The following is a 237,359-nucleotide window of genomic DNA, read 5'->3' as shown; positions in this document are numbered from 1 at the left end:
GTTAGTAAACACAACTAAATACTTTGATATATCATTGCTAAAATGTGTTCGGAGAAAAATGGTAACAAATAAACAATCCAACAATCCAGTGGTTTTGAAATGTTTCCAATGTAAGAGTTTTTATTCTGGTTTCGCGCTCAATTAGAGATACCTACAACAGACTACAGAAAAAAAGAATTAGGAAAAGCTCAATGAAAATGTCAGAAAACAATAAAGTAGGGAATGTTCAGTCTTGCAGACCTTAGACACGCTACCAGGTCTGAATTTCAGTCCTAACACTGGGTGATGAAATCTCTAATTTAGATGTGATACTTAATTTAAAACAAGATTACAGGCTTGGATGCTGACTTATGCTGACTTCTAAACAATTTGAAAGTCCTGTGACAATCGTCTTTCAGGTTAAAACTTCTGGGGGTGGGGCGTCTACCAGAAGATGGAATACAATTTTGTGAGTACAGGGGAAAACGGGATAAAGAACAGTCCAAAAAGCCAGAACCAATGTTGTCAAGTGGGTAGGAGAGGCAGTGGGGATGAAGGCGACAGGAGTCTTTGCTACAGACAGGGCAGGCAGGGGTGGCACGGAGGGTGGCATTACCTCAGCAGAGGAGCCAGTTGCAGTGTTGAGGCTGAGGTCTGGGCAGCCTGGGAGGACGCTGGTCTCTTTAACATAGCTGCCACCAGACGGCCTTCAGGTCAGTCCTTTGCTGCTGTGGATGGCTTTGAGAGTACAGGGCAGGGCTGCTGGAGGTGGAGGCGTGGCAAGGATGGCATGGCTGCTGAGTCTAGACACCCGGCCGAGGGGAAGTGGAGGTGGGGCGTCTGGGGAAGCGAAGGTCAGCATTACTTAAGGATGCTAGGATCTTTGCTGCACTGGAACCTAAAGAGGCCCAGAATCTGGAGGATGATGTCAGGTGTGCTAATCTTGAAAGGGATTTCAGGGTGTTTCCAAGATAAGTGATGTTGTGTCCCTCATCCCCAACCAAACCTTGGGCTTGGGCTATGTCCCAGGGCAGGACCCAGGGGACCTGGTGCTGTGGGAGGAGCGGCCCGAGTCCGAGGGTGCCGCCTGCTGGAGAGGTGGCTGCTTGGCGGGGCTCTTTTTCCTCCTGGGCTTCTCTTGTCTTGGCTCTCTGGAATCCTGCGTGTCTGCTTCTTTCAGTGGCCGGTGGAGGAAAGCAGAGCTCCTCATCTCCATATCCTCTCTAGAGACAGAGAGAGATCAGGGTTACCCGGTCTTGATGGCTGCGGGGTCTACAGAGATGGCCAACCCATCCCTACTGCTGCTTCTCAGCCCCTTACCCATGTCCCTCTTCCCATGGAAAGGAGTCTCTGGAGCACTGTGCATGCAGTGCTTTAGGCTGGGCTTAGTTCCACTCAGTTCATTTCCACCAGCCTTTGGTATCTGGGAGCCTCCCAAGGCAGCGAGAACTTGAATATGCAGACCGTCCTGACCAAGCCAGTGAAGGAACAACTCCCAGCCCAGAAGCCCCTGGAAACACCTCAGCATAGACCTGTGTCTGCCCCAGCACAGCCCAGCTCATCCCTGAACTGGAGATTGTACATCAGAGATATTCTTTCACACCCTGAGTTCCTCTAATGACTGCTATCAGAAACGGTTTCCCAAATGTCCAAAATGGTATGATTTGTAATGACATTGAACTTAGGAATAACTATGAAGTCACAGAGCTAGATTACTATTTAGAAAACGCGCTGACAAAGCTTATTTACCCAGAAGTGCTGTCCTTCAAAGAAGGCATCTTGGGAACACCATGACCTCATTCCAGCCATGCTACCACGTTGGGAGCTCACCTTTTATCAGGGCCTTCAGGGTAATTTAAGAACATCTGCTGCCCAACATTAAACCTTATTTTGTTCCCATAATCAGTATTGCCTATCTTGATCACCCTGCCTTCACTGTGAATAATTTTTTGTTTTGTTTTTACTCCGCATAATTTCTGACTATTACTGCTTCAGATTCTTCTCGAAAGTGTCAGGGAAAAAAGTGCAATAACATGGAAATTGAGTTTTTGTTATTTCTAAATAGAAAATGCCATCATTCAAATCCTTTGTGAAAGAATCAAGATTCACTACACACGACAATTTTCAAAGATTGGCTCAGACTCAGGAGACAATTCGCAAAAGAGATTAGAAAATTGGCCTGGGCGACAGCAGTGACATTGGAAAAGCTTTTCTGGGAGGCCACAGACGAAAATCATCTTTAAATCTGAGGCCAGTGCTTACGTAGATGTATAGGTTCTATGATAGCAGGTTCTGAGAGACGTCTAGGAATCATGCCTCAACATTGTATTTACCATCCCTGTTCTGTGAAGCCTAAAATCTTATCCATCACGTTACCCTCAACTATCCCTCAAATTGCTACCTTCCTCCAGAGTAGCGTAAGTTGACACATTCTGGTTCCTTTTCATGGTTTTTCTCTATTTGCCATGAATTAGGATCCATGATTGCAGTCCAGTCCCTAAGCTATAATCTCTCAGAAGAAGGAGTGACAAGAAGGGGGTGTGAGAAGAGATTTTCAGGCACTAAAGGCACAGAAAGAACAGGGCAGAGGAGACACCTACCCACCTGCCTGGTGGACTTTGGGAAGAGGAAGAACAAGACAGACCCAGGAGCAGCGTGTGGACAGCCCTCACCTAGGGGACTGGTCACTCAACTCATGTACCACATATATAATGGAATTCTAGTGAGGCAGTAATGAAACAAGAGGTGACACTGTCACAGAAAGGTGCAAATGACAAGTTATTTGGAAAAAATATACGTGGAAAAAACATTACACCACACAATGCATATTACATCTTCATTTTTGTCATGAAAATTGTGAATCCATAAGGATGACTGGAACCCTTGCACTAAACTATTCACAATCACTCCTGGAAAATGAATTCCAGTAGAGCTGTCACTTTCTTGACATTAAAAAAAGCTGCAATTGTCATACATGATAAGGAGAAAAAAATACAGCTTTTTGATATAAGCTGATATCAGCTTACGGTGAAACGAGAATCAGCACAGTGGGGAAGACACTGTAGAAGGATCTATACCAAGGTAAAAGGACTGGTGCTTACTTTCAAAAAGTGGGACTATGGGTGGTTTTTGTATTTTTTCCACTTGTTTTTAATTTAGAAATTATATCAACTATGCATTACTTTTGTCATAAGAATAAAGCAGTACAAGTCATCATGATTAGTACAAAAGCAGGTAGGAGTTTTGATCAAGGAAAAGTCTTGACTTGAAGCAAGCAGATACTGCTTGGCTTCTGTATTTCATGCTCCAGGACAGTTGAGGTCAGTCAAGTTCAAGATTTTTCACAAGGAAATGTCTCCTTATGGGAGGGGTGAGAGCGGGAGGCAGGGTGGGTGTGAATCTGATGTGAAGGCCTCTGCCCCACCCCTGTGCCCACACACCTCCCTTTCCTATCTGACCCAAGCTCATCAGTGGAAGGGGGAGGGCCACCAGGGTCCTAACCTCCAGCCAGGGGGGTTCTCCACCAGCACTCCTAGAAAAGACCCGCTGAATGGCTTTCTTTTGCCCAGTCTCATGCCCAAACAGAGTTCAATTAGGTGCTCTATTAATTATGTTAGGCTACAGATCTGGTTGAATAACATGATCAACCTATGATAAATATGTGTGTGTGTGTTCAGAGCAGGGCAGCCAGGTGCTGTGCTAGTGCCGCTTCTGGGAAGAAAGTGCTGAGTGCCCATTCCACGCCCTCCTGGGGTCAGAACCCACCCCCGTCACTGGATAAAGCATCGTCAGCTTGTCAGTAATCCTGCTGGATCCCTAAGGTCTCGTTTGTATTTTTCCCTAAGTGTCTCTCTCAGCAAGTCTGTCTTAGAACATAAAGAACAAGAGGACCCATGGAGTAGGCACCCAGCAGATGTTTGGTAAAAACCGGGAGGCCTTTAGAGTTTCAACAACTGAAGGGGAGGAGAATGAAGGGACTGAGAAGCAGAGGCTGTTGCTATCTGAATCGCTACTGCTGGTCCTCAGGGCTGGGGAATTTCTGTGACTCCTTGTGTCCCCTTGTCCCAAGTCGTAGGGCACCACTACATGCTTCCTGAACGTAGGCAATGGCATGTGTCTTCTGAATTACACAGGACACTCACAGACAGGGTTTGTTGCTGAACTGCAATTTTTTCAGGGCTTTGTTCCAGCATAATAAATGGGCTCCTAATCTGACCAGAGGGGACGAAGGGAGCTAATGCCATCAGAGGCTTAATGATTTCAAATGCACAGATCCCTCTTAGGAGAAAACTGTCAGGAGTGACCAGGCAAGATTAAGGGGAGTGATTCATCTAATGTCATGTCAGAGGCAGTGCTGAATCTTGAAGTTTCAATCAATGACTTAATTTCCCTGATGTCAGGAGTCAATATGAGTCCACAACACTACACAGGGTCGAGGCAGGAGTATTAAACACTGCAGACACGATCATTTCCATTGGGACATACTCCCAAATCCAACGGCTTCATGGAAAGTTACTAAACTGCTCAAAAGAGAGATAATGAGAGGCTAATATTTTGTGTAACAGGAATTGGGGGAACAGGAGTTGACCAGAGATCCAGACAAACCCCACCTGGCCCTGGGAGGGTCTCTCTTCCTGCAGACTCACACATGGCCATGTCCTAAGACCACACAATGACCCTCAAGCAGCAAGAGAAGAACATGCCTCACCTCCAGGGCTCCAGAGCCCAACAGCTTCCTTCAGATGCCTCACAGATTCTCTGGAGCACAGAGGAAATGGTGAGCCCCAATTTGCTTTCCTGATATCACATTCGGAATGCTATTATTAATTTTTTAAAAATAAATCATACACCCTCTAAAGAGACTTTTTTTTTTTTTTTTTTTTTGAGATGGAGTCTCGCTCTGTCACCCAGGCTGGAGTGCAGTGGCGCGATCTTGGCTCACTGCATGCTCCACCTCCCGGGTTCAAGTGATTTTCCTGCCTCAGCTTCCTGGGTAGCTGGGATTACAGGCACATTCCATCACAGCCGGCTCCTTTTTGCATTTTTAGTAGAGGCGGAGTTTCACCATGTTGGCCGGGTTGGTCTCGAACTCCTGACCTCAAATGATCTGCCCATCTTGGCTTCCCAAAATGCTGGGGTTACAGGTGTGAGCCGCCACACCAGGCCAAGAGCCTTCTTAAGGAAGAATCTTGAAGGTAATTTGCCCAAGTCATGCTCTGTTAAGGGTGAGGAGAGGAAGGATTCTAGCTCATTCGGGAGAGATTTCTAGCTAGTTAGGTGGCGCCAGGTGTGTGTGTTCAGTTCAGGTGGCCTGAGACCCCAGTCTTTGGGTGGTTGAGTAACACCTGCTAGAGGCACCTCTCTCCAATGGAAAACACCGACAGCTGGAGCTCAGACCCACGTGGGTCTGAGACCACCAGGTGCCTCCCCCTGCCCTGCTAGAGGCTACAGTCCTCTGTTGGGGAAAAGATGCCGGGGCAGGCAGTCAGGGAAGAACTTGTTCTGTGAGTCCCCTGGCCTGGCAAGGAGAGAGGATGCCAAATGGAGGAAAATCCCCCCGTTCTGCCAGCTTCTTGTACCACATGGGAGAAACTACACACGTATTCTCTGAATGGAGGGAGTTATAGACAAGATAAGCACCAATTCCTTCGGAAAAGACATCTCTGATGCCATGGAATGTAGCAGAAAGCTCAGGCACACTCCTTAAGGGAAAGGAAGAGCAGTCATTTCCTCCCTCGGACATTGTCTTGGAAGACATGCCTCTCAGCTGTGTGTCAGAGAATGGCATCGTCAGGCTGCAAAGGAAAGAGAAAATCTACACCCACATCACTGGTTTCACATTGCAAATACGGCAATACCAACATCCCCTCCTTAAAGAATGAGTCATTTGGAATTTAGCAATATTGATAACATATTTTATAAGACAACCTTGTTAAAGTATTTAAGAATCATTTAGGTGTCAAATTTTAAGTTGAAAATGAAAATGTGCATCAGCTTTTGCCATGTTCAATCAGTTTTGAGCTCTTCAGCCTCCAAATGCCTTTCTTCCTGCCTTTCACTGTGCCCCATCCTCACTTAGAAGCCAGAAGAGCAACCTGCAGGAAAGGCCCCCAGAAAGAAGGAAAGGAGGAGCGGGGGAAGACAGAGGCTTGTCTGGGCCCAGGTATCCCCTGTCTTACCCTGCAAGCAGACAGTTATAGTAAATTCCATATCTGAAAATTAAATTTCATCAAATAATGTTCTATTGGAGATGTAACCTACAGTACATGCCTTTAATAGCCTGTGAAGGAAGCATCAGGCGTTTCTTTAGATGGCCTCATTTGGAATAGTGGCATGAACGCTCCCTAAGGAACATATCTGTAAAGTAAGTGAGAAAGAACTCCTGAGGAAAGGATCTACCAGAAGAAAATCCCAGCGTTGTTACAAAGTCAGACCTACACCTTCATTCTTGTACTCGGTTCTCCTAGTCCTGATCGTAGAAGCAAAGACAGGTTAAGCTCTGAATTTAACAGGTTGAATGTGACCTCTGCTTAAGAGAACTAAGCTCAGTCTCTTGCTCCCACAGAGGCAGCCAGAACAAAAAAGAGTGGAAATTACAATGGGGGACGAGGGAGTCAATGAACACTTCCACTGTGTGAAGCCCAGAAGAGAGAGTTAGATAATTCACAGTGCAGAGCTTTAAATAAAGCCTGGGGAAGATGGAAAACAAAGGCTTTTCTCAACATACAAAGAACTGCATTTTCATTCTAAAATAATAACACTGAGTTTGGTAAAAATGGGCAATAGCTAGATACATCTGCTCATGTTCCTTTATAAGGAGCTGTAATTTGGACGTCATAGGAACCGGAAGCCAGACCTGCAAGGACCGTTGTCAGAGCAGAAGTTTGAGATGAACAGAAAATATGCTGCTACTTTCAATGAAGTATCATGCCCATCGAGACAAAGAATGAACAATTGCAGCATATGTTTTTGGTAACCACAGCTAAGGAAAGGTTCTCTGTAGAGCTGCACACCCCTAGAGGAGTGTCACTGGGCATCTGCTAGCATCTGTTTGTATACTGATTTGTTTTTCAAATAGTCGTTGGGGGCGTTCTGTGAGCTGGACCCTGGACACTGGGATTCAGAGGCAGATAGAACCTGTCCCCTACCTTCAAGGACTTGTGCCTACAGAGTCCAATGCAAAGGAAATTTTCTTTAACGGAAACCTCTACAGGTTGCAGTGGGACCACCTCACCACATGTTGGCGGGTGGGGGGAGTGGCCTGGGGTGCTGGGACATCGAATGGTGGTGCTGATGTTTGAGCTCAGTCTTGGAGTTCTCCAGGTGGCCAAGGGCAAGAAATAGTTTTCCAGAGAGAATACTTAATCTGGTGGAGGGAGAGACCTGAGAAAGCACGGTGTGGGCAAATCCCACACATAGGATTAGAGTGGTTCATATGCAGAAGGCACTGGCGGGTGGGCTGGAGGTGGCTAGGGACAGATGAGGCAAAGCAGTCAGGCCTGGGCCAGACCAGCAAGATACTAAGCTGGGATAAGAAGGGGTGATGGGGACAGGGCTCTGAAGGATTTTTAAGTGGGGAAGAGGTGAAGGCAGATTTGCATGTGAGGAAGTTGATTCTGCTGAGCCTTCTGACGAGTGACCGGGACTGTGGCAGGAGGAGGCTGGGGGACATGAGAGCTCCTGGCCAGTTAGGATCACTGTAACCTGGAGACCAAGGGGGCGTGGTAGGTGAAGAGCAAGCAGCAGCCAAAGATGATCACTGATTTTCTGGCTGTACAGCGCCGTGATTTGTGGGTGAAAGGGCGAACGGAGATGGAGAAGGCTGAGACAGGAGCAGGTTTGTGGGGAACTGCTATTTCAGTTTCAGATGTGCTAAATTTTTGAGATTCTACTCAGGAAGAAATATCCGGTGGGTGGCTGGAAATAATGCTATTTCCACAATGTGCCAAACGCCTGCCAGACAATGACCAACCCCATCTTCACACCACCACCATCTTGCAGAAGACCTCATGACAGCAGGGCTGGGAAATAAAGCCGATTTTGGTTCCAGTGCTCTTCCCCTATAGTTACCCAACATGGCTGCACCTTGCAACCAGCTGAGGGTGGGGGGGCTTTCAAAAAATCCATCTCAGGGACCATGCTCGGATTCTGTGACTGTGACGCACAAGCACAGGAGAGCAGCCCGGGTTGGGGAAGGAGACATGAGGTCCTTATGAAGAAAGAAATTAAATAACAGCAATAAGAGTAAAACAAAACCTTATAATGTGTAGTTGCTATATAATAAAGTACATTTTGCTGCTTTGTGTGCTGTTTAACATGATACCTCCCAGCTCTGTTTCAGGCAGAATAACTGCCTTCCTGCAAACCACTGAACCTGATCTATCCTCCCCACATTCTTAGCAAAGTTCCCAGGCATCTAAAAAGTCCTGTTTTTCTTTCTAACCAGCTGCAAGGTCACAGAACAAATAAAAACTGCAAAATGTGTCTCTCACAATGTTGCTTTTCAAATGCAAAGTATATCACAAAACGTGTTACAAGGTAGTTAAGTGCTCTTCGTTCTGGCTTCTGTAAACCCGCGTCCTGCTTTCTCAGCCTGTACCACCTAGGTACATAAAAGGCACCCCATTTTCTTTGTCCTTTGCTCAAAATTAAAAAGCCATTCCACTAAGCCTGTAATCACGTTAAATAAAATCCTCCTGCAACCCCATCGCTCTCTCCAAATCTCTCACTTCCCACTACACTTAGTGTGAAGGGAGTCATAGAGGCAGTGGGTGGCTGTGAAGTCAGGCAGGGAGAAAACCCAGAGAGGTGGAACCGCAACAAGCCTAAGAGGAGGGGTTAGGGCAGAAGGGTGTGGCTGGTGGTGTCCGAGGGGACTGCAGGAGCAGGCTCAGTCAGTGAGGGTGGAGCTCACCGGTGCAGCCCAGTAAGAGGTCACCTCTGGCCTCTGTGGAAGGAGTTTATTGGAGGCGTGAGAGCGGACGCTGATACCCAAGGCTCAGGAATGAACAGGAGGCAGGAGAATCTCTCCAATGGTGCATGGAGCCTGGCAGTGAAGGGCAGGGAGCCTGCTGGCTCACGCTGCAGAACCGAGGGAGAGGGATTCATTTAGGAGTGTGCATGTTTGTGGGTGCTGCATGTGTGTGAACAGGAGGCAAACCTGTGTACTTGCGGAGGTGAAGGACTCAGTGAAGAGGAGGTAAGGAGGGAGGTAAGAAGAATCCAGGGATCACTGATGAATCCAGGACTTGAGGCAGTGGAACATGGGCCTCTAGAGCCCAGTGGACAGACTGGCCTGGGGTGAAAAGAAGGACACCGATTCTTTGACATCAGGGCAAAGGCAGAGACTTCCATAAGCCCAGAGCTGGGAGATCAGAAGTGGAGGGAGAGGCTGTCTAATGATTCTGTGATGAAGCAGAAGGTAAGGCCATTGGGAAGAACGAAGGGTAGCACTCAGAGACAGCCTGCAGACTCTAAGAGAAACTGGAAGATGTTTCCTGGGTCCTTGTCCCCAACACGTGCTCAACATCCACCTTCACCTCTTTTTGTATGCCCTTGACTACAAGGTCATGGCTCCATGACCCCAATTTTGATGCCCCTCATTGGACCCATGAACTTGAGTTTTTGTTTGCCCTGTAGGCCCCCCCCTTTCCTTCTGCCTTGTCTTTAGTCCACCTTTACAGCTCTTGGCAGTCCTACTGCCTCAGCTGAAAATGTGTTCACCCCACTGCAGCCCTGGGAAGCCACCGCCCACCTATATGCTGACCTGGCTACAGGCAAGCGGGGCTAGCCCCTCGCTCCCACCTCCCAGCAAGGGGAGAGGTAGGGAGGTGACTGGACCCAAATGCAATTTAATTAGAAGTCCTTGAATCTTTACAGATAAAAGGGGAACAATTCCTTCATATTCATCACATATTCATGAATACTTTTCTGAAGGGTCAAATGATGTTGAATTTGAGATTAGAACCAGATGAATAAATAGCAGGTGAAAGGTTCACGTGATGTTGAAGTGACAATATCACAGAGCTACATTTTAAGCAGGACATTCTCCATCTCTGCTTTTCTTCCCTAGTATTAAGAGGTCATGGATCTCATCTCAAAAACAGATTAAAGGTGCAAGGATACAAATTAATATTCAAGAGATAAAAATTGAGTACACTTACACTTTGGGATCCTCAGGAATTGGGGGTGACTTTATATGAGAGCAGGAGAGCGCATACTTGTTTTGGCTGATCTTAATAAGTGCACTCCGAGGGCAAAATTCCTGTAATAATACCAACAGATTTCACTCAATTTAAATCAGAAATGTCCACAATTCAGATATAATTTTATTCTAGCTCAACCCATTATAATAGCTTCTAGTCATTATCCTATTCAGGGTGACACTTAAAAGAGCAGTTTAAATTCAGAACCTCACTTGATAATTATTTGCTGAATAAGTCATCATTGAGTTCTCTCTGTCATTTCTCCATATTCTGGATCAATTTCCAAGTGTACCCACAGAAGACATACACACACACACACACGCACACACGCACACACACACACACACACAGCTTCATATAACCACCTTCCTTTCTATCTTTATTTCAGCCTTTGGCCACCACTTTTGCTGAATGCCCCACCTTCAGCCTCTTTGGGTCCCCCCAAGTTTCTATCAGAACTATCTCCAGTATCCTTCCCCTTGGCCACGCCCCTGTAGTCTCCAGGGCCCCACGTCCCCCACAACCTGTAGGTAAATTCCAAGGTCTTTTCCTGGGCTCTGTGGCTTCCCCTTAGGGATCCTGGGCCAACTGCCTCATCTCTCCCTGCACCCTGGGGCATACGTGGGGACATCTCCTAAAACATCCCTCCCTCCCTTTCACAGTTGATATCCTCAGAGCAGTGCCACATGTCAGGAAGAGGAAGCCTTCCCCATGCTCTGTCCTTCCAGACTGCTTCTCTACTGCTATCCAGACAGCTTCAGGAAACTCCATTTTCTCCAAGGGTTTTTTTTCTGGGTTGATGAGAGGACACCTCCTTTTCTGCTTTTTCTGTTGGGTGGATACAGTGCTCTTGTGGCTGCTGGCTCTGATGGGCTTTCTCCTTTGCCCTTAACCATAAAATTCATTTCCCATACCCCTCTCCCTGATGTAACTACCTGATACCGTGGTCAAGGATGCCCTGGATATTTGTATTCCGTATTCTAGGCAGCTGGGCACGGTAGTATAGAGGGCAGGCCATGGAGCCAGATTGTCTGCACCCAAACGCCTGCTCTACACACCAGGTGTGTGCTTTAACCGCTTGCTTCAATTCTTTTTCTGGAAATCAAGATAATAATTGTCTCTACCTAATGGTGTTCTGAGGATCCAAGTGTCCACTCTGCAAAGCACTTGGACTGGAATGCATGGCACATAGTAAGGGCCTAAGAAAGTTAGCCACTGTTACCTGGCTTTTTGCTCACCAATCAAGTTCATTTATTGGTCTGTTTTCCAGGCATATTAAGTCTTCCATCAAGACAATTTCATTTTCTATTAGGAATATCATTCATTCAAGTAATTAAAAAAAATTGTGAGACCCTTCTCTTCATCAGGGGCTGTGCTGGGAGGGACAAAGGTGAATAGACGTGGTCACTGCCTTTAAGGGTTGAGAGGCTGGTGGTGAAGGCAGTTTGGCAAGGGCAGTGCAGTGGACAGGAGGAACTTGATGGCCCTGCAGGAAGTCACAATCAGGTGGAGTCTTTAGGTGACAGGAGTTTAGGGGAAAGGAGATGGGAAGGGCAGTCCAGGAAGAGGCAAAAGCCTAGGGCTCGGAAAAGCCCACTGCATTCAGGAAGCAGTGAGCCTTCCATCTGGCTGGAGGTCAAGCTCATGGAGCAGGCTGGGGCCACACTGGGGTCCTGGGGGGATTCTCCCTGAGGGTGACTCGAAGCATGTGTGTGGGTTGGGAGGAGGCAGGGGATGTCAATCAGGCAAACTTCATCATCAGTTTTGTAAATGAATAAAGAATTCTAAAACTTTTAGAAAAATTACATAGAGAAATACATAATTAAGGAAGGATTTCTTAAACAAATATAGAAAGGGCAGTTCATAAATGAGAAAAGGGATAAATTTGACCATATTAAAATTTAATGCTTCTCTGTCAACAAAGATTCCAAAGTTAAAAGACAAGTAACAGACGGGGAAAAATACTGGCTGCATATATTACCAAGAATTACTACCCAGAAGACACAGAAGACCTCCCCAGTCAATAAAAAAGTCAAATGATCCAATAGACAATATAGACCCTTAACAAACATCTGTCCAATGAGCAAGTCAATCTAGAGATGACACAGTTATCACAGTCATTCCCACTCACTGGCCCTGGGGAGTGCAGACGGAAGGGAGCTGGGTGATGTGCTAACCTCTGCAGCCACTTCACCACTCCGTTACCCAACACCTGCCTGTCAGACACACAGATCGCTTACGTGTCTTTTCTTCAAGCCTCACACTCACGCTGTAGAGTATACATAGACACATATAGATATGTAAAATATTCATTTTATATGTGATCAAACCGATCACAGGGGGTGAAGCAACCTACCCAGGTCAGACAACCAATAAAGAGCAGAGTGAATGTTCAAATAACTCTAACACAGATCTTTTGATTGGAAAGCCTGTGTTCTTTCCACTCGATTCCATTTTGTCTCTGTCCGCCCTTATGTCTCCCAACTTCTACCAACTCTGGAGGTGGTTTCTAAGTAAGTAGGAGATGGGGAACCAGGTAGTAACACCCCAATACGGGGACACAGAAGAGAAGAAGGTGCTTGGGGAAAGGGGGTGCATTGGCTTGTGGAGTCTGAGATGCCTGTGTTTACCCTGAGGAAGCATTCCAGGAGGACCCAGCTAGAAGCGCAGGGTTGGAGCTCAAGGCAGGAGCACAGGGCTGGCACTTCTGGCACAGAGGAGACGTCCAAAGATGGAGGCTGACTTCGAAAGATACCAGGAGGAGGCAGAAGAGGACAACACTGGGAGGGGCCCAGAAGGTGCCCAAGTCTGCAGGGTCAGCAGAGGAGCACAAGGAAGGGGCAGTCTAAGCAGGAGGATGAGGAGGATGAGGAGGACGGAAACCGAGAGAGAGTGGTGCTACAAGACCCTACAGTGAACCTGCCCCTCCATCAAATGCAAAGCACGGTTCAGCAATGAGAGCCAAAGGACCACACAGAGGGCATCGGAGGCCACGGTCGCCTCAGTGAAGGCAGGGTGTGTGGCACAGTGGGCAGAAGCCAAAACACAGGGAGTAGAGAGTAGGGCAGCAGACACAGCCAGGGAAACCATTCATCAAGACGCCTGGAAGTGCCAGGAAACAGCTTGGCACTGCCCAGGAGAAAGTCCTTTTCTAAATGAGAATCTACTTACTCTCCGGTTGTTACACTTCAAAACCGTGTAGAATTTTTCTGCATCCACATGCTTATTGGGAAGTGCTATGACAATGGCCGGGACGTAGAAGTCAAATCCTTTGGGTATCACGATTTTGGCAAACACGTAATCTCCAACCTGCAGAGATTAAAACATACAGTAAACGTTTTGCTTATGGATTGTACAGATAATGTTAATATAAGCTCATTTTAAAACACTCCAAGGCAATTGGCAATTACTGATGCTAAAATTCAAATACGTATTTTTTTTTTCTCAGTTAAGAAAGAATTCCAACATTGGGCCGCGTCTGAAATGTTGTGATCAGTTTGGGAAGCCCCATTTTAGTAGGACTTCAACAACTGACTAGGGCCCAGGGAACAAACAGCAAGATGGGGAGGTTCTGGAAACCACATCCCAAAGAGAGTAGTTGAAAGAACCTGGGGTGTTTGTCATGCAAAGATAAACAGTGTCCTCTGCCAGAAGGGCTGTCACCAAGATGTAGGAAGGGAGAGGTCTGTTTAATGATGCTCCAAATCACACACCCAGCATCCACAGGTAAAAGTCGCAAACAGAGAACTTGCAGCAGAAAGAGTATGCTGTGGAGAGACACGCAGAGGCTGTGGGCCCTTGTGTGTCGTCAGGGCACAAGAGCACTGCTGTGGGCCAGGGCTCTGACTAGGAAGAAAAAACAGAGGCCCGAGGATGAATTCTTGGATTCCTCCTCCAGCGCTTCTCCACTGGGCTAACATTGGGCGAAACACAGCAGTGGGGTGTTCTGCAAGGATTGCCCTCTACTCCTGGGCCTTGGAGCTGGAATCAGGATAGCGGCAAGAGAATGAAACAGACATGGCACAGCTTTTGATGCGTCTGTGAGCAGATGAGAACACATTAGTCTGGCTCATCTGAGGCAGGAGAACAGGGTATGGCATCAGGAAACTTAAGGTCAATTCGGGCTAACTTTCGAAAGCTGAATCAAGGGAAAGTACCAACACCTGGGGGCAGGGAATCTGGGGCCACTTCGTGATAATTTCCTAAAGATAAATCAAAGGGAAAACATCTGGGTCTGGGGGCAGAGAACCTAAGGCCAATCACCACAAACTTCTAAAGATAAACCAAAAGGAAAAACCTCGTCGCCCACACCCAGTAGCAAAGGATCAAAGGCCACTCTCCCTGCAACCCTGCCCTTCCACCCTGGCTCAGAGGGAAAGGGAGTGTGCCCTGGATTGGCCTTGGGTGGCAATTCACCTCAGCCTTTAATTAGCCACAGACCAAATCCTTCATCCAGATAAGGGGTAGTTAGAACCTCAGAAGGAGTACTTAAAACCCAGAAATCTTTGTAACAGCGCCCCTTAGCCGCTTGCTCGGGCCCATTCCCACGGTGTGGAGTGCTTTCTCACTTTAATAAATCCCTGCTTTCCATTCCTTTGTTACTTTATTTGTGCATATTGTTCAATTCTTTGTTCAAAACACCAAGGACCTGAACAACTCACACTCAGGGCCTTTCTTCCGGTAACACATGAGTGGAATGCGCATTTGGGGTAGCTGTGCATTACGGTATCACCATGATATCAGCTGACTACAGTGCCAAGGAAAGTGCTACCTCTGCCCTTGTTATTATATATTATATTATAATATAATATTATGGAATAGAATAGAATCTTTTGCAGTTAAGAGTGTCAAAAGTACTGGCCGCTACAGCAATGGCTTTTCCCCAACCATCTATTGTCTTGCAAAGGGACAAGGACCTCAAGGCGCAATGCGAGCAAGCCTGTGCAGCCCTGAGCTACGTGACAGGGAGTCGGCAGGTCAGGGTCACGAGCAAAGAAATTGCAAGGCAACAGGTCCCAGAACAGGGGCCACTGTTCTTCCTGCCCAAACACACCCTCGCTGCAGGAGCCCGCGTAGGTTTAGCAAAGGGCCAAACAGAGGTCTTGGTATCCTCTGTTATCCAAAGGTCTGTGGATAGTGAAAAATGGCCCCAGAACACATCAGGGAATGGGTACCTGGAGCAGTGGGCAGGGCATGGCGCCCCCCACAGGCATGATGAAGGAGGTGGACACAACCTTGGTGTCTCCATACCTGAAGCCCACCAGTGCTTGGGTGGGGCTCACACACTTCTTCACAACCCCTAGAAGGAATCAAAGAAAACATAATGTAAAGACAAATAGCATCGCTTTCCTTAGGCTTGTGCACATGTGGCCTGTTTAAATCAGTGTGCCCCTTTGATTTCTCCAGCAGATAATGTTGAGTACCATAGGATGCCTACTGGGTTGAACAACTCAAAGTGGTGACACACACAATGTCTGGTCTGGGCACCTGCTGAGATGAGAACCAGAGAGAATGCATGAGACCTGTTCATCCGACACTGTCAGCCTCTGTCCTGACAAGAATGTGGGTCCTAGAAATAAAGATCCTCATCCCGAACACCTACCACCTCATTTGTTCATTTACTTTGCCTCTGTTTTCTTCCATAATACTTAAAGATAGAAAATACACGTTGTTAATTAAATTGTGAAAGTAAAAAGGAAATATAAACTCCCATCCAAATCAGCTTTTCATCTGACTAGAGCGAACATACTCAGCTTCCCCAAAATGTACAGCTGAAAAGGAACAAAGAAAAAAGAGGTAAGGCTGGGCGTGGTGGCTCATGCCTGTCATCCTCACACTTTGAGAGGCTGAGGCAGGTGGATCACCTGAGGTCAGGAGTTCGAGATCAGCCTGGTCAGCATGGTGAAACCCTGTCTATACTAAAAATACAAAAATTGGCTGGGCATGGTGGGCATCTGTAATCCCAGCTACTCGGGAGGCTGAGCAGGAGAATCGCTTGAACCTGGGAGGTGGAGGTTGCCGTGAGCTGAGATTGCGCCATTGTACTCCAGCCGATGACAAGAGCAAAATTCCATCTCAAAAAAAGAAAAAAAGAAAGAAAAAAGAAGTAAGAAGTTTCATTTTTAGTTATACTAAAGGAGTGCGTGATAGATACAAAAGGTTGGTGTAAAAGTCATTGTGGTTTTTGCCATTAAAAAGTGACCAAAACCACAATGACTTTTGCACCAGTCTAGAATATATACACACATATATATTATTGAATTATATAATTTTGTTATACATTTTAATTAATATAATTATTAGAATAAATTATTATAGGAAAGGAAAATACCTGTGTTAAAACGCCCATTTTTAATCATTTATATGACTTAAAATTTATCTTCCCATTAAAAAGGGATTCTAGACATGAGCGGGGAGATGATGACATTGGTCACCTCCCTGGCAGTATCAGCTGCTCACAAACCTTCATGGAGATGGAAGTGTGCATGTGCGTCCCGCCAGACTCCACAGCACGTGGGGCAGCGGCTCCCCGGTCCTGTGCCTGCTAAGCAAAGCCCCACGTCCTCTCATGGGGCAAAGAGACAGCTGCTGATTTTCATCTCGATCCCTGTGTATTGTTTTAAATGGCCAAAGGACGAATTTTTTTAAAAAACACACACACAAGCCAGCTTGCCATTATGTGTTTTCTTATTGGACTAAAATGTTTAATTTGGGGTTTGAAATATTTACACATTATTCACACATTTTCTATCATAAACGGACTTTACCCTTTTAATCAGAAAAGCAAATACTACCCTTTAGAAATTATTTCTATTCTGGAAACAAGAGCCATGCACTGTGCGCCCCATGTCCCTCCCATGGCCCCAGGGAAGGGTCTGGGCTGCCACCACAGCCACATTGGCTCTGGTGACCGTCTCCAAATTCTTAGCCTCTGGGACTTAGCAGTATCCCGTATCAAACCTGCTAGGCAGTTTTTCGGTTGTTTGCCTAAATGGAGAAGTTGCGACAGAGACTGCGTAGCTGACAAAGCCTACACCATTTACCATTGACTTTCTTCTTTGAACCTAAACTTTTTGGAATGTTATAATGACTTTCTTTTAGTTCTTTCAATTCAGTTTCCTTCTTTGTAGATGTGGGTCTTTGTTCATCTACAGATATAAGCACAGTTTCTCACTGTCTGTCTTCAACTTGGCCTCACGGGCCCCGCTGCGGCCACACACTGGGCGGCTGGAGGGCCCAGGACTGGCCTGTCCCACCACTGCTAAGTCTCTGTACCTGCTACTCCCCCTCATTAAGGAATTGCTACCATTTCTTGTGTCCTGATTCAAAAGCAGCTCCAATTTTTGGCTTCCCTTACCCTGTAGTTTTTCTCTCAGCCTCGAGAGGTGAGGTTGCATCTCCCAGCTCTAAAATCTCTGGGACCCGTTGGAAGACCTGAGCTCTGGAGGGTGGCCAAGCCGACGCACCTCCACTGCCTCCCCTCTTTCTCTGGGCGAAGGCTGGTAAGCCCAGTGCCTCCCTGGGAACTAGTCAGCTCCCTGCCTCAGTCAGAGGCTGTCCCATACTCAGCTGGGGGAAGGGCCTGCACTCCTACAGATGCCCTCAGCAGAAATGCCGCGGGTGCTCAGGGTCAGAGAACTGGTGTCACAATCTGAGTAAACAGTGGACATCGGTCTGTTTGGTGAGATGCATGAAGAGTTCTGAACCTTTGCTCCAAACAGGTTTTCTCAGGCTGGAGGCTGGATTTTATTTTTTTAAACCTTTGGCTCTACGAAGCTTTTGATATACCAAGCCCAGCTGAAATTCCACCTCTTCAGAAAGGCTTTTGCCCTGCTCCAGCCAGCACGTCCCTCCAGCTGCCCACTCCTCGGCACTGTCGTTCTTCACGGTCCTCATGTTCGCTTCTCCCTCCAGTCTTGGAGGTTTCCTGTCTACGTGCCGTGCTGCCTTCTGCTGCTTTGACTTGCCGTGAAAGGTTCTGAGCTGCCGTGAAACAGAAAACAGCTCCCTCCTTTCCAGGAGAGGAGGCGAGGGCTTTATCCCTATCTCCCAGGAGGAGCTCTCATATGGGATGCCGAAAACCTCTTTCTGTGGAATTGACCAAGGGCTGTACATCATCACATGTAATCTACACAGCAAGCTTATGAAGGGTTTGTTTTAAATCCTGTTGGAGAAGACAGGGACACTGAGGTGCAGAGAAACAAAGTGGCTGTAGCTGTGTGGCCAACAGAGGCAAGAGGCAGAATTCATATGAATGAAAACGTAGAGTTTTCTGACCTGAACTCATGACACCTCAGAAAGCATTCCATTTTGTCCCCATTTTGTTTCATTATAAATTGTTTTTATGGCATAGTGCAGAAATCACTGTGGGTTTCCGGAAGGAAAATGCTGCTTCTCACTGAACAACAGGAAGGATGACCCAATTTCCACATATAATGATTTAAAATAAGGGTTGAAAATGCATCTTCCTCCTTGCCTTTCAGCATCCGGATGAGCCAGGCTATCACTCTGTACAACACAGTCATTTCCTCAACTGGATAACCCACACTGACCCCTGGAATAGCGTCGGCCACAGGGAAATCCCCACCACAATCCCAACGACGGGGGCAACCGCCAGTCCAGCCAGCTCAGCTGCGTGGACCTGGCCTCATGCACTGGACACTCCAGTCCAGTGACTCCAATCCTGCCTTCTGCTGAGGTGCATTTTAAAGTGAGCTGTTTTTTCAGTAAAAATGTTTAGGAGGTTTTGAACAACGGTCACCAGAAAAGGACTCACCAATAACGCCATGCCTGTGCTCTGCAAAATTCTATTTGGCCTTTTGTGTGTGTGTGTGTGTGTCAGAGAAAAGAGTGACTCACAGTGAACAGGTGATCTAAATTAACATCACCAGTGAGGGCAGGTGAGCATCATGCGCCTCTAGACAGGATGACCCAGAGGGCCGCAGCATCACTTAGGCAGTATCCTGGCAGGGAATGATAACCTGAATCTAATCTAACCCAAATTGAGGACCATTCTATAAAATAACTGGCCTTACACTTAAATAATGTCACTATCACGGAAGATAATAGGAAAGATAAAGAAGACTAAAGAGACATGCCCACTAAATGCAATACACAATTCTGGACTGAGACCTGTACTGGAGAAAATAAATGTGACAAAGGCCATTATTGCGACAATTAATGAAATCAAAATATATAGATTAAATAAAAGTACTATAACAGTGTTACATTTTTTGAATTTTCTAATTTTATTGTGGTTATGTTGAGAGATTATTTTTACTCTTAATACACGCTGATATGTTAAGGGATAAAATAATGATAAATATTACCTAATTTTTAAGAGTTCAGAAAACATAAGGGGTGTGTGTGTGTGTGTGTGTGTGAGAGAGAGAGAGAGACAGAGAGAATAAAATAAAATATGTGATAAAATGTGACCAAATGTTAAAAATTGGCAAATCTGGGTAAGGAGTATACAGGGGCTCACCGTAGTATTCTTGCGACTTTTCTATATGTTTGAATTTTTAATAAAAAAAAAACTATAAAAGTAAAGTTATTCCCAATTAAGGAAAGATCAGGTGACTGGGGAGAAAGGGCCCGAAAACTAAGCTCATGGAGATAACCCATGCACTGCCACTTAATTTGGCTGAGTCAAAGTTTACTACTTAGACACTAATCAAAATTACCAATTATATGCCCAAATTCAACTATTTCCTTCAAGCTGACTTATTGTAGTTTAATTACGTTGCAAATTAAAAACTCCCACTTGGTCAGATCCCATGTGGCTATTGGGAGTACAGTATGTGCTTTCTGCTTCTAATTGCACATGAAAAAAATTTTCCGTTGTGGCCTCAGGCATTGCACGTAGCCATGGTATTAGCCCTGTCTCCTCGGCTCCCCCAGTAGGTCTTTAGAATTTTCTCATCACACAAGGATGGTGCTGGGTAGAAGTTCGAGCCATTCTACATTTCTCTGGGGCCCTGGCCAGCAAACTGACCCCAAGCCCTAACCCAACCACTAAGAATCCAGTCCCTTTTCTCATTTTCTTTTCTTTCTTTCTTTTTTTTTTTTTTTTTGGAGATGGAGTCTCACTCTGTCACCAAGGCTAGAGTGCAGTGGTGTGATCTCAGCTCACTGTGACCTCTGCTTCCTGGGTTCAAGCAATTCTCCTGGCTCAGCCTCCTGAGGAGCTGGGATTACAGGCATGCACCACCACGCCTGGCTAATTTTGTATTTTTAGTAGAGATGGGATTTCACCATGTTGGTCAGGCTGGTCTTGAACTCTCGGCCTCAGGTGACCTGCCTGTCTCAGCCTCCCACAGTGCTGGGATTACAGGCATGAGCCATTGTGCCCAGCTCCCCTCTTAGCATTATCATTCGACTGTCAGTTTAGCAAGAAAACCCTCTCCAAGGCTCAAATTCAGAAAATCAAAATTTCACAAGTAGGGGTGGCCTCCTACAATCACCGCTTAGAAAATCTGTGCCCCAGAGAAATGAAAGATTTTCAGTCCTTCTTGTAAAGAAGGGTGTCATGTCTTAGCCTACACGCTCATCCCAAGTGCTGGGATCCGTATTTACTCTCATCCAGGCAACTCTCAAGCACATTTATCACATTTCAAATAACTTGTCCTCGTTGTCAGTTGTACATATGTGCCTGCTAGAAACCAAAAATGGTGCTGAAGTATTTTTTCCCACCTAAAAGATTATTCATTTAAATTTAAATAATAATTATTCTTTTAACTGCTGGTAGATAGATCATGCCTATGAAAGGCCAGCTATGTATCTGCAATGTAATCATTTTTTTTTTTTTAGAAAGAGTCTCACTTTGTCACCCAGGCTGGTGTATAGTGGCACAGTTTCAGCTCACTGCAACCCCTGCCTCCCAGGTTCAAGCTATTCTCCTGGCTCAGTCTCCTGAGTAGCTGGGACCACAGGTGCATGCCATCATCCCTGGCTAATTTTTTTTTTTTTTTTTTTTTTTTTTTTTTTTTTTTAGTAGAGACGAGGTTTCACCATGTTGGCCAGGGTGGTCTTGAACTCTGACCTCAAGTGACCTGCCAGCCTTGGTCTCCCAAAGTGCTGGGATTACAGGTGTGAGCCACTATGCCCGGCCTGCAATGTAATCTTTTGCCTAACAGAGCTTCCTCAAGGTTTTCTTCCAGTTCCCTTTCCCTACAAACCCTTCCCATACTTTCGATGATGACCTTTGTTGTTATGTCTCCCAAATCTCCATTTCCAGACTCTAGACCCACCTCTCCAACTGCTTCTCTGACATCTTCAGCTGGGCATCTCCTAGGCACTTGCAATTCATCATGTCCCAGACACATCTCATTGTCTTTCTGTCCACACCACCATCTCCTGTAGGTACTACTATCTATCTACCGCCCTACGCCAGGGACCAGAGAGACACCCTAACCCTGTGTTATCCACTCTTCACACAGCAGCAGGAGAGAGCTTTTTAAAACTTCAAATGTGATTGTGTTTCTCACTGCTTTAAGTGTGGCTCTCATTGCCCTCAGCGTAAAGTGCAAATCCTAAACATGACCCTTTATGCATGGCCCCATGCTTACCTCTCTGAAGAGCTTTATTATTTCCACCCTTCCTTCTCATTCTAAGTTCCAGCCGGAATCAATTTTATTTTTCCAGACATAGCTGTTTCTTCATTGCTAAGTCTTCACACATATTGTCACCATCCATGAAACTCCCTTCATACCTCCACCCCAGCAGTTCCATGCTGAACTGCATCTGGCTGATTCCTTCAGGAATCACATCCCCCAGGGAGCCTGGGGCAAACCTCCGAGGCCCAGCTACCTTGGGCATGTGCACTCCAGTCTGAGGCCGGGGCACCACTGTTGTCTCTGTTGGAACTCTCTTTCCCAGATAATCTCATGGCTTGCCCCACCTCCTTTAAGTCCTTATTTACATGTCACCTTCCCCAGGAGCTCTTCATTAACCACCAAATACAGAATCACAACCCTCACCTTGACATTCTCAACCCCATTTGTAGCTTGATTTTTCTCGACGGCACTGTATCTGACATACCGCATATTTTACCTATTTATTTCATTGCTTGTCTGTCTCCTTTAAGATGTAACCTCCATAAAGCAAGAATGTTCATCTGCTTGCTCATAACATTAGACCAATACTTTCAAAATATTATATAAATGCAATGCAGCAGATGGGCAATAAAATTTGTTTGCTAAAAAATGAGATATTAAAATAAATGCATTTTTCTGGCTACCTTTTTTTTGTCCGAAATACATATGCTCGTTTCATGAGCTGGCCTGAGCTATTCCACTTCTTTTCTCACGACATGTCAGTGTTCTAGCAAAAGCACAGGTTGAAACTTCTTGTCCCCAATATCAAATTATTTAACAAAAGTCTCACAAAATAAATTTTAAAACTACCTGGAAAATAAAAACCATTTTCATCACATCTTGCAATAACCTTCTGTCCTTTGAGGGGATCTGGTCTTTTTGATTTGGTTTTCTTTGTTGGATTTCCTTGCAATTTCTGTTGCTGATAAAGACAAAACAGTAATAATTGATGAGAAAAAGTGAATGCAGATAGTGTAAATGATAAACACTGGGTAGCCTAGTAATATGATTTGGCTCTGTGTCCCCACCCAAATCTCATGTTGATTTGTAAGTTCCAATGTTGGAGGTGGGACCTGGTGAGAGGTGGTTGGATCATGGGGGTGGTTTAGCACCATTCTCCTAGTGCTGTTCTCGTGATAAAGTTCCCAAAAGATATGGTTGTTTGAAAGTGTGTGGCACCTCCCCTTTCACTCTCTCTCATTTGCCGTGTGAAGATGCAGTTGCTTCCCCTTTGCCTTCTTCCATGAATATAAGTTTCCTGGGGCTTCCCCAGTTATGCCTCCTGTACAGCCTGTGAACTGTGAGCCAATTAAACTTCTTTTCTTCATAAATTACCCAGTCTCAGGTAGTTCTTTATAGCAATGTGAAAGCAGACTAATATACCTGAAATTTTCTACTGAGAAACACATTACAGAAGAACTATAGAATATCCCTGTACTATATACATACTTTGGAGCACTTTCTACTTTATGTTAATTAAACATTACTATTTTGGCAAGGGCAATTTCTGCCCTCCACAATTTTTATACTTTAGTTCAAGGTACAAGGAGAACTGAATGAGTAATTAAAGAAAAGGGAAATAAAGAAAAATTATATATACAACTAGAATTTTTTGACAGTCTCAAAGCTGGAGAGCAAAGACTACACCAGCACCATGACCAGTACTGCTGCCCTCCTGGAATAGTTAGAAGTAAAGGGGCCCTTCAACAGGAAAGTCCACTAGCAACTTTGAGAGAGAGAGGCACTGAAACACAGTGGTTTACAGAAATCCAATATCCCAGCCCACCTCTTCAGGGCAAAGAAAAACCTTTGTGATCACTGTCACAAAAAGAGGAAAGAAGTCCATGAGCTGAGATTGGCTAATAAATGATTGGCTAATATCTTCATTTCTTATATCTTTTGGTTGATGCAACAGTGAATGCTAGAAGTCAGTGGGGCAGAGCTTCCCAAGTTCTGAGAGAAAATAACTTTCAATCTAGAATTCTAAACCCAGGCAAAGTATCAATCAAATGGAAAAACAGACATTTCTGGTCATATTCCTAAGTAGAAACTTTCCATTCCCATTCATCCTACCTTAGGAAGTTACTTGAAAATGTACTTTTCCAGTAGGAATGACACATCTGCATAGGTCATAGACAGCAGGAAGTCTCCCAGGAAAAAAGAGGACTTAGAAATCTTAGAAATATATGCATACATATGTACAAGAATGCATATATACATATACATATATATATATATATATATATATATATATAATGCAAAAGTAATTATTTCAACAAGTAACATAATTTTAAATACTGAGGGAGAAAAGGTAAAGAAACCCTTTTGCTTGATGCTATTAACATTCTTCAATTGGTCAGCATATCACATAAGACCTTAAGGAAGTCCTGAACTGTGACTTGTCCCAGTATTTAACAATGTTTATCCAATCAGAATAATACAAATACTTTTTTGTGTTCTTTTAAATAAAAAATTTTAAACATGTACTATGAACCTTTGGAAAGAGCACAATATTGACAACACAAAGGCTTAAGTGCAGCTCTTGGAATATTGGAATGAAACGGGAAAGAAAAACCAGAGCTATTACCACTACGTGAACTCAGGAATTGAAGGAGTTATAAATCTTGACAGATCAAGAAGTAGAGGCTTATGTATATTAAATAAAATGTTACAAATGCAGCCAATAGAATAAAAGTTAATGTAAATACCCAATATTAGGAGCAGGAGACAAAGAGGGGCGGGATGAGAGTAAAATCATCATTTTTTTTCATACGGTGGAATAAAAAATTTAAATATAATAAACCATAAAATAGAGAAATATGTGAAGCATGTACTATAATAAACATTAATAATTAATCTGGAAATCTCACAGAGGAAAGAGAGGGAGCAGAGAATGCCTTTATTTTCTATATGAATGAATCAAAGTCCTGGACTACTCCTAAGATACATATGCACAGAAAACATTCAAAGCAGCACAGCAAAGGCTTTGAGAACTGAACTACAATGTAAACCGTTGTCCAAGTCCCAGATTACCAGTACAAACCTTGAACAATGCACGCAGACTTAAGCTGTGAGTAGCACAGCCTTCTAAAACTGAACCGACATGGAAACCACTGCCCATAGATGGTAAGGCAGAGCTTGCAGTCTAAACCTAACCAAATCTGATAGAAAAAAAAAAAAAATTAAATCTCCTTCAGAGATTTTAAACAGGATCCAGAATATTTAACATTCAAAAGGTCCATTATATGATAAAAAAAATGCAACAGGCAAAAAAGCAAGGAAATATGACCGATTCTCAAGGTAAAAGGCAATCAATAGTTTCCCAAGTTGAGAAGATTTGATATTGGAATGCTCACATAAAGATGTTAAACTAGCAATTATAACCATAGTCTATGAGAGGGTAAATACTCTAGAAAAAAATGGCAAGGTAGTTTTTTGTTTCAACAGAGAAATAGGAACTATTAAATACAAATGGAAATTTTACAAGTAAAATATATAGTATCTGGAAGGACTCAGTAGTAGAAATGACAGAATTGATACAACAGAGAAAAGAGACAGTGTACTCTAAGACAAAACAGTAGAATGTATCCAATTTGGAGAATACAGAGAGCAGGAATCTTTAACAACAAACAAGGTTCTTTTCCTGTTACAGATAATTTCTTCAAAGACCAGCTCAGTTATAACCTTTCTGGAAAGGTGTCACCCCCAGGAAATATCAGAAAAAGAAGGAAAAGATTGCTTTGTTATTTCCAAATGGCACTACATGAATCAAAGTTGGAGTGAATGTCATGGCTATGTCTACTACATGTAGAAACCAGTAGCATCATTTTGACTTGTAAAGTCCAACTCTAAGGTTCCATTTCTTTATGCTTGATGACTGACCATTAATAGAAATATCCAATCCCTATTCGTCTCTCTAAAATCCCCAATAGCCTTCATTCCATCATCCAAAATAGTCATCATTTTTAATTCCCAATCAATTTGAGGACAAATGTTCTTGTAAAATATATTTAAAATGAATTACTAGAAAAATAAAATAGCAGAGAAAGAGCTTGAGTTCTAAGTAAAATCTGTTTAAGAATTCTGAAAAGCAAACACGCAGTGGTTAAAAAGGTTGAGACAGAAGACAAGAATTCAAAGTACCACCACACTAGTGGTAGATCTACCATTTATTCCCTCTAGTGTCTCCTGGCCTGGTTCAAAAGACAGAAGTAGGTACAAGAGTCCAGATAGAGAAAGTGCTAGGAGAATCCTAGAGTCCTAGATTAATAAATGGGAAAAGGAAATCCTAACATTCAGAAAGAATACAAAAATTGTCCTCTCTTTTTATTCTCCATTCTCACACCTCAGTCCCCAAGCAATCGTGTGGCAGTGCAGCAATGTTGTGAGTCCAAAACTCTGAAGGATAACCTTCCTGTCTGATTAGCAGCATGGTGATTTCGAGAAGGTGGAGTGCAATCCCATTGTTCTCTCTCTCTCTCTCTTTCTCTCTCCCCCTCCCCCACAATTTCACTCTCCACCCTCTGTCTGGCTCCAGATACAAACATAATAAATAGAAAACACTGAGTTGGGTATATATTAATAATCCCAGATTTCTGGCTGGAGAACTGAAAAGAGAAGCCATAGGGAAGTAGAAATTACTGGAAAGATCATTGATATAGAAAAGGGAAGGTGAAGCACTAACCCAGCACCAAACCAGACAAATATATCACAAGAAAAGGACACCACAGACCTATATTCCCCATGAATGTAGATGCAAAATCCATAAGAAAATATAGGAAATAAATCCAGTAACATATAAGAAAGATTATACTCAATGGCCAAGTCGGATTTGTCCCAGGAATGCAACACTGGTTTAACACTCATATTAATAGAACAAAAGATAACAATTAATGTAATAAACCATGTTAATAGGATAAAGAATAGAACCACATGGTTGTTTCAATGCATGGAGAAAGAGTATTTGACAAAATCCAACACCCTTTTATGATAAAAACTCAACAAACCAGGAATAGAAGAAAACATTCTCAATTTGAGGAAAGACATCTATGAAAAGCCTACAGTAAACATGATACCCAGTTTAGAAAAACTAGATGACTTGCCCTTAAGATCAGAAACAAAGTAAGGCACTCTCACCACTTCTATCCAACATTGTATTTGAGGTTCTAGCCAGTATTATCAGGCATAAATAAATAAATAAATGTCTCCAGAATGGAACAAATAAAACTGTCTTTATTTGTAAATGACATGATTCTATATTTGAAAACTCTAGGGAATTCACCCAAAAGCTACTAGAATTAATCAACAAGTTCATCAAGATGTCATGTTACAACATAAATGTAACAAAAGAAATCAACTGTATTTCTATGTATTAGTGCTGAATACTCTGAAAAAAAAAATTAAGACAAAATTTTATTTATAATAGCATCAAAAAAGAATATATTTAGGAATAAAATTGTCAAAATAAGTGGAAGATTTATACATTTGAAACTAAAAAAAAATCATCGAGAGAAATTGAAGATCTAATAAATAAAGTAACATACCATGTTCGTGGATTGAAAGACTTGATATTATTAAGGTAGCCATTTTTTCCCCAAACTGATATATAGACATTATAATTTATATTAAAATACCAGCAAGTTTTTTGTTTGCTTGTTTTTGGATTTTCTTTTTGTTGTTATTGCAGAAATTGACAAGTTGAATCCAAAATTTACATATGTAAATGCAGAGGGCCCAGATGACTGAAAAAAGTTTTGAAAAAAAAACAAATTTAGAGGACTTGCTTTTTTTTTTTTCTTTTGGAACTTACTATACCTACTGTCATCAAGAAATTGTGGTACTGACATAGGACAGTCATATGGTAGTGAAATAGTATGGAGTCCAGAAATGAATCCTTATATTTATAGTCAATTGATTTTTGACACTTTGGAACAAAGTTTGGCAGTTTCTTAAAAAATTAAACAAACATATGATCTGAAATATTACTACAGATACCTCACCAAGAGAAATGAAAATTTATAACCATAAAAAGACCTGTATATGAGGATTCATATCAGCATTATTCACAATAATACAAAAGTAGAAATAATTCAAATGTCCATCAACTAAGGAATAAATAAACAAAAGTAGTATATCCATACAATGGAATATTATCCAGCCATCTATTTATAAAATACATAGAAAAGGCAAATAAATAGAGACAAATTGATTAGTGGCTATCTGGAGCTGAGGGTGTGAACACAGAGTGACAGCAAATGGGCATGAGAGATCTTATTAGGATGAAGATAACATTCTAAAATTTGATTGTGGTGGTAGTTGACAACTCTTGTCAGTTTTATTAAAAGTCATTGAGTTGAAATTGGTAACTTTCATGGGGTACACATTGTACTTCTACAAATCTTTTTTTTTAAGGTAAAGATGTTTTTGGTTTGCTCTACATAACTACTCACAATATTCTGCATACTGTAGTGGGCTGAATGACTGAGTGGGTACAGGAGCTTCCAAATCCATCTATAGATCAAAAGATAAACCACACAGACCTTTTTCTCCAAGTTGCTACACTGCTGAAACTGGGGATTTTCCATCCTAGACTTTTACTTATTTTTTTCTTTTTTAACCATAAACTTATTATAATTCTCGAGTGTCTTAAATAAATTAGCCCTCCATCCCAATTGAGTGTCTAGCAAAATAATTCTCGTGTCTCCTCTTTTCAGACCATCAAATGCTCTTCTTCTACATGATACAAGTCCCAATATAAAGTGTTTGCCAGACATTGCGATGCCACCTTTTTGCAGTGATATAGCTACAGCTATGTATTTGCTGTACTACAGTTATATAATAAATATAATATTCAGTGCATACTTTATGAGTTCATTTGCAGGCCTGCTCTTAAGAAGCTCTCTAATTTATGAGACAGTTGACTATAAAAATTTAAATAATTTTAGACAGTCTGAAAACCACTTGCTCTTGGGTCATTATTTATGTTCAATACAATTTGGGTTCTGGAAATAAGTGGGCTCATTTCCATGGTGCCCTGATATGACTGGGTTCTGTTGTAGTCATCTATCATTTGGACCTGTTTGGAGACGCTTTTTACATTCAAAAATAAGTGGAAATATGGTTTATAACCTCAGAGATGAAAACTTAGAGCCAGGTCCTCAGAAGTGGAGAATTAATAAGCTGAGGGGTTAAGGTTTCTTACAGGGACTATGGCAAGTCTTCAGAGCTTCATTGCTTGTAGCCTCTGCAGTCATGGACAAAAATGTGTGGTGAACACTACTCTTGTTTACAATGCTCACATTTAGCTAGATTTTGCTTGGGTCCCTCCCTCCTCATGGAATTTGCACATTTGCTGAGGCAATCAGTATTTCAGAGAGACTTCACCATCATTGTTGGATGGTGAATGTCACCTGCTTATTCCTGGGCTTTCACGCAGAGGAGAAACCGAAGCACTCCTTCTAGTGTGAGATTCAGAACGGCCTACTGTGGTCTGAAATGACCTCAAAAGAAGGAGTTGGACTAGGAGGCAGGATAAACACATCTAGCTGTGTGACTCTGGGCAATCATTTAAGCTTCTTGGGCCTCAGTTTCTGCAGAGGCAAAGAAATGGAACAAACTAAATAATCTCTAACACTCACTAGTTCCCTGTTTCTGTACAGCAGGGTCTAAATCTGCACTCTTGGAGAAACTGGAGATATATGTAGAAGGCCAGCATGCAAGCCTACTGTCCTTGCTGGCAATTCCCACAAGATGAGAGAAATGCCCCAGCCAGAAGTGAGAAGGTGAGTAGCACAGTCTCCATCTTCATACTCCAGTGGGATGCCCACAGCACAGCTTCCTACGGTCATCTCTTCAGGGGAAGACTGTGTAAAGTGTTCTAACAATGGATGGAAGGCAGAGTCTTGAGAATCTGGAGCCTGCCATGCTAGATCAACTGTTACTCAAAAACCTCACTTTTCCATAAAGTTTAAAGCCTTATAGAAAAGCCACCTTGCTTCAGGTCACCAGTGTTCATGTCAAAGACCAACTGGCTGGGAAGATACTTGGGTCACTGAGACCACGAGACAGTCACTCTGTCTCCAGATGAATAAAAACCTGATTCACAAAGATGTCTCATCGATTCCAGGAAAGCATTTCTCCCTTTACATTTCATTAGTATGATAAGTCATTTCTTAGAACCTACACCTAGATACATTTAAAGTTCCTTTTAAAAATTCTGAATGAGTAGAGCCACATAATTTATTTAACTAGCCTTCTTTTATTTCTAGCTTCCAAATATTGATTCTCTCAATGTCTTAGCCAGAAGCTAACCATAGAGATTGCTTTTTACATTTTCAGAATGGGTTTAAAGGTATAAATCTGGGAGGTCAGTTGCCTAAAATAATCAGAGAACTCTGTTTTTCTATAGCTGTCACTCACGTCCCAATTCATCTCATAGAGAATAGCCATTCACTCTGTGAAGAGCTTCCCCCTGCACAGGCGACAATGAACAGTAGCAATGCTATGGCATTCATTCTTAACACTGCAAATGCCACTTAAGAGTGTCTTTCTAAATGGTTACAAGCATCACTCCCTTTCAAGTCATTCATACACCTGTAAGTTCACTGGGAAGGACAAGGACAGATACTAAAGGACTTGGTAAAAGTAATGCATGTTGATTGTGTGCGGTCTCACGCCTGAAATCCCAGCACTTTGTGTGGCCGAGACGGGTGAATCCCTCGAGGCCAGGAGTTTGAGATCAGCAAAACCCTGTCTCTACAAAAAATACAAAAAATTACCAGGTGTGGTGGCATGCGCCTATAATCCCAGCTATTCAAGAGGCCAAGGCACAAGGATCGCTTAAACCTGGGAAGCCAAGTTTCAGTGAGCAAAGATCATGCCACTGCACTCCAGTCAGGGTGAGAGAGTGAGACTCTGTCTCAAAAAAAAAAAAAAAAAAAGGTAACATGTTTACTCTGCTTTGTTTCCAACTATTAATATTATTGGCAAGAATTCATTTCTGGTTGATTGCACCGCATGGGGCTTTATGGAGGGAACTGTTCACGATGGCCTATCTAATGATTCATTTGTACCATGGCACAGTCCGTTTGGAACTGCACCACAGATGAAGCACAAGGACCAGCTTCAATATAATGGTTCATCCCGTAAAAATAGAACATGGGCTTCCCAAGATAAAAACACGCATCTCACCAGGGCAGCTAGAGGTGCCATCCCTTCAGCCAGAATATTGACAACTTTGTTCCAGAAAGATGACATCCTGCTGGTTTTGAATTTTGCCAAAGACTTCAGGGGTGCAGTACAGTTCACCTCAAAGAACATTGCCCAACTCCATTTCTTTTCTGCCATACCTTACCTATACATGCACAAAAATACATGCAAACTACTGAGGTTTAAAAAGAAACCTATGGGTGATGAAAGTCAGAGGAAACAGACAGCAGGAAAGATTAGCGCTTAAATAAATAAGACAACGTATGTTTAGACTTAGGCACACAAGAATAGCCACATACCAGTTTCAGTAAGGAAGTCCCATGAGCAATGATACCAGCAGGAGGGATGCTATGTGCTAAGTAATTTGATTTAGGCTTGTCTACAAAATTCGGATAATCCAATTCACTTCTCTGTCAGATTCAATCTCAGGTGATATGGACTAGGGCTCCAAATGGTGCCACCCTCCTTTCATTTCATGACTTAATTTCAAGGTCATGCTCTTGGACATGTTGGTGGAGACAGTGAAACTACTAAATGTTTGATGCTTTAAACTTTCCGTTTAACAAGCACCATACTTCCAAACTGGGTACAGAACACATTCCTACAATTTAACTAGAACTAGTCCTTGGCTCAAAATCTTGTTTAAAAAAATCCACTTCTAAATACTTTTCCTGACCTAAATCACTGAACTCCAGCACATACAATTCCCAAATTCTTTTTTTTTTTTTTTTGAGACGGAGTTTTGCTCCTGTTCCCCAGGCTGGAATGCAATGGCACGATCTCGGCTCACTGCAACCTCCACCTCCCGGGTTCAGGCAATTCTCTTGCCTCAGCCTCCTGAGTAGCTCAGATTACAGGCACACACCACCATGCCCAGCTAATTTTTTTGTATTTTTAGTAGAAACGGAGTTTCACCATGTTGACCAGGATGGTCTCGATCTCTTGACCTCGTGATCCACCCGCCTCGGCCTCCCAAAGTGCTGGGATTACAGGCTTGAGCCACCGCGCCCAGCCGACAATTCCCAAATTCTAACAGTAGCTGCAACATGCTTCTCTGTTCACGTTTGTCCATAAGGCCACATCAAGTCTGTGATTGCTCTAATCAAAAGAATATGTGTAGGGTTAGACAGATACTGACCTTTCCCCTCTCTAGGACACCAATTATAAGACTGGGACATTCACAAACTGTCTCTGAATAATTCAACTCCCTTTAAAACCTTAGTGAACAGGACGGGGCTAACCTGCAGCATTTGGGAACTCACTCCCCCCACCCTCCATTTACATATAGAGGGATTTCATCCACCCAGAAAGTATACAGACTCTGCATCCCTTTGAAAACTAAACTGGAGAGAGAATGAGAAAAGACCTCAAAGGAAAGTAGATATCAGGAATGGCAAACACCTGCCCAGCCTCTCCATGGTGTGGAGCGAGTGAGTGACCCATGGTAAGTGAATTGGAAGGCCTCAGTGTGCTTTCCTTCCCAGGACATTTGCACTTTAACAGAAAGCAAATATTGAGCCAAAGAAGCAAAGCTCTAAGTGGAATTCCCTGCCTTAGCCCTGAAGAGGAAGTGGGGTCTCCTTGCGAGCTACTGTCAAGTAAAGCACATCTGGGCAGGGGCTTATGAAAAAGCTGGCGGAGCTGCCTGGCAGGCCAAGGCTTAAGGGGGTCTTTATCCCTTCCCTCTTGGGTGCTTAGCCTTGCTTTAAAAACCAAAGGGATATAGAGGAGTGCTTTGTGAGCTTTTCCCCAGCCTCCTCAGGGTAGTATAACTCTAGAAAACACACAGCAAGTAACACGCATCCCCAAACCAGTGCAGCTTCCACTTCCCTCTCCAGGCGCTGCTTCCTGAGCCTGGCACAGGCCTGGTGAGGGGTCTGGCCTCAGCCTCATCCCAGCTGGTGGTGCTTTGTGCCCTGTGAATGGCTAAGACGTACAAGAAACATTTCCACAGGCAGATCCCTGAACCAGGAAACATTCCTTCCTCTCCCGGACCCCAGGGCAGCACCAGGCTGTGTAGAACAAGCAACTCCAGTCAAACTTTAACCAACAGCTACTTCAAGGGCTTTGATGAAAAGATAAATGTGTGTTTTTTCTCTCTCTTTTCTTGCAGCAGCAAAGGAATCTAATAAACGTATATACTATATTTCAAAAAGAAAAAGAAAAAATCCAAAACTATTTTCCTATCCTGAAAGCAATCCTGCAACATCATCTCAGGGAATATTCCCTTACTGCTCTTTTAGGAAAAAAAAAAAAAAAAACAGAGAGAAAAATTTGAAGTGTGTTACACATTTAAATCTGAAAATCACCAAAACTTGGGATTTGTAATTTGGCATTCCTGATATTCATCTCCTGCTACTCTGGAGATGAACAAAAGCCGCACTTGGGAGCCACTTTTATGTCACTGCCTGAGGTATGAACCACTACCAGCTACCTACTTTATACAAACATCTCACACAAGACTGTCATGTGCAAATAAATTCTGAGTCTTTAAGAAAACTTTTCAAGATGTCCACTTCTCTGGGCTGGCTATTCTGCCCTGACCCATGTGTCCCCCTTGCTTTCATCCCTTCCCTGCCCTACTCTGTGCTCCCAGAGGCTGGCCCCCAGGGAACACACCACCTTGTCTCCCTATTGGCAGTCTTGAGTCAGGGGCCAAGCTCAGAAGGCAGGAGATCGGGGCATAGTGTCCTATCTACTCCCTGCTCTGTCTCTCTAGGGCTCCAGGAACACTCTTTCTTTTCCTTGCCCCTTTACGACTGGGGGTGATAACAACTTCCTGCTATTGCTTGTCCTGCGGTCCTGCAATATCCCAAGGACTGCCTTAGACTGACCTTCACCTCTGCAAAGAGTTCCTTCATTAATGTTTCTTCACTTGTACTGAATGAATTGGATTCTGCTTCCTGGGTGGCCCCTGCTAATCCCTCTACACTCCGTTTTCTTCCTCCAGACAGTGAGACTAAATCTGTCCCCAAACCTGTTTAGGGTGCTTGGGTAGAATGCATGGCTCCGAACAAAGACAAGCATAGAGGCAGGAGAGTGCTGGTGTCTGCCCAGCTGAAATCTCCAGCGAGGAGGGTGGCTTTATCTGGTTGCAGTTTTTGTCACCTCAGGGATCCTCAGAGTTGACGTCCACCTTCCCACTCCTGAACATCAGGACACTAGATGGAAGACTTTTTAGAAAACAGAGTTTGGGGATATTTTCCCCTTCTTTCAGTTTTTTCCAGTGACTGATGTTTCTGAGAAGGATTCTCTTCTTAAACCCAGCTCAGCATGGCACAGTAGCAAAAAGCTCCATTTTCTCTTTGTCATCCTCTCATTCCCTCTGGGATTTCAGCTTCACTCTGGCCACACCCCTAGAAGCCCATCAGGGTCCCACTTCCAGGTGCTAAACTGTCACTGCAGTGCTGTCTGAGGACAGCATGGTCTGAATGTGCACTCATCATTTCTGTGTGATGGCAACATCACCAGTGCACACCCCAGAACTGTTAACTTCCTGCTCATTGATATGGACAGGAGGCAGAGAAATACTGGGTAGAAGACGGTGGGAGGGCGGTCCTGGTAAAGGCCCCCCTCTCCAAGTGAGAACATGCATTCCTGTTTTGCTGCTCAAATATTGCCTTTTCCAAAATCACCCTAGCCCGCACTGCCCCTGATCTTGTATCCATCAAAACCCAGGCTCCACTAGCAGCAGAGCAGCAGAGAAGGAGAAAAGAGAAGAGGCAGCCTGATGTTCCTGATGTTGCTGAGAAGCAACTTGACTTCACAGGAATGGCTTGATGATGGGACCTCAGGGAAGAGTCTGGCGGGTGACGCTGAACCCCAGTGGAAGACCACCTTCCCACTCCATCCCCTTTCTAGCTCTTCATCCTTCTGAGAGTCACTTTCATCAGCACTAAAATCCCCCACATTTACCATTTTCAATTTGTTCGTGTGATCTGATTCTTCCTGGATGCCAAACAAGAGCTAGGGATACAGAGCGTGGTCATGCCGAGCAGTTAAACACTTAGCTATCTGCAGACAGCAAAACTAAAGGAGCAGTGTAACACATGCCCTCTGGGGCTCCAGGGGTCACAGGTGGCTCCTGAGATGCTAACTTGGAGCCACACAGAGTTCTGCTCCTGCCTGCATCGGGAAGTACTTGTACTGGCCCCTGCATCAACAACCACTCCTGAGAGGGACACCCTTTTCACGAGTCCCACCAAGGGGTCAGGGAAATTTTCCTGTTTCAACACCAGCAGATCTTGTTTCACTGGAGAACAGTTCATAGGCGCTAGGGAGCTAGTCTTCCCAACAGACCTGAATATCAGCAAAACAGACAGAAGTTTTTACTAGTGGAATTAGAAAGGCTGATAGTTAGGGTGTGATGCCTCCCACTTCCCTTTAAAGAGGGAATCTTGTGGACTGCAAAAAAAAAAAAAAAAGTTACAATGCAAGAACGACAATTGGTTCATTTACTATCTGGGACACCAGTAACAACTGTATATATTCTGACTTGACTTTACGTAAGTGAAAGATATTTTCCTCTGTCTTCCCAGCTAACATCCTCCTGCATGTATAGTGTCGAAGTCTAACCCAACAGAATGTTCTAGACTACAAATGGTCTCTCTTATCTTCCTTCTCCCAATTCCACCTCATCCAGCCTTACCCATACCTGCCTCCCTATGTAAATTTTCCTAACGCTCTTTCTCCTGGAGCAGAGCACTCAGTTCCCCATCCCCAGAGGCCACAGGTTCCAGCTTCCTTGCCAGTCACAGCTTTGGGAAGGAAACGTGTGCAGCCAGCGGTGTGGGTAAGTTTCCATGGCCTCCTTCACGGCTGCTTTCAGCTCAAAAATATTTTCTACCTCCAAATTTTTTAAAGCAGTTAAGGTTATGGGTAAGAGAGCCTTTTTGATCTTTCTGGGCCAAAGGATTTGCCCTGGAGAACAATCCTTATTTATTCAGGCAATGCTGGAGGACAGCGCAGCTGGGCTGCCCTAGCCCCGGCTCCCAGGGAGGATTAATTATAATTCCCAGATGTCCTGCAGCAACTTCCCCTATTGCTCAGCTCTGAGGGCTCTGGGCTGGCCAGTGAGGGTGAAATCTGCAATCATAGTAACATGAGTGGTGCTAGAGAGGGGAGTTTTCAAAGGGAATTTAAAATTTCAGACTTAAGATTTCTCCTTTCATTATGTAGTTAGTGAGCCAAGCACCCACCTCCAGGGATACCAAGAAGCCAGTGGATTATGGAACTAGGTGGAGACCATTACACAGTCAAGCATGGAATGTGCCCAGTGCAGGATGCCAGGCAGAGCAGGTGGGAATAATGGCCCTCATTTTAGGTCTGATCTGGGGCCAGCCAGTAACTGCCCATGGAAGCTGGGGCATAAAAAGCACGCACAGGCTCCCTGGACACGGCATTTGTTGCTGTGTCTCCTTCCCACCTCTGGTTCTTACTGACATGAAACAGCTACAAACTTAGGAATCAGTGAGGCAGCTATGCTGGGTGCCAACCCTGCTCCAGATGAGGGTATCAGAAAGCCCTGGCCATCCAGATTCCATAACGTGCCCTGGAGCAGGCTGGATGCAGCCCTCTGGACACACATGGGCAGCCTACCTCAAACGCAGTGGCCACAGCCCTCTGGACACACATGAGCAGCCTACCCAAAATGCAGTGGCCACAGCCCTCTGGACACGCGTGGGCAGCCAACCCCAAACGCAGTGGCCACAGCCCTCTTGACACACGTGGGCAGCCTACCCCAAATGCAGTGGCCACAGCCCTCTGGACACACATGAGCAGCCTACCCCAAATGCAGTGGCCTCAGCCCTCTGGACACACGTGGGCAGCCTACCCCAAACGCAGTGGCCACAGCCCTCTGGACACACGTGGACAGCCTACCTCAAACGCAGTGGCCACAGCCCTCTGGACACACGCAGGCAGCCTACCCCAAACGCAGTGGCCACAGCCCTCTGGACACACAAGGGCAGCACACTCCAAATGGTCTCATCCCCATTTTGCTGCTTGTTGTCAGTCAGCTCATGGGGATGCTCAGTGATTAACAGAGGAGCTCTTTCACTCCTAGTCATACACATCCATCAAAAGCTTTGGCCTTTGCTGAAAGAATTTAAAATGAGACTATATTTACAGATAAATAAGTAAAAATGACTTGCATCTATGGTATATTTTTCACCCCAGAATCTCAGAAGGCCTTGAAACCCGGAGCTTTGTATACCCAAGGTTGAGCCCTGTTACAAAATCCAATCTGTGGGGTGTGATAACAATGGCGTTTTGAAATCTCAGAATGTATCACACATGGAAAGGAGAATTGTCATTGTAAGAAAATAACATTCAAAATCTCTCACTGCAAAGGGCCATGCCATGAGTGGAAAGAGCTGTGAGAAGTCACCAGATGTGGCCCCTCCTCCAGTTACCTAGGGACATTTATTCTGGAACTTGGGCATTCCCCTAACAGACAGGGGCGGCTTCGACAGCCTGTGTGAGGGCAAGGGAGTGAGGGGACAGTCTTAGCCCATGACCAAGAAGAGGCAGCAGCAGACCCAGTGATGCCACTGCACAAACTAAATGCCTTCTCCTGCCCTGGCTCACCTGGTGTTCCCACCCTCTTTCTCCCTGCCTTCCCAGTGAAGATCTGGAAGCAAGTCTTCACTTCTCATACTCACCTTCTCTACTTCTACCTACCCTTCTACCCACTGCAAACTGGCTTCTGCCCCCACCATTCCACTGGTGTTATTCTGGCCAACCTCACTAATGCACTCCCTCTTGCCAAGTCAAATGGCTTTCAGACATCATTCTGCATGACTTTGCAAAATTCGTTGATAATCATGTCAGCAGTGGAAATAGCCATCACTGACAATGTATGTTGCGTGCATTTACTGCTGAGCACGTGATGCTGCACACTCTCCTAGGCATGTGGCGTGCATGGTCTCACAACCATCTTTTAGGCCGGTGCTTTAATTCTCTATTTGGAGTCAGGTAGACCTGAATGCAAATCTCTGCACTGCCGTCTTCCAGCTGTGTGATGCTACTCGGGCCTTGTAAGCTGGGTTTTTGCCTCTTGTCCTCGGCTCTCTACCGCTGGCCTCCTGCTTCTCTAACTCATCTGCCTTGGCCCCTTCCACTGTCTCCTCCTCCTCTCCCAGCACTTAGAATGGCCTCCAAATCTATCTCAACTCTGGCCTGTCTCCTAAACTCCAGACGTGCAGCTGTGTATCGGCCTCTCTCACCTGCGCGCCCAGTGGATATCTAAGAATCAGGAGGGCTGAAAGTGAACTACCTTTCCCTAAAAATCTGCTCTTCGTCTCACTGTACCTCACCTGTGTTTGTTCCTTCATTTATTCATCGAAATATGTATGCATGCCTACAAGGTGCCCTCCACGATTCTAGGCTCTGGGAGCACCTACAACACCACAAACCAAGTCCCACCCTTATTTCAGTCGGGAAGACAGACTAAACAAATGCGTCCATCACGTCAGCTAGTGAAGCCTGCTGCGAAGTAAACAAAAATGAGGCAGAGGGATAGAGGATGACACGTGTTGGATAGGCTGGCCAGGGAGCACCTGCCTCCCTGAGGAGCAGGGGAAGGATGGAAGGGTAGCAGTGCTTCTGCTCCCACAGTTGTTCAAGGCAGCAGTTTTCTGGGCATCTTCAACTTTGCCCCATATGCTCTACTTTCTCACAACCCATGTCTCTTTTATCCATCCTCTCCCCACTGTTCCTGGCTCAGGACTCAACACCTCTCAATGGGAGCACTGCACTGGATTTTGGTCTTTTACATTGAGTCTCAGCTCACCGTCAGAATAATCTTTCCAGGACACACATCTGTAAATGTCCTTCACTTGCTGAACACCCTCCTTGGTGTCCAGTTCCTATAGGCATAAGTCCCTGACCCCAGCAGAGTTCAAGTACCTCGTTTTCTGGTACCATCTTCCATTCCCACCTTCTCTCCTGCCACGTTCCCCAGGGAACACTCTGTGTTCTTCCCCACATCCCTGCCTGAGCCCAGGCTGTTTCTTTCCCTCAGAACACATTTCACAGCCCAGGCCCCAATTCTGAGCCAAACTGGACTGGCGAAGATTCCCTAACTGCCTAGTCAGAAGAGGTCACTTTTCCCCATCTTCCAGTTGTTCTCTGGGGGTGCCTCTGTTGTTTTGTATAAGGGTCTGCATTTCACTCGTTCAATACACATATGCCGAGTGGCCCCCGTGCACTGGACTGCACTGTCAGTGCCGTGGACACAGCTACAGATAAGACCAGACCAGGCCTCGGCTCTCACAGCAGTGACACTCTAGCACGATGTCGCCTCCATTAGGCTGGGCCCATGCACAATGCAGGTAATGAATCCCCGTTTTGTGTCCAATATGTGGTGTCCCCCTGGGAGATGCCAAGGAGACAGAAAAAAATGAGACAGGCCACTCACCACCTGAGAGCACCTGTGCCATGCGCAGAATCTTCTCTATGATTTTTGGATGAAGAAATTACGGGAATTATTTTTATTCCCATTTTGTGGTAAGAAAATAAAGACAGAAAACAATTAATTCAATTAATTCATATGCCGTGAACAAGGAGCTTGCTTGCCAGAATTCCAGATGAATTCGGTGGAACATAACTGCCTTTGTTCTGAATCACAAAGGGCTTCTTTTCACTCCATTAGCAACACTTCCTACTTGCCAATTTAATATGAAGTATAGATAAAAGAATATGCCAGCAAATTCTGCCATTAGGCAGTGGGGTCTCCATAGCTCAGCACCTGGGACTGGTCACGGTCTGTCATCTTCATTCGAATAAGGATGGTCTAGGGACTAAGTCTATTGTGATCTACGTACTCCCAGTGCCTAGAATAGCGCTTGGCATCTCGTGGGCACTCATAAATACTTTAAATGAAAGAGCAAGCAGACAGGAATAAGCATGAGGAAGAGCATCTTTTCAAGGAGAGGCAGGTAATTCACTCCTGGTCCCCTTGAGTCTTAGGTGCCCACAGGGCATCTAGGTGAGAAAGGTCAATGGACAGCAAAATGTCTGGGGTTGTCAGATGTTACCTCCCAAAGAAACACTGAACAATTCTTTAGGAAGTCATTTTGTTTGAATAACATTACTAGACATATGATGTTCTGTGATAAAAATTTTTGCATTCTGCACAAAAGACATAGCTTTTTACACTGAAGGAAAAAATGTGATTTGCAGAGGAAAGAATAAAATGAAGGAAAACAAAACACAAGAATCTAGAGCATTAAAAACAAAAGTTTAAGCCACATCAAACCAGTATCACTTGGCAGAGACTGAACCCAAAATGATGAACCTCAAAGTTCAGATCTTTGTGAATGATTTTCAGACTATAATGTAGGGAATATCCGAAAATTATCTAGGATTTAGTAAGATTTTGGATGAACCGTTCCATATCTCTCTTAGTTCGTTTTGTGCTGCTGTAACAGAATACAACCAACTGGGTAATTTATAATAGATAGAAACTTACTGGCTCACAGTTTTAGAAGCCTGAGGGGTCAGCACCTGGTGAGGGCCATCTTGCTGCACTATAACCTGGCAGAAGACATCACATGGGAGAGAGAGCATGCAGCAGAGGTCCAAACTCATTCCTTTAATAAGGAATCTGCTCCTGTGATAATAACATTAATCCATTCTATGAGGATTAATCCAGTAATCCATTTATGACCAGAGCCCTCATGGTCTAGCGAGATTGTGGTGTTATGGCATATATATATTTATATTCCATATATATTTTATGTTATGGCATATATATATATTTATATTTATATTATTATTTTTTTTTCTTCCATGGTTCCTGGCTCACAACTGCTACCATCCTTGGGTCTCTGAAGTACTGTCTTCTGTGTGTCTTTGTCAGGTAGGTTTAGGGTGGGGCTGGTCACCAGAAAGACCAAGGTAGGATTAGATAGTTGAGACTTTCAGCCCCAACCCCCAACCTCCAGAATGGGAAGGGGCTGAAGGTCAAGTTGATCACTCTAGCGGATGCTTTAATCAGTCATTCCTATGTAATGAGGCCTCTATGAGAACCCAAAAGGACAGGATTTTGAGAGCTTACTGACAGCTTAACACATGGAGGTTCCTGGAGAGTGGACGATTCAGTGAGGGCACTCAGGGAAAGGAGGCTCTGCATCCCTTCCCACATAGCTCCCATGATGCATCTCTTCATCTGTATCCTTTGTAATACCCTTTATAATAAACTGCTAAACATCGGTGTTTCCCTGAGTTCTGTGTGCCACTCCCACAAATTAATCAAACTCAAAGAGGGAGTTGAGGAAACCCCAACTTGAAGCCGGTCAGTCAGAAGTTCTGGAGGCCCAGACTTGTGATTAATGTGTTAGGAGAGCCAGTCTTGGGGACTGAGTCCTTAACCTGTGGGATCTGATGCCATCTCCAGGTAGATGCTGTCAGAGTTGAATTGGAGAAGAACCAACCGGTATCTGCTGCTTGGTATGTGTGGGAATATTCCCCACACCTTTGATCACAGAAGCCTCTTCCCTGTTGATGACTGCTGTTGTGGTGTGAGAGCACTGGTTGAGAGAGTTTTCTGACACACACCTCTTAAATGTGCCCCCCCTCAACATTGCAGCAAGGGAGGTTAAATTTCCAACACATGAACTCCGGGGGACGCACTCAAATAATGCAGCATTCATATACACCCATGTATAGTCAGAGAGTGGGTTTCACACTAGCCATGTGTACTTATAGACTCCAAATGTTTCTACTCTTTGATCCAGAAATACTACTTCTAAGGCTGTTTCTTAACAAAATAATTCAACTATGTACACCACAGGAGTCATGAATATATTATGTGAGAAAGTGGAAAACTGGAAAATAACTATAAATGTTTAACATTTAGTGAAGAATTAAATAAACCAGGGTATATTCACACCATGGAATATTATGCAATCACCACCCATATGAATCTGACAAGCCAATAAAAACATAGAGAAAGTCTGTGAAATAATGCTGAATTTCAAAGCAGAATATACAACAATTATGGACACTCTGACTGCACCTATGTAAAAAACATTTGAGGAGAAAAAAACCTAAAAGGAAAGGCTCCCAAGTGGTAGCAATAAGGCAGCCAGATTATAAATTATTTTTTCTTTTAGAAGGTTTGCTTTATTAATGATTATAAAAATAATTGCTAACACTTACGGGGCGCTTCTAACACTAAGCAATTCATGTGTTCGTTTCTCTTAATAATAATCCTATCAGATAGATACTATTAATACTCTTATTTTACAAGTAAGAAAATTGAGGTTTAAAAAGACTGAGTAGCCAAAATCACACACCGATTAGATGGTAGCTCTGAGGCTAGTTCTTGATCTGCCTCCTATGAAAGCCCAGGCTTTTAATCACTACATTATACTTCTTTTTTTTTTTCCCAATTGAAAGATGCATTGCTTTGAAAATAAGTCCATAATACAATCAAATGGCATTTCCTTTATGATGAAAAAAAGTACTGAGACCTTAACTGGATTGGCTCTAACTCTTTTAGAAATCTGTGTGGTGAGGGAGAGAGAAGGAAGCCAGTGTAGGGATGGCAATGACTTGGGACAGGCAGGGAGGGAGGAAAGACAGAGACCCCCAGGGTACCCACCTCTCCCGGGGCCTTGTTTGCATAATTCTTCTTGGCAGCCTCCTGGAGTTCCATGGCCTGCTGGATGTACATTTTCCCAGCGAGGATTTCATTTTCCAGCATCGACAGCTCTTTCAATGAAATGGGCCAATTCAACCGTTGTAAAGCCTGGTTTAAAACTGTTTTGTTTTCCAAGTACCGTATTGGTTTGTTTGCATCTAACCTAAAAAACAAACAAACGAGCAAAAAAGAGAGGAAGAAACAAAAAGCAAAGAAAATGACCATAATTGAAAAAACTATGGTAAGATGGTTGGTTAAGAAACTCTCCCCTGAGAAACATCTGTTGAAGCAAGTGTCAGGTGTCAGATGACAATGTCATAGCCATGCCCTCTGGTCCAACAGGACTTTGGTAGCTTGCAAAGGTTAAAAATAACCTTTAATTAATCTCTGTGAATTATGATAAGCACTTTTCCCTATTACCTCATTAGGTTATCTGATTTTAAAAAATATGATACACACACATTATTCAGCATTTTTCCTCCATATTTGGAGCCTAACATCTGGCAGAACCAAGCATGAGCTTCAGTGAAATTTCACACAACTATGCCTAGCAGTGACTCTGAAAAACAAAGTAAAGCAAAACTAAACAAACCCAAATATTTTCCTCAGTGCAGTAATTCTTATACTAGCTCATTTTAGCTATTTTTATCTCCTTTCCTCTTTGCAAGCCTAAATAAGTCTAAACTATTTGGCTTTGCTGTTTTGGTACATAAAGAGCAGAAGCCAAACTTTCTATGGCTGAAAAGCAGGCTGTAGGACTCCAGAGGAAGCTGGCGTGGTGTGATGGCCCAGGTCCTGGATTCTATTTCCAGTCTGAGCTTCTTCTGAGTCAGACACTGCTGGAAGGGAAGGGGCAGGGAGAAAGAAAACAATTCACGATTTTCACTCTTATTGCTGAAAGCATCACTTATTTCTTTAGATGTTGGATATTGGAAGAGTACAGTCTAAATTCAGCACAACCACAGGACTCAATCCACAGACAAACTCGTACCCAGAAGACAGCAAAACATTCTGATTGGAATGATGTCAGCAAGTTAGTAGAATAAAAACCCAGGACCTCATCCCCCTACAGAGACACTGACTTAACAATATATGAACCATATTGCCTTTGTGAGAATTCCAGAAACAAATTAAGAGTTTTCTTTGTACTTAGACAAGTACAAACCCAAGAAGAGCTGTATCAAGGACAGTAAGGAAGTTCGCTGCATTTTGCCTGCCCTAACCCTTCTTCCTCCTCCTCCCCAGGACAATGTGATGCAATTGGAAGAAAACTCCCCAATCCTGGGTTCTCCTTTGGAGAAGAGGGTGGAATACACATTCACAATTTTTGTGGGACTTCCCAAGAAACAGGCGTCTGTCTTGCCTGATTCAGAGTGGTGATGAAAACAGTGGTACATTTTGCATGTCAGTTTGAGACCTCTGAGAATAGAAATCAGTGCCGCAGCTTGTTCTATCCCTGGAGATACTGCAGTACTTCAGAGAGACACCAGGGAGAGCAAGATATAAAGGCTCCTGAAAGAAAAGTGGCAAACCTCTTTCAAATGGAAAATTACACACAGAGAGGACACATCCCCAGAAAAGGTTTCAGAGATTCTCCCAAGTCTCTAGCTGGGATAACTGGTGTAGCCCTTCACTTGTAAGAAGGCAGTTTGTAAAAATAGGATGAGATAGCCGTTTTTTCAAATGCCATAATATCAACTAAATATCGTAAGGCATACAAAATACAGGAAAAAGCACACAAAGATATGGGGAAATGGCCCAATTAAAGGAACAAAATAAATCTTTAGAAATTGATCCTAAAGAAATGGATATATATGGATTACCTGAAAAATAATTCAAAACAACCATGTTAATGATGCTCAATGAGCTAAAAGGTAACAGAAACAACTAATAGAATTCAGAAAAGTGATGCATGAACAAAATGAGAATATCAACAAAGAGATAGAAACTGTAAAAAAGAACCAAGTAGAAATCCTAGAGCTGAAGAATACAATAACTGGATTGAAAAATTCAATAGAGGGGCTCAACGGCAGACTTAATCAAGCAGTAGAAAGAATCAGTGAACTTAAAGAATAGGTTTTAAGTCATAAGTTGTTATAAGAATGAAGAATAGTATATAATGGTAAAAGGGCCAATCCACTAAGAGGATATAACAATTATGAAGATATGTGAACCTGGCATCAGAGCTCTCAAATACATAAAACAAACTTTGACAGAATTAAAGAAATAGACAGCAACCCAGTATTATCAGGAGACTTCAAGCTCCACTTTCAATAATGGACAGAACAACTACAGAGAAGATCAATAATGAAACAGAGGACTTGAAAAACACAGATCAATTGGACCTAACCAATGTATAGAGAACACTCCACCACCAACAGCAGAATACACATTCTTCTCAAGTACACATAGAATATTCTCCAGAATAGACTGAATATTAGGCCACAAAACAAATATTTTAAAAAAGAAAGTTGAAAGCAAAGTATTTTTTCTGTACAAAATGAAATGAAGCTAGAAACAATAACAAAAGGAAAACTGGATAATCCAGTTATTAAATCATATACTCTTAACCAATACGTCAAAGAAGAAATCACAAGGGAAATTAGAAGCGATCTTGAAACAAATGAAGGGAAAAAACACAACATATCAAAATGTATGAGATGATGTGAAAGTAGTACTAAGAAAGGAGTTCATAGTGCTAAACACATTTTAAAAGGAGGAAGTTCCCAAATTTAACTTTACTTTTCAAGGAACTAGAAAGAGAATAAAATGAAAGTCCAAGTTAGCAGAGGAAAGAAAATAATAAAGATTAGAAATAGAGTACAGAAAAACAATAGAAAAAAAAATCAATGAAAGCAAGATTTTTTTTTTTGAGACAACCAACACAATTGACAAATGCTTAGCTGGATTAACCAAGAAAAAAAAAGAGAAGACTCAAATAACTAAAATCAGAATGATTTTCCACGTAGAAAGTGGAAACATTACAACTGATGACACAGAAATTAAAAGGATTATGAGACTACCATGAACAATATTATACTGACAAATTGCATAACCAAGAAGAAATGGATAAATTCCCAGAAACATACTGCCTACTGCTAAGACTGAATCATGAATAAATTTTAAAAATCTGAACAGATCTATAACTAGTAAAGAGATCAAATCAATAATTAAAAGCCTCCTAACATATAAAAGCCCAGTACCACATGGCTTAACTGGAGAATTCTGCCAAACAATGAAATTATTAATACCAATTCTCCTCAAACCTTTTCCAAAAGATTAAAGAGGAAGAAATACTCTTAACTCATTTTATGAGACTGGAATTATGCTGATGCCATAATCAGACGAAGATGCTATAAAGTGAAAGAAACTACAGACCAATATTCTTGATGAACAGTGATGTAAAAATCCTCAACAAAGCAATAGCAAACTGAATTAAACAGTACATTAAAAAGATAATCACCATGGAAAAATGGGCTTTATTCCTGGAATGCAAGGATAGTTCAACATATGAAAATTAAGGTAATATACCACATTAACAGAATGGAAAACAAAACCCACATGATTATCTCAAGTGATACAGATAAATCATTTGACAAAAGTCAACATCCTTTCATGATTAAAAAAACACTCAGCAAACTAGAAATAGAAAGAAACTACCTCAACATAAGGACGCCTACAGCTAACATTGTACTCAATAAAGAAAGACTGTAAGCTTTTTCTCCAAGATCAGAACAAGGCAAGAATGTCCACTCTTGCCCCTTTATTTAACATAGTACTGAAGTCTTAGAGAAATTAGGCAGGAAAAAGAAATGAACAACATCCAAATTAGAAAAGAAGAAGTAAAATTATCTCTGCTGGTAAAGGACATGATTTTCCACGTAGAAAACCCTAAAGATTCCACAAATACTGTTAGAACTAATAAATTCAGTAAACTTAAAGGACATAAAATCAATGCACAATATCAGTTATATTTCTATACACTAACAATGAACAATCAGATAAGGAATTAAGAGAATAATTCCATCTACAATAGCATCAAAAATAATAAATTATAAATAACTTTAAGGAGGTGAAAGATTAGTACACTGAAAACTACAGAACGTTGCTGAAAGAAATTAAACGAGACACAAATAAAAAGACATTTTCTGTTCATGGATTGAAAGACTTAATTGTTAAAATGTCCATACTACCCACAGTGATGTACAATTCAATGCAATCCCCATCATGACCCAGTGATATTTTTTGTATAAATAAAAACACCCTAAAATTTATATGGAATTGCAACAGATACTGAATAGCCAAAATGATCTTGAGAAAGAAGAACAGATTTGGCAGCCTCATACCTCCTGATATCAAAACATATTACAAAGCTACAATAATCAAAATAGTGTACTGTCTTTAATGTAATCAAAGCAGTGGTACTGGCATAATGACAGACATATTGAATAATGGCACAGAATAAAGAGTCCATAAATAAGCTCTCATATCATCTTGCCAAGTGATTTTTGACAAGGGTGCCAAGACTACACAATGGAAAAATGACAGTCTCTCCAAGAAGTGATTCTGGGCAAACTGGTTATCCATATGCAAAAGAATGTTGAACTTTTCATTTAAAACAGACATAAAAATTAACTCAAACTGATTAAATATCCAAGCCTATAAATCTCCTAGAAGAAAACAGGGATAAAGTCTCATTATACTGAATTTGACAAGCTCTTTTGGATATGACACCAAAAGTGTAGGCAGCAGAAGCAAAAACAGACAAATGGGACTATGTTAAACCTAAAACTTGTGCATCAAAGAAAATAGCTTCAAATCAACAGTGAAAGAACAACCTAAAAATGGGAGAAAGTATATGAAAATCATAAATCCAAGAATGGGTTAATGTCCAGAATATATAAAGAACTACAACTTAACAACAACAACAACAACATAATCCAATTTAAAAATGGGTGAAGGGCTTGACTAGACATTTCTCCAAAGAAGATGTACAAATATCCAGGAAGCATGTAAAAAAATACAGAAACACAAATCAAAACCACTATGAGATAACCTTCATATCCATTAGGCTGCTTCAAAACTAAACCAAATAGAAAATAGGAAGTGTTGCCAAGGGTGTGGAGAAGGATTCATGAAGCTCAGAAAACTTCAAGCAGGATAAACTCAAAGAGAGTCACACCAACACACATTATAATCCAACTATTAAAGGGAAAATGGAGAATCTTGAAAGGAACAAGATAAAAGTGACCTGTTATAAATAAAAACTCCTCCATAAGATTAACAGTTGATTTCAAATTACCAGCTATGGAAGCCAGAAGGTAATAAGGTGATATATTTAATGTGCTGAAAAAAACCCACTATCAGTAAAGAATTCTGTATCTGGTAACACTATTCCTTCAAAAATGAAGATAAGATTAAGACATTATCAGATAAATAAAAGGTAAGTGAGTTTGTTACTAGTAGACTTGTCATAAAAGGAATGCTATAAACAGCTCTTCATGTTGAGGTGAAAGGACACTAGAAGATAATTCTAAGCCACATGAAGAAATAAACAGGACTAGTAAAGATAACTACATAGGTAAATACAAACTCTAGCATTCTTGTATGTTTGGTATGTAACTCCTTTTGTTGTTGTCTTTATTTTTTAAGAGACAAATGCATAAAATAATAATTATAAGTGTTAATGGGCACACAATGTAAAAGATATAATTTGTGACAAAAACTATATAAAGGAGGGAAGAAGCTGAATAGGAACAGTTAATGTTGCCTACTAAAACTATATCAATTCAAACAGGATTGTTATAAATTTAGGAAGTTAACTATAATCCCCATGGTAACCACTAAGAAAATAACTAAAAAGTATACAGAAAAGGAAATAAAGAGTGATCACAATGACACATTAGAATGAATCAAAACTAAAAGAAATATTGGGGAAATAGAGGAACAAAATTTTGACATGCCAAACAAGTAGCACAATGGCAGAAGTAAATTCATTATTGATAATCACTTTAAATGTCAATAGATTAAACTCACCACTTAAAACAGAAAAACTGGCCAAATGAAGAAAATAATGATCCAACTATACGTTCCTTAAAAAGAGATTCACTTTAGATCTAAAGACACAAATAGGTTAAAAGTGAAAGGATAAAAAAGATATTCCATGGAAATAGTAACCAAAAAGAGTTGGAGTGGCTGTAATATTACCAGCAAAATAGATTTTGTTATAAACTGTTACAAGAGACAAAAGGTGACATATTATATTGGTAAAAGTCTCAGATCATCAAGCAGATATAAAAATTAGAAACACCCATGCCCAATGAGCCCTAAAATGAGTGAAACAAATGTTATTAGAATCACAGGGAGGCACAGGTAGTTATGAACCAGTAATTTGGTATCCATGGAGAACTGGTTCTAACATCCCTTATGGACACCAAAATTCACAGATGCTCAAGTCTCTTAAATAAAATGGCACCATATTTGCATATAACCTACACACATCCTTCTGTATACTTTAAATCATGTCTAGATTATTTATAATATCTAATACAATGTAAATGCTATGTAAATAGTTGTTATACTATACTGATTTTTACTTGTATTGTTTTTTATAGCTGCATTGTTATTATTATTTTTTTCAAATATTTTTGATCCATGGTTGGTTGAATCATGGATGCAGATCCCACATATATGGAGGGTCAATTGTGTAAAAATAGTTGGAGACTTCAACACATCACTTTAAATAATGGATAAAACATCTAGATAGAAAATGTAAAAGAAAATAGGGGACTAGAAAACACTATAAATGAACTAGACTCAGCAAACATATCCAAAACACCCCACCCAGCAGCATTAGAATATTAGAACGTTAAGTGCACATGTAACATTTTCTGGGATAGACCACATGTTAGTCACAGCAATTCTCAAGATTTTAAAAGGTCAAAATCACAAAGCATATTTTCTACCCACAACGGAATAAAGCTAGAATAATAATGAAGGGAAAACTGGAAAAATGAAAAATACATAGAAATTAAATACCACATCCAAACAACCAATAGGCCAAAGAAGAAATTACTAGAGAATTTAGAAAACAATATGAGATAAATAAAAATGAAAACACAATGCACCCAAATTTATGGGTGCAGCAAAGCCAGTGCTCAGAGGAAATGTTATGACTGTAAATTCCTTTATTAAAAAGATAGCTCTCAAATCAACGGCCTAAATTTACACTTTAAGGACCTAGAAAAAGGAGGGAAAACTAAACCCAAAGCCAGCAGAGGAAGAAAATAACAAAGAGCAGAGCATTTATAAACAAAATATGGAATAGAAAAGAGAATCAACAAAATGAAAAGTCTGTCCTTTGACAATATCAACAAAATTGACAAATTGTCAGCTAGACTAACTAAAAGGAGAATATGTATAATTACTTCTATCAGAAATGAAAGCAGGCACATTACTAATGGGCTTACAAAAATCAAAAGAATTAAGAGAATACTGTAAATAGTTCTATGCCAAAAATAGATAATCTAGATGAAATGCACAAATTCCTAGAAACAGATTACCAAAATGACTCAAGAAGAAATAGATAATCTCAACAACCTATATGACAATTAAAGACTTTGAATAAGAAATCAAAAACCCCCAACCAAAGACAAGTTCAGAAACAGATGCCTTCACTGGTGAATTCTTCCAAACAAATGATTAACAACAATACTGCTCAAACTCTTCCAAAAAATGGATGAGGGAATACTTAACAGTCAACAAGAATAAAATTATCCTGATACCAAGGCTAGACAGACATGTCAAAGAAAACTAAAGACCATTTTCTTTATAAATATGGGCATAAATATTCTTAATAAAACACTAGCAAATCAAATCCAACAGAATATTAAAAGGATTAACATCATGAGTAGGTAGAATTTACGCCAGAAATGCAAGAGTGGTTCAACCTAAGAAAATCAAATGATTTAATATATCACATTAGTAGAGCAAAGGGAAAAAATTACCAACAGGTGATCATCTCAATAGATATAGAAAAAGCACTTGACAAAATTTAATACACACTTTTCACAATAAAAACAATCAGAAAACTAGGAATACAAGGGAACTTCCTTGCTTTCTCACTGTGATCAAGAACAAGACAAAAACGTCCCCTTTTACAACTGCTATTCAATGTTGTTCTAGAAATACTAGCTAGGTCAATCAGGCAAGAAAAAGAAATAAAAGTATCCAAATTAGTAAGGAAGAAGTAAAATTATTCCTACTTGCAGATGACATGTTTCTATATATAGAAAATTTCATAGATTCCCCATAGAATCATTAGTACCAAGAAATTTGGCAGGGTTGCAAGGTATGAGGTCAAGACACAAAATTCAGTTGTGTTTTTATGTGCCAGCAATGAAGAATCTGAAAATGAAATTAAGAAAACAATCCCATTCATAATAGCATACAAAGAACAAAATAACAGAGGATGTGAAAGGAATGTATACTGAAAACTATAAAACATTGCTGAAGGAATTAAAGATACACTGAATAAATGGAAAGGCATCCTACATTCATGGATTGGAAGACAATATTGTTAAGATGGTAATACTCTTCAAAGAAATCTATAGATTAAATATAATCCCTATAAAAATTTCAATTTTTTTTGCAGAAATAAAAACATCAATCCTCAAATTTATATACTATTTCAAGGGGCCTGAATAGTCCAGATAATTTTCAAATAGAAGATCAAAGTTGAAGGACTCATACTTCCCAATTTCAAAACTTAATACAAATCTACAGTAATTAAAACAGTGTCAACTTGCATAAAAATAGTCATATAGACCAGTGGAATAGAAAGGAGAGTCCAGAAATAAACCCAAACATTTATAATCAGATGATTTTTGACAAGGGTACCAAGACAATTCAAAGGGAAAGCATAGTCTCTTAAACAAATAGTGCTGGATAAACTGGGTATTTAAATGCAGGAGAATCAAGTTGGAACCCTGCTTCACACCATATCCAAAAATGGATCAAAAACCTAAATTTAAGAGCTAAAACCATAAACATATTATAAGAAAACAAAAGGATAAATGTTCATGACTTTGTATTTGGCAATGGATTCTTAGATTTGATCAAAAACACAAACAACAAAAGAAAAAAAAAGATAAATTCACTTCCTAAAACTTAAAAACCTTTGGACATCCAAGGACATTATGAAGAATATGAAAAGATAACTCACAGAATGGGAGAAAACACTGGCAGATCAGATATCTGATAATGACTTAATACTCAGAAGTCATACAACAAAACTCAATAACAAAAACACAACCCAATTTGAAAATGGACAAAGAACTTGATTAAATATTTCTCCAAAGAAGATATACAAATGGACAACAAGCACATGAAAAAATGTTTTTAACATTATTGGTCATTAAGAAAATGCATATCAAAACCACAATAGAATAGCTTTTCAAACACACTAGGATGACTTGAAAAAAATAAAGAAAAATATCAAGTGTTCATGAGGAGGTAGAGCAATAAGAACCTACCACCTGATCCAGCAATCCCACTACTGGACATTTATCCAAAAACAGTAAATCAGAATATATCATAGGGACATCAGCACCCTCATGTTTATTGGCAGCAAGATATTGAATCAAACTGAGTATCCATCAACAGATGGATAAAGAAAATGTGATTTTATATATATATATATATATATATATATATATATATATATATATATATATATCCATTGTGTATACTGGATGGATACACAATGGAATACTATTCAGCCACAAAAGGAACAAAATCCTGTCATTTGCAGCAACATGGATGGAACTGGAGGTCAGATGTTAAGTGAGATAAGCCAGGCACAGAAAGACAAATAGCACATGTTCTCACTCATCTGTAGGAACTAAAAAAAAAAAAAAAAAAAAAAAAAGTTGATCTTATGGAGGCAGAAAATAGAATTGTAGTTACCAGAGGCAAGAAAGAGCGTGTGTGGTGGCAGGAGAGATGAAGAGAGGTTGGTTAATGAATACAGACATACGGTTAGGTAGAAGGAAAAAGTTCTAGCACTTGCTAACACGGTAGGGTGACCATAATTAACAAGAATTTATTGTATATTTCAAAATAGCTAGAAAAGACAACTTGAAATGTTCACAACACAAAGAGTTAATAAATGTGTAAGGTGATAGATAGCCTAAACACCCTGATTTAATCATTACACATGTGTGCATGTATCAAAATATCACATGTACCCCGAAATATGTACAATTATTATGAGTCTATAAAAATATTTTCTAAAAATGGCGTAGCCACTGTGGAAAACAGTTTGGTGGTGCCTCAAAAAGTTAAGCATAGAATTACCATGTGACAAGTAAATCCGCTGCTAGATATATACCCAAGATAAATGAAAACATATGTCCACAAAGAAACTTCTACACGGACGCATATAGCAACATTGTTTCATGATAGCAAAAAAGGAGGAGCAACCCAAATGCCTGTCAATGGAAGAATGGACAGACAAAGGTGGCGTATATATGCATATGTAGTACTGACACATGCTGCAACTTGGATGAACCTTGAAGACATGAAGTTTTTCCATTAACTAAGTAAAAGCTGCCAGACACAGAAGGTCACATGCTGAATGATTCCCTTCATATGACATATCCAGAGTAGCCGAAATCATAGAGACAGGAATCAAACTGGTGGTAACCCAGAAAAGCGGAGATAGGAATGGGAGTGATTAATTTATGGGTACAAGGTGTTTTTCTGGGGTAGTGAAAAAGTTTTAAAACTAGAAAAAGGTAGTGGTTTGCAGAACATTTTGAATATTTTAAATACCTCTGTATTGTATACTTTAAAACAGCTAATTTTTAGGTTACGTAAATTTCACCAAAAAAAAAAAAAAAAAAAAGTGAGGAGGGAATGGCTTACTTTTCTTTTTCCTCTTGAGATAATGCTCGCCAAACAATTTTATTCAAGCGCCTGTTTAAAAAAAAAGTCAATAATTTAGTAGCAATACTTCATTTCACGGCAGAGGGCTGACCCCAGGCACTGCAGTGGGAGCCCATCTAAGCGTCATCCCCTCTGAGTCAGGCCCTGTCGTGTGCTTAAAGAGACTGGATGTGTCACCCCAGCATCACTGCAGCAGCCTCATGGCTTTGTGGCAACTGCATCAAACATTAAAGATGGGCTCAGTGCCTGTCAGGTAAAACCCAGACTGAGCAAAGGCAGTTGACAAACTGGTCTTCATTATTTCTGTTTTAAGCCATTTCTAAACACCCACAATTTTTCTTCTTATGGAAAACATAACCCTGTTCTTTACTCTGCTTTCTGTAGACACTTTTCTGCCCGGATTCTCAGATCAAAGGAGATAGGATTGGATTCGGTCATAAATAATAGGATTGGGACACAGTTTAGAGATCAAGCAGCCTGGCCACCTTGTTTTCCAAATGAGGCTGCTGGGGATGGGCAGGCAGCTGGATGTGAAGCACCTTGCTCACCCACGGCTGCTGGCTGGCGGTACTCAGACTCACCATGTTTTCAGAGGGAAGCTGTCGACCCAAGAAAGAAGGAGGTTGAAGTGAGTGGTTTCTACAGAGTGGCTATAGCTGTTCTTTTGGCTATTAATCAGTGTTGCTTTTTCGGAGTTTCCAGCCCAGTTCTGTGTCAGGAGATCATTATCCTGAAGCAGACTTTCTGGCCTATAGGGCACAGAACACTGGCTCGCTCCAGAGGTTGTGAGCTGGTGTTCCATTAAAAGCACTGCAGACATACAATGAGGTAGGAGCACGCTACTGCTCTTCAGGAGGCATTCTTCTAATCACTGGACCCAGCATTAGCAGGACAGGGCTCAGAGAACACATCTGGGATAGGCGCATTCTCCTGCCCTGCCCTCCCATTATGAGCCTGGTGAGAACACAGAAAGGGGGTCTGCGGTAGTGAAGAGGGTAGATTCCAGAACCACAATGCAAGGCCCAAAGCTCAGTCAGCTTCTTCTCTTTGCTGCGAGACTTTGGGGCAGTGCCCAACTTTTCTGTAAAATGGGGATAGTAATAGTACCTCTCCACTCCTAGAGTCACCATGAGGACTTGAGCTAGTGCGTACACAGCACATAAATTGTGTCTGATTCAGGTAAATGTGCTGTAAGTGATGGAAAAAGAGTCAGGAAGAGGGAAATAAACCAGTTCAGTGCTACTGTCTCACTTGAAATGTTTGGTTCTTTGGGGCCTATTTGGAAATTGGCTTTCTTGAATTACGTGATTCAGGTAATAATGATTAGGGTTTCCAAGACTTGTTAAAAGGATTATAGTATGCATTTTAGCTATCTTTTGTGCTTTTGTAAGAACAACCATTCACAATCCCCTTAAATGTAAATGTTCAGAGTAGAGGCCGTGTGGTGGGGAGGCTGGGAGTGTGGGTAAGGGCTTTGGCACAATGTGGCTCTGGGTTCAAATCTTGGTGTCCTCACTTTGCTGCTGTGTTATCCTGTGCTACATAGCTTCTGAAAACTGTTTGCTCATTGATAAGACAAACTAACACCACCTGCCCTTGGAATCCTTGAGAGGATTAATTGAGATGTGTATATAAAGCGACCAGGAATAGCTCAATGTTTATTCCCTCCAGATTCTGAAGAACAAGGCTTAGAAATGCTGAGTAATTACCCACTGGTAAATGTGGGTCCAGTTTGCTAGCACAGGTCTCTAACTTTAATTCTATACTTTAGAAAATATTTTTCCAGGAGGATATTTTTATAACCTTTGTTACTCCCCTATTTTCCGTCTTCACTGAAATATTTCAATGACTATACTGACTGGGGAGGCATCTGAGGAAAGCCACTCAGCAAGTGGGATGAGGGAGTCCCTGTGGGGTTTGTGCTCCCCACTGGACCCAAGGGCCTCCTGCAGCTGGTCCAGACCCATGATTCAGGGATTTTACTAACAACAGTTCCCCTCTTTGTTGCAGGAGAGTGCAATTTGGCTAAGGGATTGCATTCACTAACTTTCTCTATCTCTAATTCTCAAATCTGCTTGTGCCAAAAGTTGACTCATTTGCAAAGCAACTTGTAACTAGTGACACTTCAGAAGGCTGAGGAGCAGCTGGCGCAGCAAATTGGAGACAGTAAGGAGAGGTTTCTAAGCATGGTATCAGAGCCAGGTTAGAATGGATGCCAATTCTGTGATCTGAGAGCTGTGACCTTGACCTTAGACTTTCAATGAAAGTAAGCAGCAGAAAAATCACTCCAGAGTCTAGCCAGCCCTGGCAATATTCACTCAAAGCTTATACTCAAACACACAAAGCCAAAATTGCTGCCTTGATTCTTAAAATACTGAGATGAAAGGGCTCCCATGCATGGGCACTAAGTGTGATCCCAATAACAAGTTTCTGTCATTATTTTGACCAAAAGACTGTAAGCATTCCATTTGCCTGGTCATCCCTAAACATATGGATTTATGGTTACATGAAGGTTATTTTTAAAGTTAAGGAGTTTTGTTGGAAAACTCCTTAGAAATGTTATATTAGGAATGGGGGTGGTAAATGTGTCATTAATTATTTTTCATATTCTGCATATCTTGAGAAAAGTGAAGCAAAATGGAAAAAGAAATTGACATTTATACCAACAACACTCTTAAACACTACTGACTGCAAATGATCAGGAAATTTGGTTCTGTATAATATTCATGCTAATACTAATATTATTAAATAACAATGTTAAATAATCTACTTGATAGAAACATCAAATTAGCAATATCAAATAACAATTCAATCAGTAACTTAATTATTAAAAATCAATCATGTTAAAATTGTTAATAATTTTAAGTTAATATAACTAATAACAATACAGTAACAATATTTCTCTAGAGGCTTTTCCAGATTCACTCATTGAAAGAAGGAGGACAAATGACTTTATATTTGTTTTGGTTTTGCTGCTAAGAAAGGAGGCCTCCGTTTGGCCTGGGAATGGGGGCCCTTGACCTTTCCTGAAATCCTTGGGAAAAGGTCAATGCGGTGGGAAGAGCCAGATGACAATTTCACTCCATGCACTATGGTCATTTTAGGGTCAGCAGAGCCACAAGTGAAAGAGAGAAGTAAGGAATATCAGTTCCCATTTATATGTGACTTACACAATCCTCACTCAGACCTGTGAGATAGATTCTGTGAACAAGGAATCTGAGACTCACAACTGTCACATGCTGGTGTCAGAACCAAGCAGGAAACCCCCGCAAACCGTGTGACCACAGAGCTCTATCTAGCTTGTGGCCCTGCACCAGACATTCACAGGCCAGGTAATTATAGCACTCAAATATTTGGATTATTCAAGCAAACTACATTAGAATTTGAATGGCATTGTCATATTGTATTTTGAATGACCGAATTTGAAGAATTGAATTATATAAAATTTGAATAGTCATATACATACGGCACCTGCTAGGAATAGGGGGTGAAGGAGGAAACAAAGATGGCTGAGCCCCTGGCCTTGGGAGCTGACATCCTAGAGGGCAGAAATGGTCATCAAGCCACTGCCCTTGTAGAAGCCATGAGTGCTCTGAGGGTCACATGCAGGGTGGGTGTGGAGAAGCACTCCTGAGAGGCCTCTCTGAGGTGGGTCATTGGTGCAGAGGTGAGAAGGGATGAAAGACCCAGCTGGGGACAGCAGCCTAACAGGAAAGGAGCCGAGCTAGGAGACAAGGCCTGTCTGGAAGTCCCCGACCCACGGGAAAGGGTGAGCCTTGAATAGCTCATCCTGTTTCCCAAAGAAAGGCTCATCCTTGGTTCTTCCTTTCTCTCAGGTAAAGATTCAGAAATTCTGAGAAGCCCATGGAGGCTGCTGAGAAGCCCAGTAAGGCAGCCTCCACTCTTTGGTGAGGGCAGCGGAAGAGGCTCACATTAAAAGGGGCATGGAGATGCCTGGGATGGGCACCATGGGACAAGGACTGCCATTGGACTGGATCACGTGCTTCACGGGACAGGATCAGGACTTATATTTGTTTGAAACACAGCTAGACACATTGCAAAATGACAGCAGACCAACACACGCTGGCCTGGGCCAATAGTTAACTTTCCTGAACTTTATTTCACCTGCCCATGTGGTGGCAAATGACAACCCAACTGCACAGTTCCCAGAACTGACGACAGGCTGGCCTGAAGAAGCTGGAATGCTCAGAGTTTAAGTTTGTGCACCCAGGATTAATTAAGGGCTGGGGACTGGGGAGGGAGGTGACTACAGCATGGACAAGGATTGGCGTAGGAGCAGAGGCTCCTGTTTCAGCCAGAACACAAGGGCTATTCTCATTGCCATCAACTTGATCATCATTTTGAACTTGATAAAAGAAATTTTAAAATTAAAAAAAACCCTGTTATTTCTGTTATCTCATTATTGTTGAGTTTTATTAATCATTTTACAGAATGTTAGATTCCAAAACAATCAGAGGCATTCTGCTAAAAGGAAAACTTTAAGGATCTCATGGAAATGAGATTTTTTAATAGATTTTGGAAAGGGAAGACGGTTTCTTTAAAACCTTGTTGAAAATATTCAGGTACAGTACTTGATGCAATGCCTAGCATGTAGGAAGCCCCTACATTAGCTGCTGCCTCTGTTGTTGATATTCCTTATGAACAACTTTTTTTAGATGAGTCTCACTCTATCACCCAGGCTGGAGTGCAGTGGTGCAGTCATAGTTAACTGCAGCCTCCAACTCCTGGGCTCAAGTGATCCTCCCCTCTCAGCCTCCCAAGTAGCTGGGACTACAGGCAAGCACCACCACACCCAGCTAATATTTATTTATTTATTTTTCATCACATAATTTTATTTTTATTTTTGTGGGTACACAGTACATGTATATATTTGTGGGTTACATGAGATATTTTGATACAGGCATATGATGTATGATAGTCACATCAGGGTAAATGGGGTAGCCATCACCTCAAGCATTTATCCTTTCTTGAGTATGATGTTAATTATACTTTTCTAATTATTTTTAAATGTACAAATTATTGTTGATTGCAATCACCCTGTTGTGATATTATTTTTTAAATTTTTTTATAGAGACAAGGTCTCTCTATGTTGCCCAGGGTTGTCTCAAACTCCTGGCCTCAAGGTGGCCTCCTGCCTTGGTCTTCCAAAGTGCTGAGATTACAGGCATGAGCTGCCACACCCAGCCTGAACAATTTTAAATAGCCCCTTCATTTTTTTATTGCATTTTAGGTTTTGGGGTACATGTGAAGAACATGCAAGATTGTTGCATAGATACACTCGTGGCAGTGTGATTTGCTGCCTTCTTCACCATCACCTATATCTGGCATTTGTCCCCATGCTATCTCTCCCCAACTCCCCACCAACTGCTGTCTCTCCCCTATTTCCCCCCAACAGACCCCAGTGTGTAGTGCTCCCCTCCCTGTGTCCATGTGTTCTCATTGTTCAACACCTGTCTATTAGTGAGAACATGCGGTGTTTGATTTTCTGCTCTTGTGTCAGTTTGCTGAGAATGATGGTTTCCAGGTTCATCCATGTCCCTACAAAGGACACGAACTCACCGTTTTTGATGGCTGCATAGTATTCCATGGTGTATATGTAGCACATTTTCCCTGTCCAGTCTATCATTGATGGGCATTTGGGTTGGTTCCAGGTCTTTGCTATTGTTTACATTTTTTTTTAAATAAAGCTAAGCTAAAACAAGAGAAATCTCCTCCTCCATAAAATAAATTCCATATCCATTAAAGAGCAGCTGAGAGTAATACTCACTTTTCATAGGATTGAATTGCCTGTTCCACTTTTTGCTTGTAGATATTGAGCTTGACTCCTTGGGGGTTAATTAATGTCATCTTATTTGTGTCATTGCACACATGTGCCACAGGGAACACCTACATGTCAATGCCGAGGGAAAGGAAAGTGTCACTTGACAGGTTGATGCATGCCTTTGAAAATATACATAGCTGTATAATTGACTATAAAGTCAATATACAAAAAAATTACTGTTAGAAAACAGTACATCACAGAGAAAAAAGAATCAGAGATATCATTGCTAACCTTTACCTTTCAATGTATAAAATTATATATTTTAGAAATCACCACTACCACCACCACACACACACACACACGCACAACAAAAAACAACAACCAAAAGTGTTTCAGAAAACTTTAATCAGAACTGAGAATTATCTTCAGAAGTCTCTGTCAAATTGTTAAGGGTAGGCAATAAGAAATACGATCTCGTTGTTTCTTTCTAAATTGCTATTTGAGTTAAACACCTTTTTGATGTGTTTATTTTACATTTGATTTTCTTTTGAGAATATTTTATTGCAGTTACTATATTTTGACTATTTTTCTTATTTTTTGTTTGTTTATTTTGCTTTGTTTCGTTTGAGACGGAATTTCACTCTTGCCACCTAGGCTAGAGTGCAATGGTGCAATCTCAGATAAAAGATTCTTACACATGTCAAACAAAGAATGCTTAGTGATAAATAAATCACATTCTGTGAGAACAGCAGAGTACCAGAAAATGAGGCTTCTTTTTGAGTTGTTTCTGTGCCTGTTACTTAATTCTGGGTTTTGGGATACCTCTGATTTCATGCCAGGCAGCTCCGGGGGAAAAGATAGTAAATGTCCTGGTTTGGTAGAACTTTGAATTCTGGTCTCCTTCCCCAATTTTGGGGTACTCTTTCAATTTCAAAGTTTACTGTTAGCTTCTCCATGTGTTCTATCCAAGATTTACAGTAGTATTCAAAGGGAGAAACTGGGTGATGGATGCTTACTTCATCTTCTCTAGAACAGAAACCCTCCTTCAGTCTTTTCTTCCCAATTCTTCTTTCATCTTAATGGTAACTGTAACTTTATGTGTACCTATTTGCATATTACCTACCTCTCTCTAGCAGAATGTAAGTTCCATAGAACAAGAAATTTTGTGGTATTCACTACTGCATTCCTATCACTTAGAATAGTACCTGGCACACAGTGTGCCCTCAACAAATGTTTGTCGATAAAGGAATAAATACATGTTCCCAAAAAGGTATATTCCATATATTAATATTTAAACAAAAAAGCAAAGAAGTCTAACAGAAAAATAACAAGCTATACTGTCATTGTTTCAAAAATGATTCCACCCATAAGGAACATGTAGGCATTTTAGAAATGTGGGAGAATTATTTTTAAGAAATAAATTTTTAATTGTAATTAAGATGATATAGTTTATGCTTTTATGTTTCCCTTGTCTGCAAAATGATACAACAATGTTATTGCTGTTGCTATGTTTAAGAAAATAATACAAGGAAGGGAGGAAGAAGGAAGGAAGGAAGGAAGGAGGGAAGGAGGGAGAAATAAAAGGACAAATTATGATAAATATATTTCTAGAGACAAAAAGCTGAGCAGAAATGTAAACATGTGGTGGGGCTGAAGCTGTGGGCTTGTTAAGCTGTGTGTCCAAAGATGGCAGGGCAATGGGAGCTCAGCCCCTGGAAAGCTAGTGGGACTATAAGGGTTCTGAAAAATGAAGGCCTGTGTCAGGCTCGGTGCCTGATGTCAGCACTGGTTTGAGTGTCTCTCACCCCTGAAAGAAGGTCCTGCCTAGGGAGAGTGAATACTGATGTAGCCTCACAATCAAGACCTAAATCAAGGCACTCTTTGAATCTGTGATATCCACGACATCACCATGGAACAAGAGCTGTAAATGCTCATGAGGGCTGGGGGGTGGATCAAGCGGATGGATTTGGCAACTGCAAAATAGAAGGAGAAAGAGAAAAGGCAGATTTTTAAAGAATCTTGTTAAAATCAGCCAACATACTAGAATTCCCAAGTACACACCAAAAAATGCCGAAATCATAGCTGAGCAAATCAACAACTAGAATGCCAATTCATTTGATAGTAAATTTATTTTATGAGCCATCTAACAATGGCTTTAAATTATGTTTAAAATTATTATTAGGTTGTTCAAAGATGTTACAGCTATATAAAAGTATAAAAACTTACTTTAGTAATGGATGGGAAAAAACAAGGAAAAACCCTATCTTGGAAAAAAGACATTATAATTGAAACAAAAAATAATCCTAATAGAATTAATTCTAGGCTAGACAAAATTAAAAAAAGAACTGGCAAAGTGGGTGATAGAAAGTACTGTAGACTTTCCTCAGAATATTGCACAGAGAGACAAAAATAGTATAGATAAATAGATGATGATTGAGAAACTTCAATATATATCAATTGACATTTTAAAAGAATAGAATATAAAGATGGTTAGACAAGCAATGCATTTGAAATGATAATAGCTGAGTTTTCTAGAGTTTAATAAAAGAAGTAAGTCCTTAGATAAAAAATCAGCCCTTGACAAAAGACTAAAAATAAATCCACACATAGACACATCATCATAAGACTGTAGCATACTGAATCTAAAAAAAAATCTTAAAAGCAACTCAAGCAAAACAGACTGTATAAGAGTAGTATATATCAGATATGTGAAGAGGATATTTTTATTTGCTAAGGAGAATTTACTGTCAACAGAGACCTTTCTATTCAGCTAAACTATCATTCGACAGCAAAGAGATGTTTTTAGATATTAAAATACATACAGCTGAAACTGTTAAAAAATTTAATAACTCTTGAAAGTTAAAAAAGATTACTGTATATGTTTGAAAGGCAAAAGTGAAACTCTAAATCACAGTGACAGTGTTTTTTTTTGGGGGGAAGGGTTTTTAATGACAAATTAAAAGGTACTAAAATCCCCAATTGTGTTTGAGAGGAGAATAAAAATACAAAATACCGGCTGGCTCATGCCTGTAATCCCAGCACTTTGGGAGATCGAGGTGAGCAGATCATGAGGTCAGGAGATTGAGACCATCCTGACCTGTTGGTGAAACTCTGTCTCTACTAAAATAAAAGAAATTAGCCAGGCATGGTGGCATGCACCTGCAATCCCCACTACTTGGGAGGCAGAGGCAGGGGAATCACTGGAAGCCAGGAGGCAGAGGTTGCAGTGAGCCGAGATTGTGCCACTTCACTCTAACCTGGCAATGGAGCAAGACTTCATCCGGAAAACAAGAACAACAACAAAAACAAAACACTACAAAATATCTTGGGACTTAGTTTAAAAAATTGTCATGTACATTAAACTTTTTTTTTTTTTTTTTTTTTTGAGACAGAGTTTCGCCCTTTTTCCCCAGGCTGGAGTGTAATGGCGCGATCTCGGCTCACCGCAACCTCCACCTCCTGGGTTCAAGCAATTCTCCTGCCTCAGCCTCCTGAGTAGCTGGGATTACAGGCACGCACCACCACGCCCAGCTAATTTTTTGTATTTTTAGTAGAGACGGGGTTTCACCATGTTGACCAGGATGGTCTTGATCTCTTGACCTCGTGATTCACCGGCCTCGGCCTCCCAAAGTGCTGGGATTACAGGCTTGAGCCACCGCGCCCGGCCAAAACTTTAAAAATAATCGCTAAAGAAACAGAAATACAATATACTGCTTCCACACAAGCAGCCGGCAGGTGAGCGTGGGGGAAGAGGGAATACTAACAACTTTATCCAACAAAAGACAGGAAAGAAGAAACTAAAATGATATTTAACAGAAAGCACAAAAAATAACAGGTTAAAACAAGTTCAAATATATTATTATTTATAAAAAATGATATTGCACTTAATGGAAAAATAGAACAGGAAAAAATAAATCAAGATAGGTAAAATCTCAAAAACATAATGTTAAAACAAATGGTAAGTTTCATAATGGTGCTTACAATGTAATACCATTTCTATAAAGTTTTAAACCTGTAGGACAATGTTTCAGTGCTTTTGTATTGAGAATATTAAAATATATAAGAAAATTCATGCTAGGGTTTATCTGGAGAAGGAGGAATGCAAAGTGGAACAAAAAGGGTTTGCACAGGAGGATGCAGTTTTATCTGAAATGCTTTATTTTTAAAATAAGGGAAACATTTAAAACATAGGTTTAAAACTATCAGTAGTGGTTACTTCTAAAAACTGGGATTTCAAGACAAGTGAAGAAGGTAGATAACACTTTTACTTTTTACTGCGTTGTTTCATTTTTTTTTAAGTACATATATTTAGTTTTATAATTAAACAGCAAGACTAAAACAAACAATAGGCAAAGTTTTAGAAAACTGAAGAGAAAGAAAAGTTAAGAAACTGCACAGTCCAATCTTGCTACTTAACAACCACATGAATTCACCATGTGGCTTCTAAACCATTCTTGTCAGAGAGAAGAAGCCAGACAGTGGGCTGAAAGGTGGGAGGACTGAACTTTGAAAACAGAATGAAGCTTATAGAAATTAAAAAGAAAATCAGCTCTGGAAATAGAGCTGTATGTCACATAAACCCTTAGAAGAAAAAAAGATCAGTCTCAACAAAGTGCAAGTCCCTTAGGCTTTTCTCTCCCTGGAAAAAATATCCCTTTAGAAGTCTGTAAATAGGTCTCCAAATTTGCCAAGTTTGGCACAATTGTAAATCAATACCACAGAAAATCTAGCAACATTACAACATTTCGCCATGATCAGCTTGACTCCTGACTTAACGTACTTAAGAAAAACCCACTGCTTAGTGTTCTACTTCCCTCTTTTGTGGATTTCAACCTCATGCCTTTCGTGGCCATTGCGTGCTTCAGTGTGATAGTAGCTCAGATTTAGCTTGTGTGCACCCAGTCTTCTTCCTTTCCGCATGCAGATCCAGGGAAAGACAAAGTCATACTCCACATTTCGAGTCTGACATCTTAGTTTTTACAACATGGTGGCCATGTGGAGATCACAAGGAAATGTTCTCTTCATGATGTCAAATTTAGTGTGTGACTATGAGGTCATAAGGGGCATTCTCATAAGGGCTTGGGGGACAGAATCATGGCACCCCAGCTTCTGTAAGAAAGCAAGTGGGAAGGGAGCTGAGGCTAATGAAGACATTGAGAGCTCTGTTTGAGAGGGGATAAAACTACCTGATCATGGCACCTTGAAAAATGTTTACTTATTACTGTTATAATGCAAATCAAACATAACTGACTAATGAGGGACTCTTCTGTATGATATTTGATTTTAAAAAGGGAGGCTTAAGGTATTACCTACTTTAATTCAATTCTCTTGAGGTTAACCTAGAAGCCTTATCAAATTGGTATGAATAATTATACCATGTGTGACAAGATTATAACTAGCAGAGCGGTAGAAGTAGCCATAGAGATGGGGATGGAGGATGCAGAGAGACAGTCACTGACCACAAAGGCAGAAGGAATTGCTGGGATGCAGGAACAGGCCAATTTGGGCTGATTCTGTTAGAATTCTCCTCACTGTGAGATGAAAGACTCTGCAAGTAACCACTGTACTCAATAGTGATTATCAATAGTGATAATAATATTTATCCTTACTCTCTGCCAGGCACTAAACATGCTACATATTTTCTTATTCGAACCCTCTAGAGACAAATGCATTTAATTGCAGTTTCATTATGTCTTTCCTCTTCACTAAACTTTATAAGCCTTTATTCCCCTTTAAAATTATTAGTTTCTAGAACAATACATGTACAAAATAATCATTTATTGAACAAATGAAAGACTAGAACTACATATAAATTAATGGCTGAGATTCAAAACTTCTTTTAAGTTTATTATATTATAAAACATAATTTTTTGGATTCCACCAAATTTGAATTTTTTATAATTGAGGTATGAGATGAAATGTAACTGCTATTTAAGAGGTATTTGCTAAAAATATGGATAATGTGAAAAACAGCTTAAGAGATATATTTAGGTTACATAAGAAAACTATTCACAAATGAGAAAAGAATTAAAATTGAAATACCATTTAGCAGTGGTTTTTGATATTTTTTTGTTTTTACTGTTAACTGTTCTAAGGAATAGCAAAGAGATATAGGAAAATGAGCACTCTTTAAAATTCCAAGTGAACTCTCCCCAAATGGGAGGAATAGTTAAACAAACTGTAGTAATTTATATTACTGAGTGTTCATGTAATCATTAAAATTCATCCTTAAATGGCTATTGTAAAAACAAAGTTCGTAACATATACCAAGCTAAGAACACAGAATACCGAACTGTATCACGGCTACTGATTGTTAAAGTAGAAGAGGTAGAATTCCACCTGACAACATTCCAGCAGTGTTTAAAAGCAATAACAAAACATTTTGAAATTGAGAAAATACTGTGAAACTGGTGATTATCTATTCTTCAACCCTGACTGAATGCTCCACCTTCACTGTTTCTTAACTGTCAGTTCTTCCAATAAATATCCCAGAGCTTACTATCAGATTGGCCAAGGAGAGGTTCTGATTGGATGTGTGTAATGGAAATGCAAAAGCTGTGTAAATCCTACACACACGAATCTTTGAATGTAAATGCAATGGCTTTATCGATATTGCAGTTGTGCAAATGGCCAAGTGCCAAAACTTAAATGTCTGCCTTTCAAACTGAAACAAGTTCCATAGAACAAAGTGAAAGCAGGGCCACAAAATTAGCTGGCCAAATGGTGTGTCAATAATATCATTCATAAACCCATGAGAATATGTTACCACAGTATAAATTACATCTCACAGTTTTTCAATCTAAACTTTTAGAAAATAAAACTTGATTTTCAATTTAAGTTTAAATTAATATATTTCAGTTAAAACACTGAGCATTTAAACTGGTATAGTAGATAAGTATATGCCAGCATAGAACAATGTTCATGGATAGGTGATTTAAAAATAAAGATACAAATCAGAATGTTTGATTTGACTTCATTATGCTAAAAACAAAAACAAAGAACGAAGAGTTTATATATATATATATATATATATATATATATATATATATATATATATATAAAGAAAGAAGATCTGGCCAGATAACCATGAGATGATGGAGTGGATGATAACTATTGCTTCTTTTTTACTTATCTACATTTTCTAATTTTTCTGTATAATGAATATATACATATGTAGGTTTTGTGACAATTGTTCTAAATTTTAATTAAAAAAGCTTTTCTATCAGTATATAGTGTTTTGTGTTCATTGCTATTATATTTAAAAGCAACAAAATGTCATGACTTGATAGCACCCCTAGCCTCTTTGCACTCAACATTCCTTGTCAGCTAAATGGTGAAATCAATAGCCACTTTACAGTTCACTCTAAATTTTAGATGAAATATTTGACGATATCAAATGCTTTACTCAGAACCTAGTATGTGATGAGGGTGCATCACATACTAGATTAGAGACCTTGCCATGGTCCTTCAGGAGTAAATGACAGAGCTGTAGCACAAATCCAGGATATCTGGCTACAAAGCTATGTGCAGAACCCCGAGAAGGATGGACAACACAGGAAGTCTTGAAGGGATGCTGTAAAAGACATTACGATAACGATGATGATGATGGGTGATGATATAGACTCTCCAGTGGTGCAGACCCCTCTTCCCAAATTATTTCAATGTTTTTCAAAGCAACCAGCAACAAAGAGCTTTAAATTCTAGGTTAATTATATCGCTAAATCAGTTTTATTCTGTATATGACTTGGGGACAAGTTAATAGTTTTGAAAGAATTAAGATAAAATTACCAAATCCATTGGGCATCTTGTAATGAAGAGTTGCTAGGGCAACCTCTTTGCTCAATACCTCATTTCCAAAGTGACCGATTTGATGCTGGTCCAGGAAACACTGAAAACCAAAACAGCATTGTGTTCCAGAAGAAGAAAGAGCCCATACATAAGTGATGAATGAAACAAAGAGCTGGGGACAAAGCCAGACGCTGCTTTACAACTCTATGCAGACAGATGTGGCAGTGCACAGAACACAGGAGGAAGAGGCAATTAAGATTCTCAGTGAAGTGAGTTAAGATTCTAGTGTGTTTCCTTTTCAACTCCATTCTACTTTTTGTCTGTTTTTTCATAAAGGTCCAAATATCAAAAAAGTATACATCCCATGAAATGGGAGATATTTTAGATTATTATTTTGTTATTCTTTCCATTTATAGCTGAGGGTGTCTTCCAGACAGAAAATATTGGGGAATCAAAGATACAAACGTGCTTTGGATGTGAGATGGGAGATCACTGCAGCATATGCCTGTCATCACGATGAGTCTTAATAAGAATAAGGGAGGGTGAGTGTGCTGCGTGGTGCCTACCTATGTGCAGGTTGTCATGAGAATTCACAATGCCACAAAAGGCACCAAGCACGAGTGCCCTTGGGATGCACTTGAGAACTGTTCTTTGTGTTCTAGAGGCAGAAGACTAGAATGTGCTTCTGAAGAATAGGACACTCATCCTTTATTTTCTTTCTGCTTGACATTCCAGGCTGGAGTCTGGAGAATCACTCTTGGCATTTTTCTCTCTCTCAGGCCCACATCATTGACTTGACTTTATAGAGAGTTTTGGGTCCATCCCCAGTGTTCCAGCCACGCAGCCTACTGGTTTCAGCCACCTAGATGCTGCCTCCTGACTGACCCCATCTCCCCAGCCTCATGCCTCTCCAACTGTTCTCTGTTAGCTAAAGCGCCAAATTAATCTCTCTCCTCTGCTAAAAACCCCTCTATTCCCCTCAGGATGAAGTTCAACATCCTTAACTCAATCAAGGCCCTTCCTTCACCAGCTTTATCACCTTCTCCTCTTACACTAAACTTCCTCTGGAATGACAAATGTTCTCTGTCCCTTAGGCTTCCCCAGAGCTCCTCCACTGCCTGGGACTCTCTTTCCCGTCTCTCCACCTTCATACCTCCTTCTCTTCCCCTTGGGTCTGACCTTGGATGCCACTCAGTTCTGTGGCAACTGAAACCAGGTTAGGGGTCTCTCCCGCCTCTTCACTCAGCACTTCCCACTCGTCACATTGAACTAGAACTTCACTCATTTTCATTTTTATTTCTTCCCAAGACTGTCAGTTGTGCTTGGGAGAAATGTCGGCTTTCCTGTTTGGCACTGTATTCTAGAGCCCAACACAGGCATATAATAGGCCTTTAAATGTGTTAAATAGTTTTATAATGAAAGCCAACATTTTAAGTGCCTGCTAAGTACTTTCTACTGCAGTGCATTACTTCTTTTAATCCCATGACAACCTCAGAGTAGGCATATTATTATTCATAGAGTATAGATATATCACATACATCTCAGAGAAAAAATTTCTAAATGCTGAACTGAATATTAAGTTTGCTTCTTCAGCATATGAGCCAATGAGGAAATAATAGGCTGAATAAAGATCTTATGTCTGCATACTACTTTCAGGGTTTTCAAAACATTCCTATACACCTAGGACTAATGATTATCAAGTATTATACAGAGTTTCTCTTAGGAAGAGAGTATTATTTTACTCTGTCTGTGGAGATATACTAGTGAAAATGTACAATGAATCTGGAGGATGATTTGAATTATCAAAATTTTAAATGCACATCCCCTTTGGGTCCAGTCATCTGACTTGAGGGAATTTATTCCAGAGACAGATTTATACATGTGCCCAAAAATCTATGTGCAAAGAAACCCATTACAGGAATGTTTGTAAGAGGGGAAGGAAGGATACAATGTAAATATCCATTCATAATGGGGAAGAACCTTGCAACTATAGGCATGAGACCATCTACCAGTGTGAAAAGAACTCTAAGACAAAATGTTTAAAATAGTTATGAAAATGATAAATGTATATGGTATTATCTTATTCATGTTTATTAAAGTTCTTATGTGTCTATGTGTAAATGTGTATGTGTGCACATACTGACATGCGTGTGTAGAAGAAGAATTGGAAATTCACAAAACTATTCAATGTGTTTCCTTCATGGATTGGAGTGGTTGTGAGAGAAGCCTCCTCTAAAGACTTCAGTATTGTTCAAATTTCACGTACTAAGAATGAGTCATATATTACTTATCAGATAAAAATAAAGTAGCCAATTAAAAATTAAGTTCCCATTACATTTACATGATTTTATTATTTGCTTTCAGGTCAGTTTTTCTTAACATTTTTCTCAGTGTATAATGAATACACTGAGAGTTCAAGCATTAGTTCAGAGTTCAAGCATTAGAATAAAAACTTTAAAGTCCATTAAAAAAAAACAACCAAACCTCTCCAACAATCTCACCATCCAGCTAAACTGTTAACATTTTGGTGAAAGAAAAGGGAGGGAAGGAAAAAGTACCATGCCTAGATCAGTCACATGTACAACCAAATTTCTAACATACTATATACTCTGATTTTTTTCATTTAGCATATTTCATTTAGCGTGAGGGCTTTCAATCACGTCATTACTTATTCTTCAGAAATGAGATATCTGATGAATGTATGACATTCCATTATATAAATTTGTGTTGTTTTCCGTTGTTGGCTATGAGGCAGCAGTATTATTCTCTGCACATATTCTTCAGTATCTCTGATTGTTTCCTTACACAGATTCCCAGTAATACAATAATTTGCTGGGTTAAATATAAGCCCTCAAGTCTTCTGAATATTTTACACTCAGAATGTGCCAATTTATAGTCTCACTAGCAAAATGTAAGTGTCCATTCCACCCTATCATTGCCATTACTGCTTACTAGTACTTTTTAACCATACCAATTTGATGGGGGAGGTGGTGTCTAATTGATTTTCAATTTGTATTTTTAAGTGCACATATTTGATTACCAGCAAAGTTAAATATTTATGAATATGGTTTTGACTTTTTTCTTTTTTTCCTTAATTTTTCCAGTGGGGTGTTTATCATTTTCTCATTCCCCTATGATATGGATGTGTGTGCAGGTGTGTTTGCAGACTGAACACTAATTCATCCACACACAGTGATTTATACTGACACACAATGTAAGATATTACTTTATGACCCTTTTTGTCTGTCATATGTGTTACAGGTATTTTTCTGAGATTTACCTTTATTCTATACATATGTTTTTAAGCAAAATAAAATTTTTACTTATTCAGCCTATAAATCTTTCCTTTATGGGTCTTCCTTGAATTTTATGCTTCTGTTTCCCTACCTTACCATATATTTTTCAAGAAATTTACTTTTCACTCTAGCTCAGCTTGTTGGGACATTTAGAAGGAGGCATAATAAGCCCAAGAAAATTCTATTTCCAAGTATAGTTCACTAAACATATTTTGTCCCAAATAAAACTCAAGAATAGTAATATAACTACAGAGAATACAAAGAAGTTGTCCCCAAACCCCCTAGAAGAAATATATCAGTGTTCAGTTTCTCTCTGTTGCTTCCAGAAGAAGTCAAGTTCAAGTGGTGAGTTGATATCTGACTAATCGGGTATAAATCAAATCTGCCAATTCCAAGGGTAACAGCCAGGGACAGGACCACTCACCTTGAGACAAAGCAGCCAGGAACCAGCCTAGAGGAGAACACACACACAGCCTCTGGAGGGAGAGTCACTGGTCATGCCAAACTAGGAGGCAGGTGAGCCACCATGGGGGATAATTTTTTAAATGTACTAATAGAAAAAAAATTCACCAATTCGTCTGCTTCTTCCAAGACATCAAATCTCAGCTATTTCAAGGCCAGTTATTATTATTTTTTTTAAAAAAACTTTCTCCTGCCTTTGATCTTTTCAACTTCTTTTCATGGAAAATCTCAAATGTACAAAAAAGCAGAAAGAATAGTAAAACTACCCTCCTCATCAAGTCTTATTCAAATGTAACCATGATCAACACATGGTCAATCTATTTTATCTACTTCCTCCCCTGCTCCACCCCACCTCCCCGACTCCCACCACCGCAATTATTATAAAGCAAACCCCAAGCATCGTATCATTTCCTCTGCAAAGATTTCAACAGGAGACAGGTCTTTTAAGGATATTGTTTCCATTCAGTGACTGCAAAGACTGAAATGTTTCGATTTAAATCATTAGTTGCTGTTGTATTTGCCAGGAACCACTGAGGTTCAGTCTTCATGTTCTCATTTTTTTGGTGTTCTTCATCCCCCTGCAGTTTGACCCAAGATTAGCTGTTCCACTGAAATTATTCTTGTAAAGATGAGCATTTCCTTGTTGCCAAATCCAGTGCTAAGTTCTCAATACTTCCTTGACCTTCCTCCACATTTAACCTACCATGCCCTCCTATTAGAAGCTGTTTTTCTCCTCTCCGGACCTGCCTAGGACAGTCTGGTGGTTCTCTTGCTAGCATGTGGCTTGCTCACTTGCTCTCTTAACTTTTTCCTTTGAAGTCTTTTTGATGCAAAAGGTGCCACTCAATTTAGGAAGAGAAGGTAAGCAAAGGAAGGACATGATCTCTCACAAGTCTTCCCTTTCCTTTCATAAGGAATGATATTTGATGTTCACTCATGACTTTGACCTAGAGTTTTCAAACATTTCTGCAGCCCCACACTTCTATCCATTATCAATGAACCATGAAGTGCCAACCCCACAAAGGTCAGTTTCCTCTCAGCTTAAAAAGAGAATTTTTATTTTCATTGTTTTTGAGACAAGATCTCGCTTTGTCACCCAGGCAATCATTGCTCACTGCAGCCTCAACCTGTCAGGCTCAAGCGATCCTCCCATTTCAGTCCCACAAGTAGCTGGGACTACAGGTGTGTGCCACCATGCCTGGCTAATTTTTGTACTTTTTGTAGAAACAGGGTTTTACAATGTTGCCTAGGCTGGTCTTGAACTCCTGGATTCAAGGGATCTGCCCACCTCAGCCTCCCAAAGTGCTGGGAGTAAAGGCATGAGCCACCACGCCCGAATTCTTAAGAGTCTCTCTCTCCCTTTTACTGCCTTTACAAGTAATGTTCCCCCCCAATGGCTAAAATACATTTCCGTTACAACCATATAAGAAATTGGACTGCTTTTCATTTGAGCAGAAAATGAAAATGACCTCAAGTAGGGACATATAGACAATCAGTTTACCTCATCAAAGACCTTAGACATGACGTGCTTGTCCAGGACCGGAACATAGGTGGAGCTGTGGGGCACCGCCGCCATTGACAAGGCATCCATGAGGGTGAGTTTCTTGGCAACCAAGCCATAGGTCTTGAGCCAGTTTTCTGAAGACACATCTGAAGAACTAAGAATATGAGGTGGTGTTTTAAATTTAATGGTTAACCAACGAAAGCGTAACAGGATTGTCTCCATCAAATTAAATAACTCACTTGTGGTCATAATCCTGGCTTCCTTCTTGGGTCACCTTTTCTGATGACTGGTCATCCAGACACTCCTCAGCCAGCAGAATGCTCATGTCTGTGGAAGGGGAAGGCAGTTGTATGTTTTCCTCATATACGGGTTTTACATAAAATGCAAAGGGATCACACCTGTCTTGGTTCAGCTGTGACTAAGAGTTAATAAATGGACCACATTTCAGAGAACCTATCTTGATCTGTCAGAGCAGGCTCTCAGGCAAGTTTCCTTTGCAATTACAGACCCATGCATGGGTAAATACAGCACTACATTGTTTTGAGGCAAGGAGACATATTCATTCTTTCATTTGGAAAACACACACCTCCAAAAAGTGTTCAATAAAAACACCATTAACCGGTGATTGCTCAGTATCAACCTTTGAGATTCCTCCAAATTACACAAGAGAGCCTTGATCAACATTTTCATTTCTGATAGATTGTTTTGTGGTTCTTCAGCTTTATGTAGAAAACCAAAAAACCTGTTAGGTCCTGTTTAATTGTATGTTCAAATTTTCAAATTAATACTTGGAGTTTTAAATATATCCTTATATAAATGTGTATTTATAAATGAAAAAGAATATTTGTTGAAAGAGCTGCATTCAGAAGGAGGCGTGTTGTTGAACGTGAGCTAGTTAAATAGCTAAGAAATCATATCCCAATCATCGTTTGAAAAGCCCTTTAAGGCATGTGCATGTAGACCACTTAGGAAATGTGGCAGGTTAACTGAAAATGAGCCACTGTGCCCGGCCAAAATCCCAGCGCTTTGGGAGGCCAAGGTGGGTGGATCACCTGAGGTCAGGAATTTGAGACTAGCCTGACCAATATGGCAAAACCCCATATTTACGAAAAACACAAAAATTATCTGGGACCTGTAATCCCAGCTACTTGGGAGGCTGAGACAGGAGAATCGCTTGAACCGGGGAGGCAGAGGTTTCAGTGAGCCGAACGAAGTCCTGCCACAGCCCTCCAGCCTGAGTAACAGAGGGAGACCCTGTCTCAAAGAACAACAACAACAAAAAAAAAAAAAAAAAAAAAAAAAAGGAAAAGACATCACAGAGATCAGCACTGAAGAAAGCAGAGTTCAATTAAACTATGACTGAGGAGCCACAGGTGTGCGTCTGCCACCGGCCACTTCCTACTCCCTAGGGGATTGTGTGTATGTGTGTATTGAACCGGGATTTTAAATTTATCAACTGTTTGAAATATAAGAATAATATTACAGGCATCAAACTTTTCAATAAAAGTATTACTTTAAGATTAATAATTTTATCAATAGTAATAAAAATTGAGTGGAAAAAAATCACATTTTCCTCATATGCAGTCCCCAAAAGGCTGACAATTTGGAGCAGAGAGGGGCTCATCTGATAGCATCATCCATTAAAGAAAGGGAAGAAAATAAACCAACTATGAAAAATGACAGTTTCAAAATCAAACCACGGAGGGCCAGCAGCAGGACCATAGTTGTGTGAGCCACGTGTGTATTGAACACCCAGGCACAATAAGCATAAGGCCGGCTCTCAGAAAATCCAGGTCATAATGCAGGCAGACCTGACTTAAGAGGGATTCTTTTGAATAGAAAGCAATCTGGGCTTATTTAAAATATGCTTTACCCAACATATCTACACCCAGCCCTTTCTGGAACAGGTACACTGGGGAAAGGGAGGCTGGCTGGCCATAGAGACTCTTTCCAGCTTGCCTTTGTCACTTAGAGCAGTCCTCCGGCTGCTGGCATTGGAGAGGCCATCCTTCCTTTCACTGCAAGCTGAGCTCCTGAGGGAGGACATCTGGCTTCTGAGCAGGCTGGTTTTGGTTGATTCTGTTGGTGTCACAGGGAGAAGTTAAAGGAATTGGGGATGGAAGGAGATACTTTATTAGATACAACTATTATATCAGCTCCTTAAAGTAAGAATGCAACCTTAGCTTCCCAACCCTCCTAGGGTGGTGCTGCCACAAACTGAATGCTCCGGGATGCCCTCCTCCCTTTATCTGAATTTAAGCTGGGCCTCTCTTGCCGAGAAGCCAGCTTCCATGCTCATTCAGGCTGTCAGCAGAACCCAGCTCCTTGCAGTTGCAGGGCTGAGGCCCCATTTCCTTGCTGGCTGTAAGCCAGGGGCGTCTCTCAGCTGCTTAAAGCACCCATATTACTTCTCACACAACTATTCTATCTTCAAGCCAGTAATAGCACATTGGATTCCTCTTGTGGTTTAAATCTCTCTGACTTTCTCTTCTTCCACCAGCTGGAAATAGCTCCTGCTTTTCACGGCTCCCACAGTTACACTGGACCCACCTAGATAAGCCCGTCTAGGTCAGCATAACCTGGTCATGAGAGTGATGTCTCATTATATTCAAAGGTTGCAGGGTTTACGGTAGGACATCTTTGGTAAGCCATTCTAGAAATTCTGCCCACCACAATTGCTGTCCAGATCTTTATGTTATTTTCTACCCTCTGATGTGTCCCTTCTACAGGCAAATGACAACTTAGCAAATATTGACCTTGAATCTGTGGCTTTAGAGGACAATGAGCCTGCACCGAGACATCTTGACTACTTTTTATATTTGATAACATAAACCACACGAATTGTAAGTGTAGTCTGGACTTCATAATTTAGAGGCCTTAGAAGTACCTAGACCCAAGGCTTTATGTCAGCATTCATGAATGAAATGTGTCTTTGTTCTCACTGGGAGAAGACTTACCCTCTCCTACAAGATATTAGATAGGGTGAAGATTAGCTAATAATCTGCAAATGGGTATCTTTCACACCGAAAAGTAACACCGGTGGTCTCCGTGCATAGAGAAGGAGCGTGCTATATGTAATCATGTTTTTATAGGCAATGAAAGGGTAAGCCCTGCCTTGGTTGTCTCTGTACCAAGGAGCTAAGAAAGCTAAATTTTCTTAGGAGCTATGTCTGTGAGAGAAAGATAACAATCCAAATCAGAGAGCTGAGCTCCTGCTGCTGTCCACACTGGCAGGCCACCTTGACCAACACTGCCAGGGAGAACAACCTGATTTATGTGAGCCAAATGAAAATGAATTTATGTCTCCAAACATAAAAAGTACCATTCCCAAAGGCCACAAATGTGGACTGAAACATTTATCTGGCAATGGATTCAAGCATTTAGCTCCTCCCCTGACTCTGTGGGATCAGTCATGGCATTTCATCACTCCTCTACATCACAAATGGAAACAAAACAGAAACTCAGCATATGATTGTCTCCCAATACCAAACGTCCCAAATCTAAGTGAAATGGTGGCAGTGACAATAGGCCATTAAAATGTTTACAACAAGTAGCAACTCTGGCAAAACTCAGATTCACTGGAGCAGGTGGGCAGGATGGAAAAAGGGACGCAGCCATACAAGGGACCAGTGTGGGAAGCCTGTTTGCTCCCATGTAACACGTTGCTCCCTTGTACAGAGATAGCAGGAGCATGTGGACAGATCCTGCAGGAGGGGCCAATCTCCAGTTAGTGGCCCATTCCAGGAACCCTCTTGGTCCTTGTGGGTTCAAGGCCCTCTTCCCCTGCCAGCAACATGGGGACACTCTAGAGACAGCACTGGGGGAAGCTGCTGCAACTCTCCCCTCGGAGACACCTAACATCCTGGTCTGAGGGGATCCCTGCTGCCAGCTCAGGCAGCACCAGCAGGGACCAGTAGGAGCCCCAGGAACACCAGAAAAAACAAGCACCAAAATATTTAACAATATCACCAAGCCTGTCAAAATTAAATTGCCATCAGAACTACAGCCCACAAAAGTAGGTCAAGACCCACATGCTAAATTTAAACAGGGTGACTACTTTCTAAAATAAAATACTTAAATGAGATGCAGAGTTCCTAACATAATAGACAAAATGTCCAGGATGCTATCAAAAATCAACCATCACATCAATAACTAGAAAAACAATCACACCTTGAATCAGAAAAAGCAAATGCATGATGCCAACACCAAAGGAAGCTACCCATGAAAGTGCTTCAACAATTAATTACACATTCTCTGGAAACAAATGAACAGATAGAAAGAAAAGCAAGAAAACCTCTAGCTAGATAGAAAAAGTCAGGAAGAGAGAAGAGAGATCAAAGCACTAATATTTAAAATGAAATAGAGTTCATTGCTTAAGATCTTGCAGCCATTTAAAAGCTAACAAAGGTATACAGTAAACAAATTTGCCCTCAAAAATTTGAAAAATGAGAAAAAATAGACCAATTACTCAAAAACTGCAAACTGCCAAAACTCAACCAAGATGAAATGGACAGTATCCTTAAAACCATTACAGAAATTACATTCATACTAAAAAATCTGGAAAAGAAGTCCCTAGGCCCAAATGGCTCCATGATAACTTTACTAAATATTCCAAGAATAATTACATCAATTTCTTCCAGGAATAGAAAAGGAGAAACAATTTTCCAACACATTTGTGAGGACAATAGTAGCTTAATACCAAAGCTGGATGAAGATAGTACTAAAAAAGAATAAATAAATAAAACTATAGATCAATAGTTTTCATGAACTTTAATACCAAAATCCACAACAAAATACTAGCAAATGGAATCCAGCAATGTATTAAAAGAATTATGTACTGAGACTAAGAGGGAAATATTCCGATATATACAAGGCTGCTTCCACATTTGAAAATCAATTGATGTCATCCACCATTTTGATAGACTAAAGATGAAAAATCCTTTATCAACTGACATAGAAAAAGCATTTGATAAAATCCAGCACCCATTCATGATAAAAACTCTCAGAAAGCTAGAAATGTGTGTATCTTCCTCAACTGGATAAAAATTTTAATTTTTTTCTAGAAGTTTTATAGTTTTCTGTTTTACATTTAAATCCACGGTCCATGTGAAGTTAAGGCCAAATTTCTTTTCCTTTTTTTGTATGTAGATCTTGTTTCAGCATCTTTGTTGAAAAGGCTATACTACCTCCATTGAGTTAATTCTGTACCTTTGTCAAAAGCATTTGGGTATATTTGTGTGGGTTAAATCTAGGCTCTATTCCGCCTATCCCCCTGCTAATACCACACTGTCTTGATTGATGTGGTTATGTGGTAAGCCTTAATATCGAGTACAGTGATTTCTCCAACTTCATTCTCTTTTTCAAAATTATTTTAGCTATTCTAGAACCTGAAGTTTCTGTACATATTTTAAAATATGCTTGTGTTTATAAAAACATTTTGGGGATTCTATTAGGAATTGCATTAAACCTATAGATAAATGAGGTGAGAATTGTCATCTATCACACCAAGTCATTCAACCTATGAACATGGTGTCTCAATTTATTTAGGTCTTTGGTGTCTTACAGCAGAATTATATAATTTTCAGCATACAGATTCTGCATATATTTTGTTACATGTTATTTCATTTTATTTGGAGCAATTATGGATGAATTTAATATAGGTTGCTGCCTGTTCACTGTTAGTATATCAAAATGCAATTGTCCTTGTGTGTCTTGTAGTCAGACACCTTGCTCAACTCAGTAGCTAATTTTGGTACATCCCTTGCTGTTTTCTACACAGGTGATATGATATCTGCAAATAAGGACAGTTTTATTTCTTCCTCTCTACCCTTTCTGGCTTTATTTCTTCTTCTTGCCTTGGTGCAGTGGCTAGACTTCCCATGCTATGTTGAATAGGGTGGTGAGAGTAGGCATCCTTTTCCCCAATTTTAGGCAGAAATAATTCAGTCTGTCACCATTTAGCTTGATTTTAGCTGTAGGAAGAGTGTGCAAGGAAGGTGGGTGTGGTTATAAAAGGGCAGCATGAAGGATCCCCTTGATGATGGGACTCTTCTGTACCTTAGCTCTAGTGATAGAAACACAAACCTACACGTGATAAAGCTGTGTAGACCTAAACACAGACCGTCAGACACACACACACACACACACACACACTCTCAGTCTCTCTCTCTCTCTCTCACGGGTACAAGTAAAACTGGGACAATTTGAATAAGACCTGTGGATTGCATCAATATCAATATCTTGGTTTCAATGTTGTACTATTATTTTGCAAGATGTTACATACCATTGGGAAAAAGAGGATGAAGGGTAGGCATATATTAGATCATGTGATTATATAATAATTTTAATAAAAATGTTAATTTAAAAAACCCATAGGTTTAGTGCTTTTTAAAAATATTATGTGGGTTTAGGTTTATTCTATCTTCTTGCCTTGAAGAGAAACCAGCAAAAGAGTCAAGCCATTTTGTTCACTGATACCTGCATGGAGGACTTTCTTTTTCTGAACCTTTTGATCTGAAAGGCTCCATGGTCCCTTCAACATATTCAGGGATGAAGTTTGTGTTGAACTGACATCAGATTGAGGCTTTGCACATTTTTCCGGGGTTGAAACCATAGAACAGATTTCTTTTTGATGCCTGTTTTGATTTAGATTAAAAGTAGAGCAAAAAAAGAGAGAGAAAAGAAAATTTTCATCAAGAAGGCAGAGTTAAGTCAATACATTCATGTTGAACACTGCAAACTTAAAGAAGTAAGCCTTCCCCCATCTGGGTTAATATAAAAGTAGTCATTTATCCCTGACCCATGCAGAAGAGTGGACAGGACCTAGCCTTCGAGTCAGAAGATACAGCCCACATCACAGGTCTGGTCCTTCCCAGCTCTGTGACCTCAGTCAAGTCACTCAGTCCTCTCTAAACTTCTTCACTTTCCTCATCTATCAACTGCAGGAAACGTCACCTGAACACCTATACAGTGACTACATGGGGCTGACGTGAGGATTCATAGGAGGGGAAGCCAGTTATAAGCAAGAAAGCACTGCAGAAACCCATTCTCTAACCAAGTGTCTACCAGCAAGCACTTATAAAAGCCAGAGACAGGAACTCCTGCCTTGAACCTCCCATGCTGGCACCAGATCGCAGGGAACCATTCTGGAGAATGGAGGGATTCCAGAAATGCTTGTGTGTTTTCCCAGACATGATCTTCTCTGAAGCTCTCAAGACAGCAGCCATAGAAAGGAAAACTGCTAGAGCAACCTTCTGCTCCAACACTGTGATGTGTGCCCTCCCTCCTGCACTGCCCCTCAACGCCTCCATGAAGCACCTGCCCCGAGTTCCATAGCCCTATGTGAGTCTGTGCCTGCACTGTGCCCCCCATGGCAGAAAGAACCAGGCTGACATTCGTCTGTGCACCTCAGTTCTCTTACTGCATGGTTTGTACTCAATAAAAGGCTTCTCATTGACTTGATTCTTAGTTTATTTGTTCAAATGTTTGAAGTTTAGAAGCTCTGTCTGTGCTTTCCCAAATACTTAAATAACAATGCCATAAAATCTCATTATAAGATGGCCATTATAACATTTACCTCTTTTTACTGATTCCACTGTCATGCCTTACCCTAAGCCCATACAAATGCTTAATTTGCTAATAGGAAGACAGGAAATTTTGTTGAACAAGAAATTCTGACTATTAAATGTATTTTTATTTTCCCCCAATTTTCTATCATTCTTTCAAATAAAAAAGACACCTGGGAGGGGAGCACTACACACTGGGGTCCGTTGGGGGGAAATGGGGGAGGGATGGGGGTTGGGGAGGTGGGAAGAGATAGCATGGGGAGAAATGACAGATACAGGTGAGGGGAAGGAAGGCAGCAAACTACACTGCCATGTGTGTACCTATGCAACAATCTTGCATGTCCTTCACATGTACCCCCAAACCTAAAATGCAATTAAAAAAAAAAAAGACACCCTCCAGGCAGGGTAGGCTGTGACACTTGAATATCTGGAAAACATTAAATCATCTTAATAAGATTTCCAAAGCACTAATTAGAAACATATTAGAATATAGGATGGGAACAGACATGAGAAATCATCTATCCCAAACCCCACCACCATGGCCCCTATTTTAAAGATGAGGAAACGAGACCCACGCAGTGGAGAGGTGTGGAGGGAGGTCCAGGTCCCACCACAGTCACACAGAGGGAAGTCCAGGCCTCCTGATCCCTGAGGGAGAGCTCCTTCCCCACATAGCGCTCCTGTCTGTGCTGTCACTGCTTGGGTCTGGGGACCTGTCCACACTGTGTGGAGAACATAAAGGGAAATAGGTGGCCTTCTCAAGCCCACGATTAAAGTTATTAAATTATTCTCTTTGCTTAAAAAAATCCTAACTTAGTCATGCTATGTGATTCTTTTCACTAAAAGAAATTTTTTTTTATTGCATTTTAGGTTTTGGGGTACATGTGAAGAACATGCAAGATTGTTGCATAGGTACACACATAGCAGTGTGCTTTGCTGCCTTCCTTCCCCTCACCTGTATCTGTCATTTCTCCCCATGCTATCTCTTCCCACCTCCCCACCCCCCCGTCCCTCCCCCATTTCCCCCCGACGGACCCCAGTGTGTAGTGCTCCCCTCCCTGTGTCCATGTGTTCTCATTGTTCAACACCCGCTTATGAGTGAAAACATGCGGTGTTTGATTTTCTGCTCTTGTGTCAGTTTGCTGAGAATGATGGTTTCCAGGTTCATCCATGTCCCTATAAAGGACACAAACTCATCGTTTCCCCCACTAAAAGAAATTTCACGAGGCATTTCCGAAAGGACGAGGGCCCAGGGGGCAGGCCCAGCTCTGGAGAGGCCTCAGCGCGGGGAGACAGGCGGGCCGGGGTGCTCACTTGCTGTCCCCATCCTTTCCTGCATTGTACCACCAGTCCATGATCAAGGACTCGGAATAAAGGTCTTGTATCTTCTCCAGGTCACGGTAACCCTGTTCCATTTCCTCATCTAAAAGGGTCAGATCTTCATTCTGCCAAAATGAGAAGTGAGTATGCTGTGAGACTAGAGAAAAAGAGCTCAAATTCCAAACACGTTCCTTTCCTCCTCTTCTTAGAGACAAGAGGCTCACTACGTTGCCCACACTCGTCTTGAGCTGCTGGGCGGAAGTCATGCTCTTGTTCTAATCTCCTGAGTACTTGGGACTACAGCACCCGGCCAGCAAATTTCAAACACTTCCAACAGAAAGCCAACTGTATCAGGAAAAGAAGAATCTAAAGAATGTTATGTTGTTCTTATCCCATTTTCAGCCAGCTTTATTTACACATAATTCACATACAATAAACTGAACATGTGTAAAATGTACCACTTGAAAAGTTTGACATTCACACCTGTGAAACCATTCTTACAATCAAGGTCATGAACATATTCATTGCCCCCAAATTCCCTTGTGCCCCACTGTAAATCTGCCCACCCTCCTACAAGCCCTCTCCCTCAATTCTCAAGGAACTATTCAATGGCCTTCTGTCACTACACATTAGATTCAGTTTTCAATAATTTTATATAAATGGAATCATACAGAAATTCCTTTTTTTCTGACTATCTTCAATTGTATGATTATTTTAAGATCCACCCGCATTGTAGCATGAATCGATAGTTCATGAGTTTCTTATTGCTGAGCTGGATTCTACTGTATACTACTAATAAGTGCCACAATTTCTTTACGTATTCACCTGTTAATGTTGTTTTCAGGTTTGGGCAATTATAAATACAGCTACAAACATTTGCATACAAGCCTTTGCATGGACATCGGGTTTCATTCCTCCTGAATAAATATCTACAAGTAGAATGATTGGACTGTGCGGTTTGTGATGTTAAGGTCCTTCACGTCCTTTGATAGCTGTATTCCTAGATATTTTATTCTCTTTGTTGCAATTGTGAATGAGAATTCATTCATGATTTGGCTCTCTGCTTGTCTATTGTTGGAGTATAGAAATGCTTGTGATTTTTGCACGTTGATTCTGTATCTCAGGATACAAAATCTCAACTTGGCTGAAGTTGCTTATCAGTTTAAGGAGTTTTTGGGCTGAGATGATGGGGTTTTCTAAATATACAATCATGTCATCTGGAAACAGAGACAATTTGACTTCCTCTCTTCCTATCTGTATTTCCTTTATTTCTTTCTCTTGCCCGACTGCCTTGGCCAGAACCTCCAATACTATGTTGAATAGGAGTGGTGAGACAGGGCATCCTGTCTTGTGCTTGTTTTCAAAGGGAATGCTTCGGGTTTTTGCCCATTCAGTATGATATTGGCTATGGGTTTGTCACAAATAGCTCTTATTATTTTAATATATGTTTCATCAATATCTAGTTTATAGAAAGTTATTACCATGAAGAGATGTTGAATTTTACGACGTTGACCCTCTTTTCATGTGCTAGGTTTTTTTTGTAGATCTCCTGGGTTTTTTTAAAATGTAGATAATATGTTACGTACAAATAAAAAGTTATATTTCTTCCTTCCCAATCTGTATGCTTTTTATTTCTTTTCTTGCCTTGTTGCCATGGTTAGAACTTCCAGTAGTATATTGAATCAGAGTGGTGAGAATAGATGTCCTTGAGTCTCTTCTAATTTTAAGGGGAAAGTATTTAGTATTTCACTATTAAGTATGACTTTAGCTGTATGTGTTTTATTGATGTTCTTTTTTTATTATTATACTTTAAGTTCTGTTGTACATGTGTGGATCGTGCAGGATTGTTACATAGGTATACACATGCCATGGTTGTTTACTGCATCCATCCCCCTGTTATCCACATTAGGTATTTCTCCTAATGTTATCCCTCCCCAATCCTCCCACCCCCTGCTGTCCCTCCCCTAGCTCTCCCACCCCCCAACAAGCCCCAGTGTGTGATGTTTCCCTCCCTGTGCCCATGTGTTCTCATTGTTCAACAATCACTTATGAGTGAGAACATGCAGTGTTTGGTTTTCTGTTCTTGTGTCAGTGTCAGCTTGCTGAGAATGATGGTTTCCAGTTTCATTCATGTACCTGCAAGAAACATGAACTCATCTTTTTTATGGCTACATAGTATTCCATGGTGTGTATGTGCACATTTTCTTTATCCAGTCTATCACTGGTGGGCATTTGGGTTGGTTCCAGGTCTTTGCTATTGTACACAGGGCTGCAATGAACATACGTGTGCATGTGTCTTTATAGTAGAACAATTTATAATTCTTTGAACATATATCCAGTAATGAGATTGCTGGGTCAAATGGAATTTCTATTTCTGGATCCTTGAGAAATCACCACACTGTCTTCCACAATGGTTGAACTAATTTACACTCCTACCAACAGTGTAAAAGTGTTCCTATTTCTCCACATCTTCTCCAGCATCTGTTGTCTCCCATTTTTTAATGATCGCCATTTTAACTGGCGTGAGATGGTATCTCAATGTGGTTTTGATTTGCATTTCTCTAATGACCAGTGATGATGAGTATTTTTTCATATGTTTGTTGGCTGCATAAATGTCTTCTTTTGAAAAGTTTCTGTTCATATCCTTCACCCACTTTTTGATGGGGTTGTTTTTTCCTTGTATATTTGTTTTAGTTCTTTGTAGATTCTGATTATTAGCCCTTTGTCAGATGGGTAGATTGCAAAAATTTTTTCCCATTCTGTAGGTTGCCAGTTCACTCTAATAATATATTTTTGCTGTGCAGAAGCTCTTAAGTTTAATTAGATCCCATTTGTCTATTTTGGCTTTTGGTGTTTTAGTCATGAAGTCCTTGCCTATGCCTATGTCCTGAATGATTTTGCTTAGGTTTTCTTCTAGGTTTTCTATGGTGTTAGGTCTTATGTTTAAATCTTTAGTCCATCTGGAGTTAATTTTTGTATAAGGTGTAAGGAAGGGGTCCAGTTTTAGCTTTCTGCACATGGCTAGCCAGTTTTGCCAACACCTTTGATTAAACAGGGAATCTTTTCCCCATTGCGAGTTTTTGTCAGGTTTGTCAAAGATCAGATGGTTGTAGATGCGTGGCATTACTTCTAAGGCCTCTGTTCTGTTCCATTGGTCTATATCTCTATTTTGGTACCATGACCATGCTGTTTTGATTACTGTAGCCTTGTAGTATAGTTTGAAGTCAGGTAACCTGATGCCTCCAGCTTTGTTTTTTGGCTCTGTGGGCTCTTTTTTAGTTCCTTATGAAGTTTAAGGTTGTTTTTTTCCAGTTATGTGAAGAAGGTCAATGGTAGCTTGATGGGGATAGCACTGAATCCATAAATTACTTTGGGCAGTATGGCTGTTTGCACGATATTGATTCATTCTAACCATGAGCATGGAATGTATTCCCATCTGTTTGTGTCCTCTCTTATTTCCTTGTTCTTATTAAGGAAATTCTCCTCTATTTCTATTTTGCTGAGAGTTTTAATTATGAATGGTGTGGAATCTGGCCTGTTGATATACTGGATTATACTAATATATTTTCTAATGTTGAAACAATTAATTACAAATTTCTTGAAACAAATGAACAAACATTTCCAATACATAAGAAGAAATAGCTAGGTGTGGTGGCTCACACCTGTAAACCCAGCACATTAGGAGGCCAAGGAGAGTGGCTCACTTGAGGTCAGGAGTTGGAGACCAGCCTGTCCAACATGGCAAAACCCCATCTCTATTAAAAATACTAAATTAGCTGGGCATGGTGTCTGGTGCCTATGTAAATCCAGCTACCCAGGAGACTGAGGCAGAAGAATCTCTTGAATCCTGGAGGCAGAGGTTGTAGTGAGCTGAGATTTCACCACTGCACTCCAGCCTGGGTGACAGAGGGAGACTCTATCTCAAAATAAAAAAAACAAAAAAACAAAAAAACAAAAACAACAACAACAAAAATACAAATATTCTTGTATACATGGAACAAATTCCCCTTGATTGTAGTGTATAATTTGTAATATATTGCTGGATTCATTTTACTAATATTCTGTTGGTGATTTTTGCGTGATATATTTCAACAAATCCTTTTAGTTGAACCTACCTATATAGAACCTGAAGCAAGTTTCTTGAAAGTAACATATAGTTTGGTTGTGTTCTTTTTTTTTTTTTTTTAATTTACTCTGCCAGTATCTGTCTTTTGATTGGTGTAATTAGACCATTAATTTAAAAAGTAATTACTGACATCCTAGCACTTACTTCCAGTATTTTATGATTTGTTTTCTCTGGTCTCATTCCTCTGTTTCTCGTTCCTTGCCTTCCTTTGGGTTAAACTTTAAAAAAAAATTATTTACAGAGTTTTTGAGTGTAGCCCTTTGTATGGTTTTTGTAATAAATTCTGTCCGTGTGGCAGCATATATATGTGACTTAGAACAGTCTCCAGCATGAACATTTTACTCCTTCAATGGAAATATGTAAACATCACTTCCATTTAGGTCCCTTTAATTTCTCCAACTTTAAATATTATTGTCTTCAGTGTTAGGTGATGTTATAACTTTTGTTTCAATCATTAAAAATGTGATTTGTAAATCTCACAAAGAAAAGAATAGATCTATTATATCTTTCCATATTTCTGCTCTTTCTTCTTTTTTATTTTATTTTACTTCCTGGGGTACATGTGCAGGTCATGTAGGGTTGTTTCATAGGTGCATACTATATCTGGCATTTCTCCCCATGTTATCCCTCCCCACCCTTCCCACCTCCTGTTGTCCCTCCCCTAGCCCCCCCACCACCAACTGCCCCAGTGTGTGATACTCCTCTCCCTGAGTCCATGTGTTCTCTTGTTCGACACCCACCTATAAGTGAGAACATGCGGTGTTTGGTTTGCTGTTCTTGTGTCAGTTTGCTGAGAATGATGGTTTCCAGATTCATCCAAGTCCCTATAAAGGACACAAACTCATCGTTTTTTGTGGCTGCATAGTATTCCATGGTGTATATGTGCCATCTTTTCTTTGTCCAGTCTATCACTGGTGGGCATTTGGGTTGGTTCCAGGTCTTTGCTATTGTACACAGGGCTGCAATGAACATACGTGTGCATGTGTCTTTATAGTAGAACAATTTATAATTCTTTGAATATATATCCAGTAATGGGATTGCTGGGTCAAATGGAATTTCTATTTCTGGATCCTTGAGAAATCACCACACTGTCTTCCACAATGGTTGAACTAATTTACACTCCCACCAACTGTATAAGAGTGTTCCTATTTCTCCACATCTTCTACAGCATGTTGTCTCCAGATTTTTTAATGATCGCCATTCTCACTGGTATGAGATGGTATCTCAATGTGGTTTTGAATTGCATTTGTCTAATCACCAGTGATGATGAGCATTTTTTCATATGTTTGTTGGCCTCATATATGTCTTCTTTTGAAATGTGTCTCTTCATGTCCTTTGCCCTCTTTTGAATGGGTTGGTTGGTTTTTTCTTGTATATCTGTTTTAGTTCTTTGTAGATTCTGGATATTAGCCCTTTGTCAGATGGGTAGATTGCAAAAATTTTTTCCCATTCTGTTGGCTGCCAGTTCAGTTCGCTCTAATGATTTCTTTTGCTGTAGAGAAACTCTGAATTCTAATTAGATCCCATTTGTCTATCTTTGCTTTTATTGCCATTGCTTTTGGTATTTTAGTCATGAAGTCCTTGCCTATGCCTATGTTCTGGGTGGTTTTGCTTACGTTTTCTTGTAGTGTTTTTATGGTGTTAGGTTTTATGTTTAAATCTTTAATCCATCTGGAGTTAATTTTAGTGTAAGGTGTCAGGAAGGGGTCCAGTTTCTGCTTTCTGTACAGTGCTAGCCAGTTTTCCCAACACCATTTATTAAACATGGAGTCCTTTCCCCATTGCTTATTTTTGTCAGGTTTGTCAAAGATCAGATGGTTGTAGATGTGTGGCATTGCTTCTGAGGCCTTTGTTCTGTTCAATTGATCTATGTCTCTGTTTTGGTACCACTACCATGCGGTTTTGATTACTGTAGCCTTGTAGTATAGTTTGAAGTCAGGTAGCCCGATGCCTCCATCTTTGTTCTTTTTGCTTAGGATTGTCTTGGCTATGTGGGCTCTCTTTTGATTCCATATGAAGTTTAAAGTGCTTTTTTCCAGGTCTGTGAAGAAGGTCATTGGTAGCTTGATGGGGATAGTGTTCAATCTATAAATTACTTTGGACACTATGGCCATTTTCATCATAGTGATTCTTCCTATCCATGAGTATGGACTGTTTCTCCATCTGTTTGTGTCCTCTCTTATTTCATTGAGCAGTGGTTTGTAGTTCTCCTTAAAGAGGTCCTTTACATCCTTTGTTAGTTGTATTCCTAGGTATTTTATTCTCTTTGTAGTAATTGTGAATGGGAGTTCACAATTGATTTGGTTCTCTGTTTGTCTGTTATTGTTATATAGGAATGTTTGTGATTTCTGCACATTGATTTTGTATCCTGAGACTTTGCTGAAGTTGCTTATCAGTTTGAGAAGATTTTGGGCTGGGACAATGGGGTCTTCTAAATACACAATCATGTCATCTGCAAATAGAGACAGTTTGACATCCTCCTTTCCTAATTGAATATCCTTTCTTTCTTTTTCTTGCCTGATTTCTCTGGCTAGAACTTCCAATACTATATTAAACAGGAGTGGTGAGAGAGGGCATCCTTGTCTAGTGCCTGATTTCAAAGGGAATTATTCCAGCTTTTGTCCATTCAGTATGACATTGGCTGTAGGTTTTCTGATGCTACAATTATTTCTTTTATAATTTGCTTGAAAAAACTCCTGTAGCCAATCAATAAAATTAAGTTCCTAACAACAAGTTCTTTTAGTTTTTATTTATCTGATAATATTTTTATTTCCCCTTCATCCTTGAAGGATAGTTTTGTAAAGTTTTGGGTTACTAATACCTGTAATCTCAGCACTTTGAGAGGCTGAGGCAGGAGGACTGCTTGAGGCCAGGAGTTCAAGACAAACCTGGGCACCATAGTGAGACTCTGTCTCTACAACTAAAAAAATTAGCCAGGCTGTAGTCCTAGCTACTTGGGAGGCTGAGGCAGGAGAATGACAGAAGCCTAAGAGTTTAAGGCTTCAGTGAGCCAAGATTGTGCTACTGCACTCCAGCTTGGGTGACACACTAAAACTCTGTCTCTAAAAATAAAATCAAATAATAAAATTTGTGGTTAATGGTTCTTCCCTTTCATACTTGAAGAATACTGTGCCACTTTTCTCCTGGCTTCTTTGGTCTTGTACAAAAAGTCTGTTGTCAAATCTGCTATTGAATTTGTATCATTTTTGTCCATTTTTTCTGTCTTTAATTTCTGGATGTTTAACTATGACATGTCTTGGCATGGATTTCTTTGGGCTTATCCTGTTTGGAGTTTACTCAGATTATTGGATCTGTATATTTGTATATTTCACCAACTTTGGGAAGGTTTCAGCTTTTATTTTGTCACTTTCTTTCGGTCCCATTTTCCTTCTGTCTTTAGTGGACTCCGATGATACTAATGCTGGGTGTTTTCTCATTGTCTCACAGATCCCCTTGGCTCTATTTATTTATTTGTTTTTTGGTCTATTTTCTCTCTGTTGTTTAGAGTGGCTGGATTTTATTGTTCTGACCTCAAGTTCACTGATATTATCCTGTCATCTCCCCTTCACTATTGAACCTATTTGCTGAGGTTTTAAAAATTTCTATTCTTGTAGTTTTCAGTTCTGAAAGTTCCACTTGAAATTTTTTTTACAATTCCTACTTATATTCTGAGATTCTCTATTTGTTCATTCATTTCAAGAGAATTTGTAATTGATTGCCGAAGCATTTTTATGACAGTGTCTTTAATATCCTTGTCAGATAATTCCAACATATGATTCATCTCAGTGTTGGCACTGATTGTCATTTCTCATTCAAATAGTGGCTTTCTTGGCTCTTTGTGTGATGGGTAAGTTTTTTACTGGATCCTAGGCCTTTTCTATTGTGTGAGAAGATTTTGGGTGCTACTTGAAATTTTTATTTTACTTGGTTGTTGCCCTGCTTAAATTTAGCATGCGGGATTTGTCCTACTTTCGTGGGTTTCTGCTCCAATGGCAGTTTGATTTTCAGAAGACTTTGGTATTATTTTGGCCTTCTTTGTTAAATCTGGTGCCATTCTGGCTTGCTTCTACTGGTCCCCTGAAGAGACAGGAAGGGTTTTCCTCTGTCAGGCTTCCCGGTGTCTCTTGGTGCCTCCCCTGCTGTCCTCTAGGTGTTCCTGTGTCTCTGGGTGGGGTAGGAGAGCCCTTGGCCCACAGGGACAAAGAGTCTTCTGGAATGGGCCACTGGTTCTAGCTGGGCCTCTCCTGCCTGTTCTTCCCACACACTTTGATATGTCTCTGCAGGAGGGGAGAGTCTCAGGCCTGCAGAGACAATGAGGCTTCCCAGATGGACCACTGGTAGCTGTATCCCTTTAGCAAGCTCTGCCCACCTATCCAATTATACATCCTCCTCTGGGGACTGTTACAGATAAACTTTACTTTCATTTGGGTACAACCATGTATCTGGCAGTTTTTCCCAGCTATTTTTGTCAAGGTGAGCTGTCAGAGTGGCAGGATTAAGAGTTGAGCTGTCTTTTTGTGGGATAGTTTTTTTTTTTCAATTTGTTCATAGACAGAGCTCTTAAGAGTAGGAGGTTGATAGTGTTCTGAGAAGTCCACCTAGTGCTGCGTCCTTCAGTCTCGTCAATGCTGAATAAAGTGGAGCCTCAGTCCTCCACTGGGTCCTGCTGACATTATGGGGAGGACCACTGCAGGGGCTAGTCCTGTTTCACACTTTCTCCTTTGGTCTCATGCTGTAGTGTGAGTGTGAAAGTGAGGCTCTCCATCAAGCTTCACTAACACCAGGGATGGGGGAAAGCAGAGTGTGGCCTTTCCCCACCTTGCTTCCTTTTTCATGTTCACTGATGCTGGCTGTCTGCCGAGGCCCAGCTCCATGCTGAGTCCCGCTGACACTAGGACTGTGGCAAAGCACAACAGTGACTAGACTGGCCTCCCATTGCCTGGTTAGGTTGCGGTGTTGCCTGATAGGAGTGGAGGGTCGGCTTGACGCTGGGTGCCATGGACACTACCCTGATGGAGGACTCAACATTGCTGCTCCTGTTGGCACAGGGATGAGAGATCGGCTTCCCGCTGAGTCCCTCTGATATTACCCTATCAGAGAATGTAAGCAACACCTGCTTCCAGAAGGAGAATGAGCTTTCTACTAAGTCTCACTGACAGAGCCTCAGCAGCGAAATCAGAACATTGCTCCTTGCTTCCACCATGTAGGGATGGAAGTTCAGCTCCCTGGCCAGTTCTACTATTCTACAAGGCAGGGAGATCAGAGAACAGTCACTTGCTTCCATGGAGTGAAGAGACTGGGTGAAAGATTAGCTTCCATTTGCTTCCATGAAGCAAGAGACTGGGTGAAAGATTAGCTCCCTGTCTGGCACCACTGAAATCCCAGGGGAGGGGATGCAGTTTTTTCCATGGTATATGACCGGAGCAGAACAGGTATTGCCAAAAAATGTTTTCTGTTGTGAAGCCGTGCTCTTTTCAGTCATTTGGCTGGGACTTTCCTGGAGAATTGTTTTGTCAGTTCTTGTTGGAGATCCCAGGTTGAAGAAGCTTCTGCAATGCCCTGTCTGGGATATGTGAATAGAAATGAAGTCCCAAGGACTCATTGTTAAGGGATCTCAGAACTTGAAGAATAACATGACAATGAGGTGGTTTTCTTTTCCACTTTAAGTTCCAGGATACATGTGCAGAACATGCAGATTTATTACATAGGTAAATGTATGCCTCGGTGGTTTGCTGTACCTATCAACCTCTCACCTAGGTATTAAGCCCCACATGCATTAGCTATTTGTCTTGATGCCCTCCCTCCCTTTGCCCCCTGCCCCCAACAGACCCCAGTGTGTGTTGTTCTCCTCCCTGTGCTTGTGTTCTCATTGTTCAGCTCCCATTTATAAGTGAGAACACGCAATGTTTGGTTTTCTCTTCCTGTGTTAGTTTGCTGAGGATGATGGCTTCCAGCTTCACCCATGTCCTTTCAAAGGACATGATCTCATTCCTTTTTATGGCTGCATAGTATTCCATGGTGTATATGTGTCACATTTTCTTTATCCAGTCTACCACTGATGGGCATTTGGACTGGTTCCATGTCTTTGCTATTGTGAATAGGGCCACATTGAACATATATGTGCCTGTATCTTTATATTAGAATGATTTCTATTCCTTTGGATATATATCTGGTAGTGAGATTTCTGAGTCAAATGGGATTTCTGGTTTTAGATTCTCAAGGAATTGCCACACTGACTTCCACAGTGATTGAAGAATGGCAGGACAATGAATCCTTTGTCCTCTTTTGGAGTTATAACCAGGGCTTTCTGGTTTTGAGATGGAGGGCTTACAAGGGATGGCAGTACTCTATGTTTGCTGGAACTGGAAGTCTCTCCTATAATTTTTCTTATAATTATGCAATAAGAAATATTTTTTACATATTTACCTATGCAGTTAGCATCATCTTTACCTATGCTTTTTATACCTTAGCATAGATTCATATTTCCATCTGGTAAGATCTTCCTTCTGTCTAAAGCACTCCCTCAATATTTCTGTTACTGCAGGTTGGTTGGTGACTAATTCTTTTAGTTTTTGCCTATTATTTTTAATGAGACTGGGTCTCACTCTGTCAACCAGGTTGCAGTGCAGTGGTGCAATCTCGGTTCACTGCAGCCTCGGCCTCCTGGGCTCAAGTGATCCTCATGCTTCAGCCCCACAAAGCAGCTGGAACTACAGGTGCAAGCCAGTATGCCCAGCTAATTTTTATATATTTTTTGTAGGGATGGGGTCTTTCCAACTTGCCCAGGCTGGTCTTGTATTCTTGAGCTCAAGCAACCTGCCCACCTCAACCTCCCAAAGTGCTGGAATTACAGGTGTGAGCCACTGCACCTGGCTGTTTTTGTGTATCTTAAAAAGTCTATTTTATCCTCCTCTTTGAGAGGTATTTCCACTGTGCACAGACACTCTGTGGACAGTCCTTTAGTATTTGAAACATGTTTCTCCACTGTCTCCTCACTTGTATTATTTCTGATGAGACACCTGCTGTCATCTTTGTTATTGTTCCTCTGTACACAATGTGTCTTCTTTCTGTTATTTTAAGATGCTCTCTTTGTCACTGCTTCTGGAAAGTTTGACTCTGCCTTGGTCTGGTTTTCTTCATGTTTCTTGTGCTTGGGATTCACTGAGGTTCTTTTGGATCTGTGGGTTTACAGTTGTAATCCAATTTGGACAATTTTTGGCCACTGCTGCTTCAGTTATGTGTTTATTAGGCTGTTTGGATTTTTCCATGACTCACTCATCCTCTGTTTTTTGGTTTGGTTTTGTTTCTTTTTATTATTTTTTTTTAATCTGAGTTCTCTTTCTTCTGTGTTACATTTTGGATAGTTACATTTTGGATAGTTTCTATTGCTGCCTTTCAATTCACTAGTCTTGTGTTATGCAGTGTCTGATCTGCTGCTCCTCCCATTCCATGTATTTCTCATCGCTAGAAGTTTAATTTGTGTCTTACTTGTACCTTTCATGCCTCCCCCACAGTTACAATGACTGTTTTAGTGCTCTAATAGTAACACTGAGTTCTGGGTATATTTTAAGTCTTCAGTTTGCTTTTCCTCCTCATTATGGATCTGTATTTTCCTGCTTTTTTGCATGCCTGGTACAATTCGATTGTATGCCAGGTATAGTTGATTTTACTTTGTTAGGTGGTGAATATTTTTGTTTCCTTTTAATTATTCGTGGGGTTTGTTCTGGGATGCAGTTAAGTTAGTTGGAAACAGTTTGATCCTTTTGGGCCTTGCATTTAAGATTTTCTAGGTGGAACCGGAGTGTTTGGTTGCTCCCACTACTAAGGCAAGACCTTCCTGTGTACTTTATCCAATGCCCAACCTAAAGGATTCTGAAGTTTTCAATCCTCGCTAATGGAAGCACTCTTCCCAGCCCTCTGTAGCTTAAAGCACTGGTCCTTCCAGTCTCAGGTAGTTCACTCACATGAAGCACTGATCAGTATTCTGACTTGTCCTGCTACCCCTCGAATCTGAATTTAAAGCCACTCCTCAGAACATAAGACAGAAAACACATACCCTAGAAGGGCATCCTCAAAATGCATATGCACAGACCAAGTTTGTAGTATGAGAGAACAGAATTCTATTTGCTTTCTCTCATTAACCTATTAGAATAAATTGCTTTATCAGGTAGTCAAAGGGTTATATAGTCTGAGAAGTCAGCACGCAACTAACCACCTATATCTGACATTGTTTAGTTTTCTACAAATATCTGTGCATAGCAGTGATTAACAAACTTCATATATAGACCCTTGAGTATCTTGTTAAAAATACAGATTCCTTAACTTTGGCAAAATGTTGATAATTGTTGAATTTAAATTATAGGTACATGGGGTCCATATATGCCTCTACTTTTGTGTGTGTTTGAAACTTTCCGTAATAAAAAAATTTAGAAGAAAAACAAAATACATGCATTGATTCATAATTCCTGGGCCTCTGTGCTGACATCTTGCTTTAGTACCTTTGAAATGGGATGCCGGAATCTGCTCAGGTGCCCTAGCTTGGGTGGTCCTTGGACTATACTCTGAGAAACACTGGTACATTCACTGTTAAGTGATTAATTTGTTTGACTTAGGTATTTTTATGATTGCTATTTTTCCAATGAAGGTATTACCCAGGGACCTCCAGCCTGTAGTGCTCAAATAAATGGACATTCCCTTCTTAGCCCAAGTTCTTACCTGAACAGCTTCTGGAGGAGTGGGATCCTTGCAACCAAAATTATAAAAATGGAACTCTCCTCCAGTCAAAGCAGCAACCTCTTTCAAAAATCTGTTTGCAATCTCATCATTGTAATTGAAGGAGATGGTATAAATAGGAATTTCCTGAAAACTTTTGACCTGGTCTATAACCATTTCAGGTGGCTGAAACGGTAAGTTTGGGGGAGAGGTGGGAGGGAGATGAAAAGAGAAGAGATAGAAAAGAATATGAAAATCCTCAGTATTTACTTTAGATACTCAAATAGTAATTCCTTATACAGTGGTAAATGGCTTCTTATAGACATGTCGATTCAATTAAATAAACAACAACAACAAAAAAGACTGCCAGATGGTGAGAGTACAGTGATCCGTAAGACATGGTCCTTGGCTCTCAGGTCTCTCAGTTGGGTGGGACAAAGAAGCTAGGAGAAAGATTTGGCTAACCAAGTCACCCAACTTTAGCTCCAGAGTTAGAGACCTGGGCTTGAAGCTCGTCCAGCACTGCCCATCTGAATGGCCTTGGGCATGTTCTGTCTAATGTGAGTTTCGTCATCTGTGCCTCAGAACTAATACACCCTCCTTACAGGGTTGCTGTGAGGAGTGAATGAGATGATGTTCCTTGGAAGCCATTCCACAAATATTTGTTGAGTACCTTTTATTTGCCAGGTGCTGCTGTCAGCCAAGGATGATGCCAAGCAGCACCCCGAGCCACTTTCCCAAGTTCCCTTTGCTCCGAGTCTAAACAGCTGTGCAGACAGGGCTACCTTCGTCCACACACATCAGCTGGAGTAGCAAGAAGGGCAGAGATTCTGTCTCCTCCCTGCTGAAAGGAGGTCGGTCTGTGCATGCACAGTTGATCACCCTGCACCTTCCCCATCTCCTGCCCTAACATACCTCATGCGAAGACTTTAGCCCTTAGTTTTATTTAGGATGGTGCAAATGCCTTCATAATGTCCATTTTCTTGATTGCAGTCCAGGTGAGCCCCTAACTTCAAAGAATTCCCAAAATGACCGCAGTTAAAGCTGCACGGGGCTGTTCCCAGCAAAGACCCTGCCAGTTTACACTATGGATGCCCACCAAAGAACACTTATCCAATGTGTACATGATTCCATTTTAATGAAGATTAATACTTCTAGAACCCTTTTGACCTGCTTAATTTTAAAGACTGTATCTCTTTATAATGCTTCCCCAGACATTTAATAAGCAAGCAGGAAGCTAGTGTCCATATAACATCTGTGTCTATTCTTTCAAGGAGAAAATTCTGCTGAATATTTGAAATAACACTTCTCTTACACATTTAGTTCTTATAAAGCCAGTGAAAATTCAAAAGCAAATAGAAATTGAGTGATACATCTCAATATCTTCTACATAGAACATGAATATCAAATATCAATTTGCCTTTTTGAGAGAATCCAAGGAATAATGCAAAAATAAGCAGACTGCATGTGTCAAAAAGGCAGTGTTGAATTTGGAAGTCCTCAAAAGCTTCTAAATTATGTTTGAGGTAATTTGTACATTTCTGACTCCAGCTATTTTTTTTTTTTTTTTTTTTTGAGATGGAGGCTCACTCTATCATCCAGGCTGGAGTACATTGGCGCGATCTCAGCTCACTGCAACCTTTACCTTCCAGGTTCAAGCGATTCTCCTGCCTCTTCAGCCTTCTGAATAGCTGGGATTACAGGCAGCTACCACCAAGCCTGGCTAATTTTTTGTATTTTTTGTAGAGACAGGGTCTCAATATGTTGCCCAGGCTGGTCTTGAACTCTTAGGTTCAAGCAATTCTCCTGCCTCAGCCTACCAAAGAGCTGAGATTACAGGAGTGAGCCACCCCACCCAACCAAATTTTCTCCTTTTTAATGCTTATCTGTTTTCCAACTTGACCATCATGTAAACAATTTTAAAAATCAGTAAGAATGTATTAAAAAGAAAAAATACACCTTGAGCTGCCTAGACGTCTCTCAAGTTCGAATCTTCAGCTGACATGGTCCCAAACTTCAGCTCCATATTTCTAGTGGCTTCTGGACATCCATGCACTACAGGCTCACAAGCAGCTTCCTCCATGAGCCACCCCCAAGGCTACTTGCCTCTGCTTGAAATTTGTATTTCAATCAGTTAATATCATAATCACTGTAAACCGGAAGTCAGTCATCCTGACTCCTTTCTGCCGTATTCCTATCTTCTCCTCATCTCCCGCTCACTGCTTCCAAACTGGCCACCAGGTCCTGTTGATGCTGCTTCTGGCAGCTCATCTCTAGAGGCAGTTCCCTCCTCCCATTCTTGCTGCTCCTGCCTGAGGCTGGTCCTTCCCAGCTTTCATCAAGGATCTGGCGGCAAGCTACGGCAGTGCCAGCCTTTCCCTGGCACAACTGAGGCACGTTTCTGAGATCAGATGGGTGGGATGGCCCACTCCTCTGAGAGCTCCTCTCTGTGCTGACACCACCCTTCCAATGTGGCATTCAAAAACTTTCAGTCTCCCCCAACCCAACGTTTTTGCCTCCACCCTGATCTTCTTCCATTGTCCCTGCCCTCAGCTTATTTCTCTGAGGCTCCCCCACCATACTTCCATACCTCTGCGTCCCTTTTGCCCAGGACAGCAACAGTGCCCTCTGTTGCGAAGATTCCGTCTTCTCTTTCCAGACACAGCTCAAATGTCTCCGCCTTGCGGGAACCTGCCTGGCCTTCTCTCCATATCTACAGCAAAATCCATCACTCTGTGCTCCTAGACATAGCACAGTCAACCCTGTTCCCTGTATTGTATTAAACTGTATACATCTAGCACATTCCCCAAAGAACAAACATCCCAAAGGCAGAGATGAGCTATTATTTATCTTTGTAGCCTCAGACCCTGGCACCACACATGGAATAGAAGACATACATGATGAACTGCTTCCAAAGAGAAAACACACTAAAGTTGATAGGAAAAAATAATTTAAAATAAATTTTCACTTTACACACTCCCTTTCTGCCATAAATCTAAAGCTGTAGTAAAATCCAGATGCTTACTCTCTGAACTTTAAGCCCTGAACTTTTTGCCACAGGGTATTTTAGAATACTTGCCTAGCAGTCTGCATAGGCAAACATCTCACAAGGAAGGACACGAGTTGACACTAATTCACTCTAGCTGCTAATTCACACTATGCTGGCCTGAAAATCCTTCGATTTATTTAATGCCTGGAGTACTCATCTTTCATTCACAAAGCTCAAAAGAAGATGAACAGACTCCTCTAAAACTTCAAATATTTTCCAGTCAGGCTAAACAAAACAAAGGAGATTTCGCTAGAAAGGCATGTTTTTGTTTAAATGAGTTCTAAGTAAAGCCAAGGACATTATGCAGTGACATGTTTAGATTCAGTCTCCAGAGGAAGAAAAAAAATCAGAAAGAATCTCCTCGCTCTTCGTTTGTAATAAAATATAAACCAGTCTTCAGGGGAAGGCAGACGCCTCCTTTCTTGGGGCTGGTCTCCAGGCCAGGGGTGTGTGTTACACTCACCAGCAACAGTCGCTGTCTCATAAATTCTCCTCAGAGTTTCCAGAGACAAAGGAATCTCTCAGTGTATTTGCTCATCTCAGCTCTGAGTCCCTAAGCCAGTGAAATGTATCTCCACGGTTTTTTGGTAGCAGCTTAAAAGGTCTCCCAAGCCCATTTCCAGCATTTGCTTTCAGAGCTTCAGTGAGGCCCTCTTTGTTCCCAGCTCTGATAAGTACCTGATCAGGTCTCCCATCAGTCAGAAGGTAGATGGCCTGTGTTTCTTTATCAGCAAAAGCAGTTTTCAGGGCACTCAGGGTGTTTGTGGAACTTCCAATCTATGGAAAAAAGAGAGAGATACCAAGGACACCTTTTTGAATCTCAAAAAAGAACTCACAGCAAGTATTTATTTTCTGCTTCCAAACAAAGAAGAAAAACTACTTATGAGATAAAAGATAAATTAAAATTAGACTGAGATAACAATTTAACCCCAGTGATTCCAAGAAACATATTTCAGGATGTGCCAAGAAGTCTATCCGGGCAGTCTAAGGACTGCTAGAAGCCAGGTCTGTGGATTTCCTGTCTTGATGACAGAGATCTTAATGCAATTTTATTTGTTTGTGTTTCTATGTGAGATGCTAACTCAGTTACTGCTAAGTCGTCTGTCAACAGAGCTTAAACATGCAGCCTAAATACACTGTGGCATCATACTGGTTTCAAACCAGGATTTATTCATAATACCCAGTATTTGGTAAACATGAGTGTGGTATCATTAGCAATCTAACAACGTACACGTAGACATATCTAACATTACTTGACAAGTTCTGATGAAATATATACCGACTTTCAAGTGCATGAACCCACCTATTATCAGATCTTACATGAATGCACAGTATTGAATGAGGGACTTTAAATGTTCTGCTTTACCTATGATGGGAATAACCAGACATACATCTGCTATACCATTATATATGACTCAAAATCAGAATCAATAAAAAGGAATATGTGATGATAGACTGGATAGGGAAAATGTGGTACATATACACCATGGAATATTACGCAGCCATCAAAAACGATGAGTTCACGTCCTTTGTAGGGACATGGATGAACCTGGAAACCATCATTCTCAGCAAACTGACACAAGAGCAGAAAATCAAACACCGTATATTCTCACTCATAGGTGGGTGTTGAACAATGAGAACACATGGACACAGGGAGGGGAGCACTACACACTGGGGTCCGTTGGGGGGAAATGGGGGAGGGGCGGGGGGTGGGGAGGTGGGAAGAGATAGCATGGGGAGAAATGACAGATACAGGTGAGGGGACGGAAGGCAGCAAACCACACTGCCAAGTGTGTACCTATGCAACAATCTTGCATGTTCATCACATGTACCCCAAAACCTAAAATGCAATAAAAAAAAAAGAAAAAAAAAAAGGAATATGTTACAGCCTATTCTTTCTCCTACACATAACATCAATCATAACACCATCTACAACTCTTTTTTTTTTTTTTTTGAGACAGGGTCTCAGGGCTCCATTGCCCAGGCTGAAGTACAGTGGGGCTGTCTCAACTCACTGTAACCTCCATCTCCTGGGTTCAAGCAATTCTCCTGCCTCAGCCTCCTGAGTATCTGGGACTACAGTTGTACACCACCATACCCAGCTAATTTTTTTTTCTTTTTTTGGCAGAAATGGGGTTTCACCATGTTGACCTGCAATTCCTCAAGTGATCTGCCTGCCTTTCACCATGGTTTCCGCATGTTGGTCTGCAACTCCTCAAGTGATCTGCCTGCCTTGACCTCCCAAAGTGCTGGGATAGCAAGCATGTACCCATGCCTGGCCTGCAACTATTCATGTATAAAAAAGAATAGATAAAAATATACATATTGTGTGTCAAGAGAAATTAATGATAAATTTTTAGCAATCTCTCAAATCGTATGAAACAAAAATTAGAAAATCTCTTAAAAGATTTCATTAATATAGAAAGGAGTGGATTTCTATATAAATATAAATTTACTGGAATGTACTCTCCTTAATATGCAAAAATGATCTTTACGAAGGGACCATCAGTAGAGATACAGGACTTTGAATTCTCCAAAAGCCTCCTTCACTTTCCCCTTCATCTCAGTTCCATTGTTATCAGTCCAGCTTCAGTTGTAAGTAAGAAAACCAACTATGGTTGATTCAAGAAGGAAGGAATTTATGATAAAGGACATTGGGATGGCTCACAGCATCACCAATGGACAGGATAACATGGCCTGGGACCTCTCACCAGGAACAAGGCCCCCAATCCCTCGGGGGGTCCCGCTGTAGTCCTACTGCAGAGTGCCAGGCGCCGTGGCTTTCCACACTGGCACTATCGACAAGAGATGGACCAGCGCTCACTGCCACTGCCACCCCGGGAGGTGCATCAGTCTCCATCTGCCACCACTGCCACTGCTCTCTCTGCTAGACCTGCCATCTGGAGTCACTATCTCTCAAGTCAAAGTCTAGGAGGTTACTCTGACTGATGGTGCCTGGGTCACATTACCCACACCACGGACACCCTCTCATGAAGACTTTCTCAGACTCAGCCATGATGGGGACCCCCATGCCCTGACCCATCCAGCTGCTCTCACCTATGGCTTCTTCACTGGAGCCTTTCATTTCAGTAGATATTTAGTAAGCTCCTAAGTACCACGTGCCAGGCATTTTGATAGATCTGGGACATAACTTTCAAAACCAGAACAAATTCTGTGCCTCAAAGGAGGTTCACAGGATGGTGCTGAATGCCTAGAAAATGACTCCCAAACACTGTGCTAAAAGCTATAAAAGTTCATGCCCAGTGTATGATGTGCCTTATTCTAGCTGGGTGGGTTGCTAAATACATCTCCTGGTGGAGACAGCAGGAAGACTATTCAAGGAAACCACAAAAAGGATGGTGCAGACTTCTTTCTTGTTCAGAATCCAGCAAGTAATCCCGTAATTGTAAAGCCCATAGGATGAGAGTGGCCAGGAAAATGATGATAGTCATGATTGTCAAAAAGCAACATCTATTGAGTGCTTACTAGGCTAAGGGCTTATTTTTCCTGTTTTTTTAGTCTGTGGTCAGCTCCCTATCCCCATCCCAGAAGGTCACCCTTCAACTGTAGGCAGCCCAGGGACATGCCTTCCACCCCTGCAGACAGCACCAAACAGGAATTGAGGGGGAGCCCCAGCAGCACAAGATGGCTCAGGAAATGAAACTGTCACTGGAACTAATGCCCACAGAAGTAAGCCAGAGCAAACATGCTACACCTAAACACAGTGACTGCTGAATAAACAGATGTAAAGGGAAATAAAGAGCCTTCTAACATAATAACTGAGAGGTCTAGGATATAATTTAAAAATCACTCATTATACCAAGAACCAGAAATATCACATTCAAATGAGAAAAACAACCAACTGATGTCAGTACCAAAAGAGCCTCAGAAATCTCCAGAATAATGAATAAGAGCTAATAACATTCATACCATTAGATTTTCAGAAGAAAGAGGGGAAAGAGTGTGGGGCTTAAAAAGCACTTATTAAGTGATGGTTGAAAACAAAAACCCCCAAATTTTGTTAAAGATAGAGAAACTAGCCGGGCGTGGTGGCTCAAGCCTGTAATCCCAGCACTTTGGGAGGCTGAGGCGGGTGGATCACGAGGTCGAGAGATCGAGACCAGCCTGGTCAACATGGTGAAACCCCGTCTCTACTAAAAATACAAAAATTAGCTGGGCATGGTGGTGCGTGCCTGTAATCCCAGCTACTCAGGAGGCTGAGGCAGGAGAATTGCCTGAACCCAGGAGGTGGAGGTTGCGGTGAGCCGAGATCGCGCCATTGCACTCCAGCCTGGGTAACAAGAGTGAAACTCCGTCTCAAAAAAAAAAAAAAAAAAAAAAAAGATAGAGAAACTACAATTCAAGAAGCGAAGCCAATCCCAGATAGGATAAAACCAAAGAAATCCACACTAAGAAACATTGTATTTAAATTTCTGAAACTAAAAACAAAGAAAAATCCTTAAAAAGCTGAAGAGAAATAACACATAACCTATAAAAGAGCACCAATTCAAAGGACAGCAGTTTCTCATCTGAAACTATAGAAACCAGGGGATGGGGCACCACAGTTGTCAAGTGCTGAAAGAAAATAACTGCCAGCCGTGAATTATACATCTGGTGAAAATATCCTCCAGGGTTGAAGGAGAAGGAAAACTGCGTGAATTTATTACTGAGAGACCTACCCTTAAAGAATGGTTCATGAAAGCTTTCCATATAGAAAGAGAACAATAAACAAAGAAAGCTTGGACTTCCAGGAAAAAGAACAACGGAATGCATAAATATAAAAGGAAGCATAATAGATAATCCTCAACATCATAAGTTTCTTTAGTTATGTTTTAGGACTGAAGCAGAAGTTTAGCACCATCTAAGACAGCATATAATGTATGCAAAGGAAATACTTCAGATGAGTATATATTTTAAATGGTGAGTGTAAAGGGACCTATGTAGAAGTAAGGATGGTACACTTAACTTGAAGCAGCAAGCCACCAATAGGCTGTGATAAGTTATATCACAATAGGCTGTGATAAGTTACATCACAACAGGCTGTGATAAGTTACATATACATATAAGGAAATGTATAGAACTATTAAGAAAATTAGACAAAGCAATGCACTCAAAAACAGTATAAGTAAAGGGAAAAATGAGAAACAGAGGAAATACACATACAAAAATAATAAATAAAATGAATACTTAATCCTTAAATATGAATAATTACTTTACATATAAATGACCTACACATACAAATTATGTGACAGAGATTGAAGAGTGAACAAAAACATGACCCAATTTATTCAGTCTACAGAAAACTTACTTCAGGCATAACAACATAGATAGGTTGAAGGTAAAAGGACAGAAAAAACATATTATGCAAACATTTATTTTTAAAAAGCAGAAATAACTATTAATATTACATAAAGTGGACTTAAACACAAAGAAAATTGACTATGGACAAAAAGGGACATTACATGATGATAAAATTCTCTATCCACCAAGAAGACAATCCTAAATGTATATGCATCAAACAACAGAGCTTCAAAATACATGAAGTAAATTTGATGGAGATGAAAAGAAAAATAGATAAAATCTATTTTTATCTACTTTATAATAGATAAAATAGATGGAGTTATAACAGATAAAATAGATAGAGTCTTACCATTAGGGTCTTCAATATACCATTCTTTTTTTTTTTCTGAGGGGTGTACATTTTACTGGAAACCTTAAATACTCTTTAGATAGAACATGTTTTCAATCAAGGTTCTCATGTGGCTTACACAGAAAACTGAAGCTGTTTGGATTAGGAGAAGGAGAGGGACAGTACAACAGACAAGTGCTTAGTTTACCAAAAATAGCCCTCATAATAAATGCTCTTCAACCAGCATATCAGCTTTTGTCAAAGCTTCTTCAATGGATTCCATCACTGAAGGCCTGTTCTGAGAGATGGTCATGTTCACCTACCAAATTCTGCTGGAATCCTTTAATGGTCTCCTTCTGGAGTACTGATTTCCCCATATGACTTATGATGACCATTCAGTAACCTGGAATGGCTGAGACAAGAAATGTTGTATTTTCCACATTTGAGACACAGTCAACTTGTCTTTCTTAGAAAGTTAATCCATACCCAGGATGACAATAATGTCTGGAGGGATTTGTAGTCATGCAGAATATTTTGCACCCCATGGACAACATCATAATTCATTGCCAACATTGTTGGGATCCATGATGTGAGAGATGGAGTCCAGAGGATCCACATGTAGATAGATGCCCAGCTCAGCGACAGCAGGGGGCAGCACAGTGGTGGTATCCAAATGCGCAAAGGAAGTAGCAGGGGCAGGGCAGTCAAGTCATCAGCAGGCACATAGCCTGTACAGAGGTGATAGATCCCTTCTTGGTAATGGCAATTCTTCCCCTACATAGTACCCATATCAGTGGCCAGGGTAGACTGATAGCCCACAGCAGAAGGGATTCTGCCCAATAAGGCAGACACGCTTGAGCCAGCCTAGGTGAAGTGAAAGATACTATCAATAAACAGGGGTACGTCTTGAACTGCTTGGTCTCTGAAGCATTCGGCCACAGCCTATCCAGTCAGAGCTACCTGACCATGAGTAGCAGGTGGTTCATTCATTTGACTGTATACCAGCACTGCCTTGGAGGTAACATCTTTTAAGTTGACAACACTAGACTCAAGTCATTTCATGATATAAGTCATTGCCTTCACAGATCCTCTCAAAAACACCAGCAAACCCAGAGGAAGCACCATGGATTTCAGCCACATTATTGATTAACTCCATGATGGATACAATCTTGTCAACTCCATACCACCAAAAAGCCCAATTTTGCCGCTCTTGGCTAGGGAGCTAGCAGATACACAACTTTGGTACTAGTCACCCGTATTTCTTGCTCAACACTTATTTCCATGAACTCAGGAGACTCAGCATAAATGGGAGCAAACTGTTTCATTTTGGTGGGACCTCTTTCATCAATAGGCTATCCAATGATGGTCACGATTCTGCCCAAATTCTCAGGACCAATAGGACTTTTGATTGGGGCACCAGAGTTCAGGACTTTCTGGCCTCTAACCAAGCCTTCTGTACCATCCATAGCATGGTCCTTACTGTGCTCTCACACAAATGCTAGGCCACCTCCAAAACCAGCATCTGGGCTACCTCCAAAACCAGCATGTTTAGTAGAGATGGAGTTTCGCCATGTTGTCCAGGCTGGTCTTGAGCTCCTGATCTCAGATGATCCACCTGCCTTGGCCTCCCAAAGTGCTAGGATTACAGGTATAAGCCACCACACCTGGTTGCACTAGAGAATTTTTATCAAACACTCAAAGGAGAATTAAAACAAGTTTTACACAAGCCCCTCCAGAAAATAGAAGGGAAAGGAATACTTCCAAACTCACTATTACATTGATACACAAAGCAGACAAAGACGGTACACACAAAAAAAGACTACAGACCAACAAATCTCATGAACCTAGACACAAAAGTTCTCAACAAACATTAGCAAATTTAATCCAACAACGTATAAAATGAATAATATATCATGATCAAGTGTGATTCTATGTATTCAGAGTTAGTTCAGAATTCAAAAACTAATCAACGAAATCCACTATATCAACAGGTTAATTTAAAAATTATACGAGCATATCAATTTGCACAGAAAAGAATCTGGCAAAGTGCAACCTTCATTCAATATAAAAATTCAGTACCCTAGGAACAGAATAAAACTTCCTTAATCTCATAAAGAGCATGTACAAAAAGCTTGCAGCTAACATCATACTTAATGGTGAAAGACTGAATGCTTGCCCTTTATGACTGGGAAAAAGGCAAGTATGTCTGCTCTCAACATACCTATTCAGTATAGTACTGGAAGTTCTAACCACGGCAATAAGGTAAAGAAATAAAGTCATAGAGGTTGGAAACAAGAACAAATACTACTGTCTATTTGCAGACTACACAATTATCTACATAGAAAATCCTGAGAACTATAGTTGTCCCTTTGTATTCCAGGATCCACCCCCAACCCCATGACCACCAAAATCCAAGGATGCTCAAGTATCATATAAAATGGCATAATATTCGCACATAACCTATGCAATCCTCATGTATACTTTAAAACATCTCTACATTACCTATGATGTCTAACAAAATGTAAATGCTACATAATTAGTTGTTATACTGTATCTTTTAAGTTTTGTATTTTTTTATTGTATTGCTATTATTTTTATCATTTATTTTTCCCAAATATTTTCAATCCATGGTTGGTTGAATCCACAGATACAGAACTTGCAGATACGGAAGTGTGACCATACACAAAAATCAAAAATCAAAATAATAAGTAAGCCTACTAAGGTCAAAAGATGCGAAGTCCACACATGAAAACCAACTGCATTTCCACACACTGACAATGAACAAGTGAAAACCAAAATAAAAAGTGCAATACCACTTACAATTGTTCCAAAAAATTACAATACTTAGTATATACTTAAACAGGTACAAGATCTGTATGCTGAAATTATAAAAGTCTGATGAAATAAATCAAAGATCTAAATACGCAGAGAGACATGCTATATTCATAGACTAGAAGAATTAACACAACAAAGATGTCAGTTCTTCCTAATTGGACCCATAGGTTTAATGTAATTTCCATCAAAATGTCAGCAAAGTTTTCAATAGGTATAAAGAAGTTTGTTTTAAATTTTTATATTGAAAACAAAGGCCCTAGAATAGCCAAAACAATTCTAAAAAAGAAATGTAAAGTAGAAGGAGTAGTTCTTCTTGATCTTAAAGTTCACTATATAACTATAGCTATCAAGAAAGCGTCGTCCTAATAGAGCCATTAATACACAAAAAAATAGAACAGAATAGGGAACCCAGACAAAGACCTGCACACCTATTCAACTGATATTTGGCAAAAGAGTAAAAAAAATTCAATAGAGAAGGAACAGCCTTTTCAATAAATGGTGTCACAGAAATTGCACATTCATAGGCAAAAAACAAATAAACTGAGTGGGCACTGTGGCTCATGCCTATCCAGCACTTTGGGAGGCCAAGGCAGGTGGATCACAAGATCAGGAAATCAAGAACACCTTGACCAACACTGGTCTCTACTAGAAATACAAAAATTAGCTGGGAGTGATAGTGTGCCTGCAGTCCCATCTACTTGGGAGGCTGAGGCAGGAGAATGGCTTGAACCTGGGAGACAGAGGTTGCAATGAGCTGAGATCACACCACTGCACTCAAGCCTGGGAGACAAGAGTGAAACATCATCTAAAAATAAATAAATAAATAAAAAGTCTCAACCGAGATCTCACACCTTATACAAACGTTAATTCAAAACAGATCATAGACTTAACCATCGAACAAAATTATAAAACTTCTTGAAAAAAAAGGACACAGAGAAAAAAATCTTCAGACTCTAAGATTAGGCAGAGTCTTTAGATCTGACATCTTGAACTGAACAAAAATAGTTATAAAATGTAATCTGTAGAAACAGCTAAAGCAGTAGATGCTAAAGCAGTAGTGGCATTTATATCATTAAATTCTTACTTCTAAGAAATAGAGATTTAATTAAAAAAACGAGGCAAGTTGGAAGAGAAAAATCATAAAGATAGCAGAAATCAATACAATTTAAAACATTTGTTAAAAATTAGAAAATCAAAGAAACTAAAAACTGCTTTCTCAAAAACATTAACAAAATTGAGAGAAAATTTTACAAAGCTCTTCAAGAGAAAAAAAGACAGTAGACAAAAATTACCAATATCAAACATCACTACAGGCCCCACCAACATTAAGGAAATGTTAAGGGAATGCTGCAAACAGTTCTATGCCCATAAATTCAACACCATGGGAAAAACGGACTGCTTCCTTCTAAGAAACAAATGATCAAAACCAACTCAAAGAGATTCAGATAATCTGAATAGTCCTATATCTATTAAAGAAATTGAAATCATAAAACTTCTAACAACAAAAAAGAGGCCCAGAAGGTTTCACTGGTAAATTCTACCTAACAGTTAAGAAAAAATATTATCAATTCTGTACAATCCTTTTTAGAAAAAAAGAATATGGAACATTTTTTAACTCATGTTATGAGGCCAGCATTTCCTGATACCAAAATTAGACAATTTCTAAGAAAAGGATCTACAGACCAATATTCCTCATGAAGATAGACAAAAAAAAAAAAAAATCCTCAACAAGATAGTTCAGCAAATTTAATGCAGAATATATTCAATCTATACTACATCATGAACAAGTGGCGATTATTTCAGAATGCAAAGCCAAATTAATATTCAAAAATAAATCAATGTAATTCTTCATATTCACAGACAACAGATCGGCCAAGTCCAACCTGGCAACTTGGGCTTTATCAAAATTAGAAGCTCAGTAGATGCAGAAAACACATTTGACAAAATTCAATATTTGTTTATGGCAGGCATCTCCAAACGTTTTACACAGGGGGCCAGTTCACTGTCCCCCAGACCGTTGGAGGGCCGCCACATACTGTGCTCCTCTCACTGACCACCAATGGAAGAGGTGCCCCTTCCTGAAGTGCGGTGGGGGGCCGGATAAATGGCCTCAGGCGGCCGCATGCGGCCTGCAGGCCTTAGTTTGGGGACGCCTGGTTTATGGTAACAATCTTCAAAAAACCAAGAACAGAAGGGAAAACGGTTAACAAGACAAAGCACATCTACAAGAACAAAAGCAAAAATAAACCTCACAGCTAGCAAATTATTTAACAGTGCAAGACTGAATGTTTCCTTCTAAGATCAGGAGCAAGGCAAGTATGTTCTCTCTCACCACTCCTGTTAAACATCATACTGAAAGTCCTAGACAGGGCATTAAGGCAATAGAAAGAAATAAATGCTATATGGGTTGGATAGGGAAAAAACAATCATCTCTATTCATAGATAACATCGCTAGAAATCCCAAGTAATCTACAAAAAATTCCTAGAACAGGTAAGTGAGATTACATGGTCAAAAGAAATAAGGTCAGTATATAAAAATCAATTGTAATAAAGTATTAACATTTATAATTTAAAAGTACTATTTACCATAGCAACAAAAAAGCCACAAATAAATTTAGAAGCACACAGTGTTAGATGTCAATTCTCTTGAATCTGAGCTATAGACTTAAGGCAATCTCAATGAAAATCCTAATGTACTGTTTTGTAGATTTCAACAACTGATTCTGAAATTTATAAGGCTGGTCAAAGGAACTATAACAGCCAAAAAATTGGAGGAAAGTACAAAGTTAGAGAATTCAGGTTAGCTGATTTCAAGACTCAGTATAATGTCACAATAGTAAAGACAGTGTGATGTTGGTAAAAGAACAGACACCTATTAATAGTTCAATGAAACAGAAATAGACCCACATAGATATAGTTAAATGATTTTTGACAAGAAGCAAAGGTAATTCCAGGGAGAGAGGATATTTACTTAGACAAATGATTCTGGATCCTGCCTCACACCTTATACAAAAATGAACCAAAAATGTACCCTATTCTTAAATACAGAATGTAAAACCTATATTTAAATATAGAATGTAAAACCCTCATTTGAGGATGAAAACAGGAGAAAACTTGCATGACCTGGATTTAGCAGTGTGTTTAGCTATGGAAGGAAAAGCACAATCCATATAGAAAACTTGGCAATTTGGATTTAATCAAAATTTAAAACTTATACACAGGCAAAAACCCTATTAAAAGAATGAAAAGTCATAGATTGGGAGAAAGTATTTGCAAATTGAAAGGCGGATAAAGTTCTTATGTCCAGCATATATAAAAAAGCTGAATTTTAAGAAAACAAACAACCCAATTAAAAATGGGCAAACTATCTGAGCAGATACTTCACCAAAGAAGACATATATACAGACAGCTAATAGGGATGAAAAGATGAATATTAAGTAAATGCAATTAAAACCACAATAGGATACCATGAGACATCTTTCAGTCATATTAGAATGTCTAAAATAAAACAACCTGACAACATCGAAAGCTGGAGAGGATGTAAAGTAACTGTAACTCTCATACATGGCTGATGCAAAACGGTACAGCCACACTGGGAAATAGTTTGGCAGTGTGGCGATTCCTCAAGGACCTAGAAATAGAAATTCCATTTGACCCAGCAATCCCATTACTGGGTATATATCCAAAGGATAATAAATCGTTCTACTATAAGGACACGTGCACACGAATGTTCATTACAGCACAGTTTACAATAGCAAAGACCTGGAACCAACCCAAATGCCCATCGATGATAGACTGGACAGGGAAAATGTGGCACATATACACCATGGAATATTACGCAGCTATCAAAAACGATGAGTCGTGTCCTTTGTAGGGACATGGATGAACCTGGAAGCCATCATTCTCGGCAAACTAATACAGGAGCAGAAAATCAAACACCGCATGTTCTCACTCACAGGCGGATGTTGAACAATGAGAACACATGGACACAGGGTGGGGAGCACTACACACTGGGGTTTGTTGGTGGGAAATAGGGGAGGGACAGTGGGGGGTGGGGAGTTGGGAGGATGGCATGGGGAGAAATGCCAGATATAGGTGTGGGGGAGGAAGGCAGCAAGGTGTACCTATGCAACAATCTTGCATGTTCTTCACATGTACCCCAAAACCTAAAATGCAATTTTAAAAAGTTTCTTATACAGTTAAACATATGCTTAGCATAATAGCCAGCAGTCTCACTTCTAGGTATTTATTCATATCCAATTGAAGTGAAAACTTATTGTTGGAAACCGTTTTCCATGGGTCTTGTGTATTTCTACATATCTTGCAACAGAGGTGTTGTCTGCTCTGGTTTATCTTTTCAAGATGTTTACATAGGGAACAGCCTTGAAAAATAGAAATACTGTCTTTCTTCAAAGCAAAGAGCAGGCATGCTTATTGTCTGGTATAAAGATGATACATAACTCTGGAGCAAAGGACCAGCATGCTCACGGTCCATTATAGGAGACTTGGTTTTCCTAAGTTCAGAGTTCCCTCCTTTAACACAACCTAATGTGTGAACAAGTGTCTCCTGGCTCATTGTTTCACCCTGTGAGAACTGGGACTCAGGGAGCTAGCATAAGAAAATGCTGAGACTCTGGCTATTTCTTTTTCTGTGGGTAATAAAGTCATTTGTCTCTGACCCAAGAGCCCTGGATGATCTACCAGCATCCACGTTAGTTTGCAAGTAAGGTAAAATCTCAGACCCTTCACAGTTCTCGACATATTTTCACACAAAAACCTGTAGGCAAATATTTACTGTAGCTTTATGTATAAAACCTGAAACAGGAAACAACAGAGATATCCTTCAACAAGGAATGGGTAAACAATTTTGCATCCATACTCATCAATAAAACACCACTCACTAATAAAACACTACTGGCTGGGTGCAGTGTCTCATGCCTGTAATCCTAGCACTTTGGGAGGCCAAGGTGGGCAGATCGTTAAGAGATCAAAACCATCCTGGCCAACATGGTGAAACCCTGTCTCTACTAAAAATACAAAAATTAGCCAGGTGTGGTGGTGCACACCTGCAGCCCCAGCTACTCGGGTGACTGAGGCAGGAGAATCGCTTGAAACTGGGAGGTGGAGGTTGCAGTGAGCTAGATCCCATCACTGCACTCCAGCCTTGGCAAAAGAGCAACTCTCCATCTCAAAAATAAAATAAAATAATAAAAAACACTACTTATCAATAAAAAGGAATAAACTCTTGATTCATGAAATAAGTTGGATGAACCTCAAGTGCGTTTGGGTAAGTGAAAGAAGCTAGAGCCCAAAAGTTCTATTGTATGATTTTGTTTATATGACATTCTGGAAAAAGAAAAGCTATAAGGACAGAGAAGCAGACCAGTGGTTACCAGGAGGGAGGGGGAGTTGGTGACAAGGAGGCATACGAGGACATTTTGAGAGTGATAGAACTGTTCCCTTTGGTACTGTGGTGGAGATATATGACTCCATGCATTTATCAAAATCCATGATCTATCACCAAAAAGAGTGTCCTTTTCTTACTGTATGCAAATTAAAATAAGATTCAACTAGGATGTGGAGGAAATCAAGGTGAAATGCAGACTATAACCAATGAGTCTAACTGCATCACTAATGAATGAGATAACCACGCTGAAGAGATTGGGTAAGAAAGTTACCTGACTTCACAACTTTGGAAGAGATTTTTTGACTGGATACTGTAAAGTTAAAGAGAAAAAAAAACTGTATAGAAACACTATAGCTGAATAAATTTGTTTCTTCTACAGTAGGAACTAGCAATACTGAAACTATATGTATAGTAGAGTTGACAATATAAGTAAATACAATACACGTAATTAGAATCAGTTTTCTCCTGGTCGAAGAAGTTGCAAATAGGTTCATTACAAATGAACCCTGGGCTGGGTATTAGAATTAGAGAAATCAGTATAAATGCATGATTTGTTTGCTTATTTAATATAAATACAGATTGATATACAGATAAAGAAATATAGATGTTTGTGGATAGACAGATATCTAGAAATATATATTTAATAGACATTATCATATATATAATATAGATATTTTCTATGTATATATATTTCTATCTCTGTCCACTGAGAGGGCCTAAAAGCAGTGACATAATCCAGCAGCAATAAACATACTGAGGTGTCCCAATATTGGTTTCTAAATACCATTCTGTAATAAAATACCAAGGTTCTTTGGAGTAGTGGTAGATTTCAGGGTTGAGGCTGGGAAAATATAAGATGATCATAAAACATCTTATAATGCCAGAAATTCAGGAAATGCTAAAGGGGAAAAAAGATGGATGCATATTTAAATATTTAGAGGCAGCATAAAAGAATTCCCAGTGGCCAAAGTAACAAAATTTTACTAATAAAATAAATAACAATAGTATTAGATTATAATCCCAAGAATAAAATAAATTTCCATGAGTCCACATTGAAATAAAAATAAATAAATAATAAATAAATAAATAAGTAAATAAGTGGGGGGGGGAGGGGATCTTTTTTTAACATCTTAAAAGCATTTTATTTTTTTCAGCAGGTGGGATTTTCTTTTTTAAAAAATATATATATTTTTATTCTACTTTAGGTTCTGGGGTACACGTGCAGATCATGCAGGATTGTTGCATAGGTACATACATGGCAATGTGATTTGCTGCCTCCATCCCCCCATCACCTATATCTGGCATTTCTCCCTATGTTATCCCTCCCCCACCTCCCTACCCTCTGCTGTCCCTCCCCTAGTCCCCCACAACAGGCCGCAGTGTGTGATGCTTAAAGGGAATCTTTTCTTTATAGAATAATTCCAATATAAAAATGTAAAAACAATAAAGGAAATATAAAATCATCATCAGCTCAGTAATAATTGTTGTAAGGAAGATCCACCAGTGAATGCTAAAATTAGCAAAAGCTTAAAGAACAAAGAATATTTGCATAGCCTCAGAGTATCTCCTGCAAAACTTTTATTATTTATAAAGGTAAAAAATGGTAACTTTTGGGGGAGAAACAGGGCAGATGTCACCTTAACCAAATGATCAAAGTAAACACCCCTGGTTATAGAACCTATCAGCGTCATTTGTGACTTCAGGCAATGCACTGGGAAGAGTGGTTTTTCCTCAAATCCATAACGCAATCCAATAATGGGAAAATGTCAGACAAAATCAAACTGAAGGACATTCTACAAAAGATCTGAATAGTACCCTTCAAAAGTGTCACAGTCGTGAAAGACAAGGAGAGACTGAGAAACTGTCACAGATTGGAAGCGACTAAGGAGGCATTGCAACTAAATGTCATGTGAGATCTTTGGCTGTATCTTGGAATATAAAAGGAACATTAGTGGGAAACTGATGAAAGCTGAAGAAAGTCTGTAATTGAGCTCATAGTATCCATGTGAAAGTCTTAGTTTGATAATTATACCATGGCTATGTTAGAGGTGAACATTAGAGGAAGTTAGGTGAAGAATGAGTGTGAACTCTTCGTACTACTTCTGCAACTTTTTTTCTAAGTCTAAAATTATTGCAAATTTAAAAGTTAAAAGCAAAACAAAAATCCTCTTGCAGGATTTGGGCAGCAGAAATGTATCCCAGGTGGTAAACAGAACAACTCTTCCCTCTGAGCCCAATCTCAACAGTATTTTGTTGAAAAGCCTATTGCTGAAAAGATGGTGGCAAAGCTGGGGAAGAGCCAGACAGAGAGAGCCCAGGGACACATGGTCTGGAGGTGGCACCTGTTTTACACCTGCTCCCCCCATCTCCCACTCCCAAATATTGGGCAGGCATTGTCACAGCTTGCACTTCCCTGGCCTTAGGAATGGCTATGCTTGTTTGGGGACCTATTACTGCATGACACCAGCACAAAGTAGGCTCAGACCACCCTGAGTGCTACCAGGTTGACTACTGGACCAAACCAGCCAAAAGAATAATAGAAGAATTTGGTTTTATTATCATTATTTTTTTAAATTAATTTACTTTTAATTGACAAATAAAATTATATATATTTATGGTATATAATGTAATGTTTATATATATATATATATATATATACACATATACATTGTGGAATGAATAAAACAAGCTAATTAACATATCTATCACCTGACATCTTTTGAGTGGTGAGAACATTTAAAATCCACTCTCTTGGCAGAAGATCCAAGATGGCCGAATAGAAACAGCTCTGGAGTGCAGTTCCCAGCAAGAACAACACAGAGGGTTAGTGATCACCGCATTTCCAAACAAGTTTTCACTGCCCACAGACCAGGAGATTCCCAGGCTGAAAAGCACCACGAGTTTCCAGCACAGCTATTTCAGCCGGTGCTGCGGGTTGGCCCACGAAAGCTCACACAAATCTGGATGGCCATTTCAACTGGTGTCTGGAATGCCTGGGAGACAGAGCTGCCCATTCAACTGATAGGGAGGGGCTGAGACAGGGAGCCAGGTGATCTGCTCAGTGGGTACAACCCCCACAAAACGAGCAATCTGAAACAGTCTGAATTGAGAGTTTCACAGCAAGCACAGTTGGACCTGGGATGGTCCAGCTTGGTGGGGGGAAGGGTGTCCGCCACTACTGAGGCAGTCTGCCAATACTGAGGCAGTTCTAACTGTACTTCTATAAACAACACCTCAAAAAAGTTCACACAGCAGCTGGGCATAGCCCATGGCAGCTCAGCAATGCCTCCGCTGGCAGACTATGACTAGACTAACTCCATGCTGGGCAGAGCATCTATGAAAAAAGGCAGTAGCTCATCAGAAACTTATAAATAAAGCCCAACCTTCCTAGGACAGAGCACCTGAGAAAAGAGGCAGTTATGAGTTCGGCTGCAGCAGACTTAAATTTACCTGCCCAGCAGCTCTGCACGGAACAATGGAGCTCCCAGCACAGCACTCGAGCTCCTATAAGGGACAGACAGTATCCTCAAGCAGCTCTCTGACCCACACATACCTAAAGAGACATCTCATAAAGGAGAGCTCAGGCCGACATCTGGTGGGTACTCTTCTTGGATAAAGACAACAGAAGAAGAAACTGGCAGAAAACCTTACTGTTCTGGAGCCCCCACAGGTGATCCCAAAGCAAGCAGGGTCTGGAGTGGACCTCCAGCAGTCCTGCAGCAGAGGGGTCTGACTGTTAGAAAGAAAACTAAGAAACAGAAAGAAATAGCTTCAACATCAACAAAAAGGACTTCCACTCAGAAAACCCATCCGAAAGTCACCAACTACAAAGACCATAGGTAGATAAAGCCACAAAGATGGGAAGAAACCAGCACAAAAAGGATGAAAACACCAAAAACCAGAACGCCTCTCCTCCTCCAGGGGATCACAACTCCTCACCAGCTAGGGAACAAAGCTAGATGGAGAATGAATCTGATGAACTGACAGAAACAGGATTTAGAAGGTGGGTAATAACAAACTTCTCTGAGTTAACAGAACATGTTCTAACCCAATGCAAAGAAACTAAGAACATTGAAAAAAGGTTAGATGAAATGCTAACTAGAATAAACAGTTTAGAGAGGGAATATAAATTAATTGATCGAGCTGAAAAACACAGCACAAGAACTTCGCAAAGTATACACAAGTTTCAATAGCCAAATCAACCAAACAGAAGAAAGGATATCAGAGATTGAAGATAAACTCAATGAAATAAAATGAGAAGGCAAGATTAAAGAAAAAAGAGTGAAAAGAAATGAACAAAGCCTCCAAGAAATATGGGATTATGTGAAAAATCAACTTTTGATAGGAGTACCTAAAAGCGATGGAAAGAATGAATACAAGCTGGAAAACACTCTTCAGGATATTATCCAGGAGAATTTCCCCAACCTAGCAAGGCAGGCCACCATTCAAGTCCAGGAAATACAGAGAACACCACAAATATATTCCTCAAGAAGAGCAACCCTAATGCACATAATCATCAGATTCACCAGGGTTGAAATGAAGGAAAAAATGCTAATGGCAGCCAGAGAGAAAGGTTGGGTTACCCACAAAGGGAAGCCTATCAGACTCACAGAGGATTTCTTGGCAGAATCCCTACAAGCCAGAAGAGAGTGGGGGCCAATATTCAACATCCTTAAAGAAAAGAGTTTTCAACCTAGAATTTCATCTCCAGCCAAACTAAGCTTCATAAGTAAAGGAGAAATAAAATCCTTTACGAACAAGCAATTGCTGAGAGATTTCATTACCACCAGGCCTGCCTTACAAAAGCTCCTAAAAGCAGCACTAAGCAAGCAAAGGAACAACCAGTTCCAGCCATTCCAAAATGTACCAAATGGTAAAGAGCATTGACATAATGAAGAAAAAACATCAGCTAATGGGCAAAACGTCCAACTACCATCAAAATGGCAGGATCAAATTCACACATAACAATATTAACCCTAAATGTAAATGGGCTAAATGCCCCAATCAGAAGACACAGACTGGCATATTGGCTAAAAAGTCAAGACCCATTGGTGTGCTGTATTCAGGAAACCCATCTCACATGCAAGGACACACATAGGCTAAATATAAACAGATGAAGGAAGATTTATCAAGCAAATGGAGAGCAAAAAGCAGGAGTTGCAATCCTAGTCTCTGATAAAATGGATTTTAAACAAGCAAAGATCAAAAGAGACAAAGAAGGACACTACATAATGGTAAAAGGATCAATGTAACAAGAAGAGCTAGTGATCCTAAATATATATGCACCCAATATAGAGCACCCAGATACATAAAGCAAGTTCTTAACAACCTACGAAGAGAATTAGACTCCTACACAATAATAGTGGGAGACTTTAACACTCCACTGTCAATATTAGACAGATCAATGAGACAGAAAATTAACAAGGATGTCCAGGACTCAAATTCAGATCTGGACCAAGTGGACCTAATAGACATCTACAGAACTCTCCACCCTAAATCCACAGAATATACATTCTTCTCAGCACCACATTGCACCTACTCAAAAATTGACCACACAATTAGAAGTAAATCACTCCTCAGCAAATGCAAAAGAACGGAAATCATAACAAACAGTCTCTCAGACCACAGTGCAATCAAGTTAGAACTCAGAATTCAGAAACTAACTCAGAACTGCACAACTTCATGGAAACTGAACAACTGACTCCTGACTGGATAAACAATGAAATGAAGGCAGAAATAATGATGTTCTTTGAAATGAATGAGAATGAATACACAACATACCAGAATCTCTGGGACACATTTAAAGCAGTGTCCAGAAGGAAATTAATAAGCAATAAATGCCTGCATGAGAAGTGAGGAAAAATCTAAAATTGACATCCTATCATCAAAATTGAAAGTGGTAGAGGACCAAGATCAAAAAAAAAATTTCAAAAGCTAGCAGAAAACAAGAAATAACTAGGATCAGAGCAGAACTAAAGGAGATAGAGACACAAATAACCCTTCAAAAAAATCGATAAATCCAGGAGCTGGTTTTTTGAAAAGATCGACAAAACAGACAGACCATTAACCAGATTAATAAAAATGAAAAGGGAGAAGAATCAAATAGATGCAATAAAAAAGATAAAGGAGATATCACCACCGATTCCACAGAAACACAAACTACCATCAGAGATTACTACAAACAACTCTATGCAAATAAACCAGTAAACCTGGAAGAAATGGATAAATTCCCGGACACTGGCACCCTCCCAAGCCTAAACCAGTAAGAAGTCGAAACCATCAACAGACCAATAACAAGGGCTGAAGTTGAGGCAGCAATTAATAACCTATCAACCAAAAAAAGTCCAGGTCCAGATGGGTTCACAGCCGAATTCTACCAGATGTACAAAGAGGAGCTGGTACCATTCCTTCTGAAACTATTCCAAACAATACAAAAAGGGAATCCTTCCCAAATCATTTTATGAGACCAACATCATCCTGATACCAAAACCTGGCAGAGACTCAACAAAAAAAGAAAGCTTCAGGCCAATATCCATGATAAACATGGACACAAAAATCTTCAATAAAATACTGGCAAACCAATTGCAACAGCACATCAAAAAGCTTATCCATCACAATCAAGTAGGCTTCATCCTAGGGATGCAAGGTTGGTTCAACATACACATGTCTATAAATGTAATCCACCACATAAACAGAACCAAAGACAAAAACCACATGATTATCTCAATAGATGCAGAGAAGGCCTTCTACAAAATTCAACAGTGCTTTATGCTAAAAGCTCTCAATAAACTGGTTATCAAAGGAACATATATCAAAATAATAAAAGCTATCTACGACAAACCTACAGTCAATATCATGCTGAATGGGCAAAAATCGGAAGCATTCTCTTTGCAATCTGGCACTAGACAAGGATGTCCTCTCTCACCACTCCTATTCAATATACTATTAGAAGTTCTAGCCAGAGCAATTAGGCCAGAAAAAAAAATAGGGGGTATTCAGTTAGGAAAAGAGGAAGTCAAATTGTCTCTATTTGCAGATGACATGATTGTATATTTAGAAGAACCTATCATCTCAGCCCAAAATCTCCTTAAACTAATAAGCAACTTCAGCTAAGTCTCAGAATGCAAAATCAATGTGCAGAAATCACAAGCATTCCTATATACCAACAACAGACTAACAGAGAGCCAAATCATGAATTAATTTCCATTCACAATTGCTACAAAGAGAATAAAATATTCAGGAATACAACTAACAAAGGATGTAAAGGACCTCTTTAAGGAGAACTACAAACCACTGCTCAATGAAATAAGAGAGGACACAAACAGATGGAGAAACAGTCCATGCTCATGGATAGGAAGAATCACTATGATGAAAATGGCCATACTGTCCAAAGTAATTTATAGATTCGATGCTATCCCCATCAAGCTACCAATGACCTTCTTCGCAGACCTGGAAAAAAAAACACTTTAAACTTCATATGGAATCAAAAGAGAGCCCACATAGCCAAGACAATACTAAGCAAAAGAACAAAGCTGGAGGCATCACCCTACCTGACTTCAAACTATACTACAAGGCTACAGTAGTCAAAATAGCTTGGTACTGGTACCAAAACAGAGATACAGACCATGGAACAGAACAGCCTTGGAGGCAACACCACGCATCTACAACCATCTGATCTTTGACAAATCTGATAAAAATAAGCAATAGGGAAATGATTCCCTGTTTAATAAATGGTGTTGGGAAAACTGGCTAGTCATGTGCAGAAAGCAGAAACTGGACCCCTTCCTGACACCTTACACTAAAATTAACTCCAGATGGATTAAAGACTTAAACATAAGACCTAACACCATAAAAACCCTAGAATAAAACCTGGGCAAAACCATTCAGGACATAGTTACAGGCAAAGACTTCATGACTAAAATACCAAAAGCATTGGCAACAAAAGCCAAAATAGACAAATGGGACCTAATTAAACTCCAGAGCTACTGTATGGCAAAAGAAACAATCATTAGAGTGAATCAGCAACCAAAAGAATGGGCAAAAAATTTGCAATCTACCCATCTGACAACAGGAGAATCTACACAGAACTAAAACAGATTTACAAGAAAAAAACAAACTCATCCAAAAGTGGGCAAAGGATATGAACAGATACTTTTCAAAAGAAGACATGTATGAGGCCAACAAACATAAGAAAAAATGCTCATCATCACTGGTTATTAGAGAAATGCAAATCAACACAACTTTGAGATACCATCTCACGACAGTTAGAATGGGGATCATTAAAAAATTTGGAGACAACATGCTGGAGAAGATGTGGAGAAACAGGAACATTTTTACACTGTTTGATGGGAGTGTAAATTAGTTCAACCATTGTGGAATACAGTGTGGTGCTTCCTCAAGGACCTAGAAACAAATTCCATTTGACCCAGCAATCCCATTACTGGGTATATACTCAAAGGATTATAAATCGTTCTATTATAAAGACACATGCACACATATGTTCATTGCAGCACTGTTTACAATAGCAAAGACCTGGAAGCAACCCAAATGCCCATCAATGATAGACTGGACAAGGAAAATGTGGCACATACACACCATTGAATACTATGCAGCCATAAAAAAGAATGAGTTCATGTTCTTTGTAGGGACATGGATGAATATGGAAACCATCATTCTCAGCAAACTGACAGAACAGAAAGTCAAACACCGCATGTTCTTACCCATAGGCAGGTGTTGAACAGTGAGAACATATGGACACAGGGAGGGGAGCATCACACACTGGAGTCTGTTGCAGGGGGCCAGGGGAGGAACAGTGGGGGCGGGGTGGGAAGGTTGGGGAGGGATTACATGGGGAGAAATGTCAGATACAGGTGACGGGGGGATGTAGGCAACAAACTATATTGCCATGTATGTACCTATGCAACAATCCTGCATAATCTACACATGTATCCCAGAACCTAAAGTACAATTAAAAAAAAAATCTACTCTCTTGACAATTTTCAATTATATAACACATTGTTATTAACGATAGTCACCATGCTGTATAACAGATCTCCAGAACATACTCCTCCTGTCTAATTGAAACTAAGTACCCTTTGACCAATATTTCCCCATCCCCACCCTACACTCTGCTCCCAGGCTCTGGTAACCACCTTCTACTCTCTGCTTCTACGAGTCTGACATTTTTAGATTCTAAATATAAGGAGATCACATGGTATTTTTCTTTCTCTGCCTGGCTTCTTTCACTTAATATAATGTACTCCAGATTCATTCAGGTTGTTGCAAACAGGATTTCCTTCTTTTTTTAAGCTGTGTAGTATTCCATTGTGTATATATACCACATCGTTTTTATCCTTGGTCCTTTTCAAAATGAATTTTGGACATTCAGCAAGCTAGCAAGGGTGTATCAGTGAAAATTTGTAAGGAGAACAGAATCATGCTTTATAGGAATATGTGTTTTTAGCCAAATGGCTAAAATCTGAATAGATGGCTGACTATACTCACTAGTGATTTTTACATAAAGCAGAACCCAATGATGGTTTTTATTCAACGAGATTACATATGCAATATCTTGTTATCACAAACCCTAAATTAGTAAGCTCTTGACTTAAAGTATTTCCTATTATTGTGTAATAAAAGGGCAGAACATATGTCACAAGTAACTTCACTGGTTAATTGGAAATTTAACAAGTTGAGTATGAATTCAATATCATTTCCCAGGATAAGACAGTCAGTTAAATTAAAATCTTACAGATATTATTATTTCTTATAGAACAGATTTTCTCCTCCCATTTTTAAAAACAAATCACAAAGGAATCCTAGTGCATCTCAATGAGCTGCTAATGTCTATTTGTGACTTTCTGTCAAATATAAGACTCTAAACTCAGGCATTAAACTATTTTAAAGATGTCTGTGATACATATTTGCCTTTTTTTAAAAAAGAGATGGAGGCCTGCTCTGTTGCCCAAACTGGACTCAAATTGCTGGGCTCAAATGATTCTCTTACCTCAGCTTCCCAAGGAGCTGGGTGTACAGGTCTACACCACTATGTCTAGCTCTTATATTTGACTGTTTAAGAACAACTCCTAGTCTTAATTTTAGTGTATCTCAAATATTTGGAATGCTATAATGCTATATGCTATAAAAAATTAAGGTAAGTTCAAGATGAGAAAACTTACAGCAAGGAAAATCCTTCCCAATAGTTTGTATAAGTGCCAAAAGCAGTCACTTCTGAGGAAATGATTCACCTTCTGACCACAGCCTCCTGCCCTAGCTCTCTTCTTGCATTCAGTCCTAAACATTCAGATTGTACTGTATATTTCCACATGCTTCTTACTTTTGAACAAACCCACTGATAAGAATGGCTACAATATATCTTTTGCAACAATAATGAAATTTCAGAAGAAACAAATCTGAATGTCTGAGTAAAAAAACAAAATCTGTTGGGAGGCCGAGGTGGGTGGATTACGAGGTGAAGAGATGGAGACCATCCTGGCCAACATGGTGAAACCCTATCTCTACTAGAAAGACAAAAAATTAGCTGGACGTGGTGGCACATGCCTTTAATTCCAGCTACTTGGGAGGCTGAGGCAGGAGAATCGCTTGAACCCAGGAGACGGAGGTTGCGGTGAGCCGAGAATGAGCCATTGCACTCCAGCCTGGGCAACAAATGCGAAACACCATCTCAAAAAAACAAACAAACAAAACAAAAAACAAAAATCTGTTCCAAAATGTGTTTTCATAAGGGGGCTGCAACCTGAGGCAAGGGTAGAGCTGGAAATAGAGAACTGTGAATAGATAAGAACAAGAGGCTCATCTAAACTTTTTGATGTTGACAAATGAGATTGGATTAACGTGACCATTGCAAGCAAAACGAAAACCTATGCCAAGCCACTTCCATCCTGGGAGTGCAAAACATCTCTCAAGAATGTCTGTCCTGTGAATAAATTCCGTACACAGGTGAGAGACCCCTAGGCTTCTCCCAGCTTAGTCTCCGTCTTACCTTCATGTCTCTAATCCAGGACTGAGCCTGTTCCAAATTCTCTTCATTGACTTCAGCAAGTTGTTCCCGCCAAGCAACTGCTTGACCATCAAACTTCACGAAATTAAACCTACTTTTATATTTCAGCTGTTCCTAAAAGAAACAGTGATTATTTAACCATAAAAGCACTCAAATGTAAGAAAGGGTTAGGGTAGGTCACAGTTTGATATATTTTAATCACTGTGATATTTATTTTCAGTTCAAGAAGCAAAATTTATATTCAATAGAGAATATCCTATCTAGTACAAGGGCATTTAAATAAAATTTATCCAGTTTGTGTGTTAAGACCTTTACAAATGTATATATGGTTGTATGAATATACATTATATATGTCACATATATCTAAAAGTTTATAGATATGATGTGACATTAAATATTGATTTTAATACTAACATTACTAATATACCAAATAAGCACACCAAACACAATATGCTTAAGGAAACAAAATCTAAAACAATATCATCACTTCAGTCATTATCTTTTGGGTAAAGCCATTATTCAGTTACAACTTTATTCACTTGCTCATATTTCTCTAGCAGAGCTTTGTTAAATTAAAAAGTGTATTTTGTATTTCTCAAACACTCCCCACTATTATTTCTACGGTTAACACTTACATTAATACTGCAAACTCACACAGTACTGTGATGGGATTTGGCAGGTGTGGACACTAGGAGTTAGGGTACTTGAGCTTCAGGTCACACAGCTCACAGGCAGCACAGGCAGAATAAAAACTGGAAGCTTCTAAACACCAGCCTGCCCTCCTCCCATGCGCCAGGGCACACAGTATCCCTAATCAACATTTGAAATTAAAAGTGCTAAAATGAGGAGTATCTGGAAGACAACGGAAGTGTGTGTACACCACCAATTTCAGTACAGAGAAAACCTGAACAACGAATATAGCAACTCCCTTAAGCAACTCATGCGTGGCAGAAATAATTCACCTGCGAAAGGGTCTATTTGCAAAGGAGAACTGATGATTCTCTAACTGGCAAAAGGGAGCCTTTCTCTGAATTTGAGTGTCTTAGGGACTTTTTAGTGCAACAAGCCCCTGTCCACTGCTCATAACCATCACAAGTGATGCTTCATGGTGATCCATTTATGATAACACAAAACTGTAAATGCATGAATCTGACAGTTCCATCTAACCTGTATGAACTGAATGATCTTGTCCTTCACCAAATCCAGTTTGCTCTTCATTGAGTGAGACGTGTCAATGAGAATGTAGATGCAATCATTTTGCAATTTTCCAAAGAGGCTTTGACTCCCATCCTGTAGCCATTTAATCCTAGACAGTAAGCAGGTTGAAAGTAAACGGTGAGAGCCTACAAGTAACAAGAGCATCTTCCCGAGAACTTAATGATACATCTGCAGAGGACAGAGCTGTACTATGTTGTTTATATCCAATCTTTTGTGAGTAGATCATTCACTTTGAGGTTTTTCTGTAGAAAATCCTACATTTGGGCTATAGAATGCACTACCCATCACCAAACCAAGTAAAACAACTAAGAAAATAAATATGACAGAAAAATAAATCCATCATGGGTGTCAAAGTCAAAAATATATTACTTCTAGTCATCTGATATTTTAAGGACCTCAGCTATGACTTCAGACCATTTGTTCTTCTAATCTGGCTGACTGCAGTCAAGCTGGTGAAGCCAACACATTCCTGATGATTCAGTGAAGGTTATGGACAGCATCAAGCAGCCCCAGAGCTCTGTAATAACCAAGAGCCAGGTGGCTATGTGAGAAGGACTGCTTCTATGGTCCATGCTCAAGTTCCCATCACAGGATGTAAATAAATAAAATTCGTGGCTGAAGGCAAAGCCTGGGAGGTGGGGGTGAGGAAAGAGGATGGAAAAAATATTTGAATTGAGTTCAGAGTTCAGCAAAGCCTAAGAAACTAAGTTTGAATGGCAAGATATTGAAAGGACATTACTGCACAGGAGAGAGGAGAGGGGAGAGAGAGAGAGAGAGAGAGAGAGAGAGAGAGAGAGAGAGAGAGCATGCATGGTCCAGAGATCTGCAGAAGGATGCCCTCGAAATTTTGATTAAGTAATGATCAAGGCATACATATGAAAAAGCTACTGAAGCCAAGGAAGAAATCACCAAAGGAGTAGGCAAATAAACCCTTCAGAGCTCACACATGGCTAGGAGTCGTTCATCTTCTACCAGCCAGAGTGGGAAAATCTCCTTAATACATGGGGTACCAAGTAGCATTCTGAAAAGAGTATTGCCTTAGTACAAGGACCAAATTAGCCCTGGACTAAAGGTTACCTTGGATCTATTCTAACATAACTGAAAAGCAATTCCTAGAGAGATCAAACTGGTTTTAAGTAACTTAACTGCATTAAGAACATACATAAAAATACAATGAAATCCATAACCTGACAAAGTAAAGTTAAAATGCCTGGCATCCAATAAAAAATTACCAGGCATACAAAGAAGCAGGAAAATATGATCCATAACAAGAAGACAAATTGATCAACAGAAACAGACCCCAAAATGACAAAGAGGATAGAATTAGCAGAAAAGGATGTTACACAGCGATTACAAATATAACTCATATGGTCAAAAAGTTAAAGTATAGGCTGGGCGCGGTGGCTCAAGCCTGTAATCCCAGCACTTTGGGAGGCCGAGGCGGGTGAATCACGAGGTCGAGAGATCGAGACCATCCTGGTCAACATGGTGAAACCCCGTCTCTACTAAAAATACAAAAAATTAGCTGGGCATGGTGGCACGTGCCTGTAATCCCAGCTACTCAGGAGGCTGAGGCAGGAGAATTGCCTGAACCCAGGGGGCGGAGGTTGCGGTGAGCCGAGATCACGCCATTGCACTCCAGCCTGGGTAACAAGAGCGAAACTCCATCTCAAAAAAAAAAAAAAAAAGGTAAAGTATAAATAGAATGAGGAGAGAAATAGAAGATACTTAAATAGACCCAAATAAAACTTGTAGAGAGATATAGTATCTGAAATTTAAAATATACTGCATGGTATTAATAGTACATTAGACATTAGGAGAAGAAAAGATTAGGGAACAAAAGACAAAGCAAAGGAAACAATTTGAAGGTAAACAATTTACAGAGAGAAAAAAGATAAAAGCACTTTCATCAGAGAGAATTAGTGGCTGGACCGTGGAACAATATCAAGGAGTCTGACATATGTGTAATTAAAGTCTAAGAAGGAGAGGAGAGGGAGAGGCAGGAAAAATATTTGAAAAAATATGACCAAAATGTTTTAATTTTGATCAAAGTCATGCACCTACAGATCCAAGAAGCTCAAAGAACTCAAAAAGAAGAAAAATAAACTACACCCAGGCTTATCTCAATAAAATTGATAAAATCTAGATACAAAAATAGATTTTTAAAGCATCCAGAGACATTATGTGTAGAGGAGCAAGCAAAAATATGACAGGAGCCTTCTAATTATAAATCATGCCAGCCAGGAGCCAATGGAAAAGGATTTTCAAAGAACTGAAAGATAGAACTGTAATGCCAGAATTTTATGCTTAGCAAACACATCATTCCAAAATAAAGGTAAATTAAAGAGTTTTTCAGACTAAAACAGCTCATTCATCACCAACAGACCTGCACTGCCAGAAATATGAATGAAACTTCTTCAGGTGGAAAAAAAAAATGATACCAAATGGAAATCTGGAGCCTTACAAAGGAGTAAAAAGCAACGGAAATATCAAGAATGTGGTTAAATATAAAATACATCTATGCTAATTTTTAATGTATTTACAAGACAATTGACTGTTTAGTTACAATGTATTGTAAAAGGATGTGTAGAAGTAAAGTGTACAACAGTAGAAAGGACGGAAGTGGGATGAAATTTGTAAGACTCCTCTAAATTACACGAAGTGATACAATATTATTTGTAGGGTGACTCATAAGATGCATATTGTAAATTCTAAATAGTCACACACACACACACATACACACACACACACACACACACACATCAAAACAGAGCAAAACAGGTAGAGGTAATAAGACAATAGTGGAGATAAATTATAATAATAAAAAACACTCAAACCAAAGAAGGCAAAAAACAGATAAAAAGGGGGGGAAAAAAACCCAGAAAACAAATAGCAAAATCTTAGATTTAAATCCAATCCAATCAATAATTACCTTAAATGTAAATGATCTTAACACTCCAGTTAAAAGGCAAAGATTGTTAGCTCGGATTAATAAAACAATGCTCATATATATAATTATATATCTTCTGTCTGTAAGAAATCCATTTAAATATAGAATGCAGACAAGTAAAGATAAAATGATGGAAAAAAAATAATAAAAAATCATGTAGGGTGGCTAAACTGCTATCAGAATAAATTTCAGAAGAAGCAATATTACCAGAGATTTAAAAGGGGACATTTCATAATTACCAAGGAGTTGGTTCATCAAGAGAACATAACACTCTTAAATATACATGAAACTATTAATAGAGCCTCAAAATATATGAAGAAAAAACAGACAGAATTGAAATGAGAGTTGAAGACTACATTTGGAAATTTCAGCACTCTTTTCTCAATAATTTATAGAACTAGAGAGACTCAGTAATAATATGAAAGACTTGAGCAACGTTATCAATCAACTTGAGCTAACTGATACCTGTAGCATTCCACCTAACAAAACCAGATTTTTCTTCCCCAAAATCTGTACTACAAAACAGGTCCCAATAAATTTATAAAGATTGAATCACACAGTATTTCTCTGTTTACAGTGAAGTTAAAACAGAAATTAGTAACAAGACGTAACAGGAAAATCCACAAATATTTGGGAAGTAAACAACACAATTTTTTTTTTTTTCGAGATGGAGTCTTGCACTGTTGCTCAGGCTGGGGTACAATGGCAGGATCTTGGCTCACTGCAGCCTCTGCCTCCAGGTTTCAAGTGATTCTCCTGCCTCAGCCTCCTGAGTAGCTGGGATTACAGCACCCCCCCCCCACACCCCCCGCCATCACAACGAGCTAATTTTTTGTATTTTTGGTAGAGACAGGGTTTCACTATGTTGGCCAGGCTGGTCTCAAACTCCTGACCTTCTGATCTGACTCCAAAAGTGCTGGAATTACAAGCATGAGCCACTGTGCCCAGCCTAAACAACACATTTCTAAACAACCCTTTAGTCAAAGAAGAAATGATGGGGAAAATTAGAAAATATTCTAAAGTGGCTGAAAATAAAATGCAATATATCAAAACCTGTGAAAAGCAGCCAAAGAAATACTCAGAGAGAAATATATAAAATTAAATTCTTGCATTATAAAGAAAGAAAGATCTCAAATTGGTCATTTAAGCCAATCCATATGTTTCTCAAGGTTCTTCTTGATGACACAAAGATGACAAAAATTATCAGTATCAGCTCTCTGTGCTTTTAAAGAAATTGAATGTATTGGTAAAAACCTCCTCATAAGGAAGAAAACTCCAGGCTCAGATGGCTTCAGTGGTGAATTCTACCAAACATTTAAAGCAGAGATGATACCAATTCTTCACAAAGTCTTCCAGAAAATAGAAGAGGAAGAAAACTTCCCAGTGATCCCTGACATATGGCAGGAGGAGAGGGACGAATGGGCCCGGCAGCTGCCATGTGGACTGCTTTCCCAGCAGCATCCTCTCTCCCAGACCTGAAACCCAACGACTCGCTCCACTGAGTCAGCTCCAAAACCACAAGCAGAGAAGACACCAGACACAGGGATTTCTCGTTCTGGGTAACCTATCACCATCTGGTTTTGAGAGGTTGGCACTCTTAGGGTAAATACAGGGCAGAAGGGTGTCTGCACCTTGTGGTTTTGTAATAGAAAACAAAGGAGGAGGAAGGGAGCTCTGATTTTCCTTCTTTTTTAAATTTAATTTTTATTCAAATTGACACATCATAAATTGCGTAACTATTTTATGGGGTATAATGTGATGTTTCAAGGTATGTATACTGCATATAATAATTAAACTGGGATAATTACTATATCCATGACTTTAAACATTTATTGTTTCTTTGCAGTAACAACATTCAAAACCTTCTTACCTAGCTTCTGAAATGCACACTACATTGTTTTTTACTATAGTCATCCTACTGTGTAGTACAACACTAAAACTTATTCTTCCTGTCCAACTATAACTTTGTACCCATTGACCAACCTCCTCTGGTCCTCCGCCTCCCCACTGCCATCTCCCCAGCCTCTGGTAAGCCACTATTTTATTGTCTACTTATGTGAAACCAACTTTTTTTAGATTCCACATATTGGTCAGATCATGTGATGTTTGAAGAAGATAAAGAAACACTTCATGAAATTGGACTGGACAGGGATTTTTTGAATAAGACCTCAAAAGCACAGGCAGCAAGAGCAAAAACAGACAAATTGGATTACCTCAAACGAATAAGCTTCTGCAAAGCCAAGGAAATCATCAATAAAGTGAAGAGAAAACCTGCAGAATGGGAAAAAGGATTTGCAAAGTATGCATTCAACAAGGTGATAATATCTAGATTATAAAAGAACTCAACACAAAAAAAGAAAGAAAGAAAAAACCCGCAAATAATTTGATTTTGAAATGGACAAAAGACTTGAACAGACATTTCTCAAAAGAAGACATACAAATATATGAAACCAACAGATTTGTGAAAATACGTTCAATAGCACTACTGTAATCATCAAATCAAAACCACAAAGAGATAGCACCTCACCCCAGTTAAAATAGTTATTATCAAGAAGACAAAAAAAAAAATGCCAGCAAGGATGTAGAGAAAAGGGAGGTCTTACACACTGTTGATGGGAATATGAATTAGTACAGCCGTCATGGAAAGCAGTATGGAGGTCCCTAAAAAAAATAAGTGAAAACAGAACTACTACATGATCCAGCAATATCATTTCTAGGTATAACTCCAAAGGACATAAAATCAGCAAGTCAAAGAGACCCTGGCATCCACACATTTATTGCAGTGCTATTCGCAGTACCAGAAATATAGAATCAACCTAAATGCCCATCTAATGAAGAAAACATGATGTGTACGCATGCCTGTGTATATATACATACACACACATACACAGTGGAATACTAGTTAGCCATAAAACAGAATGAAATCTTCTCATTTGTGGCGACATGGATTAAACTGAAGGAAATTATGTTAGGTGAAACAAGGCAGGCACAGAAAGGAGCTCTCATTTTCAAACAGCTATTTCATACCGATACTAGCTTAAACGCATTAGATTTAGTATCGGATCTAATCCCTAGAACAAACTTATAAATAATATTACTAATCCCACTTTATAAACAAGGATGATGATGCATAAAGACATTAACAAACGTGCCCAGGGTCACACAGTAAGTGGCAGTTCTGGGATTAGAATCCAGCTCTCTCTGACCTCAGAGCCTATGATCTAAATGAATTTGGTCTTCTGGTCTAAAGCTGCCTTTGGCTCTGGGAAGGAGCAGGCATTAATATAAATCATCCCCCTGAGGCCAACCATAGGTCACAGCATTAGTATCCACACTCATGAGCATTAACACATTTTAAAGAACCAGCAGGGTTGTGTGGGATCACATGAAGTGATTTTAAGCTGTATTCTAAAATACAGATATTATTCAATGGTATTTAATATTTTACATTATAACAGTTGCCTCAAAATGTAATGTTCAAGAGTACAGAGGAAATATGTAACACAGTGGGTAATACAGTGTGGCCTAGGAAAGAATGCAAGATATGAAATAGAGGCATTCCTTAGCCTCCTACAGCAACATGTGACCAGTGTGACAGCTTCACGTTTGCTTGCTGTTTTTAATAAACTGCGCTGGCATCAAGGCAGCTGGGAATCTGAATCCAAACAACCCCTTTTTTAAAAAAACAAGGCTATGAGCAAACCAACAGATGGCAACCTTAACAGTGTTTGCTGGCACTTTCTCTCAGTTGAGCGTTTACTAGTATTTATACACCATGGAGTACCACTCAACCATAAAAAAGAATAAAGTTCTGTCTTCGCAGCAGCATGGATAAGCCTACAAGACATTATGTTAAGCAAAATAAGTCAAGCACAGAAAGATAAATACCACATGTTCTCATTCATATGTGGGAGCTAAAAATATCTGAACGTATAGAGGTAGAGAGTAGAATTGTATTAGAGTTTGCGAAAGGCAGGGAGAGAGGATGGGGAGGTTGGTTAGCGAATACAAAAGTTTAGCTAAATAGGAGGAACAAGCTCTGGTGTTCCGCAGCACTAGAGGATCAATATGGTCAGCTGTAATTTAGTATATATTTTTAAAAAGTGAAATGAGAGAACTGTGAATGTTCACAACATACAGAACTGATGTGTGTTTGAGGTGATGTATGTGTGAGTTGCCCTGATTTGATCTTTATACATTGTATACACACACCTCATTACCACTCTGTATCACATAAATAGGTACAATCATTATGTGTGAGCTAATAATAAAAGGGAGGAAAAATGATCAAGCAGATGTGAATTTCCAGAGCAAGGAGACCACTTGTACCCTCCTGCAAATAACACCAACCTCCTTCGGATCCGGGCCAGGGCTGTGTGGACTCTCTCACTGTACCACTTGCATTTCTCTTTGGTAATGTTGACATGGACCAAGCTCCCATCCTTCCAGGGAGCATGGACAAACCTGCTGCAGTATTTTGCATGGACTGTCTTCTTGTTGGTCTCCTAAGGAGAGGACAAAGGACAGAAGCCACTCAGAAACTGTCCAAAGAGAAGAGTCTCCAGATGGCACCTTTGGCTCTATCATATTCAAATGGCTCTTAGCACTCACTCTACCGTCAATCATTCCTTTGTTAGTTCAACCAAATATGTTCCGCTGCCTGCTCCCTATGGAGCCCTGCACTAGGTGTCATGAACATGGGCCAGAAGGACACGTGTGATCACATCTGTGTCCCAGAAAACCTAAGGATTCCAGCACAAAGACACCCTCACCAACACACACATGCACACACATATGGAGAGAGAGAGAGAAAGAGAGAACGGTAGCAATGCAGAGAATTAGATACTCAGTCCCTGGAACTGGGTTGACACAGGAAAGACCTGGCAAGTCCTGGTAAAGATGAGAGAGCAGCCAATCTCACAGTAGACTAGACGATCACAGAGCATTCTGGAGGAGGTGGGACTGAAACTCACATGAATCCTACTTTCCTGCCAAGAACCCCACTGCAGCACATCCAGCACCCTCAACTGGGACAGACGGAGCTCTCCTCAGTAGGCCTCCATCACTCGGCCCATGGGCGCTCATCCAGTGCTCCTCCCGCTGGGAGACCTTCTAGATGCCAGAAATACACACACCCACAATGACCAAACCCCTGCCTTCATGGAGTTCACAGTGCAGCGGGGGAGCCCAGTAATAAGCAAATCATGACACACTAGGTCAGAAGATGACACGTGGAGTAAGGCAAGGAGGAAAAGCAGAGAGCAGAGAAGAGGGAAGAGATGGGAGGAGTTAGAACCTTGCAGGGAAAAACTCCCAGAGACAGTGCACTAGGAGTGAAGGCCTGGAGAAACAGTGTGGCCATAGGAAGGCCGGGAGGAGGTCAGGAGACACAGCAACAGCAAAGGCCTGAGCTGGAAGTCTGCCTGGCATGCTTGTCAAATTTTAGGAAGGCCAATATTGCCAAAGGAAAGTGAGGGAGGGAAGAGAGAGTAAGAGAAGCCGGGACACACAAAGAGGAGGGTTAGGAGCAGGTCCCATAAAGCCTGACAGCTGTTGGAAATGACCTGGCTTTTGCTCTGAGTGAAAAAGGACTCCTCCCAGGGCTTTCACAAGAGCAGCAATATGTCTGATTTATGGTTTCACAGCACAACTCTGGTTACTCTGAAAAGCTGACTGGACTGCTGAGGACCAAGGGCAGAAGTGAAGAACCAGTGGGTCACAGAGTTGCATGGCCTGGGCAGCAAAGGCCATGACAAGAAGTGGTCAGATCCTGAATGACAGGCCTGTTCTGAAGACAGAATTGACAGTGTTCACTGAGAGATCAGATGTGCATATACAAGGAAAGAGAGGAGTCAGGAACAACACTGAGGTTTTCAGGCTGGGATCTGAAAGGGTGGAGTTGCAATCAGTTGATAGGAGGAAGGTTGTGGGAGAGCAGCTTTGAATGGGAAAGATCAAGAGTTAGCATCTGATATCTCAGGTTCAAGGTGCTGATGAGACATCCAAGTAGCACAGCAGTAGTTGGGAGATCAGAGAAGGTCACAGGGCTGGAGGGGTGCATTTTGAAGTCCCTGGTATGCACAGAGGATTAAAAGCCATGGGACTAGAGAAGACCATCTGGGAAATGAGTGTAGACAGAGAAGCGATAAGAGATCCTCCAGCATTGACACATTGGGGACATGGGGAAGAAGTCACAAAGAAGACAGAAAAAATAGCCAGCAAGGTGCGGGGATAACCAGCAGTGTGTATTCTAAAAAAAAAAAAAAAAAAAAAAAGCTACCATTGACTTTCTTCACAGAATTGGAAAAAAACACCTTAAACTTCACATGGAACCAAAAGAGAGCTCACATAGCCAAGGCAATCCTAAGCAAAAAAAAACAAAACAAACAAACAAAACAAAAACAAAGCTAGAGGCATCATGCTACCTGACTTCAAACTATACTACAAAGCTACAGTAATCAAAACAGCATGGTACTGGTACCAAAACAGAGATATAGAGCAAGGGAACAGAACAGAGGCCTCAGAAGTAATGCCACACATCCACAACTATCTGATCTTTGACAAAGCAGATAAAAACAAGAACAGGGAAAGGATTCCCTATTTAATAAATGGTGTTGGGAAAACTAGTTAGCAATATGCAGAAACCTGAAACTGGATCCCTTCCTTATACCTTATACAAAAATTAACTCCAGATGAATTAAAGATTTAAACATAAGACCTAACACCATAAAAACCCTAGAAGAAAACCTAGGCAATACCATTCAGGACATAGACATGGGCAAGGACTTCATGACTAAAACACCAAAAGCAATGGCAACAAAAGCCAAAATAGACAAATGGGATCTAATTAAACTTAAGAGCTTCTGCACAGCAAAAGAAACTATCATTAGAGTGAATTGACAACCAACAGAATGGGAAAAAATTTTTGTAGTCTACCCATTTGACAAAGAGCTAATATCCAGAATCTACAAAGAACTTAAACAAATTTACCAAAACAACAACAACAACAAACAACCCCACCAAAAAGTGTGGGGCATCTCTTTATGTGCCAGGCACTATGCTCAGACATGCATTTGTAAATTTGCACTTTACACTATCCATTTCATGAATATGAAGGGTGAAGTCAAAGAAGTCACGTGATTTGTTCAACATCTCATCATGAGTAACTAGTAGAAGCAGCATTTATGACTAGAACTTCTCATCCACATCCAGTGTGTCTTCTGCCATATAGCATGGCCTGGTACATAGTAGGAGCTCCATAAATACTTGTTTGAAAATTAGATGAAGAGACAAGAATGGGTTTTTGAACATCAAGGCTGGTTTTGTGCACAAGCAGCAAGCAACTGTGCATGCAGTGTGATTTCAGGGATGCCCTAAATATCAAGTTCTTAGACTTGGCCTGAAATTCCCTTATTAGAAATGCATGTTTGTCTCCTCCTCCCAATTTTTCATTGTCTTTGAACTGCTACAAAAGCAGGCCTTTTTAGCCATTCATTTCTCAGCATTAATGAGTTTCCTTGGTCTATAACAATCAAAACTATAAACTAGCTTTTATTGTTAAATACTTAGGGAGTCCTGCCCAGTGGGAGTCTGGGGGAACCCTAAATAATCTACCTATTTCACGGCCTTAGTTTCTCCCTACTTTATACACATCACAATTTTAGGTGTGAATCCAGTTTCAGTATGTCATTTAAAATTGCCAAGAAAGAGTTACACGAAATGATCAATATTAGAGCTAGCGTGAATATACCAGGTTGTCATGAGTTTGCAGTAAGCTATGTTCAAATAGCCGGGGATTAATATTTTGAAATATCCAAGTTCTAATATATATTAATTTAATTTAATTTAATTTAATTTTGAGATGAAGTCTCACTCTGTTGCCCAGGCTGGAGTACAATAGCTTGATCTCAGCTCACTGCAACCTCTGCCTCCTGAGTTCTGCCTCAGCCTCCCAAGTAGCTGGGATTGTAGGCATGTGCCACGACACCTGGCTAATTTTTTTTTTTTTTTTTTTTTTTTTAGACAGAGTCTTGCTTTGTTGGCAGGCACCAGGCTGGAGTGCAGTGGCACGATCTCAGCTCACTGCAACCTCCGTCTCCCGAGTTCAAGCAATTCTCCTGCCTCAGCCTCCTAAGTAGCTGGGACTACAGGTGCATGCCACCATCCCCAGCTAATTTTTGTATTTTTAGTAGAGACAGGGTTTCACCATGTTGGCCAGGATGGTCTCGATCTCTTGACCTCGTGATCCACCCACTTTGGCCCCCCAAAGTGCTGGGATTCAGGCATGAGCCATCATGCCTGGCTCTATTTTTTTTAGTAGAGATGGGGTTTCACCATGTTGACCAGACTGGTCACGAACTCCAGACCTCAAGTGATCCGCCTGCCTCAGCCTCCCAAACAGTTGGGATTACAGGCATGAGCCACTGCGCCTGGCCTATTTTTAAAATGAAAATCTAGCTACATATGATTTCCTGAACATTACTGAATAATGTCTATAAAACAAGAAAATTGTGCTGGGGGAGGAAACCCACAAATGAGATTTTCCCTGCACTGTAGCCATTACTCTGCATCCTAGGGTAAGCCAGGAAACAAGTCTTGCATCAATTCTGCATTTTTCTAATTCAATTTTTATATTTTCCTTCCTTCAGTTTGTCATGAATGCACAGCAGCGAGGGGGCAAGAACACCATGTGGTGTGGCTCGCACAGCCCCAGAGGACAGTGCCCTTCCCATGGAGGGCGTGGGGGGCTCAGTGGCTGGCCAGCCTAATAAAAAGTGGCAATGGGACTGGAGTTCCACCTCTTCTGGAGCTACAACATCTCAGTAACGACCTTGCCATTGAATCGGAGCCTTCAAGAATATATGAGGTGACACTGTATTTGAGGTGACACTGTGTTCATTTGTATATGAATACACGAGGTGACACTGTATTTGAGAGGGGCCTTGATTTTCTCTCCCCGGTGTCTCCTCTGGGCTGTGGTCAGCTGCCTGTCTGCCCGGGGCTTGCATTTTAGGTTCACTTCACTGTGTGTACCTGGGACTTTGCCGCCTCCTGAAAGAGCTTTCCTTTGGTTTTGTAAATCTGCCATGTTCATTTTATCCTGATTTCTGGTTCATATTGGGACACTCCTTAGTCTTTCCATGCTTCTAAACCTTTGACACCTCATCTTCTGGTCCCTGTTCTACACCTCTCTGCGTCTCAAGGTGTGGCCCCTGGACCAACAGCATCAGCATCATCTGGGGATTGCTATGGATGCAACTTCTTGGGCCCCACTTCGCAACTACTGACTCGTAGGCATGACGGTGGAGTTTAGGAAGCACTGCTGTCGAGCACTGTCCTTCATCGGGAGCCAGAGTCGGGCAGTAGGAGAAGCTGCATTCCTACAAAACCCACAGTGGAACTGCCGCCTTCAGCGTTTTAAATGGCTATGACCCTTTGGAGAATCTGATTCCGTATTTGCTGGGATTGCACTGTATGCTGGCTGCTTGCTAGTCACTGGAATAATGAGGGAAAGAACACGCAAGAGGACTACAGAAACGCCTGCCGCACTGGATATACTAACCAGCAGCTTCTCTTTTTTACATTCCATATGGAGGAACAAAGGGCTTCTCCATTTGCATAATATTGAATGATTCTGAGACTCATAATGCCTCATTCTTCCAAGCCCAGCCCCTGGCTTACATACAATTCACTGATGTCTAGAAATCATTCCCAGCCTTGATTTCCACTCCCACAGATGCTCTTTGGAGAAGGGGGAGGAGAGAAGCAGAGGAACCCCCTGCTTCACAGAAACCCAAGCTGGTTTCTGTCCCTGCCGGCCCCCACAGTGGTTCTTTCCCTGCCTTCCGACCCGAGGGAGGTCTCACCCACCCAGGGCTTGAGTTGCCTTCACCAGCCCCCTCCCGGGAGCGCACGTCACCTACCGCACTGGTTTGTACCGACTCGTTCTCCGGTTTGGCTTTTATATCTACAACCCCATCAGCGTGGCGAAAAGAGCAGTCAGTAAGGACATCATACAGGGACAGCTTCTGGGCCTTCAAGCCATATTTCCGCAGCCACATCTTAGAGTCCCAGGTGTCTTCTGGATTCGATGCAATCTCAACAGAGGTTGTTTCTGACTCTGTAGAATCATAGCCCATCAGCCATTCATACTGCATGAGCCATTGATAGTACAGCCCAAACTTAATATTTACCAACTTGGAACATGTTCTTTATGAGACCACAAAGCCCATGTTTCATTTCAGATAACAGCTTTCCAAAGCAGGACTGGCAAAAAAAATTATTAGGCTTTTAATGGCAAAAAACGCAATTACTTTTGCACCAACCTAATAATTCACAAGACTGAAAGCAGGGTTACTTCCTCTTCTACCTAAGTTGACAGACCGCACACCTGAGTGGAGGGGGCCGGTAGACAAAAGCTGTGTGTCAGAAGCCATGTGTGTGTAAGGAGGGAGTCAGAAGCTCTGGCTTCAGGTCCTGGCTCTATCACCTTCTAGCTTGGGCAAGTTGCTCAAACTTGGGTGAGTCACTACACTTGACCTCTCTGAGCTTAGGCAGAATTCTTCACCTGCAGCTGGAAGATAGTATTTGCTTGGTTTTCCTAGGTAAACAGCAGCAATCCAGTGAGAAAAGTCATGTGAAGCCAGGTGCGGTGGCTCATGCCTGTAATCCCAGCACTTCGGGAGGCCAAGGCGGGTGGATCACCTGATGTCAGGAGTTTGAGACCAGCCTGGCTAACCTGGTGAAACCCCATCTGTACCAAAAATACAAAAATTAGCTGGGTGTGGTGGTGGGCACCTGTAATCCCAGCTACTTGGGAGGCTGAGGCATGATAATTGCTTAAACCCAAGGAGGCAGAGGTTGCAGTGAGCCGAGATTGCACCACTGCACTCCAACCTGGATGACAGAGCAAGACTCCATCTTAAAAAAAAAAAAAAAAAGGAAAGAAAGAAAAGTCATGTGAAAGTGCTTTGTAACGCAGGGGAAAGAGAAGTGATGAGGTGAAGGCAATCAACCCACAAAGGCTAGCAGGCTGCCTCACATAAAGTCCCCTTGTTACCTTGATGAGTATGTTCTGACTCAGAGCCTGGCTTTCTGCCCTGCAGGCTCAGACACCTCATGTGCTGTGTATGTAGCACAATTCACCTTAGCTTCACAGGGTAAAGTATAACCCAGGAGGCCAATTGCCTAAACATCTCCAGCCTCAGGCACATTCCCGTGGTGTTTTCCAGAGGTTATCTACACTGTAACTGGGAAGTGGTATTGTGTTACCCGAGTGGGGCAAGCCAGCATATCACACAAGCAGAAAAGGATTTTTCTAGATGACTCGAAACTCTGAACAGCACCTAAGGGAGAATGAGCTACTCGGGGTGGACACAGAGGAGGGGTGAGGAACTGTGAAGCAGGGGACGAGGCACTGGTGTCTGGAGATGGCTGTGCACATTTCCCAACCCCATGCTCCGTGATGGCCCCTTGGTAGGATGAGGAGACCGTGGTGGGAGTATTTACAGAATCTGGAAATCAGCACATGCTAAGCATCAGGGCTTTTTTCATTCCCTGGAGTGGGTTGTTAAACATTTGCATACCACTGGAAGGAAGGCAGAAAGGACCCTGAGCTTTTAGCCCCATTGGGACCATGGAGCCCTAGGAAGACGTGGAAGGGGTTCTGGGCGGGGAAGTGGATTTTTCTAACATGGACTATCACATAGGAGGCCCACCAGCCCTATAGAGTTTTGTTTAACTCCACCTACATTAACGGCTGTCAGTCCTGCACTGTGGAATCCCCTGAGGAGCTTTAAAAAAAATACTGAGGTGAGCGCGGTGGTTTACACCTGTAATCCCAGCACTTTGGGAGGCTGAGGCAGGTGGATCACCTGAGGACAGGAGTTGGAGACCAGACTGGCCAACATAGTGAAACCCTGTCTCTACTAAAAATACAAATATTAGCCGGGCATGGTGGCAGGCTCCTGTAATCCCAGCTACTTGGGAGGCTGAGGCAGGAGAATCACTTGAACCAGGGAGGCGGAGGTTGCAGTGAGCCAAGATCACTCCAGTGCACTCCAGCCTGGGCAACAGAGCAAGACTCTGTCTCAAAAACAACAACAACAACAACAACAGAACTGATGCCTGAGTCCCATCCATTAGATTCTATTTTAACTGGTTTCAGTGTGTAGCCCGGACATTGGGATTTTACAAATCTCCCCAGGCAATTGTATTATGCAGCGAAGCTTTGCCACTGGCTTAAGGTGGAAAGGCCAGTTATGACTTGGCAACCCCATCAGCTGATGCTTCCATCAGACACAGATGCAAACGAAGTTGTACTATTAATTAAGAGGTAGCACTCACCGTTAGGGAAACAAAAATATGACCCAGACTTATCTATTACTCTATGTAAGGGGATAGAAAATTAGAATAAGATTTGAAGACATAAATCATGTTAGTGCCATTTCCTTTTGTATAATATGTAAAGAATCTGCCCACTAATGCTTCATGTGACCCATGTCCTTGAATTTTAATAGAACACCATTGAAAGAATTCACTGTGAAACCTACTAGAGTAGGAACTTCTCAAAGAACCTTGTTTTGGATTTTGAACTTTAAACCAACCTGGCATCGAAACCCCTTCAGAGCAGCATCCCTGGAGCCCCGGAGCTGGTTTCTCCATGAATCACAAAGCAACTTTTCACTTTCTCTGGGAGCTCAAGCCAGAGGCTTCTCAGGGCTTCAAGTCCCTGGGGTTTGCCTGCACACTCTTGCCCCATCACAAAGAGGCAGCTAAAAGAGGATGCTGCCATTTCTGTCAGGGAGATCAGCCTCCTTGGAGAAACCCTTGGGGTGACATATTCTTCAATTATTATTAATTACATTCTCAGTCCGTGTGTTTCTGCTTAGAGAGACCTTTCCTTTTCTCCTCTCTCTTTTCTTCCTGGTCAATAAGTACAGTAGGAAATTAAGTTTTCATTCAATTATTTCCATAGCAACACACAACTTATTGCATCCTTCTGCTCTGTTTTGAGCTGCCTTCTTTTAAAAAAGTTAAGAACCTTTTATCAAGTATAAATTCAGGCTTACCCTAGAACTGCCTAAAAACACATTTGAACCAATCCTAGCAAGGGTTTTGAAAGAGGCAGACACTAACGTCTGACTCCAATTTCACCCCAACCAGGTGGTACAGTCCTGTGGACCAGATTCAGGCTCCCAATTACCATCTGGAAAGGGGGTTCAGACAAGCTGCCAAAGCAACCTGACCTTTCATAGAGGAAAGAAGGGGTGACCAAGCAATCAAAACCAAAAAGCCCAGGCACTCTAAAGCTAAAGAAAGGAGGAAAAAAGGGGAAAATCTTTTAACTTCCAGGGCTAATTACGCCAATTAGTGACTGAGTCTCATTTTCCTGGGAGGGGCAGGGAAGCGCTTCATCCATTCATTAGCGTCACTTACTAAGGGGTCCTTCCCATTCCTCTGCAGTTATCTTAATTAAAACTGTTACATGAATTCTCACCCACAGAGCATTCATTTATTATAGAGGTATGAGCTCACAGCTAATCCTGATTACATGGTTTTCCTATTCCACTGGACAGACTGCTAAAGATGTTCTTTCTGTTATAAGAAGGGAGCACATCTATGCCACAGAATTAACCTGGCCCTCCCCATCCTACTTGTCAATCTCAGAACATTTTTCAGTGAAAAATACCTACTGAACAATGCTTTTGAAAACCATCCCTGCTATAGCCAGGGCCACATACAAAAAGACAAATTGGGATCGTTATCAGTGCCCGCTCCTCTCCCGGTCCCTCATCCACACGCCCTCCAGGTTCAACTCCAGAGGGGCTCACAGCCATCAGGGATTTCTCACCACCATAACCCCTTCTCCCATCCTCCTCCACTGAGTGTTACTTGCCTGGCACCTCATTCCTGCCATGCAAGGCCCACAGGCCTTTCAAGGGGGCTGTCAGTGAATGAATAAACTAGAACTCTGGATCTGGAGGCAGCCTCGGACAGCATCAAGTCTGATGTTTCCAAGAGTGGGTCCCACAGAAACTGCTAATACTGCATGTCAGTGGCTGCTACTCAGGAGGAGGGTTCCTTTGGCAAAAAGTTTGGGGAGCTTGAAAAGAAAGTATCAAGGAGTTCTTGATCAAAGGACTTCTTTAAGACTTTCTTATGGGAATGGGCAGTGGGGCTTATCACAAGCAAGATTCCCAAAGCTACTTAGCCCCAGAGTCTTTCTGCATGAAGTTTTGGAGGGCTTGTATTTAATAGACCATAGCTTGGTACACACTGTCAAACACCCCTGGGATCACGGGTGTCACAAGACAATGAACAAACTCTTGGCCACCACATAGGGAGTGGTACAGGAAAAGAATACTGTGAACTAGCTGAAAAGGAAGGCAGAAGGAAAGAAGGAAGGAGGAAAGAAGGGAAGGAAGGAAAGAAGGGAGGGAGGGGAAGAGAGAGGGAAAGAAGGGAAGAAGGGAGGGAGGGAGGGAGGAAGGAAACAAGGGTAAGATAAAATGGAGGGAGGGAAGGGAGGACAGAAGTAGGAGGGAGGAAGGAAGGAAGAAAGGAAGGAGGGAGGGAAGGAGGGAGGAAGGGAGGGAGGGGAGAAAAGAGGAAGGAAACCAGAATTGAGGAGGAAGGTAGCAACTGTCAGGAAAAGAAATCTGGTCCCGCCTGCTGGTAAGGTGAACGAGGTTTCAGCCCTGTGGGTCGGCTCAGCACCGAGCAGCTGCAATGGCTGTGGGGTCTCTGAAGGTGAGATGAAGCCCAACCCAGTCTAAGATCGAGAAGCCAGGTGGTGACAGTGTGGTGGGAGAGAGCAGCTTGCCTCTGAGCAGTCAAGCCCTTTGTCTGCTGTAGTTGCTAACTAATACCTGCCGTTACCTACTTGCTAAAGTACCATGCAACAAGCATATCTTTCTGGCACTGCAGGGGAGCCAAGAAATGGGGAGGAGGGGATGAAGGAGATGCAGGATGGTAACCCACCAACATTCCACCAAACTGACTCCCTGTGGAGATCAGGTAAGCATTCTTTAAAGCACCCCAGGGACTACACACAAGGGCCAAATAAAACCTCTGCTATAGAGAAGGGCTCCATGGCTTGCCCAACTTGTTTATAAAGCAGTGGAAAAATGATTCCAACCCATAGTATTCCCCACCCATAGTGTTCTCAATTCCTACAATCCTCGGGAGGCAGAGGTGGGAGAGAGAGAAAAGAAATAAAAAACAAGGAGGCAAAAAAGAAGCAGACACAAAAACAAAGAACATCAAACACCAATAGCAGAAAGAAAACTGCAGAGGAGCTAACGCCCCCTAAAGACATGGTTCAACATTTCCCTCACTTCCTCTTCTGCCTTACGATGCTGGAAGAAGGCATCTTAAAAAGAATTATTTTAGATGTAAGGTGTGAATGATGCAGCTGCAGGAAGAATTTTTAAACTACAGCACCTGCAGCTGGCTACGGAGAAACAAGGAGCAGTCAATTTAGTGACAAACCTGTATTAAGACTGAAAAGAAACCACCAAAGAGAATACAGACTGCAAGAGAAGAATTATAAAAGCCACATCTTAATGTGTCTACATCTAACTAGCATTTAAAATAAATTGAAAATAGTTGAAGATCAGTGAGGTAGGCACCAAACTGTACCTTAGGCTATTACTTCTTTAAAAATAGCCGTGGCATCACAAGATAAACACAGACTGATTGGAGATGTTTGGTACAATATAGAACAATTGAGATTAGGAAATGAGAAAGGATTGATGGAGTTAGGGAAATTTAGACTGAGTGACCTGAAATTCACATGTTAAGTGGCAAGAATGAGAACTCTGAGACAGAGTGTGAATGCTGGAATTAAACCCAGACAGAAAGGAAGGTGACTATAGTTAATGGTGACAAATTACATTCTTGAAAAAGGCAGAGAGAGATATTAAGTGCTCTCACCACAAAAATGTTTACTATGTAAGGTAATCTAATTTTTAATTAGCTAGATTTAAGCATTTCACAATGTATATACACTTCAAAACATCATGTTGTACATGATAAATACATACAATGTTATCTGCCAAATTTAAAAAAAATTAAATAATTGGTGTTAATTCTTCTTTAAACACTTGAAAGAAGTCACCAATGAAGGCATTGCTCCTGGGTTCTTTTTGTGTAGACTTTTTAAAAAAAATTTCTAACTCAGTCAGTTATGACAGATCTATGCAGAATTTCCATTTTTTCTTGAGTAAGTTTTGGTAGTTTGTGTCTTTCTACAAATTTGTCCATTTCATTTAGATTATCTTATTCATTAACATACAATTGTTCATAGCAGTCTCTTATAATCACTTTTATTTCCAAAAGGCTGGTACTCATACCCGCTCTTTCATTCCTGATTTTAATAATATGGGAGTCTCTCTCTCTCTCTCTCTCTCTCTCTCTCTCTCTCCCCCCCCCCCTTTCCTGGTTTGTCTAGCTAAGAATTTGTCAATTTTGTGATCTTTTAAAGCACCCAACATTTGATGTTTTAATTTTATTGTTTTTCTATTTTCCATTTTATTTATATCCTCTCTAATTTTTTATTATTTCCTTCCTTCTGCTTGTTTTCACTTTAGGTTACTCTTCTAACTTCTTAAGGAAGAGGTTTAGATAATTCATTTGAGATCTTTCTTCTTTTTTGATGTAGGTATTTTCAGCTAAGCACTACTTTAGTTCTACCCCATAGGTTTTGGAATGTCAAACTTTTTGTTTTTGTTCACTTAAAAGTATTTTTAATTTCCTGTTTGGCATGTTTCATCCACTGTTTATTTAGAAGTATGCTGTTAATGAGGGACTGTGTTAAGGAAAACCGAGTCCACAAGGGGCGTGGTTTCAAAGGCAAGAGCTTCCCAGCACCATACCTCCATCTATGTCCCCATCCGGGAATGTAAAGTTATTTCTCTGACTTTCCCTTCAGCAGGGCAGAAATTCCAGGTGAGCCTCTTAGTTCAAAAAGCCCACGAAAAGCCGTGGGAGAAGGGCCTCTGTTGCAGAAACTAGCAGCCAATCCACTATCAGAGTCAAAGATCAATCACTCCAGAGGAAGTTTGAAAGAACTCCTCTCATTAGACAAGAATAGGAATAGGGTGGGAATAACTCCAAGGTTTAAAAACCCACTGCCCCTTACCTGGGCGGATTCCTCCCTTGGATTCCCTCCCACAGCAGCGTGAGAGCTCTCTCTCCTTCTCTCTCGTTCTCTCTCTCTCTGCCTAATAAATCACTCTCTGTTAAACTCTTTGGGTCCTTCATATTTATTTGAACGGTAGCCTCACCATGCCTCCAGGGTCCCTTCCCCCATTCCTGGGGCAAGAGAGGCCAAGGACCTGGGCACAGTGGATTCGGCAAACTGAAAGCGTCTTTGGGAGGACTCTGCTACCTCCTTCCTCCTCCTCCGCCCCCACATTAGTATTCACCTTTCCTTTTTTTTTTTTTTTTTTTTTTTTTGAGGCATTGCCTCACTCTGTCACCCAGGCTGGAGGCTGGAGTTCAGTGGCGCTATCTCAGCTCACTGCAACCTCCGCCTCCCAGGTTCAAGCAATTCTACCTCATGTTTGTCAGTATTCAAAATGCCCTACTCTTATTGATTTTAATTTCATCCTTTGTAGTCAGAAAGATACTTTGTATGATTACAATCATTTTAAATTTACTGCAACTTGTTTTATGGCCACGTACGGTCTATTCTAGAGAATGTTCACTTAAGAATATGTATTCTTCTACTGTTTCATATAATCATCTATACATGTCTATTAGATTTAGTTGGTTTGCAGTGTTTAGTCTTTTATTTCCTTGCCAATCTTCTGCCTAATTGTTTCATCCATATTGAAAGTGGGATAATGAAGTCTTCATTTACTATCATCTACTCTCATTGAACTACAGAAGACCTTTCAGTTCTGTCTGTTTCTGCTTTATATATTTTAGTGAACTATTGTTAGGTACATATATTTATGTATTTATAATTACTATATCTTCCTGGTAAATAATTGACCCTTTTGTCCTTACCAAATGTACTTTGTGTCTAATAAGAATTTCTGTCTTAAAGACTATTTTGTCTGAAATTAGTATAACTACTCAGCTCATGTTTTGTTACTTATTTGTATGATATATATTTTTCCATTCTTTACTTTCATCCTATTTCTGTCTTTCAACCTAAAATGTGTCTCTTACAAACAGCATATAGTTGAATCATGGTTTTTTTGTTTTGTTTTGTTTTGTTTTTTGTTTCGACTCATTTGCCTATCTTTGCCATTCAATTAGTGTTTAATCCATTGACACTTTTATTTTTTCTTTTCTTTTTTTTTTTTTTTTTTTTGAGACAGAGTTATGCACTCACTATCCTGTCCAGACTGGAGTGCAGTAGCTATTTACAGGTCCAATCACGGTGCACTGCAGCCTCAAACTCCTGGCCTCAAGCAATCCTCCAACCTCAGCCTTTCAAGTAGCTGGGACTACAGGTGTGTGCCACTGTGCTCAACTAAGCCATTTACACTTCATATAATAAGTGATGTCACAAAATTTATGCCTCCCATTCTGTTGTTTTCTACATGTCATATCTTTTTTATTCTTCTATTCCTCTAGAAGGTAGTAAAAGAAGGTAGTGACCTTCTTTTGTATTAAATGGATGTTTTCTAGTATTCAATTTTAAGTTATTTGGAATTTCTTTTACTATTTCTTAGTGGCTGCCATGAAGATTTTAATCAAAATCACATAATTTATCACTCAGATTAATCAACTTAATTTCAATAATATACAAACATTAAATCGATGTAACTCTACTCCCTCCCCCCTCCATTGTGCCATTATTCTCATATAAAGTATACCTTTATACATGTGTGTCTATCAGAACAGATTTAAATTATTGCTTTATAAAGTTGTCTTTTAACTCAGATAGGGGAAAAATAATTACAAAAAATACATTTATACTATCCTTTATATTTACGTATGTAACTATCTCTATTGGTGCTCTTTATTTCTTTTTGTGGATTCAAGTTATTCTCCAATATTCTTTCATTTTATCCTGAAGGACTTCCTTTCCTTTAGTATTTCTTGTACGGTAGGTTTGCTAAATGTAAATTCTCTTGGTTTTGTTTATATTAATTTTTCCTTTTTTTTTTTGAGATGGAGTCTCACTTTGTCACTCGGCCTGGAATGCAGTGGCATGATTTTGACTCATTGCAACCTCTGTCTCCTGGGTTCAAGAAATTCTCCTGCCTCAGCCTCCCAAGTAGCTGGGATTACAGGTATGCACCACCATACCCAGCTAATTTTCGTATTTTTAGTAGAGACAGGGTTTCACCATGTTGGCCAGGCTGGTCTTGAACTCCTGACCTCAGGTGATCTGCCCACCTTGGCCTCCCAAAGGGATTACAGGCATGAGCCATTTTACCCAGCAGTTTCTCCTTTTTTGAAGGACAGCTTTAGAGAATAGCATTCTTGGTAGACAGGTTGTTTTGTTTTGTTTTGTTTTTTGAGACAGAGTCTCACTTTGTGGCCCAGGCTGGAGTACAATATCATGATCTTGGCTCATTGCAACGTCTGCTTCCTGGGTTCAAGCAATTCTCATGCCTTGGCCACCCGAGCAGCTGGGATTACAGGCATGTGCCACCATGCCTGGCTAATTTTTGTATTTTTAGTGGACACAGGGTTTCACCATGCATGTTGCCCAGGCTGCTCTCAAACTCCTGACCTCAAGTGATCTGCCTGCCTTGGCCTGCCAAAACGCTGAAAGTACAGACCTGAGCTACTGTGCCCAGCCAGGTTTTCCTCTTTCAGCACTTGGGCAATCTTGTTCCATTGCTTTCTGGCCTTCTTGGTTTCTGATGCAAAATTAGTTGTTAATCTTATCAAGTATCCCATTTACATGATGAGCCATTTCTCTCCTGTTGCTTTCAAATTGCTTTTTTTGTTGTTGTCTTTCAATAGCTTGATTATAATGTGTCTAGGTGTGGACGTCTTATCCTACGTGGAATCCATTTTGCTTCTTAAATGGGTAAAATAATGTTTTCAGCAAATGGATGGAGTTTCTAGCCCTTACATCTTCAACTATTCTTTCTCTCCCCCGCTCCGTCCTTTGGGGACTCCCCTTGTTCACATGTTGTTATGTTTACGGTATGCCATTGGTCTCTAAGGCTTCGTTCAGTTTTTTTCATTCTTTTTTCCTTTTGTTATTCAAACTAGATAATGTCAATTAACCTATCTAAAAGTTCATTGGTTTGTTCTGGTTGCTCAAATCTGGTGTTGTACCCCTCTAGACAGTTCTTCGTTTGATTATTTTGTACTCCAGAATTTTTTTCAACTCCAGAATTCTATTTGCTGCTTTAAAAAAGTAATTTCTCTCAATATTGATATCTCTATTTGGTAAGACCTTGCTCTTATACTTCCTATGTTCTTTAGACATAGTTTCCTTTAGTTCTTTGACATATTTAAAATCTCTTATTTAATATCTTCATCTAGTAAGGTCAATGTCTGGGCTTCCTCCTGGACATGGACAGTTTCCTCATGGACAGTTCCCATGGATTGCCCTTTTTCCTTTGTATGGTCCATACTTTGTTTATTTCCATGCCCCATTTTTTTGTTGTTGTTATTGACAACTGGGCATTTTAAATAATACAATGCAGCAACTCTGGAAATCAGATTCTCTCACTTGCCCAGAGTTTGTTGTGATTCTGTTCATGTTTGTTTATGACTCCTGAATTCTGCAAAATCTGCATTCTTTGTCATTTGTAGCCACTGGAGTCTCTGCTCAGTTAACTCAGTGATCAGATAATAATTGAACAGAGATTTCCTAAAATGCTTTGGACTATCCCTTGCTGAGGAGCTGTGTGTGCATCAGGCTACAATTTCCATGCTGCAGCAGTTAACTACTCTCCCTCAGCATTTACTTCCTGCTTGTGCTGAGCCTCAAGGTCAGCCCAAGATGAGAGCTTAGGGCCCTACTGAATCTTTCTTTGAACATATGCATAGGCGGGCCATGCTCACAGCCCTGTGCATATACCTGCCTGGGCTATGCATGATAGATTCCCAGAAATACCTCAGAGCTTTGGAAAGGCCAATGGACATCCCATTCTTCAGTTTTTCATCTTAAGTGTTTTGGTTTACCTCTTGTTCATCCTGACTCTTATCTACAACCTCAGTCAGCCACAAAGTTAATCAGTTACCTCTCATTGTTTTTGACAACTGTCCCTAGAGAAAAGACTTTTCCCACTGAGGAAGAACTGAGTGAAGTCAAGTGAAGAAAGCTTTGTAAGTGGGGTATTCCAGGGAGCCAGCAGGCAGGTCAAATAATGAGAATTCTCTGGAAATGAGGCTAAAAGCTTCGAGCCTGTGGTTTCCACTATGATCACAAACTGGTTTTCAAGGTTAGTGAGGAGCTAGAGGGGGGGAATGTGAATAGGACTAGCTAAAATGCCACCTGCTCACTGTTCTTACCGAGATTCAATTATTTTTCTTGAATAAACACTCCCCAGATTGCTGCACACCTTGGGTTAATTTCTAGAGTTACGAAAAATATTGATTCTGATAAAATCCTTATTCCTTCTATGAAGGAGAAGTTTTGAAGGTTCTTAACTCTGCCATTTTTGCCCAGTTATTTTTGGCGTTTCCATAATTAGGGGTCCAAACAGACTCAATGTGATTACTCAATAGATTTGTTGTGCTTTTCCACAGTAACTTGTTAACAAGATGATTTTTAACACTGACATTTCACCACACCTGCATCACATTCCAGTATCTTTCCCAAGTTAAATGCTTAGCATCTACAAAATGCTAATAAACCAATTCTCCCAAATTTGGGGAGAAAATTTTGAGTAATTAATCTTGAATCATGGGAGAATTGCATGGTATTCTTCTGCAAATGTTTTGCTGTGTGTGCGTGTGTGTGTGTGTGTGTGTGTGTGTGTGTGTGTGTGTGTGTGTTTGTCTGGAAAACACAAAGCTCAGTGCCCATTGGAAAATGCATATTTGAGCAAACACTGTCTTGGTCCTTTAGCATTCTCACTTGTTACTTATTAATCACCCTTGTCAATGTTCACTTGACTATACAGAGACCTTTACAGTGATAAAGGCATTCGGAAGAAAATGTGAGTTCTGGGAAGAAATATTATTTTCTCCTTTGCCTTGCCTGAAGTGTGAACACTTTGACAAGTGTGCCATTTGCTTCTGGTTGCATAAGAAACCAGCTGTGTCCTGCCCCAGATCTCTTCTGCAGCCTTCTTTGAGCAAAAAGGAGACACTCTTGAGAAGACAAACATGTACAAGTACTCTGTAAATTAGCTTGTTCTGCTCTCAAATTGCAAGTCACCCTGTTGGTAAAGTAGTCTTCATCTAGTCCACTTATTAAACATCTAGCATTGGTGCAGAACAGAAAACTCTGATGATATGTTCAGCTCTGTGGATATCAGAGTCCAAAGAACTCGGGGTCAAAGATTCAGAAACATGGAGTTCTTGCTTGATAAGTCTATATTTATCTTTATACCAAGAATGTTCACTTCACCCCAACAGTGTATCTGAATTCTCCACCTACATAGTCAATTCCCTCCTTTATTTCTCTACCAGGCTCTCAAGGATGCTTCATTCTCGACAGGTTCAAACAAAATGTTGAACCCCACTCCCACCTGGTTTTCATCCAGCATTCTCTCAGCATAGTAGAGGACCCTGACACTGACACCGTATCCATCTAGGAGCTTACTTTGGACACCTCCATCTCCCCCACCCCAAGTCCTATTGATATGGAAGTGCTGGGAAGGGAAGTGCTGGGTAGAGGAAGGGTGTGGTCCCTGGCTAGGGATCCACCCTCATGGAACTATGTGAGGACATGCATTTCTGTTTTCCTGCCCAAATGTTGCATTTCCCGACTACCCTGGCCTGCCATGCCCCCATCATGTGCTTATAAAAACCCAAGACCCTAGCAAGGCAGAGACAGAAGCAGCTGAACATTGAGAGGAGCATATCAGCGGAGGAACAGGCAGTTAGCTGGACGTCGAGAGGCATGCACCGGCATGCCGGCAGGCCACTGACCAGCAGAATGATGCAGTGTTTGACTGGGGCAGTTGGAGGAGAGCCGGGGCTGCCAACCAGCGTGACTCTGGGGAAAACCATTTCCCTTCTGGCTCCCCCATCTGCTGAGAGCTAATTCCACTCAATAAAACCTTGCACTCATTCTCCAAACCCATGTGTGATACGATTCTTCCAGTACACCAAGGCAAGAACCCAGATACAGAAACCCTCTGTCCTTGCGACAAGGTAGAGGGTATAACTGAGCTAACACAAGCCTCCTATAGATGGCAAACTAAGAGAGCACCCTGTGACACACACCCACCAGGGCTTCAGGAGCTGTAAACATTCAACCCTAGACACTGCCATGGGGTTGGCTCCCACAGCCTGCCCGTCTGTATGCTCCCCTAGAGGTTTGAGCAGCGGGGCACTGAAGAAGCGATCCACTCCCCCATCACATGCCCTGCAAGGGGGACAAGGAAACTTTCCCTGTTTCACCGTCAGTTCAACAACCAAACTCTCCCTCATACCTGCCCATAAGTCACCTTCTTCACAGGCTCTGACTCTTGTCCAAGACACCACCATCACCGTACTAACATCTTTATTCTCTTCCCTCATGCTATTTGTCCCCCCATCTCCAACTTGTTTCCCACTTAGTAGCCAAAGTGACTTTTTTTTCTAAATGTAAATCTGATCTTAGCATTTCCCTGCTTGTAGTCCTCTAGTGGCTGGCCACTGGTCTGAAATTGAGGGTGGACCTCTGAACTGTGGCCTCCAGAGCCAGCACAATCAGGTCCCTGCCTCCCTGCCCAGACTTATCACTGGACACTGTGCTCCAGCCACACTCCTCTTTCCAGTTCTTCTAAAGTGCCTTTCTCCTTCCTGCCTCAGGGCCTTTGTATACACTGTTATTCTCCCTGGCATACCCTCCCCATCTCTCCCATCCTTTCACCTCATTAACTTACCTCTTCAACCCTCAGATATCAGCTCCAAAGTCACTTCCTCAGGAAACCTTTCCTTGACCCTGGGGAATAGCTCAGAAACTCTCACTTTTCCTTAATCGTAAATATCCCATTTGTGTTTATCTGATTTTCTATCTTCACTGAGCAAGAAATGGTTCATGTAGGTCCTGCTTTATGAGAGCCCGTTTCATGTCTCTTATTTACCATGATGCTCATCACCCACCACAAAGCTACATACAGTAAGCACTCAATAAAGGAAAGAATACCCAAGTGGATCAACCTTAAGCCATCATTACATTCTATCTATGTGACAGCACAGTTCTAAGTGCTTTATATGTGTTTTCTCATTTAATTTTCATAACAGTGTCCATGGAGTAGGTATTATCATTATCATCCACATTTTGCAAATAAGAAAACTGAGGCACCGCATCACACAGCAGGAGTGGGGCAGAGACAGGTTTAATATCTCTGAGTCTGTGTACTTCACCACCACCCAGGACTATAAAGAAATCTTGCTGATTATTTAATACAATGCTAATGAAAATAAGCATCATCTCCCTCTCCATTTGTTCAAAAAACATATGCTCAGAGCTCCTATAGACCTACTACAGGTTTCAACTGCCTACAGAGCCTGAATGAGCCTTTAGCCATTTCTTTGTCTTTTGACACTGAATCTGGTATTTTGAAACAAGCAAGTAGTCGGAGTCAAATCTCGAGTCTCAGATGGTAATCTTCTAGACTGTCTCTGTTCATGATTAAAGCATGACTACACAATGTGATTAGACTAATGATCTCTACTGGGTCACAAAATGGCTGTGAAGGTTATTCCAAATGAGGAGTTCCTGAAATGGTTTGAGAGGCAGCGTCATCAAAGAAGGATCAAGCTTCCCAAACTTTGGACAAATTTTATTTATTTATTATTTATTTAGAGATAGAGTCTTGCTCTGCCACCCAGGCTGGAACACAGTGGTGCAATCACTGCTCATTGCCACCTCGACTCCCCAGTTCTCAACTCAAGCAATTCTCCCACCTCAGCCTCAAGTAGCTGGGACTACAGGGGCACGCCATCATGCTCAGTTAATTTTTTTTTGTTTTTGTTTTTTTGTTTTTTGTAGAGACGGGGTTTTGCCATGCTGCCCAGATGGTCTCAATCTCCTGGGCTGAAGTGATCCGCCCACCTCAGCCTCCTAAAGTGCTGGGATTACAGGTGTGAGCCACCATACCCAGCCTGGAAAATTCTTTAATATTCTGTGAAAAAGCCATCTTTGTGTTTGAGGGCCATGCCTGGAACAGGCACACCAACACACACACACGATGCCCAGATGTGTCCTACCCACGTCTCCGAACAGCTCAGCACCACAGGAGTGACTATCTTTCTCTTCCACTTTGTCCTCTTCTTTCACTTTACCAACAGTTGTACTGAGCTACAACTAACATGTTACATCTCATACAGCTTTGCAGTATACATATTGGTAAGTTTTCACATATGAATGGTTAGGTTTACATTTATCATCTTGCTGTTTGTTTTCTATTGGCCCTATCTGTTCTTTGTTCTTTTTTTTCTGACAGGTTTTGGATTGGGTACTTTTAATCCTATGTTATTTCCTTTGTCAGCTTGTTTTGTTCGTTGTTATCTTAGGTTTATAGCACACATCTTCAACTTATCATAGTTTAACTTCAAGTAATATTACATTACTTTGTGTACAATATGTGCCAATGGTCAATTATTTCAGCTTTTGTATGTCTGAAAAACGTCTTTATTTTGCCCTTGTTTTCGAAACATATCTTTGCTTTATATAGAATTTTAGGCTGAATGTTTAAGGCACTGAATGAAAAAATGCTCCTCCTCCATCTTTTCATTTGAATGTGAAATCTGCTATCATCCTTGTGGCTTTGTACATATGTTTTTTCTTACTCTTTTCTTTTTTTCTTTTTTTTTTTCTTTTCTTTTTTTTGCTCTGGCTGCTTTTAAGATTTCCTCTTTACTATTGATTTTAAGCAAACCAGCTGAGATGTCTCTGGTGTGTCGCTTCCCTCATTTTCTTGTACTTAGCATTCACTGAACTTCTTGGATCTCTGGGTTTGTATCATCAGATTTGGAAACTTGTCAACACATTTCTTTAAATATTTTTCTGTTCCCTGCCCCTCCTACTTCCTTCCCTTAGGAATCCCATCTAATGTATATTTGGCCACTTGAAATTGTCCCACAGCTCACAGATGTTCTCTTGGTTTTTGTTTTTGTTTTTTTTCTTTCTTTCTTTTTTTCCCATGTCTGTCTCATTTTGGATAGTTTCGATTGCTGTCTTCAAGTTCACTCCTCTCTTTTCCTGCAATGTCTCATCTGCCATTGATTTTATTCAGTAAGCTTTTCCTCTGAGATATTTTATTCTCTCAAGTTTTCATCTCTAAAAGTTCAGTATGTGTCTTTTTAAATATCTTTCTTGTCTCGACTTAGCTTTTGAACATATGGAATACAGTTATAACTCTGAGTGACTCCTCTGCCAATTCCAATGTCTGTGTTAGTTCTCAGTCAGTTTTGATTGATTGATTTTTCTGCTTATTAAGGATCACATTTTTCTGCGGCTTTTCATGCCTTGTAATCTTTGATTAGATGCCAATCATTGTGAGTTTGACCTTGTTGGGTACTGAATGCTTCTGTTCTTAAAATTTCTCTTGAGCTTTATTCAGAGATGCAGTTATGTCACCTAGAAATGGTTTGTTCTTTTCATGGCTTGCTTTAGTGATTTCTTAGGAGGGCCCGAAGCAGTGCTCAGTTTAAAGCTAATTATTCCCCATGACTGAGGCAAGACCTTTCCAAGCAGTCCACCCAAGGCCCCATGAATTCTAAAGCTTTCAGGCTGATAAGAACAGGTACTGTTTCTGGCCCTGTGTGAATTCCAAGCCCCGTTTCTTCTAATTCTTTCCAATGGCTCTGTCCCCAGACTCAGATAATCTTCTCTCATGCATGAATTGATCAGTATTCAAATGAATTATTGAGGGAGATTCCTGTGCAGATTTCTTGACTTCTCTCTGTGCACCTGTCTCCTCTCTGGTACTTTACCTGTGAATTGCCTTGGTCCCTCCAGACTCTCAGCTCTGTCTCCCAAACGCAGGATGTTTTCTGGGCTCCACTTGGGTTCCTCCTCTGTGCATCAGGGCCTGGAAACTCTCTCAAGGCAGTAAGTGAGGAAAAACTAGAGCTCACCATTGTTTTGCCCTCTATGTCAGAAATCACTGGCCTTCATTCTTAGTGTTCAGTGTCCTACAAACCATTGATTCATATATTTTTGTCAGTTTTTTTCCCAGGGAACTCTCATGTCCTGCTCTTGGTAATTAAAAGAGGTTAAAAAAAAACAAAACAAAAAACTATAAGTGGCCTCACCTTCTTCTCACCTTCTTCTCATTCCAGGCACCAGGCTCATGAGACATTTCTCCCAGAAACTGCCCTCCTGGTCCTATGGACCTATATGTGCCTGCTGACCTTGAACCACTGTGCCCAGCCCAGGGGACATGTGTGGGTTGCCATCACTGAGGAGATCAGCCTCTGTCCAATTCATCTGAAGGCTCCATGTGAAACAGCAACTTGTTAGACCTCCTCCAATCTGCCCCTTCCCTCTCCAGCTGGCCACCTTCTCTCCCGGGTACTGCAGGCCCTGAGCAGCCAGTTTAGGGGAATGGCTGCTGCCTTCCTATGAGGCCATCTAAACCAGTCTTGCATGGGCCTAGTCTTTGTCTCAGTAACAGTGGGCTGTGGTGAGAACGAGAGCAGGTCGGACACATGGTATAGACTCTGGGGCCAGATCAAAGTTACAAAAGCTGAGATGGCTAGCCAATGATGACAGGTCCTTGCCAAACTTTCTTTTTTAAATAGAGATGGTACATTCAAAAAAATTTTGGAAAATTTCTGCTTACAGTTATTTTGGGTCTCAGGTGTGTGTGTGTGTGTGTGTGTGCGCGCGTGTGTGTATTAGATTGAAACAAAACAAAGGGAATTGATACATCATTGTCCAATTTCTGAGGCTTATAACTCATCCACTTCCTTTAGGAATAACATCTAAGAACTTCTGTTAACTCTTCAGACTAACTGCACCAAACTTAAATAAGCCTTGTGTTAGTTAGCTTGGGCTGCCAACACAAAATACCAGAGGCTGGGGCCTTAAATGACAGACATTTCTTTTCTCACTGTTTGAAGTTGGAAGCCCAGGATGAAGGTGCCAGCAGTGCTGGTTTCTGGTGAGGCTATTCTTCCTGCCTAGGAGGTAGCCACCTTCTCCCTGTGCCACACATGGCCTTTCCTCTGAGTGCTCGTGGGGAGAGGGCATGCTGGTGTCTCTCCCTCGTCTTATAAAGACACCCATCCTATCAGATTAGGGCCCTCCTCTTATGACCTCATTTAACCTTAATTACCATGTTTGTTTTTTTGCTTGTTTTTTTGCTTGTTTGTTTTGGGACAGAATCTCACTCTGTTGCTCATACGGGAGTGAAATGGGCAATCTCTGCTCACTGCAGCCTCCACCTCCTGGGTTCAAGTGATTATTGTGCCTCAGCCTCCTGAGTGGGTGGGATTAAAGTTATATGCCACCACACCTGACTAATTTTTGTATTTTGTAGAGATGGGGTTTTGCCATGTTAGCCAGGCTGGTCTCGAACTCTCAACCACAGATGATCCACCTGCCTTGGCCTCCCAAAGTGCTGGGATTACAGGTGTGAGCCACCATACCTGGCCCCTTAATTACCTTTCTGAAGGCCCTATCTCCAAATACAGTCGCATGGTGGGGGCTTCATTGTATGAATCTGGGGGGTTCATAATTCAGCCCACACACTCCCTCAAACAAATCCCTTAGCAGCAGGCTCCCCATTCTCTTTTCCCGGCAGAGTTGCTGGGTTTAGCCTGGGTCCCCTGCTTGGTGTTCATTCTGTTCATCTGCAGGATGACAGGGGATAGTCTGGGTTTTCCACTGGGTGTCACTACATGTGAGCAGCTCCTCCTGACAAGGCTATTAGGCCCCTCTCAGGAACTCCCAGGCAGCCAGCCCTGGCAATGGAACCTCAGCAGCCGGTGTCCCAAGCCCAAGTCAGGACACCCAGTCATAGGAAAAGGCCACAGTCACCAGGAATTTATCAAGTAACACAGGGCAAGCTTGCCTACGCTTCAACCTCTCTCTCTCCCTCTCCCTCTCCCTCTCCACAAGTCCCGGTCCCCATTTCTCCTCTAACTGCCTCCCTTTCCCAGCCGTCCTGACCTCCCTGCTCTCTGCCCACTGCACCTCTATAACCCAGGAAGCATTGCAGCTTGGCAGTGGTTCCAAAATTAGCTGCACACTAGGATCACCTTGGGAGCTTTCAAAAGTCTCAATGTCGTCCCATAGGGATTAAATCAGGATGATTTAATCAGACATCCTGACCACATGTCTGATGGGTGGGAGGCAGACATTAGTACTTTTACTGATGAACTAGGTTTTGAATCCAGGCTTCATCACTCATTAGCCGTGTAGCCTTGGTCAAGTTATTGAAACCAAAATGGAGATAATAGTAGCAGTAACACCTGTTTCATAAGATTGTGGCAAATATGAAATGAGCTAATACCGTGAGGAGCCCTAAACAGAGTCTGCTGTGTAAGGTATGTGCATCTGCCAGGTGTGCCCCAAAGAAAACCAGCACCTTACAGAGGAAAGGCCATGCAGGAGAATCCGTGTACTAACTCCCCTACGTGTGAAAGGGCAAAGAATGAGCTGACATCAAGTTCCTGCTTGGTGTAGAGCAGGCATCGTTGGATTTCGTCTGTACAGCAGTTCCTCAGCATCGGGATTATCAGTCATTGTGTAGAGGAATAAGGCGGAAAGGGATAAACTCAGGTGGATCTTGTGGTGGAGCTGGGATTTATAACCAGGTCTTTCTCACTCCCAAACTCATGCCCTTTGTTTTGAAAAATGCTTTGGTTTATAAGAAAAAAAGGGAGAAAATACTTTGTGTAGTCTCAATGTCATTCACTAGGAAAACTGCAATGAGCTGGTTTGTATGGTACAGTTGTGGAGCTGGAACACATCAAACACCTGGAAGTGCTTTCATTTATTCAGAATAGGTAGGTGCTAATTAAATCATGGAAACTAACATTAAGATGAATATAGCCTCACTGCTAACATTTTTTGTAAAAGTTTAACTAGGTGGGAAACTTCCTGTTCTCTATTTTGGGTTCAAAATCAGACTCTGTTTGCTAGCTATGTGACCATGGCCAATTACTTAATCTCCCTGTGACTCAGTTTCCTTGCCTGTCAATTGGAGATAATACTAGAAACTCCCTGGTAGAGTTATGAGTCTTAAATGAGCTTAATATAGGCCTACCCCTCAGGGCAGCAACTGACACATGGTATGTCCTCACTCAATGTTGCTGTTACTACCATTTAGGGAATGCAAATCAGTCTTCCAAACTCCAAAATTTCAAGTGGCTATTCCAAATTAGATGGAAGAGTGCTAAGTGAATACCAGAAATGCCACTAGATCTTAATAATTTCTTTTTAATATCAATAACTCCAACCCCCATTCACACTACTCCTTCCAAGTAAACATTCCACACCCCTTCCCTAGCCTGTGCCCTCTTCTGCAGTGAGGGCCTGGACCCTGCTCAGAGAAAAGTGATTTAGGCCTTCCTGTAGGGATCTGAGAGTGAGGCAGATGGTTGCCTGCACAGACAGCTTGGATGTGAGGATCACTGGGCTCTCCTCCTGCTCCTCCTCCCTGGAAGAGCACAGGCAACTTAACAGTCCCCTTGCCCAGCCTTTAGCCAGGCTCCCCTGAATGCTCTTCTCAGCGAGGCCTCAATCTTTGCACTCCTATGCTCATCTTTGTGTTGTCTGATTTTAGCAAAAAGGCTAAGTCAGTGTAGGCAGAATGGCCCACCTTGGTATCTGATCACCTTGCTATTTGATCAGTGTCCTCGTCCCACCGTCCCCCAGGTAACGTCTGATCACACTGGCCTCTCTCCTGCAAGAGTCCTGTTAAGTTGATTTAGCCAGAAGCCCCTTGCCCCTGACGTCTCCTCTTAATAATTTTTCATCCTCTGGTGTCTCCCTGCTCCTTGGCTATGAATCCCCACTTGTCCATGTTGTATGCAGAATCGAGCCTAGTTTTATATGGAGGTCTGGTTTCCCTCAGTATACAAGAGTTTGTCAAGAATCTGTTTTTACTACTTTACTGTCCTACTCTGGGCCTTGACAAGCTCCACATACACACACATGTGAGCACATGGGCACACACACACACACATGCATGTACAGCACCCCTGCCCCCCACCCCACACATCTCTGGCTGCTCTCCTCCGGAGCTCCCCGGTCAGGGACATGGAAGCAGCCCCTGGTCCCCAGCTAAAAACATTTATGACCCTTTTACATCAGTAACCAGAAATAGCACCAACCGCAGTTCACTGTGGCCATGTCGGGCTTGGGAGGCTTGGCCACCAGCCTCTGGATCTGGGCCAGCGTGCTGCAGGCTTCCTCCATCTCTCGCCAAACGAGAAACACGTCCTCTCTGACACCGGCTCCTGGAAGGGGAGAAACACTGTGAGCGGCTGGCTGAGACAGGCCCGGGAAAGTGGCAGCCCGCCTAGCAGTCCTGACACATTGTAGCCAAGTTTCTAGAACATTTCTGAACATCAAATTCTACTTCCCCCACTAATCTCTTTCTGAGAATCAGAACTGAAATCTCCAAGGAAGTGATATCATCTCAAGAAATCATAAATGCAGACTTTAAGATGTAATAAATCCTTCTGAAGTAAATGTTTGTAGCAGCCAGAATATTTAAAATGAATTATTGATAATACCCAAATAAGACAGGAATAAAAACATTCAAAAGTACCTCATACAAGCCAGGGTCACCACTGTGAGGAAGGGAAATGCAATGGCATGTGAAAGCGGCAACCCCCAATCTTTTGGCATGTGGCTGAGATGTCCTGCTTCTTTGAAACCACAAGTATATATTTCCCCCAATATAATAATGATTGTTTGGTCTGCTTTTCTGGACCTCTGTTGTCTCAGTTAAGGGTTAGGTTTGACTGTATAACATTTTTTTTAATGATGTGGCATCGTTAATTTAGATATTTATGTCTTTCAATCAATCTAAGTTCATACCAAGGAGAGTGGTTTAGGGCTGGGATAGAGGCTCTGCCTTCATGGAGACAGATGAGCAGTTTCCAGAGGTTGGGGCAGGTGTGGGGTGGGGGATAATGGATGTGTACTCCGTATTGTGTTGTGTAGAGGTGCATGATGAGGGGTTCTCTCCTGCTGCCTTAACCATATCAAAGTCAAGGCCCCGGCTATGCTGTGGTACTATGATACTATGGGGGAAAGTGGGTAAAGAATAGATGGGCATGCTGGGCTTGGTGGGCTCATGCCTGTAATCCCAGCATTTTGGGAGACTGAGGTGGGCAGATCACTGGAGGTCAGGAGTTTGAGACCAACCTAGCCAACATGGTGAAACCCCCTCTCTACTAAAAATACAAAAATGAACCAGGCAGTGGTGGCAGACACCTATAATCCTAGCTATGTGGGAGGTTGAGGCAGGAGAATCGCTTGAACCCAGGAGGTGAAGGTTGCAGTGAGCTGAGATGGCACCATTGCACTCCAGCCTGGGCGACAGAGCGAGACTCTGTCTCAGAAAAAAAAAAGAATAGATGGGCATCTGTATATCACTTACTATCACTGCATGTGAATCTACAATTATCTCAGAATAAAAAGGTTCATTTTTAAAATCTTGAAAACAGATCTAGGCTCTTTCTATCCTGCTACTCAGTCATCTCAGCACAGCCTTCTGTCCTCGGCCACCTTATGATTCAGCATGGTGTCTTCAGTGCCAAGTAGCATGTCCAGATGACAGTCCTGAACAGGACGGCCGCTGGGAGGATCCAGAAGCACACCCCCCAGCTGAGTCAGTTCCCTTGAAGTGCCCTGCCCGGAAGTCCCACCCCACAGCCCCATTACTTAGCCACTGCCAAAATGGCATCACATGGCCCTGTCTGTTAGCAAGGGAAAATGTTAACTGGGAAATGCTTTTAGGCAGGGTACACTGTAGCCCTAAGTAAAATCAGGGCTACAGCCTAAGGAGCAATGGAGTGAATTCGGATGGCAACTGGCAGTCCCTGCCCTTGGCTGAGATATGTTCTGCCACCAAATGACCCAGAAGCCCCTTCTTCCCACTTCCCAAGTCTGCATGGATGTCCAAGACCCCATAACCACAGACGATGAGAAACCATCCTCCAGTCCTCAGGGCACCCCAGGAGATTCATCTACCCAGGGCCAAAGGATTGGTCCTAAGCCATCAAGGCAGACTAGGGCAGACCAAAATTGATGTTTCTGAATTTTAAAATATAGTCAAGAAGGGTAGAGCAGAAAAAAAAGGGATATCAAATTTCTAGCTCTTGAAGTGCCCAAATCAAGTGAGAGCGTTTCAATAACTGTGTTCCTAAAGGTGCATGTGATAAGCTTTGACAGAGATGGATGGCCACCATGGCTCTGTGGCCATCAATAGCCCGGGGAATGAAACATGATGTGTACTGAGCTCCATGTTGAAACTCCAAAAATAATGCATGCTGACGCCAGATGTGAACCTTAAGCCCACAGGCCCTCTGACCGCTGTAAAATTGAGACAGATTGTCTGTCAGCTGCTTGCTTCAGCCGGGAGGTGTTAAGTAGCAGGATTCTCTTAAAGGTTCCAAATGAGTCAAGGCTTTCCTCTAGACTTATCAATAATATCTTAAGAGGGAGTACACCACAGGGCAGTGTCAGAGGAGAAAGTTCCAAGGAAAGTCAGTCGACCCTTAGTCATCCAGGGACAGGGAAATGTGTCTCTGGGGCAGCAGTGACCTGGACATGCTCCCTGTGAAGGAAGTCTCGAGGATTATCACCACTCCAGTCTAATGATCATGATGAGGCAGCTATAGACTGCTACATCGGTGATCAGAGAGCAACATAAATCCATCTGATTTGCTTTGCTAAAAAAGAAAAAAACTGAGAAAGAAAGCTACATGGCAGTAAAAGCAACATTAGAATGCACAGGTTTTATTTCAAGTTATTCCTCATGCAGTGAGAAAGCACTTCTGGTTTTATTAAGGTCACTTTTAATGACTTAGCTGGGGTATCAGACAGCCACAGTCAAGGGACAGAGCCCCACTGCAGATGGAAGAGAATGGGGGCACAACCCCACCGTTCAGACCTTCATGAATTTGAAATTCTCCAGGCTACACCAGGGAGGAGATAAAACAACAAGAAGCCATAGGCATCTTTTTTTTTTTTTTTTTTTTTTTTGAGATGGAGTGTTGCTCTGTTGCCCAGACTGGAGGGCAGTGGCGTGATCTAGGCTCACTGTAACCTCCGCCTCCCAGGTTCAATCAACTCTTGTGCCTCAGCTTCCCAAGTAGCTGGGATTACAGGCACATACCACCATGCCTGGCTAATTGTTGTATTTTTTTAAGTAGAGATGGGGTTTCACCATGTTAGCCAGGCTGGTCTTGAACTCCTGACCTCAGGTTATCTGCCCACTTCAGTCTCTCAAGTGCTGGGATTACAGGCTTGAGTCACCGCCCCCAACCAAAGCTGTATGTCACTTAACTGTCAAGGTGGAAGCCAACCAAGGCCTGCCTGACAGCAGAAGCTGGATACCGTTCCTCATGGAGACGTTCAGGAGACTTAACGGATTCTCCAGCCAGAACGCCTGCCCGCCCAATCCCCCGCCTTGCATGACTGCTGCGCTCCCAGACATCTGGTAACAAGTTGAAGGCTGAGTGTGGTGGCTCATGCCTGTATCCCAGCACTTTGGGAGGCCAAGGGAGTCAGATCACCTGAGGTCAGGTGTTCGAGACCAATCAGGCTAACAGTAAAACCCCATCTCTACTAAAAATACAAAAATTAGCTGGCTGTGGTGGTAGGCACCTGTAATTCCAACCAGTCAGGAAGCTGAGGCAGAAGAACCGCTTGAACCCGGTAGGCAGAAGTTGCAGTGAGCCAAGATCACGCCATTGCATTCCAGCCTGGGCAACAGAGAAAGACTCTATCTCAAAAACAAACAAACAAAAACAAAACAAAACAAAACAGTTTGAAGGCTCGTGTTAAATTGCTAACATACCCGGGAGCAATGTTACAATCAGCTGCTGTTTTTCATCAGCACCTGGTGTTGACTTCTCAGATTGGTTAGTTTGACAAATAAAGTAAGACTCAGGACAGGAAGTTTTGATGCCAAGGAGAAAAGTCCACAGAGTACCTGCTGCCAAATGCCACTTCCCCGTCCAGTCTTCTACATCTCACCTACAGGATAAAAGCTGGTTGCCAGGTCTAGTTAACTAATAGTCATTTGGCAAATATGTGTTGAGCACCTCCTCTGCAGTGGGTGGACCCTGTCCGTGCTGGGGCTGCAGTGATGAGGACCCCACTCCCTGGGCTGGTGTTAAGCTCAAGATTCAAGGCTCCCATGACACTCCTCTAACACTCTGCTACCATGAACCCGGTCAGAGCACTGTCCTCCCAGCCCTGTCCCCTGTATTAGAGGACTGAGCCCTCCACTGCAATCCCACCCTTCACCGAAGGCATAGTCTTGACTCCACCACCCCAGGAAATGGTGAGCTACCTCCTGATCCCCCTTCCCAGTCCCGTAGAATGAACCAGGGCACCACTGGTCTCCATCCTCTTGCTGCCAGAACACTCTCGGGCCACACCGTTAGTGAACCTGCCTGTGTGTACAGTTCAGTTCCTAGCTGCCTGTCACTCAGCCTTCAATTCCAAAGAATACAAAGAACCAGGAGCCGGTGATGGTGACATCATTCTGTGCATGACCTTGAGCCCAGTCTAATTTAAGTCAGCCTTCCACGAACACCATGCTTATTTTTAGTAGGTAGCTGCCTACAACACAGCCCAGCTGTCAGCAACATGTCCCTGGCCTGCCAGCTGTCCTGGGCTGGGGTCTGCGGCTCTCCTGTGATGCTCAGGCACTTGCTGTGTGTGTGTGTGCATGAGCTGACTTTGCCCAGTGGATGGTTAATGTCTTAAGCGTAGGGACAGTGTCTTTTCTTTCTTTGTATCCTCGACAACACTCAGCCCAGGTTCTAGTGTTTTCTGTAAGAATTTCTATCCTTCCTTTTTATTTTTCCTTATTAGACAGAAACAGTTCTGGATCACCCAATACATTCTTTCCTCATGATTACAAGAAACTCTTTGGAGGGGTATGCAACAGACTCAGATCATCTGAGCACATGGCTGTGCCCAAGGTATTCCAGACACTGACAACGACATGCCTTAAGCACAAAGTCATTTCCTTCTAGGTTCATGCCACTGTAAGGCAAGACTCCCCCGCCCGCCGCCAGGTATCTGAAGTACTCTCTTCCAGGACAGCAGGAGAAAAGCAATTAGAAAGACAGGCAGGTGCAGTGCTAATGCAAGGTGCAATTCAATGTTGTCCTGGGAGAGGATAGTCCAGAAACAAAACCACCTTGGGGACTCCTGAGTCCCCAGACCATCCCCTTGGTCCCACTGTGGCTCATTTTTTGTGGCCCTGCCCAATCCTAGGATTCTGTGGTACAGAACTGGTCCCACCAGGTGGGGAGCTTGCAATCTGCCCAACCCCCAAACTCCTATTCAGTCATGCAGATTTGAAAGATCTGAATATAACTATGAAAAGGCAGTATTTTCAGGGAAAAGTAGCACATACTTCTATTTTCAGAAAGCAATATACCATTAAAAAATGTAATACACTCTGAGGTGCTAAACATTCCCAGAGACCTAAAATTACCATGAGGATCTGGTAAAAGGGCCACATTGCATCCATAAAGGGAATGAAAGCAGTAAAACCCATGGTTTTTGTTGTAATTAAGATATTCCCAGTTATTTCTATTAAATTATATGTTAAATGTTTTGTTGTCGAGAGGTAGTTAAACACCTGCTGGCTTGATCCAGCCTCACTGCCCTAACCACAGAGGTACAATGTGGGGTGGCTCTCAGTACCACCCTATGGAAATTAACCGTTAATTAATTGAGAGTGAATATAGAGTGATTTCGCCATCTGGATAACGATCTAATGTTTTCTTAGGGCAATAAATAGATATGTTTCACAAGAACCATTATGGTATCTTAGAAGCAATCTCAAATATGAAGAATGAGCGACTTGAGCTCCCATCTAATACGTGAATGTGGCACCGTCCCCTGAGCCCTCTCCTTTTCTAAATGACACACTATAAAATGCCAGTGTAATGCAGTCTAATTGTCCAAAATTCATTTCGAAAACCCAAAAATAAACCATCACCATTCTCCCCATGGTAAAGAGTAGGTGCTCCCTCAAACTTGGTAAGAAAAATGACCCCACACTCCAGGGTGCTACTAGGCTAGTAGCCCACAAAGACCTGGGCAAGGAGACAGAGAAACAGTATCTAAGGAACAGATGCAAAGATGCTTATCAACAAAGTTTACATCTATTCTACTTAGGATAAGTGATACCATAAATAAGACATCAACTCAAGGGTAAATGCTTTATGACATGTAAATTCAGGAGAATTTTATGAGTTTCCTTTAGAGCAAATTTATAAAAGATTTTTTTTCAGCTTTTCCATCCAAGAAAAGGCCTGAATTTCTTTCTGTTCTAAGGGATCTACAGTGCACAAACAGAACAAAGACAGTGGCAGGGTTGTTCCCTGATTTCCCATCAACCAGCTCTGAACCACAAAGAGCAGGGCTAGGATCCCTGTCACTGGGAAGCAGCCCCATACTGGTGTCTGCTCAGCCTCTGTCCTCAAAAACAGCTCTGTCTTTGTGAGGATGGTTCTGTGGATGGGCTACTGGACACTCACATAGACAGGTCTGCTCCCAGCTCTGCCAGTCATTCAGGAATTAGCAAGTTCTAGAAGGCTAATTATCTTCTTCAAACTCAGAAGACACTTAGAAACTAGAAAGTCAACACTTTAAAATATCCCCTTCTCAGTAGGCCAGTCTACTCAGAGAATCATCATTCACTCATTTATTCAACAATACTTCATCAGTGCCGATTATATCCAGACACTGGAAATACAAAATGAACAGGAAACCATCCCAACTCTGAGGAGGCCCTCACTCCAGTGTGATCGTCTTAGAGTGTGGTCCTCAGAACCTGTGGCAGACGCCCCTCAAATGCTTGTCAGTGCAGATTAGGCCCCACCCCAGACTCATTCTGAGGATGGAATCCCAGGGAGATATACTCTTAAAGGGTCCTTTTTTTATTGCAACAAAAGTTCACAAAGCTTTAGTCTAAGATGTGATACAGGTATGTAAATAAACTATCACTCTCCAAAATATTCTTGGAGAAAAAAAAGTTGGGTGATTTTCAGGAGCAATATTCTCAGACCTGGATGTCCCTATTTCTGCCCTACAGAATTGCTCCCAAAAGAAGGCAGCACTGCCTTTCCCTTGCACAGGGCTGGGAACCCCCAACAACATCTTCTAATACCCATTCCAGGCCACCTCTCATTAATATCTTCATTACATTCTACTGTTTCTAAGTGTCACTTATTTTAAATGTATGTTAGAATGGCTGCTTCCTGCTGATATATGGAGGAGAAAGAGGGGGAAATGAAAATTTACTAGGTATCTACGATGTGCCAGCCACTGTGCTGGGCACTTAAACACATTACCACACTGACTCACAACTGCCTGAGTTCAGATCATCATCCCCGTTTCACAGATGAGCACACCAAGGCTCAGAGAAATTTGCCCAAGACCACACAACTAATAAGTGGTGAGGTCAGGATTCAGCTTCAGGACTGTTAGTCTCCAAAGCCCCCCACCGCCACACTGGAACACTTGGGTATCCTGGAAAATTCTCACGATATAAGATCTATGTGAGCAAACTCATCTGCTATGTGTTGGTCACTTTTAGTTTCCTTCAAGGGGCTTACAGACTTATCTCTTCCTAGGTCTGAAACCACCCAGTCTGCAATTCTGATGCAGGTGGTGACGGGGGGTGAGCTGTGTCCCCAAGGTCAGGGACTCCAGGACATCCTGATGAGCAGTGACACACGTGCTGGCTCCACAGTGATCTGCCTGCACTGGACACAGTCATCACCCACAGGGATGGCCTGCCAGCTTATCAAGGCTAAGAGCTCTCGCTGGGCTTCACTGTCTGCAAGTTTGTCTTCTTCATTAAACTGTGACTTCCTTGAGAACAGAACTACATTTGCTTTTGTAACTACTCTCCTTGGTATCTTCCCGACACCTGATTGAGACTTCCAAATAAGCTATTCCTGAACACAGGCTTCTTGAAGAGAGAGATCTCCTTTTTTCATCATTGTATCCCCAGAGCCCAGCACAGCACCCAACTTTGTAATAGTAAATATGAATTGGATCTGTCACCCTGGAATCAGAGCCATCACCCCAAAATCAGAAATTCAAATGCAATCAGAAATCTACACTGGCTGTTTTCCCTGGCAATTCAATTTTATGTTTAAGAGTTTTGAGGGATTTCTCTCTGCCCCGTGTGTTAGATGATGTAGGATGCCCGAATCCACTTGATTATTTCAGCACAATTCTAAGGAGCTGATTGCACTGGCTGACCCAAGACCTGGGCTGAGCCCACCCCTTCCCAGTGTTGAGAGGTCTACAGTGCGGCCAGTAGCCTAGAATAAAACTAGGTACTCCAGACATAAGCCCAAGTTGGGAGTGGGAATACAGGGGCTCCCTGGGCTTAGGAGACTCCCCTTGGTTGGGAAAGAGAGATCTGCAAACACATTAGAAGAAAGCGCGCACTAAGGGAAGAGGGCGAGGGGCAGGTGCCCAGTTCTTAAGCTAATTGGGATCCTGCAGTCATGGTGAGAAGGAGCAACCCCTAAATCACAAAGCAGAAGCAAAAACGACAGTCTGAGATCTGGGGCTCCCGCTGACTGGGAACCTTGTCTTTTATTACTTTTGAATCTCCTCCTCCTCTACCCTAGTAAGTTTCTAAAGCACACAGGAGGTGTTTAATAAATGCTTGTTAACTAACCAGAGGGCTGCCTCAGAGTAGCAGAAAGAAATCTTGCTGGGCATAGTGGCTCACACCTATAATCCCAGCACTTTGGGAGGCCGGTGGGCGGATCACCTCAGTTCAGGAGTTTGGGACTAGCCTGGCCAACATGGTGAAACTCCGTCTCTACTAAAAATACAAACATTAGCCAGGCATGGTGACAGGTGCCTGTAATCATAGCAACTCCAGAGGCTGAGGCAGGAGAATTGCTTCAGCCCAGGAAGCAGAGGTTGCAGTGAGCTGACACTGTACCATTGAACTCCAGCCTGGGTGACAGAGAGAGACTCGGTGTTGAGAGAAAAAAGAAAGAAAAGAAATCTAAGGCAGCCCATTGCTAGAAGGGGCAGGACTTTGGAGGTAATTAAAGTCTCTCAGCCTTGTCAACCGCAATGTGGCAACAATTTTGGATGCACAGCTGCTCTGGCTCCATCCACTGAATTCAACTGAATTTTAGCGAGAAGGAAGAAGACTTCTGAAAGAATCTCCTGCCACCAGTAAGCCATAAACAGGCACCAATCAGTGCTTCTGAATTAAATTGGAGATTAGAAACAAAGAAGCAATGCCAAGCCTGAGTGATGGGCCAATGCAGGCTAAATGTCTAATTAGAGATCACAGGTGTCTGCCAGGAACGGGACTTGGTTATTTTATCCCTTTAAGCGTAGCAGTCTGAATGTATCCTTATGTAAATAAAATTTAGTTTCGTAACATTTAGTCTTAGTTCATGCATTTTTCTCCACCAACACAAAAAAAGCACAGTTTCTGAAGGTAGAATCAACTACATTTTTACAGCTACAATGTTTTTGGACTTAAGAATAATACTGGTAGAGTACAGCAGCTGTTCTAAGGACATCTGCCAGGAGTACTGGACACAAACAAAAATACTCTCAGAAAAACATTACCTTTTGCTATTACCTAATATTTATTCTTTTGATTCATTTATTGCAGTCTTTTTCTTGTCCCATAAGCAAAATATGATGGTGAGCAGAGTGAGTGCTATCTGCTGGTTCTAATCAATGAGCAGGGGCTGGCCAGAGTGCTGTGCTGAGAGGAGATGAAGCCAGCTGAGTACAGGGTAGAGAAGAGAGCAATGATGGACTGATTAGTGATGCTTGCTGTGGGTGGGATAGGCCTCAAAGTGAAAGGGTGAAAGGTATGCCATGTTGTCCAACACTGGTCTTTTGAATTGTGAGAGGGTTCTACATTGTTGGTATACTCTGGGTTGTATACATGAAACCTCCCTAAAGTTAAAACTATGCACCAACTGTTTGCATATGCCTCCTTTTCTCCCTTGTGTATGAAGTACATAGCTCTGGCTTGACGTGACAGCTTAGAGTTCTGACCATAGCTTTCAGCCTGGCTGCTCATCCCACCACCAGGCTCCTTGAATTTCCACGTCTGAGAAGCCCAACATCACACCAACTCAGAAAAGTCCACTGTCTGCTCCACTGCAGAGTCTAGATCCTGAGCTAGATGCATCAATGCCAAAATTGTTTACTCTTTTTAGCCTGATGCCAGGACCTCAGGGAAGATGTTTACTCTAATGTAATTCTACTAATCCATACTTATTATTTCAGTTTAATAAAATTTTCAAGGATAAAACAGGAAGAGAACCAAAATAAAAGATGAAGCCTCCTCTAAACCCAAGAGATCAGAAGTCTTTTTCCTTGCTGAGAAGGAGTTCCCAAACCACTAAACAGACTCGCTCCTCCTGGGCCCACAGGACCTTCATAACCTAAAGAGCAGCTGCTCAGAAGATTAGCACTGTCCACCTTAAAGACACAGTCCCTGGAGAGCTTTAACCACCAGTTAAAGTTCCTTTCCCAAAACAGCAGCAAGCCCAGCCCACATCCAGGACAATCCATGCCTCCATGAAAGCTTCTGAGAATTGAAATTACCATGTCGAATTTATAAATATTCTTGCACCATTTATACTTCTTCCTGAGCTCAGTCTGTCAACAGTAGGTGAATTTCACTCCCAGAACGGGCCACATGGTATAACCCTACTTACCGCTGAGTCAGATTCTAATCGTGGTAGAGGAAGGACAGGCACTCCTGATTTCCTCTAGAAAGGCCCCTGTGGCCTACTCCTAGGATCCACCATGACAAATGAATGCATTTCCCATAAGAACAAAATTTAACAGTACAGTATTCACTTCCTTTTTCCAAATTACAATTCATCCATCGTTATGCATGCAAATAAACTGATTACTATCATGACCATTAGAAAAATGCTATTTGTGACAGAGGCTGCCAGATTGGTTTGGATTATTTCACTTTCTAGAACCAATATCTACAATAAAAGCCCACTTGGAGTCCCAAGAAGAAAAAAGGAAACTACCATTAATGGAATGTCAATTTCGTTCTAGACATTTCCATGTGTGTCATATGCTTTAATTCTCCCCAAAACCATACAAGGTAGATGTTATTATTCCCATTTTTTTAAATGAGGAAACATAATTCAGAAAGATTAGGTAACTTTCCCAAGGAGACACAAGTATTTAGTAGCAAAACTCAGATTTGAATCCAGGTCTGATCCCAATCGGATCTAATTCAACTTCCAGCAAAGAGTCTTCAAGCCAAAAAAGGAATCACAAAAGAAGAAAAGATTGTGAGGGTGTCCATTACTGTTCATAAAATGTTCACTTTCCTCCCCATCTCTGTGTGAGTGGAGTAGACCTCCCCATCCACTGCTGCAGGGCATGATCATGTGACTGGCTCTGGCCAACTGGATATGACATGAGCAGGGACCTTAAATGTGGCACATGGCTGGCCTCAGCTTGTGCTCATGCATTCACCACAGTAAGAATATGCCCTGGATTGCTGGGCATGGTGACTCACACCTGTAATTCCAGCATTTTGGGAGGCTAAGGCAGGTGGATCACTGAAGGTCAGACACCAGCTTGGCCAACATGATAAAACCCTGTCTCTATTAAAAATACAAAAATTAGCCAGGCATCATGGCAGGTGCCTATAATCCCAGCTACTCAGGAGGCTGAGGCAGGACAATTGCTTGAACCTAGGAGGCAGAGATTGCAGTATGCCGAGATTGTGCCACTGCACTCTAGCCCGGGCAACAGAGTGAAACTCCATCTCGGAAACACACACACACACACACACACACACACACACACACACACACCCTGGATAGCACTAGTTAAAGGAGGACAAGTCCATTCTATGTTAATCAAACTGCAGATGACATGTAGACCTGTGATCAAGAAACAATGGCTGACATTTTTCCAAATTTGATGAAAACTATAAACCAACACGTATAAGAAGCTCAGCAAACCTCAAGTACAAGATATATGCCATCAGGCGGAGAGAAGACTCAGTGGCATGTTTTGCTCTTGAAAAGGTGAGAAGCTTCAAAAGGCAAAAGGAAATAGAAGGGAAGAATCAGGGAGGATGTATGTCAGTCCTTCCTCAGCCTCTAGAGAGTCAGTGGCATCTGTTAAAATTACACCTACACACTGTCAGAGGATGATGCAAAGAGGAATCGAATTTTAGAATAGATAGTCTAGAATAGAATTCTCTTCCAGGCTAAAGTGGGGAAACCAGACACCACACAGGCAGGCAGAGGATCCCAGAGGGTGATGGGAATGAAAGGGTATGTCTCCTGCTCTATAAGTTTACAGAAATTGGGCAAAAGTGTCTTTAGACAGCACCAAGCCACAGAATCAAGGTTAGAGGCAATTTCACCCAATCCCTAGCGAGCAGGCACCGCAATCACATCTGATCCACTTTTGCACACATGTTCAGAGGGCTCCTGACTCAGCAGGTGCTATGAAGCTGAGTCTGCTTCCTGCCCTCTGCCTTCATATTCTTTGCAGTCAAAGAAAAATGACCATGAACTCTTAAAGGGCAATATAAGAAAAACGTAAAATGTAATGCACTACCTAATGCACCCCTTGAGCAGCTCGCATTGTCGGTGTCAAAACACTGGAAAAGCTTTCCATCACCTGGAAAGAGCAGTTTTGGAAAAACAACAACAGAAGAAACTTTGGGGAGAAATCCCTCCAGTGAATTAATGTACCTATAGGAATCTAAAGCAAGCACAGAATAAATAATTTCACATAATGATACTTCTATGTTTGCCTTTACAATGAAGCAAGAAACAAGATAAAATTGCTCTCAGACTACAACTACTTTTTGTTTTTCTCAGAAGCAGCATTGATATAAGGAACTATCTTAAAATATGAAGCCTAAATGTTGATAATTCGTATATAGCTAATTTATTTGCAGGTACCATTGTAATATATTTATCAAACCCATTATAAGAAATGAAGATTCCTACAAATATCTACTTACCAATGAGTATCAAACATCAAAATTAAAGGAAATCAGAACTTAGCAATGTGTCTCTCTACTTATCCAGGCTTTACTAATTTAGGTCAGAGCAGTCCAAAGTCCTCTGAAAACTTTCAAAAATAATTATAGCTTTTTAAATCTCCAATTGATAATTGATAATGAGGTGGGAGAATAGGGTCTAGAGGCAGGGAACCTAAGGCCAATTCACAGTGACTTCCTAGAACTAAATCAAAAGGAAACAAAACCTAAGAAACAAAACAAAAACCTAAGGAACAAAAGGACCAGAGGTACTCCCTTTGCAAACCCCACCCACACCCACACCCACACACCTTTTCTGCCTGGCAGATGGAAAACTGAAAGTACCTCTGATTGGTTGCTTTCTGCAACCAATCAGACTTTTGCATAGGGTAACTTCCTGTCAGCCTTTGTAACTTCATGTCAGCCTCTGATCAGTGTCTTTCCACAATCAATCAGACTGATTGCAGGCCACTAGTTCATCTGCATGGGGTATACACCAAGTGGCCAGTGAAAAACCTCTAGGTATTAAACCCCAGAAAATTCTGTAACTGGCCTTTTGAACCCCTATGCTCAGGCAGCTCCCACCCTGTGGAAGGTACTTTCATTTTCAATAAATCTCTGCTTTTTTACTTAATTCTTTCCTTGCTTTGTTTGTGAGTTTTGTCCAATTCTTTCTTCAAATTGCCAAGGACCTGGAAGTCCCTCCACCAGTAACAATAATATTATTGTTTCAAAATTGTAAAGACTTTAATACACCAAAAAGCAAAGCTGCAGTAAGTCAACTGTATCACCAGAGCTAACCAAATTGTGTTAATAAACTGGGGAAGAGAGAAGTGTATTTGGAGCAAAACCCTAAAAGCTTAGAATGTTAATAAATACTATGAGAAAAATAGTGTGCCTTAAATAAGACAGCACAGAAACCAAGCATACATGTGCACTCACATTAGAAGAGTCAGTCCAAAGTGAAAGTTTATTTGGATAACATCAAGCCCATTCTTCACGTCTACAATAAATATACAGAGCGGGTAGAAAAACAAATTATGGTCAAAAGGTCATGACCAACCTCAGACTAGAAAGAGAAAGAGTCCTGAAGCATAGGAGATGGTCCAGGAGCAAGCATCATAGAGAAGAATATAATACATTACAAAGGGTGGTACAGAGGTCAGTGGAGAAAGAAAGGGTGTGTGAGTGGTGTGAAGGCAGTTGTTATATATTTTAGGGAAAATCCATTTACACTCTCACATCACACTATGCTTCAAAATAAATCTAGAAGTACCAAAACAATTTTTGCTTTTGTTTTAAACTCAGGCCATAAAGAACCAAAAGAAGATGAAATACAGTTGCGAAGGAGCTACAGGATTTATAGATTAGAGTTACTGTGCAAGTTTTACGGCTGCCTATAAAAAATAGCCAAAATGAAAAGGAACACAATGACCAACATAAATTATCCATACGTAATACATCAAAGACTGTATCGTGATGTGATAAGAAACAAAAGAACCCCTGCAAGTAAAAGGGTAATAGACAGATAGGCAGTTTACAAATGAAGTTAACAAATCCAAAAATGTTCGACTTCACTACTGTTTAATACTAACTGACATTAATTTCTTCATCAAATAAATTCAGATGGAAACAATGAGATACTATTTTTATGCTAATTCAGATTACGTGAAATGGGTGGGAATTGTATTGTCTTAAAATATATTTTTGGAAAGCAATTCAACATGAGAGATTACCCCAAAATGGTCAAACATTTTGATTCAGTATTTTCACTACTAGAAACCTATTTTTTAAATCTAAACTAAAGGAGTTTAGATTTTACAACAGACAAAAGATAAGTGCAGTATGATCTCTAATGGTGAAAGAAAATTGAAGTTACCCAAATGTCTAATAGCAATGATTGACAAATTTCTAATATATGACTTTAATGAAGTATTTTATATTTTTAATGTCAACTACAAAAGTTTTATAGTAATGTGGGAAAATACTTGATTCTATATTAAGTAGAAATTCAATATTCAATTTGTTCAATAATCTATTTATGCTTTAATTATTTTTTAAGTATATAGTGAGAAGACTGGTAGGAAATATACCAAAATATTCAACAGTGTAAATTTATCTGGATGGCAAGAAAGTTTCTTTTCCTTTTTTCTCCATATTTTCCACATTGTCTATACTGTGCCTGGAGAGTGCAATATAGTCGGGTGCTCCTGATAGCTTGGGTTCAAACCCCCAGCCTAATCAAATGAGATAATATATGCAGGCACCTAGCAACACTTCCCTGGTCCAATAATTAGAAATATCATGGTTTCTAATTAATTACACCAGGAGATGTACTCTGATGTAGTAGTAAAAGAACAAAACAAAGGAGGAAAGTTAGTTTCTAATATTTATAAATTATATTCTCTTTTAAAACAACAGAATTGTATATTATACATTCGGAAGTTATTTTGGAACTTGAGAAATTAAGAATAGAGGGGCTAAGTATTTAAATGATACTTAATCAATTTTATTTAAATGAGTGGCAACATAATGTATGCCACATAACCATATGACCAAAAAACGTGACGGACACTGTCCACTCCACACAGTCAATGAAGACGTCACAGTCCACATTTGCTCTTAGAGCCCACGCCTTCGTACATCTTTGAACATTTATACTTAGCTGTTACTTCCAGGATGAACAAAGCTATATAAGTCAATATTGTTTCCCTTTTCTAGAAATCATGAGGGGAAAAGAGAATGGAAAAGAAAACACAAACACTTTTTTTTCTACAAACTAGGAGACAAAAGTAACATACAGATAAGGGTTGTGGAGAACAGCTGAGATGGGGCAGAAGCAATGCAGAAGAAGGCGAAGAGAATGTGTACCCAGAGTGGTCAAGACAGCTGTGGCAGCTCTGAGGAAGTAGGGAGTACCTCAGCTACAGTCAAAGGAGAGCCTTGTTAACAATGCTGGATACTGGAACCTCAATGACAAGTGCTAACAGCAAAATATACCTACTTTGTTAAAAGAGGCAAAAGAGGTAGAGCTTCTACAAAGCATCACCCAGAACAAACTTACATGCAGGAACCACTCTGTCCCTGTAGCAGTGAAAAAGCAGAGAGCCCCTGAGCTGTGAAGCATGGATAGCTATCTTAGTCCCTTCCCTACCTTTCCTCCCATAAGATATGCCTGCAGATAGCTTGTGTCCATCCCATAGTGATCAATAAAAGAGAAGCTGGTACACAGCATCCAAACAAGGATACTGTAAGAAACAAGGGGAAAAGAACAGCAAAACTACCAAGTGATGAAGAACATTCACTAAAAATGTTGCCAAGGAGTCTTTACAATTATGATCCAACATTTTTCTGTGAATTAAATATATATATGAAGCCATCATCTCCACGAGGAAAGAACAGAAAGTAGAAATTCAAGAACTCAAAAATGAGATGGAAAGGCAACATGAAAAGATGAAATTTTTTTTTAAAAAAAGGAAAGAGCCAGGTGCAGTGGTTCATATGTGTAATCCCAGCAGTCTGAGAGGCCAAGGTGGGATGATCACTTGAGGCCAGGAGTTTGAGACCAGTCTGGAAAACACAGCAAGACCCCCCAAACCCCAATATCTACAAAAATAAAAAATTATCTGGGCATTATGGCATATGCCTATAGTCCCAGTGCTTTAGAAGGCTGAGGCAGGAAGATCCCTTGAGCCCAGGAGTTTAAGGTTGCAGTGATCTTTGATCACATCACTGCATTCCAGCCTGGGCAACAGAGTGGGAACTAGCCTCTTTAAAAAAAAAAAAAAAAAAAAAAAAAAAAAAAAAAAACTCAGGAAAAGAAGAAAAAAAATCACAGCAGTTAAGTTGAAATTGATGCAAGCTCAATTTAAAAAAGTACTGTAGAACTCATTGTAAGAAACCACAGAAGGTGAACACAAGCAGAAACAAAGTGCTTAAAAATATCAGAGAGAAAATAATAGATGTAGAAGACTGTTAAAGGAGATACACCAGACACATAAAATGAGTCTCTGAAGAAGAAAACTGGCATAATGCAATGGTTATGAGAACAAACAGTCTTGAGTTTGAATCCTGACTCTGCCACGTGCTATTAACAGTTATGTGAATTTGGACAAGTTTCTCAACCACCTTCTGTTTTGATTTCTCTATCACTAAAATAAAAATAATAATAGTATCTACTCCATGGGGGTGTGTTATGCAGATTGAGTGAGCTGGAATTTGGCTGGAAGAGTGTCTGACACATACAAAACAATATGTAATCTATTTGTTCAATTTAAAATAAGAATAAAATGGAACAGGACAAATATTTAAAGATACAATGCAAGGACAATTCTTGTCTAAAATAGAAGTATGGAGTATACAAATGGACAGGGTACACTGTATGCCAGAGAAAATCAACCACAGCAGCCAGCATCTAACACTTAATGGACTTTAAAGATAAAAAAAAAAATTTGTGGGCAATCAGACAAAAAGATAAAGTCACTTATAAAAGGAAAATTGAGCTGGCCTCAGATTTCTCCTCAGCAGCATGCATCGGAGAGGATGTGGGAGCACAGGCCCTGAGCCACTCAAGGGAGGAAAGTGAGCCAAGGGCATCACCTTTCAGTGTGTAAAGACTGCAGAAAAGGATATTCAAAAATTCTCTGGATAACCATGCGCAGTGGCTCATGCCTGTCATCCTAGCACTTTGGGAGGCTGAGGAGGGTGGATCACTTGAGGTCAGGAGTTCATGACCAGCTTGGCCCCACGTCGTGAAACCTCATCTCTACTAAAATACAAATTTCAGCCAGGCATGGTGGTGGGCATATGTAATCCCAGCTACCGGGGAGACTGAGGCAGGAGAATCACTTGAACCCAGGAGGTAGGAGGTAGAGGTTGCAGTGAGCCAAGACTGTGCCACTGCACTCCAGCCTGGGTGAGAGTGAGACTCCCTCTCAAAACAAACAAACAAACAAACTCTACATATAATACATATACATATATATCATATATATAGTTGATATAACTCAATGTATACATATTATCATTTTGATATATCCTCTATATTTGAAATTGTAAATGTGATGATTTGTATGTTTTACACTAAGTCCTTAGAATCTAGTGCATATTTTACATTCACAGCACATCTCAATTTGGACTTGCTCCATTCCAAGTGCTCTACAGCCACATATGGCCAGTGGCTTCCGAATTGTACTCTAGAGCTGCATGCCTCACTCAAGAGCATGCCAACTCTTCCTTTATCATTCTCCAGCATCTATTCCTAAAGTGTTATTTTAGAACAGCAAAAAACAAAGTAACTAATCAAGTTATCTCAGTGGTCTCCACCTCCACAGAAGAACCATCGGGGTTAGGATTTAACATCATACCCTTGCACTTACGGAAGGTCACATTTATACAATGGTTGGATCATATTCTGCGACGATAATCTGTTTTCCCCTCTTTGTCTCCTCCTCCACACTCAAGCAAATACCAGGCTCACTGCAAACTTGCCCCCAGGGAAGCCTGTGGCAGTGTAGAAAGATGAAGTAGGATGCATAACATTCCGGCTTTTTTAAGCCTAAACCCCTATGGGATGTATTAGGGTTTACACAGCAGGTAGCTTTGAAGAAGCAGGACAAAGAAGTGAGGCTTTTTCTCAGATAAAAGGGAGCTTGCCTTTGGCTTGGGGGAAAATGGAGACAGGCCCAAAGAGAAGACAGGAAGTAGCCTCAGTACTTTGCAGCACCCTGGGAGGAAGGCTGCATGGGGAATCCGGGGAGGCAGGGCAGGGTCTACAGAACACTTCCACATCCACAGCCCAGCACAGGAGCAGCAGAGAGCTGTTCCACCTGAAGTGGCAGTAAGACAGGAACAAGAGGTATTTACAGGGTGACTTTCCAAACAGATATCCAATGGCTAGACCCCACCTCGTGATGCATAAACACTGCCTAGGTACTCCAAACTGTGGGTAAAGCTCAGGATGGGGACAGGGACTGAGCTTAATTCGCCACCCATCCAGAGGACAGAAGGAGACTGGAATAAAAAATTAAACTGAATTCTAGAAATCAAATTAAGTAATCAGCCTTGTTTTGGTGACCAGAGATTCAAATCTGCCACTTAGGGGGCCTCACTTGGGTCTGCCAGGACCTCAGGTGGTGTCACCTACACAACCAAAGTACTGGAGCCAATTGTTCTGGAGGGGACGGCTAAGACCATAAGGGACTGGTAAGCAGAGAGGGGTGTAGCCTCCTGGAAGCCACTGATGACCTGGAGAACACCGTGGTAAGATTAAGGTTCAAAGAATATCACAGAATACTTTTAAGCCCTAGTCAGGTACAAAGTGGCCAGCAAGAAGGCCACTGGAGTTTCCTTAAAAAATGAATTTCCAGACTGAGGTAGGTGGATCACCTGAGGTCATGAGTTTGAGGCCAGCATGACCAACATGAAGAAACCCCATCTCGACTAAAAATACAAAATTATCCAGGTGTGGTGGCATGTGCCTGTAATCCCAGCTACTCGGGAGGCTGAGGCAGGAGAATCGCTTGAACCTGGGAGGTGAAGGTTGCAGTGAGCTGAGATCGTACCATCGCCTGGGCGGCAAGAGTGAAACTCTGTCTCGGGGTGGGGGTGGAAAAAAAAAAGATGAGTTTCTCTGACTCCCAAGAATGCCCAGTGATAGAGTTTGGATGTCTATCCACTCCAAATCTCATGTTGACGTGATTCCCAATGTTGGAGATCGGGTCTGGTGGAAGGTGTTTGGGTGATGGGGGCAGATCCCTCATGAATGACTTGGTGCCCTCCCATCTCATGAGTTCCCATGAGATGTGATAGTTTAAAAAAGTCTGAGTCCTCCCCCTTCTCACTCCCTTTCTCGCCACCTAATGCTCAGGATCCCCATTTGCCTTCTACCATAATTGGAAGCTTCCTGAGGCCTTACCAGAAGCTGTACAGATGTTGATGTCTTGCTTGCACAGCCTGCAGAACCCTGAGCCAAATAAATGTTTCTTTATAAATTACCCAGCCTCAGTTATTCCTTTATAGCAGTGCAAAACAGACACATACACCCAAAAATAGAGGAGCATAGAAGATGAATTTTCAGGCCTGTTTCAGATTCTGAAGCAAAAAGATTTTCTTCAGCAGCACCAGATGAAACTCTGCCAACCAGAGCAAATGAAAAGTGTCACCACAGTCAATGGCGGATGCCATATTTAAAAGGCTTTTGGAAGCTAGGTAAGAGGAATGTCCAACAGATTCCCCGAGAACCAGGTGCCAAGGGAAGGAGGCTCTGCTACTTGCCCATCAGGCCCACCTCTTAACTGGCCATTAGAGAGGGGGCCACAAGACTGTGGGCAGGGGAAACCAAAGCCCCAGGACAAGAATGGAGAAAACGTTGCCCAGTCTTGGAAAGGGACCTTTCCCAAGGCAAATGCCTAGAGTTCAGGGAAGCTTTATATGCCTCTGTCTTATTTTGCTTATGGGTAAGATGAATATTACTATTTCATGGCAGACATAGGCCATGAAGAGAATCTACACTTATTAACAGAGAAGGGAAGATAAATTGTGGGGAGCTGGGTGGCTCACAGGAGCACCCAGAGGAGCATTGCTCTGGTCCCATAATAATCTGTGTTCCACTGGTGCCCCACCCTCTCCAGCAGACAGCTGAGCCCCTCATGAAGAGAAAAAGAGGCAGGGATGCCCTCATGCAAAGAAGTATGGGAAGGAAGGTGCTGGGTCCTCAACAGAGCACCCACCTCCCCCACTCAATGCCCCAGGAGTGGGAACAGAGGTAGAGACCCAGCCAATTCTGGGCTGAAAGCCAAGGGGAAGGACAGCTACGAGGAGGAGAGGCTTAAAAGATGAGTGGCAGCTTCCAGTCAGCAGCATCTGCCAGACTAAATCTCTTGCACTCTGTAAATCCAAGCCAAAGATCCTGCTCTCCAAGGAGGGGAGCCCATCTGAGGCTGGTGGAACATTCCTGGAAGGGATGGATCAGTGCTGGGACAAAGCAGAATCTCTAAGGCCAGGAGTCATCCCTGGAATAAAAGGTGAGAGGACCACCAAGTACTCAGGTTCAGGCACCAAGCTTCTGGGGACCTGGGATTCTGACCACTCAGCTAAGTAGCTGCTCCAAGGGCCTGGGAGTCCAGTGCAGGTAGGCAATCTAGCCCCACCCTCACGCAGGTGAAAAGTTGTTCCTTTCTAGAAATATCAAGATTTGCTTCAGGAGCTGCAGATGGTAGAGACCATGTCATGAGATATTATGAGATCTGTCCCCTCCGCCACCTGTCCCCCACACATTACCTTAGTCATCACTCTCTGCTTCCTGGGCTCAGGGGGCATACACAGCAGGGAAAAACAAAAAAAAGAGGGGGGGCGGCCTCATGAAAAAATACAGTTATGGAATTTTTAATAGATCTGTCTAGCATACAGGAGTTTGTGAACAGAGATTCTTGCCTGCTCTGGTTTCTGGACCTTCCCAGATTACCATTAAAAGTACTGTCCTGTCTATGGCTTGTATGCTGTAGCAGATGCCTGAAGAAGCAGCCTAAAAGTGCCAACAGGAGAGAATGGCCACGGAGGGCTTCCTAGCAAGGTAATGTTTACACGGAAGGGAGGAGGGCAGCAAAGGAGCATCTTCCAGAGGTTACATGAGAGCAAGTGCACACGGCCCAAGAGATGGCAGACATTCAGACAGAGCTTGAAAATGAGGTGCAGCATGTGGAAGAGGGTTGCGGATGGGGTTAGAAGGTGGGAGGGGCCTGCTGAGCAGGGCAACCTGGAGCCATGTTGCAGCTGGAGGTAAACGGGAACAGTGCACTTCCCTGCACACATGATATCATGGATTTGCAATTGGGTAATTTTTTCCCAGAACATTAAAGTAGTTGAAAAAATACTAGAAAATTAAAAAGTAGGAATATTAAAATTTACATTTTTTATGTATACCAAAACAGAATTTATTATTTTACATTCCTAATCTTGATGGAAACAAATCCATCAATTAAAAAGTATGTTCTAAGTCTATTTCTTATCTCATTTTCAATTCAGAGTTGTAAATTACAATATGTGAGAAAGCAACTTTGAAAGTATGTGTGATGAATAAAAGCTTTAGCAAGAGATATAAATATACTCCCAAAATACTTAAATTTAAAATAATGTATTAATATACATTTTGATTGTTCAATATTTTTTAACTTAATAACCTAGAAACAAATTATGATTACAAATAATAAAAACATATATATAGAGGCACACATTTCTTCTCTTGCCTCAGGCTCCAATATGGCCTCACAGAGTCTTGTTGGAGACTGTTTTTATTTGAAATTGTGATATTTTCATCATCATGGATTTTTACGGCATTAATTTTTACTTTTTAAAATATTCAGTCAAAATTTCAATAAGCACATGAAAAGATGATAAAAATAATGAATCATTAGGGAAATGCAAATTAAAACTACAATGAGATATTGCCTCAGACCCATTATGATGGCTACTATCAAAAATATAGAAAATAACACGTGCTGTCCAGGATGTGGAAAATGTATGCACTGCTGGTAGAATGTAAAATGGTACAGCCACTGTGGAAAACAGTATGACGTTTTCTGGAAAAAAAATTAACAATAGAATCCCCATATATGATTCAGAAATTCCATTCTGAGTATATATCCAAAAGAATGAAAAGCAGAATCTCAAAGAGATATTTTGTACACCCATATTCATAACATTATTCACAACAGCCAAAAGGTAGAAGTAACCCAAGAGTCCATTGGTAGATGAATGGGTAAACAAGATGTGGTATATCCATACAATGGAATATTATTCAGCCTTAAAAAGGAAGGAAATTCTGACACATATTACAACATAGATGAAGCTTGAGGACATTATGCTAAGTGAAATAAGCCAGTGGCAGAAGGACAAATACTGTATAATTGCACTTATTTATTAGATACCTAGAGTGGTCTATTCAGAAAGGTGACAGAAAGAAAGTCGAATGGGGAAACTGTTGGCTTAAGAGTGGTTAAGACAGTAAATTTATGTTACATAAAATTTTCTATATTTAAAAAATCTATATTCTTTATCTTAACTGCAGAGTTTTTTGTATTGGCACAAAGCAAGGGGTCATGGTAAGTCATACCCTGAAAGCCAATTACCTGGAATCCAAAAGGTCAATAATATCAGGAAATTCCTTCAGATTGCCAGGACAGTCCTCTGAGCTATGCTTCTCCAGTCCCTTGCTTGAGAGTCCCTATTTTCTATACAGTAGAGGGGGAAATAATCTAAGAAGTCACTCCCCCACCAAACAAGAGGGTGGCATGAGGAAAGTGATGCTGGAAAATGCTAGAAACAGCTGATGTGGCAATGGAGAGAGATGTGATCAGGTAAAGGGAAGAAACCTACCTCGGAGGCCCAGGTGAGGTGGGATATCACACATTTTCCTAATCGAAACAGTCGGCCAAGGTTTCTGGGCAGTTTCTGAATGGGAGAGGTTGAAATGTTGGCATTTCTGGGACATTGTGATGGACAGAGGAGACAAGATCACGTACTTAGGATTTGGGACTCTTCCCCCCAAATTCAGATGTGATCACTGAAATGGATTGAGAACTGCAATCCATGCTGAGCATTTTATTCTAAGAAAAATGTTTTTGTATGTAATTTGCATGTTCAAAGGGTTGGTAAGATGGTAGTTGCTGAAAATGTAAGCTATGCAGTTTGTATTTCCCTTTATAACTAATTTGCTAAGGAATCCAAAGACCAAGACTAAACTTCATTTCCAGTAATTGGCTCACCTTTGGTTGCTAGTAACATCTCACATTCTTTGCCCTGATTAAATCATTGCCCACTAGGCGTAATCTTGTAAATTACTTTCAATAGGCATGACATACATCCTGAATTAATTTCTTCTTAGATTAGCATCGATCTTGCCTATAAGTTGGCATTTTCTCAAATTCTGTGGAGATGTCCCCTTCATAATTGGAACAAAGGTGTCGATTACCTGAAGTAGTGCCTCCAGTGAACTCTATGGGAACTTCTCCCCTCCTCTGCTTGGGCACCAAGAATTTGAATCTACAAAGTGTGTGTCAGGAACAGGCTTATGACTCATCCTCACTTTCATCTCCATCTGAAAACCTAACCTTCTCCTGGGAGCCTGTGCAACACCATTACGTAAATCTTTCAAGCAGCTGTTGCTACAGCTTCTCTCTTATCCCCAAAGAGTAGCCTCTGCCTTATAATGAAGCTGGAAATCTGTTTGATAATTTAAAAAGAGGGAGAGTGGGGGTGGGCTTTCTTAGACTTCTAACGACCCACCAGGTCACTTCATCCGACAATGGAACAGGAACTTTCTTCCCTTCTTTTTTTAGTGGGTTTATTCAGTCTTCAGCACTTTGCAATTTCATCAGCTTAGAAGAAACTTACATCTCCTGGCTTTCTGAGCAACCTCCACTGGTTTTCTGAATCACAGCCTATTTCCCGCTGATTTGGTGGCCTCATTCTCTGTGCTTATTAAGTTGTCTGATCACATTCTTTGAATGAAAGGGGAGGTTCATTTCGCCTCCGTAAAGGTTCCTGTGCGGCCTCAGTCCTCACAAGAGGCAGGCCAGTCCCTCAAACTGCATCCACAGGCTCTGCTTTCATCACAAGGAGGACAGCAGAAAGCCCCACCCCCAAGAACTGCAGGCACCCTCTCGGCAGCCTCCCAACTAATCCACACAGCAGAATGGCTCTGCCTAGCCAAGAACTAACTCCAGCACTGACATGCCCAGGACCACATCCCCAGAAGGTTCTCAAGTTAGTAAACAGACATCACTTAGGCCATTTTCCTGGGTTTTAAACTTATGCCTGGTTGCGAGGCTGACAAATTCACTGCTAATATTCATTAACTCTGCTCTTCCACCACATTAATAATAATATACAAAAAACATGGTGAGTCTCTCCCTTGTACTTTACTTCCTAATGATCCACATCCTCTGAGGCTACTCGGGACATAAGCTACGCCACTTGTTTTGAATTCCAGGTACCTGGAGGGAGTTTTCCTTTCAGTTTCCTTGAATTCCAAGTCATCACATCATCACCATCCTTTGTGGAGAATGCAGGAAATTCTACACACTCTGTTCTCTCGGCAAATGCGTGGAATCTGAAACATGAAGAGATGCTCATCAGGAAGTTAGTACGCAGGTGTCCGTGCATGCCTGTTCCTTCTCCTGGGACTGAACATGCTCTTCTGTGGCACTGGACATCTTCATCTTCTTAGCCGTGGTCACTTCTTCTCCCTGCACGTTGTCAATTCCACAAGCGAGAAACAGGGAGGCAGAATAGCACAGAGAATTATGAGTGATGTGGGATTTTTAATTGACAACTTACTCTTTCATTAGAGGGTAAATTAGCTCTGTCTCTTGGTCCTGGGAAAATGACACTCTATGCTTATATTCTTTCTCTTGCTCCCAGTTATCCGTCATGTCAACACAGCTTTAACAAGCCAGGGGTCTAATGAGGGGCCCCAGTAGTACCCATCTGTGGGTTCAGTGAGGACAGCTCATGACGCAGACAGCATTGCCTAATTTGCCTGCTGCTGATGGGCATCAATCAACTTTAACTTCCCCAGGAGCCAAGCTTAAGCACGAATGAGAAGCATTTCTGTGTGGGCAAGTTTTTAGGGCTTGTCTTTTAAAAGCATGGTCCAAGGAGCAGCAGGTTAGGAATACACACTCCCGGGCCCCCGCCCAGCCCTGTGAAGTCCAAATATCCATTTAACACGGTTCCTAGGGGGCTGACAGGCACATGAAAGTTTGCAAGCACTGATGTAGTGCACAGGTGATCGGCTAAGTCACACCCTTGAAGCTACTTAACTGGAATTCAAAAAGTCAATAAAGAGCAGGACGTTTCTTTCAGGCGGGCAGAGGAAGTCACAAGTAATGCTCCTCCGGCCCTGTAGGAGTTCCACCTCTTCCTAGCGCCACACACTGAACTCAGAGAAAGTCCCAAAGCACCGCTCAGGATGGGAATAGTGGGAAAAGTCTAGAGGCCTCACCTCAGCTACGGAAAGCCTCTGTCTCTTCCTCAACAGTTTCAGATGAGACTGGAAAAATGACTCGACGGCAATTAAAAAGTCAGCCTCATTCTGGTGGCCCTTCCTAAAGCCACTGGACTCTTAGCCCGGTCATACTCAACTCCTGCAGGAGCTTCATCCAGAGCAGAGATGTCCAGCTCCCTTGCCCTACAGGGCAAGACAGGTGAGGTTTGCCCCAGCAGGCCCCAAGCCCTGAACAGGGCAGAAGTTTCCTCTGGTTGATACAGTCTCACTTGTATGGAAGCAACTCACTGTTATGACAGACTGTTTGAGCCTTGGAGCACAGCACTGTGCTTGGACTGGTGGTTCTACCCAGACACAGCCTCTGGCACAGGGGAAGCCAGAGTCCACTGGAGGGTCACCTGCCCAGGCAGCCTCCTGCAACGTGAGCCACTCAGGACATGCCACTTCCAGCTGGAGAATAACTGCCCTCAAGCTGGGGCCCCACAGCCGAAAGTGTACCAAGGCCAACCTGAAGCCACGGAGCGTCCGGGCAGGGAGTGGAGCAGGAAGGAGCACTATCTGTGATGGGTTAGGCTTGCCTGCAAAGGCCCAGAATGTGAACAGGATGGTACATCAATACCTCATCCTTATCTGCAAAACCCATCTCCACACAGTGCCTGGCCTGTCAGTCAATAGCTGAGCCACAGCATCTCTCACAGAAAATTCTTCCCTGGGCTCTAGCATGCCCAGATCAGCTAATCAGAGAACAGCAAGACAGGTGACTGGCCAGTTGCCTCTTCTCTTTCTACTAGTGAGGTTAGGGGAGGGAGCCCCCTTCTGTACTTAAGGGCCCAGGAACCCAAAATGGAAGCCACATACCTGATGTTAGAAGATTTCAAAGTGCTGTAAGAGCAGCCAGGGCAATGGTCCTTAGAGTCCCAAAGTCTTGTTAACAATGGCAATTCCTAGCCCTCCTCAGACCCTGAACATTAGAATTTCTGGGGCTGTGGCTAAAAAATTTGCATTTCAATCAAGCTCTCTGGGCAGTTATTAGGCAAAGTGATGGGAAGCATGCATATTGGGCTCTCTCTCTGACATGGAATGAGCTGGCAAGGTAAAGCCTGGCCTCTGTGTCATTAACAATCTCCCCAGTGACTGTGATGAGCACCTACACTTAGGAACAAGATACCATCTCACCCTGTTAGGAGGGCTATTATCAAAGAGAAAAAATAACAGATGCTGGTGAGGGGGCAGAAAAAGGGAAGTCTTATAGATTATTGGTGGGAATGTAAATTAGTACAGCCATTATAGGAAAGAATGTGGAGGTTTCTCAAAAAATTAAAAATAGAACTACCATACAATCCAACAATCCCACTACCAGGTATTTACCCAAAGAAAAGGAAGTGAGCATATCAAAGGGATATCTGCACCCTGTGTTTATTATAGCATTATTCACAACCGTCAAGATGTGGAATCAACCTAAGAGTCCATCCAACGGCTAAAGAAAGGTGATAGATACATAATAAATACTATTCAGCCACAAAAAGAAGGAAGTCCTGTCATTTGCAGCAACATGGATGGAAATGGATATCATTATATTACAGGAAATAAGCCAGGTATAAAAAGAAAAATATCATGAGTTCTCACTCATGGGCAAGAGGTGGAAAAGTTGATCTCATGAAGATGAGAGTAGAATGACAGATACCAGTGGCTGGGAGAGGTGTGAGGATCGGGGGATAAAAACAGGTTGGTTAATGGGTACAGACATACAGTGAGATAGAAGGAGTAGGTTCTAAGGTTCCGATGGTAAAGTGGGTGGCTATCGTTAACAACAGTATATTTTATATTTCAAAATAGCCAGAAGGGGGGACTTAAGATGTTCTCAACACATAGAAATGATAAAGAAGGTGATGGGCACCCTAAATCCCAACTTGATCATTCTATATTCTATGCATGCAACAGAATATCACATTTTCCCTATAAATATGTACAAATATGTATCAATTTAAAAAATTTTAAAGAACAAGTGCTCTGGGAAGATCTTGTACCCATTTCAAGGAGAACTTAGGAAGGATTTTATAATTCTCCTTGTAACCACAGAAGTAGCTGGTCTTTCTCTATGAGGGACCTAAATTTATCCACACACACATACAGACCCAGGGTGCAGGGACATATGTTTTAAAATGCCCGTTTTCCTATTATTCATGTATTGTGAGGCCAACAGATAAGCCTATTGCCATTGAAAAGATAGTTTGTTACTCAGTTCCACTCCGAACTGAACTATGCTCCCCCAACCCCAAGCCAAGAAATTTGTATGTTGAAGCCCTAATTTCCAATGTGACTGTTTTTGGAGATAGAACAGGAGGTAATAAAGGTTAAATGAGGTCATAGGGCTGCCCTGATTCCATAGGATGAGTGACCTTATAGAAAGAAGAAGAGACACCAGTGAGTGCTCACACACTCTCTCTCTCTCCATTATGTGAGGACCGAGTGAGAAGGCAGCTGCCTACAAGGCAAGGAGAGAGCCCTCACCAGAAACTGAATTCGCCTTCACCTAGTACCTCCCAGCCTCTAGAACTGTAAGAAACAAATACAGTACTTGTTTAAGCCACCCAGTCTGTGGCAATTTGTTGACAGCCCAAGCTGACTAGCGCAGCTCCCAGAAGAAGAGAGGGGCACAGCGCTTGTCGGTTGGTTTGCATATGAAAGTGCACCCCAGTGAGTAATTTGCTATCTCTAGGAATTGGCTAGCCTTGGGAGGGACAGGGTCTCCTAGGCCAGCAAGGCCCCAAGAGGTCAAAGCATCAGAATTGCAGAAAATAGGCATGATTAATACAGGATGGAGACGAAAAGATGCAGAGAGACTAAAGACTATACTGGAAAGAGGAGAACATAGCAACAGATTGTTTAAAGCCACGAAGAATGCAAGACCCACTGTTGATCCTGTGTGAGCAGGCAACCCACTCACTGTCACTCAAGAGCACATTTTCTGCCTACCTGCCGTGGGTCTTGGCACTCAGGTCCTTCAGGAAAGCTATGGTGCCTTCCCCTCTGGCATTGAAGGATACTGTGTGGACCGGGTACGGGATCTCCAAGGCACTCTGGAGGAGAAGCTCCTTGGATTCTTCAGGAACATCCCCCACTACACAGTAGTAAATGGATTCAATCTGCAAAACAGTGGTGCCAACGGTTTATCTCCTTGACACGCCCTAGCTTGGTACTAGACTCATCAGTAATACACTTTCTACAAAATGACCTCTTTAAAAAAAAATGGGCAGAAAGAATAGCAGCCTTGCCCAGGGTTTTGTGAGGACATCAGGGCCAGTCAGGAAGTGAGATATTCGAGGCTTGGTGCCAAGAGGTCTCTCAGCAGAGCTGTTGTCTTGGGTAAGGCATGAGAAGAATATGGAGATCTGGAGAACTTTCTCTAGCCCACAAATACATCACGCAGGTTCAGAGTGGTTATTTTCAAGTCAAGCAATGAAGGAAGCACTGGCACAGCCACTGCAGGCAGGAAGCTTATCTGCCATTTCCGTGGTGGTGCCAGAATCCCACAATGCAAACTCATGTGTCCTCTGAGGCAGAAAATGGAAAGGAGGGCACATTGCCAGCTGGCTCCAACTCTGGGCTCACCTCAGCAGAGACTCGCATGCCTGGGGCTGGGGTGAGACTGTCCTGACTGTGCACAGCTGGTCAGAAGCCAGGTCTGTCTGCAGTGCCCTGCCTCTCACCACCAAACCAGGCCATGAAAAGACCAGGAGAATAAGCAACCTCTGTTTCAGGACAGACAGACAGACAGACAGACAGACACACACACACACACACACACACACACACAGAGCTTAAACCAGTGATTCTGGGAGGTACATACCTCCCCCAGCTAGGAGACAACCCCAGAGAAGTGCCACCAGCTGAACTGAGAGCTAGAGAACCCACTCCCGGGCCCTGAGACAGCCGCCCCTCCTGCCCTGCTGCAGCCCTGTCACCCTCAATCCTCCCAGGACGGTGCTTTCGCAGTACTCCCTGCCCCTGCCACCCAGGAGCTCTGTCACCTCAGGCCAGTGACCTAACTTCAGTGTCTTCCCGTGTAAAAAGGGAGATAATGCAGTTTATTATTCATGATGGAATTGAAACAGGATGACTTACACCTATGTGTGGATTTCCATACATCTCAGAAAGTGAAAAACCCAAGGAGAGCCAGGAATCCATATCCTCTCAACCTGCCCTAAAATGTCCTGATGGAGTGTGTCCACACATAACTGGGGAAGAAACCCCAGCAAATGTATTGTGGTAGAGGATAAACAGAGGTCACCATCCCTTTAGGATTCACAGCCCTCTCCTTGCTCTAATCCCAAATACCAGTGAGCTGAACATAGTCAACAAATGGCTTCACTTCTGCGTCTATTCCAGGCCTTAAACTCACCTGGCCAAGGGTGGGAGTGGCCTCATGGTTGATTTCTACTTGGTTGGAGTGCTCTGCCTGCAACAGATGGACTCTGTGCCAAGGAGGTGGAAGGGGTGAGGGTGGGAGGCAGAGGGTGGGGCCCAGACTGGGCCTTAGGAGAAGGACAGAGTGGGAGCTGATAGGCTACTTGAAAAACATGGAGAGATCCAAGATGGCTGATCACTAGCAGCTCGGGATTGTAGCTCCCAGTGAAAGCGCAAAGAACAAGAGGGCGCCACACCTTCACATGAATTCTTGTTGCTCATGCAGCAGAAGATTCCCAGCAGAGGAGCCCCATGGATCGCCAGCGCGACTCTTGTGACCTGCGAGGTGGTTTTGCTGACGCCTCGGAGCATCGGTTCTTGGTGCAGAGTCAGAAAAGCACCATCAATCTTAACGCCGCTGATTTAGTCGGCGCAGTGGGTTGCTCAGGTTCCGGCGCTGAGAATCAGTAAGTTGGACGTCCACTCAGAAACTCAATTACAAAGACGGTAAATACAAAGACCACAGATGGATAAATTTATAACAAAGGGGAGAAAACAGCCAAAAAAGACTGAGAATACCCAAGATCAGAACGCCTCTCCCTCAGCAGGGGATCACAGTTCCTCATCAGCAACGAAACAAGGCTTGATGGAGAACTAGTGTGTTCCAATTACAGAAGCAGGCTTCAAAATGTGGATAATGAGAAACTTCTGTGAATTAAAAGAACTTGTTTTAACCCAATCTAAAGTAACTAAGAACTTTGAAAAAAGATTTGATGAAATGTTAACAAGAATACACAATTTAGAGAGGAATACAAGTGAATTGATGGAGCTGAAAAACACAATACAAGAACTTCGTGAAGTATGCACAAGTTTTAACAGCCGAATTGATCAAGCAGAAGAAAGGATATCAGAGGTCGAAGACCAACTCAATGAAATAAAACAAGAAGACAAGATTAGAGAAAAAAAGGATAAAAAGGAACGAGCAAAGTCTCTGAGAAATATGGTACTATGTGAAAAGACCTAATCTACGCTTGATAGGTGTACCTGAATGTGACGAAGAGAATGAATCCAAGCTGGAAAATACGCGTCAGGACATTATTCAGGAAAATTTTCCCAACCTAATAAGGCAGGATAATATTCAACTCCAGGTAATACAGAGAACACCACAGAGATATTCCTCAAGAAGAGCAACTCCAAGGCACATAATCATCAGATTCACCAGGGTTGAAATGAAGGAGAAAATATTAAGGGCAGCCAGAGAGAAAGGTCAGGTTACCCACAAAGGGAAGCCTATCAGACTTACAGCAGATCTCTCAGCAGAAACCCTACAAACCAGAAAAGAGTGGGGACCAATATTCAACATCCTTAAAGAAAAGAACTTTCAACCCAGAATTTCACATCCAGCCAAACTAAGCTTCACAAGTGAAGGAAAAATAAAGTTTTTTGTGAACAAGCAAGCACTCAGAGATTTCATCACCAGGCCTGCTTTACAAGAGCTTCTGAAAGAACCACTACACATAGAAAGGAACAAACAGTATCAGCCTTTCTAAAAAAATACCAAAAAGAGCATCAATATAATGAAGAATTTACATCAACTAATGGGCAAAATAGCCAGCTAATATTAAATGACAGTATTAAACTCACATATATCATTATTAATTCTAAATTTAAATTGACTAAATCCCCCAATCCAAAGACAGACAGGCAATTTGAATAAAAAACTAAAACCCATCAGTATGCTGCATCCAGACCCATCTCACATTCAAGGATACACAAAGACTCCAAACAAGGGATGGAGAAGGATTTACCAACCAAACAGAGAGCTAAAATAAATAAATAAAAAGCAGAAGTTACAATTAAGCAACAAAGATCAAAAGAAGCAAAGAAGGACATTATATAATGATAAAAGGATCAATGCAACAACAAGAAGAGCTAAAGATCCTAAATATATACGCAGCCAATACAGGAATACGCAGACATACAAGACTTACAAAGAGACTTAGACTCTCACATAATAATAATCCGAGACTTCAACATTAATATTAGACAAATCAGTGAGACAGAAAATTAACAACGATATCCAGGACTTGAACTCAGATCTGGAACAAGTAAATGTAATTAACATTTATAGAACTCTCCACTTTAAATATACAAAATATACACTCTTATCAGTACCACATCATATCAACTTAGAAGTTTAAATGAAATCTTGGTTGGCTCCTTGTTTGTTATTCTCTTCCCTCATTTTCTTTTATATTCCATTATTAAGGACAATTATAGGCATACCCATATTTAGATTGCATTCTAGCCCGGGCAATAAAGCAATACCCCCATCCTCTCTCCCTCTTCCTCTTTCTCTTTCTTCCTCTTCTTTATTCTTTTTCTTATAAAAAAAGAAAAGAAAAGAAAAGAAAAAGAAAAAAAAAAAGAAAAAGAAAAATGTGCTCCATAACCAGGAGAAAAGTCAGTCAATAAAGGGACCCAGAAAGACAGAGATGATAGCATTGGCATCTAAGGGCTTTACAGGTCTTACAAATACACCAACATTTTTGGGGTTTTTGTTTTGTTTTGTTTTTGAGACAGAGTCTCACTCTGTCCCCCAGGCTAGAGCGCAGTGGCACAATCTCAGCTCACTGCAACCTCTGCCTCCTAAATTCAAATTATTCTCCTGCCTCAGCCTCCAGAGTAGCTGGGATTACAGGTGCCCACCACCATGCCCAGCTAATTTTTGTATTTTCGGTAGAGTCGGGGTTTCATTATGTTGGCCAGGGTGGTCTCAAACTCCTGACCTCAGATGATCTGCCTGCCTCGATCTCCCAAGTGCTGGGATTACAGGTGTGAGCCACTGCGCCTGGCCAACATGTTTGGGGTTTTAAAGGAAAGAGTAAAGAGAATCAGCAGAGAGAAATGGAAAAAGCGGAAGGAACTGCTAAAGATGAAAACGAGGTCTCTAAAGTGATGTGCTCACTAGCAGGAATTCCATCACTGCGCGGGGTGGGGAAGGCAGGGCGGGGCAGGGGGGAGGGCGGGGCAGGAATGAGCGGCATATTTGACACTGCAGAGTGCAGATCAGTGATCTTAAGGAAGCAGCGAAAGACACCATGAAACAAGCATGCAGGGGCCACAAACCTGAAAATGAAAGGGCCTCCATGACCTGAAGGAACAATCAGGTGGCCTAACATGCTTAGACTCAAAAGCGGGAAGCATGAAAAAATATCTGAACTCCAACAAATCCCAAACACAACAGACACAGAAAAACCAATCCAAGACTCATCATAATCAAATTGCTGAAAACCAACAATAAGGAGAAACTCTTAAAAGCTTTCTTTGAGGTAGTATCCCAGAGGGGATCGCTTCCCACAGTTTATCTAGCCTGGGAAAGGGGAAGGCTCTTCTAAACTCCACAAAACTACACAGGTCCTGTCCCTGAGAAAAGCCCTTGAGCTCTCCCCACGTTCAGAAAAAAAAAAAAAAAGAAAGAAAGAAAAACACCCCTCCACCAGTGTGGCACAGAAAGCCCTGGTCCCCTCCCAGGCCTCTTTCTCTTAGGCCTTTCAACACCAATTCCCTGATTCTAAAAAGTGCCTATTGAGTGGTAAAAGACTGGGGGATATTGTAAATTTCTTCAAGTCAGTAAACTGGGAGTAAGAAAAACCCCGAAAGGAAGAAATCATCTTCTCCAGATTCCTTATAGACAGCCAGTACTGCTCTGCCAGCAGATGCATTGTTTCCTTCTTTTCTTGGTCTCACGCATGACCTTGTGTGAGATGCATTTAAAAGGCTTCCACTTAGCAGCCCTATTATTTATCCGAGTTTTCCAGCTGCATCAGTGCTCAAGTTTAGCATGAGGACAGGCTCATCCTGTTGTATGGATCTAAAAGACACATGGCCTGAGACGGGGGGCAGAGTATTTTCTAGGGTTTGTTAGATGAAGAGGGGGGTGAGGACACATCTCGAGGTGGTCTGTCAGCCGCTCCTGACACCTCACACGCCCACTGCATGTCATGTAAACTCAGCTTACAATGAGTTTGTAAACTTTGGATTATTGTCAAACTTGGCTCTGACAATAATCCAAAAACCCGAAGTTCTTGTGCAGAAATGTTTTTCCCTCGAGATTTCATCAAACCAAAAATTGCTGTAGCCAACGGTGAGTCAGGATTTCCTTTCCCTTACTAAGGCCGAAATGTTATTCATTACTCAGCTTCTTAATCACATACATTTTCAGTCAACTCTCTGTGCTACAGATTTCCTGGGACATGCTTCACATGGAGACCACCTATCTGCCCCCACCACTCTCCTGCACACAGTCTTTCTGCCTCTTCTTTCTGCTCATGTAATGACACTTAAACAAACTGAAAGGATAAATATGCTACCTATTCCTGTCCACCATCAAACTGGCAAAATGCCCCTTAAAGCAAAATGGCTTGAAGACTGTTGGCTATTTGAGATGATAAACTAAAATGAATTATTTTACTCAATACAACAGTCCTGTGGAGCATGAATTATTACCATCCCCAGTATACAGATGAAGAAACTGAGGCTTGGAAAGGAAAACTGAGTTGGCCTTGGAGCTGGTAAGCCCAGGCTGCCCGGCCTCATGAGTCCTGCCCTTGCCATCCACGGCTACACTGTGCTGTTCATGGCAAGGCTGGTCACCTGTTAGAGATGCATGTGAGCCCCAGAATTCAGAAAGTAAGATCAAGCAAGAGAAGGTGGCCCCGGGCACGCACTTTTTTCACTTCCATCATTACCCCACAATGGAAATGAAAAAATTTCAGGCTCCTACCCCTGAAATTCAAGGGTTCAGGCTCCTACCCCCTGATACCAACACCACTGACCAAAAGTTGGGACCAGAAGGTTGTGTGGCTTAAGGGAGTTATCCTCATGGGAATCTGCACCCTTAACCAGTGTCTTTGAGCTTCTTGAAGGCAAAAGCCAGTCCTGAGGCTCAGTAGCAGCCTTCAGTCCTGGAGTAGATTCCTCACTGACCACATTTCCCTAAATGCTGATTTGCACTGAGTTTGATAAAATACGTAAGGTCCATTCAGCTCCTTTAGAATGAGTCAAAAACTCTTGCCACTTCATACTACATCAAGTAGGGAGAAGCCTTTATGTTTTCATTTGAAATGCTTTATTACATCTGGGCCATTCATTCTGCAGCTTCACACAGTAGCATGCATTCTGCCCCGCCAAGGAGTCCTTGACATCTTCCTAGCTGCAGCTTTTGGGGGAGAAAGAAACAGACTAGGAGTGTGCATTTCTACTCTGACTGCCCTTTGTCCCACTGGCCAGAGCCTGTGCTCTCATCCCCTAGGCTTCCAGGTATAAAAATCTTCACTCTTCAAAGAGCAAAAAGAAAGTCAACCAGAATAGCAGTGAAAGATCCAGCAAAATTCTGTCTTGTTCTGCGTACAACTTTGAACACTACAACATTTCTGGCCAACTCCAGACCTCGGATCTGACCTCCAAAATCCCCCTGTACCTGTGGGAGCCCTCTGCTGTCTCAGCCCATTTGATCTTTTGATTCCCCACGTGGTGGTGACTGTCTCCACGGTATTGATCTAGTTCACCTCTCAGAACCCTTCTAAGACCCTTCACCACCTCCGATTTTCTGGCCTCCCAGGTTTCAGGGTCTCTGTCCCCACCTGCCATCCCCACCAGGGTCCTATAAGACTCACCACATTCACCTGTTCAGTCCCATACAGACCATCTCCCTTCAATTCACAAAACTCAACTCTATGCCATAGCTTGAAAATGGGACCCACATTTTCCCCTCAAACATAAGAATATCAAAATTATTTCCTTTCCAACCCTTCACTGTTCAACAGGCATTTATAGAGCCCTTGTTAGGCATCAGAGATACAAAAACAAAAAGATCTGATGCCTGTCTGAATCACTACAAGGAAATAAATGAACTGCCAGGGTCATGGATTAATGTGGCCAGGCCTTCGGCTTTCAGTCCAGCAGTGAAGGTTCTTTACGAAATCATGTGGGTCTGTCCTTAATCCACTCACTTGTTCTCCCAGGAAATATGATTAAAAGAAACCAAAAAATAAACAGATATGTGCCAGCAGGTGGATGGAAGAGAGGAACAGAATCAGAAATGCAGGTGTCTTCTGGGTAGGTGGCCTTGTCCTGGCAGAGACACAAAGCCCCTCAGTCTTCTTAGGCAGCTTAGAACAAGGGCTCTGGGTAAATAGCCTTCCCTTTTGTCCCGTACACCACCCTTCCTTGTAGGGCCTAGGAAGCTACCAACTTCCAAAGATGCATGTCTTGGAAGCTACCAACTTCCAAAGATGCATGTCTTCCTGGACCAGGGCTACTGAAGAGCAGAAACTCTGTGCTGGTTCACACACCTGGTCTCTGAGGATGTCAACCCCCTCAACCTGCAAACATGTCCCCAGAACCCCATGTGCTGCCCACCCCATGAGCCAGGTTCCGTTTCATAGGATGCAACAGTAATTCATCTATCAATAGTACTGTTCGAGTGCTATGAGTAGAGCCAGGATTTCAGCAGACTTCCCACTCTGCACGGCTCTTCTTAGACCTCAGGGCCCCCCTCTCTCGTTGCTTCCTGTTTCAGTCTTGCTGGCCCGCCATGGTTACAAAGCCTCTCCCGGCCTGGAGAGGGCTGGGAGCCTCTCTGGGCATCCTTCTTCTCCATGACCAAGCACGTGGTTCAGCCCTACTCCTCATGTGGACTTAGTACAGGAACCGGACTTGCATATTCATTTGTGGACACAGGACAACACTCAATTTCTTAGCTCCTCTCAGTACCTGCTCATGAAGGGAGACGCTAACGTGCAGCAGGTTATCATCATCAGGAATAGTCTGGGCATTTATATTTACCGTTCAAAACATTCCTTAAGCTTCCCATCTTTTCTGTTCAGAGCAAACTACAGCTATCTGGATGAATTCGGAGCTCACTGGGGTGGCCATGACAGGCATGGAGCAGAGAAGCAGGACTTATGGGAACCCACCTCTCCCTGCCCCGCCACACACACATGTGTTTTTTAACTCCTCATAAAACAGGGCACAGCATTTTTATATGCAAGGCAGTTGCATTTACTAGAATTTTCCTTGAGTCCACCCCCATGGGCAGAGGGGCACAGCGGTCTGTGTAGGCCTGGCATGTGCTGTGCTCCACAGCTTCTTCTCAAAATCTTTCAGGCTGCATTTGATGAGCAGTACCTGGAAGCTTCTTTCTTGGTTCCTCTTCTTCTATAGGACTTATCTGGAACTCTCTGAATTGTTCCTTACTTCCTGGGATAAGAATGAACCCCAGACAAAAAAGAGGCATAAACCAGAGGGAGTGAAACAGAAAGGCAGGATCACTGGGGACCCTGCAGTCAGGTCAGGGTGCCACAGTCAGCTGTGACCACAATAGCCAGGTTCACAGACACAGAAAACAGCTGTGTGCACAGGCTCATGCACACACACCCTGATCATGGGTAATGTTACATTTTTTGAATGCTTATTAAGGTGTCCAGACACTTGAAATTTTACAGATGTTAAAACAAACTCGAAGGATCAAGGAACAAAAAGCTTGTATCTGGTTCTTCCTTAATGGAATACATTTGTTCCTTTGGCTTTGGAAGGAAAAACAATGTGTTTCCAATGACAAACCATCACCCTCAGTATGGATAAAACAGGCTGGTGACCACTGGGGGCTATCTTTCAAGATGCCAGCACATGGCCTCTTTCTCCAAGAATGGACTTCTTGATGTACTTGGTAGGGCTTGAAACTTACAGAAACCCCAGCCTTCCAGAGCAGTGGAAGCATGTAACTGTTAAGTAACTGTATCCAAAGGCAAGCCGACCTTCCCACAGGGAGCCCACCTGCCAGAATGTGTCTCTACTGGCTTGCTACTGCGCCTAACACTCCCATTACTAGAGTTACTCCCAGAAACACAGACCCTGCGGCTCAAAGAGACATAACACACCACCATCTAATCACTTCTTCCAGGTAAAGCTTTATTTCCAAAAGGTCCCTATCAAAATTCATGTCGACACTTTGACATCCAAAAATGGATGGAGTCATCAGCGTGTATGTACTTCACCTTGGAAAGTACATGACAGATGACAGATCCATCTGTGAAGAAGAGGGACTAGGAAAGATTCAGAACTTGGATGTTGGGAAAACCCTATTTCCCCACCCTCAGGGTTCTATGAGGAGTCTTTCAATCTCACTCTCCTCCTCATAAGAGACTGACTGATCTAATTGGCAGGAGAGCAACAGTGAAATTAATACGGCAGAGATGCACAACTATGGCTTCACTCCTATCCTTTCTTGATTCTCTGTGGGTGTGAGCAGTGCTTGGCTCTTCCAGCACTGGCTAAACAAGGGTCTACTCTGCATCCTCAATCACTCCACAGAGGGGGCCTGGCCAGGTTCAGGGGACAGGTATTTGGGGGCCTCATTTGGGTTGGTCCAGCTCTGCCATCACCATCAGTGCCTGAAGAGGTCTCTGTGGGATCCTGCTGGGAGGGGCCCAAGATTAGTTGAAGGGCTGTGTAAAGTCACTCAGTGTGAAGAGTTAAGCTGGAAGCCACCCCCATGGCCTAGGACCAGCTATGAACATGCACTTACAGTCTTGTCTTTCCCAGCTTCCAGAAGTGCATCCATGCGGCCAGCGTTGCTCACAGTCAGCTCAATAGTCAGTTTCTCAACCCAACTGACAGCAGCAGCTATGGACTGTTTGGTCACAGGAGTAGCACTTTCCTGCCATTTCACAGGCTCTTGAGAAACCCTGAAAGGGATCACATGGAGTGGTCACTGGGCAGTGACCAATGCTACTGGGGATGCCAACCCTCCCTCTCACAGCCATGAGCAGCAAGCCATCAACATCCATCTCTAGAGCTGAAAAAGAAAGAAATCATAGCTCCCAGCCTCTGATGTTACCAACAAAACCAGCAAGCTATTCAAGACAGGTTCCCCAAAGCACCACTATCTTCTGTAAGCTGTGCTGAGTAGGAAAAACAATGCTTACATGAGAAACAGAAAGGTAAACGTTAACAATAAGTCCTTTAAAATATTTTTATAAACAGGCAAGTTTATATGTAACTCGCTTCTCTTAATGGTAAATTTATAATAATTCACAGTATAAAGATTTGCAAATCACCAGCAATTCTATTACTCTAAAATTTTACTTCTAATTCTTTATGACATTGTTTATATTGCCCTGAAAGATTCCCATAGGTTGCCTTTTATTGTATTAATACTGGTATTGTTCTGAGTTCAGCAGAGTATTAGGTTTTAAATCCTGAGAAATTTTGCTTAAACCATTTAGTTTCAGCTTATAAATGACTGGTGGAAGCCCCATTTCCAAAAAAAGAAGAGCCAATTGAATTATCTCAACTTATTTGCAATGAATAATTGCAAATAAAATGGCCTAATTGCCCCTATGGCCTGCCATCAGAAGCAGGGCTGGCTCATACTCAATGTCTGCTACATGCTTCCTGGATAGAGAATCTTGCTGAGTGACATCTGTGTTGTAGCAGAGGTCTCCCAGAAAGCAAAAGCTTTGCGGACTTAAGCACTTGATTCCTTCAGTAATATACCTGTGACAGAAATAGAATCTCGATAGAACATAATTAGGCATTGTCTTCAGAGATGTCCTCTATTTAGCTGAAAGTATTTGATTAAAAACAGAAAAATTGAATAAGGTAGATCCTTCTCCAACCCTTATCCAGATGTTTTTTGTCAGGGAGGTGCAATCACTTTTCCAGATGAGAAGTTAGTGTTGAGGTCCAAGTTCTCTTGAATCCAAGAATCCATAAATAATTGGTTGTGAAAACTGAAATATGGGAAATTCTACAAAACCAGCCACCTATTGTTCTGGTTAAAGGGGTCAACTTATAGGGGAGGTCAACTTGAGTTGTAGACTCAGTCTGGATAATCAGTGAAATTAGTGACCTTTGAATTCATTACCCAAGTTAAAAACTAAAATGAATGAAGAGATTTATGGCCTTAAATATGTATTTGCCATAATTCAGCCGGGTGCGGTGGCTCAAGCCTGTAATCCCAGCACTTTGGGAGACTGAGGCGGGTGGATCACGAGGTCAGGAGATCGAGACCATCCTGGTCAACAAGGTGAAACCCTGTCTCTACTAAAAATACAAAAAATTAGCTGGGCATGGTGGCGCGTGCCTGTAATCCCAGCTACTCAGGAGGCTGAGACAGGAGAATTGCCTGAACCCAGGAGGCGGAGGTTGCGGTGAGCCGAGATCGTGCCATTGCACTCCAGCCTGGGTAACAAGAGCGAAACTCCGTCTCAAAATATATATATATATATATATATATATATATATATATATATATATACACACACACATACACACACACATATATATATTATATACATATATATGTATACATATATATAATATATACATATATATATATATATTTGCCATAATTCAAATTCTTATATTTCCCATGCACCAAAGAAATGCGTGTTTCTAAATCTCTTTTAATGTGAAAGCTAAGACACCTTGTGCAGAGCAGGTAAAAGTTCCTAAGATTTATTCACTGTGGGATTGCTGCTGAAATTACAACTTCTGGGAAAGTATAAGATAATGCCTCTTCCCTTACCATAGAGCTAACTGTGTCAGCTATGCTACTTAACTCCAAATACGTACAAGTTACTATGAAGTTGCACTAAAATCCTCCCTTCCTATGGGAACTCACCGTATGATATTGAAGTTGGTTATGTGAGCCACCTGCTCCTGGAGGACCATTGTTAGCGCCTCTTGGCACAGATCAAGCTCTCCCTCCAGAATGCCGCCAAAATCCAGCACTATGGAGACACACTGTTCCAAGATGACACCAAAAATCTGCCGGCTTTTGCTGGTGAGCCAGTCCATTCGCTGCTTGTAGCTCTCCACAGCTTGTGTTAAATGTTCCACGAACTGATAAATCAGTTCTGATTTAGCTGTCAGCTTAATGAAAATAAAAGACAAAAACAATAAAGCAATGCCAAAATAAGTCATAAGAACCACAGTGCTGCCATTGAGAACCGTGCACTGATAGCAATGTCGTCAATGATCCTCCAAACACTACACAATCCAGGAGAAAAGCTTCTGATCTTTCAACTGAAAAATGCTTGGATTCCCCACAGAAGAAAAGATGATGATGTGATCTGTTCGAAATATAGCAGTCTTAAAAAAACTTTCCATATTGTGTTTTTATCTTTATAGTTACAGATTATCAGAAAAAGTCCAGGGCACTCTTAAGAAATTAGGTAGAGGCTGGGCGCAGTGGCTCATGCCTGTAATCCTAGCACTTTGGGAGGCCGAGGCAGGTGGATTTCCTGAGCTCAGGAGTTTGAGACCAGCCTGGGCAACATGGTGAAACCCCATCTCTACTGAAAAAAAAAAAAAAAAAAAAAAAATTAGCCGGGTATGGCAGTGTGTGCTTGTAGTCCCAGGGGCTCGGGTTGAGGCAGGAGAATCATTTGAACCTGGGAGGCGGAGGTTGGGGTGAGCCAAGATTGCACCACTGCACTCCAGTCTGGGGAACAGAGCTAGACTTCATCTCAAAAAAAAAAAAAAAGAAAAAGAACAAAAGAAAGAAATAAGAAATTAGGTAGAAGAGGAGACCAACAAAGGCAGATGGAAAATAATGTCTCACTAAAACATTTCCTAAATATAACATTCCAAAAATATTTCCGAAAATGCTATAGAACATGCCAGCACACCTTCCTGCCTTCCTCTACAGGATGCCATCCTGGCTACTCATCCTTCTGCTCGTGACCTTTGTCCTCATGCCCTCCTCTCTCAGACGAAGTTCCCCTGTACCTGGACCACCTGATCACTCACTGCTGCTACCAACAGTCCTTGGACTGCCCCCCAAATGATGACAGAGACTTGCAGGAAATTTCTTGTATGCACAAATAAACCATCCTTCGCATAGATCAGACACACTGTGCAAAGCCTTTCAGGAGGTAGAGAGGCAGTAGAAGACATAGAAAAGGAACAAGAAAAAATCATGCCCTATTCTGTAACAAAGCACATTTCAAAAGAAGATATGGTATTTTACCTTGGAAAATATGCTTTCAGACCACATCACCTAATTCCACATTTGTGTGCCTTGACTCAGGCTCCTTTCCTCCCTGTCCCATGTGTCTCTCAAGCTTACTCACACTCCTCAAGCTCCAGCATCGCTTCTCTGAGGCTTCTTTAAGGCAGAATTACCAACTCCTTCACCAGCATCCACAGCTGCTGCTATAACACAGAAGCCAAGGTGGGCACACCACAGGTAATGTGGAGGTGGATTTTGCTGAAGGTAAAGGGACAGATGTTTTTAAGAGTTCAGCACTAATTTTAATGTAGTTCAAATGAAAAAATATACTTAGTACACCAAACTCAGGATTCCACAGATATAATTGCTTAGGACCCGGCTTAGTTTAAAAAGCATTTTAAGCTAGGCTGGGCATGGTAACTCACACCTGTAATCCCAGCACTCTGGGAGGCCAAGATGGGCAGATCACCTGAGGTAGGAGTTTGAGACTAGCCTGGCCAACATGGTAAAACTCCACCTCTACTAAAAATACAAAAATTAGCTAGATGTGATGGCACATGTCTGTAGCTACTTGGGAGGCTGAGGCTGGAGTATCACTTGAACCCGGGAGGTAGAGGTTGCAGTGAGCTGAGATGGTGCCACTGCACTCCAGCCTAGGCGACAAAGTGAAACTGTGTCTCAAAAAAAAAAAAAAAAAAAAGTAATTCGAGGTTTGGAAAAAGTAAGTAGTAGGTGCATCTTCAAGCTGAAGGCAATCTACCACCATTGTGGAGGTTTCTCCAAGGGCTGAATGGCCTGGCTCTCCCTCTAACAGTATCCCTCCAGGTTCTCTGCTGTTTCCTGGGCAGCCCCAATACCCTACCAGGGTATTTTCACCTATGACTACCCCCACACCGGCTGCCCCACCAGAGCATTGCCAGCGGCTCCTAATGGAAGGCTTTTGCCAACAGCCTGGTAGCACAATGGCTGCCCCAGCACAGCCAGCGGTCAACTTCAAGGGGCCAGAGGACAAAGCCACAGCCCGATCGTAGCCCCCAGGGTCAGCGTATGCAGCCCAGGTTAGCCTTGGCCCTCTGAAGACATCAAGAAACAAAGCCAATCAACTATACCCAACTCACACTACAGTCAAATCCTCAAGGGAGATAAAGAACATACAAACAAAAAGTCCTATCCAAGGGATGGCAACTTAAAAGGATGAAGAAGCATCAGCCTTCACAGGTGAGAAAGAACCAGTGCAAGAATTCGGGAAACTCTAAAGTCCAGAGTGTCCTCTTACCTCCAAGCAGTCACAGTACTTCTCAGCAGTGGTTCTTAACCAGATTGAAGTGGCTAAAATGACAGACATTGAATTCGGGATCTGGATGTCAAAAAAGCTCATAAAGGTATAGGAGAAGGTGGAAGCCCAATCCAAGGAAAATGGTAAAATGATCCAAGAATCAGATGACATAGCTATATTAAGAAAACTAAACTGAACTTCTGGAATTAAAAATTCACTACAGAAATTTAATAATACAATTGGAATCATTAATAAAAAATAGACTGAACTGAGTAAAGAGCTTCAGAATTGAAGAACCACTCCTTTGAATCAATGCAGGCAGACAAAAATAAAGAAAAAGGCCCAGACATGGTGCTTCACACCTATCAAAGGATGAGGTCAAGGGGAAGCCAGGTGGGAGGCCCAGGCAAGCAGATCACTTGACCTTAGGAGTTCAAGACCAACCTGGGCAACCTGGCAAGACCCTGACTGCAAAAAGTACAAAAATCAGCTGGGTGTGGTGGCACATGCCTGTGGTCCTAGCTACTTGAGGGGCTGAGGTGGGAGGATCACTTGAACCTGGGAGATGAAGGTTGCAGTAAGCCATGATCATACCACTGCACTGCAGACTGGGTGATAGAATGAGAATGTGTCTCAAAAGAAAAAAGAATTATCAAAAATGAACAAAACCTCTGAGAAATAGGAGATTATGTAAAGAGACCAAACCGATGACTCACTGGCACTCCTGAAAGAAAAGGAGAGTAAACGACTGGAAAAAAGATTTGAGAATAAAGTCTACAAAAATTTTCTCAAAAAAAAAAATTGCCAAAAAATGTAGTTTAAGTTTTCTAAATATTAGGAAACAGTAGTCCAGGCAGTACATGGATCTACACTGACATGAGCAAATATCCATAAAGGACATGATGGGACACGTGTCTCCAACAGGCTCGAGCTCCATGTGGTTGGCCCGACACGTAGGAGGGATCACATAGAGGAGGCATGAGACTCAGGTGCTGAATGGTTGGGAATGAAGGACTCTGGTCAGAGGTGCTGCTCATTCTCCCTCTTGAAAATGCTTCCCCTATTCCTGGTGCTTCTGTCAAATAATGGCAGTTTGCTCTTGGCTTTCAGATCATCTCTGTCATATTGCTTTTTTCCTTTATTTTCAAAGCAAAAACAGTGGTAATGTGCAAAGGTTTTCCTTTCTCATCTAGAGCTTTCTGCACTAATCTCTAATGGATCAAAAACTTCCTTCCTTGATCATGACTTTCATCACCCTACCAATGCCAAAAGGAAAGACCCAGTCTGAAAAGGCCTTGGCTCAGCTGCATCACTGCCAAGCAGCACAAGTCTCTCCCCACACAACACTCCCCAACGCGATGTCAGCACCATGTCACAGGACTGAGCATTGAGGAAATAATGACTTACATTGTATACTCTGCCATCTTCTGCTCTGTAGAGCTGTGGAAACAGACCATCAGCATACCGAGAAGCCACAAGTCTCCCCAGAGATGCCACATAATCTGCATTTTTATGAAGAAAAACAATCAAAACAGTGGTACATGACTGAATCTTCTTATTTTTATTTTGAAACGTTTTTCTCTGACACAATTTAAATTATATCTTGTGACATCAATAATTTGTGATACTTTCTATTCTGTTCTAAATCATAAAGTATTTCTAAGTGCTATAATAAACATAACTGTCTATGGCATTGTAATCTTCTGATGCATGAATAAACAGGAAGAATAGGATTTGTGTCCTCGTCTCCTTGTACTTAGATCCAGAATAATGACAGCAGAGGTTTTTTTTAAAAAAAGCAACAGAGAGATTATTTTAATTTCTAAAACTTATTCATGACTTGAACTTGGTTTTCAGGATTTTTAAAATTTAACTTAGGTATTACTTACTGTATTCTCAATTGGAGGTTCATAATTAAATCAGTGAAATAAAGCAAGCAGGTAATAGATTCAGAATTGCCATACAGAATGTCAGACCTACAAGCTTTTCTTCTCATCAGATTATATGCTCAGCTGTTCAAATATCTTTTGCATAAACCTTTATTGGGTGCCTACTATGTACTAGGCACGCTTACAGGATTGTAATACAATTGTTACCTCAAACATAGTCCTACTCCTTCATGAAACTATCAGAAGGCCACAGAGAGGCTTCAAAGACTAACTAGGATTTAGCAGGATAGAAGATGAGGTAAGGCTTCACAGAGATGTTTTTTATTTGGTGATTATTTTAATTTTATTTATTATTATTATTATATATTTTTTGAGACAGAGTCTTGCTCTGTTGCCAGGTGCCAGGCTGGAGTGCAGTAGCACGATCTTGGCTCACTGCAACCTCTGCCTCCCGGATTCAAGCAATTCTCCTGCCTCAGCCTCCTGGAGAGCTGGAACTACAGGCGTGCACCACAAAGCCCAGCTAATTTTTTGTTGTTGCTTTTTTTAACAGAGATGGGGTTTTGCCATGGTGTCCAGGATGGTCTCAATCTCTTGACCTCATGAGCCGCCCGCCTCGGCCTCCCAAACTGCTGGGATTACAGGCTTGAGCCACCGTGCCCAGCCTTATTATTTTAATTTTATTATTATTTTTAAGTCCCAAAGGTAGAAAACAGAATGGTGGTACTTGTGGTTCCAGTACTTCCTTTCCTCTGCTTTACTGTGGAGGCAGGATAACAGTTTCCTCTGGAAAGCTAAAAGGAGCAAGGCTGAATTTTATAGACACCTGGTCAGGGTTGGTTCTCAATCACAAGGGGTGATTTCAAGTTTTGAAGTGCAACTTTCACAATAGTAAAGAGTAAAGAATGGATACTTGAATTCCATCAGCAATAATCTCACTCAATAGACCTCTTCAGCTCTAAAATTTGTGTTTCCAAGATTTCACCTTTTTAGCTGACATTGATGAAATGACAAAATATCATTAGTGCATTCTCTGTTTACCTAAGACATTTATCTGGAGTTGGAAGAGGAAGCTGTTTTTTGAGGATTGAAGGAGATAAGTCTGTGGAAGGCTCCATACGCTGTATTGACAAGTGAAATGTAAGGCATTGTGAGTTCTGCATCCAATAACAGTGGAATAGACTGTATTGGCTAACCTTCACACAGAAAAATATGATAAATTCTGTACAAAATATAAAAAGAGCTAGAGACATCTAAAACATGCAGAAACTGGAATGGCATCCATCCTAAAAAGGAGGACACTTTTGAGGTGAGATTTGTATTTATTTAGCAGGAAAGAGAGGGAGTTTGGAGTTTGAGTCCAGCCAACTTAACTGCCCACTAGAATGAAAATCAGCTCTCCATCTATCAACAGACAAATGGATTAAAAAAACTGTGGTATATCCATACAATGGAATATCACATGGCTGCAAAAAGGAATAAAGTACTAGTGCTGATTACAACATGGATTACAAATGTTTTAAGAACCTTAAAAACATTAGGCTAAGTAAAAGAAACCAGTCACAAAAGACCACATATTATAAATTCTATTTAAATGAAATGCTTAGAACAAGCAAGTCTATAGAGACAGTTTAAGGGTGGGAAAGTGTAGAGCTAAGAAGTATAATATTTCTTTCTGAGGTGATAAAAACACTCTAAGTGGTTGCACATATCCATGAATATACTAAAGCCATTGAATTGTAGGTAGGTAAATTATAGCTCAATAAAGCTGTTATAAATAATATATATGTATCGATTTTTATAAGAATAAAAAGTCACTTCTCTTAGAAGAAGGAATATACCGTTGATCCTTGTATAACATGGTTTTGAACTGCATGAGTCTACTTACATGCAGATTTTTTTCAAACAAAGGTGGATAAAAATACAGTATCAGTGGAATGTGAAACCCACTCATAGAAACAGCCAATTTTTCATATACGTGGTTTCTGAAGAACCAAATGCAGGACCTAAGTATGCATGGATTTTGTATCCACAGGGGGTCCTGGAACCAATCTTTTGCATGTACCAAAGAAAAACTATACAACCCAAAGTCTCTACAATCATCTACATTGTGCAGCATAAACAAAAAAGTATTAGATACATAAACAAAGAGAAAATGTGACCAATAGTCAAAAGAAAAAGCAATCAGTAAAACATACCCTGAGATGGACCAGATGTTAAAATTAGAAGAAAAATGCCTCAATTTATTATAAGTATACGATAAACATTATATATATAATGAAGGGAAAGAAAACTGTGATTATAATAAGTGAACAAATGGGGATTTTAGCAGAGAAACTGAAAAGAAAGGAAATTTTAGAACAAAAGGTACAATATCTGTATAGGTTTAACAGCAGATTGGAGGTACCAGAATAAACTGTTAGTAACCTAGAAAATCTGTCAAGAGAAATTACCCAATCTGAAAAACAGAAACTTCTAGCAACCTAGAAAATCTGTCAAGAGAAATTATTCAATCTGAAAAACAAAGAGAAAAAAATATTGACAAAATGAACAGTTTTGGTGACCTGTGGAACAACATCAACATGGTTAGCAAACTATAATTTGAGTCTCAGAAGAAAAAGAGAGAACAGATTGGGTGTAAAGATAGATTAGAAGAAATAATAGTTGAACATTTCCAAGATTTGATTAAAAACAAACCTGTAGATCCAAGAAGCTTGATACATCCAATGCAATGTATGCACAAAGAAAACCTAAAGAAGGCAGGATTTCTGCCAAGATGGCCGAATAGAAACAGCTCTGGTGCACAGTTCCCAGCAGGAGTGATGCAGAAGGTGGGTGATCCCTGTATTTCCAACTGAGGTACCTGGTTCACTGCATTGAGACTGGTTAAGGCAGTGGGTGCAGCCCAAGGAGGGTGAGCTGAAGCAGGGTGGGGAGTCACCTCACCCAGGAAGTAAAAAGTGTGGGAGAACACCCTCTCCTAGCTAAGGGAAGCCATAAGGCACTTTTCCAGACACTCTGGCTCAGATACTGTGTTTTCCCACAGTCTTCACAACTCACAGACCAGGAGATTCCCTCCACTGCCTGCAACACCAGCATCCCAGGTTTCCAGCACAAAACTGGGTAGCCATTTTAGACGTGGCAGATTTTTTCTTTTTTTTCCCTCATATCCCAGTGGTGCCTGGAATGCCAGTGAGACAGAATCACTCATTCCCCTGAAAAAGGGGGCTGAAGCCAGAGAGCCAAGGGATCTGGCTCAGCAGGTCCCATCCCCATGAAGATCAGCAAACTAAGATCCACTGGCTTGAAATTCTCCCATCTAACACAGCAGTCTGAGCTCCACCTGGGATGGTTGAGCTTGGCAGAGGGAGGGGTGACTGCCATTGCTGAAGTTCAGGTAGGCAGTTTTAACCTCACCTGTGTAAACAAAGAGAGTGTGGAGCCCACAGCAGCTGAACAAGGTCACTGCAGGCAGACTGTGTCACTAGATTCCCTTCTTGCTGGGAAGAGCATCTCTGAAAAAAGACAGCAGCCCATCAGAGACTTAAAAATAAAGCCTCGGGGACTTTCAAGATGGCCGCCTAAGAACAGCTCAGGACTTCAGCTCCCAGTGAAAGTGCAGAGGGTGAGTGGACGCCGCATTTCCAGACGAACTCTTATTGCCCACAGACCAGGAGATACCCAGGCAGAGGGGTCGCCAGCGTCGCAGTCCCAGCCGGTGCGGCTGTTTTGGCCCCCGCGGGGCTGATTCCGCCCGCGCGGCTGCTGTGACCACTCCCTGTTGCTGCCGTTCTCCGTAAAAAAGCCACTGGTCTGGGAGCCCTCTTAGCTGGCGAGCAGAGCCTTGAGACGGCAGAATAGCCCATCCATCTGAAATAGCGAGTCAGGCCAGGAGATTCCTAGGCAAAAAATCCGCCAGGAGCCGGCGCCGCGGTTCGAGCCGACTCCGTGAGTCGCAGCACGGGAGATCCCGGCGCCTTTTCAACAAGCGACCGGAACGCGGGGTCGTTCAACTTAAAAGAAAAGACTCTGAGTCAGGGAGCCAGGTGATCAGGCTCGGTGGGTCCCACCCCTCCACCCCCAACAACAACGAAAACAAAAACAGCAATTGGAAACCCTCCGGGTTGAGCCCTTCAAACCAAGCACAGCTGAACCGGGACGGTCCGGCTCCGTGGGGGAGGGGCTTCCGCCATTACTGAGACTCTCCACCGCTACCGAGGCAGGCTGCCGTTGCCGAGGCAACCCGCCGTTGCCGAGGCAACCTGCCACAACAGAGAGAGTCCGCCATAACAGAGGCGGGGCCACCATTGCCCAGACAGTTCTAACTACGCCCATATAAAAAGGACTACAGGGAAGAGCTCAGGGCAGCTGGGCGGAGCCCACAGCAGCTCAGCAAAGCCCCTGCGGGCAGGCAGAGGCTAGGCGTGCTGCTAGCTGGGCGGTCCGACCTGAAAAAAAAAAAAATCAAAAAAGGCAGTAGTGCAACGGAAACTCATAAAGCTCCAACTCCCTGGGACAGAGACAGACAACAGGTGGATAAACCCACAAAAATGGGTAGAAACCAGCGTAAAAAGGAGGAAAACTCCCGAAACCAGAACACCTCTCCTCCTAAAAGTGATCACAACTCCTCACCAGCAAGGGAACCAGACCGGATGGAGAAGGAGGGTGATGAAATGACAGAATCAGACTTCAGAAGATGGGTAGTAAGAAACTACAATGAGCTAAAAGAACATGTTCTAACCCATCGCAAAGAAAATAGGAACCTTGAAAAAAGATTGGACGAACTGCTGACGAGAATGGACAGCATAGAGAGGAGAATAAGTGAATTGATGGAGCTGAAAAACGCAACACGAGAACTTCGTGAAGCATGCACAAGCATCAACAGCCGAATTGACCAAGCAGAAGAAAGGATATCAGAGGTCGAAGACCAACTCAATGAAATAAAAAGAGAAGGCAAGAACAGAGAAAAAAGCGCAAAAAGGAATGAACAAAATCTTCAAGAAATGTGGGACTATGTGAAAAGACCTAATCTACGTCTGATAGGTGTACCTGAATGTGATGAAGAGAATGAATCCAAGCTGGAAAATACTCTACAGGATATTATCCAGGAAAACTTCCCCAACCTAGCAAGGCAGACCAATATTCAAATCCAGGAAATACAGAGAACACCACAGAGATATTCCTCAAGAAGAGCAACACCAAGGCACATAATCGTCATATTCACCAGGGTTGAAATGAAAGAGAAAATTCTAAGGGCAGCCAGAGAGAAAGGTCGGGTTACCCACAAAGGGAAGCCCATTAGACTCACAGCAGATCTCTCAGCAGAAACCCTACAAGCCAGAAGAGACTGGGGGCCAATATTCAACATCCTTAAAGAAAAGAACTTTCAACCCAGAATCTCCTATCCAGCCAAACTCAGCTTCATAAGTGAAGGAAAAATAAAATCCTTTGTGAACAAGCAAGCACTCAGAGATTTCATCACCACCAAACCTGCTCTACAAGAACTCCTGAAAGAGGCTCTACACATATAAAGGAACAACCAGTACCAGCCACTCCAAAAACACACCAAATGGTAAAAAAGCATCAACACAATCAAGAATCTGCATCAACTAACCAAAAAAACAGCCAGGTAGCATCAAAATGACAGCATCAAATTCACACATAACAATACTATCCCTAAATGTCAATGGACTAAATGCCCCAATCAAAAGACACAGACTGGCAAATTGGATAAAAAGCCAAAACCCATCAGTGTGCTGTATCCAGGAAACCCATCTTACATGCAAGGATACACAAAGGCTCAAAATAAAGGGATGGAGGAAGATCTACCAAGCAAATGGAGAGCAAAAAAAGGCAGGAGTTGCAATTCTCATCTCTGATAAAATAGACTTTAAAGCAACAAAGATCAAAAGAGACAAAGAAGGACATTACATAATGGTAAAAGGATCACTGCAACAAGAAGAGCTAACGATCCTAAATATATATGCACCCAATACAGGAGCACCCAGATACATAAGGCAAGTTCTTAATGACTTACAAAGAGACTTAGACTCCCACACAATAATAGTGGGAGACTTTAACACCCCATTGTCAATATTAGACAGATCAACCAGACAGAAAATCAACAAGGATATCCAGGACCTGAACACAGACCTGGAACGAGCAAACCTAATAGACATTTACAGAACTCTCAACCCCAAATCCACAGAATATACATTCTTCTCAGCACCACATCACACCTACTCTAAAATTGACCACATAATTGGCAATAAATCACTCCTCAGCAAATGCAAAAGAACAGAAATCATAACAAACAGTCTCTCAGACCACAGTGCAATCGAGTTAGAACTCAGAATGCAGAAACTAACTCAGAACCGCACAGCTTCATGGAAACTGAACAACTTGCTCTTGAATGCTGACTGGATAAACAATGAAATGAAGGCAGAAATAAAGATGTTCTTCGAAACCAATGAGAACGAAGACACAACATACCAGAATCTCTGGGACACATTTAAAGCAGTCTCTAGAGGAAAATATATAGCAATGAGTGCCCACATGAGAAGAAAGGAGAGATCGAAAATTGACACCCTATCATCAAAATTGAAAGAGCTAGAGGAGCAAGATCAAAAAAACTCAAAACCTAGCAGAAGACAGGAAATAACTAAGATCAGAGCAGAACTGAAGGAAATAGAGACACAAAAAACTCTTCAAAAAATCAATAAATCCAGGAGCTGGTTTTTCGAAAAGATCAACAAAATAGACAGACCACTAGCCAGATTAATAAAAAAGAAAAGAGAGAATAACCAAATTGACGCAATAAAAAACGATAAAGGGGATATCACCACAGATTCCACAGAAATCCAAACCATCATCAGAGATTATTACAAACAACTCTATGCACATAAACTAGTAAACCTGGAAGAAATGGATAAATTCCTGGACACCTGCAACCTCCCAAGCCTAAACCTGGAAGAAGCCGAAACCCTGAATAGACCAATAACATGGTCTGAAGTCGAGGCAGCAATAAAGAGCCTACCACCCAAAAAAAGCCCAGGTCCAGATGGGTTCACAGCTGAATTCTACCAGACATACAAGGAGGAGCTGATACCATTCCTTCTGAAACTATTCCAGACAATCCAAAAAGAGGGAATCCTTCCCAAATCATTTTACAAGACAAACATCATCCTGATACCAAAACCCGGCAGAGACTCAACAAGAAAAGAAAATTTCAGGCCAATATCCATGATGAACATAGACGCAAAAATCTTCAATAAAATACTGGCAAACCGATTGCAACAGCATATCAAAAAGCTCATCCACCATGATCAAGTAGGATTCATCCCGGGGATGCAAGGCTGGTTCAACATACGCAAGTCCATAAACGTAATCCACCACATAAACAGAACCAAAGACAAAAACCACATGATTATCTCGATTGATGCAGAGAAGGCTTTTGACAAAATTCAACAACCCTTTATGCTAAAAACCCTCAATAAACTAGGTATTGACGGAACGTATCTCAAAACAATAAAAGCTATTTACGACAAACCAACAGCCAATATCATACTGAATGGGCAAAAACTGGAAGCATTCCCTTTGAAATCTGGCACTAGACAAGGATGCCCTCTCTCACCACTCCTATTCAATATAGTACTGGAAGTTCTAGCCAGAGCAATCAGGCAAGAAAAAGAAATAAAGGGTATCCAAATTGGAAAGGAGGAAATCAAATTGTCCCTATTTGCAGATGACATGATTGTATATCTGGAAGACCCCATCATCTCAGCCCAAAATCTCCTGAAACTGATAAACAACTTCAGCAAAGTCTCAGGATACAAAATCAACGTGCAAAAATCACAAGCATTCCTATACACCAGTAATAGACTTCAAGAGAGCCAAATCAAGAATGAACTGCCATTCACAATTGCTACAAAGAGAATAAAGTACCTAGGAATACAACTAACAAGGAACGTAAAGGACCTCTTCAAGGAGAACTACAAGCCATTGCTCAACGAAATAAGAGAGGATACAAACAGATGGAGAAACATTCCATGTTCATGGTTAGGAAGAATCAACATCGTGAAAATGGCCATACTGCCCAAAGTAATTTACAGATTCAACGCTATTCCCATCAAGCTACCAATGACCTTCTTCACAGAACTGGAAAAAAACACCTTAAACTTCATATGGAACCAAAAGAGAGCCCGCATAGCCAAGTCAATTCTAAGCAAAAAGAACAAAGCGGGAGGCATCACACTACCGGACTTCAAACTATACTACAAGGCTACAGTAATCAAAACAGCATGGTACTGGTACCAAAACAGAGATATAGACCAATGGAACAGAACAGAGGCCTCACAGGAAATACAACACACCCACAACCATCTGATCTTCGACAAACCTGACAAAAACAAGCAATGGGGAAAGGACTCCCTGTTTAATAAATGGTGTTGGGAAAACTGGCTAGCCATGTGCAGAAAGCAGAAACAGGACCCCTTCCTGACACCTTACACCAAAATTAACTCCAGATGGATTAAAGACTTAAACATCAGACCTAATACCATAAAAACCTTAGAAGAAAATCTAGGCAAAACCATTCAGGACATAGGTGTAGGCAAGGACTTCATGACCAAAACGCCAAAAGCAATGGCAACAAAAGCCAAAATAGACAAATGGGACCTAATCAAACTCCACAGCTTCTGCACGGCAAAAGAAACAGTCAGTAGAGTGAATCGGCAACCAACAGAATGGGAAAAAATTTTTGCAGTCTACCCATCTGACAAGGGGCTGATATCCAGAATTTACAAAGAACTAAAGCAGATCTACAAGAAAAAAACAAACAAGCCCATTCAAAAATGGGCAAAGGATATGAACAGATACTTTACAAAAGAAGACATACAGGAGGCCAACAAACATATGAAAAAATGCTCATCATCACTGGTCATCAGAGAAATGCAAATCAAAACCACATTGAGATACCATCTCACACCAGTTAGAATGGCGATCATTAAAAAATCGGGAAACAACAGATGCTGGAGAGGATGTGGAGAAATAGGAACACTTTTACACTGTTGGTGGGAATGTAAATTAATTCAACCATTGTGGAAGACAGTGTGGCGATTCCTCAAGGACCTAAAAATAGAAATCCCATTTGACCCAGCAATCCCATTACTGGGTATATATCCAAAGGATTATAAATCATTCTACTACAAGGACACGTGCACACGAATGTTCATTGCAGCACTGTTTACAATAGCAAAGACCTGGAACCAACCCAAATGCCCAACGATGATAGACTGGATAGGGAAAATGTGGTACATATACACCATGGAATATTATGCAGCCATCAAAAATGATGAGTTCACGTCCTTTATAGGGACATGGATGAACCTGGAAACCATCATTCTCAGCAAACTGACACAAGAGCAGAAAATCAAACACCGTATATTCTCGCTCATAGGCGGGTGTTGAACAATGAGAACACATGGACACAGGGAGGGGAGCACTACACACTGGGGTATGTTGGGGGGAAATGGGGGAGGGGCAGGGGGGTGGGGAGGTGGGAAGAGATAGCATGGGGAGAAATGACAGATACAGGTGAGGGGACGGAAGGCAGCAAAGCACACTGCCATGTGTGTACCTATGCAACAATCTTGCATGTTCATCACATGTACCCCAAAACCTAAAATGCAATAAAAAAAAAAAAAAAAAAAAAAAAAAAAAAAAAAATAAAGCCTCCACCTTCCTGAGACAAAGCACCTGAGAAAAGGGGTAGTGTGGGTTCAGTTTCAGCAGACTTAAATGTCCCTGCCCAGCAGCTTTGAAGGGAGCAGCGGATCTCCCAGCACAGCACTCAAGCTCTGATAAGGGACAGACTACCTCCTCAAGTGGCTCCCCGATCCCCATGTATCCTGACTGGGAGACACCTCCCAGCAGGGGCTGACAGACACCTCATATAGGAGAGCTCTCGTTGGCATCTGGTGAGTACCCTTCTGGGACGAAGCTACCAGAGGAAGAAACAGGCAGCAATCTTTGCTGTTCTGTGGTCCCTGGGGTGATTCCCAGGCAAGCAGGCTCTGGAGTGGATCTCCAGCAAACTGCAGACCTGCAGCAGAGGGGCCTGATAGAAGGAAAACTAACAATCAGAAAGAAGTTGTTTCAACATCAATAGAAAGGACATTGATTCAGAGACCCCACCCAAAGGTCACCAACTTCAAAGACCAAAGGTAGATAAATCCACAAAGATGGGAAGAAACCAGTGCAAAAAGGCTGAAATCTCCAAAAACCAGAACACCTCTTCTCCTCCAACAGATCATAACTCCTTACCAGCAAGGGAACAAAACTGGATGGAGAATGAGTTTGATGAATTGACAGAAATAGTCTTCAGAAGGTGGGTAATAACAAACTTCTCCAAGCTAAAGCGGCATGTTCTAACCCAATGCAAAAAAGCCAAGAACCTTGAAAAAAGGTTAGACAACATGCTTACTAGAATAACCAGTATAGAAAGAACATAAATGACTTGATAGAGCTGAAAAACACAGCACAAGAACTTCATGAAGCACACACAAGTTTCAACAGCCGAACTGATCAAGTGGAAGAACAGAGATTAAAGATCAACTCAATGAAATAAACTGAGAAGGCAAGATTAGAGAAAAAAGAGTGAAAAGAAATAAAGTCATCAAGAAATATGGGATTCTGTGAAAAGACCAAATCTATGCTTGATCGGTGTACCTGAAAGTGATGGGGAGAACAAAACCAAGTTGAAAAATACTCTTCAGGATATTATTCAGGAGAACTTCCCCAATCTAGCAAGGCAGGCCAACATTCAAATTCAGCAAATACAGAGAACACGATAAAGATATTCCTCAAGAAGACCAACCTCAAGACACATAATCGTCAGATTCACCAGGGTTGAAATGAAGAAAAATATCCTAGAGCAACCAGAGAGAAAGGTCGGGTTACCTACAAAGGGAAGTCCATCAGACTTACAGTGGATCTCTCTGCAGAAACCCTACAAGCCAGAAGAGAGTGGGAGCCAATATTCAACATCCTTAAAGAAAAGAATTTTCAAGACAGAATTTCATATCCAGCTAAAATAGCTTCATAAGTGAAGGAGAAATAAAATCCTTTACAGATAAGTAACTCCTGAGAGATTTTGTGACCACCAGGCCTGCCTTACAAGAGCTCCTGAAGGAAGCACTAAACATGGAAAGGAACAACCAGTACTGCAAAAACATACCAAATTGTAAAGATCATTTACACTATGCAGAAACTCCATCAACTAACAGGCAGAACAACCAGCTAGCATCAAACTGGCAAGATCAAATTCACACATTACAATATTAACCTTAAATGTAAATGGGCTAAATGCCCCAATTAAAAGACACAGACGGGGCAAATTGAATAAAGAGTCAGGACCCAACAGTGTGCTGTATTCAGGAGACAAATTTCATGTGCAAAGACACACGTATGCTCAAAATAAAGGGATGGAGGAAGGTTTACCAAGCAAATGCAGAGAGAGAGAGAGAGAGAGAGAGAGAGAGAGAGAGAGAGAGAGAGAGAGAGAGAAAGCAGGGGTTGCAATCCTAGTCTATAATGAAACAGACTTTAAACCAACAAAGATCAAAAGAGGCAAAGAAGGGCATTATATAATGGTAAAGGGATCAATGAAACTATCCTAAATATATATGCACCCAATACAGGAGCATCAAGATACATAAAGCAAGTTCTTAATGACCTACAATTAGACTAAGACTCCCACACAATAATAGTGGGAGACTTTAACACCCCACTGTCAATATTAGATAGATCAATGAGACAGAAAATTAACAAGGATATCCAGGACTTGAACTCACATCTGGACCAGGCAAACCTAATGGATATCTACAGAACTCCCCACCCCAAATCCACAGAATATACATTCTTCTCAGCACCACATTGCACCTACCCTAAAATTGACCACATGGTTGGAAGTAAATCACTCCTCAGCAAATGCAAAAGAATAGAAATCATAACAGTCTCTCATGCCACAGTGCAATCAAATTAGAACTCAGGATTAAGAAACTCACTCAAAACTGCAGAACTACATGGAAACTAAAGCAACCTGCTCCTAAATGGCTACTGGATAAATAATGAAATGAAGGCAGAAATAAAGATGTTCTACGAAATCAATGAGAATGAAGACACAATGTACTAGAACCTCTGGGACACATTTAAAGCAGTGTCTAGAGGGAAATTTATAGAAATAAATGCCCACAAGAGAAGTGAGGAAAAATCTAAAATTGGCACCCTAACATCATGATTAAAAGAACCTGAGGAGCAAGATCAAACAAATTCAAAAGCTAGCAGAAGATGAAAATAACTAAGATCAGGGCAGGACTGAAGGAAATAGATACAGAAAAAAAAAAAAAAAAAAAAAAAAAAAAAACCTTCAAAAAAAATCAATGACTCCAGGAGCTAGTTTTTTGAAAAGATCAACAAAATGGATAGACCACTAGCCAGACTAATAAAGAGGAGAAGAGAGAAGAATCGAATAGATGTAATAAAAAATGATAAAGGGATCTCACAGAAACACAAACTACCATCAGAGAATACTACAAACACTCTATGCAAATAAATCAGTAAATCTAGAAGAAATGGATACATTCCTGGACGCTTACATCCAAGACTAAACCAAGAAGAAGTCAAATCCCTGAATAGACCAATAATGAGGTCTGAAATCGAGGCAGCAATTACTAGTCTATCAACCAAAAAAAGTCCAGGACCAGAAGGGTGCGCAGCCAATTTCCATCAGAGGTACAAAGAGGAACTGGTACCATTTCTTCTGAAACTATTCCAAACAACAGAAAAAGAGGAATCCTCCCTAACCCATTTTATGAGATCAACATCATCCTGATACCAAATCCTGGCAGAGACATAACTAAAAAAGAAAATTTCAGGCCAATATCCATGATGAACATAGATGCAAAAATCTTCAATAAAATACTGGCAAACCAAATCCAATAGCACATCAAAAAGCTTATCCATCAAGATCAAATTGGCTTCATCATATAAAGCCAGCTAAACCAAATTGGTTCAACATATGCAAATCTATAAATGTAATCCATCACATAAACAGAACCAAAGACAAAAACCACATGATTGTCTCAATAGATGCAGAGAAGGCCTTCAACAAAATTCAGCAGCTCTTTATGCTAAAAACAATCAATAAACTAGGCATAGAGGGAATGTATCTCAATATAATAAAAGCTATTTATGACAAACCCACAGCCAGTATCATACTGAATGGGAAAAAACTGGAAGCATTCCCTTTGAAAACCAGCACAAGACAAGGATTCCCTCTCTCACCACTCCTATTCAACATAGTATTGGAACTTCTGGCCAGAGCAATCAGGCAAAAGAAAAAAAAAAAAGAAATATAGGGTATTCAATTAGGAAAAGAGGAAGTCAAATTGTCTCCATTTGCATATGACACGTTTGTATATTTAGAAGACCCCATCATCTCAGCCCAAAATCTCCTTAAGATGATAAGAAACTTCAGCAAAGTCTCAGGATACAAAATCAATGTGCAAAATCACAAGCATTTCTATACACCAGTAACAGACAGAGAGCCAAATCATGAGTGAACTCCGAGGACACAAACAGATGGAAAAACATTCCATGCTCATGGTTAGGAAGAATCAATATCGTGAAAATGGCCATACTGCCCAAAAGTAATTTATAGATTCAATGCTATCCCCATCAAGCTACCATTGACTTTATTCACAGAATTGGAAAAACCACCATAAACTTCATATGGAAACAAAAAAGAGCCCACATAGCCAAGACAACTGTAAGAAAAAACAAAAACAAAAACAAAGCTGGAGGCATCATGCTACCTGACTTCAAACTATATGACAAGGCTACAGTAATCAAACAGCATGATACTGGTACCAAAACAGAGACATAGACCAAGGGAACAGAACAGAGGCCTCAGAAATAATGCCATACATCTACAACCATCTGATCTTTGACAACCCTGACTAAAACAAGCAATTGAGAAAGGATTCCCTATTTAATAAATGGTGTTGGGAAAACTGGCTAGCAATATGCAGAAACCTGAAACTGGATCCCTTCCTTATACCTTATACAAAAATTAACTCCAGATGGATTAAAGATTTAAACATAGGACCTAAAACCATAAAAACTCTAGAAGAGAACCTAGGCAATACCATTCAGGACAGAGGCATAGGCAAGGACTTCATGACTAAAACACCAAAAGCAATGGCAACAACAGCCAAAATAGATAAATGGGATCTAATTAAACTAAACAGCTTCTGCACAGCAAAAGAAACTCTCATTAGAGTGAACCAGCAACCAACAGAATGGGGAAAAATTTTGCAATTTATCTATCCATTTAACAAAGGGCTAATATCCAGAATCTGCAAAGAACTTAAACAAATTTACAAGAAAAAACCAAACAACCCCATCAAAAAGTGGGCAAAGGATACAAACAGACAGTTCTCAAAAGAAGACATTTATGTGGACAACAGACATATGGAAAAAAACTCATCATTACTGGTCATTAGAGAAATGCAAATCAAAACAACATTGAAATACCATCTCACGTCAGTTAGAATGGCAATCATTAAAAATCAGGAGACAACAGATGCTAGAGAGGATGTGAAGAAATAGAAACACTTTTACACTGTTGGTGGGAGTGTAAATTAGTTCAACCATTGCAGAAGACAGTGTGGAGATTCCTCAAGGATCTAGAGATAGAAATTCCATTTGACCCAGCAATGCCATTCCTGGGTATATACGCAAAGGATTATAAATCATTCTGTTACAAAGACACGTGCACATGTATGTTTATTGTGGCACTGTTCACAATAGCAAAGACTTGGAACCAACCCAAATGCCCATTGTGATAGACTGGATAAAGAAAATGTGGCACAGATACACCATGGAATACAATGCAGCCATAAAAAATGATGAGTTCATGTCTTTTGCAGGGACATGGATAAAGGTGGAAACCATCATTCTCAGCAAACTGACACAAGAAGAGAAAACCAAACACCACATGTTCTCACTCATAAATGGGTATTAAACAATGAGAAGACATGGATGCATGGAGGGGAACATCACACACTGGGGCCTGTCAGGGGATGGGGGCTAGGGAAGAAATAGCAGGGGTTGGGGGTAGAGAGGGATAGCATTAGGAGAAATACCTAATGTATATGACAGGGTGATGGATGCAGCAAACCACCATGACATGTGTATACCTATGTAACAAGCCTGCACATTCTATACATGTACCCCAAAACCTAAAGTATAATTTAAAAAATGAAAATAAAAAAAGAAAACCAAAAGAAGACATATCATACTACAAATAATAACACAATACCTGAAAACCAAGAATAAAGAGGAATAAGCTTAAAAGCAGTCACAGAAAAAAAGAAGATTCATTATACACATCCTATAGAGGGAAAATTTTATGTATCACGATTGTTTTTCTCAGCTAAAAAGGTGGAAATCAGAAAACAATGACTTGATATGTTTGAAGATTAGAAAGAAAAAAAAAAAAACTTCAACCAATAATTATTAAACCAGCAAAAGTACTCTTCAAGAATGAAGATAATGACTTCAAACTATGCTACAAGAATACAATAGCCAACACAGCGTAGTACTGGTAAAACACACACACACACACACACACACACACACACACACACACACACACACCCCAAACAGACATATAGACCAATGGAACAGAATATAGAACCAAAAATAAAGCCACACAACTACAGTCAAATTATCTTCAACAAAGTTGACAAAAATAAGCAGTGAGGAAGGACTCCCTGTTCAATAAATGGTGCTGAAATAGCTGATGAGCTATATGCAGAAGAATGAAACTAGACCCCTACCTTTCACTATATATGAAAATTAATTGAAGATGGATTAAAGACTTAAACATAAGATCCTAGAGAATCCTAGAAGAAAACCTAAGAAACATTATGCTGTTGAGGACTTAGTTATAAATTAAGTTATAAATTGCAACAAAAACGAAAATTGATAAATAGAATGTAATTCAACTAAAGAGCTTCAGCTCAGCAAAAGAAACTATCAACAGAGTAAACAACTTATAGAGTAAGAGAAAATATTTGCAAATATTTATTGAAAATATTTGCAAACTATGCATTCAACAAAGATTGAGTATCTAGAATCTATAAGGAAGTTAAACTATTCAACAAGCAAAAAACAAATAACCCCATTTTAAAATGGGCAAAAGACATAAACAGACAATTCTCAAAAGAGGACACATAAGTAGATAAGAAACAAGAAAAAATGCTCAACATCATTAATCATCAGAGAAATGCAAATCAAAACCATAATGAGATATAATTTCATACCAGTCAGAATGGCTACTATTAAAAAGTCAAAAATTTACAGATGTTAGTGAGATTGTGGAGAAAAAGGAATGCTTATACACTGTTGGTGGGAACGTAAATTAGTACAACCTCTATGGAAAACAGGATGGTGATTTCTTTAAGATCCTTTGATACCACTATTGATTATCTACCCAATGGAGAAGAAATCATTTTATCCAAAAGACACCTGCCCTTATACGTTTATTGTAGCTCTATTAACAATAGCAAAGTCATAGAAATAACTTAAGTATCCATCAACAAATGATTGGTGTTTTTAAAATGTGGTCTATATATATAGACCACGTGGTGTGTGTAGACCATGGAATATTACTCATCCATTTAAAAAGATGAAAGCATGTCTTTTACAGCAACATATATGGAACTGGAGGCCATTATCCCTAATTAAATACCTCAGAAACAAAGTGAAAAACCATATATTCTCACTTTTAAGTGGCAGGTAAACACACAGATATGCAGAGAGAGAAGTAGACATTGGGGACTCTAAAAGGTGGTGGGGGGGCTTGTATTAGCCCGTTTTCATGCTGCTGATAAAGAAATAGCCAAGACGAGGCAATTTACAAAAGAAAGAGATTTAATGGACTTACAGTTCCATGGGGCTGGGCAGGCCTCACAATCAGGGCAGAAGGCAAGGAGGAACAAGTCATGTCTTACATGGATGGCAGCAGGCAAAGAGAGTTTGTGGAAAGGAACCCCTCTTGTTAAAACCATCAAATATCATAATACTTATTCACTATTGCAAAAACAGCATGAGAAAGGCCTGCCTCCATGATTCAATTACCTCCCACTGGGTCCCTTCCACGACATGTGGGAATTGTGAGAGCTACAATTCAAAATGAGATTTGGGTAGGGACACAGTCAGACTGTATCAGGAGTGAAAGAGGAAATACTGCTTATTGGGTATAATGTACACTATTTGGGTGATAGATACACCAAAAGCCCATACTTCACTGCTACACAATATATTTATGCAGCACAACTGCATTTGTATACTTAAATCTAAAAATAAAATAACATTTTAAATTTGTCCCAGTTTCAATAAAAAAAAATCATTCATCATTCAAAAAAACCAGGAAGATTATTTTTAAAAGACAATATCAACATGAAGATGAGAATGACCTAACAAGGATTTTAAAGCAACAACCATAAAAATACTTAACAACAATTACAAACATACTTAAAATGAATAAAAACATAGGAAGTTTCAGTAAAGAAATAGAAGATATAAAGAAAAATAAAATGGAAATAGTAGAGCAAAAAATAGAGTAATCAAAATGAAAAACTCAATGGATGAACTCAAGAGCAAAATGAAAAAAGGATGAGTAAGCTTGGAGAACAATAAAAATTAGCCAATCTAGACAAGAATGAGAAAATAATCTGAAAAATCTGAACAGAGCATTGTAGGATCATTTTTTAAAAGATCTAATGTTCATATTATTGAAGTGCCAGGAGAAGAAGAGAAAGAAGATGGGTCATAAAAAAAAAAAAAAAATTCAAAGACATAAGGGCTGAAAATTCTCCCAATTTGGCAAAAACAAAAAACATAAAGCAACAGTTTCAAGAATCTGAGTTAAATTCAAAGAGAATAAATGCAAATAAATTAACGCCAAGGCACAACATAATCAAACCTCTGAAAACAAAAGACAAAGAAAAAATTTTTTAAAAGATATCATCAATAGGGAAAAATCAATTCTAATGATAGTTATTTTCTTATCAGAAACCATGGAGGAAAAGGAATAGGCACAATATTTTTTAAGTGTGAAAAGAAAAGAAATATCAACCCTAAATCTTGTATCTGGTGAAATTCTTCTTCTGGAATAAAGCAAAAATAAAGACATTCTCAGACAAAGAAAATAAAGAAATCTGTGGCTAGCAGGGCTACTCTTAAAGAACAAAAAAACTTCTCTAAGCAGAAAGAAAATAACAAAAGGAACCATGCGCCATCAGGAAAGAACATAGTAAGCAAAACTATGGGCAAATAAAATAGACACTCCTTCTCCTTTTGAATTTTACCAATGATGTTTGATGGTTGAACCAAAATTTTAGCACAGTCTAATGTAATCCTCAATGTAAGAAGAGAAAATAATGCATTTTATTACAAATGGAAAGAGCAAGGGGCTATAAAGGGAAAAAAAGTTTTTGTTTATCACTCAAACTGGTAAAACGTTGACATCAGTAGCTTTTGATTGTTTATGTATTCATAATGTAACACCTAGCACAATCACTAAAAAAGCCATATGATGATACACAATAAAAAACATTATAGATAAATAAGAATAGAATTCTAAAAAGTGTCTAAGTAACCTAAAAGCAGGCAAGAAAAAAACAGACAAGTCAAAAACACAGAAAAAGAAAACAAAAAATAAAATGGTCAATAAGCTCTAACATATCAATAATCACATTAATTGTAAATGGCCTAAATATACCAAGTAAAAGATAGAGATTGGCAAAGAGAATTTTTTCAAAAAAGACTCAACAATATACTGTCTACAAGAAATTTTATTCAAATATAATTACATACTTAAGTTAAAAACTAAAAGGATGGAAAAAGATAGGTCATAAAATATTAATAAAAAGAAAATAGGATTGGCTATATCAGAAAAATAAACTTCATAGCAAAGAATATTACTGGGGACAGAGCAGGACATTATGTAATGATAAGAGTGTCAATCCACCAGAAAGACACAGCAATCCTAAATATATATATAAAACCACAATACATATTTACATACAAACCCAATAGAACCACAAAAGATTTGTAGAAAAAAAACCAGAAGAACTGAAAGGAGAAATACACAAATCCACAATTACAGTTGTAGACTTCAATACTGCTTTCTCAATAATTGATAGAACAAGAAGAAAATCAGCAAGGATACTCAACACCATCAATGAACAGGATCTAACTGACATTTATAGGAAGATCTATACAAAAGCAGAATACACATTGTTTTCAAGTATTTATGGAACATGTATAAAACAAAGCACATATTTAGCTATAAAACATCCTAAAAAGTTTGCAAGAACTGAAACCAACAAGTATGTCCTCTCTCCAAGTTGAAAACAAACTAGAAATCAAAAATAAAAAGATAACAGGAAAATTAACAAATATTTAGAAACAAAACAATATGCATCTAAAGTTTCATAACTCAAAGAGGGAGTCTTGATAAAAATAAGACTTTAAAGTAAGTGGAGGGGGAGGATCCAAGATGGCCATTTAGGAACAGCTCAAGATTGCAGCTCCCAGTGAAAATGCAGAGGGTGAGTGGATGCCACATTTCCAGATGGATTTTTATTGCCCACAGACCAGGAGATTCTCAGGTGGAGGAGCCCCACGGGTCACCAGCGTGACTGTTTTGGCTGGCGCGGCTGTTTCAGTCCCAGCGGCTGTTTTGGCCTGCACGGCTGCATTGCAGCACCCTGGCACAGCAGTTCTCCACACAAAATACACTGGTCCAGGTGCCCTTTTGGCTGGCAATTAGAGCCCTGGGAAGGCACAGTTGCCCATTCATCTGACTAAAGGGTGGTCTAAGGCAGGGAGCCAGGCCAGGAGATTCCTGGGCAAAAACAAACAAAAGGCCCCACGAATCTCAGCGCTACTGTTTCAGCTGGCGCAGTGAGTCGCTGTAGGGGAAATCACATAGACCCTGGTGCCTTTTAAACAGGCGACTGGAACACCTGGGAGAGAGTCAACTGTTCAACTGGAGAGCAAAAGGCTCTGAGGCAGGGAGCCAGGTGATCAGGCTTGGCTGGTCCCACCCCCACAGAAGAACAGCAATCAGAAACTCTTTGGATTGAGAGTTTCACAGCAAGCACAGCTGAACCCAGGATGGTCCAGCTCTGTGGGGGAGGGGCGTCCACCATTGCTGAGGCAGCCTACCATTGCCAAGGCAACCCGCCATTGCCAAGGCAACCTGCCATCACAGCAAGAGTCCGCCATTACACAGGTGGGCCACCAATGCTGAGACAGTTCTAACTACACCCATATTAACAGGACTGCAGGGAAGTTCACATGACAGCTGGGCGGAGCCCACAGCAGCTCAGCAAAGCCTTTGCAGGTAGACAGTGACTAGGCTGCCTCGTTGCTACGCAGGGCAGCCCTGAAAAAAAAAAAGGCAGCAGCACAACGGAAACTCATAAATAAAGCGCTAACTCCCTGGGCAGAGCACCTGGGGGAAAAAAGGTGTTTATGAGTTCTCCTGCAGAAGACCTAAATGTACCTGCCCAGCAGCCCTGAATGAAAAACGGAGCTCACAACTTAGCACTTGAGCTCATGTAAAGGACAGACTGTCTCCTCAAGCAGCTCCCTGACCCCTATATATCCAAAGAGTCACCTCATAAAGGAGAGATCAGACTGACATTTAGTGGATATCCTTCTGGGGCAAAGATAGCAGAAAAAGAAACTGGTAGCAACTGTTACTGTTCTGCAGCTGCTACAGGTGATCCCCAGGCAAGCAGCGCCTGGAGTGGACCTCAGCAGCCCTACAGCAGAGGGCCCAGACTGTTAGAAGGAAAACTAAGAAATAGAAATAACTTCATTATCAACAAATTGGACGTCTACTCAGAGACCCAATCTGAAAGTCTGCAACTACAAAGACGACAGGTGGATAAATCCATAAAGATGGGAAGAAACCAGCACAAAAAGGATGAAAACACCCGAAACCAGAACACCTCTCCTCCTACAAGGGTTCACAACTCCTCACCAGCAAGGGAACAAGACTGGATGGAGAAAGAGTGTGATGAAATGATGGAATCAGACTTCAGAAGGTGGGTAATAAGGAACTTCAGTGAGCTAAAAGAACATGTTCTAACCCAATGCAAAGAAACTAGGAACCTTGAAAAAAGATTTGACGAATGCTAATGAGAATAGACAAGTCAGAGAGGAATATAAGTGAATTGATGGAGCTGATAAACACAACATGAGAACTTCGCGAAGCATGCACAAGTTTCAACAGCCGAATTGACCAAGCAGAAGAAAGGATATCAGAGGTTGAAGGTCAACACAATGAAATAAAACAAAAAGGCAAGATTAGAGAAAAAGGGGTAAAAAGGAATGAACAAAGTCTCCAAGAAATGTGGGACTATGTGAAAACACCTAATCTACGTTTGATAGGTGTACCTGAATGTGATGAAGAGAATGAATCCAAGCTGGAAAATACTCTTCAGGATATTATCCAGGAAAACTTCCCCAAACTAGCAAAGCAGGCCAATATTCAAGTCCAGGAAATACAGAGAACACTACAGAGATACTCCTCAAGAAGAGCAACCCCGAGGCACATAATCGTCATATTCACCAGGGTTGAAATGAAGGAGAAAATGCTTAGGGCAGCCAGAGAGAAAGGTCAGGTTACCCACAAAGGGAAGCCCATCAGACTTACAGCACATCTCTCAGCAGAAACACTATGAGCCAGAAGAGAGTGGGGGCCAATATTCAACATCCTTAAACAAAAGAACTTTCAACCCAGAATTACATATCCAGCCAAACTAAGCTTCCTAAGTGAAAGAAAAATAAAATTCTTTGTGAACAAGCAAGTACTCAGAGATTTCATCACCACCAGGCCTACTTTACAGGAGCTTCTGAAAGAGACTCTACACATAGAAAGGAACAACCAATACCAGCCACTGCAAAAATAAACCAAAGGTAAAGAGCATCAACACAATGAAGAATCTATATCAACTAATGGGCAAAACGGTCAGCTAGCATCAAAACGGCAGTATCAAATTCACACATAAAAATATTAACTCTAAATGTAAATGAATTAAATGCCCCAATCAAAAGACACAGACTGGCAAATTGGATAAAAAGCCAAAACCCATCAGTAATTCTCGTCTCTGATAAGATAGACTTTAAAGCAACAAAGATCAAAAGAAACAAAGAAGGACACTACATAATGGTAAAAGGATCAATGCAACAAGAAGAGCTAACACTCCTAAATATATATGCACCCAATACTGGAGCACGCAGATACATAAGGCAAGTTCTTAATGACTTACAAAGAGACTTAGACTCCCACACAATAATAGTGGGAGACTTTAACACCCCATTGTCAATATTAGACAGATCAACCAGACAGAAAATTAACAAGGATATCCAGGACTTGAACTCAGACCTGGAACAAGCAAACCTAATAGACATTTACAGAACTCTCCACCCCAATTACACAGAATATACATTCTTCTCGGCACCACATCACACCTACTCTAAAATTGACCACATAATTGGAAGCAAATCTCTCCTCAGCAAATGCAAAAGAACAGAAATCATAACAAACAGTCTCTTAGACCACAGTGCAATCGAGTTAGAACTCAAAATTCAGAAACTAACTCAGAACCGTGCAGCCTCATGGAAAATGAACAACTGGCTTTTGAATGTTGACTGGATAAACAATGAAATGAAGGCAGAAATAAAGACATTATTTGAAACCAATGAGAATGAAGACACAACATACCAGAATCTCTGGGACACATTTAAAGCAGTCTCTAGAGGAAAATATATAGCAATGAGTGCCCACATAAGAAGAAAGGAGAGATCTAAAATTGACACCCTATCATCAAAATTGAAAGAGCTAGAGGAGCAAGATAAAAAAAAACTCAAAACCTAGCAGAAGACAGGAAATAACTAAGATCAGAGCAGAAATGAAGGAGATAGAGACACAAAAAACTCTTCAAAAAAATCAAGAAATCCAGGAGCTGGTTTTTCGAAAAGATCAACAAAATAGACAGACCACTAGCCACATTCATAAAAAGGAAAAGAAAGAATAACCAAATTGATGCAATAAAAAATGATAAAGGGGAGATCACCACAGATTCCACAGAAATTCAAACCATCATCAGAGATTATTACAAACAACTCTATGCACATAAACTAGTAAACCTGGAAGAAATGGATAAATTCCTGGACACTTGCCTCCTCCCAAGCCTAAACCAGGAAGAAGCCAAAACCCTGAATAGACCAATAACAAGGTCTGAAGTTGAGGTAGCAATTAAGAGCCTACCACCCAAAAAAAGCCCAGGTCCAGATGGATTCACAGCTGAATTCTACCAGACATACAAAGAGGAGCTGGTACCATTCCTTCTGAAACTATTCCAAATAATCCAAAAAGAGGGAATCCTTCCCAAATCATTTTATGAGACCAACATCATCTTGATACCAAAACTTGGCAGAGACTCAACAAGAAAAGAAAACTTCAGGCCAATATCCATGATGAACATAGATGCAAAAATCTTCAATAAAATACTGGCAAGCCAATTGCAACAGCACATCAAAAAGCTTATCCACCATGATCAAGTAGGATTCATCCCAGGGATGCAAGGCTGGTTCAACACACGCAAGTCCATAAACGTAATTCACCACATAAACAGAACCAAAGACAAAAACCACATAATTATCTCAATTGATGCAGAGAAGGCCTTTGACAAAATTCAACAGCCCTTTATGCTAAAAACCCTCAATAAACTAGATATTGATGGAATGTATCTCAAAATAATAAAAGCTATTTATGACAAACCTACAGCCAGTATCATACTGAATGAGCAAAAACTGGAAGCATTCCCTTTGAAATCTGGCACTAGACAAGGATGCCTTCTCTCACCACTCCTATTCAATATAGTACTGGAAGTTCTAGCCAGAGCAATCAGGCAAGAAAAAGAAATAAAGGGTATTCAAATAGGAAAGGAGGAAGTCAAATTGTCTCTATTTGCAAATGACATGATTGAATATCTAGAAGACCCCATTGCCTCCACCCAGAGTCTCCTGAAACTGATAAGCAACTTGAACAAAGTCTCAGGATACAAAATCAATGTGCAAAAATCACAAGCCTTCCTATACACCAATAACAGACTTAAAGAGAGCCAAATCAAGCATGAACTGCCATTCACAATTGCTACAAAGAGAATAAAATACCTAGGAATGCAGCTAACAAGGAAAGTATAGGACCTCTTCAAGGAGAACTACAAACCACTGCTCAACAAAATAAGAGAGGACACAAACAGATGAAAAAATATTCCATGTTCATGGTTAGGAAGAATCAATATCGTGTAAATGGCCATATTGCCCAAAGTGATTTACAGATTCAATGCTATCCCCATCAAGCTACCAATGACCTTCTTTACAGAAGTGGAAAAAAAACACCTTAAACTTCATATGGAACCAAAAGAGAGTCTGCATAGCCAAGTCAATTTTAAGCAAAAAGAACAAAGCGGGAGGCCTCACATTACCGGACTTCAAACTATACTACAAGGTTACAGTATTCAAAACAGCATGGTACTGGTACCAAAACAGAGATATAGACCAATGGAACAGAACAGAGACCTCGGAGGCAACACAACATATCTACAACCATCTGCTCTTTGACAAACCAAACAAAAACAAGCAATGGGGAAAGGATTCCCTGTTTAATAAATGGTGTTGGGAAAACTGGCTAGCCATGTGCAGAAAGCAGAAAGTGGACCCCTTCCTGACACCTTACACTAAAATTAACTCCAGATGGATTAAAGACTTAAACATAAGACCTAACACCATAAAAACCCTAGAAGAAAATCCAGGCAAAACCATTCAGGACATAGGCGTGGGCAAGGACTTCATGACAAAAACACCAAAAGCATTGGCAACAAAAGCCAAAATAGACAAATGGGACCTAATCAAACTCCACAGCTTCTGCATGGCAAAAGAAACAGTCATTAGAGTGAATCAGCAACCAGCAGAATGGGAAAAAATTTTTGCAGTTTACCCATCTGACAAAGGGCTGATATCCAGAATTTACAAAGAACTAAGACAGGTTTACAAGAAAAAAACAAACAAGCCCATTCAAAAGTGGACAAAGGATATGAACAGACACTTTACAAAAGAAGACATACATGAGGCCAACAAACATGAAAAAATGCTCATAATCACTGGTCATCAGAGAAATGCAAATCAAAACCACATTGAGATACCATCTCATGCCAGTTAGAATGGCGATCATTAAAAAATCTGGAGACAACAGATGCTGGAGAGGATGTGGAGAAATAGGAACCCTTTTACACTATTAGTGGGAGTGTAAATTAGTTCAACCATTGTAGAAGACAGTGTGGCAATTCCTCAAGGACCTAGAAATAGAAATTCCATTTGATCCAGCAATCCCATTACTGGGCATATATCCAAAGGATTACAAATCGTTCTACTATAAGAACACGTGCACACAAATGTTCATTGCAGCACTGTTTACAATAGCAAAGACCTGGAACCAACCCAAATGCCCATCAATGATAGACTGGACAGGGAAAATGTGGCACATATACACCATGAAATACTATGCAGCCATCAAAAACGATGAGTTATTGTCCTTTGTAGGGACATGGATGAACCTGGAAACCATCATTCTCAGCAAACTGACACAAGAGCAGAAAATCAAACACCACATGTTCTCACTCATAGGCAGGTGTTGAACAATGAGAACACATGGACACAGGGAGGGGAGCACTACACACTGGGGTCTGTTGGGGGGAAACAGGGGAGGGAGAGCAGGGGGTGGGGAGTTGGGGAGAGATAGCGTGGGGAGAAATGCCAGATATAGGTGATAGGGAAGAAGGCAGCAAATCACACTGCCACGTGTGTACCTATGCAACAATCTTGCACGTTCTTCACATGTACCCCAAAACAAAAAATGCAATAAAAAAAAGTTTATCTCATAGAAATGCTTATCAGAGGCTGGGGTGGTTGTGGCGGTGGGAGTTGGGTAGACGTTAGTCAAAGGATATATCATTACAACTAGGAAATTTATTCAAGAGATCTATTGTATAGTATGGTGACCATAGTTAATGAGATGGATTGCATCCTTGAAAAACATAGAGTATGTGTTCTCACCAGAAAAAATGACCATATGAGGCAATCCATTTGTTAATTAGCTAGACACAGCCATTCACATACATATTCTTCAAAGCATCATGCTGTACATGATAAGTACATACAGTTTCATCTGTCAATTTCAAAAGTAAAAAAGGATGAAATTAAGCATTATTTAATACATGGACTGACAATTGCACATCTACATAATACACATATATTGGGGGCACACATACACATTTTCTACTGATAGGGATGTAAGATCAAAGCAAGCTCAGAGACCTGTGGTTTTTTATAGGCCTTCAGAAATGATGCAGCCACCTCAAAGGCTAAATGGCAGCATGCTGGCTATTTCCGAGTACTATACCTTCACAATGTGGGAATCCAATCTGTGACAAAATCTGTTTCAAGGTCAATTTGTTGCTCTTAAGCCCATGCAGTTGAAGCCATGTCTCAGATGAAATGAGCCTCTGCTCAGCCAAGTCTGTTTTGGTGTTACTCCATCCCTCTTGCCTCTGCAGCTGCTGCTCAGAGATGGTAGAAGATGAGCCTGATTTCTCCATCTCTGGATCAAGATCTAAGTCACAGCAACCTCCTGTAAGGGCAATTATAAACTCAGATTTCCTGAAAACTTGGAAATAATCTAACGCCAACAGAGGACTGGCTTAACATAAATTACAGTACACTCATGAAGTGGAATTCTATTTATCAGTTAAAATTATAGATGGATATTTGGTAGAAAAGAGAATAATCACATGAATTGCTAAGTGGTATCCATAAAGTTCAGTATTCAAATGTATATATATACAAAAACATCTAGGAAGATAGACCACGACAGGTTTAGAGTAGTTTTTTCTGTGTGGTGGTAGTATGTGTGGTTTTTGCCTTTTCTATATTGTTGAAATTTTTGCATTATTTCAATATTTCTAAAATGGGATTTACTTCTTTTTTTCTTGAGAGAGAGTCTTGCTCTGTCACCCAGGCTGGAGTACAGTGGCATGATCTTGGCTCACGGCAACCTCTGCCTCCCAGGTTCAAGTGATGCTCCTGCCTCAGCCTCCTGAGTGGCTAGGATTACAGAAGCATGCCACCACGCCTGGCTAATTTTTTGTATTTTTAGTAGAGACAGGGTTTCACCAGGTTGGTCAGGCTGGTCTCGAATTCCTGCCCTTGTGATCCGCCCACCTTGGCCTCCCAAAATGCTGGGATTGTAGGCATAAGCTACCACACCCGGCCAGGATTTATTTTCATAATCAGAAAACTACAAAGCTCTTCCATTTTGGAAAAAAATAATCACTTGCCCCAGAACCTTCACCACATATCTATATTCCAATTACAATCACACCTCACTGCTCCCAATGGGGATGAGAAGGATAAAACCCTGATAGGTTTTACCTGTCGAACAGGTGTAGTGGTTAATTGGGAGCTGGTGGCAGCTGGGAACCAGAGCACAGCTCAGCCCAGCTGGAATATATGTATCCACTTTCTGAATGTTTTATTGCCTGGGGCTTTGCTCTACAATTGGACTTAAGCATTGTGGCCCACGTAGCCATCTGTTCTGGGATCAGCTGGACCCAAGGCCATATGTAACATATTAAGCATATCTAGACCTGTCTAAATATAGCTAGTGTGTGCAACAGGAAAGGATGGGGCCAAACTATAATGCAATCTTAACCCGCTCCCCACAACTGGGCAGGTGACCTGGAGGAAGTGTAGAAAGTTCTGCTTACTTCCATATCCAGAGTTCTCAATGCACGTAAACCGATACCCTGAATTGTAAAACTTTTAACAATGAAAACATGTTCTTGCCCTATTTCTAAAACTTTAACTGTATTTCCTAAAAGTTTCACTGTCAGGACATGAAAATTCAGTCAAACACAAAAATCAGTTGGACCAAGTCAGGGAGGTTTTATACAAAGAAGTTAGAAGTATCATTAGCAAGCACTTATTTAACATCATGTTATGTGCAATTTACATTTAATCCTTATAATAACCTTAGGAGGCATGTACTACTCTTCGTTTCATTTTACAGATGAGGAAACCGATACAGAGAGGGGTTAATTAACTTGTCCGCAATCTCACAACTAGTAAGAGCTGGAGTTGAGATTCTACACCAGGCCATTCAGCTTCATGGTCTGCGTTTTGTGATCTTTAGTATAATAGAAGCAATGCAGCTACTTCCATTTGTTGGTACTTTTATACGCTCTAGCTCACAACTTCTTCATAACAGTATCAGTTACTCATTATTAACACCACTTACATTTGAGGAATCGGAAGCTTTGAGGATTTAAAGAATTTGCTCACAGGTTCTGCCACAGCAACTAAGTGAGAAAAGCAGGAGTCAAAGCCACTTCTTAACCACTCTGCTTTCCTTACAATTAGCCTCCTCCAGCCAGGTCTTACGGGACAAGACAATCTGCTTTCCAGTAGGACTGCATTCTCATAGGGCCCCAGGTCCTCATCAGAATGCTAATCTTTATTCTCAAAGCTCAGACTCAGTAAGTTTCTTGGCTTATCACTCTCAAGCTTTTAAAGATAATGAGGCTGGGTGCAGTGGCTCATGCCTGTAATCTCAGCACGTTGGGAAGATTGCTTGAGTCCAGGGGTTCAAGACTCCCCTGAGCAACATAGTGGAGAACTCATCTCTACTAACTGATTTTTTTAATTAGCCAAGTGTAGTGATGCTGTAGTCCCAGCTACTCAAGAGGCTGAAGCAGGAGGGTTGCTTGAGCACAGTAGTTCAAGGTTGCAGTGAGCTCTAATTGCACCACTGTGCTCCAGCCTGGGCAGCAGAGTGAGACCTTGTCTTTAAAAAATTAAGATAATTTCCATTTCAAGGTTTATGTGAATTTGTATTGTCCACATATGTTGAGTTACAAAGGTATACAAATTATTATTATTGGTGAAGATTTGGCCTTCTTTCTACAAAGGCTCAATTTTTGATGAGAATGTTACAATATTATTTGGAAAGCATCATGTAGGAGTGGAAAAGTTTAGAATCAAAACTCAGTATAAACCCATTCTGCCACTTTAAGGTGATTCCACCTCTCTAGGATAGTGATACCACCTGCACACCCTAACTGCCAGGGCTATTCAAGGAACAGCTGTGCTGATGTATAAGTTATGCATAAGCATTTTACATATTGGAAACAGCTCTGTACAAATAAATGATCTAAAAGTCATGGTTCCTTAGTCATTGTATTTTGTTTCATAGACCCACTTTCATCCCAAGCACTTTTTTAACCCCAAGCCTCCAATCATATTGAGCTAGAAAGTTTAGAATCACAGAACATGAAAATGAGGGCAGACTAATATGCTTCAACTTTCTTTTGAGGATCTTTCCACAAAGAATGGAGCTGAAAATATTTTAAATTTGGTTGGTTGTTCCAAGAAACCAGAAAGGGAAACTCAGAAGAAATTTTTTTTTAACTATTTCATCATTTCAGTTAATTTTGTTCTTCCCTGAAACACACTCACCTCCTACAATATTCTTGCTGATGGGAGTACTAGGTTTAAAAGGGAGCACTTTTACATAAACTGCCCTAATAAGATTTTGTAAAGTGGATTTTGGAACCTTAAGGAGGAGTTCAGAGGAGTCACAGGTGTTGTTTTTAAGCTAAAGGGACACGTTTTTGATCTCAAACAAAAGGCAATCAAAAATTCTCCAGCATTGCTAAGGTGCATGCCCCAGTCCCTTTTGTACTTATATGACTTTTTAAAAAATTAATTAAAAAAATTAATTTTAAAAAGTGGAGGCGTGGAGGTGGGAATTGGCTCTACTGGATCTAAGAACCTGAATGGTTCAGTTTGATTCAGGTCTCTTACCTCTAGGGTTTTGTAGCCTGAGAATATGTGTATTGTCTGAAATGAAAGCAACCAGAAAAAAAAAAAAAAAAAGGAAGTAAAGGGGGAACGGGAGAAAAGGCGTCTCTCAACAGAAGGAATCGTTCCACTCAAGCGGGATAGGAACTATTCTGCCAGAGCAAGGAAGCCTGCTGAGAGCAGGGACCTAACAAAGTAACCCCCTTCTCCCCACTGCACCCCCAGTAGCTCACCTGCTTTCCCACCTCCATGCTGGCCTCAGATGGCTCTCCTATTTGGACTCCTAGCCTGCAATGCTCGTTTCAAATGCTGCCTCCACCATTAATCCTCCCCAGAACTCCTTAGCAATCTTCCGCAGCCCCTCCCTAGGAAAACTCTAACTTTTGCTTTGATATATCATCACTGTGGTCTTGGGCACTTCAGGCTTGTCCTAGCTAGACTTAAAGATGGTTCAGCTCACGCCTGTAATCCCAGCACTTTGGGAGGTTGAGGTGGGTGGATCACCTGAGGTTGGGAGTTCAAGACCAGCCTGACCAAAGTGGAGAAACCCCATCTCTACTAAAAACACAAAATTAGCTGAGCATGGTGGCACATGCCTGTAATTCCAGCTACTTGGGAGGCTGAGGAAGAGAATCACTTGAACCTGGGAGGCAGAGGTTGCAGTAGCCAAGATCTCACCATTTAACTCCAGCCTGGGCAACAAGAATGAAATTCCATCTCAAATAAATAAATAAATAAGACAGTTCAATGACTACAGAGACAAACTACAGGAAGATTCTCAGCACAGGGCCTCATACCCAGCAGGCACTTTGTGTGAGTTGAGATGAATACAACTGATCACTCAGATTTACTGAGAGAATCCTGATTTTGTTCAAAGAAGGCAAATATTCACAGTGTTAATAAGACTAATATCAAGAAATAGCTCTTTTAAAAAAGGGATATATTGACTGTTCGCGGTGGCTCACACCTGTAATCCCAGCACTTTGGGAGGCCAAGGTGGGTGGATCACCTGGAGTCAGGATTTCAAGACCAGCCTGGCCAACATGATGAAACCCCATCTCTACTAAAAAATACAAAATTTAGCCAGGTATAGGAACATACGCATGTAATCCCAGCTACTAGGGAGGCTGAGACAGGAGAATTGCTTGAATCCAGGGAGCGGAGGTTGCCGTGAGCCGAGATCGTGCCACCGTTTTCCAACCTGGGCCACAGAGTGAGATGCTATCTCAGAAAAAAATAAAGGCGATATATTATTTTCTGGATAAAACTATACTATTTATTTACTTATTTACTGTTATTCAGAGTTTCCTCAGCTGAGGTTATTATAAATTAGGGAACCAAGGAACCCAGAAGTTGGAAACAACATAACAACATACCCAAGTTGAACACTGCCCTAAGTTGTTTGTTGTTGTTGTTGTTGTTGTTGTTTTTGAGACAGACTCACTCTGTCACCAGGCACCAGGCTGGGGCACAGTGGCACAATCTCAGCCCACTGCAACCTCTGCCTCCCGGGTTCAAGCAATTCTCCTGCCTCAGCCTCCCGAGTAGCTGGGACTACAGGCACATGCCACCACCCCCAGCTAATTTTTATATTTTTAGTAGAGACAGGGTTTTACCATGTTAGCCAGGATGGTCTCGATCTCTTGACCTCGTGATCCACCTTTCTCGGCCTCCCAAAGTGCTGGGATTACAGGCGTGATCCACCACGCCCGGCTGCCCTAAGATTTTGTTTCTTTTCTTTTTTTTTTTTTTTTTTTTTTGAGACAGAGTCTCACTTTGTTGTTGCCCAGGCTGTAGTGCAATGACGCGATCTTGGCCCACTGCAATCTCCACCTCATAGGTTCAAGCAATTCTCCTGCCTCAGCCTCCCAAGTAGCTGGGATCACAGGCATGTGCCACCACGGTCGGCTAATATTTGTATTTTTAGTAGAGACGGGGTTTCGTCATGTTGGCCAGGCTGGTCTTGAACTCCTGACCTCAGGTGATCCTCCTGCCTCAGCCTCCCAAAGTGCTGAGATTACAAACATAAGCCACCATGCCAGGCCAGCATTGCCTTAAGTTTTAAAGGCCATCCCAAGAACCATACAGAGTTTGGGGAAATAGGAAAGTGTTTCCTTAGAAGAAGAAGGAAATGTAAAAGGAAAAACAAAGAAGAGAAAGTCTGAGCTGAAGATGTGAGCAGGCAAAGCTTTGGGGAAAATAGAAAGATTAAGCTGGCAACAGTCCAAGGGCCTCAGCTACCTGAAACGGATGTTCCTGGGCTGCCCTGGGCTAGTCTTGTGAAGTCGTCATGCCCTTAGAGAAAAGGCCGTACGTGCTCGGAGGTTCAGGGACAGTGCTGGGTTTAGAGTCCATTAATCCAGTTTAGACATTCAGTAAGCTTCTAGCTACTTTATTATCAACACCTTAAATTTCCTATATCCCTGTTAGTTTCTGAAAGAGAAGTCTGGGCTAGGTGGATATCTCTCGTGATTTAAGTGAATTTGTGAACGATGATTGTTCCAAGAAGAAAGGAAATTGGGACAAAGCTCCATGATGCATCCTGATGCAACTGTTCCCCTGAAAACCTTAAATCTCCTCCCATTTCTTCTGCCTTTAAGAGACAAGTCTTGGTTGTGATCATTGGCTCAAATAATGTGGACAGAGACAAAGATATTGAAATGGACTGTCCCACGGTTGAGAAAATAGTCAAGAAGAGAAAATCCGAGACTACTTGGAGTGCTTTAGGAGGGAAGGTCATTGCTGAGAAGAAACGGAGAGCTTCCAAGAAAATGAAAGGTAAAGCTCTACCAAATAGAAACTAAACCTACGTATTAAGTGTTATTCCCATAAAAGACGGGTGAGAGAAAGTGATATGATTGTGAAACCATGTAAGTGTGGAATGGGAGGGAGCCAGAGGCCTTTCCAGGACAGAAAGTTGTGGGGAGCTTTATTGCAAGCAGGTAACTTTGACTTTTAGACTATACATATTCATCATTATGTACAGAAAATGTGTTTCTTCTGGTTCCTGTGTTCCCCCCAAAGCCCAGGTGGACTTCATCTTAAACTGCTGGCCTGTGGCATAGACAGAAACTAGGAAACCCGCTTCTCCACGAGAGCAGCTGGGCGTGGGCTGGGCTGAGGTGCGACGGAAAGAGCTCTAGAGTAAGAGAGGTCAGTACCTTGACCCTCGGCTTGACCCGGCTAGCGGACGGTTAAGTGGGCCAGGGCAAGTCACCGAGCTTTCCTGGTACTAAGTGGGCATGTAGTCCAGTTCGGAGATGGCATCCTTCCAACACTTCCCTAGGCGGCTTGTTGGAAGGCTGGGCACCTCCGCGGCTCTGGCGCGGCAGGGATCGCTCCCACACTTACTAGGCAATATGTCCGGTGGAAGACGAAGCGGTTCCCGCTCAGGAGCTACCCTCCCATCTTCCCGGGCCCTCCTGGCCCGAGAGGGCGGGAGAGGTAAGCATCCCGCTGGTGGAGAAGGCAGCGATTCCGGGCGAAGGTTGCGCGCCGGAGGCGAAGGATTCCAGCAGTTCGAGGTCTCTGTGACCCGCGCTTCTGTTTCTCAGCTCGGCCAGTTGACGACGGCGTCTTCGCGGTTCCCTGGACACGGCCAATCACAGCGCGCCTCCCGGAGCCGGCCCCGCCCACAAAGCGCGCCCTCCGTTGGGGGCGCTGGCTGGGGAACCCCGGGCCGAGGAGGCGGGGCGCCGAGGTCGTCGGTGAGTCAGGTACGGAAAGCTGGGATCCAGCACCACCCGGGCCGGGACGACTTTCACTACCGACTTCCAAGTAGAGGCCACGCTAGAGGGACAGAGCGGATGGCCTTGCCCCTGCGCCTACTGTCAGTGGGAAAATTAAAAACAGCGGAGAATATGAATGAATGAATGATGAATTGTGAAACCATGTAAGTGTGGAATGGGAGGGAGCCAGAGGCCTTTCCAGGACGGAAAGTTGTGGGGAGCTTTATTGCAAGCAGATAACTTTGACTTTTAGACTATACATATTCATCATTATTTCTACTCCGATGAGCCGGAGTAGAAAGCCAGGGTGCTAATAGATGGAGGAGGAAGGAGGCAGAGGCAGAGGAGAAGCCAGGGGACTGCAGGGAACGCTACAAACGAACTTCTGTTCGTACTTTTCAACGTGCAGAGTATGGACCCCTGCGTAGT

General features: G+C 41.4%; 1 protein-coding gene and 1 pseudogene across 2 annotated transcripts; both read right to left on the bottom strand.

Moving 5' to 3' along the window:
• Positions 1–718: 718 nt before the first annotated feature.
• VWA3B (von Willebrand factor A domain containing 3B) lies at positions 719–236,774 on the bottom strand. Of its 2 annotated transcripts, XM_074403828.1 has the most exons (28): positions 236,554–236,774; positions 229,748–229,975; positions 202,655–202,749; positions 198,640–198,890; positions 196,540–196,699; positions 186,519–186,688; positions 182,530–182,645; positions 157,620–157,745; positions 136,166–136,362; positions 130,593–130,747; positions 123,242–123,380; positions 122,057–122,188; positions 97,862–97,960; positions 94,138–94,320; positions 81,291–81,421; positions 78,889–79,046; positions 74,371–74,490; positions 72,651–72,738; positions 72,409–72,565; positions 59,368–59,486; positions 53,559–53,609; positions 42,594–42,795; positions 22,589–22,700; positions 15,359–15,483; positions 13,356–13,493; positions 10,143–10,243; positions 1,026–1,202; positions 719–819 (listed from the first exon to the last, which is right to left on the bottom strand). In XM_074403828.1, the coding sequence occupies exons 2-28, from the start codon at positions 229,941–229,943 to the stop codon at positions 783–785; spliced, it is 3,735 nt and encodes a 1,244-aa protein (XP_074259929.1). In that variant the 5' UTR covers positions 229,944–229,975; positions 236,554–236,774; the 3' UTR covers positions 719–782. The 2 variants fall into 2 exon arrangements, with proteins under 2 accessions (XP_074259929.1, XP_074259932.1); XM_074403831.1 differs by having other exon boundaries at positions 752–1,202.
• LOC120366334 (ATP synthase F(1) complex catalytic subunit beta, mitochondrial pseudogene) lies at positions 103,033–104,358 on the bottom strand (annotated as a pseudogene).
• Positions 236,775–237,359: the final 585 nt, after the last annotated feature.

The sequence above is a fragment of the Saimiri boliviensis genome, chromosome 1, assembly GCF_048565385.1.
Source record: "Saimiri boliviensis isolate mSaiBol1 chromosome 1, mSaiBol1.pri, whole genome shotgun sequence".
Lineage (NCBI taxonomy): Eukaryota > Metazoa > Chordata > Mammalia > Primates > Cebidae > Saimiri > Saimiri boliviensis.
The sequence above is the reverse complement of the archived record's forward strand: the minus strand, read 5'-3'. Positions and strand labels throughout refer to the sequence as shown.

Excerpts from the sequence above, each read along its gene's own strand:
- VWA3B (XM_074403828.1), bottom strand. The coding sequence starts at position 229,943 with ATGGAGAAATCAGGCTCATCTTCTACCATCTCTGAGCAGCAGCTGCAG. Across the intron at positions 53,610-59,367 it reads GCAATTCAATCCTATGAAAA|GCGCTTGAATAAAATTGTTT; the intron begins GTGAGTATTACT and ends TTTTTTAAACAG. Across the intron at positions 820-1,025 it reads CGCTCCTCCCACAGCACCAG|ACGCCCCACCTCCACTTCCC; the intron begins GTCCCCTGGGTC and ends TCGCTTCCCCAG.